The following is a 288,358-nucleotide window of genomic DNA, read 5'->3' on the forward strand; positions in this document are numbered from 1 at the left end:
CAGCCTCCGGGGGTACAGAGTAAAAAGTAAAAAGAACTCCGGGAGCAGCGGCTACTCTTTCCCCCTCCCCCACCTCCAATTAGCAATAACTAGCGATATTAATAACCAACAACGGTTAATTGAGGAAGTTTGGTGAGATTTTGCAGCAATCCACAATCCACGTCTTGCAAGACGCCAGACGCCCGACGTCGTGTGAGCCGAGTCGAGTCGAGGAGGTTACGGGTGTGAGTGGTCGGGCGTGAGCGCTGACTGAAGCGCTGCAAGAACAACGCCGCCGACCCCCCCTCCCCGGTCGGGTGTGAGCGGTCGGGCGTGAGCGCTGATTTGAAGCGCTGTAAGAACAATTCCGCCTACCCCCCCCCACGGTCGGGCGTGAGCGGTCGGGCGTGAGCGTTGACTTGAAGCGCTGTAAGAACAACGCCGCCGACGATCACCCCCCCTCTCCACCGGCGGGAGTGTGCCCGTGCCGGACAGGAACCAGCGCCGGGGCAGCAGGTTCAGTGGCACTGGAGCAGAGGAGTGTTTCAAGGGCTCACTGACTTCTTCTGTATAACCAGCTGGAGCTGTAAAAGTCAGAGTTAGATCCACAATCCTTGTTTTGCAAGACACCAAATGCTGTGTGAGCCGAGTCGAGGAGAGGAGGTTACGGGTGCGGTCAGGCGTGAGTGGTCGGGCGTGAGCGCTGATTGAAACGCTGTAAGAACAACGCCGCCGACCCCCCCCCTCCACCGGCGGGAGTGTGCCCGTGCCAGATAGGAACCAGCGCCGATAGCGCAGATCGCCAACTAATGGTCAGTACCAACTGGCAGTGTTTGCTTAGCCTCCATAAGGAAGCGGAGGCCTGGAAAGGGGTAGCACAGCACCGAAGGCTGGCAACGCTGCAGCGCTGCCGGAACCGGTAATCACTCCCCGACTACAGAGCTGCAACGAGGACCGCTGAGCCAGTATTGTTGGAATCCAACCCACGTTTTGCGGCCAGCCAGACACCGTGCGAGCAAAGCAGAGGAGAGGACGTTACAGGTGCGGTTGGGCGTGAGTGCTGACTAAAGCCCTGTGAGAACATCGCCGCCCCCCCCTCCGCCACCGCCGCCCCGCCAGACAAGCCGGAGCACAGAGAGCAGCCGCCAGGACAGCAGGCGAACAGGGTACGGCCCCGACTTCAGTGAGTCGTTTGGGGTGACTTCTGTGAGAGGCATTAAATGGTATAAATTAAATGGTGTAACTTAACTCACATAAAAGACCCCGAGAACCTGGGAGGAGTTGTATTAATTCCCCTTACTAGCCGGTGCAGCAGCAATAATCACTTATTCCTCTGGCACCTGGAGCCGAAGACACTACCCCCTAGGCCCCCCCCAGTCTCGGCCCCAGACGGGGGTCGGTGCGCGGTTCTCGAATTCGCCACCGAATTGCCCAGGAACCGGGTGAGGCGAGGCTAGGTGGTGTATTCCTGCGAAGAGAGATAGCAGGTCGTGATAGTGGCCGTAAGTAGCACTGAAGCCCAAGATCCCCCTTGTACGTGCCAGCTCTCCCCTCCTAGAGTGAGTTTCGCTGGTCTCAGCGGGAGCTGTGAGGAGCACCGAACTGTTCTACAAAATTGTATAAATATACAAGAAACGGACTTAGGGAATCGGAATCGGGCGCCAGCGCCGGTGTTGCATGAGCGGCGCACCGGGCACGGCCCCCGAAACCAAAACCTCCCGTTTACACCAACTGGAAACAGACCGGAGCTGCTCCTCTTTCGCGAGTCAACAGAAGGGAACAGAAGGGAATAGACTATAAAGATTTCGCCCTGTTAAGATCCCTAGGTAACAACTTGCCAACTCCAAAAGACCTACGACAGCGTAATGGCTTACAAGAAACTCAGATCTAGAACCATCTTCATGAAAAGAATGGGAACAGATGAGGCAATTAGGAAAAGCACCAACAAGGCCGTAAGAATTGGAAAGACAACAGTAACCCCTGGAATTAGAAAGTATTTTTCTAAACTAATTACAGACGAACAGGAGCAAAAAGTAAAAGATCTGACAAATATAGAAATAGCAGATATTACTGAGGATGGAAAAGGTGGAATATACCTAACCCAAGGTCAAACTCATACTAGTTCTGAAGCAGAGCAAAAAAGTATTCTAATTAATCAGGAGGATTCACTTTTGGATCTAATGACAACTGGACTACAAACATTGGATCTATTTAAGATACAACAGTCCCCCAAGTGCTATTCCTTTTGCCTAGATACTAACAAAAAGGACGGAGTACGACAAATGAGGTCACAAACGGAGACCGATGACATACTGAAGAGCACTCCACAAAAATCTCCGGATATAGAGGGTCTCCTTGATAATTCACCAGATCTCTCTATCTTCAGTACTACTGGTTTGATCAACACCCAAACTCCAGTGTCCAAGTCACTGTTTACCCTACAAAATATTCTGGAATCAGTTCTTAACCATTTAGGTAACATATTAGAGAACTCTGACCAAACACTTGACGTACAAATAGGAATTTTAAAATTTCTAGTCGAGGAAAAAAAGAAGAAAGAGCAATTCAGGTCATCAAAAATAACAGGAATCTGTGACAAATGTAAAGGGGAAATTGGTGATAACTTAACAATCAAAACCAACAACGAGCTATTTCCCTTGAAGAAAGAAACTGCAACACAAACCGGAAGGAAATCATCCGGGGAAACTGTGGGTAAGCAGGGAGATACCATCACATATTCCCTTAGAAACTTATTCAAAGAGGGAAATTATCCCGAACCACACCACCATCCTGTGGCTTATTACCCAACTTTTACAAAAAACAAAACTAAATCTAATACGATCAGTCCTGCAATTGACCCTGAAATAAACGCCAATACCGATCTAAACAGCGAGGATGCACAGAACTTGGAAAACACAAAAAAGAAACAACGGCAAAGAAAGATAAAAAAGAGAAAGGCGATAAGAAGATTTAAAAGGAAGAAGGCTAATAAAATTAAATTTCAGAACACGACTCCTTTACCTGCCGTATCAGAACATGAAGGAACGCCAGAACTGTCCTTTACACCGAGGATAAAACACCAGAAGTCACCGGAAAAACCCGGAAACAAAAATCTCTGTCAACAGTCTACATTAAATCCTAAGGCTACTAAATTTACATATGGTCCGGTAAATTCAACATTAAGAGGGACCTCTAAAGGACTTTCAGAATCGCAGAGAAAAGGATTGCAACTCGAGGAGATAAGATCCAACTATCTACAAATTACAGAGCTATTCCCTACTGATGAAGCTCCACTCAATCGTTGTCAAATCATTAATCTTTTACGACAGATTCAGCCGCTACAATCCTTAACGCGAAATGAAATTAACCTTGTTATGTTCCCAGATAAAGCCAAAACAAAACTGCAATTGTAGAATTCTGGTCTCCAGTCTTACCAGGAATCATCTTAAAGGAGAGTGAGACTCTCCACAAACGTGGTTACGACTTGATCCCAGTACAAAACAAGCATTTGCAATGCAATAGGTCTCGCATTAGGAAAGTTTGAGCTATTGGTATTGTAAATGACCATTTTTTTATTTACGTGTTGGTTTTGAAAATAGCTAAATTAATAGCTTTGTCATTTACAATGCCAATAGTTTTAACTTTCGCAAATGAGACACCTATAGCATTTGTAACGCAATATGTGTTGTATTTACAGGACTTAGATGTATTGATATTACAAATAACAATGGCTTGTAATTTTTGTAATAATTAATACGTAAAAAAAGGTTATTGTAAATTATAATGGCAATAGCTTAAACTTTTGTAAATAACTTTTGTGTAGAAACTTTTGCAGCCACCATGCTGCAAAGAGCCCCCATGAGAAGGGGGGCAGGGAATGGGTGAGACCGGGGGTTACAGATGGAACAGTGGGGGCTGGGCACGGGCCAGTGCTCAGCAGCGGGCACAGCTCGTTTTCTAACGTTCACATTGTTCACCTTGAACCCTGTCTTTTCTTTTGTGGGCGCATGAACCAGGGGCCTTGATACGTAAATTTGAAAAAATGTTGCATTGAATATCTGTAAATATCCGTATATGTGTAACCTAGCGAAGGTCACAGGAGGTGTTCAAACACCCATGGTTTGGTACATAATCATCTCTCACAAAGTGGTGTCTACATACGCTCTTTGTGCCACAGATTAGAGAGACGACTGATGACCACCCCCCACCCCCTCCTTCAATTCAAACTCAAAAAGAGCGGGACGTGTGCGTTCTCTATAAAACTGCACTATTTTGCCACTAATAGTCTGTCCATCCTATGCATAGCAGGGTTAGAGGCGTACTATACTGTACTTACTATTCAACGTATATTTACTTCAGGTTTCTCATTCGCCACTGCCCCTATTACATATGTGTAAAGCATTACGGATAAGGGCATCTAAAGTTCTTGGGTGTGCACACGGTTAACATGTTTATAGATTCCAGACTTTCAGTGATCAAATATGACATTCTGTTCTTACCTTGTCCATGTCTGTTCACAAGACTGGTGTCCCATCACTAAAGATGTGCAGCTCTTGTGAGGATACTGAATCCATCCAATGGCTGGGAAGATGACAACTGCAGCTCGTACACAATCACCCACACAAAGATACTAACAAACAAGGCTAAAACTATACCGTGTCCCCCCTCAATTTCATACGGAAATAAACTCTACAGATTAACTTCACAAGTTACCCCAAGCAGAAATACAAAATACACAAGAATACACTTTAGATAAGTGTAAAGGTCATACAGAGACAGACAAAAAACTACATAATTCAAATGACGCAAAACACCCAGAAAACATTTCAATGAACACACCTTTATTGGGAACTGTAGAACTTCAATCACACACGTGCATAGCAAGAAAAACCACTGCACACAATATACAACTACATAACAGACTAAACTGCTATATAAAACTAGCCATGCAAGTACAACCCTTAACACCTGCAGAGCACACATACATGGGTAAAGAACAATGACACGTACAGTTGTGCTTGTTCAACATGCTTAGAAACAACTAAACAAAAAAACATTTCGCCGAGCGACAGACAGCTCATTCGGATAAACCAGATAAACATAAGTAAAAAATAAATACCGCCTTCAGGTGAAGTCCGCGCTATATAAAAATGCATAAATACATAAAGAAATAAATCCCGCCTTCGGGTAAAGTCCGCTCTATATAAAAATGCATAAATAACTAAATTAATAAGTACCGCAAATCACCGCCGTCACTGTGCCGGCCTGCGACCAGGAAGTCAGGCAGGCCGGCGCGACAACAGGAAACAGGAAGTAGGAGGGCGGGAGCCTACCCCGCCTCCAACGGAAGAGCCGCGATGGGAGCCGCGTTTGAAGCACCGGAGCTGGCAGGAGCCTACCCTGCGGGTGCCGAAGGAGGGAAGAAGAGTCCTGCTGCCGGGCCCTGCAGCTGAGGAGAGCCGCCGCAGGAATGAAGCCGGTGAGTGGGTTGCTGAGCGGGGCGGGGGAGGGAGCATGTGTGCGCGCGCGCGCGAGTGCGGGGGGGGGCGGGCTGTGTATGTGTGTGTGCGTGCGTGTGTGTATGTGTCTGGAGTGCGTGTGTGTGACTGTGGGGGAGGGGGGTGTGTGTGAGCGAGTGTCTGTGCCGTGTGCCTGTATGTGTGTGCATGCGCTCGCCTGTGTGTGCGCATGCAGAGGGGTGGGGGGTGGGGGCTGCCTATATGTAAAGCGCTCTGATACCTGATTCGGTTCGGGGCTGGAAAAAAAAAAATAATAATAATAAAATGGCTGAGTTACTCTGCGCATGCGCGGGCGCTCCCGCGGTGAAAACTGCGAAGGAAACGCTTGTGCACATTGGTGTCCACATTCCCATTAACGGGCAACAATAGTTGTCGAGACAGACACTCTCAATGCTCACGCATTGAGAGTACGTCTGCTCGACCTAAAAATGAAGTTTACAATATGATGCATCCGCTTGAAGGATCTCAAAAAATGTACCAACCTATAAACAAAAAGACCCATTCCTTAGGCCACTCTGCAGAAAATATATTTATCTCCATAAAGAATGGTGAAAGGGAAATCTGGAGTAAAAACACCCTTAACAAGGAAGTAACTACAAGGGATCAATCATGGAATTGGATCGCTGAGACTCTGAATAATAATAATAAACAAACTAAGGACACTAAATCCCTTGTTTAGCACAGGTCTAGTGATATCCTCCTGGAATATAGCGGGAAAAACTAAAGAAAAATGGAAGAATTAGTAAAAAATTCACCCGCTATTGTGGCCCTACAAGAAACATGGACTACACAAAACTTTTATCAAGAAAGATATATTACATATGATATCCCTGCTCTGCGGGTTGAGCGAGGTCATGCGAAGGGCGGGATAGCGATCCTACTAAGCGAAGAGTATAACTGGGCCCAAGAAATAGTCCCAACGAAATCTGGTCATTATCAATGTATCAAGATCAAGTGCGGGATAAACCCTTTAGGTCCCTTAAAAAACCTATTAATATTTAATTTATATATTCCTCCTGGAACAAAAATGGATGGTCTGCTAATAGAAATTTTGGAAGACATCGAACAAATCATCGAAAGTCAAGATTATCCATCATTTCTTATTATGGGTGACCTTAATGGAAAACTATCCAATGAGGAAATAGTAAAATGGGCCAATTGGTACAAAGAAGAGGCGTTGGAAATTTCCGTACCGGTATTTCCTATTGGGACCAAGGCGGATAAAAGAGCAACACTTCCAATGTTAAATGGAATCTTGCTAAATGGGAATGTGGAAGGTGACATAAAAACTGGGTGGATCTGCAGATAGCAGCAAAGCACTACAATCAACGTGTCTATTGGTCTATAATCTCCAAAGAAACAGGCACAAAAAAAGCACTACAAGCTATCCCGGTCCCCCAAAAGAATAGAAAACGTATCTCGCCTATCTATATAAATTAAATACCATCTCAGAAATGGCTCATATGTTCTCAAGCAACACAGATACTAAATCTCTAAATAGTAGAACATATACCCCCTTTTCTATCGAGACGCACATTAGAAAAGCAAGATCAACAGGAGCTACAGGCCCTGACCAAATCCCAATCAAGGTCCTCCAGTCCGACCCCAAAGGATGGAGCAAGATGCTTTCCCCCCTTGTAACTACATCTTTAGCACTGGGGAAATCCCGAAGTCCTGGAAGGGGAGCATCATCATTCCTATTCACAAAAAGGGATCAAGACTCCAACCTGGTAACTATAGACAAATAGCTCTTCTGGATGCCACAGGAAAGACCTTTACGGCAGAGGTCTTGGACCAACTTAAAAACTGGGCCTTTTCATCTGGACTGATTCCTCTATACCAGGCAGGCTTTAGGCCAAAGCATTCAGTCACGGACAATATCGCGGTGCTGCAAACCATCCTAGACAAATATGTGACAAATGGGGGTGGGGTCGCACACTACTCACACACCGGCGGTGTCGCCCCTAAGGACTCTGGTCAATGTAGTAAAGTGTTCGCGATGCATCATCTTTCGATCTTCTGCTATCTTTGCTGTCTTCGCCATCCCTGGACACGTGTTTCGGGGTATTACCCCTCATCAGCAGGGATAGGCCGTGTACTGGGGTTGCCGATGGCTGCCAATATCTGCCAGGTATAGTACCACTCAGGCGCGTAGGTGCGGTATCCCAGGCTCGTCAGCCCGCTGCTCAAGGGAGCTTTAAAGTTACAAATGGGGGTGGGGTCGCACACTACTCACACACCGGCGGTGTCGCCCCTAAGGACTCTGGTCAATGTAGTAAAGTGTTCGCGATGCATCATCTTTCGATCTTCTGCTATCTTCGCTGTCTTCGCCATCCCTGGACACGTGTTTCGGGGTATTACCCCTCATCAGCAGGGATAGGCCGTGTACTGGGGTTGCCGATGGCTGCCAATATCTGCCAGGTATAGTACCACTCAGGCGCGTAGGTGCGGTATCCCAGGCTCGTCAGCCCGCTGCTCAAGGGAGCTTTAAAGTTACAAATGGGGGTGGGGTCGCACACTACTCACACACCGGCGGTGTCGCCCCTAAGGACTCTGGTCAATGTAGTAAAGTATTCGCGATGCATCATATTTCGATCTTCTGCTATCTTCGCTGTCTTCGCCATCCCTGGACACGTGTTTCGGGGTATTACCCCTCATCAGCAGGGATAGGCCGTGTACTGGGGTTGCCGATGGCTGCCAATATCTGCCAGGTATAGTACCACTCAGGCGCGTAGGTGCGGTATCCCAGGCTCGTCAGCCCGCTGCTCAAGGGAGCTTTAAAGTTACAAATGGGGGTGGGGTCGCACACTACTCACACACCGGCGGTGTCGCCCCTAAGGACTCTGGTCAATGTAGTAAAGTGTTCGCGATGCATCATCTTTCGATCTTCTGCTATCTTCGCTGTCTTCGCCATCCCTGGACACGTGTTTCGGGGTATTACCCCTCATCAGCAGGGATAGGCCGTGTACTGGGGTTGCCGATGGCTGCCAATATCTGCCAGGTATAGTACCACTCAGGCGCGTAGGTGCGGTATCCCAGGCTCGTCAGCCCGCTGCTCAAGGGAGCTTTAAAGTTACAAATGGGGGTGGGGTCGCACACTACTCACACACCGGCGGTGTCGCCCCTAAGGACTCTGGTCAATGTAGTAAAGTGTTCGCGATGCATCATCTTTCGATCTTCTGCTATCTTCGCTGTCTTCGCCATCCCTGGACACTTGTTTCGGGGTATTACCCCTCATCAGCAGGGATAGGCCGTGTACTGGGGTTGCAGATGGCTGCCAATATCTGCCAGGTATAGTACCACTCAGGCGCGTAGGTGCGGTATCCCAGGCTCGTCAGCCCGCTGCTCAAGGGAGCTTTAAAGTTACAAATGGGGATGGGGTCGCACACTACTCACACACCGGCGGTGTCGCCCCTAAGGACTCTGGTCAATGTAGTAAAGTGTTCGCGATGCATCATCTTTCGATCTTCTGCTATCTTCGCTGTCTTCGCCATCCCTGGACACGTGTTTCGGGGTATTACCCCTCATCAGCAGGGATAGGCCGTGTACTGGGGTTGCCAATGGCTGCCAATATCTGCCAGGTATAGTACCACTCAGGCGCGTAGGTGCGGTATCCCAGGCTCGTCAGCCCGCTGCTCAAGGGAGCTTTAAAGTTACAAATGGGGGTGGGGTCGCACACTACTCACACACCGGCGGTGTCGCCCCTAAGGACTCTGGTCAATGTAGTAAAGTGTTCGCGATGCATCATCTTTCGATCTTCTGCTATCTTCGCTGTCTTCGCCATCCCTGGACACGTGTTTCGGGGTATTACCCCTCATCAGCAGGGATAGGCCGTGTACTGGGGTTGCCGATGGCTGCCAATATCTGCCAGGTATAGTACCACTCAGGCGCGTAGGTGCGGTATCCCAGGCTCGTCAGCCCGCTGCTCAAGGGAGCTTTAAAGTTACAAATGGGGGTGGGGTCGCACACTACTCACACACCGGCGGTGTCGCCCCTAAGGACTCTGGTCAATGTAGTAAAGTGTTCGCGATGCATCATATTTCGATCTTCTGCTATCTTCGCTGTCTTCGCCATCCCTGGACACGTGTTTCGGGGTATTACCCCTCATCAGCAGGGATAGGCCGTGTACTGGGGTTGCAGATGGCTGCCAATATCTGCCAGGTATAGTACCACTCAGGCGCGTAGGTGCGGTATCCCAGGCTCGTCAGCCCGCTGCTCAAGGGAGCTTTAAAGTTACAAATGGGGGTGGGGTCGCACACTACTCACACACCGGCGGTGTCGCCCCTAAGGACTCTGGTCAATGTAGTAAAGTGTTCGCGATGCATCATCTTTCGATCTTCTGCTATCTTCGCTGTCTTCGCCATCCCTGGACACGTGTTTCGGGGTATTACCCCTCATCAGCAGGGATAGGCCGTGTACTGGGGTTGCCGATGGCTGCCAATATCTGCCAGGTATAGTACCACTCAGGCGCGTAGGTGCGGTATCCCAGGCTCGTCAGCCCGCTGCTCAAGGGAGCTTTAAAGTTACAAATGGGGGTGGGGTCGCACACTACTCACACACCGGCGGTGTCGCCCCTAAGGACTCTGGTCAATGTAGTAAAGTGTTCGCGATGCATCATCTTTCGATCTTCTGCTATCTTCGCTGTCTTCGCCATCCCTGGACACGTTTTCGGGGTATTACCCCTCATCAGCAGGGATAGGCCGTGTACTGGGGTTGCCGATGGCTGCCAATATCTGCCAGGTATAGTACCACTCAGGCGCGTAGGTGCGGTATCCCAGGCTCGTCAGCCCGCTGCTCAAGGGAGCTTTAAAGTTACAAATGGGGGTGGGGTCGCACACTACTCACACACCGGCGGTGTCGCCCCTAAGGACTCTAGTCAATGTAGTAAAGTGTTCGCGAATCAACAAGGTGCTGGTGCAACAACTGATTCTGACAATTGTTTAAAATTTGTTCTCTCATCATAAGATTATACAATCCTGTGTAATCTGTAACCTTGCTACCCAGCAACCAGCCCTCCAAAGCCTTAGTGGCACAATCCACAAAGTCAGACCAGTCCTGAGACTGAGTTTTCTGGGTGTCTCTGAACAGCAACCTGTACTGCTCAGTGGTTAAACCAAACCCATCAACCAGTGTATTCTTCAGGACCTGGTAATTGTTAGCATCCTCCACTCTTGTAGTGAGGAGCTTATCTCTACCTCTACCATCAAAGGAGAGCCACAGTATAGCTGCCCACTGACTCTGGGGAATGCACTGCACAGTGCAGGCCCTCTCCAGAGCAGCCATCCATTTCTGGATATCATCCCCTTGCTTAAAGGGGGGCACTATCTTAGTCAGGTGTTTAGTATCTAAACCCTTCTCTCTATCTCTTGGGAGATTGCTGCCACCAGTGGGAGCTAGCCCACTCATCTGCTGCTCTCTAGCAAAAGCAAGCTTTTCTTTGGCCAGGGCAAGTTCTTCCCTTTCAATCCTCAGAGCAGCCTGTCTCATTCTAGCTTCATGCTCTATTCTCTGAGGGGAAGTCACCCTCCTCTGTGGAGAGTTTCTCCTCCTCTGGGAAGAGGCATTAGAGTGCAGAGATCTATTGGAGTCCCTAGAAAGAGATCTATCTCTCCTAACTCCAAGGTTAGGCCCACTTCGGGTCAGTACTGGGGGGCCCCCAGATCCTAGCCCAAGTAAGTCTAAGTTGGCCCTGGTTAGCCTCCTGACTACCTCAAGACCTTTGTCTACCTCATCCCCAGAGAGTTCCTCTTGATCCTCCTCCTCAACTGCAGTAGCAGTGTTGGGGAGCTCTGGATCCCCAGAGGTTCCCTCTAAGGCTGGCATATTCTCATGTAACTGAGAAATCTTTCTGGCATCATATGTCTCTAAGAGACCTATCAGAAAGGGAATGGTGGGGTTAGACCCCTGCTTCAGTTTCCTGGAGGTACAGACTTGTCTCATCTCCTGAAAACTGAGAGCTGCATATCTTGAAGTGACCTGTGGAGGGTCAACACTGACCAGGGGAGTCTCAGTAGATTCTCCCTGGGTAGACATGCTTTTCTAGTGAGGTGTAAGTGGTGCACTTACCTACACTATGTGTTTGCCTACTGCTCCCTTGCTAGAGTTGTAGTTTAGGGTGTGCTAGGCCCTAGGAGCTACAACAGCTGGTTCAGTAGAACTCAGAGTATTCTAAGCTAAGTTATATGTACCTTTAGTACTTATGTGATCTTTCACAAGATATTCTTAGGGCATGTGTGGTAAAACAACAGCAAGCTCAAATCCCACCGCTGCCACCAATGTGAGAAGTTGGCCTGATGTGCAGTGCTCACTATTCTAGTGATCACTATATATCAGTCCAAACAACCCTTATTGATGATTGGTTGTAAGTCAACCTTATAGACCAGCTATCCTAGTAGCATGGATACGAGCAGTCTAAGGCTAAGACTCTAGAGGGCGTGTTAAGCCAGCTGTTTTACCATCACATTACCCCTTGAACACCCAGTGAAAGGACACCACACAAGTGTTATGAAAATAAACAGTGTATTTATTAGAATCACAACAACCCTGTACTCTTTATGAGGACAGGGTGCTAGGCACACAACAAAACTCTTACGAAAATACTTAAGTTAGCACGGTATACACAAATGCCCGAGGGGCACGAAAAACCATATACTTTAAAAGTGAAATGCGAAATTACTAGCAGGTAAGTACAGTACTAATAGGCTTTGGAATCGCTAGGACTTGACTATAGAATCGTTAGATTACTTCTAGGAGACCTAGGGGACTCGGGTGCAGAGTGTGCACTCTCACGCGGGATGCGGGACAAGGTCTATGGAAGCTAGTAACGCTAAAGTTAGTGTTCACGGGCGAACCCAACCTGGTAGGGAGAAAACGACAGTGGATCCTGACCCTTGGATAGTGAGGCTATGCTGGGGCACCGAAATGCCGAAGTTACCTAGCCCAGGGGCTGCAGCTGCATAGGTCTCAAAAGACGTCGGGAATCCTCGTTGCCGGACCAGGAGCCTGGAAGAAAAGATGCTGGCAGGCGACCAGTGAAGATAGTTCGAGTTGATCCAAGCCTGGATCTGGAAGATGGATGACACCTGAAAGCAGAGGGGACCAAGTTCGTGACTACTAGCCAGTAGTCAGTGGGCACCAGGAGGGCACGGATGGCAGGCACCTCGACTAGGTGAGTGGGCGACGCTGGCTCTGCAGATCTCACGGACCAGGAGGCGTTGTCGGCGACCAGGGTGGAGAGGCAAGCTGTCCCACGATGGATGAAGCTGTCGGCGTCGAAGTTACCCAGGATTGGGCAACAAGCCTTGGCTAATTCAAGCCCACGCGGTGGACTCAAAATGGCGTCTTGAGTGGACCAGGAGGGTCCGGGGTGCTCCTCTTCGGAAAGGGAGCAAGGGCCAGTCTGGAGCAACCAGACCAGCAGCAGTGATGTCGTCGGGCGTCGTTCAGAAGGCCACAAGCCAGCGGGCTAGTAGCCAAACAACGCGGTGAGCAGCAAAAAGCAGAAGGGCCCCACGCAGATCGTGGAGATGCTGGGAGGCTGCACTTCGGTGCTGGAGCTGCTCAGGGTCGGGGCTTCTCGGACCCCAAAGCACTCACCAGGAAATTACTCGGCGGGCTTGCTGTGCAGAAGTCGTGCAGTCTTGCAGATGGCCGGTCCCTCGAGGTCTCGTCGCACCCAAGGTTCTCAGCTGGGCTGTAGAGGTGGGTAGAGGTCAGAGGTGCCAGGGAAGCCAGTTCTCGTCGAGCTGGGCAGTCGGATTCCGGAGGAAGGACTTGCAGCAGACCGCAGTGTTCTTTAGATGGTGCCTGCGGATGCAGGGTGACTACTCCTTAGTCACAAGGGAGAAATCTTAGGAAGAAGTCTTGAGTTCCTTTCGTAGAAAGTAGTTTCAGGATTCAAAGATGATCTAATTTGGAAGGGGGCCTGCTCCTACCTTTATCTGGGAAAAGGGGGCTGGCACGCGACTAAGTCCTGCCCTAGGGGTGGGACCAGGAGGGGGGTGGTTACACCCACTTCCTTGGCGGGCTTTTCCCCAGCACAGGGTCTGGAGTGTCCCTGGAACTGGTTCAAGCCAGCCTATGCACAGTGAGCACCGGGGTGCCACGTGCAGTCACCTTCCTCTGAAGCCCTGCCTACCTACAATACACAAAATCCTGTCTGGGACGGTGCTGGCACCGCCCCTGGCAGGAAACCCTTTGTCCTTATCTCCTGCTCTGGGAGGACTCCCAGCAGCAGGAGGGCAGACTTGTGTCTCGGTGGCAGCATCCATTTTGTGGATGCTAAGGCTCTGTCTGACTTTAACCGGGGTTAGGGGTTACATACATGTCGTGTCCCTCTAGAAGGGTGGAATGCTAACCCCGTCGCCAGAATTGGCGAGGGGTTAGTATTCCAATTCGTATGACACCTTACTCGACATGTTTTGATAAAGCGATACCAGAGTTGGCATATAACCGCGAGGATTATAATGCACTTAAGAGTATATGGTATGCGATATCATGGAAACGGCTAAGGGATGGATCCCGAAAGCCGCAGACAGGCTCAGCTCATGCCAGAGCACCATCTCACACGATTCCCAGCACTCTGCCTTCAGGATTGTTAAGGCCTGCCATAGGAGTGACTGATAGGAGATCTGTGTGTCCATTTTAGGGTTAGATATAGGTATACTATATCTAAAGCAAAGGGTGAGTACACCACCTTGCCCCAGCTGTCGTGCAGCCAGTTGTGTCAGTTTAGTTAGTCAGCCCAGGGGTGGCATAATACATGCTTCAGCCCCTGGGAGACTTCTGGGTACACCTCAGCCCTGGGTACAGGGACTTGGAGAGGGCCCAGTGCCAATTCAGTACCTGAGTACAATTTGGATAGAGAGAACAGCTAGGCTGTGGGTCTGATTAGCAGGCCCACAGCCAGGGAAAGTCGTAAACCAGTGCAGCAAAAAGCAAAAATCTGGGTGATCATAGGATTGCAGACCCTACTCTCCTACAGCGATGCATCATCTTTCGATCTTCTGCTATCTTCGCTGTCTTCGCCATCCCTGGACACGTGTTTCGGGGTATTACCCCTCATCAGCAGGGATAGGCCGTGTACTGGGGTTGCCGATGGCTGCCAATATCTGCCAGGTATAGTACCACCCAGGCGCGTAGGTGCGGTATCCCAGGCTCGTCAGCCCGCTGCTCAAGGGAGCTTTAAAGTTACAAATGGGGGTGGGGTCGCTCACTACTCACACACCGGCGGTGTCGCCCCTAAGGACTCTGGTCAATGTAGTAAAGTGTTCGCGATGCATCATCTTTCGATCTTCTGCTATCTTCGCTGTCTTCGCCATCCCTGGACACGTGTTTCGGGGTATTACCCCTCATCAGCAGGGATAGGCCGTGTACTGGGGTTGCCGATGGCTGCCAATATCTGCCAGGTATAGTACCACTCAGGCGCGTAGGTGCGGTATCCCAGGCTCGTCAGCCCGCTGCTCAAGGGAGCTTTAAAGTTACAAATGGGGGTGGGGTCGCACACTACTCACACACCGGCGGTGTCGCCCCTAAGGACTCTGGTCAATGTAGTAAAGTGTTCGCGATGCATCATATTTCGATCTTCTGCTATCTTCGCTGTCTTCGCCATCCCTGGACACGTGTTTCGGGGTATTACCCCTCATCAGCAGGGATAGGCCGTGTACTGGGGTTGCCGATGGCTGCCAATATCTGCCAGGTATAGTACCACTCAGGCGCGTAGGTGCGGTATCCCAGGCTCGTCAGCCCGCTGCTCAAGGGAGCTTTAAAGTTACAAATGGGGGTGGGGTCGCACACTACTCACACACCGGCGGTGTCGCCCCTAAGGACTCTGGTCAATGTAGTAAAGTGTTCGCGATGCATCATCTTTCGATCTTCTGCTATCTTCGCTGTCTTCGCCATCCCTGGACACGTGTTTCGGGGTATTACCCCTCATCAGCAGGGATAGGCCGTGTACTGGGGTTGCCGATGGCTGCCAATATCTGCCAGTTATAGTACCACTCAGGCGCGTAGGTGCGGTATCCCAGGCTCGTCAGCCCGCTGCTCAAGGGAGCTTTAAAGTTACAAATGGGGGTGGGGTCGCACACTACTCACACACCGGCGGTGTCGCCCCTAAGGACTCTGGTCAATGTAGTAAAGTGTTCGCGATGCATCATCTTTCGATCTTCTGCTATCTTCGCTGTCTTCGCCATCCCTGGACACTTGTTTCGGGGTATTACCCCTCATCAGCAGGGATAGGCCGTGTACTGGGGTTGCCGATGGCTGCCAATATCTGCCAGGTATAGTACCACTCAGGCGCGTAGGTGCGGTATCCCAGGCTCGTCAGCCCGCTGCTCAAGGGAGCTTTAAAGTTACAAATGGGGGTGGGGTCGCACACTACTCACACACCGGCGGTGTCATCCCTAAGGACTCTGGTCAATGTAGTAAAGTGTTCGCGATGCATCATCTTTCGATCTTCTGCTATCTTCGCTGTCTTCGCCATCCCTGGACACGTGTTTCGGGGTATTACCCCTCATCAGCAGGGATAGGCCGTGTACTGGGGTTGCCGATGGCTGCCAATATCTGCCAGGTATAGTACCACTCAGGCGCGTAGGTGCGGTATCCCAGGCTCGTCAGCCCGCTGCTCAAGGGAGCTTTAAAGTTACAAATGGGGGTGGGGTCGCACACTACTCACACACCGGCGGTGTCGCCCCTAAGGACTCTGGTCAATGTAGTAAAGTGTTCGCGATGCATCATCTTTCGATCTTCTGCTATCTTCGCTGTCTTCGCGATCCCTGGACACGTGTTTCGGGGTATTACCCCTCATCAGCAGGGATAGGCCGTGTACTGGGGTTGCCGATGGCTGCCAATATCTGCCAGGTATAGTACCACTCAGGCGCGTAGGTGCGGTATCCCAGGCTCGTCAGCCCGCTGCTCAAGGGAGCTTTAAAGTTACAAATGGGGGTGGGGTCGCACACTACTCACACACCGGCGGTGTCGCCCCTAAGGACTCTGGTCAATGTAGTAAAGTGTTCGCGATGCATCATCTTTCGATCTTCTGATATCTTCGCTGTCTTCGCCATCCCTGGACACGTGTTTCGGGGTATTACCCCTCATCAGCAGGGATAGGCCGTGTACTGGGGTTGCCGATGGCTGCCAATATCTGCCAGGTATAGTACCACTCAGGCGCGTAGGTGCGGTATCCCAGGCTCGTCAGCCCGCTGCTCAAGGGAGCTTTAAAGTTACAAATGGGGGTGGGGTCGCACACTACTCACACACCGGCGGTGTCGCCCCTAAGGACTCTGGTCAATGTAGTAAAGTGTTCGCGATGCATCATATTTCGATCTTCTGCTATCTTCGCTGTCTTCGCCATCCCTGGACACGTGTTTCGGGGTATTACCCCTCATCAGCAGGGATAGGCCGTGTACTGGGGTTGCCGATGGCTGCCAATATCTGCCAGGTATAGTACCACTCAGGCGCGTAGGTGCGGTATCCCAGGCTCGTCAGCCCGCTGCTCAAGGGAGCTTTAAAGTTACAAATGGGGGTGGGGTCGCACACTACTCACACACCGGCAGTGTCGCCCCTAAGGACTCTGGTCAATGTAGTAAAGTGTTCGCGATGCATCATCTTTCGATCTTCTGCTATCTTCGCTGTCTTCGCCATCCCTGGACACGTGTTTCGGGGTATTACCCCTCATCAGCAGGGATAGGCCGTGTACTGGGGTTGCCGATGGCTGCCAATATCTGCCAGTTATAGTACCACTCAGGCGCGTAGGTGCGGTATCCCAGGCTCGTCAGCCCGCTGCTCAAGGGAGCTTTAAAGTTACAAATGGGGGTGGGGTCGCACACTACTCACACACCGGCGGTGTCGCCCCTAAGGACTCTGGTCAATGTAGTAAAGTGTTCGCGATGCATCATCTTTCGATCTTCTGCTATCTTCGCTGTCTTCGCCATCCCTGGACACTTGTTTCGGGGTATTACCCCTCATCAGCAGGGATAGGCCGTGTACTGGGGTTGCCGATGGCTGCCAATATCTGCCAGGTATAGTACCACTCAGGCGCGTAGGTGCGGTATCCCAGGCTCGTCAGCCCGCTGCTCAAGGGAGCTTTAAAGTTACAAATGGGGGTGGGGTCGCACACTACTCACACACCGGCGGTGTCATCCCTAAGGACTCTGGTCAATGTAGTAAAGTGTTCGCGATGCATCATCTTTCGATCTTCTGCTATCTTCGCTGTCTTCGCCATCCCTGGACACGTGTTTCGGGGTATTACCCCTCATCAGCAGGGATAGGCCGTGTACTGGGGTTGCCGATGGCTGCCAATATCTGCCAGGTATAGTACCACTCAGGCGCGTAGGTGCGGTATCCCAGGCTCGTCAGCCCGCTGCTCAAGGGAGCTTTAAAGTTACAAATGGGGGTGGGGTCGCACACTACTCACACACCGGCGGTGTCGCCCCTAAGGACTCTGGTCAATGTAGTAAAGTGTTCGCGATGCATCATCTTTCGATCTTCTGCTATCTTCGCTGTCTTCGCCATCCCTGGACACGTGTTTCGGGGTATTACCCCTCATCAGCAGGGATAGGCCGTGTACTGAGGTTGCCGATGGCTGCCAATATCTGCCAGGTATAGTACCACTCAGGCGCATAGGTGCGGTATCCCAGGCTCGTCAGCCCGCTGCTCAAGGGAGCTTTAAAGTTACAAATGGGGGTGGGGTCGCACACTACTCACACACCGGCGGTGTCGCCCCTAAGGACTCTGGTCAATGTAGTAAAGTGTTCGCGATGCATCATCTTTCGATCTTCTGCTATCTTCGCTGTCTTCGCCATCCCTGGACACGTGTTTCGGGGTATTACCCCTCATCAGCAGGGATAGGCCGTGTACTGAGGTTGCCGATGGCTGCCAATATCTGCCAGGTATAGTACCACTCAGGCGCGTAGGTGCGGTATCCCAGGCTCGTCAGCCCGCTGCCCAAGGGAGCTTTAAAGTTACAAATGGGGGTGGGGTCGCACACTACTCACACACCGGCGGTGTCGCCCCTAAGGACTCTGGTCAATGTAGTAAAGTGTTCGCGATGCATCATCTTTCGATCTTCTGCTATCTTCGCTGTCTTCGCCATCCCTGGACACGTGTTTCGGGGTATTACCCCTCATCAGCAGGGATAGGCCGTGTACTGGGGTTGCCGATGGCTGCCAATATCTGCCAGGTATAGTACCACTCAGGCGCGTAGGTGCGGTATCCCAGGCTCGTCAGCCCGCTGCTCAAGGGAGCTTTAAAGTTACAAATGGGGGTGGGGTCGCACACTACTCACACACCGGCGGTGTCGCCCCTAAGGACTCTGGTCAATGTAGTAAAGTGTTCGCGATGCATCATCTTTCGATCTTCTGCTATCTTCGCTGTCTTCGCGATCCCTGGACACGTGTTTCGGGGTATTACCCCTCATCAGCAGGGATAGGCCGTGTACTGGGGTTGCCGATGGCTGCCAATATCTGCCAGGTATAGTACCACTCAGGCGCGTAGGTGCGGTATCCCAGGCTCGTCAGCCCGCTGCTCAAGGGAGCTTTAAAGTTACAAATGGGGGTGGGGTCGCACACTACTCACACACCGGCGGTGTCGCCCCTAAGGACTCTGGTCAATGTAGTAAAGTGTTCGCGATGCATCATCTTTCGATCTTCTGATATCTTCGCTGTCTTCGCCATCCCTGGACACGTGTTTCGGGGTATTACCCCTCATCAGCAGGGATAGGCCGTGTACTGGGGTTGCCGATGGCTGCCAATATCTGCCAGGTATAGTACCACTCAGGCGCGTAGGTGCGGTATCCCAGGCTCGTCAGCCCGCTGCTCAAGGGAGCTTTAAAGTTACAAATGGGGGTGGGGTCGCACACTACTCACACACCGGCGGTGTCGCCCCTAAGGACTCTGGTCAATGTAGTAAAGTGTTCGCGATGCATCATATTTCGATCTTCTGCTATCTTCGCTGTCTTCGCCATCCCTGGACACGTGTTTCGGGGTATTACCCCTCATCAGCAGGGATAGGCCGTGTACTGGGGTTGCCGATGGCTGCCAATATCTGCCAGGTATAGTACCACTCAGGCGCGTAGGTGCGGTATCCCAGGCTCGTCAGCCCGCTGCTCAAGGGAGCTTTAAAGTTACAAATGGGGGTGGGGTCGCACACTACTCACACACCGGCGGTGTCGCACCTAAGGACTATATGTGACAATTAAATCTCAGATCGTCTATGCAGCTTTTATTGATTTTTCGACCGCGTTCAACAGAGTGGACAGAGGAACACTTTGGAAAAAACTTAGTAAAATGGGTATCCCAAATCAACTATTACGAATATTAGTCTCTCTGCACACAGACACCTGGTGCCAGGTTCAAATGGGGAGGTAAAAGGGCCTAACTAGTCCTATCCCAACCCCTAATGGCCTCAAGCAAGGATGTCTCCTCGCCCCCCTATTATTTTCACTCTATCTTAGTGACATGCCTCAACACTTCCAGCAAGTACATAATTTTCCACCAAAGATAGCCTCCCATAATATACATACACTGTTATATGCAGATGATGTTATCATATTAGACCTAACCCCATTCGGTCTACAAAACAATCTTCAGGCACTGCATAAATATACGGAGGAAAACTACTTAATTCCTAACATCACTGAAACAAAAATAGTCTCGTTTTCGGGGAGGAAAAAGAGCCCGAAATATTGCTGGACCCTTGGGGGAGAAAAGGTGGAAGAGGCGAAGGAATATACCTATTTAGGCAGAATTTTCTCCAATACTCTACAAAATCGGCCGCAGATTGTGAACCTGATCAGGAAATCTGACGTACATGCGGGAGCTCTTTTAAGATTATACGCAGCCTCGGGACACAGGTACTTTTCTTCCCTGCTTAAGGTGTACAGTGTCAAGATACCACCAGTTCTATCATATGCCCTGGAATATATTCCTATAAATCAATGGAGCTTCCTAGACCTAAAAGAAGGGAAAATACTACGGAGACTAATGAAGGTGTCTCAGGCTGTCCCAGTTCAAGCTCTTCGCCTCGAGTTTTCACTAGCCAGCTCTTATTCTCGAGGAATCGCTAATATTATTAGGTGGGCGTACAATCTCCTACATGCGGAGGAAGGAACTCTTAGATCTCTGCTCAAAACTGAGACCTTTGACCGAGACTCGTCTAAACATGTATTTTCTAAGAACATGTCAATAGCTTTTAAGCTAGCAGAGATTAACACCGATTTGCTGCTAGCCTGGACACCAGACCAGTTGAAGCTCTTTTTAAAACATTTTACTTCAAGATTTAGCTTTGATCTAGACTCCTCGCATTGCTCTAAACTAAATGTTTATAAGAATTTTATTGAATTAATAACATTCCAGAAACCTCAGCAATATATTGCTTTTAATCTTAATCATGGCGTTAGAAGAGCGACCGTTCTGCTCCGGTTTGGCATATTACCAGTCAAAACCGTAACATCTAAATGGCACTTAAAGGAAAGCCCGATATGTAACTTGTGTAATGGCGGAGAGCAGGATCTAGAGCATTTAATGTTTGTATGCCCAAATCCAAAAGTGGTGATGGCAAGGAAAAAGTTTTTGCAAGCTATATACGTCAAATGTAAAATTAACTTAGCAAAGGAACTGATCGTTGTATGTAAATTTCCCCCAAATGAATTTGTCTGTCATAAATTTTACAAATTTTTAAAATCATTTTTAACTTTGTATTAACATGAGAAATTTTAAATGGTGTAAAAATTGAATTTTATGCTTAAAATATTTGTGGTCCTCAGTTGAGTACCAAAGCAAATAAAAATAAATAAACTTGAAACTCTCTGAAAGGGCCTTGCTTAAATTCCTATTCGCCACAGAGCAGCTGTTGTCGAACCACCTAGGGTCTTTAGGGCCCTGGGCTACTGGTACTGCCAACAAAGTTCTAACTGTGGAACATATTGTACTAAAGCATGTAATAGTTGCCTGACCACTAGTTGTGGAATCCAGACAACAATCTATTGATCTCTGTTCTTCGCTTACTAGGGACATGGTAGTTCCATCTTTATCTATGCCTTTCCATTTCAACCTCAGTTTATCTGTAGTTACACTTATGTCCTTTGCTCCTTGCGTCATGCTAAAGACAGGTCGGGATTCTAATTTCATAGTTACAGTTACAGGATTATGATCCCCAAAGTCTGATGCTATTGTATCAGTTGTTATTATACGATCTGCCATGCCAGGAGAAACGAAAATGAAATCAATAGTTGAGGTACTAGCTAGTCATTAATGCGTGGGGGCCTGCTGCGACAGGGGCTTTTGACCAAAGTCCATTATATTACTCAAAATATGCTAATCTATCATGAGTCTCAATTCTAGGCCCCTTTGATTAGCTAAGTCCCCCTTTCTTGAAACTACCTGCCGTGTATTCTTTGAGAGCTGGGCATTGAAGTCGCCACCCAAAATAATCTCTAATCCATCATTTTTGCCCCGAGTATCCTCTAATTTAGAAATAAATTTAGAAAGTGCTGCGAAATTCCTGTTTGGGACCGAGATAAAATCATTATTATAAAAATGTATTAAGACAAAAGAAACTTTCTGCATATACTCAATAGCTTGTAAATTGGCATTATTAGTGTTAATAATCCTGTGTTTTCCCCCAGCCATTATACTAAATCCAACAAACAATCCTCCGACTGCTCGACCATAATGTGACTTGTGAGCCATTGTGTTATAACAGTGAAACCCGTTAACATGGAGGTCGTGGGGTGCCCAGGTTTCTTGGAACATAATTATATCGTACCTTGAAATTAAGTCAACCCAGTCTTTATCCATTAGTCTGGGTTCAAGGCCCGCAACGTTCCAGCTAAGTATTTTTAAGTCGGGGGCGTTGTTCCGCTCAGTTATTGGCAATCTTATAAATTGGCACATTTGTGCGGATGGGTCATTAGCTAGATTTTTGTTACTCAATAATTCATTATCTACCACCAGTTGCCCTGCATGTTTCTCAGGCTCATCCCTTTCCCCCGGGGTGTTTAGTAGTGGTGATTCTAATCTATCCCGTGAGGCGGGTATTGAATGCAGGACTACCTGCGCATGTTCCTTGTTTGCTACACTGCTTCGTGGTTCGGACGAATTATGAGTTGCTGGGGTGCCAGTCTCAACACAGAGTCAATCCACTCCCTCGAGGCCTTCCTGAGAGTGGAAGGCGTTGAATCAATTGAAAGTAGGTATTCTGTATTGGTTGTCGTAAGGATCATAGTACCTACTTCCTTGTGTGTAGTTTGGGAGCATATTACGTTGGACCATGGGTGGTGATGGGTAGAAATAACTAAGATCTACTGTTTGAATTCTACTTTCTAAGTCACCTTCCCTCCAACCGCTAATATAGTTCACCACACGCCTGTCTTTAAAATTTATGATAATACAATCACCTTCTTGGTCCTTTTTCCTCTGTCCCACCCAGCTTAATCTTCTTACATGGAGTATTTGACCATTTAGAGAAGGGGGGATAGGCCTGTACCTGTTTAGCCAATGGCTAACCTTGTTCTTTAGTACGGAGTAGTTTTCTAACTTTCCCTCTCCTAAAATTGGTACTCCTATCATGACCACAGTAAAAGGGTGAGACTCAGGTGGCAAATCAATGCGTGTGTTCTTATTGGGTGGTCTTGCTCTATTGAGTTGCTTCTGTTGATTGTTAATATTCAGACCATCAGCTACCCTTTTACTCTCATCCCTCCCGTTTGTGTTTTCCGGTCCTGCTTCTCTGGACTGTGCGCTAGCGGGCAACTCATCTCTATTCCCACCTGAATGTACTGGCAGGACCTTTGATGGCTCCTTATGCCCGTTGCCTAATAGTGTCAGTGGCTGCGTGCATTTGGCGGGTTTGCGTATGCCTTGTACAGCTTCTGTAGTGTTCTTAATATTTGGTAAGTTTACTAGCCTGTCGTTAATTTTATTCTGGATCTGTGTTTGGGAGGGTTTGATATATTTCGCCAGAATTTTGTTGTTATGCTGTTGCAATTCCTCTATTTTTACCAATTTCTCCCCTATCACTTTTACCCTTTCGTACATGGGGAGCATGAGCGACTTCATTAGTTGTTCCATTCTATGCATGAGTGTTTCCACGCAAATATTATTATCACTTGCCTGATTAGACAGTTCTATGTCGGGGCCTGTAGTTCCATGGGTGGCCATTGTCTGTATTTGATCTACAAGTGTTGGAGTTTGTGCAGCCCTATTAGTGACCCTCAGTGCATGACTCTTATCTTTCCCCTGTCCCAGTCCAGGTTTATGCCTCACATCTTTAGATTTCACCCTGGGTTTGTTTTCGGGCCTCACCATTCTACTGTATGCCAGTTTGCTTTTGTGCCCTTTCCCTCTCAAAGTTTTCTTTTTTATGGTAGTCACTTTATCTACAGGATTACTGTCATTAATAATACAAACATCCGTCCCCTCTACACCATCCGAAACATTACTGATTGGGGGGAATTCTACATTTGTCTGCATATAAGGAGTCAACGACAACCTGCTTTCCCGAGTGAAAAAGTCAGTTGGAGAGGTTTGATATGGTGTAGTTGCACAATTATTCTCTTTTTCTTTTTCCGGGAAGCCTGCATATGATTCCATAAGAATGGAGTCCTGTGAATACGCCGTAGTTGTGGTAGTGTTTGCATGCATATTAGTTTCCTGAGTGAGCTGAGTGGATAGGCACATACTTGGAGGTAATGAGAGGCGCCTCTCCGTGCTCTCTATAGCAGTGACAACCACTCCTATAGTCTTTTGGAGCATCCTATCTATGGCAGTTAGGGTTGGGAGTGGGGTAGTAATTTGTGCTTTTTTCCTTGAGGTCGAACGAGTCGCCATTGGTGTTCTTTTATTCGTAATATCTATAACTGCCTTTAGACAACTGTGAGTATATCTTTAAAATGAATCTACACAATGCAATAAATGCGAGTAACATCAACTTAAAATGTTTTTAGTATGAACTGAAATATTTTTAAAAGTCACCTTGGTCGCAATTTCCAAAAGGCGAAATGTGGGATGTAAAGGGGGTTGCCCTGTCTAGTCTCCGTCAGGCCCCGGACGGCCACAGACGGGCCCGCCCTTGGCCCGGGCTTCTCCCGGCTCGTCCCGCGCGCGTTCCGCGATGCGCGGTACTGGTGCAGAATTTCAATCACCTGTGGAGGGCGTGGCGGGGAGGTGCTCCTGGCCCAGGTGTCTTGTGGGCAATGTTGTTTTTGGCCTCCCTCTTGGCCACCTGACCCCCAGCGAAGAGCGTTTCCCGCTGTATTGTTTGTCACCAGCGTGAATATTTTTTTTTGGGGGACATCCACTACACTGATCGCTGACATGGGCACATGACCTGAGGCACACTCCACCTTTTGACTACTGTCAGCAGCTGTGATTTGCATGCAGTTAGTGTGGCTTGCAAAGTCATCTCAGGGTTGAATTTATTGACACAGTTGTGTCTATCCAAGTTTCATCATTGACAACAGACTGCCAACCACATTTTGTCCATGACACAACAGGTTGCTCATGTGAAAAATGTGGCAACGAGCTGATCACAGACTTGCATGCCCTGACGTCAGTCATGTGCAATGGCTCGGTTTCCCAGATTCAGAGCTAACCGAGGTTCCAAAGGCATGTGTAAGCCATGCGTTAAAGCAATGTTGTGCAAAACACAATAGGCTAATATGATCTTGCACACGACTTCTGGGGAGTACATCAGCACACCCCCTGTATGGTTGAGACTTCAGCAGACCAAAAGGGCGCTCTATTATGGCTCGAGTCTGTATGTGTGCCCTATTGTACCTACGCTGAGGTACAGTGTTTGTACGCATGTAAGGGGTGAGGAGATGTGGGGAGAGTGCATACCCAGCGTCACCTGAGGAGGGAAGAAAGGGCAGTTGTTAACATTTCCCTCTTTCACTTGCACATAACATGATCTATACATCAGTACATGCAGTGTCTGGTGGGCCATGATTCTTACTGTACAATGGTTAATATTGGGGGGCATTCAGACATTTCAATGACACATATCACTCATTTTTAGTGCTTGGTACTTACCCAGTAGCCACATGTTGCCAAATTCTCCAGCAGCCATACGCCGGGCAAGAGGTGACATGCGGAATATGAAGCTGTCATGGGTACTGCCTGGGAACACTGCATGCACATTGAAGAACCTCCCACTGGCATCACAGACAGCTTGCACATTGATGGAATACCATCTGTGTCTGTTGCAGATGATGTGTGCAATGTGGCGGGGTGGCTGAAGAGCCACATGGGTGCAATCAATTGCACCCAGCGCACGTGGGAATTGTGCAATTTTTCTCATGGCCAGTGTATGTGGCATTTGTATGTGGTTGGGGGCTCTAGCAGTGATGCATCTCAGTACCTGATGCAGGCAACACGACTGGCTTGCCTGAGCAATGCCCACATGGTCACTGGAGACCCTTTGTAAAGACCCAGTGGCTGTCAGCCTTTCCGAAATCCAGATCCTCAGGGCTGTGTTGATGCTCAAAGGGGGCCCACCTCTGAATTGACCCAAGTCCAGTTTGCAAGTATGCACGGACTTTTGGGCGCAATTGAGCTGGGGAAAGGAAAGGGAGGGGACTACGGGGAGAGAGACCTGTAAGGGCGACAAGAACATATAATCAAAACCCTAACTCAAAAGGTTCTCTTTCTGTCCTACCCACTTAGCTATCTCTTTCCTCAATACCAGCAGCTCCTACCTGTAAAGAAAAATAACTGCTTCTTGGATCCTTTTAGTAGAGGGATGAGAGCGGCAACACGATCCAGACTAGCACAGGTTCTATAACTAGTAAGAATGGCACTTCTGATTTTTAATCACCCTTCATGCACTCTCTCTCTCTCCTCAAACTCATAGAAGTAAAGAAAAAAGGTGTAGCTACTTTGAAATCAGCAGGTCAGTAATTTCATGATAATACAATCCTGAATCGAAGAAGAAATGGAAGTTTTATCACATCCAAAAGATGTATAAGTTCTGTCTTTACAGCAATAACCTTGATGTGCTTAATTATTCTTAAACACTTTCAAATTCACTAAGAAAAAGTCTTGTTGCCTTTGCTATCAAGGAATACGAAAGCAAAATTTCGCGGGCGCCACTACCTCTCTGCACGAAACCCGCAAGAAGTTTCTCCAACAGGTAGATTACACTGCCCAAGCGCCGCTACGGGCGCAATGTCTCCTCTGCACGAGAACGCGGAAAATGCATCTCATCCAACAGAGGAGCACCGATAGAGTCAGGCACAGTACCTGTAATCCGGGATAGGCGGAGGTCAAGAGCAGACTCCGTTCTTACCGCCGTGTTCTAAGAGCCAAGGACAGCAGTGTTGCTCCACTAGCAACGGGGAATTATCGGCAGCGCTGGTCTTCTTTCTGCCGGCTTTATCCGGCTTCCGGCGCGTCTTGTTTGTTACGCACTATGCGCCACTATGGGAAATGTAGTCTTTCCCTTACTTTTGCTCAATTCCGAATTTCACGCAGCTAGCGTGACAACCGGCAGCGATTCCTGACAGTGGCAAATAAATGAGGAGCAGAAAGGATCTTGAGATATGCTGGTATTGCATGTGAGCAGCAGGTCACAGAGTCGAAGAGGTTAAGACGCAGGTTCTTTAAGGGCCTCCTCATCTCCTGGGTGAGCCGCCTATAGAGGCAAGTGACTGCCTTGATCGTCCCAGCCGCTGATACTACATATTGACATGGAAACGAAATCGGTGGTTCCACCATTCCCTTCTTCCAAGGTTTACGGATGGCCGTCGTCAGAGAGGCATGTAACAGAAAGTCCCTCCTGGGAAGCTTGTGCCGCTCCACTTGGTCTTTAAAGGGTAACAGGGTATTGTCCTCATAGAGGCCTCCAATCGTGGAGATCCCCGTCTCCTCCCAGGTCCGCAATCCCTGCCAGTCTCCCCCATGGTGTAGTGCCTCGCATGTCAGCAGAGGGATCTCAGGGGCATATAAGGGAAGTTGCTGAGCTCTCCTACTAACGCGGTTCCAGCATTGGCGCATCACACACAGGTCTCTCGGAGCATCTCTTTGCTCAACGGGAGCCGTAGTAACACTTGTGAGAGCTGTCCCAGATCTGGATCTGGGCCCCCCTGATCTTCCCCATTGCGAAGCCTTCCCGCCATCCATTTCGTGAACCACTGCAGCTGCGCTGCGTGGTAGTAGGCCTCAAAATCCGGCACTGCAAAGCCCCCTCCTGTCTAGGTCTCATCATGGTGGCGAGCGATACCGTGCGTCTCCTGGAACCCCATAAAAATTCAGTGATCATGGTTTTAAGTTGGGTAAAGAACTTTCGCAGGATCCATAGTGGTAGCGACCCAAAATAGTAACAGCGGCAACGGGACCATTTTTAGGACCGCCACTGAGAGCGGGAGAGACCCCCAAAATTCAAAATTACTCTTTGTGGCTCATATCGCTCACCAGACATTACCTTCCAGTAAATCGGCAGCCATATGATAAATGCGTTATATGATAAATGCGTACTCCCAGATAGGTCAGACTGCTGCTTTCCCATTCAACATCTAGCCCATCTGGTGGGTCTGTAGCGGAAATTCCGTTCTCCTACAGAACTGTGCATAGAGATTTGGAACCTCGGCGAATTAGGGTGACCCAAAACTCACCTCAGTACCCAAAATCCCCTTACCGAGCTAGCTACAGTGTCTCATTGGTCATAACAAACTCCCAATGTTTAGACAAACCAGAACATGAACTTAGAATACCTCAGGTATCGTGGAACACATGAACACTCTTTCGTTATACAATCATTTCAAACCAGAACATGGAGTAAACGAGGACACGTGCATATTTGAAATATTTATTTACTAATGCCGTTTTTTCAAACGCAGTATCTTAGATAATAAAAGGAAACATATTATCAGAAGCAAAGTTATCAGCATAGTTACTAGTCCATAGAAAGCAAAACGTGACAGCATGCTAAAATGCTGAAATGAATAGGAGTTAGCAACACCTAATTCTCACCCTCCCTAACTAGCATAGGATATTATATCTATGAAGGCCTCTTTGGGTTTTAGCAGGGCGGCCTCATACCTCAAGATCCTAGTGTGAAGAGATCACATCATCTTCCACCAGCTCTCTGCATGCGAACCGCATCAAGTGTGTTTCGTGTACTCCAAGCAAAGCAATATAAAACGCGCCTAAAGCCAGATTTTGGCAGAAGCTGCACTTATGTTATGTCTAGGAATGTGCGAAGATCAGACCTCACAACAATACTGTGTCGAGTTATCCTTGAGGCTTCAGCACTCACTGTACAGACATAGTTTACCAAGCAAAGCTGATATCAGAGCAATAACATATTATTCTCATGTAAATCACAACGCTTTTCTAGGCTGAAAGCTAAAACAACAATTATGTGTCATGTGCAGAAGCAGCAAAAGGTAAAATGGCGTTTAAATATTTAATAAGCTCATGCTAACTTAACACGGTATATAGGGAAGGAGTAACTATATGACAACCCCCCATGATCCGAGCACGGATAAGATAAGATAAGATAAGGCAACATATCATGAAAGCAGAGTTCAAGAACGATGAGTCATGTCAAAAATTAAAAAATGGTGGATAAAGGTTTCCATAAGTCAATTAAAAAAATTCCAACTTGCCAATCCATTGTTCACTTTCACTCAAGTCAATAGGTCTGGGTGGCGAAAAATTATGCACAATTTTGCCCCAAAAAATTATGTAAGTATAAAACGGGTCGTCATCAAAGTCCTGGAAAGCCTTCAGGACAAGACTGAATATGCAAAATATGCAGCAACAGCCTCCAACAGGAAGTCACTGTCATCATCCGAAAACAGTTCAGCCATCCAATTTAATAGTGGGAAAGAACACACGTGCTCTTCTAGTACCGGAGCCTCTATCACCATCAGAGGACAACTCGGTGGGTTCTCAATAAAGCTCTGCGCCAAGAAATCTTGCGTTGCTGCGAGTATGTCCCAATGACCCATTAGTCCATGCATCGCTGCCAAGGCCATAATCCTTTCGCCAGAACAAACCAACTCGTGAGTAACGATGGGACTCATCAGATGATTATAATCGACGTTAGGAGACACCGTCTTGCAGAGACACAAATCAAGGGCCCAGTCGAAATTGCAATTCAGGCAATGAAACACAGGCTGGACACATGCAAAATAGGAAAATCGAAACGATAATCCATATGCCGTGCTTAATGTCGCAAGCGGCAGTGTGCCATAGTATTCAAGCATCCTGTTGCGAAACAGTGCAAGGAGGGGCTGTGCGGCGTGTAGCACAGGAAGGGCATCCATTTTTAATAAAACAAAATATCACCAGAACGCCTGCCGCCAGTGCCAGCAAAACCGGGAATCCACCAAACAGACTTGAAAATATAGAATGGAAGAAAGCAGGAATGACCCCAAATATTTTTTCAAATGAAGTCACGAGACCACTGCTAACTATCTTAAAAAAGTGTGCGAGCCCAGAAGTGGAGGACGCGTTAAAGATTGAATGAATCAACTCGCTGAAATGCAACGGCAAATCAGTATTTAAAAGAGCCTGCACCTCTGTGCGGGTGTTAGCTATGTGTAGCACAAATGTTTCCCGAGCCGAACTCAAGGCCACTTCTTTTTGGGACAAAAGAGCTCTTATTCTACTCATGCCATTGAACTCTGCCGTCAAGGTTGGGATGCGCGGCCAGATGGAAACATCCCCTTTCCCATGCGGGGGTGGGTACAGAACATTTTTGCAGCAAACCACACGTTCAGATACAGTCACCACATAAGCAACATCTTTAATTAACCCACAACAATCCTCGTTATCTAAAAGTAAATAACTGCCGTTTGCCAGTAAAGTAAAAGTGGGGATGATTGCGGGAACTGGTGTTCCTTTCAAAACACAGGCTAAATTAGGCCGGTCCTGGTTACAAGAACCGTGCAATTGAATGTGTCTACACATTAAAGAGTGATCTGGTGTCTCTGTACACTCCTCCCCATTCAGATACACTTCTTGTCCGTCTTTTAAACATCTGTAAGTAAATGGGAGTGACCAGACTTCATGGAGAAACGCATTACCCAATGGTTCATATCGACCTATAGCAACATATCGCATACAATTTGTAAATTTATACAAAGCAAATGGTAATGTGATTAAACCGTGGATAAGCCACGTTGCAGCAGTGGCCTCTGCCACAGAGAATGGTAAGGATTCTAACCGTTCAATATGTAACATGGAAATAGACGCATCTCGCATTGAAAGCAAGCGCTGCTTGTCAGTCAAATTAAAAGGAGCAAAGAGGGAGGACACATTCATGTAGGTCCATGGCACCTTGCCAGACTTCAGCGTCTGCAGGGTCCACGCAAATTGCATAATAGAACGCAACTGATTTTGACCATGGTACAAGACAGACACTTCATCTTGCACAATATCCACTACAGAGGACACAATATTATCTAACGTGTAAATGCGGGAAGAAAGCATGTTAATAATATTATCTACCACTGCAAGCACTTTTTCTAGATTAGCTTGATCAATAGCTCTAAGGCGTGTTGCCGCCTCAATCTGTGATGTCTTCCAGATTTCATTGTAAATCGCATATATCCATCTTTTTGATCTACCACTAGCCGGGCCTTTTATGAAATCATTTAAATCAACATCATCATTCAGCTTGGATAGATGCAGTTTAACCGCAGCCAAGGTAGAATGTTTCAGCCAAGTTTGACATAATTTGCCCACGGAATAAGTGGTGACAGAATGGTCAGTTTCAAAACGTGGATCAGGTCTGACTTGAGTAAAGCCATCCGCTAAACCCAGAAAACGATGCTGGCATGAATCAGCACTCCTGTGCCACATCAGCCAACCCTTTGGATCCACACTGGATATGTTAAAGGATGAATTTTTCAATAGAGCTTGCAATTCCCTAATGGAAAACTGAGTAATATTACTCCAGCCAGAATATTCTTCTAACTCAGGGATGGTAGGTGTATTTAATTTTTTAGAAGTAGCCAATCCAAAGCATGTTGTTTGTGAAATAGATGAATTCAAAAACAACTTATGATTTGGGATGAGACATGCACGGTGCAAAGCCTCAGTGCCTTGTACCTGCCAGCTTGTAGAACCCCAAACAGATTTAAGGTCGATAGTTTCTTTCCACAACTCGTAGCCGCCAACAGCCAGCTGATCAAGAAAGGACTTTGAGTACAATAATTTAGTATCGGTAAGTCTAACCTTGGACATTGGCTTCTGTGTCATTTTAAAATAAAAAAGACTCGGGATTGGACTGATTAAAGTCGGTAAAATAAGTGTACTTTTTCAAAAAAGTACTCGAACTGCCTTGTAAAGGAGCTGGGCAATGCTCCCATTGCTTATAATTTACAGCATTCCTTCTGGAATTAGTTTTATGTAAGTAGTGATTGCCAAAATGTTGGAAGCAAAACAAATCACCATAATTAGCAGATTCTAAGGACAAATCCTCAGCATCAAAGGCAGCATAATATTTCAAATCAGAAAACAAAGCCTCTACGGCCTGAACATCCCAATCACATTAGCGACATTAACAACCTCAGTAGGTCCATGGATTTGAAATGTAACGGCATCCCACACAATCCCATCAAGGACAGGCCAAGCAGTGATGTTAACAAAAGTCAAGTCTCTTTTCAGTCTGTGTGCTGAATGCGATGAGGAAAGGGGGGCCAAAGTTCCATTTAGATGTCGAATGCATGTTCTCTCCTCGACATAGTGTCCATTGACGATTCGAAAAAAATAAAACACAAAACCAATTGACATAAAAAGGTAAATCGCAAAAAAGCACCAGCCAAATGTATGTCCAAGGGGGAATCAAAAAATGTTTTTTAAATAAATTGGCATAAACTGCAAACCGTGAGGGCTTCTTTGAGGCATTGGAAACAGTGTCAAAAGAAAATCTGGACTCTGTGGCCAAACGTGTTTGCAGATCAGGCATAGATAAGTCAGTGGGGTAAGCGTAATCAATTTCATCATGGTCTTTACCAGGCAAAGTACTTAATAAAGGACTGGAAATTGTAGGCATCTCGATGGCCACTTCTGGTTCAGGATTAGAAGCAGTGGCCAAAACAGAATTTCTCACAATGGAAGGACAGGACACTGCCGGTGTCATACTAAGAAGAATCGGCTACTCTGTGTATCTTGACATTGTCAATTGAAATAAACCTGTTTTCCTTACGACCTGGAAGTGGTGGTAAAATGACTGTTCTTGTGCCCTTCACGCCAAGCACGGGTACCGGAGCTCGATAGGAAGGACCAAATTCTTTCTTGTTATTGATCTCCTCTCGAACCAGTTCTCCAACTTGGGGTAGCCAGCCAACTATCGGAATCTGCAACGCAACATCCGATGTGGAGGGCAAATGTTCCTTTGCAAGACTTTTCTGGTCTTTTGTAGATCCTGTAAAACATTGCAATGTTCATCTACGTCAAAGGTTGTGGCGCGAGCTATGCAGTCTAGACCGTCAAGGTCAGGGACGTACATCTTGATGCCAAAGAGCATTTCGTATGGGGTCCGCCCACCCAGAGACCTTCTAGGGAGATTATTAAGAGCACGCTGCACGCCATTGAGGTGGGCCAGGCAGTTTCTGCCAGTGCCTATAAATCGAGCTGTCAATGATTGCTTTAAGTCACAGTTCATACGCTCCACTACACTATTACCCTCAGGTCTGTAGGGAGACGAAAACTTGACTTGGACCCCCATCGAAGTCATGGCATCCTTGTACGCCTTAGAGGCGAAAGCCGGACCCTGATCCCAATGGAAGGTACCACAGGCAAAAATCCCTACAAAGCCACGCAAATCTCTTATAACAGTCCGTGAATCAGCGCTGCGATGGGGCCATACCCACACAAAGCGTGTGCATGAATCAACTGCTACTAAGATGTACTTATACGCAGTATCAGAAGAAAAAGGACAGCAGTGATCTAAATAAACACAACCTAGCGGTTTATTAGATATGTACAACTGTGTCTGTGGCGGACGCGCAGCACTCGAAGGCTTAATCTGCTGGCAAATGTCACATTGAAGGACATAGTCTCGCGTCTGTTTGTACAGTCCCCGCCACCAGAAACATTGTTGTAATTGAGCTACAGTGGCCGAGACGCCCGCATGCGCAGACGCCACACCTTCATGCACCACTGAATCAAGCTAGCCCTGCGATCCGAGTTGGGAATCAAACGTTCTCCAACTTCAGGAATTTTCACAAAAGGAACCTTATCGGGACTTGAGTGGTATTTGGACTTCGAAGGGAACCCCTTAGGATGTTTACCTCCCTTCTCAGTGGCAGCAACAGCCGCCAAGATATCATCATCAATCTTACTTTTGGACCGTGTAAATGCTGCAACTAAATACGTAGATACCGCTGATTTCGCCGCTTCATCAGCAAGCGGGTTACCGACAGCGTGAACTCCTACACGCTGATGGCCGAGAGTATGAATCACAAACACGAGTGACAACTGCTCTTTGAGCTCAGCCAGTCAAACCCAGATCATCTTGTGTTTTATTGTGCTACCCTTGGAATCACGAAAGTCATTCTGAATCCAAAAGAACAAGTTTACATTGTAAGACTGGACACAGTAATACGAATCACTCACAATTAGAGTTGTCACACTAGGATCAGCGTACTCCAACGCGAGTAAAAGAGCACGAAGCTCCGCTAATTGTGCGGTGCAGTCCCCTAGAGTCTGCGTGTGCACAACTCTGGACTTGAACTCATCGTTCACCATGCCACCGACCACAATGGCGCATGCGGAAACGTAGGCGTGTTTAGAGCCATGCTCAACCTGCGCCGAACCATCAGTGTAAATGATGCAATGGAAGTCCTCCAAAGGTCGCATAGCTAGAGGAGCAGGATGAACGAATTCATACTGCAAGTACTCCTGCGACCGTAATGAGGTGTCAAAAATAAACGTGACATCCGTGGACGTCAAGGAAGCAGCCCATTGAATCCACCGAGGGTGCAAAGCTTTAGAATTTGGTACACTGGCTTTTGTAACTGCCTCCAAATGAGGACAGGGTGTAACAACCAACATGCATTTTCCCTGTGACAGAGCACGTTCCTTAAGAATCGCCATCTGTACAGCAGTTAAAACTTTCTCCACAGTGGAAAACCGCATTTCAGCCGAAGTGTACAAGTGTGACTTGTAAGCAATAGGTACTGTGTCTCCTACATTAAAAGTTAGGTACGTGAAACCCACCGTCCCAGGAATGATTCTTATTACCAGGTTGGTGTGGTTGTCACGAGTCAGTAAGAATTTAGAAGCGAGCAGATCAGCCTGCAAGGATTGCAAGATGGCTGAGTGCTCAGGCAGCCAGCATGATTTGGAAAAAGTTGGTTGTATCAAAGCATACAAAGGCTTGATACCCTGGGCATATTCCGGAATGTAAGTTCTCCCGAAATTTAAAAAAAACAGTAAAGACTGTAATTTTTTCAGAGTTGTCGGAGCGCGCAGTTGTGCGCATTTCTCCAGGAAGTGAGGAACCAAACCTCTACCTTCATTGTTGAGCTCATAGCCCAGGAACACCACTGTATACTCTGCAATGTGCGATTTTGAAAAGTTGAATTTGTAACCCATGTCTGCAAAGGTACAAATCAAACCGTTTACTCGACACAGATGCTCCCAAAGTTCGTCGTCTGTGAGATAAATATCATCCACATACGAGCATGCATCTGGATCGATTTTCTCCAAAAGAGAGACAATGCGGGCAGTAAAAATCCCAGGGCTATTCTTATAGCTCAAAGGCAAACGCCGAAATTGTTTTTGGACACCGCCGCAAGTAAAGGAGGTCCATTGGGAACTTAGACCGTCCAAACGATGGGCATAAAAACCGTTGGAAATGTCAAGCGTGGTCTTAAAACGCTTACGCACTAGACTATCCACTAGAGCAGAGCCGTGAGTATTCTGTACTGCACAGTTACGGCAATGCGATTTTAAATGCCGGTAATCCAATACCAAATGATATGAGCCGTCAGGCTTGGTTACAGTAAAAAGAGGGTTATTCATCGGTGACACACAAGTTTCAATCACTCCTTGATATTCCAATTGTTCAAGGATTTCCGCAACGGAAGCCTTAGCTTCACGTTTAATGGGATATTGTGGTTGAGGCTGGGGCTGGGACCGCAAAGGAATTTCATGACATGGGGACAATTTATCCCAACCACATTGGTTACGGTACAGAGCCGGCGCTAGAGCCTTAGCCCACTCTTCTGCAAAGTGCAGCGCATCCTCTTTCGAGACTGTGTGCGCGAAGCTGGGGAGGATTACCTCCTCCCCTCGCGGTGCTGCGAGAACAAAAGGCGGGGGCCAGTCAGCATCCGAAAGTAAAATGTCATACGTAGACGAAAGATTCTCCCAAAATACCCCTCTTATGGTACGTTGTATGTCACCTTCGATTAACAGGACAATATCATAAAGTCTATCAGGGGGAGCAACTCTCGTATCAGCTGTTTCTATCACAACATAAATATCAGTCGCTGTCACCTTCAGTAGTGGAAGCAGGGGCTCTCTCACAATGGTAATCTCCGCCGCGCTGTCCAGCAAGGTCAGAGCCCATGTCAGATTCCGAAGCCGCGTTCTCACTATCTGTGGCACATTGATGCGCTGTTAAAGCCGCGACTTTCTTCTTGGCAAACTGCGGTCTCTTCGGCGTTGAGAAGTCCGCTTTCCTGCACCGTCTTTCGGGCGGGGCTGGTCACGTCCTTGTTAACCACCCCGACCCCTTCCGCCTCCTCCACCACCGGTAGTCGAGGCCGATGAGTCCTGAAAGGAACGAGGAGAGCGTTGATCAGAAACCTGAAATCGATCAGGTGATTTAATCTTCGCGCGATCGCGCAAGTCATAAACGCGTTCTGTTTGCGCAGGTAACGGAGACGCAGGACGAGACTCCTGTGTCTTTTGTTGTTGCTGTTGCTTTCCCTGTTTTTGATTTTTAGGCCAATTTTGTTTTTTGGACTTGGGCTGAACTTCTGTTTCCGAATTCTGCCCTTGGGGTTGCTTTTTCTCTTTAACAGAAAAAGGCTTGAGACCCCTACTATTGCGACCCACGGTCTTAGAAGCCGCTACAATAATCCTCGCTAACTGTCGGGGTTTCTCGGCGTCGGGAAACGCCGCCAAAGCATTAGCTACCTGAAAGTTCACTGCATCCCCCTTGACATTAGCAAGAATGAGATCGCAAACCACATCAATGTTGCCATACAGGCGCATACCCAATTCAACCGCAGCCTCTGGTCCGTGATCATCCTGAACACGTTTAAGGACCGTAGGCAGGACACCCATAGGCGGAGTGCCGTAACACCTCGCATAGACCACCGCAAATGTTCTACCCCAGGTCTCACAGTCACCAAGTTCAGGGGCCAAATCTTTTGGCAAACTAAGTGTCAGAATCCTGTGTTTTTCACCAGGAGTCGTATTAGGAAATACAGCTTCCAGCTGGTCAAACTTCTCGGCAAGCCAAAAAGGAAACTCATCCTTATCCTGGGGACGCTTGCCCATCACAGCATTGACCATTACGGGACTGAGCTTCATACCGCCCTGTCCAGCCGGAAGCGCCGCACCCCCCGGGGGCCCACCCGGAAGATTATGGGCTATGTATTGCACTAAAGCTCGAATCACGGCAATAGAGACTACATGTAGTCTACGAATTTCAGCAAGGGTACAATTGCCCTATAGAGGGTGAGGAGTAAATCCAGCCAAATCAGGCCAATTTGCGCCTGGAATGGACATAGGACCTAACCTCGGAGCAGTCAAAGAATGGGGTAGGGCGCCAACAAACCAAACGCGATGCTGCCAAGTATCAATAGGTACTTCCTGTGCCCTGTACGGAGTATATTCATTCGGTACAGGTGAGGGAGTGCAAGTGTGGAACACACCAGAATTAGCGTCCACAGCCGGAAACGTCACCCACGAATAAAATAGTTTGTATGGATAAGCTGCTTCCGCACCCACCACCAATATCACAGCCAAGCCTTCTACGGATACATTATAAGTCTGCAAATGATTGCGTACCGCAATGCGACTATGCTGCGGAATGTCCACTGGCTGGGCCATGACAGCACAGGAAGCCAGAAAAACAAAGTAAAATTTGTAGCACAACTGGGTAGTAATTCAAGGAAACCGTTTTAGAAAGATTCAAGCTTGAAAAGACCTATTTCAAAAATAGGTAGGTTTTGTCCGACACCACCGTTTCCCGGAAACGACAGTGAAGGGGTTAAGGATTGAATGATGTACTACTCGAGTGTCATGATATAAGACCACCAACGTATGGGCGCCATATAGCGGGAATTCCGTTCTCCTACAGAACTGTGCATAGAGATTTTGAACCTCGGCGAATTAGGGTGACCCAAAACTCACCTCAGTACCCAAAATCCCCTTACCGAGCTAGCTACAGTGTCTCATTGGTCATAACAAACTCCCAATGTTCAGACAAACCAGAACATGACCTTAGAATACCTCAGGTATCGTGGAGCACATGAACACTCTTTCGTTATACAATCATTTCAAACCAGAACATGGAGTAAACGAGGTCACATGCATATTTGAAATATTTATTTACTAATGCCGTTTTCTCAAACGCAGTATCTTAGACAATACAAGGAAACATATTATCAGAAGCAAAGTTATCAGCATAGTTACTAGTCCATAGAAAGCAAAAGGTGACAGCATGCTAAAATGCTTAAATGAATAGGAGTTAGCAACACCTAATTCTCACCCTCCCTAACTAGCGTAGGATATTATATCTATGAAGGTCTCTTTGGGTTTTAGCAGGGCGGCCCCATACCTCAAGATCCTAGTGTGAAGGGATCACATCATCTTCCACCAGCTCTCTGCATGCGAACCGCATCAAGTGTGTTTCGTGTGCTCCAAGCAAAGCAATATAAAACGCGCCTAAAGCCAGATTTTGCCAGAAGCTGCACTTATGTTATGTCTAGGAATGTGCGAAGATCAGAACTCACAACAATACTGTGTCGAGTTATTCTTGAGGCTTCAGCACTCACTGTACAGACATAGTTTACCAAGCAAAGCTGATATCAGAGCAATAACATATTATTCTCATGTAAATCACAACGCTCTTCTAGGCTGAAAGCTAAAACAACAATTATGTGTCGTGTGCAGAAGCAGCAAAAGGTAAAATGGCGTTTAAATATTTAATAAGCTCATGCCAACTTAACACGGTATATAGGGAAGCAGTAACTATATGACAGGTCATTCCTTCCACTTAAAACAGGGAAAAGGCATGTCTTGCTCCAGTTGACCTTAAGGCCCGCTACCCGTCCCAGTCTGGCCAGTAGATTTTTTGAACCTTGTAGCTCTTCCGTAGCGTTGGCGAGGAACATTAGCAGATCGTCTGCATATACCGCAATGAATTGGGATTGGCCCACCCCGCCCAGCCCCCGGTAATACCACCCAAGCGTGCATGTACAGCCAGAGGTTCCACCGCCAGCGTGAACAAGTGGGGAGACAGCGGGCAACCCTGTCTTGTTCCCCTGCCCACAGCGCAGGCCTCTGAAATCACCCCTTCTGTGCACACCCTGGCAGTTGAGCTCTTATACAGTATTGCTGTCCAGGCCACAAATCCCTCCCTGAGGCCAAAGGCCATCAAGACTCCGAAAAGATATGGCCATTCAAGGCTGTTGAAGGCTTTTTCTATATCAATCGATAGGATGCACACCTCTTCGTTGTCTTGGATGGGGGCGTCCAGCAGTCTTAGTAGTCGCCTTATATTCATGGCCATTTTCCGGGATGGAATAAAACCCGCCTGGTCTGAGAACAGAAGCGCGGTCATGTGAGTCATCAGACGGCTAGCTAAAATTCGGCTCAAGATCTTATAGTCAAGGTTGAGCATGGCGAGAGGGCGGTACGCAGTGCTATCCCAGGCTGGTTTACCTGGTTTTAAGAGCGGTATAATTGCTGCTTCCCTCGTCGACATGGGCGATCAACCGTCTCGCCTCGGCCTATTGTACAGGACCAGCAAGCGAGGAGCCAAGGCATCTACATATGTGGCATAGAACTCAACCGGGAGCCTGTCTGTGCCAGGGGTTTTATTTCTTGCCATGCGTTTAATGGCCCCCCTAATCTCACTTAATTCTACGTCACGTCCTAGCACCTCTGCTGCGTCTGCATCAATTTGAGGAAGTTCAATATCCTCCAAAAATCCCTCCCCTTTTAACACCATAGGGTCCAATTGACTCTGATACAGGGTAGTATAGTATTCACAATATGAAGAACTTGTGCTAGAAGAGCAGAAGATTGTGCATAGGTTGACAGTAATAGGATTTCCACAGATAGTTTTGACACAATCTGTGAAGAAGAATTTGAGGTATACCACAGGAGTGACTACTCAAGAAATCAGAAAAACAGAAAAGTGGGGCAAATCAACTATCTATTAAGTTTGTGATAACATTTTATGCAGAGAAAATTCAAGATCAGAAGTTTCATCAATTGTATCACAAATCTCTGTGTTTATATGATCACTTGTTCCTGTAAAAAAACAATATGTGGGTTCAACAATTCGATCCTTAAAAAAAAGAATTAAGGTACATGTTAACACAATCAGGAAATGTAATAATAGGTCCCCACTTGGTCTTTAGGGAGACCCACATTGGAAGTGATATTTTTAAATTATCAGTTATTGGCGTAGATCAAATCAAATTCACTATAGAGGTGGCGATAGGACACAGCATCTTCGCTTGAAGGAGACATTGTGGATTGAAACGCGGCAAACAGTTGAAACAAGTTTTAATATAGATAGGTAACCTAACGCTACTCTGTAGGCAAATATATAACAATTAAAAGCCCATATCTTTTTATGTTTTTCTTTCCTTTCTGAGTTTACCAGGACGGAGACGGCTTTTGGATTCTCGGAACGCTTGTGAAACCGATCGGCTGACAGTTCTCCTCCCGGAGATTAATGCAGCTGCGCTGACCAACCCCGGCGGCCTTTTCTTGATTACCTCCTGCGAAGGGACGTGTGATTTATTCCATTCCAAGTAATTCCTCGCCTCATCCGTTCTCTCTACTGTGGAGCCCACTCACCCACTTCACCATGATAAACTCACCGTGAAAATTATTTCACTGTACCCTGTCCCCCCACGTCCCCCTCCTGAGGAAGACCCCCACTAAGGTTTTTACAGATACCTAGAACACTTGGGGGTCGAAACGTCGACAACCTTCGAACCTGCCAGCTCACGCCTCAGCCAGAATATGTTCACAAAGGTTTTTTAAGCATGGCTATGTAAAAATTCATACATTTGTTGCGTTTATTGTGGCTCTGTGTAGAAGCCAGTTATTATTACTTTCTTTTGATAAGGGTCACTGATCTGCACTGTACTCCTTTCCCAAAACCCTTAATTTCTTGCATGCAAACTCACCGACACCCTCCCCCATCCCTCCCCACTCACTTGTTGGGACAAAAACATTATTTGAATAAGTGATGAAATGTCTATACAAAATATAATTTATATGTTCATTGCGATTAAATAACAGTGTACCTTATCGATCGTTTGACTTTGTTTATGCTTCCTCAAATTTTGTACCCACTGTTTTATTTGTTTTAATGAACGTGTACTGGGACCCCTTTCTCCATGTACCGCTTCAACAACTATCGACAGCGTGCTAGAAAGGGTAATGGGTATTGTATCTAAATAAATTATGTTAACCGAATGGAGACTACAATTGAAATTAAGCCATAATCGAGAAGCCCAAATATTTAATCCTTCATTGACTGAGAGTATAATGAATGACCGCTGTCCTACAAGCACCCTGATACAGTTATGAACCTTCCCTGCCCTCCTGGTATTGGTGGCTAAAGAAGTTTGTCAGCCTAACAGCCCCTCAAAGTCCCACCAGTATTTTGTCACACCAAGAGCCAATAGTCAAAAAGAAATTTACTGAACCTAAATCCCATATGGGGGTAAGAAGATAAAATGCTGCAAACCTGAGCCAACTTACATCATGGTGCCTTAAGCAACATCTAACACTGTTAAGACAGGCTCTAGATTGCTCCGATGTGTTTTTTTTTTAAATATTGATCCTCACTGTGAAAATGTTTGTGCCATCTCAGAAGATAAACTCATACCTATTGACAACCAATTGGCTATTTGGCAATGCCCATAAGCTATCCGCCGCCAAAAATTCTTAGCTCCTATTACCACCTCCGCCCAACTCTTTAAAGCCCAACAGGGCGGATAATTTGTGCCGAACTATTCTATCCAATAGCACTTCAGCCACTGGTAGTGGCGGAACTAAGGAGAAACCCAAAGAAATCAGCAAGTTAGGATCATGCAATGCTCAGTTGAAGCCCCCTAATCTAGTCCATTCTGACAATCCAATTACACAAAATAATGGCTACTTGAGCAACAACTCAACTGACTATAACTGGTCTGGAACTCTTTTTTCGCCTATGAAAAATCACCTTGATTTGCTTCCAGCATCGTGCACATATGTTTTAATGCTAGCAGGAGTCCCCCCCCCCCAAGGAATCCCAGGCAGAGTCTTGGACTGAATTGTGCAGTAGGAGCATTGACTGGCTCCATAAACACCAATATTTTAGTTGTCTCCATACCAACAAGATCCTGTTGGTACGGAGGGTAGAGTGTGTGGGGCGTTCTAAAAAGGCCATTCCATAAGATTGTATTGTGATGAATTTTCAGAGACCGCATATTGTGAGAAACGTATTGGGTGTGAAGGAGGTTAACAATAGTATCCGTACAAATATTTGTGCTCTTCCTTAGGCTATGTCTATAAGCCAACTGGGCGGGGCATCCATCTAGGCTACATAAGCCAAAATAGCTGTAGTATTCAGATTGCAGTTAACAATAGATTCTCTGCTTTAAGTGACCTTGAGGGTTTGGATTGACTCAGTAATGTCCAAATTATGGAACAGCACTATCATTGCCCTCACCTACAAATCGGTCTATATGTGACACCATCTTTCCAATTTCTGCCCCTGGCGTAGGTGTTTGGGGGACCCAATGTTGCAGATTTTAAGTTGGAAAGATTGGAGCATAGTATCCAATGCGATCTCCAGAAGTTAATGTTACATTGCTGAAAGACATCAAAGCAACGGAATGAGTCTAAACGTCGACGAACACCCCACCCAGCTAAGGGCCCGGACCCTGCACCCCCACCCCATGTGCTATACAAATGATACATTGCATGTATATCAAGAAATATTGTAAAATACTGCATACAAATTGATTTTGGCCAGGCTTTGTAGGACGGTGATTAATAACCAGTCCTTCTCTATATAAATAATATAAAATAGTTTTCTCCTATGTCACCACTTTGAGTTTCCCTTCCTGCCACGTTTCACCTGAGCACTTTTCTCCTTTTGCACGCTCTCTATCCCCTGGAGCAACCTATTCCTAATAACATGACGTGTTTAAATAACGGTCTCAACATTTTGAAATAAAATATATGGGGCCAGATGTAGCAAAATCAGAAATACCGACTCTTAATTTTCCGAATGTTACCGATTCGGTAATTAAGAGTAGGTATTTCTAATGTAGGTACAAATTTGGTAAATTCTACCGAATCGCTAAAAAATCGGTATTTACCGATTCGGTAAATACCGAATCGGTATTTGATATTGAATCCTATGGGTCTTGAAGCCCATAGGATTCAAAATCAAATACCGATTCGGTATTTACTGAATCGGTAAATACCGAATTTTGCAAGGGTGCAGGGGGTGTCACATTGACACCCTCTGGCACCCCTGTTTTAGGTTTGTGTGCCATGTGGCACACATACATGCCCTAAGGGCATGTATATGTGCCACATGGCACAGGTGTACATGCACAGATGTGCATGTACACCTGAATCGGTATTTTACCATGCAATTGTATTGCATGGTAAAATACCGATTTTCAAAGCCCTGTGTCAATGTGAAACTTGGCACCTACATACCAAAAATGCATTTTCGGTAATTTTACCGAATCGGTAAAATTACCAATTCGGTAAAATTACCGAAAATGCCTGTTTTTTAGCCCCCTACATCTCCATGGCCATTTACCGGTCGGTAACGGCCGAATTCGGCCGTTACCGGCCGGTAAATGGCCAAAATCTCCCACCTACATCTGGCCCCTGGTGATTTCAATTACAGGGAGTTGCACATGTTATTTCCTTTTCTTTACAAATGATGTATTAAGTACTAAAGAGCTGTCGCATTGTTTCAAATAGCTCTGGAAATAGTAGGTAAATATACCTACAAGGGAATTGATTCATGCCTCTCTAAATACAGGTCAAGGACCATTGTTTTTTGTATTAATCTGTACCCAGGTCCATGACCACGATTGGGTTACCCCATTTTTTGTAATGGCTACAGGATCTTGGGCTCCCCATATTGCACAACGTAGGCAAACATTATCAACAGCTATTGTCACTTTATTTAGAATACCACAGCCTAGGGGTTGTGGAACCCTCTTGCCATTATTACAAATGCATAAAGCTCAATGTGTACCTAAAGATACATATGGTGCAGAAGTCTGGGGTTCCAGCATTGTAACATTATCCAGAGTGAAGAGAATACGTTTTGTAGAAAAGCCCTTATGGTATCCATCTCCTCCCCAACTTGTGTTTGTCATAAAGAACTGGGAATCCCATATATTGAGGATAACATTAAAGCATTTTTATAGCTGTGGGCAGCCAAGAAATTAAAACCGAGTGAAGGGTGGACTCTGGCTCTAAGAGCCAGTACATCAGCCGAGCCCCCAAAATATCTGTCATGTAAATCATGCAACAAACCACGTTAGATCATGATAGGTGTCTTCAAAATTCAAGAAAGTGTTTTCTTTAACTCATGGAAGCGTTTCTTCTTAGTACATCAGATTATTTGCAAAGTATTTATTAAAAGCGAAAGTTTTAAACATGTATCCTGAATTGAGAAACATTCCTGCAACGCTTCAAAGGCAATAATATACCTGATCTAAGGGGAAAGTCGGGATTTATGTGCACACTGTTTGTGGCCTAGATTCTTACTTTAAACGGAGCAACTTTATAGGCTTGTAAATCAAATTAAAGACTGATTTTTTTTATGCAGCATGCAACCTGAACTCACTTATTTAAAGGCCCTCTAATATGTGATAAAAATCAAAAAGCAGGCACAATAAAAAATAATTTGTTTAGGATTACACAATTTTTTCCAACAAAAAAGCTAGATTGATCTCAGATTTTGCAGCTTCAAGTCGTGCAATTCAGCCTAGATGGGTATCTCTTTCTGGTATCAAAGGTTAAGAGTTTGTCCTTAACCCTTGGAGGTTGAGAATAGGACATGGGGAACAGGCCGAAACTTAATTTATTTTCAGCAGTTTTACATAGACCCACTTTTGCCCACAGATATTAGAGTGTTTCAGTGTCTTCATTACACTTTTTTCTTTCAGTGTAGGTAGTTTTGCTGGGATTCACAGGATGCTGAGCCCATGTCAGGATTGAAACCCTGCTCCCCTAATGCATGGTTGGTAGCTGTAGCCGCTAGAACACATCATCTCCCGTAGAAGCTCTAGTTGTTTTAGGGTAGAGATTCCAAGAGGTTCTCAAACTGATCCCAAGCTAGGCACTGGGCTCAAGCTTTAAGCAGATCGCTCACTTCCAGTTTTTTGAGAGCTAATCTGCCCTAACAGTAACTGTCACTAAAGATGAATGTTATAGTACGGGTTTTCTGGTGCTGTGTCCAGTGGTTAGTTTGTAAAAAAAGAATAAGTGCCAGGGCTCTCATCAGGTGGCAGCTTGCACCAGCCCATTTCTCCTGTAACGCCTCCTTCAACAGAGCCGACTTCTAACCAGGAAGTGGGGTGAGGATGTGGCGTAATGGCCAGAGCTGCCGACTGCAGAGCTGGGGAACAAAGTTCAAGTCCCGGCTCAACATCATGTGATTCAGGGCAAATCACATAATCTCCCCGGGCCTACCAAAAATAAGTGTGTCCTTAACTGGTGCTCATGGCACTATAGTGCAGGTTTAGGTGATTAAGTGCCGTTGCTGAGCCCTGGTAACCACCAGCTCAAATTAAGCACTGTTTGTGTCTATGGCAGATGCTGCAGCCTACCAAGTTATGGAGCAATAAACAGGCACACGCAGACTTGTGATAATTCTATCACGCACTTCTCTACGCAGATGTGCAGACTTAATTAATAACAACCATGAAGACACCAAGGGGCATATTCTCAATAATGTGTGATAACCATCGCAAAAGTAACTTCACGCAACTTCCAACATCGCAGTCTATCATGGGAAAATTACGCGGTGTTAACAAAACATTTTCAACTTGGTGATACCATGCGATAGTCTCCAGATAGCTTGTCAAATGTTTGTGTTAAAATCAATGCCATGCCGAAAAAATGCGAAATGCGGATGCCAAAAATCTTGAGATGAGGCCAATCGCGGTACAAAAAGTAGCGAAAACCAGCGACAGGCCTGCAAATCCTACGCATCTGGTGGGAAAATGCACTATAAAAACTTCCGAAACAACACACCAGAAACAATCCAAAGCGCGTAGCAACATGGATGCATCCTGACCGAGGGCAGAGGCCAACGCGAGCCCCACAACCCCCACAGACCACCAGCAAGGAACAATGGGAACGGCCAAGGAGAAGAGGGCGAGGAAGACGGGGTGCAGGCCGCAGCAAAACCAGATCTGCGTCACAGAGGTGACTGAACACTACCATCAACTGACCCACAAGTAGACCACCGGGAATGCAGTTGGAGTGTCGAGGAGGCCAATCGAGGAGGCCAAGAGGCGCTGGCATGTTGTGAAAACCTAAACCAGGCACAAACCTGCTGCCAACAGGAAGGCAGCAATGGCGACAGGAGGTGGGAGTCCAGCGCCGCAGGAGGAGCTGGAGGAAACAGAGGCCACAGTCATCAGTGTGTAGACGGTGCAAGGAGTAGGGAGTGCGGACAAAGTTCGAGAGTACCTGACACAACATCAACAAGGCGAGTAATGACCAGGGACAGGGGGGATGGGGGGAGATGGGCACAATGGCCCACATGCACAACGAGGTGTAGCACACTGCACACCCACAATGACCCTGGATCAGGTCCCTGATCCCCGTGGCACACTGCAGCACACACACATAGCAATAACAGCACACCCACATTGACGACAATGTGGTATAATGCGCAAACATGACACTGCAGAACAGATGACACAACTGGCTCCGCAAACGCGCAGAAACAGGCCTACTACATCTGACAGAGCTAGAAATTGTGAAATGGAAATGTACGCGTACAACCTCACATCCGTCATGTAGTCCAACTTTATACGGTCCCCCATCCAAATCCTGCACCTCCCAAACAGTCACAGTGTACATTTTCATACAGTCTGCATGTAAACAAGAACAATGCGCCAACATACATGTCCACACAATGTCAAAATGCATCTCCCCTTCTCATTGCGAGGGACAGACAACACCTCCAGCAGTGCACAGAAGACCACACCTCTGTGGTGCCGGAGAGGACCAACACACCTTTAACACTGACGTCCTACAACAGCCCATGGACATCCTACGCAACCCACCACCAGGACCAGGGCAGCCAAGCTACTTAGAAGAGAACACAGATCCTGCAACAGACCACACATCAGGAAGCACCCGCAAGCACGGCTGGCTCACAACACTTTACCGACCCACATTTGGTACCCCAATGCTAAGTGTCAGAACACCAAATGGAGTTGGCCGATCTGGTGTGGGTGGGGTCTGAACCCATGGAAGGTGAACTAGATCACGTACGTGGGTGCCTATTATCCTTCAGGGACCACCTACACACGACAAAGGAGACCCACACTGCCATAGAAACACATGGAGATGCACTTTCAGGACAGAACCATGCCCAGGGGCACGCAAATGGCAGTCACACATCCACGTTGGCTCTGCGTACGACGGCCCAGGCCACTCCCCTTATGAATTGAGTGGGTGACGACAAAGCTACATATCCAAGCTCCAACCCACTGCCTTCGGCGACATGTCTGCGCCCGCTGTACACAGCACAATGTAATGTCATAGGGCCCAGAGCCCTTATGCCTACAACAGGACCACAGGGATACACACAGCTATTATGTTGAACTGGCTACGGGCACGTGTGCCCGGCCCCTTTATTGGCAGGGCCACATGTACAGTGACGCCTGTGCTGGATGTGTGTGGGGTGAGTGTAAGCCAGCCCGCACTGAGTGCTTGGTGCTAGCAACAACTTGAATAGTGGACACCAGTGCAAAGGAAACTGAAAACACCTGCACAACAGAGTCAACTGCTGAGCAACATGGAGGGAGCCGGAGCAAGTATAGGGGTCACCCAACATACAAACAGAAGTGTCCGTGAGTTGCAGTGCACTGAGATTGGGGCACTAGAGCTGAGCACACTCATATGATGAAAATGACTAGGCTTGTGTCCATTCGGGATATTCCTGATGCAGATGCAGTGGGGTGTGTTAGACTGGCATCATCTGCCTCATCAATGTCCCAGGTCTCCCACACTGCCTGAGGTACAACCTCTCCATAGCACAAACCTCAATCAGCAACGGTCCATGGGTTGCGCTGTACTGAGTCAGTGGCACCTAGAGTGCTGAGCAGGGTAGCAGGCAGATGATGGCATCCACGACAAGTGTGAGAAACTCGGTTAGTCCGCCAGTACCACTGTTTCGACTCTGGCAGATGGCGGTTGAAGGTGGTCCTGGCGATGGTGGCGTGTGCCTCCTGCGGTGATGCAACGTCCTGGCCGGTCAGGACTCGATTGGATGTGTGAGCCCTGGTATACCGCAGTTGAGGCCAGAAACAGCGGACAGCACAGGGCCACAGACGCATGGCGTTGAAGACTCCAAGACCACCGTCTCAGAGGTCATCCAATATTACAGAAGAAAGGGAACCTTAATTGACCAGCACAGAGTTAGTGGCCACGGATGCACAAGGGCCAGCACAGGCACCTCGCCACGGGACGGTGACTTGCGGTCCACTGTGGGAGGGGCACGCAGACTGAGAGGGTCCTCGTCGATGCCGAAGGTGAATGTGGCGGAGGGTTGCGTGGACAGTGGAAGGTGTCCTCCAGGGCATGATGCAGAGGTCTGATGTTATCCGGAAGCAGCAAATGGGGGAGTGGAAAGCGACAGCCTCGTTGCCACCACCAATTCGGTATCAGGTACATGAGGATGCAAACTACTCCCTGGTCCATATACTCAGACGCCTCCAATGTACGAGCAGAGAGTAGCCATGAATGTCGGGGAACAGACTTAGTGGCACTGGGGCTGAGAGGGGATGCAGGCTGCGATGATGCTGGTATACTGATATGTACTCCGCCATTGCTAAATTAAGACTCAGTCCCAAATGTGTGACCTACTGGATTGCAGTGTAGGCCTGAGGTAGCGGTCAGCAGTGGCCCACAGCCACGTGTTGTAGGCTCGCGATGCACAGAGTTAGTGGCACCAGGGCAGTTGTTGGTAGTATTCGATCACCTCCGTAAGATGATCCTTTTTACCTCCCGAATGCAATGCGTCATCCTCTTATGCCTCTCCTTGTATGCAATGATACATACTCTGCCTTAGTAAAATCGATGCTCAGTTCCAATTGTGTGACCTACTCGAGTGCAGTGTATGCCGAGAGTAGTAGTACATGTGGGCCCACAGAATCTTGCAGTTGTGATGTACGACTAAGACCTGGTGGCACCATGTCGAAGGCCTTGTAAATGCAGTTATATGTTTAGACTGCTTCCTCTGCATTGTTCTTGTTTGTTTGAGGGAAAGGACAAATTACATTAGAGTTTTTCGCCTATTGATCCTTTTACCCCTTGTTTTTAACTCGCACATCTTTTGATTTTTGCACTGCACTCGATCCCATCTTTATCATTTGTTCATGGGTACCTTAGCGATTGATGGTGCGACCCAATTGAGTAAGGGCGATGGATGGGTCTCATTGATCAAGAGACATACCACCCCATTTTTGGATGACCAAATGAGAACATTTGATCTACATACCTATTTGATGGGAATCCAACACATCTCTGTACGGGTCTTACCAACAATCTCAGTAGGTCCTTCGACACGTTTGTCCTGGCACACATTCTGATATAGAGACTTATGTAGCTCTATTAGCGCCTAACTCACTTATGTAGGAGTTTTGCAGCAGCTCGGAGTACTTGAAGCTCCGTTATAGACCCCCGGTTCTTTTGTTGTTAGGATTACAGTTAGGGGGATACGAACTGGGCAGGTCTTTAAATTTCCCTCAGACCCTTCTTCAATTGTTTGTGTTTTACGAAGGGTTTGTAGTGACATACACTCAGCCATATTTAATGTGCTTGGCCATGGGTAGGATGTCCAGTTTTAGGTTTAAACCTATAATAACTGATAAAATCCCACTGAAATAGCCCTCACCAGTGAAAACATATAAACACTGAAAAAACACCTGTACAACCACAAACTAAATGCCATTAAAAGAAAGGAAAAAGGGAGTGAAAGAGTCATTTGTTCCTTCCTGAATGGAACTACAATGTAACTTTGTTATACAAGCTAGCAGTAAGAAAGTCTGGGCTAACATTATTCTGCTTGAGTTTTGTTGCTGGGGGATGCCACTAAAATATTGTTTCTTCTTTCTTTTGTTTTTTTCAGTTCTGTGGTCATAGGTATAAAGATGCTGAGTTTAGAAGCATGTTTAAGGTCTTGTATAATTATTTTATAAACTGTAGATAATCAGGAAATATCAAAATCATATTTGATTCTTTCACTGATAGGTAAGATGACTGGTTTCATAAGAATATTTCCTAATATGTGTCATCACATTTACCCACAGAGAATGGGTAAAAGCCCTTAATAAATCAGCCCCCAGTTTTTAGTGAGTCAGTATTGATAAGAGGTGAATTGCCAACACCTCGGGCTTTAAACATTCAATGCAAGGTATAGTGACAAGTATATGTGTAAAGATTTTTATCACCAAGCATCTGGGATAGTGGTTAAAACATGACACTAGACTTTTGGAAAACATGGAATGCAGCATCACTTGGAATGCTCTGCAAAAAAGTTCTTTCCAAGTTCAACAAAGATTGTAGTGATACTGTTTGTATTTGCAGTGATTTAGCTACATATATGAAAAAGTTGTGTGATGACCTGATAAAATATATACCTGAACTGAAGTGCTTCCCTGTAAGAGATCCTTGTCTGTCAAGTGTTCAGCATAATTGGTGTAGATGTGTCACTGCAACATATCCCATGTTAGAGTGCTTGCCACTTGGTAAGCAAAGCAATGATGAAGAGCAATTCAGGAACTTTTATTTTACAACGTATGAGAAATGGCTTGCTACCATGCATAGAAATGTCCCTTCACCACCAATGTCATTTGGAGTCAATGAAACCTCACTGTGGTACTCTGTTCTAGATCCCTTCCGTAAAGGGGAATTTCCTCAGTAGTTCCAAAAGTGCTGTTTCATTTTTGACCACTTCAATAACTCTGAGGGCATAAGCGCCCCGATCAGCGCAAATGCTGCAGAACCTGCCCTGCAAATGGCAGTCTTCAAGTGAACCAGTATTGGCATGGAAAGCTATGTCAGTGGCCGGAGTTAACAAATTGTGTACTGGCTGGTTTGGCGTTGCCCATCTCAAGTGCCAATGTTGAGAGGACATTTTCCCAGAAGTTTAGATGGGAAGGAAAGGGGGAGCACACATGACCAAAGTCTCACTGAAGACGTATTGTATGGTGTACTACAATAAGTTTAATTTGAAAAAATCTATTTGGACCTCATATACACTATACTTACACTGTCTATATACCATACGCTATCAGTGCAGAAAGCAAGCAATAATGAAAGCGAAACGTTTCATAAACACTGGAAAAACACTGTTTCTGTAGTTTTTAATGGCACGAAAATGTGTAACCACTGTTTTTTAAGGTATTGAAATCACTTGAAAACACTGAAAAAAAAACACCAGAATTGACCAAAAATAGAAACTGAAAACAGGAAAGCCATGGGGTAATCAAGACTCAGTTCCAAATGTGTGACCTACTAGTCCGCTATGTCAGCCAGTAGAGTATGTAAACGAGAAAGGAGTACTGCGCGCCATGCTCATGGAGGCCGTGACAGTCGTAGTAGGTTGCCAGGGTCCCGGCCCTCGGCCTTGGAGCTTGCTCCGGTACGTGGTGGGCCCACTTTGACACATGCCGGTGTCTGCAGGTGGGCATTGAGGCCTGGGTGCGCAGGGGTGGATAAGACAGGTTCAGGGACCTGCTGCCCGGGGTGCAGCAGGCACACAGGATCGCAGGTAACACCGCACACGGTGACGACGTTGGCCTTCTGGCGGGTTGAGAGGCGCTGCCCTGGCAGAGACGTTGGGCATTCCGGAAGAGGACCACGCCCAGAGTTACGTGCCTTTTATTCAGACCCCTACCAAGGACTGGCGTACACCAGGCCAACCCACTCTGCTCACGCTTATGGGGGTAACGTAACAAGCTACAGTCCCGTGATCTTCCCCACTGGCTGGGGTGGGTAAACAGACATAATATCGACTCCAAAATATCGACTGGACATAATATCGAGTTCAAAATATAGACTGGACAAAATATCGACTGGACAGAATATAGTTGTTATTATATATGTGAAAATTGTGTATTTATGTTATAATTAATTTAAAAAAATGAAATTTGTTTTTTTATTTATTGTGTAATTAAATTCTGTAGCGGGTTGTGGGTTTATAGGGGAATAGGGTGGGAAGTAATTTAATTATAATTTATTAAATATGTAAATTTATTTATTGGTATTATTTTTTAATTAATTATTAATTAATTTATATTTGGTAAATAATTAAATTTTAATTGGCAATTAATTTTAATTAATTGAGTATTTGCTAATTATGTTAATTTTACTAATTTATTTTCCGTAGCGGGTTGTGGGTTTATAGGGGAATTGGGTCGGAAGTAATTTAATTAAAATTAATTAAATATGTTAAAAAATGTATTGGTATTTTTTTAGAATTAATTGTTAATTAAAAATGTATGGTTAATTAATTAAATTTTAATTGGCAATTATTTTTATTTAATTGATTAATTGCTAATTATGTTAATTTTACTTATTTATTTTCAGTAGCGGGTTCTGGGTTTATAGGGGAATAGGGTGGGAAGTAATTTATTTATAATTAATTAAATATTTCAATTTTTTTATTGTATTTAATTAGAAAAAATAGATAAATAAGTTTTAATTGTTAATTAAATACATTTTAATTTATAATTAATTTGGATTAATAGGTAAGAAATAATAATAATTAATTTTATTTTGTAATTTGAATTGATTAATTGTTATATTAAAATAAATTGGATAATTACTTTAAAATAATTTGTTATAGATATTAATTTATATTTTTTAAAATAATATATGAAGTATTTAATTTCCCTAATGTTGCACTCTTTGGAGTGGGAATAGTAATTTTAACCCCTACGCTATCCAACGCTTTCCCTACTGTTGCACTCTTTAGAGTGGGAATAGTAATTTTTACCCCTACGCTATCCAACGCTTTCCCTACTGTTGCACCCACTGGAGTGGGAATAGTAATTTTTACCTCTACGCTATCCAACGCTTTCCCTACTGTTGCACTCACTGGAGTGGGAATAGTAATTTTTACCCCTACGCTATCCAACGCTTTCCCTACTGTTGCACCCCCTGGAGTGGGAATAGTAATTTTTACCCCTATGCTATCCAACGCTTTCCCTACTGTTGCACTCTTTGGAGTGGGAATAGTCATTTTTACCCCTACGCCATCCAACGCTTTCCCTACTGTTGCACTCACTGGAGTGGGAATAGTAATTTTTACCCCTACGCTATCCAACGATTTCCCTACTGTTGCACCCACTGGAGTGGGAATAGTAATTTTTACCCCTACGCTATCCAATGCTTTCCCTACTTTTGTACTTACTGGAGTGGGAATAGTAATTTTTACCCCTACGCTATCCAACGCTTTCCTACTGTTGCACTCTTTGGAGTGGGAATAGTAATTTTTACCCCTACGCTATCCAACGCTTTCCCTAGTGTTGCACTCTTTTGAGTGGGAATAGTAATTTTTACCCCTACGCTATCCAACGCTTTCCCTACTGTTGCACTCTCTGGAGTGGGAATAGTAATTTTTACACTTACGCTATCCTACGGTAATAATATTGATTATTATTTAATTATATTATGTTACTCTATATATATGTTTTAACAAATATGATTGTAATTTTTTTTATAACTTTCATTAATTATTTAAATATTATAAGGTAATTTTAGTATTTTTAAGTATATTTTAGTAATTAATTTAATTTAACATAGTTTTTAATAAAGTCGATATTTTAATTAACTATATTTTTGTAAACGATATTTTGTAGTCGATATTTTTGTACTTACCTGTTTGTAGATACAAACTCGATATTCTGTCCGTCGATATTTTGTCAACGATATTTTTTCAAGTCGATATTATGTCCATCGATATTTTTTCAGTGATCCGCTGGGGTGACATGGTTGCGTCCACTGTCCACTACACTCCAAACACCAGCCGTGTGTGTCGACATGGATATGTGTGTGTGGTCTGCATACAGCATCACAACCACGCCACACTTGGCATTGTGTACATTCTCATACATCGATCACTTGCCTCCTTCACACATGCTTGGTCCCACCTCATCTGACATTCTGCTAATGTGTGGCTGAGGTGCCATGCCGTTGATGGCTAATGTCTATGGCTGGGCCACGTTCCCACAGTGAGTTGTGCTGTCGTGTCTGGTGGGTGTGCATGTTGTGTGTGAGCTTGTGATGTGTGCATTTCCTGTGTTGTGAGTTGCATGATTGTGGAGTTGAGGTGTGTGGTGTGTGCATTTAGTATTGGCCAATGGGCAGTGCATTTTGAAGGGTTCCATCCTGGAAGCGCTGGTTGATGATGGTCTGTCAGAGGAGTATGAATCATGCACACTGCCTGGATGGTTGGCAGCGACATTGGCGGAGATTCCCCAGTGGTCCACTTGTGCCTGCACATTGGTGGGATACATGCGCTTTCTGTTACACTTATTGTGTGCAATGTCGCAGGGGGCACAAGTAGGACATGTGTGCAGTCAATTGCCCCGAACACGTGCGGGACTCCAGCTATGGCGCAGATGGCTTGCTTACTCTCCAGCTGTCCCTGCGCAGTGTGGGGGAAGTATAGATAGTGGGGTGCAAAGCTGATGGTGTCATCCATGACCATTGTGAGGGACGTGGATTGGCCTGGTTGTATGACTCCTCCGACTTGTGCAGATGTTGGTTGGAGGGTACCAGTGGCCATCAGGTGTATCACGGCCAGCAGCTTGGTCTGAGGGGGGATGTTGGTTGTCCGCTGTGCTGGAACCATCAGCCTGTGGACAATGGTAGTCAGGATGCGGAGGTGGGTTGTCCTTTTGAGCATGTAGTGGGCAATGACATTCTTTGGTGTTGGGTCTGTGAGGTTGGTGCAATTTTTGAGGGTTGCAGTCTTTGTCTGCGCTGCCTAAGTGTTGGTGCGGGGTGGTTGTTGGGGTCCTGAGGGTGGTCGCGGTGGGTGTTGTGGCCCTCTTGGGTGTCCAGCCCACATGTTCAGTGGCTCCATGACATCTGTTGTTCCTCAGGTGTGGCTCTGGGCTGGCCTGTCTTTTGTGGTGCAGGCTGTGGTCCGACTTTGCACCAGGTCAGAGCAGGTGTTAGTTCCCTGCTGCTAACGTGCCTTATCGCATGTTCCATGGTCTTTTTGCTGATCTGGCTGGTCGTTGAGAATGTTGTGAAGTGGTGTTGTCGCGGCTTTTTGCACGGCAACGCCTACTCTGCATCTCATTAGCGATAGTTGCGGGGGGTCATCTAAGGCATTGTTTTTTGTGGCTGCTATTGCAGGTAAACTGGTGCTATGGGCTGTTATCGCTAGCTTGTGAATGGGGTGATATATTTATCGTGACTTTGGCTGGGAAAAAGTGAAGTTAACGCAGTCATAGCTCCTTGAGAATATGCCCCCATATGTCAAGACAAAAGCCATTCCTGTGAGGGAGTGCAATTCCTATGACAGACACTGCATTGTGGCTTACTTAGTTGATCACATAATGTGATATGCCGATCTTTGTGCACCCGGCAATTTCCAGGGAAAAATGGCGGTAATAATAAGTCTGGTGGTTAATACACTGGCTGGAGAGCTCTGTTTGCAGTCTAGTCACACATTTGACTTATAAAACAGCATTGAGGGTTATTGTGTCATCTGCAACATATAGCACATAATTTGCAGTTCAGAGCTGCTTTATGGAGCTAGCTCCAGGGGTTTCTGATTTTGTTGCAGGGATCTTTGTGTTTCTTGCAGGTCACAAATAACAATACTGGCAATATAGCATAGTGAGTTATCATCCGGCTTTAAGACGGTCCAGTGCATAAGTTTAGAACTATGCTGTTTTTCTCAATCTTTTATTATTGAAAGGTTGCTAAAAAGGGTTACTTTGGGTAGTAAAAACCCTAGTGCTATGAAATGTCTACTAGTGAAACTACTCATATTGACAGCTAAATCTCACCTTTACAGAAAATGCATATCTCTGAGACAGATTGCAGAGGTGAAAAAATATCTGTCTCACTGGGGGCACCTGCGGCTCAGATTACTAGGGCTTCAGGTGAAACTACAAATTCTTTGAATCCGGTGGGTAGAACTTCAGGAATCCTTGCTGTCTCCTGGAATATTGCTGGTCTTGCGGCCAAAATGTCTGATGTAAACTGGGTTACTTACATCAAGCAGTTTTCTATCATTTGTCTCCAAGAGACCTGGGAGCTGGGCTGTAACCTGTTTTTAGAAGGGTATAGGGCCTTCTTTGTGCTGGCCTTGCCATCAGTGCGGGGAAGGCCCAGGGGGGGTCTTGTAGTCTTTGTCTCCATACTGATACCGTGTGTAGTACGGAGATTGGAAGCTCAGCATACAGGGGTCATGGGACTAATTCTATCTGGTGGTAATGTTCTTGTGGGACTGGTGAATTTTTACAATGCTGCTCTTGATAGTGCAGGTCCGAAAACATATCCATGTTCTTAATTCCTTTGTCTCTAATTTTATGGAAAAAGTGGGCCATAACCTCATGATTTTGGGGGATTTTAATCTGCATCCATGTGTCGATCCATTGCACAAATGTTTACCAGAAATTATCTGTGCGCGCGCAGATTGTCTGCATATGGAGCACACCTTAGAGGGGGAAATGTGTAATGACCTAATGAATGACCTTTACCTCTCTTTGGCTATGTCTTTAAAGGACCCTTCATACTGTTTTGATATCCCTACTTTTAAGGGACATGGTAGGAGCACCTTCATTGACCATATACTTGTCTCGAGGAATATGCAAACTTTTGTAGATTCTTTTTGTATCCTCCCTAGTGAATTTAGTGACCATGATCCTGTCACAATCTGTCTGAACTGTCCATGGGGGAAAAGTGGTCCCAAAAATACTGTCCAAGGAAGTCTGGGCACAACAGATGGGAGGAGGCGGTTAAAATGGTCAATTGACTCCGCGGATGCACTCTATAAAAACATCTCTGAAGGGTGTGCAGAGGACATTGACGTTTGTATTAACGGGGGAGGTGAACCTAAAACGGTTCTAGAGGCTTATCAAAATATAGCGGAGAAGGTGTCAGCGTTCCTATCTGTTCCTAATAAAACCCACACAAAAGTAGGGCCGAGATGGTTTAGCCATGATTGCACTGTAGCTGCTCGCAAGCTGAGGCTTGCTTTGTCAGCTTCCCCGAGGGATCGGGAGGTTGTAAAACTCTGTAGAAAGGAATATAAGGCTATTACTATCTCCCGTAAGGAGCTACTGAAGAAAGAGGCGTGGGAGGAATTGCTTGACCCCTCTACTTTGAATAGCAGCACCAAATTCTGGGCTTTGGTTAAGAAACCTTTCTTGACCGAGGACCCCGGTGACGGAATTGCTTGCTGTATAACCAAAGAGGAATGGGAAGGCCACTTTAAAAGTTTATATTACTCTGAAAATGCTAGATCTATGATTGATGCCCCCTGTGACAGGGTTAGCCCTATTATTTTTTACGAAAGTGAGGTTTTGGCAGCCATAATGGGCCTCACTGCTAATAAAGCGCCAGGGCCTGACGGAATACCCCCTGATCTCTACAAGTCTGATCCAGCTTTCTGGGCTCCCATTCTGGTCGCCGTATTTAATGCTGCGGCCACTGTGGGATGTCCAGAATCTTGGGGACTATCAACTATAGTTCCTGTATTCAAGAAGGGAGATAGGGGAAGTGCACTTTGCTATCGACCCATATCCCTAATTGATTCAATGGTAAAGATCATGGGGAGAGTTATACTTCAACGCCTAATAAGTTGGTCGAATGAGAACCACATTTTGACAATCTCTCAATATGGCTTTTGTGAGGGGTGCTCAACCATAACGCAGTGTCTCAATCTGTTCCTTATTCTGAATAAATATACTGTCGTTCAGAAGGGAGCAATTCATCTTGCCTTCATGGATCTCTCCTCAGCCTTTGACTGTGTCAACAGGGGGAGGCTGTGGAGGACCATGAAGGAGAAGGGAATAGATGGGGGAATTGTGGAGTTCCTTGCGGATCTGCACAATGAAACAAGAGCCAACGTGAGGTATTCTTCGACTGGGGAAACCACGGGTTGTTTTCCAATTAATAAAGGTGTACGTCAGGGGTGCATTATGGCCCCTTATCTTTTTAATTTTTATATAAATGACCTGGAGGCTGAATTACAGGAGATAAAATCTGATTGTCCAAGGGCGGGTGTGAGGGGTATTCCTCTGCTTTTATATGCCGATGATGCGGTCTTAATTTCACGAACAGAATTAGGTCTTCAGGCACTTTTGAATGGTTTTAATAAATTTATGTCTGATAGGGACCTCACGGTCAACAACTCAAAATCTTTTATAATGCATGTTGGCCGTCAACCAAAGAAGAAGTTCAATTTTAAACTGAATGATGTTCCGATACCCATCACCCAGTCGTTTTCCTACCTGGGGGTCTTATTTGATACGAGGATGTGTTGGGCCCCACATTTGGCCAAGAAGAAGGGGGAAATGTCCACGGTAAATGCTGCTATCTTCAATTTTGCTTCTAAATTGGGCAAAAAGCCAAATGTGGCTATGATGAAACTATATAACGCTAAATCCATAGCCACTGCAGTATACGGAAGTGAGATATGGGGCTACACAAACTATGACCAACTTCAAATAGTTGAAAATAAAATTTTAAAGCGTCTGCTGTGTGTCCCTGGGAGCACACCGAATTTAGCTGTTCATGAAGAACTTGGCTGCTTGCATTTTTCGGACATTGTTGGACTAAAACCGTTGTTGTGCTGGGTAAAACTATGGTTAAGTGATGCAATCCCTCTGACCCACTTGAGAGTGGAGGATCTCTTATCGCTTGACCACGCAATGCGAGTACCCTGGCTTAAATATTTGAAGTCTCAATTCTTGAAGCTTGGCCGAGTGAACTTGTTTGATAACCCGGGGGATATAGTTAAGGGTGATGTTGCTGCAATTAAGAGAGCTTTTTACCTGAACCGTAATGCTGTAAGAGATGAAGTTGAGCTCTTGAAACCTAATGTTAGAATGTACATCATGTTGAGTACCTGTAATTCAATGGAATTGTATCTAACATGCTCCTTCACCACCCATGAAAAATTTCTGCTGACCCGTTTCAGGTTTAACATCTTTCATCAGCTTTTAATTAGACCCAAGTCGGACATTTTTAAGAAACCAGCAGCTCCCTGTGGCTGCGACGGGAAGTCTCCACAGGATATGCTGCATTTTATATTTTTATGTACATTTTATGAATATCCCCGAAAGCGGTTTCTGGTTACCCTTTTAAAGAAATTTAATTTTAACCAAATTAGACCCGCCCTTATGTACTTACAGTTGCTGCATCCTGATAGTTTTCTTCAGGTGTTAGAATTTTTAAAAATGACCATGAGACTAAGAAATTGTTTGGATGAGTAAATGTGCATTAACTGCAGTTTATGGCACTATCGCACTTTATTTCGTATATTCTGTATTTGGACATTACTTGCATTTTTTATTCTGATTCTGTCAATGCACTCGTTTTTATGATACATTTCAGTTGTATGTAATTTAAGATTGACTTTGTGATCACTGTGATGTTTTATTATGTATTGTCTACTGTGTGTACTTTTATGGATAGCAATATATCCGAAATAAAGTCAATTTGAATTGAATTGAATATCTGTCTCATAATCATAATTTATCACTAAAGCACTTGTGCAGTAATAAGCTGAGTATGTTTGTTTCCTGACGGCATTAGCATTAAGGTGTTAAGATAAATCATGCTCCCAGCCAGGAGAAGACCTGAGGGAATGCTGATGGCTCTTTAAGGCATTTATGTTGGTCCCTGCTGGAAGTAAAGTTAAGATACCTATCTCACTCCCTGCAGTTGTTGCACAAAGCACACTAAGTGCAGGAACTGCTGAATATGTCCCAGTGTCATCAAATTGAACACAGACATTTCAAGAATAACTGCTGGGTCCGGGAACTGATTGGAAACCCCTCTTTTCCAGCACTGGATGGGTCTGTCTGTACAAATGAAAGACTGGAAAGTTGGCAGACCTCAACCTCACCTCCACTGGACTTGGTACCACCTACCTTTTCACAGTTCTTCTCATTTACCAATAAGTCATTCACCTGGCTCTGCCCTAAAATGTCTGCTTTTAGCCAATGTTCTAGTTTATTCATCCTGTAGTATAATGTTTTGTTATGTCTTTTCCGATCAATACCTTAAGCACTGCTGCAAAGTAGTGGCATCGCACGGGGTCTCAGACAGAGCAATTATTATTGAGCTGGTTCCAAGATCTGCGCTGAGGCCTAGTGATTCTTCTTACACTGTCCCCAGTCATACAATATCTTACTGTGTCCCGGTCTGTGTGTGAACACTGGGACCAAGGCCGGCTTTAGCGCTGGTGGCACCCGGTGTTACAATAATTTTTTATGCTCCCACACCTCATGACCGCCTTCTCGAATTCTCTAACTGACACCAAGCACCCTGATCTCTCTAATCATAAGTTAGTGCTAAACACAGTGCCCTCCCTGGGGTCAGCGTCCCCTCCACAGGTCTTTGCCCAGTGGGCTCACACCGGTCGCATTGCCCTGAAGCTGGCCCTGACTGGGACACATGCTGCAGTGCCTGCTGGGTGTCAGGACTAACTCTCCTACTTTCCTGTGCAAATCCTTCTAGCCCACTAGAAGGGCAGTCAGCAACCTCCTTTGTCCATCCGGGCAGGAAGGAAATATATGTCAACATCCAAAGATAACCATCAGATAAAGCACATGCAGCCTGTCACTTCACAAGTTTTTCAGAGGCAACTCAGATTCTGAAGAAGGTTCTGCCACTCTCAATCTCTATGAGTAAGAAGGTAGAATGTAAGAATGTACGGTATTTCTGTCTAATAACACTAACATCACAGAAATCTCAGCAACAAAACAATTACCCACTTTTCTTTACTTCATAAATACAAATCTGTGACCTATACATTAAGCTTTGACACAAGCATATTAACCAGCTGTTCTATTTTATGATGCTTCTAACTTGTGTGGAGAGAACACACATACATCTCTCCAGCAAGTTCATTAACCACTAGAGTTAACCTGCTATACACTGAAACATGCTGGATAAACATAGATCCCTGCAGCAGCTTCCTTTATTACAGTGCTTTCTGTGGGAAGGTCCTGTCAGTGGGTGTTGAGCATCTGCAGAAGGAAAAAAAGAGGTGGACTTTAATATTCTATTTTGTACCCCAGCTTAAAAATCTGGAAGCCACCAAAAGAAAGAAAATCTAAACTGACAGTCTTAGAAATGGCTCCTGGGTGACTGGAGGACATGGAAGAAGGAGGAAGAGGACCAGAGAAGGGCAACTAGAACCACTAGAGAGAGACAGATGTCCAGCAACCTTGATGTTGGGCCGCACAGTGCGCACAGTGCGCACAAGAATACCGGCCTGGGAAGATTCAACTGGCTGTACTCATCAGGACTCAGATCATGAAGAACTAGCAGGGAGAGATGGATTCAAGAAAGCCAAGATGAAGGAATATGCGGACCGTCGGCAGAAAGCTAAACCATCATCCATTCAGGAAGGAGACTGGGTACTTGTACAGCAAACAACAAAGAATATCTGACAGTTGATACCATGCTCGCCCACTGCTAGTGACAAAACAAAAGGGTACTTTGATCATGGCCGCCTCAGACGACAAGAGAATAACACAGATTGTGGCGCATTTTCATAGATGCACACCAACCACAAGAGAGACATTGGCTGCGCCAGAAAGTGCAATGAAGGAGGACACGCATGTGATGGGAGCTGAGCACCAGTCTCCCATCTCTCTTGGTGAGAGGGAGCAACCCACTCAAGAGTTAGAAGGCAGGCCATAGAGACTCCATCGAAGGCCCATCCGCCTCATTGAAGAACTGTAACTATGTTCACTTCTTTATCATTTACTCTGTGGTAAATGTACGAGTTGATTTAAGTTGTGTAAGAAGGGGGAGATGTAATGTTATAGAAAATACATGCAGTGGCACAGGACCTGTGGAGTAAGGAAAGGTGGGGGTAGAAGGGAAGCAGAAAGGGAGGAGCTAGTAAGGGCAGTCAGGGGGAATGGATTATGGAAGGAAGAGATGCATGTAAAATAAAACTCCCGTATATCAACTTACATTGAGTCAGTGTTGTCTTTCCCCGTCAAACGACATGACACATCTGAGCTCCTATTTGCAGAGAGCTCAACAGGTTCATATAAAGCAGGAACACCAGCATCAGCAAATGAGACAGTGCTGTTTTTTTTTGCGTGCCACATCACTTTAACACATGTACACATATTTCCATGCCATGGAGCAGATCCCAGTAAACATGACCTTTTGCTGCATCTCCTCCTCCATTGCACCCTGTCCTGCATTTCATCCCTCCCAGGAGTTGCTGTTATTCCACTGAGACATGTCAACAATGAGGTTCTTCTGAAGAGGACCACTAATATTCATGAGCACACACCTGCTACTGGAAAAATAAAAGGAGGTTAATGGGCTTGAGTGAGCAGTCAAGACCATACTTCTTTTGGAAGGTGCCAGTCATGGCTGCGGCAATGCACATTATTTATCCTGGTGGTATCCAGAGTTCTCCCTAATGTGACCGATGCAGGGCCAGCTTTAGGGCAGTGCATATGGTGCGGCCACACTGGGTGCTAACCTGTGAAGGGAGGGCGCTAACTTCAGGGGGGCGCTGTGTTTAGCAATAACTTATGATTGGAGAGAAGAGGGGCACTTTTGCCTGGTGGTAGTGAGAGAATACGTGGAGGTGGTTATAGGGTGTGTGAGCCAAAAATGATTTTCGCACTGGGCACCAACAGCTCTAAATCCGGCCCTGGACCCATGTGATGCATCCTTTTATTAAACTAGGACGTCATTGCCATGCTAGGCCACTCCACAAAGGGGCCGATTCCGATCCGGTAAAATAATCCGCCGTACGAATCGCATTCGTATCCGAATCCGTATGAATGGGAACTTTACGTCCGACCTGCGAATTCCGATCCGTTCCCGTCTATTTCCTTACGAATATCATCGAACCGTCCGAATCACAGTCAATGATCCGTACGAACATGCATCGGGAATCCTACCGTACGATTCGTAAACAGCCCGTACTAACACACAAGTACGATCCGGTACGAGAAGCCTGACAGCGATTCGGACGGGACAAAGTATTCGGACATAAACAATGATTCGTACGGCAAATATCGGGTCGCATCAAGCAGCGTCAAACCATACCACACGTGTACCCCTCGCACAAGCACAAGCACAAGTACTACACGCACACCCCCCTATGCGAACCCCCCCACCCGCCAACGGCCGTACCAGTCAACCGCACGCACGACACGCACACCCCCCTAGGCGAACCCCCCCACCCGCCAACGGCCGTACCAGTCAACCGCACACACACGTATGACACGCACCCCCCCTACGTGAACCCCCCCACCCGCCAACGGCCGTACCAGTCAACCGCATGCACAAGTACGACACGCACACCCCCCTACGCGAACCCCCCCACCCGCCAACGGCCGTACCAGTCAACCGCACGCACAAGTATGACACGCACACCCCCCTACGCGAACCCCTCCACCCGCCAACGGCTGTACCAGTCAACCGCACGCACAAGTACGACACGCACACCCCCCCAACCAGCCCACGTGAACAGCCCCAACCGCCAACGGCCCGTACAAGTCAATCACACGCACAAGTACGACACGCACACCCCCCTACGCGAACCCCCCCACCCGCCAACGGCTCGTACCAGTCGATCGCACGCACAAGTACGACACGCACACCCCCCCAACCAGCCCACGCGAACAGCCCCAACCGCCAACGGCCCGTACAAGTCAATCGCACGCACAAGTACGACACGCACACCCCCCTACGCGAACACCCCCACCCGCCAACGGCTCGTACCAGTCAATCGCACGCACAAGTACGATGCGCACACCCCCCCAACCAGCCCACGCAAACAGCCCCAACCGCCAACGGTCCGTACAAGTCAATCGCACGCACAAGTACGACACGCACACCCCCCTACGTGAACCCCCCCACCCGCCAACGGCTCGTACCAGTCGATCGCACGCACAGGTACGACACGCACACCCCCCCAACCAGCCCACGCGAACAGCCCCAACCGCCAACGGCCCGTACAAGTCAATCGCACGCACAAGTATGACACGCACACCCCCCTACACGAACACCCCCACCCGCCAACGGCTCGTACCAGTCGATCGCATGCACAAGTACGACACGCACACCCCCCCAACCAGCCCACGCGAACAGCCCCAACCGCCAACGGCCTGTACAAGTCAATTGCATGCACAAGTACGACACGCACACCCCCCCAACCAGCCCACGCGAACAGGTACAACCGCCAACGGCCCGTACAAGTCAATCGCAGGCACAAGTACGACACGCACACCCCCCCAACCAGCCCACGCGAACAGGTACAACCGCCAATGGCTCGTACCAGTCGATCGCACGCACAAGTACGACACGCACACCCCCCCAACCAGCCCACGCAAACAGCCCCAACCGCCAACGGCCCGTACAAGTCAATCGCACGCACAAGTACGACACGCACACCCCCCTACGCGAACACCGCCAACGGCTCATACCAGTCAATCGCACGCACAAGTACGACGCGCACACCCCCCCAACCAGCCCACGCAAACAGCCCCAACCGCCAACGGCCCGTACTAGTCAATCGCACGCACAAGTACGACACGCACACCCCCCTACGTGAACCCCCACACCCGCCAACGGCTCGTACCAGTCGATCGCACGCACAAGTACGACACGCACACCCCCCCAACCAGCCCACGCGAACAGCCCCAACCGCCAACGGCCCATACAAGTCAATCGCACGCACAAGTATGACACGCACACCCCCCTACGCGAACACCCCCACCTGCCAACGGCTCGTACCAGTCGATCGCACGCACAAGTACGACACGCACACCCCCCCCAACCAGCCCACACGAACAGCCCCAACCGCCAACGGCCCGTACAAGTCAATTGCATGCACAAGTACGACACGCACACCCCCCCAACCAGCCCACGCGAACAGGTACAACCGCCAACGGCCCGTACAAGTCAATCGCAGGCACAAGTACGACACGCACCCCCCCCTACGCGAACCCCCCACCCACCAACGGCCGTACCAGTCAACCGCACGCACAAGTACGACACGCACACCCCCCTACGCGAACCCCCCCACCCGCCAACGGCCGTACCAGTCAACCGCACGCACAAGTACGACACGCACACCCCCCTACGCGAACCCCCCCACCCGCCAACGGCTCGTACCAGTCAACCGCACGCACAAGTACGACACGCACACCCCCCCTACGTGAACCCCCCCACCTGCCAACGGCCGTACCAGTCAACCACATGCACAAGTACGACACGCACACCCCCCTACGCGAACCCCCCCACCCGCCAACACCCGTACCAGTCAACCGCATGCACAAGTACGACACGCACACCCCCCTACGCGAACCCCCCCACCCGCCAACGGCTCGTACCAGTCAACCGCACGCACAAGTACGACACGCACAAATAACGCCAACACCCAAAGCAGCACAAGGACTTACGAAACAGGTCGCACAACAACACTGAACATGTCTCCTGTGTACACTCCATTGAGAATCACTGTCCTGGTCACAGCCAAACAGAGGTCAACACCAACACCCACCCTATATAACACCCCCCCCCCCAATTCAAATTAAGCCACACCCACTATTTGGCCAATAAAAGGGTCCACACATACAACCCATCATCCTTTGCAACATACCCATTCTTGCGAGGAAACTGAGAGCACACCAACAATTGCAGCCACATACCTTCACACATACACCATCACATCTACACCCACACCACCCCCTTCACAATCACAAACACACACCCTCATCCATACACACCATCACACCCTCAATCACATACACCCCACACCATGACCACACCCAAGAATCCAAAGTTCACTAACCCGGAGAATAAGATACTTACAGATGAAGTCATCAGAGTCGAGCCACAGCTGTTTGGCGCATTGGTCAGACAGACCAGCCTGGCAGAAAAAACACGCCTGTGGGAGAGGATCATAGACCGGGTCAATGCTGTTGCACCCATCCGGCGCACCAGGGCGGAATGCCAGTCCAGGTGGTATGAGCTGCGGAGGATGGTCAAGAAGAAAATGGACCAGGACTATGCCTCTGCACACCACACAGGAGGTGGCGGTCCCCGCAGACCTCCTGTATACCATCCCTGGGAGGAGAGAGTCATGGCCCTGCTGCCACCGGTGGGAGTACATGGAATAGAAGGAGCCGTTGAGTCTGGTGAGTGTACAAAAAATACATGTCACATGGGTGGACTTACAACAGTGCCCAGCAGCATGGGGTGGGTGGCCATGGGTCCTAGCAGGACACATCTAAAAGTGGTTTGTTGCAAGTGGGACCCACAAAGGGTGTAAGGTGGAGGGTAGGAGGCGGCACTCATCCCATATGTCCCAGGGCCTCACTCAAGCACCATGCCCAATGTACAGGGATAGGGAAATATCACACAAGATAGTAGACCACAGCTCCTAATCAATTTCATGTTGCGGACACACCTTCCCGAGATGCGATATTTTGTGACACAGTAAGGCAGTGTAGCAAGCAATCAAGCACAAACAACCTGTCTCCATCCCTGTCTCCCTCTCCCTCTGTTGCCCTCTCCCTCTGTCACCCTCTCCCTCTGTTGCCATCTCCCTCTGTTGCCCTCTCCCTCTATCGCCCTCTGCCTCTGTTGCCATCTCCCTCTGTTGCCCTCTCCCTCTGTTGCCCTCTCCCTCTGTGGCCCACTCCCACTGTCGCACTCTCCCTCTGTTGCCCTCTCCCTCTGTCGCCCTCTCCCTCTGTCGCCCTCTCCCTCTGTCGCCCTCTCCCTCTGTCGCCCTCTCCCTCTGTCGCCCTCTCCCTCTGTTGCCATCTCCCTCTGATACCCTCTCCCTCTGTCGCCCTCTCCCTCTGTCGCCCTCTCCCTCTGTTGCCATCTCCCTCTGTTGCCCTCTCCCTCTGTCGCCCTCTCCCTCTGTATCCATCCCTCAGTGTTCCTCCCTCTGTCACCTCACCGCAGCTCCCTGGGCACACACACAGTTGCCCCTAAGCACTGCACAGGCTTAACAAACACCACTGATCAGAATGTTAAGGGATGTCTCACAAGTACCAGCAGTGATCTGCTATGTGCCTGCAACACACCCACCATTTGCAGTGCACACTGTACTGTGTTAGGACACACTTCTCGGAATGCTCTGCAGTACACAATGGGCACAGGTGTAGGCAGCACAAGTCCCTCCTGTGATCACTGCAAACACAAACACCAGGACAAGGTCACACATCCTGGGCACCAACACAAAAACACGATCATGCCAGCATGATACATCAGGGGACAGCCAAATCATGAACGATTGACGCTTCCAATTCCCAAGCTAAGTAATAGCATGCCTTGTCATACACCCCCATACAGAAAGTCATCCCCTGGGGACAGGCAATGGAGTGCAACACTGTCCCAATTGTCATGTACCACAACAAAACACTCACTCATATGAATATGCATACAACTCATACATGCACATAGCAGATGCTCTAGTCCATTGTGCCTCTCAAACAATGCACGTGTCCCATCTCATGAACTTTGTGTATGCACGTAAGTACTGACATGGACATGGGTATCGACAAGATGATGCGTGTTTGAGAAGTGCCAAGTTCAAAAGCCATGATCTATAACTGTGTGTCTACAGGTCCAGGGGTGTTGGCATTGTTTGGCCAGCACGGGACAGCAAAAGACATCCAAAGTAGTAGAGGACATGCAAATTAATGATGCTCTGTCTCTTACATCAACACGCTGCATATGAACTCTGTGCATGCATGATGCAGACATAAGGATTCACACCTTATCCTGGATGTTGTGTGAAACTGAGCAATGCTTAACTCGTGTGGTGCCGGCAACACAAGACACAGCAATGGCTGTGTCAGTCATTGTCAAGACAAAGGAAGAATGTAAATACCCCAGAGTACATTTGAATTTTGTACCACTACATACACAACTTAACAATGTCAACAATGTAAAGCTTGTGGAACTGTGATGCTGATAATGGATAAGTAAACAAGATGTCACTTGATAGTGCCTTAACAGTGTCTGTCTCTCCCACACACAGGGGAACGTGCGGCGCTCCCCCCCAACCAGGGGGGAGAAGGATCCCAGTCCCAGGCTCAGCAGGACCTAGACCCCACCAACAGCGCCGTCCCTCAACGCACTGTGGATGACCCCAACCAACCTGGCTCCTCTGGATCCCAAACCCCTGCAGCAACTGAACCAGCTACATCTCAGCCAACCACCGGACCCAATCCCACCACATCCCAGCAGACAGGTCAGAGCCCTGCCCATGATCCACAAGAGAGCCAGTCTGAAAATGAGGGACACCCTTTGTCGGGCGCCCCTGAGGTTGGTGACGACCTCCAACCTGCCAGCAATCGGGGGGCCCGTCGAGCGGATGTGCCCACTAGCGCAGGCCGTGCTCATGTGGGTCAGGGTGGTGGGAGTGGCGGAAGGCGGAGGCGAGAATCTGGACAGTCAGCTGCAGCACCCGGTATGCCTGAACTCGCTAACATCCTGGAGGCATACCGGCGGGACACCAGGGAGGTAAGCCAGCTTGCGGAGGTCCTCAACCAGGTCAGACAACAGCAGGCAGAGCAAATAGCCAGGCAAGACCAGCATTATGGACGGGTGGAGGCACACCAGGCTTAGCTCTTGATGGTGCATCGGGACATTTGCCATATGCTACGTCAGATGGCTGCCAACATGGGCCCCCTCCCTGTGTCACAAGGCCAGCAACATCACGGCAAAGTGCAACACCAGCCACAGGGAGGGAGGAGGAGGAGGAGGAGGAGGTACCCTCTGACGTAGCGTCCCATGCACCGTCCATGCCTGCACATGAGGGTCCCCCAAGGAAGGTGGGTCATCCACGGCGAAGACGTTGAGAGGCAGTGGGCCATGGACATCTCCCAGGACACTGGACCTGGCATATTGCCCCTGGGTGCAACAGCATCCCCTATGAGACTCTCCCACATGGACTTGCTGGTCACAGTCTGCCCAATGTTGCCAAGCACTGTGGCCTGGACTCTGGTGACTCAAACTGTAAGGCATCTCATCTCCAGCAGTGAACTTTGGATTCCACCCCTTCCTGTACAGCATCTATTCACGTTTCCTGCACAATATCACCCAATAAATATTCTACACCTCATACGCTTTTGGTGAGTTATCTTTGAAACAGCATAAACTGATATGTGTGTGCAAATGTATAAAATGCAAGGGTATACAACAAACAGCAGTCAGCCTCACACTTCGATCAGAATTTGAGTGAGGACACACATTGGTCAGAAATTCCTATCAACTACATACATGGATGGAAATACACACCTGCGTGGGACAGTAAATGCTGGAGGGGGGTATGGATCCCAAAAATTCTATCACAGGCTGACCCAGGAGAGTCACTTTGAGGTGTACATATCAGTGGCACAAAAGTAGTGGTCCACGTAGGGAGTACCTACAACTGTGTCCTCAGGTATGTGAGCTATCACCAGCATGATGCAGTACTGTGGATGTGATGTGTGGCGCACAGGACAAGGCTGGCAGGACAGACTGTGGGCAATGGGCTGTAGCACTCCACACAAGCACACCTGAATAGGTGACCTACCCCTATGTAGCTACAAGTACTATACTACTGTAATGGTAGCTACGCATACAGAACAACTACACACGTCTGACAAATACCTACACCACAACTGGGAAATCACACCACACCCAAGAGACATGCTCATGGTGTGTGTTCCATGTGGCAACTTGACTGACTGTGACAGCCATGTTGCAGTGGTGTGAGCAGGTTGTGTACAGCCACGTGACTGTAAGCAAGCAGTTTAGTGCTATAGTGGTGTTAACAAGGTAACCCTGTACAATATTGTGCCATGGAAGGGGGGGTGTGCTGGACACGGCACATGACCTGGTGGTACGTAGACCCGATGTCATGTGAATCTGCATAGTCGTGCCAATATGTGTCGCACACACAGGCATAGCAGCAGCAATGGCTGAGTCCGAAGCATTGTGATACCAGGATGCTGATTGTCTGGTTTTGTCTGTGTGTAGGGTGGCAGGAGCATGCTCCATAAATGGATGGAAGGAGGGTCATCCTGTAGGTGTCAGTGTTCCTGAATGGCGTGCGCTGCATGGTGGCTGTGTATGCAGCAGCAGCAATGACTGAAGACATGACGGCAGGAGGCGTGTGATAACTTGCAAAACAAGCACATACCACAACGCCATTGGCAAGCCACAAAGTGACATGTGTTTGTGAAGGCTGGAGTGTCTGCCTCACTCAGGGTCACTGACAATTAAATGGCACAGTAATCACCAAGATCACAGTCACTGGATCAGAGCCATTACGGACAAGTGGGGCACAGGACACACAGCATCATCAGGTGTAGACTACAGCTAGTGTTTTCAAAGCTAAACAGCAGCTACAAAGCCATCTACCTCACACACAACATAGTATACTAGCCTTCCCCAACCCCATGCATGTGGTCACTTTAACTTTACAGGTAAACACATAACAAGCATAAGCTAAGTTAATGACAAATAGTATAGATGCACATTAGAAGGACATGTGCGTTGACATTAAGGCGGCACAATATTCCGTAGAAGTCAGACGTCATGCACAACATGATTATTTACATTGTGAGCCCATGGAGCATCATGAAACATACATGTGCATTGGCAAGAAGTCCAAATTACACTATTATTGATGTCACCTGTAATGCAGCAGTACTATTACCTACAGGCCTGTCAAGGACTAGCCATACCTTTCTTCTTCAGAGTGGTGTGATGCTCAAAGGGTTCCACCTCCAAATAGCCCCTTGGTCTGAGTACAAACGACAGACACAAAAGGGTGATCAGGCGAGGGAAGGAGAGGATGGGGACTGCTGGGAGGGAGACCTGAAACACAGGCATATAACCATTAGGATTACATTCTCATGTCACTGACATTTCAAATACCTCATTTGATACACTGTACCACTCACACCTGTGAAGTGTACTAACTGGAGACAAGTTTAGATGATTAATTATGCCATCACATGAGATCTGATGCTATGACACGGACACATAAAACCAAGGACAGTCTGTCATCCATTAGAGTCATGTGTACCGCTCACAACTGAGCTACCATGCAATTAGATCTATGTTGTAAAAAACTCTTTCACTGGCTCAGATGAGGTGGACCTTACAAACAAATGGAAACATATGGAAATGCTACTTACCCTAACTGTAATGTCTGTATCTGATATTGGTTACCCATAAGGGCCATGTAGGCAAACTTGACTTCAGCCACAACAGCTGTAACTATCACATATGTAGAGGAAGCTAATGACCAACATGCAATGGAGGCACTCTGTAGCCAGTCTTTTGATCTGTCAAGTTAGCACTACTATGCAAAACATTACATGCTAGTAGAAGAACTATAAAGTGCTAGTGATGTTGATCCGAGCCACATAATGAGACCTTACCATTACACAGGAATGCAGCACGGGACCAGAGATTCATGTGAATGACTGCACTCCACTGGTGCAACACAATATATCACATATGCATCATCCCAACAATTTGACTTTACATGCAAAACATACTTGGCATCATGTGAGTCTAAACAGCACTGCTACTCACTGTGAAGGCTGGCGTAGCAGTATTCTCAACCTGCACTGAGGTAACGACATGACAGTGACATGATATACTGCTACAAGGGGCAATGCATCCATGTTAACTGATTCACAGGACAGTTGTCTTAACATGTGGAACATACACTGGGCCACACCCACACCACATAGTTTCATGGTAGTCAAACTGGACTGGGCCACAAGCTGGAGGTGAGGATCCAGTCACAATCTAATGCACACAGTGAGGCTGCAATCCCCCACAGAGTCTGTGGTTGTGACCTCTGACACAATGCAAACCCAAGGTATTTGCAATGTTGCAGTGCCAATGTCTACACACATTGATGCATTCACCAGAGTCTCTAACTACAACAGATGACAGTCAGATGGGGTGAATATCCTGTCATGGGAGTGGGCATACATGTAATAAGTAACATAATGTAGTTGCATGTATGCATGGTCTCACTACATGCACATGAACATGTACCACACGTTTCTAAACATACCAACGCTAAACAGCCTCATATGCGTCCTTACCCAAATTGACTTCTACACATGTCCATGCATGCTCCGTTGATTTGGCTGACGTTGCAATCGTAATGAGCAATAGCAGGATGACCACGATGACCCCAACGGACAACAGGCAGGGTGAGCTGTGGATGAGAGTGGCACACAAGGGGTCAAGTTCTGTATAATGTCATTATCACAATGTCCTGTTGAATAGCCAGATGTTGTAGAACACCTGTACATTCCAAGTGCACACATAGCACGTATGTGTGTTGCATTAGAACTGCACATGTGTGACACTGCAAAACACACATCCACGTGACGTTGCATACAGTCTGTTGCATACACATCATGCTACCCATGCTACTCTAGAGTCCATCTGTTACTGAAAAGCTGCTATGACTCACCATTATGAAAAAAAGTTGCGGATGAGGTGACTCCGGATATCATCTTCATCCTCCTCGTCACTGGCATCCTGGGCAAGGCCTTCATCCTCAACGGGCGGATGTTCCAGCTCATCAGGATCAAGGTAGAGTGGCACGGCCTTCTCCACTGCCATATTGTGTAGCATGCAGCACACGGTGAAGATGTCACACACCTTGCGTGGGCTGTATTGGAGGGCTCCGCCTGTCTTGTCCAGGCACCTGAACCGGCTCTTCAGGAGTCCAAAGGTTCGCTCAATCACCCGCCTGGTCTTCCCATGGGCATTGTTGTACCGCTGGTCTGCAGCTGTCCTGGGGTTGCGTAGTGGAGTCATTAACCACGGCATGTTAGGATATCCAGCGTCTCCTGCAAATTGACATCATGTACAAAAGTGATTAATATGATGCAGATCATGAAGTTGTGACATACTGACATACAGAGCTAACAGTGTATACTCACCAACTAGACATGCCCGGTGGTTGTGCAGCTGCAGCATCATCTGTGGTACCCTGCTACGCCTCATGATGAAAGCATCGTGGCACGATCCTGGAAAACGTACACAAACATGTGAGATAATCATGTTGGCAAGACACACCACCAGGGCATTTATCAAGTGGTAGTTTTTCCTGTTGCGATACGCTTGCTCCTGAGCCTGTGGTGGCACCAGAGTAACATGTGTACCATCAATTGCACCAATTACATGTGGCATGCGGCCCAGGGCATAGAATTCCCCCTTGACATCTGTCAACTCTTCAGGAGTCGGGAATATAATGAATTCATCTAGGTGGAGCAACATAGCAGCCAAAACATCACTCAACACCCGGCTTATCATTGTCTGAGACATCCCTCCCACATCAGCTATGGTAAATTGGAACGTACCTGTGGCGAAGAAATGGAGGGCTGCCATCACCTTTACCTTGGGTGTCAGTGCAGTTGGATACCTGTGGCGTGGTTGTAGGTGAGCCTCAAGCCTGTTCGTCAGCTCCTTGATCAACTGCCTGTTAAAGCGATAGTGACGAATACAATTGCGCTCCCTCATGGCTTCCAAGTCAGGCAACGGCCTTTCCAGAGGGGGTGCCCTGCAATACACAATTTATTGGAAATAACTTCAACTGTCTGACTGAGACTGTAACAATGTACATGGCACAAGCAAGACTGCTTCAAATAATCTAGACAATTTGGAGTGTGGCGTGGCATACACACTGAAGTAACGTGTGCCAACTCCCAGCCACTCCTCCGTGAATAATTAAAGACCTGTGGTGTGTGGAATGGATATGACATGCATACAAACAATCTAATGGAAAGGTCTTAGTGAGCATGACAATGTATCATGTCAGTGACAAACATCATGTGAATGTCTGTAGCAGGTTGTCTGCACAACCAGACATCTGACAGCAATAAACACACACACACACCACATGGCCATCATTTGCACAGTTCTGCCTTAGTCATGTTGCGGTGTGTAGCATCCCTAACTATTACATATCCATCATCATACAGCATAAATGTTTTATTCTCACAAATGGTCTGTGATGCCATCACACATATGAACAGGTCATTAACACACGTGGCATGGTGTGCGTACATTAGTAACCCTGTCATCACGGCAAGGACACTACATAGATGCTCCTACAGCAGATGTACTGAACAGTAAGGACGGATTACTTACCTTTTGTAACAAAATATCAGTAAGCAACAGTAGTTAGTAGCATATTCCCGACTTTCAATACATACCAGGCTTTTGACCTATTTGCATCCCTGGATGCCATCGCTCTGCACAGTGAGTCGGGGGTATCCAGGCCACACCGGAAAAATGACAGTGCCGCTGATTGGCATCCTACAAGGGCGTGCCCAAGTATTGCCCGTACCTACAACGCACACTCTGCCAGCAGTTACACAACCATGTCCCACCGAGAGTGTGGGTAGCGGACTAAGATGCATGTAATGTTGGAAGACCTCAGTCCCAGACTCAGGGAGGATGATGACATCTTTCCGTAGTGCCCATACCTCTGGGATACCCTCTACAGCAGAGCTAACGGGAATGTGGACTGTGATTTGGAGGCCTGGATGCCCATGCTCTCTGGGGTGGGGTGGGAGGACAGGGAACATGGTCAGTCCAGGGCGGGGTGTGGGGGTCTGACAACGTGCCTATCTACAGCCAGACATGATACGTGGCTGTACATGCTGCCCAATATAGATACAGTACATTCCTCAAGATATGCCTGCAGAGGATCAGCAGAGCCGGAATGAAGTTTAAGGACCTCAGTGAGGAGTTGGTCCTCATGGCAGCAACGGGGAGATGAAGGGCCAAGGCTCCGGCCGCCCACGTTAACACAACACTGTACGTTGCCCGCTCATCCTAAGACACGTTAGGAGTAGAGACATCACCAGTGTCTGGCTAGGTGTCCAGACCACTTGCATCCCCCAGTCCACCTGTCCTGTTGTCTTGGGACTGACACTCACGTGCCAGTGGTTCCTCATGACCCTCCCAATACTCATTGACAACCATTGTAATGAGCATTGCCCGGCTCATTGAAGTTAAACTCCCCATGCAGCATTATTAGGGGTGTTCTGCTGCACATTTCCCACGCCGGAGCCGTACAGTGTGTGGTATCGGGGACATCACCACCCGAGAACGGCGCCACGGCTGACACCTGGGGGATAGTTGCCAGTGAGGTTGCGAGTTCAACCAGCGGGGACCAGGATGAACATTCAGATCCTGTCTGTCCAGGCGGTTTCGGACATATGCGCCGCCTGCGTCCAGTAGTAAGCGAGTGATGGCGTCAGGGGCTATTCAACAGACGCGCTAGTGCCCCCAGATGGGTCCGCTGTGCCAGAAGCCGAAGCGTAGGCCGTTTGTGGGGTGAGGGACATCATGGACATGAGGAAGTGCACTAACTCATCCTGCGTCACATGCAGGGCAGGGACCGGAGGTCGTGGTGCTGGCTACGACGGCTGCAATTCTGACCGAGCCGCGTGGTTGGTGTCACCCGAATCTCATGCAGCATTGCACGTGCATTGTGGTGATTTTGATTTGCTATCAGATATATCTGACTTATTTGGTTAACCTGACAACTTTGCCCGGGAGCACTGATGTCAAATTAAGGGGCAGTGATGTCTCAACTACAATGCCCATGCACTCGTCCTACGTCCAGCCCATGAGCTATTGTGGTGCAGTGCCATCTGCTGGCGTCTGAGTGGCTTGTGGGACCAATCACACCTGGATTCATATGTCTGGTCCCGGCAGTGAGAGCAGCTCTCTTGTTGTTGTGCTTGACGTGATAAGAGTGGAGACACAGACGGTGAGGGTCAGTCACCAACATGACTAGTTTGTATTCCTCACAGGCTTTGAAAATGACATCCCTATTGGCACCGGCCAGAGTCAGAGAATCCAAGGTAAAAGGTCTGAAGTGATTGTACTATGAAAGTGGCAACAAAAGTGTGTAAGGTTACACTTATACGGGACCAGCGCTGGTGTTGTTAAAAAAGAGGACCTGACGTGTGCACGCAGAGGTGACGTATGAGTACTCTGACAACGTCATCACGGCCCACATGACACCAACAACCCATGCAGAGCCGCAGGACATGCCTACCGACACACAATTATACTACAGAACGGAAATTGACATATCCAGGATGACATGTGGGGATATTCTAAGGTGAGTTATAGAATACTGACCTGTTCATTTCATATGCAAACGGCATGCACAATGTCGCTCATGGCACACACATGACGTGGTCACACAGGGTCATGCTGTGCGGCTATTACACCTCAGTGACAGTGGGCATGTTGCTGTCATCATGTGCCAGTTCCCTGTACTGAATGGTGAGCCATTCCAGTGTTGATGTTCTTTGCAACATGTTGCTGACATTACTCCGGTGCAAAGTGTTGACTGCATGTGATGCATATGTGCAATATGATTGATGACATGTCTCGCAAGCTCTTCACACATCAACTGAGGCACAAGGTCACAATCCCTGTGCTTCTTCAATCTCTGCCACACCATGGGCATCCTGATGTATGTATGCGATGCTGATGTATGCACCACATCGTCGACATGAGTGTAGACTACATCCCTGCTATGTGATTTCCTGGTGTGATTCTCCCAATGGTGACATGAAGGTGGACAGGGACGCAGGCTACACAATCCTTCACTTGACCATGTCTGACGCACTGTACCCCAAGGTACGTGCGTGTGTACGCCTCGTTTCCCTATTGCTTTTCGGCCATGCGCGAGCAAAGCGTACCCCAAGGTACGTGCGTGTGTACGCCTCGTTTCCCTATTGCTTTTCGGCCATGCGCGAGCAAAGCGTACCCCAAGGTACGTGCGTGTGTATGCCTCGTTTCCCTATTGCTTTTCGGCCATGCGCGAGCAAAGCGTACCCCAAGGTACGTGCGTGTGTGCGCCTCGTTTCCCTATTGCTTTTCGGCCATGCGCGAGCAAAGCGTACCCCAGGGTACGTGCGTGTGTGCGCCTCGTTTCCCTATTGCTTTTCGGCCATGCGCGAGCAAAGCGTACCCCAAGGTACGTGCGTGTGTGCGCCTCGTTTCCCTATTGCTTTTCGGCCATGCGCGAGCAAAGCGTACCCCAGGGTACGTGCGTGTGTGCGCCTCATTTCCCTATTGCTTTTCAGCCATGCGCGAGCAAAGCGTACTCCAAGGTACGTACGTGTGTGCGCCTCGTTTCCCTATTGCTTTTCGGCCATGCGCGAGCAAAGCGTACCCCAGGGTACGTGCGTGTGTGCGCCTCGTTTCCCTATTGCTTTTCGTCCATGCGCGAGCAAAGCGTACCCCAGGGTACGTGCGTGTGTACGCCTCGTTTCCCTATTGCTTTTCGACCATGCGCGAGCAAAGCGTACCCCAAGGTACGTGCGTGTGTACGCCTCGTTACACCATTGACTGGGTTGCATTAGCAACGCAATGTCACCATACTTGTGTGGGCATTTTAGATAAATAATAGTGAACAACTAGGGGAACAGTGTACTGATCAAAATGCAACCAGGTTGTCATGGATACAGAGTTTTTTGAGGCTCCTACAGGTGTTCTAGAAAATTCCGTTTGGCTAAAGTATACAATGTTGCAAAAGTTGTTGTTCAGCTCAGGCTCAATTTTCAAACCATGCATATGTGTGTAATGGGCTTATGTGTGATGTGATTGGATGGAACATAGGATGCTAACTATGGTGGCCTATCACACACTACTCCTTGGACTCACAGACCCTCTGCAGCACAGATATAAGGCAGAATGTGGCTGTGGGAGGGCACTTGCCTGCACAACATTGGTGAGGTAACCACAGCTGCTGTCTCTGAATCCTCTGGACCCTGATTAGCTGAGCATGGAGAGGGCACCTGCATTCACTGATGGTGAGAACAAGGCCCTGCTGGATGCCCTCCTGCCCAACTACAGCAAGTTGTATGGGAGACCAGAGGATCAGGTGAGTGATTGGTGCAATACCTTGGAGTGTGCACCTGTTGTGTGTGTGACATAATGCCCACTGTGTATGTATGGTGTATAGATGCAATGTTGTTGGGAGTGAATGCCAGGGTATACAGTCTTGTGTAAAGAGGGTTATTTCTTGTAGTGGGGTGTGTGACAGCGTGTCACGGGCTGCAGTGCACCCAGATGTACCATACATTGCTCTGTGATTGCCATGCTCTAAGAGTGTTTAGCCCACGTCATGTCATCTGTAGCCTTTCAATGGCATGTAATGCAGCAGTGTTTGCTCACAGGCCACATACTCCTGGACAATGATGCTAATGTGTGGAGCCTACGATGCCCTGTTGTCATCAAGTCTTTTGTGCACATATGTGTGTCTTTTGAACATGGACCAGGTGTACTGATGCTCTTTAACTTTACATTTGTGACAGGTATCTGCCTATGAGAAGGGTGAAATCTGGCTGGACATCGCATGGGCTGTCAGGAGTGAGGGGGGGCCTCGCAGGAGGCTCAGGAACATCAAGAAGAGGTGGCAGGACATCCGGTGCTGGACCCGCCGCATCGCCAGAGTCCAGCTGCATCTGGAAGCTCCACGCCGGCATGGCGGCACCCGCCACCTCACCCCCAACATGCTCCGGGTCCTGGAAGTGGTGTTCCCAGACCTCCATAGGCAGTTGCAGGAGGGACAGCAGCAAGTAGGGGGTAGGTACATGTCTGTTTGTTGTCATGTGTGTCACATGCTCCCTGCAGTGCTCCATGGCATGTTCACACTCCCATAGTTTGAGTGGTGTGGTCAGACAGGCACTCCATGCTTTGGCATTAGAATGTCCCAGGTTCTGCAGCTGCTTCTTTGCATGCCTTGCCCTACTCCACATTTGCCCTGAGCTTTGGCTGATGTGTATTTTTCACATGTACTCCTATGGTGCAATGTCTCAGTATGCATCTTCCTTTGCACATCATCATGTTTGAGGTGGGTCTGTGACACCTGTTGGTACATTACATGTAGCACCACATGTTCACAGTGTCTGCCATTCTTCATATTTTTGCACTGATCTTGAGTCTAAACATGTGTTTTCTGCACGAGTCTGCCTCAGTGGCCTTGGTACTCTTTCAAATTGTAATGTGTTGGATACAGGTGCACAATGTACATGTGCAATATTTTGGCCTTATGCATACTCACACTGGGCAGTGCGTGTGTGCATATGCGCCAAATATGTATAATGTTGTTTCTAACTAATAATGATGGTCAGCCACACAATGAGGCTTTGGGTGTCAACAGCTGTGATGCCAGTGTGAGGTGATGTTACACTTGGTTCAGGTCCCAGGATGGCATCACATTTCAGTACAGGCAGGACTTTTCCCATGTGGCACAAGGTCTAAGCAATTCCAACATGTCCTGTTCTGGGTTTGGGTGGCAGGGTGGGAAAATGAGCAGGGATGCATAATCAGCTATCCTGTTGCCAGGCAGTGGATCATCATTGTGTATCTCATACTAGTTTTTAGCTTGCATTTTGCTTGTATCCTACTGTACATTGAGCGTTGTGTCTCTCCCAATTGGCCAGAAGTAGACTTTGCATTGTGCAGAGTTCTGTGTAATGTGCCTCATGATGCATGCCATGTTTAGAAATAAGCCATAATGTATTGTAGCTGATATGTCTGATGTGTACAAGTGACTGATATGTTTTTGTTGTTCTCCTTGCCCACAGCATCATCATCTGAATCTGGAGGAGACACAGGCACGGACCAGGCCGAGGGACCCAGCGACAGTGCCACCTGCTATGAGGAGTCAGAGGGAGGCAGTGGCACGGAGGGTGAGGAGAGTCTGCAGGCCGGACGACATGTGACTGACACATCTTACCATGCCGTCAACTCCGCGTCAGACTCTCAGGAGGAGGGGGAATATGCAGCAATGGTAACATCTTCTTCGGCTGCCCTCCCCTCCTCCAGTACCATCTCTACCCTCTCAGTCGTTAGTGTCCCTAGGGTCCGTGCTAGACCCCGTTTCTCCTTTGTTCCCGGCACCGCAGCCCCTGCCCCTGTGTCCCCTGCTGCCCTCAGTGCTGAGACTGTGGACCTACTCCGGCAGATTGCAGTAGGTCAGACATCCATGATGACTGTCCTCCATGGACATACACAACTGCTTACACAGGTGGTGTCGTTCATGGAGAGCATGTCATCAGCCATGTCTGATCTACGTCAAAGTGTGGCTGCCATGGAGTCAACACTGACAACAGCTGTGTACACCCAGCAGCATCTGTCCCCCCCATCCTTCAGACCCATCCACCTCTGCCTCTCACATACCTACACATCATACACGCACACGCCACAGGTCAGACACACCCAGCGCACACACACAGCATAAGAAGGTCAAAGCTCCACGCACCCATTCTCAAGGGGAAGTAGGCACACCCACAGGGAGAGGGGAGACACCTCACCCACGCACCCAGTAGAACTGACTCACAGCCCTGTACCTCCACCCCCAATGTGTCCCCAGGTTCAGGTGGTAGTTTTTCCGCACTGGCTGAGGTGTGCAGCCAGGTTTTTGAAGCTACTTTCGGCGATGCCCCAGCCAGTGTGGATGAATCCACTACACCTGCACCCACTCCACCTGTCCTTTCCTCTCCTGTCCATGCGGTGCCGGAGGATTCCACAGATGGTGCCCCCATAGTCACCACAGCGGATTAAACGCCATGTGCAGGCAGGTTTAGGTGTGATGACACCCATGGAGGCACAAACTGTTGCAGAAACTTTTTTGGACTGGCCATTGGCCTTTAATGAGCGAGGACTCTTATTTGCTTTGCTATTTAGCACCAGCTGAATAAAGCTATTTGTTTCCTTTTCTGAACTTTTGTTTGTGTGAAAATGTCTGTGACTGCTGTGTGCCTGGGAGCTGGTGTGATGTTAGAATATAGGTATGATGACATGTGTCACTCTCCTGATGGTAATGTGGTTATCAATGGTAGGTTTTTGATGTAAAGGTTGGCCACTGGTGGGCAGTGGGGGGGGTGTTAGCCATATACACACTCTGATGCTGGGCACTGGTGGGCAGTGGGGGGGGGTGTTAGCCATACACACACTCTGATGCTGGGCACTGGTGGGCAGTGGGGGGGTGTTAGCCATACACACACTCTGATGCTGGGCCCTGGTGGGCAGGGGGGGTGTTAGCCATACACACACTCTGATGCTGGGCACTGGTGGGCAGTGGGGGGGTGTTAGCCATACACCCACTCTGATGCTGGGCCCTGGTGGGCAGTGGGGGGGGTGTTAGCCATACACCCACTCTGATGCTGGGCACTGGTGGGCAGGGGGGGGTGTTAGCCATACACCCACTCTGATGCTGGGCACTGGTGGGCAGTGGGGGGGTGTTAGCCATACACACACTCTGATGCTGGGCACTGGTGGGCGGGGGGGTGTTAGCCATACACCCACTCTGATGCTGGGCACTGGTGGGCAGTGGGGGGGTGTTAGCCATACACACACTCTGATGCTGGGCACTGGTGGGCGGGGGGGTGTTAGCCATACACCCACTCTGATGCTGGGCACTGGTGGGCAGTGGGGGGGGGGTGTTAGCCATACACACACTCTGATGCTGGGCACTGGTGGGCAGTGGGGGGGGGTGTTAGCCATACACCCACTCTGATGCTGGGCACTGGTGGGCAGTGGGGGGGGTGTTAGCCATACACACACTCTGATGCTGGGCACTGGTGGGCAGTGGGGGGCGTGTTAGCCATACACACACTCTGATGCTGGGCACTGGTGGGCAGGGGGGGTGTTAGCCATACACACACTCTGATGCTGGGCACTGGTGGGCAGTGGGGGGGGGGTGTTAGCCATACACACACTCTGATGCTGGGCACTGGTGGGCAGGGGGGGTGTTAGCCATACACCTACTCTAATTGCTGGGCACTGGTGGGCAGTGGGGGGGTGTTAGCCATACACACACTCTGATGCTGGGCACTGGTGGGCAGGGGGTGTTAGCCATACACACACTCTGATGCTGGGCACTGGTGGGCAGGGGGGGTGTTATCCATACACCCACTCTGATACTGGGCACTGGTGGGCAGTGGGGGGGGGTGTTAGCCATACACACACTCTGATGCTGGGCACTGGTGGGCAGGGGGGGGTGTTAGCCATACACCCACTCTGATGCTGGGCACTGGTGGGCAGTGGGGGGGGTGTTAGCCATACACACACTGTGATGCTGGGCACTGGTGGGCAGGGGGGGTGTTAGCCATACACCCACTCTGATGCTGGGCACTGGTGGGCAGTGGGGGGGGTGTTAGCCATACACACACTCTGATGCTGGGCACTGGTGGGCAGGGGGGGTGTTAGCCATACACCCACTCTGATGCTGGGCACTGGTGGGCAGTGGGGGGGGTGTTAGCCATACACCCACTCTGATGCTGGGCACTGGTGGGCAGTGGGGGGGTGTTAGCCATACACACTTTCTGATGGTGGGCACTGGTGGGCAGTGGGGGGGTGTTAGCCATATACCCACTCTGATGCTGGGCACTGGTGGGCAGGGGGGGGTGTTAGCCATACACACACTCTGATGCTGGGCACTGGTGGGCAGTGGGGGGGGGGGTGTTAGCCATACACCCACTCTGATGCTGGGCACTGGTGGGCAGTGGGGGGAGTGTTAGCCATACACACTTTCTGATGGTGGGCACTGGTGGGCAGTGGGGGGGTGTTAGCCATACACCCACTCTGATGCTGGGCACTGGTGGGCAGGGGGGGTGTTAGCCATACACACACTCTGATGCTGGGCACTGGTGGGCAGTGGGGGGGGGTGTTAGCCATACACCCACTCTGATGCTGGGCACTGGTGGGCAGTGGGGGGGTCTCAGCCACACACTCTGATACTTACACATACAATTACTTAACAGACGTATGTCCCACACGTCTATTACACTGGTGAAGTGCGGGGTGACGTACTTCGATGACGTACATGCGGCACGTATTCCACTGGTGTTGTGCGGTGACGTACCGCACCCCGAGGTCGATGACGTAGGTGCGGTACGTCTCCGTATTCCACTGGTGTTGTGCGGTGACGTACCGTACCCCGAGGTCGATGACGTACATGCGGCACGTATTCCACTGGTGTTGTGGGGTGACGTACCGTACCCCGAGGTCGATGACGTAGGTGCGGTACATCTCCGTATTCCACTGGTGTTGTGCGGTGACGTACCGTACCCCGAGGTCGATGACGTACATGCGGCACGTATTCCACTGGTGTTGTGCGGTGACGTACCGTACCCCGAGGTCGATGACGTAGGTGCTGTACGTCTCCGTATTCCACTGGTGTTGTGCGGTGACGTACCGTACCCCGAGGTCGATGACGTACATGCGGCACGTATTCCACTGGTGTTGTGCGGTGACGTACCGTACCCCGAGGTCAATGACGTAGGTGCGGTACGTCTCCGTATTCCACTGGTGAAGTGCGGGAGTGTGTGGCGCAACGTACCCAGACATTACAGTCGTGCAATGGAGATGTGCGCGTGTGGCAGCACGTACAGGTATGTTGAAGTTCGTTGTACTCACCTTCTGCGCCGTCGTCGGTTTCTAAGTACGAGGTGGTGGCCGTACAGGATAGGGATGAGACGGACGATGGCGTTCATGTCCTGCTTGTCGCATACCGGCGTGCGGTTCGTGCAGGAGTGTGGTTTTACGGTACTTTAGAGCTCTCATAGAAAAAGAGCCGTACGGAGTGTGTTCTACACGGATCGTACTTCCTGGTTCGGGAGACGCGGTCTTTTTACGTCCGAACGTAGCGTGTAACGTCAGCCGACTGCAAATCGTATGGACTTTCGATTCGGACGGCGTTTTTTCCGAGCCGTATGGAGTGACGCTTTAGATTGTGATCGTACTTGCAGATTCGTACGTGGACGCCTACGGGTACGATTCGTACGGGGAAAAACGCTCCCAACCGCTATTCGGAGCGCTTTTTAACGGATCGGAATCGACGCCATAGTGTCCCAAAACCTGCTGCATTCCTTCAGCTTGCATACTCCGAGGTGCAGTGCTGGAAGTTATGGATGCCCAGATTTTCAGAGCAGTTCGTAACGGTAGAAATGTAAAGGGTAACAAAACAATCCCATTATAACTCTTTACAGGGCACAAGATGTTCATAACCTTGATCAGGGCTTTATGTGGGATGAAAAAACTGCACGGTATCTCAAACGGGCACGGCCAATGTAATTAAGGGTGTGACTTAAAAACAAATTGGCTAAAAATCTGTGCTTAGCATAGTGTGCTGCCCGACTTGTATTTTGCTATTTCTGTCATTGCATCCCGATATATGATACAACAAGTAACATCATACCTACAACAAGTCAGGACTATTGGCGTTTGTCAATGGTTGTTAGTTGCATAAGATAAATAAGCAACAACTATGGCTTGTATATAATATTGAAAAAGCATCCACTTAAAGCCCTGGTGACACCATGAAAAGGTTGCTGCTCCTGAGGTTCAAAAAGAGAAGGGACATCCATAGAGAAAATGACTCTCTTTAAAGGATTTCCCTAGAACTCTCACCTGGCATGACCTCATGCTGTAACTTCTTCACTAGTAAGAAGTGAGCAGTGTGAGCCCACGCACATCGATGTGCCTGCTGCCACTGGAGTCAGGGAAAAAATGGACCACCTGTGCCAGGGCACCAAACAGAGCCCGATAGAGACCCGTTTTGATGCCCCCTTTAAAAAACTGCCAGTGCTCAGCACCGATGAGACCCGGCCCACTTCAAACCCTGACCTTGACCTACAAGAAGGCAGATGATGAGTACACAGTCATTTCAGATGTCAGTCAAGTGCAGACTGGGTTACTTATTCAGACATTTCATGGTATTCAAAGGGATTTGTTGCAGGCGCATTTTAACAAAACAACGGGAGGATGTGTGGGCCAAATGATAAAACAAGCATTTGCAATGCAATAGGTCTTGCATTAGGAAAGTTTGAGCTATTGGTATTGTAAATGATAATTTTTTTATTCATGTTTTGTTTTTGAAAATAGCGAAATTAATAGCTTTGTCATTTACAATGCCAATAGTTATAACTTTCGCCAATGTGACACCTATAGCATTTGTAATGCAATATGTGTTGTATTTATGTGACTTTATAGAGCGGTGCTTCATCTTCCCCTGAGCCGCAGCCAGGTGGGGTGAGGTCAGTCCACCTTACAGATCGAGGTAAGGACTGAAAGACATTTGGCTTACGAAATTTTCTTTCCAAATAACTTAAAACCGGGCCATATTAGCATTAAGTGCCTGCATGTCAATACTCAGAGTTTGATGTAACGTTTGATCCACATAAAATGGACTTTCTGGTCAGCCCATTAGATCACGACAGCTATACTTAACCCTTTTCTTTTCCTTAGTGATCAACACAGACTGTAAGGGCATCTGGAGCATTCAGGTGACTTTATGCACTTGTTTTTGTTATCCCGGTGTCACCCTTCACTTTATTTAGTTCACTTGGTGCAGTAGTTTTAATTGTATATTGGTCCTGATGAATGCAAGGATACAACAGTCCCTGAATTGCAGAAACTAGTTGACCTTTTCTACCTCAGGCGGTCTACATCATGAGACAGCCTTAGGTTGCATTGATTTTTAACTTTCGTATGTTAGGCACACACCGAATAAACTTGCAGTTAAGTGCCTTTTTCAAACCAATTTTAACACACTCTCTTTTGGTTTTTTCACTCCTTCACTCTTTCTAGCACTGCACACCCCAGTCCCATGTCTTTGGCCACTCATAAACACCGAGTGGTATACCACACTGTCATTGCCTATACCTTGTGAGGAACCCCCTTACCACCGGGTTGACCTCTAAGTGTGGCACCGAACTTCTCAGACGGGTGGTACGGATAAAATCCCAAATGATGAAGGGCGGATTCGTATGGTGACTGATGGGTATTTTTCTCATCCTGTTGAGAATTTTCTGTGACGCATCACTTTGGTTTTTAGGGATTGGTTGGCTCTCTATTTCTTTTGGGCACACCTTTTTTTGAGACCCTCTGGTACCTTTGTTGTTTATAGGCTTTCTTGGGGATTGTATCCAGAGCGTGGTCTGTAAACTTCCCCTAGGTCCCCCCCTACCGTAGTGTTTTTGTTGTATTTATGTGACTTACATGTATTGATATTACAAATAACAATGGCTTTTAATTTTTTCAGTAATTAATACTTAAATATAAGTTATTGTAATTTATAATGGCAATAGCTTAAAGTTTTGTAAATAACTTTTTGTGAAGATTATGTTCAGTGTATTTTATTGTGATGAAAATCCAAGAACAGAAGTGAAATATTAACATCTTTTTATTACATTTGTAATAAAGCTTGAAACATTGAGAGAACATATTTGAACCAGGTGTTGTTGAATGGTTGCACAGATTGAAGCTGTGGTGGCTCTGAGCGATGTTGTGATGGCGAACGAGTGATGCTGTGGCGTTCAGTGATGCTGTGGTAGCGAATAGAGATGTTGTGTTGCCCCTGAGTGATGCTGTTGTGGTGCGGAGTGATGCTGTATGCTATGCTATGTTTTGTTTTGCTATCCTATGTTTTGTTCTGTTATGCTATGCTATGTTTTACTATCCTATGATTTGATTTGTTATGCTATGCTATGCTGTGTTTTGTTATGCTATGCTATGCTATGTTTTGTTATGCTATGCTATGTTTTTCTATGCTATGCTTTGTTATGCTATGCTATTTTGTTATGCTATGCTATGTTTTGTTGTGTTTTATTATGCTATGCTTTGTTTTGCTATGCTATGTTTTGTTATGCTATGTTAAGCTTTGTTTTGTTATGCTATGCTATGTTGTGTTTTGTTATGCTATGCTACATTGTGTTGTGTTTTGTTATGCTATGCTATGTTTTGCTATGCTTTGCATTGCTATGTTTTGTTATGTTTTGTTGTGTAGTGTAGTTCCTATCATCCCAATAGGCTCTGCGCATTGGAATAATACCTACAGCAGTAAAAGGCCTAGACCAGACGTTAACTAGGTCTACTACTGTCGATACTAGACTTAAAGTTTTGGGTTTGCCAGCTTAGCTCAGAGTTCACTAGAAACTTTCTCGAATGTTCAGGAAAGAATTAACTCCCCTGATTAGACAAGAAGGGATTTAGTTTCTGACAACCATAGAACATGACAACTTTGCTCTCCCCTAATCAAGAGTATATCTCGAGAGTCGTGTGAACAAAAGGCAATTTATTTTACTCAGTCAGTACGTGCATTCTTAGTCTCATCAGAATGTAGAGAAAAGGAAGAGACGGGCGTGTTCAATAAAAAGGTGTTATTTATTGATCAGTCTCTTTTCTCGTACAAGAGAAATGGATCGATATTATTGCAATACTTATAGTTAAGTAAAGTGCATACATTAAAAGCAATAGTATAAAATAATACTGTAAAAACATTGATATGGTTTCTAAGCCATGAGATGTTTTAAAATGAATAAAATATATTACATACACATATACATTTGACTAAACGTACTCAACTGGTGTTTCTAGATACGCCTACCCCGTGTACCTGACCTAAGTCTAATACGAGGGCGGGAATAGAAAGTTACAGTTTAAGTTAAGTTTGTTTTTGCCAAGTGAATAACTTAAGAATTCTCTGCGAGGGGTTATTCAGTTCTGTACCTGGAAGTTAGGATGAATGAGGAATGGTATCTCTCTCTCTGGTCTCGATATTCCAGGCTGCCTGCGAGGGCTACCCAGAAACGCCGGGGCTGGATTTCTCGGCAGGAGAAGTCAGCGCGTCTCTCAGCGCGTCAGGAAGGCGGGGCTGCTGCCAGCGGGGTCTGCTCTGCTCTTGGCTTCGGCAAGTATGGCTGCTCCGTCTCGTCACCACGCGTGTGTTTGCATAGGGCAAGATCGGTAATATTTATACCTTTAAGGTGCCGAGATTGACGTAAGGATGGACATAGATACGTCAATAAGGATGTCATACGACTTGCTCGTTAGCACATTCTTTTACTGAAGTTCTCGGTGAAATCAAAACAATGGCCGCAGGGTTTTGCCCAGGTTGTCATAGGTTTGATTTGTTATGAGAACTCCGTATGCCTTATCAGGGGCTGGAGGAATATCGCTTGTCTAATTAGATCGCAAGCGTTATGACCTAATCAGATAACACGTTCCTGTGCCGTAGTGTGACTGCGTCAGATAACGGTATCTGCATCATGGGGATTTTCTGCCTCATGGGCTGATTACTAGTTAACTTGTTAGTTTACTAACCAGAATAGGGTCAGGAATAGGGGGATCGATTCAGGACCTATAGGAATACATCACACCCACTCCACGCTAACTATGTACATATTTACTAATCTATGCATAGTATAACATAGTACAACATACTATAGAGTATAGTGTATACCTTACCACCCCAAAATACATAAATGCATTTTGAAATTTTTCAAATATACGGAAAAATTGCAGACATATGTATTGTATGCACTCAAGCTGTAGAATAATGCCAAAGTAATCGCATTTGTATACATTATTGCTTATTCGGTATATGAGAATTACACATGAAATGGCTTCTTAATACAGAAAAAAGTTCGAGACCATTCCATCACAGAATAAAATATTTATGAACGTATCAGCGGGCAGCTAATGTCTATCAGCTATCTAAAATTTAGAAACCTTAGTTCTTTAAGAATAGTTCTTACTTTAAGCAGAAGATAGTGTCCCGAAAAATATGCAAAAATATTTGGGGCTGCTGAAAAATTGCTGTCGGTGAACTGGAGGGAAAATCTGTTCATGTGACTTTATTTTTAAAGTTGAAGGCCGAATTCAGGGAACGCCGTGTGCGAGCTTGCTAAAAAGTCTCTATTTCTGTTCTGGAGAGAACATCATATCATTCAGGCTTTCGAAAAAACTGTCAACAGCTTCCTGGGAAAGTTCCACTAACTCGGAAATAGGTGTAATCATGCATTCTTGCGCATGATTATCTCCATTGACATTCTGATTTGCATTGCTGACAGAAGGTCGTACCTGTTCGATGCTGCTTTCATCTTGAACTTCACTACCCATCAATCGTAGTGGTGAAGCTTCCACGAATGCCGTCATCAGGATTGGTAGCCTTTGAGGGCAGCACAAAGCATGAACCTTGATCGGGCTCAACAATGTTTCTGCATCCATTGGCGCATCGATTGTAGCGTCAGACAGGTGTCTAACACGCATTCTTCTCCGCATAGCAGACACCTCAATACAGGTAAAACACATCTTTGCCACATTGGTCGAAATGATAGAAACCAAGTCATGTTCAGGTCTCTAAGCCGGGAGAGTCCCAGGATTTTTGATATCCGGTCCCGGTATCCAATGGCTAGGATTGTTTCTTCCCTTGTCGCAAGAGTTTTGTCTGTGACATGGGTTGCCATAACGAAAAATAAGGACTAAGAATAGGATTCCTGCAATTAGTCCCAGGATCAGGGGAAGTCCGCCAAAAATCGAATGGACGAAATCTGGAAAAATACCCAGTATGGCTTTGAATGGTGTTAATGCCATCGAAAATACTGTCTTAAATACCTTTGAGACCCCATTGGTATCAGAAATATTTAAGATTTCATTCAGGATTTCCGCGAAATGTACGGGGGAATTAGTTGATAATAATGTATGTATCTCTGCAGTCGTCCTTGCGGCTTGTAGATCATACGTTTCTTTTGATGACGAGAGCCTGGTAGGCGTCTGAAGAAGCACTGTTTTCATTCTGCTTAAAGTATCTATTCGAATAGAAGTAATTTTCAAATCGGGCCATGCCCTTGCCTCCCTGTCTGGGAAGGAGCTGGGGAACAATGAGCGTCCACAGCACTTGACCTTCGCAGTCGTAGTTACTAGATAAGGAGTCCCGGGCATAAGACTACAACATTTGCGGTCTACAATAAGAATGTAACTCCCATTATAGAGTCTTTGAAAGAATGGTTCTATTTCTGTTGCAGGTGCGCCTTGCTGGTGACATGAAAGGTTGTATGAATTCCCTTCACAGGCTCCATGCAAACTAATTCCGTTACACAGAAGTGTGCCACTTAGTGACATCGCACAATTATTGCCACTAAGAAACACTTTCTGTCCTTTATTACTGACACATGCATGTGAATAGGGCAGGTTCCATGTTGTTTTAAGGTATCCTTTTCCCAATTTCTCGTACATGCCAGCCTGTATATATTTTTGGCAGTATTGAAACCTGAAGGTTGAGATTGGAATATTTATTATCCCATGTATTATCCATTCACTGACAGGTCGTTCTGACATTGTCACTGGTAATCTCTCAAGTTTCTCAATGCTCAGGATTGTATAATCAGCACCCTTTTGTGCCATACTGATTTGTCTATCAGTAAGGTTAAAGATTTGGAATAGTGACGTTGTGTTGATTAAACGCCAAGGCACATAGCCTGAACGCAGATTTTGTAACGTCCAGCCAAGCTGTACAATAGAACGCAATTGTGACTGACCGTGTTGTAATAACAGTAAGTCCTGCGATAATATGTCGATTGCTGAAGACACAATGCTGTCCAAAGAAAAAATTCTGGAGGACAGAGTCATTAACCCATTGTCCACTACAGAAAGTGATTTTTCCAAATTAATACGGTCAATTTCCCGTATTCTCTCTGCTGTTTCAATTTGAGTAACCTTCCAGGCCTCATTGTATGCTGCATATACAGAGGCTGCTATGAAACGCTTTTGACGCTGTTTGCGTGGTCCCAAAGTGAAATCACGCAAGTCAGCACCATCAGTAAGTAAAGTTAGGTGTTGCTTAATTTCTGCCAGTGTGGAAGTTTGTAGCCATTGAAGGCATAATTTGCCCACACTGTAGGTTGTTATTATCCCTGGGTGATGTCTTTGAGGATATCTAGGGTCTGGCCTGGTCATTTTGAACCCCTGTGTTTTGTTCAGGAATCTGTCTTGACAGTTATTAGTATCTGTGGGCCAGATCAACCACTGTTTCCAATCAGGATGTGTTCTGTTTTGGTTTAATATATGGTTTACGTCTATCTCTTCCTCTGTAGAAGTGTTGCTAAACATTGTTGGCTTTGGAATAGACGGTTTATTTAAATCTTTGATTTTGGCTAGGCCAAGACAGGTGGTTTGTTGAACAGTGTCATTTAAAAATATCATTTGTTCTGGGATCATGCAGGCTCTAAACAAAGCTTCTATACCCTGTACTTGCCATTCTTTTGTACCCCAAACACTTTTTAATTCAACATTTTTGTCCCAATAATCAAAACCAAAAGTATTCATTTTTTCAAAGAATGAGTCTGAATATAACAATTTTGTGTTGGTTATCATGGTCTTGGTCCCTGTTTTGTTTGACAATTTAAAATAAAATGTTTCAGCATTACTTGTGTTAAAACCTGTAAAATATGAATATTTGTCGTAAACGGTTCTTGAGCTCCCTTTTGGAGGTGTTGCACAATGTTCCCATTGATTATAATTTAAAACATTTCTAGGTTGTGCAGATCTATGTAAAAAATGGTTACCATAGTGGTTATAACAGTACATACTATCATAATTTGTAGAACCCTGCAAATAATCATGTTTGGTAAATTTAGCAGACATTACTAAGTCAGACATCATATTATTAATGCTTTCGAAGTCCCAATCATCAGCAAATGAGTTTGGTTTTACAAAGTCACTCAAGGAGATCTTAATTTGGTGTGGATATTTCAGGATCTCGACCGGACCATAAATTTAATAGTCAGTGTTGTCCCAAGCTACCCCACCAGGTATCGGATTGGTTGTGAAGTTGGCTGAAGAAAGTTCTCTTTTCTCGACGTTTGAAGATGTGTGTGGTTTGAGGATCAAGTTGATTTTCTGACTTGCTGTGTCCATTTTAGCATATTTTCCCTCAATGAAGCGTCCCAATGTTAGTATCATGATGAGCCAAAGTATGAGGATAAATGCACCAAAACCCACCCAAAATTCAATCCATGGAGAAATCAGATATGTTTCTTTCAGTTGTTTCAAAAGTTCCTTAGCTTTATCTTTAAAGGTTTTTGATGATGGCTGTGTCTTTGATTCACTGAAGCCTTCAGAGGAATCATCGAAGTTTATGAAGTAGCTGGATGCAGTTCTGTCAATTGTTCCAATTGCTTCAGGATTACTGTTTCTTGCATTTTCACTTGGTACTTCATTATAGATTGGTGTGTCTCTGCTAAATGTTTTTATTTGGGATTTCAGAGGTCTTAGTTCTATTGCATTGTTGCATAGTCCATGTTGTTCTTCTGTAGGCGTTTCGAATGTGATGAGCCTCTTCGTTAGGACCTCTGTACTGGTAGCAAACCTTGGTGTTCTGCTACTTATTGGGAGTCCACTTGGCCTACTGTTTGTTATCGGCCACATGGTTGTGGTTTTACCAGGTCGATGGATACAACTCGGTTCTCCTTTTTACCAGCAAGTGGCGGTAGTATAACTGATCTTGTCCCGTTGACAGACAAGACAGGAACTGCTTTTCTGTAAGAAGGCCCAAATTCCTTCTTTACCGCGATCTTCTCCCTGACTAGATCCCCGACTTTTGGAATCCAGACAGGTCTTGCTGGGACAGGTGGTGGTTCTTCAGTGGTTGTTGGCTGTTGTTTCAACTTTATGTTGCTCAGGTCTTTTCTTGTTTTGTTTAAGTCCTGCAAAATAGCCAAACGGTCTTTGATATCAAAGCTTTTTTCTTTCACCACTGAAGTCTGACTATCAATGTCAGAGATCATCATCCTAGTTCCAAATAATAATTCGTACGCACTGAATCCCTTCAGAGAATTTCTTGGCAAGTTATTGAGACTACGTTGGACACTTATTAGATGTTTGACCCACCCAGCTCCCGAACCTAATATCCTTTCCGCTATAGATTGCTTTATGCCTTGGTTTTTTCTTTACACCATCCCGTACCCTCAGGAAGGAAGTGAGAAGATTCCCGCTGGGCTATGCTCATTTGGTCATGTTTCCCCTCAGGCTTGAGGGCTAGAGTGGAGACAATGGTCAAACGTAGCATGCTCTTAGCGTATATGCCATTTAGACTCGCAAATCTTTGTATAACAGTCCGGACGTCAGCCGAGTGCTGGTGATCTACATTATAAGTGGAACTAGCCTGTATATGTTAATCGCAACCCTTCCTTTTTACTCATGATTTTTTCTTGAGTAGAACGACGAGGTATTAAACTGTTTCTCTCCCCACTGCGATCTCTGTTGCAGTTTGGGCAGTTTTTTACAAACATGGTGTGACGCAGGCTCATGCCTGGCCACCAGTACCTTGATTGTAATTCTTCCAGAGAATTTTTTAGTTTGAGGTGTCTGAGACCCTCTCCCATATGTGCGTCTGCGATTAACAAGTTTCTCCTGTCCATGTTTGGAATCACTCTATCCCCCACTCCAGGGATTCGAGCAAAAGGGACGGAGTTTGCATCGATTATGTATTTATAATTGAGTGGATAGTTGATCGGTAGCGCTGAGCAGTCGCCTTTTGATGACGTTTTCACCGCCAGCACTGTTTCACCGTCAATGTATTTTAATGTACGCTTTTTTCGAACTACGGGAGCCGATTTAGTGGCTGCCGCTGTGGCCGTTTCAGCCAATGAATTCCCTGCAACGTGAACGCCATCACGCTGATGACTCAGTGAATGAGTCACGTGAGTCTTTGGTAGTTCTTTTTGTAAAAGAGCTATTTGTTCCCAGAGCAGTTTCTGCTTTATTGGTGCATCTGTGTTATCTCTGTAACCGTTTTGAATCCATGTCTGCAAATCCTTGTTATATGATTTGACGCAGTAATATGAATCTGACACTATAAGTGTCGGGAATTCGCGATCCGCATTATCTAGCGCCATTTTCAAAGCTAATATTTCAGTTTGTTGTTCTGAATTATTTTCCACTGAGTGTGTCTTTGTTAATAGAGGTTTTAGTTTACCTCCGCGCCACACTTCTTTTGTAATCCCACATGTGGGGTTGTATGCTTGTTCTCCCCAAACGGAGGGTTGGGCATGTCCGTCTGTATAGATTACACAGGCGTAATGTCGTAAAGGCAGAATGTCGATTGGCAGAGGGTATGTTTTTTCATATTCTAGATTTTCCATTTCTTCTAGTTCTTAGAAAATTGTCAGCCAGGCTATACTTGATAATTCATATCCTACGAACAGGACTGTCAGATGGGCAATTCTGGATTTTTTAAAGTTGAATTTGTAACCCTCTGCTGCGAACCCAAGTATTATGGTGTTCACTCTCTTCAAGTGAGTCTCCAAGTCATCATCTGTTAAGTAAATGTCATCGACATAAGATAATGCTTCATCATCATATAGTTGTAGTAATTCGGTTACTCTCGCTGAGAATACCCCCGGGCTGTTCTTGTACCCCTGGGCTAACCGACAGAATTGTTTTTGAGTGCCATTTATTGAGAACGCAGATAAATATCTGCTCTCTGGTGCTATGTTTTGACAAAAGAATCCATTAGAGATGTCTAATGTTGTTTTGTATTTTTTGCGCACTATGTTATTCATTAGTGCAGCACTGTGTGAGTTTTGCACTTCAAAAGTTTTGCAACATGTGTTAAGGTGTCGGTAATCCAAAACTAGACGATATGAATTGTCTGGTTTGGAGACCGGAAACAAAGGGTTGTTCATTTGTGAGGTGCAAGTTTCAATCACCCCCTGGTATTCTAGCTGATCTAGTATTTCATTTACCTGTTTTTTAGCTTCTTGCTTAATTGGGTACTGCCTTTGTGCAGTAGGTTGTGATTTTAACTGGATTTTGTGAGGAGAATCCTCATCCCATCCCACGTGATTTTTATATAAGGCAGGAGCTAGAGCCACTGCCCACTTTCTAGCAAGTGTGTATTTTTTATGAATTGGAATTTGATTTGAGAAGGCAGGCATAATTATTTCTTCGCCATGAGGGCATTTCCTGACAAACTCTGGTGGCCAGTCTTTTTCAGCTAGAAGGATGTCATAGCCCTTGGAGAGATTACCCAAAATAGTCCCCTTATTGTCCTATTCTTATTCCCCTCTATCCGCAATGTTATTTCGTATATTTTGTGAGGTTTGCTAACTCTGGTGTCCGCAGTTTCCACTTGAATATATTCATTCGTGTCCACTGTCTCCAGATGATTCATAAGGACTTTGCGAGCTATGCTCACTTCTGCTGCACTGTCTAGCATTGTCTGAGCCCACTCTCCGTTTTTCAGTTGTGTCCTCAGTATTCTCGGCATTGTTAACTACCTTGATACTGGCTACCTTCTTTTTTGGAAATTGTAATTTCTTTTTTAGTTGAGCAGGTTCCTTGTCTTTGGACTTGGCGTGCTCTTCTCTTTGTTCTGATCGTCCTCTTCTTTCCGATTTCTGCGAGGAAGTCTGAAAAGATTGAGAGGGACGTGTATCAATGTCTTGATATCTATCAGGCTTCTTTATATTATCCCTATTTCTAAGGTTATATCTATTCCCAGAGGGGTCACTCTGGGGTGACCTGTGTCTTTGGTTCGGAGATTTTTCTCTTCGCCTAGGAGACCTTCCTCGGGACTGGAATTTCTTTTCTTTAGGATTGGATTGTTTGTTTCCATCCCAGTTCTTTTTTGGTGATGTAGATTTATTATTAAAAAATATTTTTTCTGGACTTTCAATCAGTTGCGGTTTTACTGGTATTCCACCTAAACTATCTCTACCTAGTTCCTCATAGGATTTTTCTATGATTCTGGCAATTTCCGCTGGTTGGTCTGCTATATCTGTCTCTTTTAACCTCTGGCGGATCGCCACGTTTGCTGCTTCACCTTTTATGTTGGCTAATAATATAGCCGAGACCTGCTTGAAGTCTTTCAGTAATTTCATACCAAGAGTTAAAGCGGGTTCAGGACCATATTCATCTTGAATTTGTTTTAGCACATCTGGTATTACCGAAATGGATGGAACACCGTGCGTTTTTGTGTAGATGGAAGCAAAGACTGTACCCCAAGTGTCACAGTCCTCAATGTGTGGTGCGATTCCCATTGGAAGACAGATAGTCAGAATCCTGTGTTTTTCTAATGGGGTGGTGTCAGGAAACACCGCCTCTATTTGGGTGATTTTCTGTGCCAACCAGAATGGTATTTGTTCCCGTTTAGCCGGTACTTTACCTAGGCAGGACTGGATGTTCTGTGGTGTAATTTTATTTGTGTTCCCCTGGTGAGGGGTCAGCTGTGGGAGTTTAATCGCTGGCTGAATTGTTGAAGTCCGCATCACATACTGGACTAATTGTCTATGTATTTTTATTAATTGTTTTAGCTGTGTTAACAGCTCTGCTGCTGGCATCTCATTGATGTCTGGGTGTGGTGTGTATCCGGCTAGGACCGGCCACGTTGCTCCTGGTCTACCTAAAGGACCGAGCCTGGTGATGTGATTATTATGTTTTAGGGCGCCATCAAATAAGAGCAAATGCTCTTGAAATTTGAGTGGTACTTCCACCTCCTCGAAAGGAGTGTACTCATTAGGAGGTTCCTCTATTTTGTAATAGTGGAAGTACTTTGTTACAGCATTTGCTGCTGGAAAATGTATCCATGAATAGTATACCTCTGTCTGCCGATATTCGTGTGCCTCAATTACGAATATGACTGTGCCACCTCTAGGTGTCAGTCCATTTTCTATAAGTTTTAAAGTTATAGATCTCCTTTTGATGACCGGGATGAGTATTATATCCTCGTCTGCTGCCTGCATGGTAGCGTCAGCTGCTGCGAGTTCAGTTGCTAATCTAACTGCCTCTCTTTCATCCTCATTTTCTGACATTTTACTGTCCAAAAGGTTATTTTGTTTGTTTGCAGATCAGGTTTCTTATGGAAACAAAGGTTAGATGCACAATATTTTGGAACTGTTTATCCTTCAACGTTGACTATACCAAGAACCATACATAGGAGTTCCCTCCTGCGAGGTCTGGCGGATATAACCTTTCACCCACTCCAGACGTCTTTGGAGTATTGTGGGAAAAGGGGTCTGAGTGAGAAAGCACGACTGAGTAACTCTAAATGTCTTACGTTAGTTTTATCGCCCTTTCCAAACGCGTTGGGCGCCATGTAGTGTAGTTCCTATCATCCCAATAGGCTCTGCGCATTGGAATAATACCTACAGCAGTAAAAGGCCTAGACCAGACGTTAACTAGGTCTACTACTGTCGATACTAGACTTAAAGTTTTGGGTTTGCCAGCTTAGCTCAGAGTTCACTAGAAACTTTCTCGAATGTTCAGGAAAGAATTAACTCCCCTGATTAGACAAGAAGGGATTTAGTTTCTGACAACCATAGAACATGACAACTTTGCTCTCCCCTAATCAAGAGTATATCTCGAGAGTCGTGTGAACAAAAGGCAATTTATTTTACTCAGTCAGTACGTGCATTCTTAGTCTCATCAGAATGTAGAGAAAAGGAAGAGACGGGCGTGTTCAATAAAAAGGTGTTATTTATTGATCAGTCTCTTTTCTCGTACAAGAGAAATGGATCGATATTATTGCAATACTTATAGTTAAGTAAAGTGCATACATTAAAAGCAATAGTATAAAATAATACTGTAAAAACATTGATATGGTTTCTAAGCCATAAGATGTTTTAAAATGAATAAAATATATTACATACACATATACATTTGACTAAACGTACTCAACTGGTGTTTCTAGATACGCCTACCCCGTGTACCTGACCTAAGTCTAATACGAGGGCGGGAATAGAAAGTTACAGTTTAAGTTAAGTTTGTTTTTGCCAAGTGAATAACTTAAGAATTCTCTGCGAGGGGTTATTCAGTTCTGTACCTGGAAGTTAGGATGAATGAGGAATGGTATCTCTCTCTCTGGTCTCGATATTCCAGGCTGCCTGCGAGGGCTACCCAGAAACGCCGGGGCTGGATTTCTCGGCAGGAGAAGTCAGCGCGTCTCTCAGCGCGTCAGGAAGGCGGGGCTGCTGCCAGCGGGGTCTGCTCTGCTCTTGGCTTCGGCAAGTATGGCTGCTCCGTCTCGTCACCACGCGTGTGTTTGCATAGGGCAAGATCGGTAATATTTATACCTTTAAGGTGCCGAGATTGACGTAAGGATGGACATAGATACGTCAATAAGGATGTCATACGACATGCTCGTTAGCACATTCTTTTACTGAAGTTCTCGGTGAAATCAAAACAATGGCCGCAGGGTTTTGCCCAGGTTGTCATAGGTTTGATTTGTTATGAGAACTCCGTATGCCTTATCAGGGGCTGGAGGAATATCGCTTGTCTAATTAGATCGCAAGCGTTATGACCTAATCAGATAACACGTTCCTGTGCCGTAGTGTGACTGCGTCAGATAACGGTATCTGCATCATGGGGATTTTCTGCCTCATGGGCTGATTACTAGTTAACTTGTTAGTTTACTAACCAGAATAGGGTCAGGAATAGGGGGATCGATTCAGGACCTATAGGAATACATCACAGTTGTGTTTTGTTATGTTATGCTATGTCTTGTTGTGTTTTGCTATGTTTTGTTATGCTATGTTTTGTTTTGCTATGCTTTGTTTTATGTTATGTTATGCTATGTTTTGTTATGTTATGCTATGTTTTGTTATGCTATGTTTTGTTATGCTATGCTTTATGCCATGCTTTGTTTTAGATTATGTTTTGCTATGTTTTGTTATGTTATGCTATGTTTTGTTCTGCTATGTTTTGTTGTGTTTTGTTATACTATGCTATGTTTTATTATGCTATGCTTTGTTTTGTTATGCTATGTTTTTATTATGTTATGCTATGTTTTGTTGTGTTTTGTTAGGCTATGCTTTGCTTTATTGTGTTTTGCTATGCTATGTTTTGTTTTGTTATGCTATGTTTTGTTTTGCTATCCTATGCTTTGTTTTGTTATGCTATGCTATGCTGGTGAAGGTGTGTGAGTGTGTGTGTGAGGATGAGTGAGGGTTAGTGAGGGTGAGGGTGTGTGAGGGCAAGGGTGTGTGAGGGTGTGTGAGGGTGAGAGGGTGTGAGGGTGAGGGTGGGCGAGTGAGGGTGTGTGAGGGTGAGGGCGAGGGTGTGTGAGGGTGAGGGTGTGAGGGTGAGGGGGTGTGAAGGTGAGGGTGTGAGGGTGAGTGAGGGGGTGTGAATGTGAGAGGGGGTGAGAAGGTGTGTGAGGGTGAGGGGGATGAGTGTGTGTGAGGGTGAGGGTGTGTGAGGGTGAGAGGGTGAGGGTGAGTGAGGGTGAGTGAGGTTGTGTGAGAGGGGGCAAGAGGATGTGTGAGGGTGAGAGGGGTGAGATGGTGGGTGAGGGTGAGGGGGTTTGAGGGTGAAGGGGTGTGAGGATGATGGGGAGTGAGGGTGTGTGAGGGTGAGGGTGTGTGAGGGTGAGGGGGTGTGAGGGTGAGGGTGCGTGGGGGTGAAGGTTGGTGGGTGTATGAGGGTGAAAGGGTGTGTGAGGGTGAAAGGGTGGGTGAGGGTGAGAGGGTGTGTGAGGGTGGTTGAGAGGGTGAGTGTGGGTGAGGGGGTGTGTGAGGGTGAGGGGTGTGAAGATGAGGGGATGTGAGGGTGAGGGGATGTGAGGGTGAGGGGATGTGAGGGTGATGGTGTGGCAGGGTGAGGATGACGGGGTGAGGGTGACAGGGGTGTGATGGTGAGGGGGTGTGAGGGTGTAAGGGTGAGGGGGTGTGAGGGTGAGGGGTTGTGAGGGTGAGAGGTGTGAGGGTGAGGGGGTGTGAGGGTGAGGGGGTGTGAGGGTGAGAGGGTGTGTGAGAGTGAGGGTGTGAGGAGGTGTGAGGGTGTGAGGGTGAGGGGGTGTGAGGGTAGGGGTGAGGGTGTACTTCAGAAGGATGAAAGGCAGAGCCCACTCACAATTCTGAAGCAGGACTCCCTTAAAACGCATTTGGAAACTTGGTTTTCTCACTACAGTTCCCTTACTTCTTGGTTGGTTTGACTCTGTAGATCAGTCTGTCTCGCAATAGCGCTTTGGTACCTTGGGTTTTAGTGTGCTTTATAAAACAATATCATTTCACGTCATTCCTGGGAATGATTTTGAAACCTGCAGCTTTAAAAAAGATCCCTTCAGGGGATTACTTTATGGGGGAGCTGTCTGCATGGGCATGAAGTAGAGCAGATTTGCACATTACGTGTGAGTGGGGACGAGCTATAAGAACCCCAGCTTGGCGCATAAAGTGACTAGCCCAGAATCAAGCAGTGCTGAGTCAAGAAGAGACATGAAGGGGGCGGAGTGCAGTGCAGCAGTACTGAAAAGCTGTCACAGGAGTACACGTAATAGGCCTGCCTGCCTCTGTCACCCTATCAATACACACCCGCGCACAATTAACATGGTGTAAACGGTCCGCATTCAAGGTAATGTGGGGGAGGGGGGGTTTGAATGGGGGATCCAGGCGCTAACCTCTCAAATATAACAAGGGCAGGAAAAAACGATTCTTCAAATAAAAGTGAGGTGCATTCATCAGTATAATCGGTTTCCGCTCTGTGGTCTCTGTTCCACCAGGGTCGGGCAGCCTTTTTAGTGCTGCTCGACATGTCGGCCGCGTTCGACACGGTCAGCCATACAATACTGATCAGGAGATTGGCGGAGGTCGGAGTATCTGGGTTGGCCCTTGAATGGCTGGTGTCGTGTCTTGATCATAGACACCAGCTAGTGGCCATACCACCCTTTAAATCAAACACCAGAAGGGTTGGTCAGGGCGTACCTCAAGGGTCAGCCATCAGCCCTATTCTCTTCAATCTCTACTTCCGCCCCCTGATCACGTTGATTAAATCTTTTGGCATAACGGTCACCAACTACGCTGACGACACCCAGCTCATCTTTTCCCTCGAGGGTAAGGATGGGGTGTCTCAGGAGGCCTTTCATCGCTGTATGAACACCACGGCTGAATGGCTGGGCAATAACTCCCTTCAGTTCAACAGCGCAAAAACTGAGGTGCTGCACTGCTCCCTGGACCGTATCCCCAGACCACTTCCGCTGGATTTCTGGCCTCCTGATTTCCAGGGCGCTAGTCTGCCCGCGGACTCGGTCCGTAATCTGGGGGTAGTGTTCAGCGCTAGCCTGCAGCTTGATGCATCAGTGAATCGAGCGGTGGCTACCTGCATGGCGTTGCTCTGTTCGCTGCGTAAGATCTTGCCCCTGCTCCCGGCACAGGTAAGACCAGAGGTAGTGAGGAGCATAATTCTAAGTCGCATTGACTACTGCAACGCACTACTCTTGGGAGCTCCGGTTAATTTAGTCGGTAAATTACAGCGGGTGCAGAATTTTGCCGCCAAACTGGCCCTCTCACATCGACGCCTGGATTCTTCCGCTAAGGCACTTAGGGACCTTCACTGGCTACCAGTTTCCCAGAGGATTGATTTTAAAGCACTGTGCTTGGTATTTAGGGCCCTACATGGGCAGGGTCCGCCCCCTTTGCGGGACCTCTTTTCTTGGTACACCCCTTCTAGACTGCTACGTTCAGCCTCTTCTCATTTGGTGGTCGTACCTAAGATTTTGAGGTCCCGGACTGGTGGTCGGTCTTTTAGATTTGCGGCTGCAAGATTGTGGAACTCCCTTCCTCTAGGTCTGAGGGGTCTGGAAAATTTTAATTCTTTTAAAAAAGCCCTGAAAACTCACTTGTTTCTTAGGGCTACGTAAATGTATCTGCTGCTGGAAAACATCATGTATGTGTAAGTGTCAGGACAGTCTAAGCGCCAGGATGCCCGTCGGGTGACAGAAATTGCGCTATATAAGTATACCTATACATACATACAGGTAATGTGTAGCTTTTAGTTGCTGGAATACAGCAGATAGTGAGTTAAATGGACTTGGGACTGCTCACCTACAGCAGCAAAGTCAGGGAGCAACAGGCTTTCTAAATATGCATCAACACAGTCCAAACTGCTGCCCACAGACTCCCATAGCGCTTGTGGATACAAAACAACAGGAGGGAAGGGCGACATCGCATGTCTGGCCCACGCTGTGCAGTGTAAAAAGTGTAACTACGAATTCCAGAATGCAAACTGTTTTAGACTTAAAAAAAACCGGTAATGGCATTTCAGGTGTAGGCAGAGAACACTGCCCGGGATTTGCCATTGACCTTATTGCTTGAGGGTCTATGCATCAAGCTATACATTGTTTAGGTGTACTGCTTGCGTTTTTAATCGCCATCTGTCTGTCCCTTTAAGTGTTTGTGAAAGAGTTATGAATCTGTTGAAATCAGAGCTTCCGCCCCCAAGCAGAAAAAAACGCACACTGGTCCTGCTCACTGCAAGTTCACATACTGCTCATTCAATTGGTGGCCTCTTTGCTAAGGTAGCGAGTGGAAACGCTATTTAGAAATAATTTGTATTAGCGCAGAAATTACAAGAGCTCCGAGTAGTGAGACCACCCAACCATGGTCACCCGTTGCCAAGTAGGGAAACTAGAACTTGCTTTCTTTATAGTCAGTTTCACAGATTCCAGATTAGGTACAATTGTCTGCTGGTTGAAAATGAGAACTCGACATCTCCATGTTTAAAATACTGTCCTGGGCTTTGTAGAGCGCTTGATAAAGCAGTTGATTAGTTTCATAGCGCTTTAATAAACTTTTGTTACTATTTTCTAACTCAGTATTTGATGCTGGAATTCCAGCCATAAGCAGCTTGTTACATGCCTGTTGCTGCAGCAAGAACTTAACCCACTGTTCACTCTAGCCAGCACTCATCAGGAATGCTCGTCTACCCCGCTCGGCTATCGTGTTCCGTGCTGACACGATGTGTTTTCTTTTTCAGGGATGGGCCCTTGGAAGACTAAACGCTCCAGGGACAAGGGTCCATTCAAGGTTGAAGGTTTGTTATGTTATTGGCACAAATACACTTGCTGTGTCTAAACACGCAAAGACATTGCCGACTGTTGGGAACTAGACGTCATATAAATGATTAATCAGAGTACAACAAGGCAAGTCGCATTGATGATTAGCACACAGACTGTGCACTCCCTAAAGAAGGCACGGACGCCAATCTGATAACAAAAATAACACACAGAAGAAGAAAAACAAGCTCCAACAGGAAGAAATTGCCTTGCGCAAAACGCGAAACTGAAACGAGCAAGCAATGGCTGGGTCACTTGAATGAAAGTAGTGAAGGCGGGTCTTGTGTAGATGAAGGAGCAGGACTGCAACCAGAGAAGAGGCTGCGCCGTGTGTGGTGCAAAGGCAGGGGACAGATTAACACAGGGCTGCCTCGAAATAAATAACGTAACTGGTGAGCTTTGAGTCTGGTTCACACTATAAAACATGCATTTGAGTGCACAAACAGGAAGGGGGCGGCGGGCGAGCGAGAAGGCATTGGACTGAGGGGGGAGTTTAGAGGAACGGGAAGAAATTGCCTCGCAAAACACGAAACTGAAACGAGCAAGCAGCTGTGTCTCTTAGAGAGACAGAGGGAAGGGTCTGCTCGGGGAGAGAGACAGAGGGAAGAGGAAACAAGCGCGTGCATGAAAGCTTATTAGAACAAGCTCTTGGATTTGCTGTGGGGGGGCGGGAGCACATTGGCGGGGGAGCAGCAGCCTTTGATGTGCGAGTGAGTGGGAGGGAACGACCATATGGGGTGTGATTGAGAAGTGAGGCCAAGCGCGCGCTGGGGAAGCGTCGCGCTTGAGTACCTCACATGCATTGGGAAAAATCCTCGCTTGTTCAAGAGTTTGTTTCGCCTACTATAGATCTCGACATCTGCAATGCGCAAGCGCATTGGCAGAGGTCGAGACCTAAAGAAACCGAGGTCAAAAAAGTTGTACTACATTATTCAGTGGGATGTATACACTTCTCTATGATCAAATATTTCAGCTTTATTAGTCTTCTGATAGCTTGCGTACCAGGGTAATGGACGTCGACGGTTTTTGCAAGCATCTCCATCGAGCAGGAACCAATAGGTATGCAGGATAGAACCCAGTCTTGGGATTTCCACTCACACTGAGGTGTGAGCTCTCTGTGTGCAATGAAAGATTTGCATTTGGCTTCTGCTGCAGCTGCCAAAGCAGGAGACATGTCCAGCTAAAAGGTGAAATAATGTATTAAAAAAATGTAACCACTATGCAAAAAACCTTCATGCAAGGGGTCCGAGCACCAAGACAGGAGAATGAGCCTGAAAGGCTACTCACCCGATCTGCCTGGTCCCCGAATCCAGGGACAGTGGTGATGAGGAAATCTGCATAATGTGACATGTCCAAGGGAGTGAGAGCGTTTAAGAGAGTAATGACGAGGACCCAGTTCAGCAACCACAAACCGACACAGCACCAAGCATTTATAACCCCTCCCATCTCTAAACTCGGCCCAAACTCTTGGTCCATCATCTACCCCCCGCCCCATCTCTCCAAACATGGTAAGAAGAATTTCAAACATAAAATGCTCTGTCTACACCCAGGAACCTTATTTGCAGATCACCATAACAACCTTAATTCCTCACATCTGTACTCCTGAGGCTCAGCCGGGAGGTTTTACTTTAAAAAAACGTGTATTTTCTTAAAAATTGTGTGTCATTGTGATTTTAAAACTGCGCACTTCCCCTCACCTGCATAGCGGTTTGGGCACTTACTCTTACCTCTTGACTCCCAGGCAGTCGATTTCAACACCGCCACGGGATAGAAAAACGCCATTCCCGACAGCAGCGAGCGAGCCTGCAATCAGGCCACGCCCACTTCTTGAGGCCACACCCAATCTGTGCTTAAATATGTGCAACACCCGTACGCGCAGCGGACGGGCGCAGCGGGCGCGCCGTCAGCGCGCCGAAGGCGCGCCAAAGGCAAGCCCGTCTGGGCCCGTCTGGGCCCAGACGGACCCAGGCCCAGAAATGCTGCCGGAAACCCCACTCGCGCGCATGGTATACACTGGAGACATGCTCCACGCACTTCAACCGAGAACAATCTTGGCCTGTCACCATACGCATACCGAAGGTAAACCTTTCTACTACTGTATGCGCTGCGCTCCACCCCCTACCGCATCTACAAAACCCGGACTTAAGATTGGCCTTCTTAACTGCCGTTCCCTCCCCAAACATGCAATTGAAACAAACTTGCTAATTCTAGACCATGACTTTGATTTGCTCTTTCTTACGGAAACGTGGCTATCAGACAGCACCGACTCGGACATCGTCGTGGCCCTGCCTCCAGGGTACTTCTGTCAAGCACTTCATAGACCCAAAGGGAGGGGAGGGGGGGTAGCCATAATTTTTAAGGATCATCTCACCTGTAGAACCACTGATGCTCAAATCGAGGACTGCGAAAGCTGCCAATTCTCCATTCAATTCTCCCCAGCCCACTCCCTGTCGGGCTTACTGATCTACCGCCCCCCGGGCCCCCCGGGAAAATTCCTTAACGCCCTTATTGAATCAGTCGCACAACTAGCATCCTCTGTCAGCAATTTTCTCATTTTAGGCGATCTTAACTTACATTTGAAAGACCCTACAGATCGGATAGCCGTTGACCTTCTCCAAGACCTGTCGTCACTCAATATCCGACTGGTAAACAATGAACCCACCCATGAGAAGGGACACTTATTGGATCCCGTCCTCACCAATGCCACAGCCATCACTACTAAGCCTCCCCTGATCCTCCCTTGGACAGACCACTTTCTTGTCCCAATCTCTTGGGAAACACCCCTCACCAACCCTCAAACCCCTAAAATTCAGACCACTGACAGACGGTGGCACAAACTTGCACCTGAGGAATGGGCCGCCGTTCTAGCAGAGTCCACTCCCGAGCTCTCCAGCGATCCAGCTATGGCTGACGAGCAGGTCACTGAATGGATCACCTCCTCTCTTGATGCACTCATCCCTAAAACCTCCTCTCTCAAACACCCCAAAAGAGTAGCCTCGGCTCCATGGTACACACCAGAGCTTAAAGCCCTGCGTCAAGAGTGTAAGAGAACGGAACGATCCTGGAGGAAAGTCAAATCAGAAACAAATAAAGAGATCTATTCTGCTTCTCTCCTTAATTACAAAACCACCATCCGTAAAACCAAAATCGTGTTTTTTCAGGAGCGAATAGAGAAAGCAGTATGCTCCAGCAAGGAATCCTATGCTATCCTAAAAGACCTTCTGAAAACCCCAGCACCCGGACCTAAACATCCCACTGACCCTACAGCTGACCAGACCAAATGCCAACAATTGGCGGATTTCTTTCACGGGAAAATCCTAAAAATCCTCGTGGCTATTCCCTCCGCAATTCTGGGTGAGGAACACGATCTCCCGCAACCGTCAACACCCTGCCGTCTTTCTTCATGGGGCCAAGTCACGACTGAAGAAGTAGAAGACACGTTAACATCCATAAAAAGCGGCTCTCCTAAGGATCCCGCCCCACTCCGAATTCTCAAAAAGGTAGCCTCCGCGATCATCCCCCCCGTGACTCACCTGATTAACACCTCACTCCAAAAGGGAGTCGTACCCCCAAGCTGGAAGGCGGCGGTCGTGAAAGCTTTGTTAAAAAAACCCTCCCTCGACCCCGAAAACCTGGCAAACTATAGGCCCATCTCCCTACTCCCAGGAATCAGCAAGATTGCTGAAAAACTGGTGAATAGAAAACTTTCCCAGTTCCTGGAGGGCAATAACATACTAAAAAGCTCCCAGACGGGCTTTCGCCCAGGGCAGGGCACAGACATCGCCCTCCTAGCAGCGGTTGAAGAGGCCAGAACGCTATTGGACGGAGGAGGATCAGTGGCAGTGATCCTCCTCGACCTAAGCGCGGCCTTCGACACCGTCGACCACCGACTCCTTATCAAAAGACTCAAGGGAGCCGGTGTAGAGGGCTCCGCCTTAGCCTGGCTTACATCTTTCCTGGCTCAAAGGACCTACCAAATCTGGGAGAACAACGCCCGCTCCTCCGAAATTCCCCTCCAATGTGGCGTGCCTCAGGGCTCCTCCCTGAGCCCCACTTTATTTAATATCTATATGTCCACATTGGAGGAGGTCATCATTCCATTCGGAGTGAGTGTCGTCAGTTATGCTGACGACACACAACTGGTTGTGTCACTATCCCACCCCAAACAACAACCAGCAGATCTATTTAATTGCCTTGTGGAGGTCCATCACTGGATGAACACCTCTGCCCTAAAATTAAATGGGTCAAAAACGGAGGTTCTGCTCCTGGGCCCAAAAGGACTCACACTGTCCCCAAACATCTGGCCAGCCTGTCTGGGCCCTCCTCCAGAACCCAGAGAGGAAGTAAAGAGCCTGGGAGTGTGGCTTGACACCGACCTCTCGTTCAACGTGCAGGCAAAGAAAGTGGCCGGGACCTGCTTTGGTCTTTTGAAGTCATTGAGGAAAGTCCTGCCCATCCTGCCCCCCAACTCCCAAAAGTTGCTTATTCAAGGCCTAATAATCTCGAGGCTTGACTATAGCAACGTGATATACCTGGGCGCCCCAGAGATGACCCTGAATAAACTTCAAAGAATTCAGAATACCGCGGCCCGTATCCTCACGAATACCCCTGCCAGAGCGTCGGCCAAACCGGCCTTAAAACTCCTCCACTGGCTCCCCATAAGAGAGCGGGTCAAATTCAAGGCCCTGTGTCTGGCCCACAAACTCTGACGAAATCAAGGCCCCCCTGCTCTCAAGAAATTCATCGCCCCTTACAAATCCTCAAGACCTCTCCGTTCTGACACCGAAAACCTCATTGTTGCCCCCAAATTCAAGAGAGCTCGATCGGGAGGAAGGCGTTTCTCAGTCCAGACTGCACGACTTTGGAACGCTCTCCCCCGAGCCCTGCGTCTCGAACCTCAATACCTCCGGTTTAGGAAACAGCTCAAAACCCACCTCTTCCCACAGTGAATCACTCCTGGCCCTTATCTTGTTCCTTGTTCCGCCCTCCCCGTCCTCTTCCTTGTCCCTCCTTCCCTCTCCCCCTCCCTTGGTCCACTGTACTCAGGAGATAAGATTTTTTAGCGCTGGGATACCTCCGGGTGACTACGCGCTCTACAAAATAAATAAATAAATAAATAAATAAATAAAATAAATATGGGTGGGTGCAGTCCCTTAAACACGATAAAAAAAAGTGCAAAAAACAGACAAAGTAGCAGTCAATGTTATTGTTACTCAGGCCGGCATTGACACACAGCATCAGAAAGTCTGAAGACTTTGAGTCATCCACTATGTTCTGAGAATCCACTGGTGAGCTGGAAGTCATTTCAGATGAAACTAGGGGGCACATTTATGAGAGGCTTGAGTCACGTTTGCACCATACAAAGTGGTACATCCGTGACGCAAGCCTCTAAGTCAGATTTATGAAGAGTAAGGCAACGCAGCACAAATCGTTGCACGAGGAAAGAAGTCGATGGGGGTTGCAGTGGGTGTTCTTGCACTGCCCATGGTTTTTGACACCTTCCCAGATTTACATGGACTTGTATACCTTGGGATGCACCAAAATCTTATGGTTCCCCAGTGAGGCATAACAAGGAGAAATATCTTTACTTTTCCCTGTTTTTCCTCTTTTTACATCGGCTACATTCTGCAGCATATGTAGAAAGAGGAAAACACCTCTCAGAATTTTGCACCTTCCTGTACAAAAGCAATCTTGCATACAACGGAGACACACTTGAACTATTGTGCAAGAGGGCCTGCGTTGGCGCTAGACTGCCCAAACGGCACCAGCACAAGGGAAAAGGACAGGAATGAGCTGCATTGGATAAATACGGTGCATTCCTGCCCGTTTTCAGTGACAGAAGGCAGCGCAGCAAGGTGGCTTGCTGCAATGCCCTGTGCCACAAATCTCGTCAATATGCCCTTAGGTTTCTTCATTGGCAAGGAATGTCTGTGCAGCAAAAAGTTAAAATTGTTTACTAATGAAATTGTGCAATTAGTGCTAGCATAAGGACACAGGCATTTCAATGCCCATTCGAACATAGAAAAAAAGACTACAAATCTTGAAGCATGTGAATATTATAGAAACGATAAAGGACCACTGACTTTCCATAACTCTAATTATAAAGGAGGAACAAATATACATTAACACGAGGCTCCCTAACAAGGCCATCAAGAGGGAGCGGGCCATCACGAGGTGCGTAGCTTGGTCAGTAGGATTGGTGGGGTGTGAGCTTCATGTTTCCGAACGACCACACTGGTTAAAATATATCGCAAAGCAAAGCAGGAGGGAGGGTTAAGGAGCAGAAGGAAGCGAGAGGAGCTGTGGAAGCTGCTTCGGAACAGGGGCGGTCAGGCAGTGGGAGGGATCCTAAAAATCAGAAATAAACGTACCTTCTTTTTTTGCCCCTGCCGCATGTCTCTTCCCCGTTTTTTTCTCTGCTGCACCCGGAGCACTCAGGCTCCCAGACTCTCCCAGCCAATCACGACATTGCATGAGCTGTGTGGTGATTGATCTGCATGGCCTTTTTGGCCGCTCAGGCAGTATCTGGGAGGCTAGGCATGTTTTCCATCCCAGTAGAGAACATGCCAAGTGCACGTGGTGGTTTGGCCGTCCCCACAGGGCCAGAGTAGCCTTCATGTGCAGTTAGGGACGGAGTGCAAACCAGTCCTGCTCCCTCTGACAGCGGGGAGCCCAGCCCAGACCCACCCAACCTGGATGGAGTCGCAGAGAAAAAGAAAATGATAATAACTTCTTGTTATTGTCATTTTATTTTTATTTTCTACAGCTCAACGAGCAGTGCGGCAACACTCCTCCGCCTTAGAGGATGAGCTGCTCTGGAGAGGAGTGTGAATTTTGAGGAGTACCTAACACTCAATATTTTGTAAAATAACAATTTTGTAAGAATTTTAAAAAAGAAACAAGAGTTTGTGTGTCTCGGATTGGTAAAATAAATGATATAAAATCCAAATGGTAACAACCCCAATTGATTGTGTGTAGGTTACCTGTTTAATATATATATAAATATATGGGCCCCGTTGAGTATGTTGAGCAGGTGAGCCCACGCTCTATCACCTTGTTGCCCTACTCTACCATTCCCCATGCTCCACAACAGGATTCCTTGCCCTCCTCCATACCTACCTCACTCGCAGTGTAGCATCATTGTGACCAGGTGTTGCCATCACTGTTATGATCCCCATAATTTTTCCTGCCCACCCTCTCTTTTATCCATCCCCACTCCTAGGGCACTATATCAATGTGGTTTGCATCAGAATGGGACAGCACGAGTGCTCATGATCAACCATCACTGCCCCTGAAAGGACCTTCACCCAGGGCGGCTTTAGCACTGGTGGCGCCCAGTGCGACAATAAGTTTTGGTGCCCCCACTTCCCATGACCGCCTCCTCGGATTCTCTCACTACCATCTGCAAAAGTGCCCCCATATCTCTCCTATCATAAGATATTGCCAAGCCCAGCACACTCCTGAGGTCACAGCGCCTCCCTCCACAGGTCAGCACCCAGTGCGGCCGCACCAGTGGCACTGCCCTAAAGCCGACCCTGCCTTCTTCCACTGATAATAGCTGGAATCTGCATTTTCTGGATCCTTTTGCCAGTTCCCTGAGCTCGTCTGCCTTAAAGTTAGAAGTCCATGTTCCAAGTTCTAATCCGCCACCATTTGTGATAGTGAAAGGATTTGTACCCCGGTGCCGGGTATCTGAGCCTGCCACTAGGTCAAGGCCTCAGTGCCACTTTGCTTACCGCCTTAGCCAACCAGCCCAAGAGGTACAGATCCTGTACGCCCTTGTGTGAATCCCCTCAATTTATCCAACCACTGATGCTAACAACATTACTTTACCAGCATTGACTGAATCTCCAGTCAGTGTGTTTAAAATCTCGTTTCTAATATAAAAGAATCCCTTCCTCATGCACCCGTTATGCAACCATCTTGGTCATAAAATGTGGCCTAGTGCACTCACTTTAATATCAAGGTGGTGTTGACCACTTCTTTACCTCACCGCACAGAGGACCCCCTCTGGCCCTGCACCTCGCTTCTGATTATTTGGACAGCTTTCCTTTCATGGGACACTGATTGGAGGGAAGAGCTCTGCCTCATTAGAGCTCCCTGTCTTCTGTGTTTACACACTGATATCACCGGCCTCTCCTGGGCCCCACCAGCGCTGCTGGCAAAGACACAGCCATGGAGAGCATAGCGTCACTTCATGGCAGAGAAGGCAGCCATGAGAGGGGTCAGGGTGTCACCCCCCAGTGGTCTTAAACAAGCAAGCGAGCGCAGCCGAAGGGGATCCAGATGCGAGGGGCCTCAGCTACTCGGGGCCGAGGCTACGTGCTCGGGTTTGTTTCCCGACCGGCTCAGGTGGTCTGAGACGGACCCCCATGACTGTGGGAAAACAAGGCCTCTCTGCACTGCGTTCTGCAGCGCTGATGAGAGGCTGCAGGTGTGAAACCAAGAAATGCCCCAGAAACTGGCTGCAGACGACTTCCTTCCACGCGCCATGCACGTCATCATTTTTGTTAAATAAAAGCTTGTTCACTCGCAGTGAGTGACAGTTGGCAAGAGGGTCACAGCTGTGCCATTTCGAGTCATGCCCTCTTAACATTATGTTCAGCATCTTTGCCACTTACATTACAGTTTAACTTTCCTGTGGCGGGCTGATCTGCAAGCCATTCCCCCATTGGCCACACCATTGGGCAGATTTACAAGTCCTTTGCGACACATGTACGCCGCCGTTGCGTCACTTCTGTGACGCAGCGGTGGCGTAAATCATGTGCCACATTGCGCCTTAATTACAACGTGACACATCTAGGGAGATGCGTCACGTTGTAAACCCCAGTGCCACATGAAACCTGCGTTAAGTTTCATCTGGGCGTTCCATCGCAGGGTGGGCGTTCCGTCGCAGTAAGGCCTCATAAAAGTGATGCAGTCACTGAGTCACTTTTCTGAGGCCGCTGCGGCAAAACATTACGCCTGCATTGCTGGAGTTGCGTCACTCTTGCCACACGACTCCAGCAATGCACCGCCCTTACGCCACAAGATGCGACACGCATCTGCCTATCCTTGCGCCCCAGTGCGCCGCATTGTAAATGCGATGAATCCATGGTGGCGCAAGGGAAGACTTGTGTGCCGCATCTGTTGTGGCGCATTCCTGCTGATTTGCAGAGATGCGCCAGACTTTGTAAATTTGTCCCCATGAGTTTCATTGTGTATGTGCCATGGGTGGCATCAGGGAGATGCACCACGTGTTTGTACATTCCTGGTTTTGGCTTTCTAGAGGAATGGTCCCAACCTATGTTCCTTGTGTGTTGGTCATGCTATGTTAAAGGTCAGCCATCTTTGTAGTTTGTATAACTCCTTAGAAGAATGTTCGGCAATCTGGAGAAATTTGTTAAAAATCTTAACAGAAAAAATATGGAAGTTGTGATGAAAACCTAGAGGAATCTTCTGGAATGTTAGCATTAATGTGCAAAGATTTTTTTTTCAGAATTCCCTAAAACTGCGTAGTTTCTGAAGGTTTTTGCTTTGGGTCATCCGTGTGAAATGTGTGTCTTCTAAGAGTTCGGCAGAGCACCAGCCCTGCAGAACTCCCAGTTGGTCATTCTTATTTAGCATAAGGAGAACCACCAGGCTTGAATTGATAGAGCCTCAACCGACTCTGCTCTCCGAAACCCTTTGGCTGTCAGCACAATTAGCAGCATGACCACCGGGACACAGCGGCCCACCATATTTGACAGACACCTTGGCGAATCACCCTCGAACATAGTTAAATATTCTCTCCACCAGGGTACAACCTTTGTTATGTGACACCCAGCCTCTTAATCGATGCCTGAACTGGGTACGTCCTCTGACTAAGGTGCTGCAATTGCCCAGGTCCCATCTACTGATGCAAATGTTTGAATATGATCACTGTTACTCGCTCACACTTGTAGCCTGCTACTGTTGTAAAGCGTTCCGATGCCTTCGGGCCATGCCCGTGCTGTATAAAAGTGCAAAAATAAATAAATAAAATGTACAGTGCAGTAGCTGCCACTGTTTTCCTCTACCCATGCGAAACGTGGTAGACACAGGCAGGGAAAACAAACAATGGCCCTAAACCGATGCATGGAAGAGAGTGCCTGCATGTCAGAGCCACTGGGAATTTGATTTTGAGAAACAAATCCACTTTTTGGAGATCGTTTCGGAAAAGCAAAATGTAATGCAGAGCAAACACACAAAAACTGGCGACTCGCCAACTAAAATGTGAGGAAAGTGTATCAACCAATGGGATGGTTGCTCTTTAATCACGGAGATCCTTACAAGGCATGATAGAATGCCTAAATGTGGTTCGCAGTTCTCCAACTTGTGGTGAAGCCCAGGACCTCTGCTGCCATGACAACTAGGCTCTAAGGGCCAGATGTCGGCAAATTTATTTTACCACTTCTTAAATACCGAATCATACCGATTCGGTATTTAAGAAGTGGTAAAATAGAGGGGGGGGGATGTAGGTATTTCAGAATCGGTAAATACCGAATCGTTAAGATTCGGTATTTACCGATTCTGTAAATACAGATTCGGTAATGCCCATTGATTCCTATGGGCATTGAAGCCCATAGGAATCAATGGGCATTACCGAATCGGTATTTACAGATTCGGTAAATACCGATTCCAGCAAGGGTGCAGGGGGTGTCACTTTGACACCCTCTAGCACCCCAAATACAGGCATGTGTGCCATGTGGCACACAGACATGCCCTAAGGGCATGTCTGTGTGTCACATGGCACAGGTATGCATGCACAGATGTGCATGCACACCTGAATTCGGTATTTTACCACCCAATTGGATTGGGTGGTAAAATACTGAATTCTGAAGGCCTGTAGCACTGTAAACAGTGCTACCTACATCTGGGTTTTACCGAATCGGTAAAGTTACCGATTCGGTATTTTACAGAATCGGTAAATTTACCGTTTCGGTAAATTACCGATTCTGTAAAATAATGGCCCCTACATCTCGAAAACCAATTACCGGTCGGTAACGGCCGAAATCGGGCGTTACCGACTGGTAATTGGCGACCTACATCTGGCCCTAAACGTGCTCTCTTATGATCGTCTCCTGCTCTATGCCATTGCATATAGATGTAAACCTACAAAGAAAAGGTGTGCACATATCTACACTTGCATATATGTTACAAATATGCAAGTGGCATGAATCATACTTTAAGGGTAGTGTTTGGATTGACTGGCTTCTAATAGCCTTAAAATTATCTTGCTAGGTGGAAAGAAGCATTACACTGGCAAAGGTGGAAGACAATTGGGATATTTTGCATCTTTTGTGAAGGCAAAAAAAAATTTGAGCAAGAAAAATAGTACGTCCCTTATTTAATGCCCAAACAATTCAAACTTTGAAGAATGTTGAAACAAAAGTAGAAACAGCATATTCTTTTCTTTGTCTAATTAGTTCAACATTCCTTAAAGTTTGAAAAGCAGGCTAATTAAAATATGTAGGGTCTCCAGTGCATTTCCCCTCAACCCTCCATTGTGCACTTTGGTGTCAAGACTAGGGCTAGATATACAAAGCATTTTTGCAGTCACAGTTTCCGACCACAAAAATGCATTTTGGCATGTATTAATCCAAAATTGCAAATGTGTAATGTTGGACCTGGCCATTTTTGCAGGGTTATCCCCAAACCTTTTGCCTTTCTCCACCTATTTTTCTGAACTTCTTTTTGTTGTGTTTAGGACTCGGGCACTTCACCACTGCTAATCAGTGGTAAAGTGAATGTGCTCTCGCCCCTCAAACATGGTATGACTGGTTTACATTTGTTTGGCAATTTTATTTACTTGTAAAGCCCTTGTAAAGTGGTCACCCATATCCGGGGGCCTATAAATTAAATGCTACTAGTGGGCCTGCAGCACTGATTGCTCCACCCACTGACGTAGGTTTTCAACCCTGTCTCAGGCCTTCCACTGTAGGACCTGCATGCAAAGTTTGTTGCCACTTTGACTTGTCATTTAAAACTACTTGCCAAGCCTTAAACTCTCCTTTTATTACACAGAGGTCACCCGAAAAGTATGCCTGAGGTAGCCCTATGGTCAGGGTGCTGTGTAAGTAAAAGTTAGCAAATAATGTTATCCTAAGCACTCTGTTAACTGTTTTTCAAATCCTATATCAGATTGTAGATCACGCTTTGACCATGAAGTGGATAAGCCAGAAGACACATGCTTTCTTTCACTTAAAATACCCTAGGAGACCGCAGCTGTACATGTTGCCTAAGATTCATAAGGACCCCGTTAGACCACCATTCAGACCCATTGTCTCGGCCTGTGGATCTATCTCGGAACCCATTGGTAAATTTGTGGACAAATTTTTACAACCGCTTGTTCAGAAAAGCGCAACATATATCAAGGATACTACATCTTTCTTGAATATGTTAAACAGTGTGAAATTGATACCCAGTGAAACGTATTGGTTATGCACGATTGATGTCGTCGCACTGTACACTTCTATCCCACACAGAGAGGGCATCGAGGCACTAGAATGGAGCCTACTACATAGTGAACTTGAAGAACATCAAAGAATTTTGATTTTGGAACTAATGCAGTACGCATTGTACCACAGCTATTTCGAATGGAAAGGAAAATTCTTTAACCAGTCTAACGGTACATCGATGGGCTTTGGGGGGGCCCCCTCATACGCCAACATATTCATGCAAAAATTTGAAAGGGATCATATTTTTGCCAACCAAACGTGGACTGAAGGTTTGACCTTGTTTAAGAGATTCATCGATGATATTTTTTTGATCTGGTGCGGATCAAAAGAAAAACTGGAAGACAACATCAAAGTTCTCAATGGTCATAATGAAAGGATCAAATTCACACACACCATATCTAAAGATTCCATATCCTTTCTGGATGTACAAATCAATATTTCTAATCATGAGATCAGCACCAAATTATTCCAGAAACCCACTGATAGAAATTCAAGTCTGCTCTTTCAGAGTTTCCACCCTGAGCCTTTGAAAAAACATTTGCCTTTCTCGCAATATACACGATTAAAGAGGATAACATCTGACGGAGAACAAGCCAAAGAATCAATGTCCCGACAAACCGCAAAGTATAAATTGAGAGGGTATCCTGACGATATCCTAATACAAGCAATGGCTAAAGTTGACAAAATACAGAGGATTGACTTATTGACACCGAAAAGCAAACTCACCATCCAAAAAACCGTATGTGTACTCAAATACTCTTCAGACTCAGAGAAAATCAAAAGAATCATTAACAAACATTGGCATTTGGTACAATCTGAACCAGATCTGAAAGATTTATACAATGAGCGTATTACCTTTGCATATCAAAGGTCGAAAAATCTGAAAGAAGTGCTTAACACTCCAAGGAAAGAAAAGAAAATTTGGAAAGGAATGTCTAAGTGTTTTAATTGCATTCATTGCAATAATGTTATCTGCGGTAACATCTTGATGCATCCAACCAAAGGTGTTCCCATTGAATTAGAGCATTCCGGTAATTGTGACACTGCAAACTGTATATATCTGATCAAGTGCCCATGTGGCAAAGCATACATTGGGCAAACTGAACGCAAATTGAAGGTCCGCATCACGGAACACAAGAGCAACATCAGACTCAACAACCTCAAATCATCAATAGCACGCCATTGGAAAGAGATGAATCATCAAATCTCACAGTTAAAATTCATGGTGATCGAGGTTATCTATCAGCGTCCTGACATGGATCCCACGAAACAAAGACTTAGAGCGGAGTTTCATTGGATCAAAAAACTTAACTCTTCCCACCCTATGGGTTTGAATGATCGCATTGAGCATGCGTGGGTCTTATGACTCACTGATTGGGTTCATTGACTTGTTCCACATCCTGTTACCCTGCATAAGAACCATGGTTGATAACTTAAATATACAGTATATTCAATTGTATGTATTGCGCATCTTGTATTTTGAATTTTTTGTTTATTTTTATTTTTATTTTCATTTTTGATTTTCACATTCATGTTGAGGTTCACTTAAGCTCCCATCCTTCCGTTTTTTAGTTTAAGGGTCGCAGTGTCATTAATAATGTTGCTAGGTTTTTTGGGCATTACCGACGAGCGCACATTTGTATTTGTTTTGAAGCCCACATACTCGTTTCACGTGACCACGGGCTTGCAACTCCATTGGTTGTGGTCGCGGTCATGTGACATATACTCTACCCTATTAGCATTCGTGAAGTTAGTTTGTGTTTACTTGCGGAATCCATGGAAGCCTAAACGCTCCGGAGAGCTTGTGAGTCACATTTTTGAGTTCGTTTTTAAATCCTTGCTCTTTGCATGTTTGCACCTTCAGTAAGAAACCAGTGTTATTATGCCTTTATAGCACCGAGGTGGAGCACTTTTCCGTTTAGCGTAGTTAAACTTCTCGGCACACATGCTGTAAGCTTCTTTTATGGTGTTTGGAGTCTGACTGTTGTTCCCGATATTTTCACTTTTTTAGTTTTATATTCCGTCACAACGTAGGGTGAGAGTGATGTTATGTCTCATTGTTGTTTAGTTTTATCGATGTGATGGGTGACTAATTTGGTCCTGTTTGATTTCGTTTCCATAGACCCCTGACGAAGGGTCACGGTTGTTGCTTGACCCGAAATGCATTGGGTATTTCAAAAACGTGGATTTATGCATGGATAGACTGCACATCATAAGAATTTCATTATGTTGGCAAGATAGAAAATGTTAAGTCAAACATCTAATATGAGTTGAAACAGTGAAGAATTGAATAAACTTGAATGAACTTGAATGAGAAAACTCAGTTTTCGTGATTATTGGAGAGCCCAGTCTAGAGGCTAGTGTCGCTAACCTCAATATTTGGCTAAGTAAAAGTTAGGGCATGTGCCTTTCTGTGTGGCTTGTCCTGATAGTGACAAACCACCTATTTTGTTTCCACTGCTGTGAGACCTAATCCTCTCATAGGCTAGTATTGGGAATTCCCTTATATACATTTAAGTGGTAATTCCTGGTCTGAAAGGAGTGGCATTGCCATGTTTGGTATGTTTGGAATGGTAGTGATAATTCCTGCTTACTGGTGTAGTTGGATTAATCACCTATCCTTGTACTATAATTAAACTAAAGACCAACATGATCTGTGAGACTAAGAAGGTGATATACATGTTAAAATGTCCGTGTGACCTCACATACATGGGGAAAACAGGCCGAAAAATTAAAACAAGAATAACTGAATATAAGAGCAACATAAGGAAGATGAATGAGAAATCAACGGTAGCTACAGGCTTCAACTCATTAGGACACAGCATCAGACAACTAAGATTTATCAACTTAGAACAGGTACCTGTCAGGTAAGATGTGGGAAACAGGGAGGTTTTACTTAGGAGAGAACTGTACTGGATAAAAAGATTGAATTCAATGATACCAGCAGGACTGAACAACAGGATGGCATTTTCATGTCTCCTATAGAGATCTATGAAGAAATTCTTGCGACCATGTTTTATGAGCTTTTAGCGGATAATGCATTGACCTTCAATACAAAACTAGGAGTGAAGGACTCCACATACATAAACAAGGGTTGAGCATTCCTTTGAATGATCTGGAGAAGTGATGTTGAACTTACCTTCGATATTACTATCAACAGAAAGTTGGCATTGTTACTGTGGTTTAATCTATGCAAGTAAACACTTTTTATTATTTTTCAACTATATACATATATGCAGAACCTTTTCTTCTGATAATGATACAGGTTAATATAACCTGTAGGACGCGGTATGACACAGGCTCATCAAAATGGAATTACATCACATCCATGAACATACACATCCTTGGGAGGTGTCATGATACAACACTTTTCAGATGTATTCTTCACCTTTGGTGATTAAGTTGAACTGAGATACTGCATGTCCATTATCTTTAAACACAGGTTTTTTTCATTTTGGCACTGTCCATTTTACATAATGTATCATAAAATTAATTTAGATAGATCTGGTTACTAACAGACCCATTATAAGATTTCTGACTAATTATTGTTCTCACTAAGGTTGACCCATGTTTAATGTTTTTCACGCATCACAGGGTTTATAGTGAAAATAACCTAACATGGCACTCATAGAATACAGAAAATAGATCCTCCCGGGTGTTTGGGGGTTGTTGTTGGTATCTGTACTGGGTCCAGCTTTCTCCATAGTTCTTCTCAATTCTTTTTTTAAAAATTCTTTTTTGTGTTTGGGCTGCTAAGCGGGCGTTTTATTGTGGTTTTTCCTGCCTAAAGTGAAGAAAGGTGCACTGACGCTAATTAGCATGCTGTCCCTGGCCGCTAATTAGCTCATCGCCACTTTTTCCACGTTAGCATGACGATTTTATCGCCGTGCTGCACTGCATTGTGGTAGAGTCGCTCCAGCAGATTTGGTATTGCTGCCCATTATCCCTTTCAGGCAGTGGGCCTTTCACTCATGTCCCATTACAATGGTGAGATGTTGCAAGTTGGGGTACATATGGGTCTTGGCCAGAGTTGGGACACTTGTGCATTGTTTGTCAGCGGATGTATTGTTTACATCAGGGGTTGTAGGTACACGAGGAAGTGTCAGAGTGTGACCTGCTCCTTTGAGGATGATGTCCAAACTTAGGCACTTCAGTGATGTGGCCTGCACCATGTTTATATGTTGGTGGGCAGGCATGCTATTCATCATGCACTGTCACTTGCTTCGTCAAATCTGCTGGAGCGACTCTACCACAATGCAGTGCGCACACACACACATCAATCTGTACTAGTCAACATTGACTACAATGATGGACAAACTGCATCACTTTCACAACTTAACAGAGGACACAACTGGTGCTGCTTGTGTGTAGAAATGATCCATTTGCATAGCTGTAAACTGTGAGCGGACAATGTATAACTATACCATCACATCTGTGATGTTGCACTAATAATCACTATCCGGTAAAAAATATTCATCTCCTCACAAACTATCACAATGGACATTGTCTTGCAGTCTGCTTGTAAACCCATCCAATGCATGTTCATACATGAAACACACAGTTAAAATGCATCTCACCTTTACATTGCAGAGGGAGAAACATCACCTCTTGAACAGCAGCCTAGCCTGTCCCACTCTTCACTGATGAAGAAGAGGAATTCGCCACCATCAACACTGACACTCTCCAACAGCTGCTAGACTCACTCAGCACACCATCTCCAGGAGCAGGGCAATCCAGCAGCGTTGTGCAAACTCCACACCCTGCACAAACCACACAGCAGCAATCACCTACCACCACAACTGTCTCACAGTACCTTGAGGACCCACTACTGACATTCCAACACCGTGCAGTAGAGTTCCAGCATGAGATTGATGATCTGGTGCGGGTGGGGTTTGACAGCTTGGCAGCCAAACTTGATGCCATACGTGGATGTCTGAGTCCCATTCGGGACCACCTACAGAACATCACAAACACCCACAGTCCACTCCATGCCCTCCAATATTCCATGGCTGACATTGCTGGAGTTATGACTCAGAGACAAGAACAACTGTCCAGTCAGAGTGGCTCCAGCGATGGCAGCTAGGAGTTGGGCCTCATGCACCGAATAATAGAGAACATGGAGCGGATGCAAGTGGAACAAATGGCTGCCATGGCTGCACATCAACGCAATGTAGCTGGAATCTTCCATGCCCTGCAGCTGATCATCACTGCATTGCTGCAGCAAGGTTTGGCACAGATGAATGCTGCTGCAGCTTTTACATCCACATCTCTTCCCCCTGATGTGTCAGTGCCTCACAGTGCTGCAGCCAATCTACCACCAAGCCCATGTGAAGCACATGACACATCAGAGGACGAAGATGTGGATGAATCTGTTTTTTTGCAAAGAAGAAAGTGGTAGCTTTCATCTATGCCAAATGCATGTTTCTCCTTGGATCTGGGCTCAGCATCATGGCCCATAACATCCTCTTCCACTGGCCCCGATACACTCTGTGACACTCACCTTGGACCTCGACATGGACTGCCATATCATGTCTTGTTCCCAATGACACTGCAATCAGCCTGCAGACTGAACTCTGCCTCTTCTTCAGGATATTTCCTCCCAAAACGACTCTGACTGGCCCTCCACTGGGCAACGATGGAATGTGGGTATTGTTTGGCCAAGTACTGGTCCAGTCTTCACCAATGTCAACAGACTTGTAAATACAAAATTGAACTCACACTTATGTGTTTGTCCATGTTCAATCAAGTATAGGGGTCTCTAAAAATGTAGGCACAATGAATCCACCAAAAGGTACACCAAGGAAATAAGGGAAATGTACATGTTTAACTGTGACCCAGATAGGCAGTGAGATGACCAGGTATGTGTGAACTAGCTGTGTCGTCCTCAATGCTCCAATACAATAATCTAGCAACATCCCAACCTAGCCCCACGTCTATAAAGGAAATAGGCATGTTTGCAAAAATGTCCAAGTTTGTTGCAGGCCACAAGTAGTGTCCCCTTTTACAATTGCAAAAAACAATCTCTTGCCAGATCTACTCATACTCTACGAGGTGGACAAAGCCTGTTGTAATGGTGCGCATTGCATGTCACATCCCAATATGATGCACACTATAGTCACATTGATGAAGATTTGTAAGGGCACATGTCTACCAGCCACTACTTGAACCAGAATGTCTGCCTCAGTGAAGTTGAGTTGGCAATAGGGATTCACCCCAAAGTGCAAGGCGTCAGACAGCCCCTTCTTGTGGATGAACAATGCTTACGAAATTAGGAACCCTCTCATGCTGTTACCACTGTGACCGGATAGGACAATGTGACTAGGGATGTGTGGTGCACTGCACGTAGCATATAGTCAGAAGCAGTGCCACCATTTCAAGGGTGGCATCACTATGAGCCAATGCCAAAAGTTACACCTGGGAGAAGTGGCCATGACACTGGCACTACAGGGAGCAATACAACATTCCCCCACTTGTGTGCAGCAGAACAGTGTGCCCACCCAAAAACGTAATCTGGGACAAAATCAAAACTTTCCAACTTTAGTGATTAACAAAAGGCATTTAGGACACGTGAAGTCAGTATACCTGACTGGACTACTCCTAAATGCCATTTTTGAATACCGTAAATCGTAAAGTCATGTCTTACTCTCAGGTGACGTTTGTGATTCAGGGCCACTGTTCTGCCATATGCTGTTCACAATGGCCCCACAAAAATACTACTTACTGCATTGCCCAGAGGTTGACCCTCCATGCACAGTAACATATCATTCGAATGAATATGACACACTTGCACTATGCAGCAAGTGTGCCAAGGTCTGTGCAGCATAGATGGACTCTGCACTAGGAACATATGACATTCTGGGGTTTGACAGAATCTGTGGTACCCGGCGCATACATTCATCTCCATAATGGATAACACAGTAGCAACTTCAATATCCTCTCAAGGCCATGTTCATACGTTGTGTTGTAAATGGGCAACAATGTGCTGGCCAACTCTGTGAGTCACACTTCAGATGTTGAACTTCAAAAACTACTGTCCCTAGACTATTTCGTAAATCCTACCTGCAACCCTGTTATCCATGCCATTTCACTGTGCACACATCTAAGGTATCCTGACATAATCCATCCTGCTAAGTAACATGTCATGACCACACTTACACATTTAACGGATTGTCCAGTGATGGTATGAGCTGCACACAAGGTAAAAAGGCACACTCCACCACATCACCCCTGGCATAAGTGCAAGAAGAAATGTAAACTAGTAACCATTTATTGCCAAAATAAAACAGTTAACAACCCTAAACTTACACTAATTATTACTTATTCTAGTCTAAGCAAAATTAGCTAGAAAAAAATTATTAAATACCTAAACTATCTACCCTAACTAATCCTAAACACACAACAACATATGTAAGAGGTCAAACCCCCTCCCACCCTGAAGGCATCATGAGACAGGATTAGGACATCTAAGCTATACATATACTAATTACACATTTAACCTACACAAAGACATATATATATATATATATTTTTTATAAAACAAAGACATCAACCCCCCACCCAAAGGAAAATGAAACTTATTCCCCAAATACTATATAATAATAAATATCTAAAACTACCTTTAAATCTAACACTTACTATACCTACAGTACAACTACACTACCTAACACTTAAAATACAAACCTAACACTAACTAATAGACAAGATAAAACATTGGGGTCAGGGAGAAGAGGGGGATGGGGCTCAACATGGCCAGTCTTTATGAGATTCCCAAGTGTTTTTTAAGGTCCTCCATGTGCCTGGACTGCTCGGCCATTTCCCTCCGCCAGCATTACATTATTGTCCATCAATGTCCTCCTGTCCCGCACAGTGAATGGCATCACCTGATCTGCCGGGTGCAGATGGCATAGTCCCTTGTGTGTGGGGTGTTGTAGGGGAATGGGACACTGCCTGTCCATCCTGGGAACCGCAACTGACACAGAGGGGCCTGGGATGGCCTGTGTGCCACTCCTTCTGCCACGTGTAGCAACTTCGGGCACCGATTTCCAACTCTCGCTTGCCCGGTATTCCTGGAACCTCTGTGCCATGTTGCGGTACCCTTTCTCTACCTTCTCAATGTGGTGGTACCTATCCTTCCTCACCTGGAAAGCAGGGGCCTCCTCGGGCGTCATGTTGCCTGTAAAATAGGAGCAATGGGAAAATGTGAGTCCTTTAGACTATGTCAATGTTCTCCATTCAAATCTAGAATACAAGATCACTTTAATATGGGAGCCTACACTCTAGCGTAGCTGTGTGTAGTCAGAGAGTGACATGGACAACGAACTCTTGAATCATGGACTAGTGACTACATGCTGGGGAGACTGAAATGCCACTGCATTGCATGGGACATGTACAGTCACAACCAAATGAGACTGTACGTGTCAAATGATGGTGATGTGACATACCCTGACTGAGGGTGATATGTACAAGGAATCTGAGGAGGGAGGCATTAGCCCTGCGTTTGTAGCGCCACTCACATCCTCTCCTGTAATACCGTACTGCATCATATGTACAATGCTCATATGCAGCCCTGCAGGTCCCCCAATGACTGTATGCAGTTCATCAAGTCAGCGCAAACACAGGCACTCTTGCACAAGAGTGCAAGGGTGTCTGTGTGCAGGGGTGCTTGTTAAAGTATAAGAGGCTTACCCTACCTGCACAGGAGCAATCCTGGGACAGCCCTACTCACACTTTCATCTGTGCTGCATCATGCAGCACACATGCAAACAGGTCAGGTGGCTGAACACTGACTTGTACATGAGGCGCTGGCCCTCTCTCCATCACTACTACACAATAGGTGACGCGTTGCTGCTGAGAGTGGGAAACATTGTTTCCTCTATTTTGTCAATCAAATGTGTCTTGTATCCCCTAATATTACTCTTTAGTACATTCAACTACGCAGGCCTTTACAACGCAAACTGTTAAAATGCAATCCCCATTGTAACCGCACCCTGGAGTTATATTGGTTATTGTGTTCTTATGGGTAATGCTTCCTCACAGATAGCGTTGTAGAGCCCTTAATTGTAAAATATAATGGCACAGCAATAAATGCAGAGCTAAAGCATGCAGGGTAAATGAATGCAGAATTTAGACAGAGGGGCTTGTACACCTGAGCCAGAGTCGACCAAGGAATGACAGCAAGGAGACAGCTCGACAACACCATTGCAGTGGCCAAACATGCCAATGAGATTCATAGGGCCATCTTTGCTAGGTGTTTGGTGAACATGTCATTGATATGCTTGGCTCAAAGCTACGCACTGCTACTTTGGTGAAGCTGGTATGCAGCATACCTACGAAATCACAGTGCTGACCTGTGTCTGAGCATGCACGGCCGGAAAGTCACTGCCTCCTTGTGCATTATCGAGCCCACTTGCACAGTCATCTCAGTCAAGGATGTACATGCATTCCATGTCTGCTGATACTCATCACCAACACCACTTACATGTCCCCTCTCCTATCAGTGCACTCTGGAATCCACATGCATGTGCTATTGTGACAGAACACATAGACCTATTTTCCAAGTGTATCACTGACTGAGGATGTGCTAAGTTACAACTGGTAGTGATGGAGCGAGATAGAAAACAAAATTTTGTTTAAACTCGCAAAGTCACATTTCCATAACATGAATAATAATATTAATAATTTGTAATGTATCGTGTTAATACAACCTAGATTAAACTTTACACATGGGGGACTAACATGTGTGCTCATAAACGTGCATAAATGTTGCATCTTTTGTTCGTGCAAAATAATAAAAATAATTTGTTGTTTTCGTTTTTGTCATTACTAACTGCAGCAAACTTAAAAGAAGCATGTGCTTATTTTGCTTTCCCTTGTCTATGTGATGTCATTTCTACTATTCTAGGTGCACATAAGTTTCATGGATTCATGAAGATTGGTAAATATAAACGCTGCTTTATTTGTTTGCATTTGCTAGGTAACATTAGACTAATCGGGAGGGTTAATTAATTACTAAACCTAGGGTGGATACAGAATCAACATTATTTCTTACATTAATACTTTTCTTGTGTTTGTTTATTACTAGAAAGCATAAGTTGCCTGCTTTTGGGCCTAGTTTGCTCGAGTTTACTAAAGCTGAATTTTACTTCTGCACAAGTCACGAGAAGCCCATTCTGAAAAAGTGTTCGTCAAAGCTGCATTCACTAAGCAAATCTGACATGCTGTCACCATTTTGTCGGACGTGGCCAAGGTCGGAAGCAAGTGATAAAGGACAATTTTGTCAGCTTTAACTTGGCACCCGCGGAAATGAAATGAACACTGTGAGAACATTAATTTACAATTGTTGCAAACCAAGGAAGCTCCTGGTTGCATTCAGAAAAGACAATGGTCTTTAAGAAACGTGACCTAATGGAACTTTTGAAATGTGGGTGACATGTCACTTGTCACTCTCAACCAATGGGACTTCGAGGATTTATGAAAACTTTCCTTCGCTTAGTTTAGCTAGCTTAGAAAGGTATAAAAAGTCATGCCCTTAGGGATGGGCTGGCTGCTGCTTTCTGACTTTCCGATGAGGGTGAAGTGCTGCTGGACTTTGCGTGGAGCACGTAAGAATCCTCAAAGAACTTTACTTTATTTTCCATTTATTTAGCTTAGCTAGGGACTTAGGCTTTAGAAATGCTAAACTGCTAAAATCTTACTTAAACTTTGAATTTCTTACTAAAATGTATTTTTCTTATGAAGCTTTTCAAACATGCTTACTTTAATGTTAATAAAATTACAATAATAAAATTACATTTTGAAATACCATAATTTAGTAAATAAAATCTTACTTTTGACAAACAAGCTGGTCTTGGTTATTCAGAAGTGCAGGTTACTATTAGCTAGATCCCATCGCCAATGGTGGTCGTTTAAATGGTTAGGATTTATTCTAATGACAATATTCCTTCCGCAGATGTATAAAATTGTATATAGTTTGTAAATAATGTGTATATAGATTTAATCTGACCACCTGATTCAGTAGGCCCAAATTATGTCATGTTTATAAATGGGTCCATAAATTAGTGTAGAAATTTGTTTATAGGTTATGAAGTTGGGTAGCGTTGTTTATGATATATTTTCTATAGGCCGCTGGATCAGTAGACAAATGCATAGCTCCACCTTCACTTACAGATTTTCACACACTTCTGACTTCCAGAATACATCATCACACTGCAGGCAAGCTACATGTGATACACACCCATACTGCATACAACAACGTAGATCATTTGACCCAGTTATTCATGACACCGCACTATGCCAATATATGATGCCCGGACTCACCAGTGGTGTTTGGGTACTGGAAGGTGTCAATGTCCCCCTGTGTGATGTGAGGTCGTCCTTCTGTGAGACATAAAAGATAAATATGTGTTGGTATCAGACGTAAAATCACACATGTCATTTTCATCACACAAATCATCACCATAACAGAAAATGCTCCGTAACTGTACTATTGTGTTTCATGTTGGCTACATGATTGGGTCTACTTTTCCAGCTGTTTACACAAGACCAGTGAATGCTGAGTTGGGCCGACCAAGACAATAATGCTAGAAAACTTGCACATACTAGTTGTGTGACACATTCACAAGGCCACATTTCTACACGCAACCTGATGTTATACATGCTCTGTGTACGATTGGTACGATTGGTACACTGCAGATCGCACAAGGCTGTTTCACATATGTTGGTGGTGGTGTATGACACTCTGGAAATATCCTATTTCCTTTGAGCAATTATTCATATCTCACATATTGTCACATGGAGCATATGTACAAGGGCAGCATCGCTAACGTACCACAATTTATGAGAACAGCATTTTGACACTTCCTTCTGGGCAGCACACATGTCCCAGTTACAATGTCTTAGATTGCTTATGTACAGTCACCCTTCCTGCACACAAACAAGCTTTATCCTGCACACAGTATTGCACAAGGGTGCCTGCCTTGGCACTACAGTGGTAAGTGTAGCACAAGCGCAGTGGGTAACACAAACCTGCACACAATGCTTGTCCATATGATGTAGCTTTGTGTTTCTGATGTGCCAACGTAAGGCGAGAATGCATTACATCTCACGCCTCAGTCTGCCACATTTTCGCACTTGGACACAAGTGTGACCCAAACAGCATTTTAGGTTTTTTGTTTATAATTTGAACTTACCACAGTGTAGGCCAGAGATGACTCCCAGGTGGTGCAACAGGTCACCCTCACGGCCCAGGAAATTCTGCCAGCGGTGCTTCCATTGGCGCACAGTCCGGTCCACTCTAAATACACGTAGCATCTGTGCCCGCACACTCTCCCACCTCACCTACCGAACACACTGACAGGATATCCAGAGAGGATATGGACTCCCCTCTTCACCATCAAGGGCAGGAACAACTTAATGAGCCAAATGAAGTACCCAATGCCCCCAGACATCCTGCCCTCCCTGCCCACACTCACCATCTCCCTGCACACACCTAAACCCACTGCCAAAAATAAAGAAACCCAGTATAACAGCCCCAACAACTACATGATATATTTTCTATAGGCCGCTGGATCAATTCTCTGGTAGCAGAAATTGATGGTTGCTAAGGGTAACCAAGGTAATATGTTGGTTGCTAAGGGTTACTAAAGTGTTATGGTATGGAAATAGGATCGATGTTTTAACACATGTTGAGTTTGTTTTTCGTGCTATCTGTAAGCTATACCGGTATAGATTGTGTGGCGAGAAATTAGTCACGCAAGTCATCTGTTCTGTTTGCAGTGATATCGCCGAGTATCACAAGTGGTATCGCCGTGTACCATAGTGTTGTCGCCGTGCAGCACAGTGTTAGGGCTAGGTGTGAATCTTGTAAAGTGAGGGTTTTCTAAGAAATTAGAGCAGCATGAGAATAGGGACAAAGCGCCTTCCATAAAACTCACTGTGATAAAAGTATTAGTTATATCCGTGCGTTCAGAGGAAAACGAGTTCATAATTTTACGTGTTCGAAGGGTGGGGTAAGAGTTACTCTACCGACGATTGAATATTATCCTTAATGTGAATAGCGCCGACTATTCCGAAGTGTGGATACTTGAATGTATGTAAACTATCCTAAATAGTGAAACAAACAGATGAGTCCTTATTGTCATTGTTAAAGAATTAATTTACACTGAAAAGTGTCCTTAAAATGGCGCTGTGAAAAGATTTTGTGAAGGAGGGGTAAGCGCTAGGAGTGAGAAGCAAGAAACCGCAGCTGCTGTGTACGTCACAGAGCCGCGCTGGGATTGGGTGACCTACGTCACAAGATATACTCTAATTGGCTCTTGAGTCTCTGACGACCTGTAAGCTGATTGGTCCTTCAGAAAAACTCCATTTTTATTCGTTGAGCAGGAAACCGACGTAGCTCAACTGTCATTGGCTTGTTGGTGTGTTTCGCGCACGGATAGGTTGCTTTGCGGAACATCCCGGAAACATTTTACGAACGATTTTACGAATTAAATTTAACTTTTAAAAAAATGAGTTATCATTTTAAACATGTTGAGAAAAAGCCAACATTATTTCAGAAACTTAAAAATTTATTTTCACCCGACAAGAAAATCGAAACGCGAGGTGGTAAATTACTTCATAAGTATAAAACACCTGCAGCGTACATGGAAGGTGAATATGGATATCATACTGTTTTATGGTTCGATAGCTGGAAACGCTATACTAAAAACGACGGTGTTTTAACTTGGCCTGATGATGGTTCATTTAATGTAAAAGTCTTGAGAAATTTACGAGAGAAAATGAATGCTCTTATTCCAAAACCGAGACCAACTCAATTTGAAGCTTTAGTTGAGTGGGAAGATGAGATGTATCAATTACAAAGAGAAGCTAGTGGAATTAAAAGACCTACTAAAACTCCACCTTGGAGAAGAGATACTCATGAAGACAGGTTGCGAATGTGGAGGCAGGGAAACATGAGTGAAGGATTGTATTTAATTCAGGAAATGGTTATGGGTACTCCTGCTGGGAAATCTATAGAAAGCGAATCTGAAGATGCAGTTATGGAAGAAATATACACTACAGCTAGAAAGAATCAACCTTTGAGACCTCCTAGATCATGGTCTACTCCGGTGGTTTCTACTGAAACTTCACCGAGTGCACCTCCAATTAATGAAACTCCAAAACTTTATCCAAATAATTGTGAAATTATTGAAACTCCAAGAAGACCAGAATTTGATAATGCTCGAAATGAAGGTAGACATTTTGCAATGACTCCAAGAGCAAGAGAAGCTCCAAAAGACTATGCAAGGGAAACAAGAAATATTGAAACAGCTGATTCTGCTGAATATTTAAAATCTAAAGAAGAATTAATTAGACGAATGACAAAAAGCATGGAAGCTGTGACAGTTCCAGTAACGATTGGTCCTGTTCAACCTGTATTTGACCAAAGAGAATTAAACAAAACAGGGTTAACTATTCCTTTAAATGCAGAAATTCAAAAAGCTGCTGAAAAATTTTACTCAGACATATCCGAAATAAACTCTTCGAGATCGAGAATGCCAGATTTAACCTTTAATGAGGATTTATCTCCAAAAACACCAATGGGTGCTATTTCAGATGTAGGGAGTCCTGAAGTTAGTGTAACTACTCCAAAACTTGATGTGGCTAAATTAAAAGCAAATATCGAAGAATTAATAATTGGAACAATTGGTCCAGATAGTTTAAATTATTATCGAGATGATGAACTACTGTTCATTTGTAAAAGTATTCAGTGGAAAACTAAAAATAAATATGATCAATTAGAAGATCTAGCAGCCGAACTTGAAATTGATGTGAGTAAACAAAAGAATTTTGCAAAACATTACAGACTAGACTTTTCAGAAAGTGACATTGAGAGTTTGAACTCAATGGGAAGAATAGTGCATATAAAAGATTTGATTGTTTACATCAAAAAGCTGGGAGAACTCAATAAATGGAGAGTAAAATGGACGAAAAAGAAGGAAGATGAAAGATTGGAAAAATTGTCAAAACAATTTCCAATGAGAGAGATTGCAGGTGGAGGATATGTTCATGTCCCTTGGTCAAGACAGGACATACTGCTATTTACAAATGACTTTTCAAAATTGAGGGAGAAACCGGTAGAGTGGTATAGACAAGTGGATAGATTTATCAAAGTGTCAAAAGTTCTGTGGATTGATTTAGATGGATTTTTCGACATTGTCGTACCATCAGATCTTTGGACAGAATGTAAAATATCAATAAGTTGGCCAAAAACAGAACCTGAACGAATCAAAGAAACAGGTGCCCCAAATCCTCTTGTAATGGATTTTTACGAAAAAGTGATCGTTTGGATGAAAAACAAAATTCCACCCAAAGAAGTTGATTGGGTTAAAATAGAAAGGACAAATCAGGAAACAAAAGAATCAGTTCATTCTTTTTATGAGAGGTTACTGTTAATTTTTAAACAATACAGTGGCTATGAAAAATTAGATGAAAAGGACATGAGTCATTTTATCTATAGATTCGTTTATGGACTAAAACCTGAAATTGCAGATATGATCAGGAATAGCATTGTAGGATGGCAATCACTTTCTGTGGACGATATTCTGAGAAAAGCTAAGTATTGCAGTGATGAGTTAGAGGTGAGACAAAAGAAGCTCAAAGAGAAAGCCATGTGGGCTCAGGTAAAGGTAGCTGAGCAACAAATTGCCAGCATGGGTAATAAGAACACAAATTTTGTTCAAACTGGAAATACGAACCAGATACAAGGAAAGCTTAAAGGTAATATTTTTCCAAGAAAATTTAGCCCAAAGATTGAGGAGTTGAAACAAAGATTACCTTGTTTTAATTGTGGCGAAATTGGACATTGGAGAGACGAGTGTCCTAAACCTCCTAGAAACTTAAAGAATCCCTTATTAAATCCACAGATGCAGAATGGTGTTGACCTGCAGCAACAGCTACAGATGCAACAGGGGTTAAACGAGTTAAACATTCAGCGACAGCAACAGCAACAGGTGAATAACTGTCAGGATCAATTGCCACAACCACCATTTCCGAATTGTGGGGGAGTTCAAAAATATAATCCAAATGTGGGATTTCAGGGAAATGAACAGGTAATAAGACCGCAAAAACAGCAAAAGCAACAAAGGGTGCAAATGCAAAATGCTTCACAACAATTTTTGTTAACAGAAAGCCAAGACAGTGATTCTGATGATTATTGCTGACGGTGCCCGAGAGAGGAGGAAGAGTGTGTTGTTGGAGCCACTCTTGAGGTTGACCAGTCTGGTCCATTTGTAAACGGGAAAGTTAACGATGTAGACATCACTTTTCTAGTGGACACTGGTGCTACCCGTTCTACTGTTAGATCAGTGGAAATTGAAAACCTACCTCTCTCTGGGGATACCATCCAAGTTGTTGGAGTAAGCAATCAACAAATTAAAACTGACTTAACTGATCCAGTTCCAGTTGAAATTGGAAATTATAGAGACAAACATAGATTTGTGGTTTGTAATAGTAGTCCAGTAAATTTACTAGGCAGAGATATTCTGTGTAAAATGAATTGCAGAATATATTGTTCTCCTGATGGAGTTGAGTTACAAACAATGGAGGAAGATGGTTTATACAGAATGACAATGATGATGATGGAAGCAGAAGAAACAAAATTGTTTCCTGCATTTGAAAAGAAAGATTTGCCTGAAGAGCTCAAGGAAACAGTGAAACCTGATATATGGGATTTTACTGGAAACGAGATGGGTCTGATGAAAAACGTAGATCCAGTAAAAATTACATTGAAACAGGGAATAGAATTTCCTAACATTCCACAGTATAAAATGAAAGCAGAAACAATTGAAGGTATTACGCCTATAATTGAAAAATTAATCAAACAAGGTGTATTAAAAGAAATGGAGAGTAGTCCTTGTAATTCACCAATTATGGGAGTTAAAAAGTCAAATGGAACATTTAGAATCGTACAAGATTTGAGAAAGGTTAATCAAATCGTTGTTCCATGTTGTCCTGTGGTTCCAAATCCAGCAGTAATTCTGTACCAGATTCCACATGATGCTGAATGGTACACTGTCATTGATCTTTGTAATGCATTCTTTACTGTTCCCTTACATCCAGACAGTTATGAAATCTTTGCTTTCAGATTCCAAGGTAAAACCCTCGGATGGTCAAGAATCCCACAGGGCTATACAGAAAGTCCTTCAATCTTTAATGAGTTGTTAAAAAGATCTTTGGAAAACTTGGATTTACCAGGTAGGTCTACGTTAGTGCAGTATATTGACGATTTATTGATAGCTGCAAAGACAAGAGAAAATTGTGTGACAGACACAATAATACTGTTAAATCGCCTTGCAGAAGAGGGACATAAAGTGTCTCCAGGAAAATTACAGTTTTGCAAACAAGAAGTAAAATATCTTGGTCACAGAATTGCAAAGGGAAAAAGGCAAGTGACAATAGAGAGAATTAAAATGATTCAAGCAATGCAACCTCCAAGAACACAGAGACAGGTCAGAATGTTCTTGGGAATGGTTGGTTACTGTCGACAATGGATAAGTGGATTTTCAGTAATTGCAAAACCACTACAGAGACTGACAAAGTCTGATGTAAAAGATCCAATTATTCTCAATGAAATTGAGATGGAATCTTTTGAGAATTTGAAAAAGAGCTTATGCCAAGCTCCTGCTTTAGGTATGCCGAATTATGAGAAAGATTTTGAACTGTATTGCAGCGAGAGAGAAGGATGTGCATTGTCTGTATTGATTCAGAGACATGGGAATTTAAAGAAACCTATTGCATACTTCTCTGCAATTCTAGATCCCATTGCAAAAGCATTACCAGGTTGCTTGAAAGCAGTTGCAGCTACAAGTGTTAGTCTTGAACAGAGTGAAGGAATCATTATGGGATTTCCTGTAAAAGTTTTTGTGCCTCATTCAGTCGAAATATTGCTGACAAGAGGTAAAACTCAGCATCTGACAAGCAGCAGATTGACAAAGTATGAGAAAATCATACTAGGAGCAGATAATGTTTCGATTTCAAGATGTTTAAATCTAAATCCTTCTACATTACTGCCTGATTCTGAGATCATTGATAACATCGAAACAGAACATGAATGTTTAGATGTTATGGAATTCTGCACGAAACCAAGACATGATATCAAAGATAGACCTCTATCTGAATCAGATTTTGTCTACTTTGTAGATGGCTCATGTTTGAGATCAGAGGGAGGTGTCTTGAAAGCCTCATATTCAGTCTGCACAGTTGCAGATGTTGAAGAAGCATCATGTCTTGAAGGAGTTCGATCAGCACAAGTGGCTGAATTGATTGCTTTAATTCGTGCTTGTGAAGTATCAAAGGATATAAGAGTTACCATCATTACTGATAGTCAGTATGGGTATGGAGTTGTACATGATTATGGACAACTCCGGTCTCAAAGAGGCTATATGACATCAGTAGGATCTCCAATTAAAAATGCAGTTTTCATTAGGAGATTAATTGAAGCAATACAATTGCCGAAAGAAATCGCAATTGTCAAGTGTGCAGCGCACACTAAAGGAGTTGATTATATCTCAAAAGGCAATGCATTTGCAGATGAAACGGCAAAATACTGTGCAAGAAAAGGTTATTCATACAATCGGGAAAGAAGTAAAGAAACTGATTCAAATTCATTAATGCTATCAACAGTTGTAGAAACATGGAATGAGATTAGAGAATTACAAAATGAAGCAGATGATGAGGAAAAAGATCTGTGGTTAAGATCAGATTGTAGACCACGTGATGAAGATGGAGTGTGGGTTTACAAAGATGGCAGAGTAGTCTTACCGAATTTTTTGATTGCAGATATGGCCAGATTATATCATGGCCCAGCACATCTTGGAAGAGATTCTATGATTAGACTTTTCAGAGAAACTTGGTTCAATACTAAATTCAGAACAATTGCAGAATCTTTTTGTCAAAGGTGTTTATCATGCCAACAAATGAATCCAAACAGAAAATCATTGGTGGGGACAGGAATAATTGGTCGAGAGGGTGGTCCTTTTACCAGGTTACAGATGGATTTCATTGAAATGCCCTTACACAATTGCTTAAAATATGTCCTTGTGATCGTTTGTTTATTTTCAAGATGGGTAGAAGCATTTCCTACAAGACATTGTGATTCAATTACAGTAGCAAAACTACTGCTCAGAGAAATTATCCCAAGGTACGGTTTTCCAGTCACTATTGAGAGTGATGGAGGAAGCCATTTCGATAACAAACTGATGAAGTTAATTTGTGAAGCTTTGAGCATTGAGCAGAAAATACACTGTGCATACAGACCAGAGGCATCTGGGGTAGTTGAACAGATTAATGGAACAATTAAAAACAGAATTGGAAAAATGTGTCTTGAAACAGGTGTAAAGTGGACAGATGCTCTTCCACTTGTTTTGATGTCATTAAGAAGTACACCAGATAAAAAGACAGGTTTGAGTCCTCATGAAATTTTAATGGGAAGAGTTATGAGGCAAGCTTTTGTACCTGTAGGTAAATTATTGAGCATAAATGACAGTGCTATTTTGGATTACTGTAAAAGGTTATCTGATATAGTGACTTCTGTATATAATCAGGTGGGAACTGAAGCACAATCAGATGAAAAAGTTTTGACACATGACCTGAGGCCTGGTGATTGGGTCAGAACGAAAGTACATCGGAGAAGAAATTGTCTGGCTTTTAGATGGCAGAAGCCTAGGCAAATAATTTTGATCACTACTAATGCTGTAAAATGCAAAGGATTGAAACGTTGGATTCATCCTAGTCATACTATTCCAGTACCAACTCCTGAGAGTTCTGATGTTGAAAGTGATACTACAGATGATTCTGATTCTGAAGCAGAAGGTGAAATAAATCCAGATCCTGAAGATCGACAAGAAGGTCGACATCTGGAACCTGTACCTGTGAATGACAATTTGCCAAGAAAAGACTTGGAAATTATTGAAATAGATTCTGAAGGTGAAGAGAATCTGTTAAAAGGAAAGATAACTGAGGATTCAGTTATTTCTATTGAAGACAGAGAAGCGAAACAAAAAGAAGTTTCAGACCAGGAGAGTATCGAAAAGCAGAAAACAAACTCTGAAGTAAGGAACAGAAATCCAAAGTCTGGGAAGTTGGAGGTAATTGAAGAAGAAGAAGAAGACGAATTACCAAGTACCAGTATTGGAAATCAGAGAAGTGTTCCTGAAAGAGTAAAACTGCCGAATAGAGAAGTTCCTGAGTCAATTGAAATTTCAGACTACGAAACAGAAGAAAGTGACGTGGATGGTGCAAGTGAAAACAGAAAGAAAAGGGCTTGGAAGTCAGAATCAAATGCTTCTGAACCAAAGAAGAAATACGTGAGAAAAGCAGACTACTGGCCTGGTGGAAGATTGAGAGTCAGGTTGATTAAGAAACCTAAAGAGCAAGTTGAAGAAATCAGTAGTCAAAAGAGTCCTGGAAAGGAAGTGGGAGTTGGAAGGAAAATTGAAGTGGTGTCGAGAAAAGGAAAAAGAATAGTGAGACCAAACCAGAAATACAAGTCTCCTGAGTGGACTTATTTAGTAATTCCACCCGTTATTGACATTTATGGTAGTAGTGAAGAAGAAAACGAAATAGAAGAAATTAGTGACAATGATTGAAGTATAGAAATTTTAAATTGGCAAAAGGCTGAAGAAAATTTGTTAGCTGACATAAGGTCCAAGAAAAACTGTTTAGTTGAAGAAATCTTATGTATGACATAAGGTCGAAGAAAACTTGTTTAGGGTTTTAAAAATAAAATTATTTTAAAAGGGGGGTATAAATAGTTTAATTCTTAGAAATTTTAAAATAAATTTTGTTTTTAATTTTGTGACAAAACTAACCAAAATGCCTTATGTTAAGGAGAGCACTTCAAAGTGTTCTGTTTTTAAGAGATGCTGTAAGATGACTCTGGTGTGTCTGCTCATTTTAATTCTGCTCTGGTTAGTTTTAGCTGTGATCATCCCATTAGAGATGAATAGAGAATTATACAAAGTTAACATGTCAAGCAAAGCTTTGGTTAGTCAAACTAAACATAGTGCACCTGCTAAAGTTATTGATCATCAACCTAACTTTCATCAAGATAAATCTATTAGTGATTTTTCAAGTAATACATTCACAAAGCTTTTGAGTGAATATGTCAAGGTAATGGATGCAAAAGACTGCTATGTCTGCGTCAAGTTACCTGCTTCTGTTTCTGAGGGAGTGACATACAATATGCTTCCTCTCACATATGGTGTAACATGTAGTGTGTTAACTAGCTTATTTTATCAAACTGGACGCTTAGAATATTACTATTCAGATTTTGACGAGATTTTTGCGAATATAAAGATTGAGGGTGCTTTAAATAAGCACAAGAAAGCTAAACAAATGAGAGAATTTTTCCTTGTTACTAACGAACTCACTTACGAGTATGCTTACAAGAATAACCTAACATGCAAATTGAGTGCTGAGGGAAAGAAATTTTTGAATTTGGTTGAGGAGAGAAGAGCAATTTACAAAAGAAACGAATTAGTCAAGCAGACTAAGTCAAAATTCTGGCAAAAAGAGGATGAGAAATTAAATGGCAAAACGCTTGAAAATGTTGCAATTCACATAGATAAACCAGTTAGTGGAAAGCTTTGCATTAGAAGAGATAATACACTTTTTGATAATTATTTTGTAGGTGCAAGTAACTGTGAAGATACTTATCAGATTTTGGGAGGTTGGGGATTCAAAGGTGGAAAAGATCCAATCTTCCCTGGGATTTATTTTGTTTGTGGTGACAAAGCCTACTACAACCTTCCAGACCATTGGTATGGAACTTGTTATGTGGGAATTGTTTTTCCTAAAGTGTTTCATGTTGATAGAGATTCAGAAGGATTGTTCAAAATTCATAATTATGTAAATAGAGTCAAAAGAGAAACTTTTACAGAAGTTCTGGGAGATATTTTACAAGCAGTGATACCTTTTGTTGGTATAACCCTAAATGCAGGGAGAATTAGAAAATTGTCCACAATTGTTGACAGATTGTCAACAGACACAGCTGATGGATTCCAATTAGTGAATGTTGAAGTAGTTGCAATCAGATCCATGGTGATTCAAGATCGACTTGCTTTAGACATACTCCTAGCAAAAGAGGGAGGAGTCTGTGGCATTTTACATGTACAACATTGTTGCACATATATACCTGATGAAAGTAAGAATATTGAGATGTACATTAAAAACATTACACAAATGCATTCAGAGATAATTCCTTTAGAAGAAGATGATTTTACAGGGAAACTTTCAAAAAGATTCCAAGCAATTAAAAATTGGTTTCATGATATTGGTAGTTCAATTCTTGGCAAGATTTTGGCACCTTTGATTATAATAGTATTCATTTTTATTTTGACAAAAATAGGTTGTTTGTTGCATAAGAGAAAGAAGCAGTTGAAAGAAAAGAAAAGAATCTATAAACTTAGAAAAGAAGAAAAAAGGGAGATTGAATTACAGGAGTTACATAGAGAGCGTTATGCTAATTCCAAAGATTATGCAGTAACAGATTTTTAGGATTACTGATACAAATGAATTTGAATCAAATTTCTCGGAAATTTAAATTACCAAAATTTTGGGTGTTGGTGTGGTGATTTGTTAATCACCAGATGAGGGAGTTGATGGAGTGAGATAGAAAACAAAATTTTGTTTAAACTCGCAAAGTCACATTTCCATAACATGAATAATAATATTAATAATTTGTAATGTATCGTGTTAATACAACCTAGATTAAACTTTACACATGGGGGGACTAACATGTGTGCTCATAAACGTGCATAAATGTTGCATCTTTTGTTCGTGCAAAATAATAAAAATAATTTGTTGTTTTCGTTTTTGTCATTACTAACTGCAGCAAACTTAAAAGAAGCATGTGCTTATTTTGCTTTCCCTTGTCTATGTGATGTCATTTCTACTATTCTAGGTGCACATAAGTTTCATGGATTCATGAAGATTGGTAAATATAAACGCTGCTTTATTTGTTTGCATTTGCTAGGTAACATTAGACTAATCGGGAGGGTTAATTAATTAGTAAACCTAGGGTGGATACAGAATCAACATTATTTCTTACATTAATACTTTTCTTGTGTTTGTTTATTACTAGAAAGCATAAGTTGCCTGCTTTTGGGCCTAGTTTGCTCGAGTTTACTAAAGCTGAATTTTACTTCTGCACAAGTCACGAGAAGCCCATTCTGAAAAAGTGTTCGTCAAAGCTGCATTCACTAAGCAAATCTGACATGCTGTCACCATTTTGTCGGACGTGGCCAAGGTCGGAAGCAAGTGATAAAGGACAATTTTGTCAGCTTTAACTTGGCACCCGCGGAAATGAAATGAACACTGTGAGAACATTAATTTACAATTGTTGCAAACCAAGGAAGCTCCTGGTTGCATTCGGAAAAGACAATGGTCTTTAAGAAACGTGACCTAATGGAACTTTTGAAATGTGGGTGACATGTCACTTGTCACTCTCAACCAATGGGACTTCGAGGATTTATGAAAACTTTCCTTCGCTTAGTTTAGCTAGCTTAGAAAGGTATAAAAAGTCATGCCCTTAGGGATGGGCTGGCTGCTGCTTTCTGACTTTCCGATGAGGGTGAAGTGCTGCTGGACTTTGCGTGGAGCACGTAAGAATCCTCAAAGAACTTTACTTTATTTTCCATTTATTTAGCTTAGCTAGGGACTTAGGCTTTAGAAATGCTAAATTGCTAAAATCTTACTTAAACTTTGAATTTCTTACTAAAATGTATTTTTCTTATGAAGCTTTTCAAACATGCTTACTTTAATGTTAATAAAATTACAATAATAAAATTACATTTTGAAATACCATAATTTAGTAAATAAAATCTTACTTTTGACAAACAAGCTGGTCTTGGTTATTCAGAAGTGCAGGTTACTATTAGCTAGATCCCATCGCCAATGGTGGTCGTTTAAATGGTTAGGATTTATTCTAATGACAATATTCCTTCCGCAGATGTATAAAATTGTATATAGTTTGTAAATAATGTGTATATAGATTTAATCTGACCACCTGATTCAGTAGGCCCAAATTATGTCATGTTTATAAATGGGTCCATAAATTAGTGTAGAAATTTGTTTATAGGTTATGAAGTTGGGTAGCGTTGTTTATGATATATTTTCTATAGGCCGCTGGATCAGTAGACAAATGCATAGCTCCACCTTCACTTACAGATTTTCACACACTTCTGACTTCCAGAATACATCATCACACTGCAGGCAAGCTACATGTGATACACACCCATACTGCATACAACAACGTAGATCATTTGACCCAGTTATTCATGACACCGCACTATGCCAATATATGATGCCCGGACTCACCAGTGGTGTTTGGGTACTGGAAGGTGTCAATGTCCCCCTGTGTGATGTGAGGTCGTCCTTCTGTGAGACATAAAAGATAAATATGTGTTGGTATCAGACGTAAAATCACACATGTCATTTTCATCACACAAATCATCACCATAACAGAAAATGCTCCGTAACTGTACTATTGTGTTTCATGTTGGCTACATGATTGGGTCTACTTTTCCAGCTGTTTACACAAGACCAGTGAATGCTGAGTTGGGCCGAACAAGACAATAATGCTAGAAAACTTGCACATACTAGTTGTGTGACACATTCACAAGGCCACATTTCTACACGCAACCTGATGTTATACATGCTCTGTGTACGATTGGTACACTGCAGATCGCACAAGGCTGTTTCACATATGTTGGTGGTGTATGACACTCTGGAAATATCCTATTTCCTTTGAGCAATTATTCATATCTCACATATTGTCACATGGAGCATATGTACAAGGGCAGCATCGCTAACGTACCACAATTTATGAGAACAGCATTTTGACACTTCCTTCTGGGCAGCACACATGTCCCAGTTACAATGTCTTAGATTGCTTATGTACAGTCACCCTTCCTGCACACAAACAAGCTTTATCCTGCACACAGTATTGCACAAGGGTGCCTGCCTTGGCACTACAGTGGTAAGTGTAGCACAAGCGCAGTGGGTAACACAAACCTGCACACAATGCTTGTCCATATGATGTAGCTTTGTGTTTCTGATGTGCCAACGTAAGGCGAGAATGCATTACATCTCACGCCTCAGTCTGCCACATTTTCGCACTTGGACACAAGTGTGACCCAAACAGCATTTTAGGTTTTTTGTTTATAATTTGAACTTACCACAGTGTAGGCCAGAGATGACTCCCAGGTGGTGCAACAGGTCACCCTCACGGCCCAGGAAATTCTGCCAGCGGTGCTTCCATTGGCGCACAGTCCGGTCCACTCTAAATACACGTAGCATCTGTGCCCGCACACTCTCCCACCTCACCTACCGAACACACTGACAGGATATCCAGAGAGGATATGGACTCCCCTCTTCACCATCAAGGGCAGGAACAACTTAATGAGCCAAATGAAGTACCCAATGCCCCCAGACATCCTGCCCTCCCTGCCCACACTCACCATCTCCCTGCACACACCTAAACCCACTGCCAAAAATAAAGAAACCCAGTATAACAGCCCCAACAACTACAAAGAAAGTTAACTTCCCCAAGACAAAACACCCGACAATATTGAGGACTGGAGACAATAAAACAGGTAATGACAAGTACACCACACTTTACAAAGACACTATCGACAGGACACAGGACACAGGACACAGCAACACTCTAAAAATCTCCAATCTGCATGGAGAAAGATACACTCCTGCGGGCCGCTCCCCAGAGGAATGTGACAACCAGGAAGTCCACTGCCTGAAATGTTGATCTGGGTATTCACACCAGTAGAACTGTAAAGTAGTATAATAAAGGGGGGAGCGTTATCATTTTAAGCAGCGCAACTCTTCCTGCGACAGTCTCCTCCAGAAATACATGCTCGACCATACTGCACGAACAGCCTGAACTATATTGCTGTTTAGAAGTACAGCCCTCCCATGGTATATTTTAACACCCAGATAGGCTATGTATCAGGACTTCCACTTTAGCACGCCCAGTCACTCTGGGGGTCCTGAGCCGCCTCAGTTGGAAACAATTCTGACTTTTGGTAGTTAACACTCGGGCCCATTAATAATCCAAACTCCTCCAATAGTGCTCTGGCTCCTCTTAAGACTGTTGTAATTCCTAAGAACATGAATAAATCATTGGCATATAGTGCTATGCGGTGGGGATGGTTGCACACTTGTATACCTTGGTAGTTATTCCTGGTTCTCAAATGGTCAGCCAGGGGCTCCATGGCCAGCACAAACAGTAGTGGTGAAAGGGGGCACCCCTGTCGCGTACCCGGCCCTACAGCATAACTCTCAGAGATGATCTGGCCCTTGCTGTGGGATCTGTGTACAGTAGCCTTGTCCACGAGAGGAAGCCCTGGCCCAGTTGTAGGCAAAAGCTTTTTCTATATCAATGACAAACAGCACTGCTTCTTTGAGGTCATGTGTCAGTTTCCATTAGGGTTAGGAGTCTCCTGATGTGCAATGCCATGGTACGGCCAGGTATGAACCCTTGCTTAAAAAGTGTGAACCAGCCGAGTCATAAAGGGGAGGAGTCTGGTGGCTAAGATCCGACTAAGAAGCTTATAGTCAATATTGATACAGCCCTTGCAGTCATGGGCTGGTCTGCCCGGCTTCAGCAGAGGTTCCACCAGCACCTATTGTATAGAGCCTGGCGGTGACCTGAGTCCAGTGCCGCCTTTTATAGTTCTACTAATTTGGGGGCCAGTTCATCCATGTATGTAGCACAGAACCCAATAAGGAACCTGTCTGTCCCTGGCGAATATAGCCCTTTACATCACATGTGTTTACAATGCATGCAATTACAACACATCGCAGTACCATTACAATGTAAGTCTTTACATCGACTTGCTGTAGGGGACACGCTGGCCTTAAGAATAGTATAATTTACTATTCCAACTCCAGTGTGCGCAACAGTAGGAAAGGTGTTGCAAAAGTAAATGATACTATTCCTTAGGTTAGCATGCCCCCTACAGTAAGTCGATGTAACGACTTGCGTTGTAATCGCATGCGTTGTAACGCATGTGATGTGATGGCTGTTTCCCGTCCCTAGTGTCTTGCCACAGGCCAGGCTTTTCATTACCCCTTTTATTTCAGATAGGGTTATGTCTCCCCCTAACTGTTCAGTATTTTCCAAGGCTTTGAAAAATGGAAAAATGACTGATTATCTGTGCTAACTGTTTTTTTGCACAGTAAAAACATCATTGGAGTAGTGTTTTATCCACTGCTTTTAAGAACGTGGCTCCTATTTGTTTCCTTCCTTCATTCCTTTTGCCAAATGTACCTTCCTTCTTCCCTGCTCCTAAGTCCCTTCTCACTTCTCTCTAGGTAACTTTTCCCTTTTTCACTCCAATCCCTGCCTGTCTCATTTACCGTAAATCAAACTCCTTTCTCTCTAGGAAGGGCCCTGAACCTAGGGATGCCGGAGGTGTTGCAACACCTTCCAAAAACCCTTGCAAGAATTCAAAAGAAGAAAGATGAATAAAGGCTTTTCATTTGCTTTTAATATTGTAGTATTAGTTGTGCATTCAAAGACATGTCAATTGACAGATTTGTCATCTCACAAATCGCTGCCTCTTCTGTTTTTTAAAATGGAGATTGGTGTAAGCGAGCGAATTTTGCAACTCGCGCTTCAAAGTGTTAAAGGAGAAAACCACAGTATGTCAAATGATTTCTAACACACAACAAAATGAAGTAACTGAAAGAACTGAACAAATATTTGAAAATATATTAGCAGCAAGCAAAGATCAGATGTCTACTAAAGATAGGCCAAGACAACTATTGGAAACCTATACAGTTGGAAATGAGGCGTATTATTTTTTTATAATTCAAAAAAGTAATGGAATCAAATATTTGATAGGATCAAAACATCAAAAGAAAGATAGAAATTTTAATTGTATGCTACATATACACAAAAACTAAATTTCCATGCATTTTATTGTGTGCATTATATGGGTTTAGAAGTTAGACAGCATGCCTAATGTAAATGTAATGACCATTTCAAGATGACATTTCATTGGAAAATTGCCTTCTGTAAATGGCAGTACCTAACACAGCGTTATTTTCGCCTGTATCTAGGACACGGTGCTTCACATTGCACCAATGGGACGTATACTACAACTCTACTATTCACCTAGAATGGATGAGGCACTTTTGCTACACTTGTCCTTCATGTTCCGCTTTGACTTTCAACAAACCCTGTGGTTCAATCATGTAACATTGATGGCATTAACACACACAAAAGGGGAGGAGAGGATGCTTATATTATGTTTAACCCTGTAAATCACTCAGGCTAGCATTTTAACCTATCTTTCTTTGGCTCACAATTCCACCTTTACTTGGACCCAGCCATATGCCAATCAATTTTGACCCTGTTCCAGTAGGAACCGTCCAGCCTGAGCTGCGAGGCTAGGTCTTCTCGGAACTGGAACACAAGCAACCCAAGACTGGTTTCACCCTGATTGGAGATTGTCTGTCGGGTGTAGCTTGGTTACAGTGCCACAGTCAACACGGGACCTAAAATCTGGGCATAACCTTACCACTGTTACATTAAACACACAATAGTTGATAAGTCTAACCACTACCAATCGCTCAATGCACTGGAATGCGGCCCTTAGCAATTGCCATTGGCTGAGATTAAATCAAGCATTCCATCCTCCACCTTATTGTTGTTGCAGTTTCGCGTACAAAGTCTGAGGGATATGCCCAGACATGGGTCTGGTGCCATCTCACTCAAGCTATACTTCACTGATGAGACCTAAAGTAGGTTGAAAGCAATCTGAGGTTGCTTGTGGGCCCTTCTGGAGGGGCTCTTCCATGGGAGTTTCAGATGGATGTTTCCATGAGGATCAGGGTTGGTATTGATTTCTATAGGGCGAGTTGTTGTCTAGATTGGCATGGTGGGAAAAAACAATGGACCAGAATGCGTCCCAGAGCATTCCATCTGTCACCTTGTGGTTCTTTTCAGTTTAAGCCCTTAATGCGACGGGTATGCTCTGCTATATGACCAGTGTTTACTGTGCCATAGTACTCAAGCTATATCTAACTGATGAGACCTAAGTAGATTGAAACTGGTCTGGGGTTACTTGTGATCCCTTCTGGAGTGGGCCTTGCCTGAGTTCGAGACAGACTGTCACAATGAAGAGCAAGGTCTGTAATGATTTTCATAAGGCAGGCTTTTGCCTGGAGTGGCATGGTGGAAGAAAACATGTGGACAGGAATGTGACCCATAGCGATTCAGTCATTCTGTCGATTACCTTGGTGTTGTTGCAGAGCTATTGATGGCATTACCCCCACTCTGAAAATTATTCCAGTACCACTGTCTCTAGCAGTCCGGTCCCACCCCAAATCCAGGATGGGCTTGAATGTTGATCTGTGTGCACATCATTAATATTTGGCTCTAGCCATTAACACCTCCCGTGCTCATGACGAGCTTAGCTCGTCATGAGGCACGGTTGCTCTGTGCTCATGACGAGTTGAGCTCGTCATGACACGCGCGGCGCTCACACGCGGGGCTAATTCCCCCTGTGCTAAGTGTTCTGAAAAACGGGCGTAGTCATGACGAGCTCAGCGCCACCGTGCAGCGTGACGAGCCGAGCTCGTCACAAGCACCATGGCGCTGAGCCCGCCCCCACTCACCCAGCGCCGCGGTGGAATTAGCTCCGTGGCGAAGGGGTTAAAGGTTAATAATAAGCATTTAATACACCTTCCTGCTGTTCTATTCCTCAAAGATCGTCTGAATTAAGATTTTCTCCATAGAGCACGTGATATATACTGTGGAATGCCTGTCGCTCTGTTGTTGCAAGAAAGCACCACACTGTCCTGCTCTTTATTTAGAGATATCAAGAAAGCACTGGGCTAATAAATGTGGTATTCTGAGTCTATTCCTGCTCTACATTGTCATAGGAGGGAGGTCTGCTGAGGAATAAATATACATACTCTTAACTACAGGTTCTCTGGTGTTGGCAAAATCTTCTGCTGTATAAAGAGGCAGCTGAGGTATCAGAGGAATTTGATGTTGTGCAAGATGCCTTGAGTCAAATTCAAATTTCAAAGCTTTATTCGACAACAGTCATGAAAGCAATTTTACATCCTTACTTACACAATACAATAAATACTAAGACAGGGTTAAAAAACATCTTTTAAGAAACTGATTAAACATGATACTGTTGTTTACGAAATTAGCTACATTAAATCATAATGATCAACCATATCTATGGTATCTTTAAACTGTGCCTAGCTGCTGTAAGGTGCGAGTACGTATAATCCATGACCAGCCTAGGAATTTTGCAATAGCAGTCGCCAGATAGGGTGTACAGTCTGATTCCAATATTCTTAGTGCCTCTGTGCACCTACGTGTTCCTAGGTTCAGGCACACTGGTTTAATCCATTTGCGTTGTGGATTAACATACAAAGGGCAAACAAACAGTATATGGGCTGTATCCTCTATCAAATCTTTACAATGTGGACATTTATCGTCTGTATTTGTCGACCATTTGCAGGTAAACGCCTTTATGGGAAGCGTCCTAATCCTAAATTGAAAATACAATTTTCTGTCAAGTGGTTTTTCGATAATGTCCCAATAGAGTTCACAATAAGGTACAGATTTGATATTCAAATAGCGTACTGTTAAGTTTGCGTTAGAGCCTGTACATTGGGTAGACAACCATACCATTTCCCAATACATGTTCTTTAGCGTAGCCTTTAGTGGGAAGCTTTCAATGTTGGGAGAGTTCCATAAGTGATCAAGTTCCAGCTTGCTAAGCAATACTCTTATTTCTTTTAACCACAGGATCGAATGAAAACGATCTGCCCTTATGATATCTTTTAGGGCATTTGCAAAGTGCACAAGTTCTGGCGTGGTCATTAGGCTTCTCCAATATAGCAACGGACGGAGCCGTGCCAAATCCTTGATGCTTTTCCTGCCCAGATCGTAGGGCAATGCTACGGTAGGAGTACTTTGGGGGACCCCAATCAGACGGTGAAAAAAACTATTTTCCGCCAATGTTAACTGCTTCAGGTTGGAGAAACCCCATAGTTCCGAACCGTATAAAGAGGCACTGACTACCTTCATATTATAGATTTCTAGTGCAGGAGTAATAGGCTTGGTCAATTAAGTTTTATGTTTATGAGCCACTATGCCTGCCAGTTGATGAAACTTTAATACAGCCATATCAGTATGTTTTTTCCAGCTCAGGTTACTTTGGAGGCTTATTCCCAGGTATGTGAAAGCTTCAACCTGTTCCAATGGAGTACCATCAAAATTTATAGAACCCCTGAAGGTGTTCTGCTGATTTAAGCACATGAACTTAGTCTTAGATGTATTTATCTCGAGTCCATGAGCTTTGCAAAACTCTCCGAAGGCATTGACTGCCTTCTGGAGCCCACTTGGTGTGCGGGAAACTATGAGCGTATCGTCCGCGAACATGAGAACGGGTACTCGAGCTCCAGCCAGTATTGGTGCATCAGTGGGGGAGCGGCTTAGATGGTCTACAATCCCATTGATGTAAATAGAGAACAATGTCGGTGCCAGGACACACCCCTGCCGTACTCCTCGCTCGACGGGGAATGTGTCAGTCACCTCGCCCTGAGCACCCCACCTGATTCTCGCATAATTGCTCTCATGTAAGCGGACGAGTAGCGTCAATAGTTCCGGAGACAACTCAGCTTCAGCAAGCACCCCCCAAAGTTTGGAGCGAGGTACTAAGTCAAAAGCTGATTTTAAGTCTACAAACACAGCGTAGAGGGTACCATTGGTGAGCAACACATTCCTCCAATACAGGGCTATAAAGAAAAAGACCTGGTCAACTGAGCTTGTACAGGGACGAAACCCGGCTTGGTATGGGGATAAAATATCGTTTTCATCGATCCAGGTTTGTAATTTATTTTGTATTAAACGGCCTATTATTTTTTGGGCAGAGTCTATAAGACTAATAGGTCTATAGTTGCTGGGTAATGATTTATCTCCCTTTTTAAAAAACAGAATTATTTCTGCCCCCTTCCAAGAGGCAGGTATGGGTGCACCTCTAGCCACAGAGTTTGCTAGCCACAAAAAATACTGGCACCAGGATGGGCGGTCGCTTAAAAACACATCCGCTGGTATGGCGTCCATTCCTGGGGCACGGCCCCTAGTCACACAATCCAATGCCATGCTGACCTCTTTTATAGTAAATAGCTGGTGTTGGTAGTAGATTGTAGGGGGCAAAATATATTCCCCATTAATTAGCGCAGAAGCATATTGGGGTCTAAAGAAATCTACCCATTGATTTTGGGCTACGTTATTTTGAGGAGGTTCGGCCACCCCTCCTCTCTCCCATTTAACCAGAACCCAAAAATTGACTCTGGTTCCTTGTGTCACAGGCGGATTTCAAATCACGCCAATGGGCCTCATCCCACTTTTTCTTGGCCTCTTTTTGTACCTTCCTGTAGTTGTCCCTTGCTTTTCTCACCCCTAGAATATTCTTTTTTTTTAGTTCTAAGCTAAGGTTCTCACGGGCTTCTCTACAGGTCTTATCATACCATCCTTGTGTGCACTTTTTATTCTGAGCACATCCTGTTTTATTCTCCCTCTTAAAAAAACCCTGGAGCTTTATAAAGAAGGTCGAATGAGCGTCAAGCATGATTTCAGGGAAATTTTTCTTGTTGACATGTGTATTTATCTCAGCGACCTCTTCTAATACAGCTTTTTTTAGGTCCTCTAGTTTCTCCGTGTTCTCGATAAATCTGCCACATTTAATATGGCGCTGATTGTTCGAAGATACTATGTCTAGGGTAATTTTACCTTCTCCTAAATTTGGTTTTCTTAATCCTACATTTACTTTGAAATCCATGCAGAGAGGATTGTGGTCACTCTCTATTCGAGTTTTGATTGTCATGTCAATCAGGCTATTCCATAATCTGACATCCACTAAAATATAATCTATTCGACTGGAGAACCTACCATTATTAAATGTTTTATTCCCCTGTCGATCTGATGGAGTTCTTCCATTTGCTGCTCTGATTCCTCTTGCTAGGCATAGAGCCTTCAATTGGATGGCCGCCTCTGTCCATCTACTAACTACAGAAAGTTCTAACTGTGGAATACCCCATTTGCTATCTTCTTCATCTGTTAAAATGTGGTCTTCTTAGCCAAGCGGTTCAAAAGTGGTATTAACATCACCCCCTACAATGAAAGGTAAGTATGTTGGAAGAACTTCAAGCTCATGATCCAGAGCGGTTATTACTTCCGATGTTTTACCACCCACTGTTCCCCTGGCGTAGATATTAAATATGACATCCGCTGACCATTGGTCGAGGTAAGATTAATTGGTAATATGTCTACTAGTGGGGAGCTCCTTTGATAAATACTGCAGCATAGATTTTGGCGAACCCAAATTATTAGTCCATCTAGTGGACGTCCCTTAGGGTTTTTGGTCGCTGGAATATAAAAATTGAGGTACCCTTGACGGAGTATTGGGGTCACGGACCATGTTTCTTGGAACAGTAGAATATCGAATTGTTCTATAAATGAGCACCATTCAGGAGATGTCAACTTGTTGGTTATTCCAGCAATGTTCCAGGAAAGAAAGGTCAACCCTGTCTCTTCTATACCAGCTATCACTGCCTCAGATGAGATCTGTGAAAGGGGAGATCCTTGAAGATCATCCCCCCGCCCCATTTCTAAATCTAGATGAGTGTTATTGTGGCATGGGGATTCCACTATCAAAGGATCTAACTGTGGCTTCAGAGGTCTATTCATATTTCCACTACTTACAGTAGATGCTCCCCCTAACCTTATCCCCATAACCGAGGAGGTGGCATGTGTCAGACTGTGCTCTTCCTCTGCGGAGGTATCCTTGTTAATTAACTCCTCTGGCTTATTTTGCACTGCTCTATCAGCCGGTTTGAGTCAATCACATTCATTCAAATTAGATAACGCCCCAAATCGGTTTTCTAGATTAATTTCCCATTCACTAGATTGGGGGATCCTACCCCACTTGTGTGATACCAGGTTCCACTTTGTTTTTAAGATGCTCGGGTTCCCTATTTTCCTGCTATGGTAGAAAAAATCCAGAGTTAATGGAACGATGTCTGTGCTCCTACGTTGTGGTGGAAGAAGAATTCTCAGAACCTCGGGAAGTACTTCCGGGTTTAAGAAATGCAGGACTACACAATCACCATTGAATTGTTTAGCACCATTCCCTATCCAAACCACCCTTCTTGCCATAGTGATTTCTTCTGCTAATTGTTGTTTGCCCCAAGGCGATATCACCATATTGTTGGATAGCCAGTGGAAAGCTTTGCTAATCAGTGAGGCTGTAGGTTCTGCTTGGCCAGATTTTAAAGGGGGTACATTGGCCAGAACCAAAACTAGGGGGGAGGCCTCTACTACAAGTTGGACCGGGCCTGTCTCAGTACCTGTGCTCATGGCTTTCGATGGTTGGGTTTCAATATTAATTCCCTGATCATTATTAGATGCACATTGAGGGGGAATTTGGGGGATTGGGGCCATTTTTTCCCTACTTTCTATCCCAGCACCTGGTGCATTTACTATTGGATCGACTCTACTGGAGGCTGGAGTTGTTATATTGCCCACCAATTCCACTGACTGGTTTATGATACCCCCAAGCCTAAAAACCTCTTCTGTTAGATGATCAATTTTGTCTATCAGGGGTTTAACAATATTTTTAATCTTGGCATCAATCATATTCACAAGTATTTTGATTTGCTCTTCCTCCAGAGACACCTTATCACCAAGCTCCCCAATTGTGTCTTTATCGGGCATATTTTTGGGAGGGGGGACAATCCTCTTCCTGCTGGAGCGCAGCAGCCCACCATGTTTATTCAAGCCCTTTCTACAAGTTCTAACTGGTCTGGTTACTGGAACAGACACAGGGGAGGGTGGGGCTGATATTTGTTGGGTCGTATTGGATTGTTCTAGGGAATCATTTACCAAATTAATAGCAGTGGAAGTAATTTGGACAGGATTGTCTTCCTGCGTAAATACATTATCGAGGGAGTCACTACAATGTATCTGTATCGGTACTTCAATCTGGTTCGATTCTATTAGGGAGATCTCGATAGGGATTATGGGAGTGGAACTCAGACCCAGGGATAATCTTCTAGACTTATTAATTGTACTGACTACCTGCACTAGGTAGTTGTCTATGGTATTGGTAGCAGAGGAAGACTTCTGTTTAGACATTTTATGCTCAATAAATCAGTGCCACAGTTATACTAAAAAGCTCCAACAGCGCCAATAAAAGCAGTTAACAATGTAACGCAGCGCCAGCAATACGCAAGAGAAACAACAACAACAAAAAGTCCTACGGTCGGAGTACCGCGAGGAAGCAGCACGAACAACGGGCAAAAGTCCTGGCCCAGTCCAGTCACGGTCAGTCTCGGACTGACTCAGACTGTCCGCCCTTTGTCCGGGCTTCGTCCGGCGTCCCGCTATGCGTTGAGGGGCGTAGATAAGTAGGAGGAGCAGGCGCGGGAAGAGCCACCAGGTGCGCTGAGTTGGTCGTGCGCAAGGAACCCTGGTACTCGCAGTCCCGGCCCCTGTGTGCAGCGGTAGTTCAGCAAAAAGATCTTCCCTTCAGCAAAGCTGGGACTCCCTGTCAGAGGAAAGCAAAGGCAGGCTCCGTATCCCAATGAAACAGCTGCGAGCGGCTCCCGCGAAGCGGGGGCCGCGAGCTGTAAGTAGCCGGTGAAACAGGGAGGAGCAGGGGCGGGAAGAGCCACCAGGTGCGCTGAGTTGGTCGTGCGCAAGGAACCCTGGTACTCGCAGTCCCGGCCCCTGTGTGCAATCAGCGATAGTTCAGCAAAAAGATCTTCCCTTCAGCAAAGCTGGGACTCCCTGTCAAAGGAAAGCAAAGGCAGGCTCCGTATCCCAATGAAACAGCTGCGAGCAGCTCCCGCGAAGCGGGGGCCGCGAGCTGTAAGTAGCCGGTGAAACAGGGAGGAGCAGGGGCGGGAAGAGCCACCAGGTGCGCTGAGTTGGTCGTGCGCAAGGAACCCTGGTACTCGCAGTCCCGGCCCAGTGTGCAATCAGCGGTAGTTCAGCAAAAAGATCTTCCCTTCAGCAAAGCTGGGACTCCCTGTCAGAGGAAAGCAAAGGCAGGCTCCGTATCCCAATGAAATGCCTTGAGTCATTTGCCTGTGCAGTTCACATCATGAAAAAAGTTTATTTGACATTATTGCAGAAAGCGTATCGGATTTTTGTGTTTATTTCAGCACAAGAATTGATTACAACCGTGCATGTGGGTCTTTGTTTATTTGAACGCAGTGCAGGAACAGTGCTCCTTTCAGCATTCTCTATTGTAGCCTATTTACTGCCTTGGTGAAAAAAACGATAGCAGCTATACCATTACATTAAATAATTTGCATTGTTTGTTTGGGTGATTTGGTCAACTGTCAGGCCTGTCTTCAGTACCATACGTCCCAAGCTTCATTTTGTCATGAAGGCAGTGGGAATAAAAATGTAACTTGGTGATCTGGGGCTGGAGAATGAACATGTTCTACTTCAGAATGCAGAGTCTTAACTGGTCCATGTATATGTGGTTTTTTTTAAAATCAAATTGCGTTTCCTACATGATTCTGACCAGCACTGTTTGTAGCTCATTCAGTAATGCACAGATTTTCTGTGTTACTATATGATCTCTAGTCAGCTCAGTTTTAGTAAAACCAGAGTATAGGCCTCATCTGGACCTTGGCATGACTGCTGAAGTTGTTCATGATAGCGACCTTGTCCTTCTGCAAAAAGGCCCCTCCCCTCGGCCTGTTCCACGCTCGGCCACGCCCACTTTGCGGCCACGCCCCCTTCCCGCCCTTTATAAGCGCTGAGACACTAGCGCTGGGGTGTTTGCTGTCTCCTGAGGCAAAATAGCCGGGAGTGCTCGTTTTTTAACTATTTTGTGTCATTTGTGATTTCATATTTGTGCTTTTATCTTACCTGACTCCCACTGCTAATCTCATTTTGGAGGGCGCCGTGTAGCGGATCAAACGCTCACGTGACCCCCTCCCCTCGGCCTGTTCCACGCTCGGCCACGCCCACTTTGCGGCCACGCCCCCTTCCCGCCCTCAAACCCCCTTTTTTTAAATGTGTTATCCTAGGGAGCGCAGCGGACGTGCGCAGCGGGCGCGCCGTTTGCGCGCCGAAGGCGCGCCTAAGGCAAGCCCGTCTGCGCCCGTCCGCGGCCGGACGGGGCCCGGGGCACGACCCCCTGCCCAAAATACCCTGTACTCATCTAAGCAGCTCACCACCCTTCAAGGAGATTGGCCTCTCCCAGAAACTATACTAAGGCACATTGCCTCCTTAGGTCTTGCCCATTCCCCCACCCCTAGGCCACGGTCCGTTCCAGCGATCCCTCCACCGCAGAACCCGCCCCTGCCTGTCCCTCCCTCCTCGCCTCCACCGCTATCTGTTCTTCTACTCAATACAAGGTCAGCGGTCAAGCACCATCATGAGTTGTTTACCCTGCTTGACACAGAGAAGCCGGATCTGTTGCTATTAACCGAAACCTGGTTCTGCGACTCCTCCCTTCCTGTTCTCCTGGCTACTCTCCCCCCTGCCTACGTTGCCCTGCGCGCCGACCGTCCGGCGGGCAGGTCCGGCGGCGGCGTGGCGCTTATCGCCCGTTCAGAATTACAGTTTCAACTTCTCTCCTATTCTCCCATTGCTCCCACTGAATTCCTCGTGGCCCGTTCCCTATCCTTCTCTCCCCCCATCACTTGTCTCCTTATGTATCGGCCCCCCCAGTCTTCTCCTCTATTCCTGCCGGCATTTCAAGACCTGTTGGCCAACTTGGTGGTCAATTACGCCTCGGTCTTGGTGTTAGGCGACTTCAATTATTGGCCCTCGGACCCCTTTGAGTGCACCGCCTCCAAGGAGTTCACTGAATCTCTCTCCTCATTGAACTTTGTCCCGCATATTACGACCCCCACCCATTCCCACGGTCACCGGTTGGACCAGGTTTGGTCCCTCCACCTTCAATTATCCCCGGTGATGGTATCCCCCTGCTGTTGGTCTGACCACGCCCTTATTTTCTTTTCTATCTCTCACCACTCTGTACCTAAAGTTCCACATGCCAAAAACACCTGGGCGCGGAACTGGAACAGAGTGGATCTTTCCTCTCTGTCCTCCCTGCTCCGCAATTCTACCCCGTCTCTCTCCGGTCTCTCCTCCCATGCTCAGGCCACTGCCATGAACACCTGGCTGACAACAGGCTGTAACACCGTGGCCCCCTTACGTCGTATTTCCATCCGACGACAAAAGGACTCCAACAGATGGTTTAACAACCACCTAAAAGAGTTAAAACTATCGGCCCGGCAGGCGGAGAGACAGTGGAGAAGAAACTATTCCTCCGCAGCAAAAACCCTCTATCTCAAAGCACTTGTTGCTTACAAAACTGCTATTCTCTCTGCTAAAACCACCTATTTTTCCTTAAAAATAGAGGCAGCGGAAAATAAATCCAGAGAAATTTTCAGCATAGTTAACAACTTGGCTTATTCTGACAGAGCTTCTTCGCAAATCCTTCCATCTCAATCATTTTGCGATCAGCTCAACACCTATTTTACAGACAAAATCATTACCATCAAGGCTAACATCCCCCCCCCTTCACCTACTTTTGTGGACCCCTCTTCCCCCAACGTTCTCAATCGCCTCACCTCTATTCTTCCCCTCACTGAGGCTTCATTCCGCGAGATACTCCCCAAAGTCAAGTCGGGCTCCCCGGCAGACACTTGTCCTGCTCGTATCTTGCAACACATTTACTCCTCTTGCCCTGAAGCCCCCATCACCTTTCTCAACAACTCACTTGCTCAGGGAGTAGTGACCCCGGCACTCAAAACAGCCTTTATAGTGCCCATTCTGAAAAAGCCCGGCTCTGACCCTACCATCTCAGCCAACTACCGCCCCATCTCCCTGCTGCCCTACCTGAGCAAGGTGCTGGAACGCCATGCCACCGCGGTCCTCAGCGCCCACGTAGAGGCCAACGGTGGGTTGGCTTCCCGCCAGGCCGGCTTCCGTCCCAGACACTCGACCGAATCAGTCGTGGTATCAGTACTGGACACCCTCAGGATGGGCTTGGACAACAACAAACACCAGGCGCTGGTGCTTCTCGATCTCTCCGCCGCCTTTGACACGGTTGACCATACCATCTTGTTGTCCCGTGTCAGGGCGGCGGGAATCGAGGGCTCAGCCCTGCTCTGGCTGTCCTCATTCCTGAGGGACCGCACCCAGGCGGTTCGGTCGGGTGACTTCACGTCCACTCCCATCCCTGTCACTTGTGGTGTCCCCCAGGGATCCTCTCTTTCCCCCTTATTGTTTAATCTTTACATTTCTCCTCTTATCTTTGCTCTTCAGCAGCTGGAGGTCACCGTGTACAACTACGCGGATGACCTCCAGCTCATCTTCGATCTGTCTACTTCCCCTTCTTCTGTTTCTAACTTTCAGTCGACTTTGACCTTCATCCGGGACTGGATGAACCACAACCAGCTGAAATTGAACCCAGACAAAACCGAGCTGGTTCTCACCGGTGGTTCGTCCAGTCCGTGGAACTCTCATTTCTGGCCACCCTCTCTTGGTCCCCCCCCTCTCCGTCACCCACAGTCAAAACACTGGGGGTCAAAATCAACAACCAGCTCACCCTCCACTCACAAATTAGCACCGTTGTATCTTCCTGCTTCCTCACCCTTCGCACTATCCGCTCCGTCTCCCGTTTTTTTTCCCCACAGGCACTTAAGATGATCATGGCTGCACTGGTCATCTCTAGGCTAGATTACGCTAATGCCATTTACAGCGGCATCCCATTATACAGCCTGCGGAGACTCCAGTTGGTCCAGAACCAGGCGGCCCGTCTGGTCTATGGTCTCCCACGGTACCACCATTCCACACCCCTCCTCAAAGAGCTCCACTGGCTCCCGGTCAAAGAACGTTCCCTGTTCAAGATCGGGTGCATGGTCTTTCAGGCCCGACAAGGCACTGCTCCAGCCTTTATTGCCTCATTACTAAAGGAATATGTTCCTTCTAGAGAGCTTCGTTCTTCCTCTAAATCCCTCCTCCTAACCCCACGTTTCAAACGTAAAAAATGGGGCGGAACCAATTTTGCCACCCTTGCCCCCACATTTTGGAATTCCCTCCCTGATCACCTCCGTTATTCTACCCATTATCTTTCGTTCCGCAAGGACTTAAAAACCTTTCTCTTCAAACAAGCCTTTCCTGTATAATGCCCCTCCCCACCCAAGACCGGTCTCATCTTCTTCAGGAGTCAAACGAACTACTAGCGCCAAGAAACCGTACGGTATATGCTGCGCTCTACAAATGTTTTAAATTAGAAATTAGAAATTAGGACATATGGCTCCTAAAGGTATAATTTAGTCATCATCATTCATTATAGAGGCACTCCAATGCACAGTAATCTTTGTTGCCACAATCTTGACTCCTGAGCTTTATGTAAGCAAAGCTTAGTACCACTGGCAGCGAAGGAGAGGGAAATGAAGCTTTGCCTTCTTTACTGAGGGACTGCTCAGAATTCAGCTGCAAACCTGTTGGCTATTACATAGCAAGATGCGATGAACAGTGTCATGAAGCCATATGAGCTGAGCAATGCTCCCAAACAGGAGTAGAAGTATGCTCCAGGGACTTTACAGATGCTCAAAAAAGACCTATTAAGTGGCTGACTATGGCCATGGTGGGATATAGAGTGTGCAACCATCAGAGAAAAGTACTTAGCAGTAGAGACTGCACTTATACTATTTTGAATCCAGAGGTCACTAAATCAGTGCAAGTGAAGCAAAATCCTGGATTTTGAGTTTTTTACTGAAAAGGAATGGTCCCTTTGGTGGTGTTTTATCGGTTATAATTGGTTTTAACTGAAAACTGGAAACCCGTTTTATTTTATTCCAGTGAATGCATCACTCTTCATCCCTCCTTGGTTGAGACTTCATCTAGGAATTATTTCTCATCACATTGTACAGCATTCCAATCTTGCCAGTCTTTTGTTAGGTTTCTCAAGTCCTTTGTCAACCTGCACTCATACTCTGGTGGTTGGTGGGAAACAATCTAGCTCAAGGGAGACCTCTTATGGTACATTCTCCTCGCATCCAGAATACAGATGTCTCAGGTTTTTGGTGGGGTGTAACACAGGAATCTATCTATAGTCAGGGTCCTTGCACTATTTATTGGATAGGCAGCAAGCAGTCTTGTTATCAGTGTTTTCCTCTCAGTTTAGAGAGTTGCACTGTGCTGACCTGCAGGGTTCAGCATTAAGAACAACTTTGTTTCACATATATATGGCACCACTCGCACTTTTAGCCCGAAGTCAACATCTGAACATTGTTTCTTATACAGATGACAAAACCCTTATGCTGGCATTCCAACAGTTTGAAGACTCACTGGTTGGTAACTTTCAGGGCAGCCTTTCTGCATTCACCAACTGGATGCATAGCAGTTGTCTAAAAGTTAATTCAGACAACTCAGAAATCTTAGGGGCATGTTTACAAGGAAGTGGCGGGGTGTGGCATTAGTTTCCTTGGCTTAATGCCGCACTCCACCACTTCTGAAATGCACTGTTGCACCGTATTTACAAGAATACGGTGCAGCCTCGGTTTGCCCCCTGCTCTGGGGCTAATTTAGCTATACAAATATATTTTCATTCATTCATTCAAGTCAGAAGAAAAGTAGACCTTTAAACTCAAAAGAGTTATGTGCAGTTCTCATCACTTCTTGGAGTGCTTTCACATTTTTTCTTTATCTGTGGGATCAATCTGTGGTGATTCACAACACAGCTTTGCCTCCTAGATCTATGCAAAGCAGAATGAGGAAACCAGATCCAAATCAGTGGGTTCAGATCTGCTTCTGGGCAGAGAAACACCTTCTGCCTCTTTCAGAAGGCTGCATTTGGGATGTGACAACAGGGTACAGATTTACTCATGTAACCACACTGTCCCCGGGAAAACCCAGGGGAAGGGAAATAGAGGCGTGGGGCGCTAGGAGCAGGCAGCCTCCAACATCAAATGTTCACCACAAAAAAGGGGCTGCTCCTAGTATAGTGAACAAGGTGCTCAAAGATTAAATAGTGAGTGTGGATATCTCACAAAAAGTGAAGGACTGGCCTCACACACCACAAGGTGTCATGCTTCATCCTCAGCAGTCCTTGACTTCTAGAAACTTGGTTTGGGAGCTCTTCTAAGCTTAGTGGGGCCTGTGACAAGTGAGTGAGATTTAAAAAACATTATAGTTACCAAATTACATTTTTTATGTGACCAGCAGCTATATAGTATTCAAAACAAGTGAACGGCAAAATAGGGAAAATATTGTCCCCTCACCGTGGTGAATATGTCCGTGGTGATTTACTCAGTCAGGTGTTTACTTGCTCTCAGTATACACCTTTCCCCTCTTTCTTCTAACTCCCCAATTTCTGGTACGAATCTGGCATTGGCTGTAGTGATCCTGGTGGTTCCCTTTTAGGGGAGGATGGGTTCGTTCTCTTTGCCTTGTCACTTGTCAGTCGCCATGGACTTAATTCTTCCTTCGGAACATAGCCTCATGGGATTTCCAGTTCTTCTTCCAGAAGCCTCTTAATGTCCTTATCCCTTAATTTAGAAGTTGAGAGGTTAATGCTCTAAATACATGGACTCTCCCATGAGATGGTTCTGGCAGTTCATGCTTCTAGATATACTGTGGCTCGAACAGCTAACAGTAGGCACTGGCTCTTTTTTAGTTCCTTTTGTCTTCAGAATTGTTTTAATGCTTGAGATTGTGTTCGTCTCCTTTTTCTCCTAAAGGCCAAGAACGTGCCTGGTGGCACTGGATGTGACTGATGAATAGAAAATCAAATAATGTATATCGCCTCAATTTCTCTTTTTAACTCCCTCTACTCTCCTTGCCACACATATTTTACACCCACCTACTTTATTCCTCTCTCCTCATTTCTCCCTACCGCGGTTCATGTCTCTCTTCTCTCCCTATTTAATCCACATTTGCTTTCAGTCCTTTTACTTTTCCATTAAAACACCCACTCCTTCATTACCAGTCCCTTTGCTTGCCCACTCTTTCCCCACTTTCAGATATCTCAAGGTTTCCCAGGTGTAACAAACCTAGACCTGCTGTTTTCCTTGCAATCTGGTACTTGTCATTCTACATTTATAATGGTAAAAACAAAACATCAAATTTGGAGAAAAAAAATCTACAATGCAAAGAAAAAATTATTCTGGATGAAAAACGAATATCCGGCATGCGGCAAGTTGAGAAGTCTCACTCGCTTTTCTATTGATTCTCTTCTCTGATACTTCCCCCAGGAAATATCAACAAAAAATTGTAGAAAGTTTTGTTGTAGGGGACAGGTAACTTCTGGGCACAAGGAGGTTGGCTCTGGGATCCGTTTTGAATGCTCGGAGTGGGGAGGTGCCACACAATTTGGGCAAAAGCAATGGCCTTGTCAGGGACCCAGCAATTGTAAGGGTTGGATATATGATGCTGCAGAGGGCATTTAGGGGCATATTACCAACTGTGGCGATAGACAATTATCGCTGGTTTAGCGGCCGTTTTCGGCCGCTAAGCGGCAATAATTCTATCGCTCTATTAGCAAGCTGTTGCTAACTGATGTTAGCGACAGCTTTTAGGCGATAGCGAGCGGTTTGGGGCCCGCTTTGCATGTCAGCGATATTTATCGCTAATGACATGCAAAGTGGGCTTACCCAACCTGTTAGCGACTGAAAGCAGTCGCTAACGTCTCTATCGCCTATTAGGAATGCAGGCGTAGCGAAGGAAATATTCCCGCTATCGCCAAAAACTAACGCCTGCTCAGACCAGTCCTTAGCCATGTTATCCAATGGGAGGTGGATAACATGGCTAGGAGCATTTCATCGCTAATGCGTGAATATCGCTGTATTCTCAGCGATATTCACGCATTTCGCCGCTATCGCTGGATATTTTAAAAAAATGTTGCTAATAGCATGTTTTCTCCGCTAACATATCCAGCGATAGGCAGTGATAAAAAAATCGTTGCTAAGCCTATTTAGCGATAAATATCGCTACTTGTTGGTAATATGCCCCTTAATGTACTGCTAGGAGGTGGTTAAATGCACCCCTCTCAGTTGTCCTTATTAGGGTGTATCATGAGAGCAAAGGAGAGAAAGTGCTGAATATGCCATGGAATGCTTTTTAATACCAGAATGAAACGTTTATGGAGAGCTCTGTGCTTTACTGATATCTATCCATCTTGCTTTGTGTTATTGAGAAGTAGATATATTGCAGGAAAATTGAATACGGGCAAAGAGCAATTTTTGTGTCCTTTTCCAGGGAAAATAGGAGTTTTCTGTGACGCCAGCTAATGGGCCCTTGGCATAGTCTGGAAAGAAGGCTCAGCAAATTATTGCTCCCTACTTACTTGCAGGCCATGAGTTTCAACAATGGCCAAGCCAACTGGGACTGCCATCCTTGAAACACCTGCTAATTACAGTGCTTAGAGAAAGCGTACCTATAAATGTATTTGGTTGTCATGGTCTATGTTTCAAATCTAGAACTCTAACCATGAATGAATGTGAAGAAGCAAAATATTTAGAATGTCCTACAGTTACGCTACTCACATTATGCAGTCCTTGTTCACGCTTGATGGTGACAACTGAGGATGTTCCACCACGATATCTATTTTTCTACATCAACCTGGACTTACATTGACTGCACAATATCAACAAATTGACGCTGTAAGTAATTGTGGAGTTAAGAATGGTGTATGTGCACTTCTCTCTTTATGCTTACTTCGATGATACGGTAGTAGTCGATATCCTTGAGTCGGTCTAAGTGAAGCGCAAGTTGATAGTATTGACCTTGATTTTTTGACATACAGCGGTGTCGCTGAATGGTTCTCATCCTATCATATTAAACAAATGTTCGATAAGCATAGAAGCATCACTGATAACACCTTCCATGTAGCCAACATTCTTATGTTCCTGACATATTGACTGGTAGCATGTTAGGGTATTTTTGTTATCACTAACAGTTCCTATGCTAGTAGTGCTGCAGTTGTTTTATTTCACCATTCCCAGACTTCTCCTCCATCCTGTCCAGACCAGAATTGAACTCTACACTTTCAATTCTACAGTGTTTAATTTGGTCTTGTTGTCATGTGCCTCGTTATTCACTTGTTGTCTGCTGCAGTTAGGCAAGATATAAAGCATAAATATTGTCCCCTATCCTTGATGGAGTCAAGACTTTCCACCACTTCACTGAAACGCTCTTGACTTCAGTGCTTAATTTGTAAAAAAAGATAAATGCCAGGGCTCTCCTCAAGAGGCCACTGCAGGTTGCACACGCATTGCATCTGCTATGCTGCCAATGATAGTAACAACACAACTGCTAACCATCACACTCTTACAAATGTGACAATTCAGACTATTTTAGGCCCCCAAAGTTATAAGAATGGCTTGGATGGCAGGTAATAGTAATTTTCAATGTATATTGAATTCATAATTAACTGTAGTTGCGGCCATCTCTAAGGTAGCCAGACACCGCCCCTTTGTGGCAGACTGTCACTAGCGCCAGTGTTGACAACTAAGTGCTGGTGCCCAGCACCGGAAACCACCTGCTCAAATTAAGCACTGATGACTCCCTTCAGGTTTCGTGCTTCAAACATTCAAAAATGCTGTCATAGAAACCCTTCTTCTACAAGAACAATAACATTGACCTACCACATCTTGTCTTCCGTCTTATGACTCCCCTCCTATCAAGTCTTTGCTAATATCACTGTGCATAAACAATACATTTATGTAGTGTTCTGTTAATGCTATCGCTAACTCTCCATCATGTCCACCACCATGTCTATTTATGGCCACCGAGATTATTATGACCTTGTACCGTTTCTTGTTGCTCTGCACAAGGTTTCTTGTGGGAATGTTCTTGCTGCTCAAGTAAAAGCACAAATGTATTTATTTATGTAAGAAGTTATATAAACCCTTACACGTCGCCAAACGTCTACTTCAGCGCACTATGGGGCATATTATCATCGCTGGCCGTACATAGCGATAGAAATATTATCGCTGGCTATCGCTGAATATTAACGCCATGAAAACGCTATATTTACAACGCAAAGCACTATGGCGATAATATTTCAACGATAGCTGTGTTTTCAATGGAACATCGCTTGTTTTCCAGCGATGTTCCATTGAAAACAGTAATAAAATTGCTGATACGACTCTGTGGTCGTATCAGCATAATCCATCTCCCATTAAAAGTATGCCTTAGTCAGGAATTTAACAGACGCTGAGGTAGCACGATTTTTTTTATCACTACACCTCCATGTTAATATCGTGAAGCTGCCTTCACGATATTAACATGTGTTGTTTTCACAGCCATGCCTTCTTTGCATCTTATTAGCGACACGAGACGAGGCTGTGAAAAAACGGGCTCTACATCAAGAAAACACGCACTAGCATGTCCTTGATGATATTGCGATATAATTATCGCCGCTTTATATAAAAGTAAGAAAAGTAAGGAAGGAAAAAGCAGGGTCTGAATGAAGTGGTACGATACTTGGAGGCATAAAGACTGGAGACGGTACAGAGAAGCAGATAATTCGGCTGGTTAAGCAAAACAAAGATAGGGTAGGAAAATTGTTTTAACTGGGAATGTTTGAGCAGGAGAGAGAAAAAGAGAAAGAGAAAAAGGCTCTGAGAAGTAAAGTTTTTACATGTTTCCTGAGCTGGCAAAATTCCTCTAGCTTTCTCAGCATGGGTAGAAGAGTATTCCAGAGATGTGGTCCGAGGACATTTAATGACTTTCCTCCGAATTTCAATTTCTTTGCCATATACTGACACAGTTGAGATGCAATGGGTGCTCAATTATTTAAGGTTAGGGAAGATTCTTGCTGCTTGACTTTGTATTCTTTGCAGTTTTTCTTAGTGGCAATTTTTGGAGGCCTGCATAGCCGCTGTTGCAATAGTCTAGTCGCAGTGGGATTAAGGCCCTTCTTCAATTACGTGATGTGACATGAGAAAAGCTCTGATGTTCTTTAACATGGACAATAGGTATATGGCGCTCTTAACTATGGAGATAATCTGTGGTTCAAGCTACATTTCATCATCAAACATAATTCACAGATTCTTAATATTCATTAGCTGCATGTGCGTCTGTCCTAATATTGCAGCTAGGAATATTCACATTCTTCACAAAACTGGTAGATTTCCCTCTTTTAGCAGAAGGAATTGGCTTGGGGCTTTCTTTTCCACTGTCCAATGATTTACAGGGTAATGGATATCAATGGTGCAGCGGCCATGATTGGGCCCAGGGGCTGGAGGGGCCCACTTCACCCCAGCTAGTGACTTTTTTTACTGCAAAAGAAGGGCATGGGGCAATTTCATTGCCTGGATTAGGACCCTTGGGCGATCCGATTATTCTACTTCAGTCTATGGCACTCCAGAAACTTTACTGCACCTATTAGAAAAACTCAAGTATAAATTCCTAAAATATTTTGTTCAAATTCAGCATCATATGCAGTTTCAACATCATTGCTACTGTGTCTTTCATTAGTTTGTGAAGTATGTAGCGGGACAGTGTAGGAACACAGACGAATGAGAGAGTAAAGTAAAAGAGGAATTACAATGACAGCAAGTGTGATTTCAAAGATCTTCATTCCCCAACCCCAAAGATGCCTTTCAGCCAGGACGAGATAACCCTTTCATTAAATCAAAACTCTTCTGAAGGTCATATAATTTCCTAGCGCTATTCTTTATATTGTCCATCTGCCTGTATTTGCAGAGGGAAGGGTTGGCAACATGGGTGCAGCACTGAATACCTACAGTAGCACAAAGCATCCTCCTTTTGTCTCTAACACTTAATCTAATGCCATCATATTCTGGATCATCATCTCGGCATGAGCATCTAACTAATCTACCACCTAACCCAAATGCAAATGTGGTGGCGTTGGCGATTTCCTCCATAATTTCTGCCTTTTGTCTGGTTTTATTTAATTATACAGTTATACTCTACATTGGTCTTAAAGCTAAAAATAATCTAGTTGTAGTTGAGGTAGCATGAAGACCTTCCACTGATGCAAAGGATAGTCGTCAAAGTTTCTTAATGCAGGAACGGTATTTCCGTGTTAGGTCCTAGTCCAGTCCGCGGGCAGCCATGGATAGGCACAGAATTCGCACATGAAATGTTCATAACCCACCCTGCTAATGATGTTTATGAAACAATAGTACAGTGTCTCGAAGGAACTCGTAAGGGGAGATTCAAAAGGGCTATTCTCTACATCAACGTCACATTCGCTCTTTCCATTGAAAACAACGGAGATGTTTCCTTTATGGGATCACAGATAAAAACTGGCTCAGTCAAAACAGGATGAGACACATCTGGTCTACTACGGCCCACAGGATTTTTAAACTTCTTAGGCCCTGATTAGAAGTGGAGTATATAGAGGTACACTGGCAGTGACTGTGGTAGAAGAGATCAAGGCAGGACAATAATGGCTGATGGGCAGACCCATCAAATGGATACTACCCACACATCAACAGGCAGATGTGTGGAAATCCAGCAAAATGGAAGATTCATTTTTTGTTTCTACTTTTATAGCAAGACAATGTAGGAGTTGTTAGTGTAAGTGGAACTCCAGCTTTGGTGGAGGGGCTGGGCAGTAGAATCCATCTGAGCCCAGTCCACATTCCCCACCAGGGAGAGATACCAGATGGAGACAACTATACCATTAGGCAGAAGAGAAACAGCACAGGCCATATGCATGGATGGGATACGGTACTTGGCAGCCCACCACTCACCGTTGATGGAAGTTGTACTGATGGCAAGGAACAGAGGATGCATTCTGACAGGGTTGCATTGACAGAGTTGGAGCAAGAGAAGGGAGGGGCCCTGTCACCTCCTAGGTTTAGGATACAGACCAGCCTTGTATGACTGGTCCGGAATCAAGTGCAGAAGGTGCCGGTCGTCTGGAGGCATCCTTGAACTGTGAGGTTTAGATCCAGGACGTCAGACCACAATACTTCATGGCTGTAATAGAATTAGTAGGATCTGGAATAGACCTTCCCAACGAGGACAGGGAGGATTTTATCTCTTGCAAATGCTCAAACACCCATTCATCAGGCAGGAGTGAATGGCAAACCTCCAATTGGCAGTCAAGCAAGGCAGCTCGTACCCCACAATACAAATTCCCAAGACATCAAATACATTGTCTGCAGTATTGTAGGACAACATCATCATTCATATACAAACTTAGTTTGGAAGCAGACGTAAATTGGCCTGAAGACAATAATAAAGGTAGGGCGGCCCGTCACAATCTCAGCTTAATTGATTGGGATGGTATAGCTCTCATTTACCATAAAGCTAGGGTCAGAGCGTTGAGCCACTTCAAATGGATTTTGGAGCAAATCTTGGCTATATTATTCTTGAGTGTGGCATTGTAGCTTTCTACCACTCCTGAGATTCTGGGTGGTAAGCACAGTGGAAGGTGGGGTGAGCCCGAAAGATTTATATATCTCCTTTATTACTGCTGAATTTAAGCATCTCCCTCGATCTCTGGAATTGCGAAGGGAAATTATGAGCAGCATTGGCCTTGGCTGTTCCCAAGCTCAATACGGCAACTACTGAATAAAATAGTAAATAGTCAGGAAGCCATTGAAAGTCTGAATACAGTTTAGTGGCAAAAATAGCACAGTTGCAAAATAATTCTAAGCCATATATCTGGCTTGGACAGAGCCAAGCTCTGCAGATGAAGCAATAGCTGGAGTACTTTCACGCTGTTTTTATAGGTTTTTACTACATTGGGGTCAATGAAAGCAAAACACGTGATCGAACCGATGAAGTTATGTGTATCTTTGCTACAGAACAGCTCTTTCTCATGAAAACCCAGGTGTGTGTTTTTGAAATGGTTCAAGACATGGGGCCGTAAGTACAGGCTTCAGCTAGCTAATGAGGTACTGCTTACACCAGTCAAGCTTGAAAACAAGGTCCTGCTTGTGAAAAGTGACGCATAAGTTCATTGGTGGCCGCTGCCTATATAGGGTGGTAGGGGTGTGTGGGGGGGGGTCTGGGGGTTTGGGTAATAATATAAAATAAAATAAGACTTACCTGTCTCTCTGCTACCGCTGATGCTACCAGTCGCCTTGTTGCCTAGCTCGTTTGGCCCAGATTTGGATGGGCCTCAGAGCACAGGCTCCACACCCAATCTAGACGCTGCTCTCACACCTTGGCAGCTCCAGGACTGGTCTGAGCAGCCTTGTTTGTCACTCAGACAGTGCCTTAGAGCCTGTGGCTTTTCTCCAACCTCGCTGTGCCACACAGTTGGGTCAGACAAACATAAGGGTGCATGTCTGTTTTGCTGGAGTAAGGCGTTCGACCAAACAGACAATGCGCACTTATAAGTGTACACTACTTCTTTTCCATGCCACGCCCGGCACGTCCTATACCTATTGCACGGCTCAGACAGCGATAAATAAAAAGATAACAATGTGTTATTATCATTTTATTTATGAACTTCAGGTTCAGGGCAGTGGACAGACACTCCTCCGCCATTATGGAGGAGCCGTGCACAAAAACATGGACGGCAATCCAGAGTGCTCAACTCAAATCTTTGTGAGTTGCAAGTTAGAGTGTGCAGTGTAATTTAAAAATAATGTTCTCTTGGGTAAGACCTAGCCTGGCAGTTTGGGCCGGACTGCTCCCATGAGGAGCAGGTTCAAGACTGATTTGCATATGGCTGGATCCAAACTGGGGTGGCATATAGAGTAAAAGAACAATGGATTAAACGCAGATCTCTTGAATGGTGGGTGAGTGGTTGAAAAGTTTCAGCACTCCATCCATCATCTTGTTGTGTTTGCTATGTTCGCCCTAAGTACCCAAGGGTTTGCCCAGACGTGGGTCCACTGCTCACTGTGCCACTGGGTTCAAGCTATCCCAGCTGATGAGGGTGATACCCTGAAACTGGTCCCAAAACGTTTGTTTCCGGTCCAGAGAGGACCTGGCCAAGCAGTTCAGGCTGGACTGATCCCATGAGCAGAGTCAAAGGTGATTTGCATGTGGCTGGGTCCAAACTAAGATAGCACAGTGAGCAAAATAATGATTGATTAAACCCAGATCTCTTGACTGGGGGTGAGTGGTTGAAATGTTTTACCACTCCGTCCATCATCTTGTGTTCGCTATCTATAATGTTCCCAGGCACTTACTCTACATTCCTACTGCCCAGCTACCAGGGTTGGATTGGGATTAGAATTCGGCCCGGGCACGCATAAAAAAATCGGCCCACATTTGCATAATGCCTTCCCTCAAATCACTGCTTTCAGCGTAGTTTTACATAAAAAGGAGGGGGGGTGGGGGGAGGGGGTAAAAAAATGCACGCATCAGTTTATACCAGTGAAACACACCTGAAAACAAGTGAGGCCACTGCTGCTCAGGCCCCCTTCCCCGCTTAGTATGCCTACATTCATGGGAGGACCAGCGAAAGAAAAGGGGTGACACCTCTACCTGTTGCTGCTATACGGGAGATAATGAGTGCCCATATCCCTCCAGAAAGGCCACTCAGACACCCACTGGGCCGCTGGCGGTATAGTCGAACAACAGAGACACCGCCCAAATCGGCCCTCAGGCTGCTCAAAAGCAGCCCTCAGCTGGAACTCGGACCCCGGCCGCTCGGGCATTGCCCGAATGCCCCCGTTACCAATCCGACGCTGCCGGCTACTCTTGCGATGAGGATGACACTGATAACAAGACTTTGGGTTGCTAAGAGAGGACAAGCAGTACTATGTCCACTTGTAAAAGTTCTTTATCTAGTCCCCACTCATTTGCTGGTACTACAGAATTAATCTTCAATACAAGCTAGCAATCGCCACCACATACTTGTCACCGTACACCCATCCGCAGCCCCATCTGCTCTGATTGAGTTACTGAAGGATCAATCTTTGGAGGGTGTTCTATAATAATTTTAAATATTCAAATGAATTAATGTTGACTGCACTAATATTGACTACCAACATATTTGCAAGGTATAACTATATGTAGAGTTAAGGATAGTAAATCTATATTGCCTGGTGTACGCTTACCTTGATAACTGGCCAGTAGTCATAAGTGAAGTTGATACCAGTGGCGGCTCCTCCTCAATGTCGCAGGAGCCTCGCCCCACTGCCTGGCTCAGAGTCAGCAAAGGTAAAATAAAACGATGTTCGTGCAATGTTTTATTTTGCCTTTGCCCGCTCTTAGCCAGCAGTGTTGGGAGGGGCGGGCAGAGGCATGGGAGGGCAGAGGAGGAGTTCTACATGCACTCCACTCCCTAAGTGCTCATGTCTGTTTGGCCGTCTCAGGCTGACAAAAACACACATGCGCACTTAGATTTCTCCAGTCCGGCTGCATTGAGCAGCCGGGCTGGTGAAACCCCCCACAGAATCCATGGTCTGAGCAGGGTGTCTTTTCAGCCCACTCATGCCAATCTCCTGCTCTGCAGCACGGGGATTGGATGAGAGTCTGTCCCAGGGGCTGCTGAGACCCAGAAAGAAGAGAGGCGGCAAACACGGAATGGGGGCCTAGACATGTTCTCCACGGAGGCTGCATGAAGAATGGGGAAAGTGCGCATGACTAGTTAGTCATTGTGCACGTAGGAGTGGGCAAACAACTCCTGCCCTGCTCCGAGAGCAGAGCAGCCCTGTCCACCCGCCCGCAAAAGAAACATAAAATGATAATAACTTTCAGTTATTACCATTTTATGGTTCCTCTTCTCGCACTGCTTGAAAGCAGGGGGGGCGACACTCCTCTGCCATAGCGGATAAGCCGCCACTGGTTTCTCCAAGCCCTTGACATATTTCAACATAGAGCCTATTTCTAAATATATCCCTACCCTGCTTCAGTGCAATATGTAAACAGCTCAAATTTGGCCTACCCCAAGCTGGTTCACCGGTCGCTCCTGTCTCCTGTGGCTCGTCTTGGAGGATTATTTTACAGTGTCTGACAATAGTGTACTTAATCCCTTCGGAGCATGTTGCCTTAGCTCTCTCCTAGTCGGCCATGACTTTTGGCCTGCTTCAAAGGCTGACAACTCCTGGACCTCTTCCTGCACTCATAGCTTTCAGATGGTTTCGGAGTGCAAAAACAAGGACTGTAAGGGAATTCCATTTATATGGAAATGGTCCAATTTTGCATGTTTCTCCATTGAATTAAAAAACATCGCCGACCTCCGCTGATGAGTGTGCGTGACACTGATGTCAATAATAGGAAAAATATGACTTGCCTTTAGTCGAGAAGGAGGCATGCACGGGCTGCTGGGGCCTGGTTCCGTTTGACTCTTCATAGGGCATTCTCGGGGGACGAAGCTGCTCTGCAGATGTGGTTAAAAATGGAGGGGGAGAGGTGGGGGCAACAGGGGATGGGGTGGTGGGTGTCATAGGCGACGACGCTGTATTACGTTTTGCATCATCGCAAAACAATTCTATTTTCCGGACAGCTTGGCGGAATCTCCTTCAATTAGGAAACATTCAAATGGATCAAACGCAGAGCCATGTTGTGCGTTCCATAGAGAAACCAGTGGGGGGTGACACGCTAAGCTAGCGCAGAGGTTTTTGTGTGGGGCAGATGGAGATGACATTTGCTCAAGAGTGAATCATGTTTTTTTGCCAGACAAAACAAGGCCAACGAAACACGTTCGTTTGTTTTCCATTAATTTCTCTTTCTTTTCCTGTTTCGGGTTCAGCGCTTCGTGATCCTGCGAAGCATGATGGGAACTTTCTCTAACCGCAAAACATAGACCTCAGGATTCGCGTGCGTATTTCACTAATTCAGTTTGATGAACTATGCGGTCGCCTGCTACCCAGCATGCTTTGCGTCCTACTGCTCCACGTGCCCTTTACCACACTTCAGGGCCGATCACCGCTTCCCAATCCCATTCTGTAACAATGTTGGATCATGAACCGCGTCTGTTCTGGGTTTTAATGGATGCTCTGAACTTTCTTACTTATTCACTTTCGTTGGCACCCTATAAAGAATTTTTGAGACACAAAACGAGTAAACCGTTATTATTTCCTACAAAGCATCTGCATGCGCTTGAATGAACAATGTCTCCTTGAGGCATTAACATCAATATCGAATTATTCAAATCCATGTTGTTGCTATTCATTTCCAAAGTTTCTTACTTGACACCTGATACGGAGTGTTGTTCAAAGAAATGCCATTCTTTATTTCCTGAATAGGATACATACGCCCAGGGCACATGCATAAAGAAGTAGGGGGACTAACCTACATGGGCATTATGCAAGTGACATCACGGCGAATGGCATTACAGCACATCACATCATAGCACGTGACATCACACGTGGCATTACAGGAATTGACATCACAGGAAGTGGCATCACAAGCCACGACTTTACAGGAAGTGGCACCACAAGAAGTGGCATCGGATCTTAAGACCTCACATACATGTTTAGCAGGTCTATCAAGAGTACATTTGAACACATTTCGAGTATACGTGCAAACCCTCCGAGTTAGGCAGAAGATTCACTCTCTTGTAAGCTACACATTAAACAATGTTGCCTTTTGACAGAGTAAAGCTTCCTCTGCCGTTATTATACAAGGCCATGAGGTCGGATTCAAGGGCTCCTCCTCTTAAGGCGCAGGCCGCATGGGATGAAGATCTGCAGACACCCATGGTGGAGAAGACTTGGAAAATGGCTTGTACCTTAACACGCATGGTATCCTGTAACGCTCGTCTAAAACAAATCTATTTTAACTTTGTGCAGCAGGTGTATGACCCCTGTGAGATTACATCGTATTGACCCCAATTGTTCACACGAGTGCCCTAGATGTAACAGGGTAAAAGCAGATTTTCTGTATTTAGCATGGGGATGTGTGGAAGTGCATCAATACTGGTTACGTGTGATTAAGAAAGTGAGTGCAGGAATTAGCATACATGTGCAGACTAACCCCATTCACTGTCTGTTGGGCCAAGTTCCAAGGCCCAAAAAGCTTAAAATGGCATACAAATTGTTGCAGTTCACCATGGTATTGGCAAGATGAAGGGTAGCCATAGAATGAATGAGTAGCCGCGCATCGACAGTAGATAGCTGGTTGAGAGATGTACGTGTGGTCTCTGGCAGAAGAGATTCACATGTAAGAAAGCAGAAAATATGAAAAACTGGAAGAGGACATTAACAGCTGAAGAGAATTATGCAGGGAGCTACTCAACGCAGAGGTGAATGCAACCATGTGAAGTAAATCAAAAGCTAGTGACAGCGAGATAAATAGTGAGGGCTGCGTCAAATTCTAATACTGCAGAGTATGTGCCTCCTTTGTATCTGTGAGAAAGTGGTTCTATATGTACTGGACCAAAGTAAGGTGCAGTGCGTATAGAGGTCACTAACCCCAGAGGTATAACAGAGGTTCAAGTCAGGGCTGACCTTACTCTCAAAAGTGGTAGCTTGGTTGAGCAGTAAGGCAGTACCAGAGGACAGTGTAAAGCATTTGTTGTACACACTCAGTCAGCAAAAGGTTTCACACACTCAAGGACTGCACTCCAGGCCAATTGTTTTTATATCAAAAGATATAGTTGTTTTATTTTTAGAATCAACAGGTATCAAAATATACTTTTCTCAGTGATGATTAATCTCAGGTTATTGCTTTGCAGAAAGGCAATGACTTTGTAAACACAATAGGTACAGGGGGTGCAATAGGCAACACAGTTCTACACACAATTTATCATTGAGCTCAATGGGTTTTTCTACACAATTACAGTTGGTTATTTTGTAGATTACTTTTGTAAGTCCAAGACTGGATCCTAGATTCAGTCCTGGGGTCTAAGCTGGAAACAGTTTAGTAAAAACGTTTTGGTTATTGCAATGATTTTTAAGGAATAAAAAGGTATTTTAAAAGTCCACACTTCAGTGAAAATCTGACAATGTTATCCAATGGGGGAAAATTCAGGTTGCATGTAAAGTACGTTCTCGTTACTTTTGTAATCCAGTACTGGGCACCTAGGTCCAGCACTGGGGTCTCGACTTACGACAGGTGAGTATTTACGTTTCAGTAGTATGTGCGATTTTTAAAGAATATTTCAAGTTTTCAAAAGTAGACAGAAGAAATTTCATAGAAAGGCAGACAATCGATTCCTATGGAGAAAATACAGGTTAATGGTAAACCCGGTTCGGATTACTTTTGTGGTTCAATACTGGGCTACAGGGTACAGTACTGGCTTCTCTTGTGATCCCAGGTGAGTACTTCGGAATTTGTTACTCGGCTGATTTTATAGAAATATTTTAAGTTTTCAAAACTTCACACTCAGTCAAAGTTATTCAACGGCAGGTAAGTGAGTTACCGGTTTCCAGGTGAGTACTCGGCTGGTGAAGTTAAGGTTCTGGGCATAGACTCAGGGATCCCCCAGGGTCAGGTAGGTACAGTTGGTTCACCCTCAGCGGCACAGGGGCAGCTGGGTGCAGAGGTAGTTAGGCCCAATGTTAGCCATTGAGGGGAAGGGGGCCTTCGGTTGGTGGCTGCTGGCTAGCAGCCCACGTGGCTGTGTGAGCTGGGCTCCTGGTCACTTACGCAGGGCAAATGGGGAAGTCGGATAGGGCAAAGGTTGCACTGCCAGTGGGAATTAGGCGGCTGGGTGCAGGGTGTTTTTGAGCCGTCAGTCGCTCAATGTTATTCAATGGGAAAGGTAAAAAAGGAACAAAGGCTGCAGACTCGTGGACGGTGATTCTTCAGGTGTGACCACCACTTCGAGAGGTAAGTTGGGATCCTGGAGAAGAGGCAGCTACCCCAAAGGGAGGCACAGGGAGCCACAGGGTGCCGGGTGCAGGGGTGTCTTTGGGTGTCGGGAAGTCTTTCCCTCGGCTGGTCGCGGTTGGAGGGGTCCCTGGTTCTGAGGCTACAGGCGTTGTCTGGTTCGTCGAGGAGGGTCTTTGGGCACTGGACTTTGGGTCCCAGTCGCCGGGGGGATGTCCTCATGGAATTGGACCACTCGGGCCCGGGCCGGGCTCGGTGGGTGCAGAGTGGGCAGGTCTTGAGCTTCCTGGCTGGCACCAGGGGTTGGTTGTTGAAGCAGAGCCTCTGCTTATGGGAGTCCCAGTCTTTAAGAGGGTCATGGCAGGCAGGTCCTCAGGGTGTCCCAAGGTTGCTGTCCGCAGGAGTCGCCAGGATTAAGCAGGAGCAGGTTCCAGGATCAACAGGCCGCTAGGGCTGGGGCCAAGTCAGTGGGTGTCGTTCTGTTTTGAGCAGCTGCACGGCGGGTCTTCTTCTTCATGATCTTCTTTCTTCTTTTCTTATTGGATTTGAGGAAGTAAGGTTCAGGGAGCACCTAAATACTGAATGTAGGGGTGTTACAGGTAGGGCAAGGGCAGGGACCATTAGGTCCCTGTCCTGGGGTGGGGACACCCCCTAGCCTGTTCCTCTCCGGTGGGAGGGGGGCAGGAACCTAGCTGTGGTTGGGCAGGGCTCCCCATCTTCAAGATGGCCGGAGCCCGGGGTCGTGCTTCACCTCGCCTCCCCCACCTGAGGGGTGGGGTTGGCACAGGCTGGCACACCCCCTTCCTGACGTAGGGTTTCCCGCCAGTCTTCCCGCCAGAGTTGGGGTCAGAACTGGTTGGGGCCAGTTGCTGGGTACAGCAAATGGTCTGGAGAAGCTCACAGAGGCGGCATGCCTTTGAAGCTTCCCTCTGCCCATCCTGGGGGAGGGCTCTCCACCCAGGGGTCCAGCAACATGCCTGCTGTGTGGCAGCCTAGGCAGCCTTTCAGTCCAGACATGGATTGTGGTCTTAGTTTTCAGGGGGCATCTCTAAGATACCCTCTGGTGCATTTTACATTAAACCTCACACTAGCATCAGTGGGGGTTTAATGTGTTGAGCAGTTTGATACCAAACTTCTCCGTCTTCAGTGAAGCCATCATGGTGCTGTGGAGTTCGTAATGACAACCTCCCAGCACCATATACTCTTAAATGGCAGCACTGCACTTACAGTGCCCAGGAATGGCCCTGGGTACTGTAGGAGCACATGGCTCATGCACCTGTGCCCACACCACTGGCATAGGGCACCCAGCTAGAGGGATGACTGATGTATGCCAGCGCAGTGGGGTTTGTGGGTATGGCACACAGGGATGTGTGCTATGTCGAATCTCTCTGGTTAGTTCTGTACTTAGACACTCAGCCTGCAAAGGCACTGTGTGGGTGTCAGTGTACAGGGCCCCTAAGGGTGGCCCAATAAGTGCTGCAGCCCTTAGGGGTCTTCTCTAGTCACCATGCTCTGAGTACCTAGGGTACCATTTACTAGGGGCTGATAGGTGGCCAGGGATGCCAATTGGGTTTTGTTTCAACACAGCTTTGTGGAAGGAACACAGGCCCTGGGTACCTGGTTGGCAGGAGCCCAGGGCACACTCAGTCAAAGCACATCAAAAGTTCAGCAACAAGTGGGGGCATACCAATGCAAGATAGATGGCACTTTCTCACAGTATCCAATTGTACTGTAAGTGTATGGTCATGTATGTTGTAATTTATAGAGATTTGTAATCCATGTGTCACTGGTGTATTCAGCCTGATGGAACTCAGGCTGATTCAATGCTGTTTTCATGCGTTTTCACTCACTCAGTTGTTGTAGTGAAATGGAAAATAAAGTTAAAAAAAAAAGCTTCCTCTATCCAAGGATTGAACAAACTAACTCTACCAACAGCCTGCTCAACCAGGCATAATATTTCATACGCATCACATTTCCATGCAGATGTGATTGCTTTAGCTGGCTGCCCTCTCCAGAGGTTAGGCCACTTTCCTATGCGAAGTATTCTTACCCAGCCATCCCCACTTGCACTTATTTTACGAGATTGGGGGTCATGTTTTGCCAGCAGACCATGACCCAAAGCAAGAGAGAAAGACAGAGAGAAAAGAAAGGAGAGAGATAAGAAAACAATGATGGAGGCAGAAAAGGGGATGCAAAAAGAACCAGTAAGAATAAGCAATTTTAGGGTAATGAAAGAAAAAGGTTATGGCAACCTTGGCATTCAACAATAGGACCCTAAGAAAATATTTGGGGCTCTGCATTTATGTTTTAACAAATTACACACTGCTCCCCAAAATGTCACCTCCACATTTAGCAGCAGACATCTCTCATGTTCTTATTGTTGGAATCACTATATCTAAACTGCTCACACATTTACCTGCACAACCTGACAGCTCACCCTGGAATCAGTACCACTAGAATGCGTACACAAAGAATGGAACATAGATTTCAAAGTAAGAGGTTTCAGCTCCACATCAAAATAAGTGTAAGCTGCACAATTTCCAAGGATGAAAAGGAAATGGTGACATAGGTATCTCACAAGTAAAAGGCACATGCAATTCCAGTCCCAACAAGCACTTTCAAGAAAATATTGGCCTTCCGAAGGAAATATTACTAGTTGTCATAGAAAAAATATCCAAGTGGGGAGATGCAGGAACAAGAGAGACACCAAAAACTATTGTAAATGATAAGAATCTACAATAGACTATGCGCTGTAATAAGACCTCTGCATATTCTAGACATGTTACACTGCCAACATGGTGTACCATAGATGGCCTACTTGTTTACAGTAACACTGACCTGTGGGCTCACCCATTCTCTGTAACCTCATCCTGAAAGAGCCAGTCCTAGGTAAGCACACATGATCTTTCATTTCATATATATCATAACTTCAAACCTAAGAGCATCACAACAACAAAGCTAACCTGTGTTTTTGTATTTTAATACAGTATATTGCAAACTTTGCAACATCGCTGCAGTAGGTTGGTGTGAGAAGAGCAAAAAACAAACCACCCATACCTCGGCAGGATAACAACTTTGCAAAATTTAACACAGCCATATCGAGCGCTCTAAAAATTACAAAATTGCACCTTTCAGCATTTAATGATTGGAACTGGTAAACAAAGCACCCAATTTCAAATGTTTGGAAAATATTTTTTGTTGTGGTGTAACAGATTTAGATACTTCTACACACAACTGAAATATCTGGTTCATGGAGGAGCAAGCAGGATTATGCAAGGCAATCCTTTTTTTAATTGAAAAGAGCACAGTTTTGACATCTGCCTGCCACACACTCTAAACCCTAATTTGCCAAGAATTGACGACAAAGCATTAACCTTTGATGTAAAACAGAGAAACAAAGATATGTCCATCTAATGGCTGAAATGAACAATGTGAAAGTAGAAAACCTGCGATCAATCCCGGCTTTCCAGCTTCACCAAATTCTGTGATCCTAGGCAAATCTCTCGCTTGTGTTTGATTTAATAGGCTGTAATATTCCACCATGTGTAATAAGAATCTAGGATGTGGGGAAAAAAGGCACCACATTGGTTCATGGCCGGGAAAAGACCTGTGATGAAATTTTGAATACAAGATCCACCTGCCTCCTTACTCTCATGGAGCCCTAAATAGGACACTACTAAATATATGCGCACATAGTGACCAAAGAGGTCAGTATGTATGGCATGTATGATTATGGTGAATGGAAGCTTCACAATTGAATGCAAACAAGTAGGATGTTAACGGGATCTTTGTGAGGTCCTCATGAAAGCCAACTAGACCAGTGAGGCATTGATGTGATGGCTGAAACATGTTGACCCAGAATTAGAGAGGATACTCATTTCCTTAGTGCATCCGCACCTGTTTTTAACTCTGTCAGGGTGCCCTTTGAAAATAAAATTAACCCTCAGGACACCCTAGACTATTTTAAATCTAGGATCCCACCCATTAACCAAAGAGCTTGCTTGACTACCAAGGTTGAGCCCAGCCAGATACACTAACTTTCTGGACGAGGACTCTAGGATGAAGTATGGCACTTGGAATTCCAGTGGGTGAGAGCTCTTTTAATACTATAGGGCGATCCCCTTTGGCTTGTATGGAGAAATAGGATAAGCCTGGGAGAGGTTTCTTCCTGTTTTTTTACTATGGATAGGTGTTTTAGAAGGTGAGCAAATCCTGTATCACTTTTCAGAGTCTCCTTTTTGGAATATAGTAATAAAAATCTAAGCCACATACATAATGCATTTAACACTAGGCTTTCATGTGGCTTCTGCCTGCCAGCCGCACTCTAACCTCGTACACCAAGAATTAGTAAGACAAAACATTGACCTTGCTGTGAAATAGAAGAAATAAAGAGATGTCCATTTAGTGGTAGATTGCACAAAATAAATGCAGAAATCTGTGTGCTGGCCCCGAATTCGGCATGCCAGGTGGGGTCATCATGGTGATGATTGAGGGCTGTCATCTTGGTGCAGTGCTCTATCAGGAAGAGAGCCATTGCACAGTGCAATGCAGTGACCTGAAGGGTGAGTTTTCCCTTGTGTGCTGTCACAAACTCTTAATTTAACAACAACTAGGGACCCCAAAATAAGTCAGCAGGGACCATGGGGAGCATACTTTTTTCAACAACATCGGTCCCCAACATTAAGAATTTTCAACATATGAATAAAATATAGACAGAGTCAATCTATATTTTTAGAGAGACATGTCCAGCCGGACAGTGGTCTCTCGGAGGTTTTACTCAAGATTTTTGTATTCAAAATACATAAAGATACCTTCCAACAATCAACCTGTGTGGACCACAAGCCTGTGTCCAGTACTAACAGAGCAGGTACAAAGGGTTGATGTAGACAGCAAAGAAGGGCTTTGTAAGGCAAAAACACAGTACTCTTATCAACAGTACAATTGTACAGAGTATTACATTCATGCACTTGACATTAAGTAGTAATCACAATTAAGTTCCAGTGCATTTTAAGGTCGACGGCGTTTCGGACCCTTATTAATTCTCAGGGACCATCATCAGGACAATTACAATGAAAAGCCTTAGGGTAATTTAAGCCTCTAATTGCCGGGGCACCTCATAGTATAGAGGCTTGCTCCTCCGGTAACAGGATGGCACACGTTCACCCACATTCGGGTGGAGGGAGCCGCAGGATCGAATGAAGTCCGTCGGCTGCCAGGGTACCGGGTTAGTCGGTCAGGGTAACCTTCTCCTGGCGTGCACCCTGTATATCAGGAAGGGGGGTGCAGTGGGAGGCCTGTTGCCCTGATGCAGTGTGGAGCTTTGTAGGAGAATCAAGCCAATACTCACAGAGGAAGAGCAACAATTATACTACCCAACAATCCAGGAGGACCCAAGACCTGCTGCTGGATTCAGGGAGGCTTACTGCACAGGGGGAGAGGTGTGTGGGGGCCTGTCACCTCTATCGTACCATCCAGTGTTCTGCTCAACACTGGGCCTCAGACACGAGACCGGGCACATCGACCCTCCACTTCAGCAAAAGCGGGTAATAGTGAATACTGTACCACCAATACTGGATTTGTTTTGACTGACACGCTACAACATGGAGGCACTTTGACTTTCTCAGAGCCATCATGGAACTTCTAAGCCCTGAACTCACTAGCGGGCCTAGCTGAAATGCTGCCTCACATAAATAGGATTCGGGGAGGCTTACGGCATAGGGGGAGGAGTGTGTGGGTGCCTGTCACTTCTATCGTAGCATCCAGTGTTCTGCTCAACACTGGGCCTCATAAGCAAGACTGGGCACTCCAACCCTGCACTTCAGCAAAAGCGGATAATACTGAATACTGTACCACAAATACTGGACTTGTTTTGACTGACACGCTACATCACAGAGAAACTTTGACTTTCTCAGAGCCATCATGGAACTTCTAAGACCTGAACACACTAGTGGGGCCTACCTGAAATGCTGCCTCATATAAATAGGGACTAAACTTGATTTTCTTTACAGAAAAGTGGAACTCAAGAGCTGATTCAATGAAAGCTGGTGTGCCTGTATTTAGAAGACTGCGTACATTATTTGCACACAAAATACATGGGTGGATGTACGGGAACCCTAATGCACCACCCATGTAAAACCTACCTGACGCATGGTAATGCAAGACAATGCAAAAACTATCCTATGAGGCTATTTCCTCTTGGTATGCAGAATGCAGCATATATGCAATGAGGAAATAACGAGGAGAAATGGATATATTTCTCCCTGTTACACCAGCCTCAGGTAGACTCACTAATTTGGTGCAAATCTACATTTACAAGACTTTGTCAATATGGGGTTGCACAAAATATATCGATGGATGCACAGGAACACCCTGGCACCACCCATGTAATGCCTAAATGACGCAAGGTGACGCAAGATAGGGTACAAACAGGATTTGTGTGGTACTGTAAATCCCAAAATAGTTTTGCATCACGGTTTTGCCAGAAAAGGGATTTTACCCTGACACAAAATCTGTGCCTCAAATTATGCTTTTTGTAAAACTCTGCCATAATGAAAGTGGCATCAAGAAGAAGGCTGACAGTAAATCTGTTCTGCTTAACTGGTTGCAAAGAATGTATTTTAAAATATCTTAAGGGGTTAAGGCAACTGTTGCAGAGATCTGCGTGTTCTCAGTAAATCTGAGTGAATAATAATTGTAAGATCACTCTGGACGTTAATGCACTTGCTGGAAAGGTCTGTGTTTTGTCTAGCCTCAGTTTTGACTCAAAGTAGCATAGAGGGTTAATGTGACTCCTGCAAAACACATCATGTATCATGGAAATGACAGATTTTATTTGATGTAGATAGGTAAGTGGGTTACTGCTTTGAACACAAAGATCCTTATGTCACTTGCAGTTACATTGTAATCCTTCTAATGTAGCACACTCAGCTATGGAAGAGGATTTGTGATGTCTAAACTTTGTACTTTGGGATATAGATTCACCGGGACCTGGAGTTAGTAATACGTGGCAACTATGGCAAAGCAATGACAAAACTAGAAGACTAAATAGACAGGTGAATTAGGTTACCTCTATCGCTAGCTGACAGGATAGCAATGCAGAAGATGGTGGTGCTCCCACGATTCCTTTATTTATTCACAAATATACCAGTGAGGCTCACACAACAGTTCTTCACAAAACTACGTACCTATATGACCAAGCTAACATTGGCAGGTAAGCAGACAAAAGTAGGATGGAAAGAACTGACTTGACCGTACACACAAGGGGGATTAGGAGCACCGGATCTGCAACTCTATTATTACTGCACAGAGGCACAACAAGAACACTACTGGCTACACCTACACGCACACATACCTCATATAGCAGTAGAGTACGAAAGCGTACACCGACTCCCCTAGTTACTTATATATTGGAGCCAAGACGGACCACCCCGAGAGTGGAAATAAACCAAGTCTGCTGCATATCAATGGTGTGGCACATGCTGGTGGAAAGAACACATAAACTCCCAACATATGCACCAGCACTGCCCATGCACCACCACCCGCACATAACTCTGAGGCAAGAAAAAAACATGCTAAAATGACTGGGAGAAATGGTCTTACGTGTCATGGGAAACATTCCCAAATGGGCAATTCATATAAAAAACTGACGCCTCGCTAGTTGCACATCGCACACCCTTAAAGATATTTGCTTGAAGATGGCAGCGAGGTAGGACGCAACCTCCGAAGCTCCGTCTTGCCGCCCGCGGAAATTAGCTTCGTATAGCCTCTAAGAGGGTTTGGACAGCTGATTACTCCCTGGGAGGATTACCCCACAACATCGCTGCCCCCGATGCCCGTGGCAGGTGGTTGTGGACACCGAATATCAGCAGCAGAAGCGGGCTGGGGAGATGGCGGCCTAACCCACAAGTCTCAAGCAGCGGCAGAGGCCTGGATGAAGGTACGGCCCACATCCGGGACCGACGAGGCCAGCTTCTAGCGTAGAGGGCTCTGCCAGACGATCCGGAGTACCACTCACTGCGCCCGACTGCCACACCGCCTACCCTGGGACTCCCAGAAACAGACGATCCGGAGAGCGAGCAGCTCGGCAGCGGTGTGATGCCGAGAGCATATTGGAGGTCCCGGGGCTGGCGGCTCATCCCATCGCGGTCGACGGTGCCGAGGTGAGAACCCCGCTCCTGCACCGATTGCAGCGGCCCCGACACAGGGACGCCACAAATACCTGGGGTGGCAACCACGCCTGGCCTCGATAGCCCGAGGTGGGGAGAAAATCAGCAGAGTAATCAGGGGACCAGCGGCGAGGGAGCTCCTGCGTGGCTGCACACCACGGTGCTAGGGGTCTGAGAAAGCACGCATTAACCAACTGCGAGGAGCTGACGCACAGCCCAAACGTGCGCAGGGAACAGAGGCGATTGGGAAACAGCAATAGCACCAACGGGTGGGTAGCCTTTTCCACTACTGGTGCTAGACCTCCACGAGGCACGGACCACGGCAGGATCCCCGGTCTCGATTTTCGGGGACGACAGACGGCCGCGCGCAGAGCCGGGCACAGAGGGGGCGGAGGCCGCACAAGCGACATTGAGAGACTGAGCACAGGAACCGCAGAGGAACCGCAGAGCGGTGTGAGAGGCTGGCAGACGCACCGGGGCTGCAGGATGTCCCGCACTGCGGAAATGATTGGTGGTACTAGACGAGTGACTAGCGAGGTCACACTGTGCAGCGGGCGCTCCTAGACAGGGGCGGACACGCATTAATGCGGCTAGCCCAAGCAGCAGGGTTCATTCTGCAAGAGACGGCACTGATTCCCAATTCAACAGGGCGGTGGCCTGAACCGAGAAGTGGTGCGAGACGGACAACAGGAGTAACTGAGAGGGGGCCCCTGCGGACCTCTTTAGCTATCCCCAGGTGGGGGACTGTTCGGCGCTGAGCTGCACCCTACCAGTGGTGACGCTCTACATGCCAAGTGCATCCTTGCTTCTAGATCTGTGGGATGCAGCGGGTCTTCGCCTGGGGGCGTGCAAGGCCTGGCCTGACCCTACGACAGAAGAAGGAAACATCCAGACTCAGCATTGCTGGAAGGACTACCTGGACACTTCTCTACAGCCAGCAGTGCACCCACCAGGGCGGATCGCACATCGGTGCTCAGATGAGTATGTCCTCATCCAGGACAAGGAAACAGAAGCCCCTGAAAGACATCTTTGGTAGAGCCAACTCCATCCCCAACATAGCGACCGCATCACCCAAAATGGCGACCCTGCAGAAATCTCCCAGCAATGGCAACGAGCCTATCACTAAGGCATTCTTGGAATCACTTTTCAACACTCTCAGAACCGATCTGAAAACAGTGAAAGCGGACCTCACAGCTGAAATAAAAGAGATCCGGAAAGTTGTCGACGAAGTGGGGGAGTGCATTGCAACACTTGAAGACAAAAGCGATACCACAGCGACCGAAATAACTATGCTCCAACAGGAGATAATTTGCCTTCAGGATCAGCATCTGGATACCCAGGTACACCTCACGACTTAGAAAACAGGTCGGGCAGACACAACATCAGGATCCGAGGCGTGAAGGCATCAGACAACACCAAAGAACTCTTCACCTTCATGGTGGGCCTATTTCACCATATCTTGGCAGTTCCGGACAGCACAGAGATCGCTCTCGATAGAGCACATCGAGAAGGCCCTCCATGCACGCCCAACGCCCCACCAGCAGATATCCAAGTGTGTGTACAAGACTTTAAAACCAAAGAAAATATTCTCCTGAAGACGAGATCCCCCCACCCTATTTCCTACAAAGGTCACTCTCCAGTGCACTACCAGACTTAGCCTTGATCACCTTGCAGTGCCGTCGACAATTCCGTCCAGTGACAGAACACCTCCGGCAACAAGGCATCCAGTACTCGTGGGGCCACCAATTCTGCCTCATATTCAGGTTCAATGGCAAACTCCACGAGATGCGCTCGCTCATTGACTCTTGCCGGCTCCTGGGCCTAGCAATTCCTAGCGAGGAGGATGATAATCAGAGCACCAACTCAGGGCCCGAGATCTCACCCTCCGGGTGGCAGCGCCAGGGTCGATGCCGACGGTCCCGGAAGCCGAACACAGCGGACATCGCAAAGGGCCAGCAGGACGCTATAGCATCGGCGGCAGTGACCCTGGCAGAGACGAGCCAGAAGGCAGAGTGATCAACCAGATTACGCCTCTGAGAAACTGACTCTCTGACTTTTGGTGGGTGGCGGGGGAAGCTTGGAACTTTTTCCCTGTCCCTGTTCCCTTTTCCCTTGTTATCGCTGAGACTTTCCTTATGATTGTAACTTTGTTTTTGTTTTTTTGGTTCTGGGTTCCCTCATCCACCTCCTTTTGTTGCGCGTCTGCATTCCTTCAGCTCCTGCGTCCTTAGGCTGCCACACCGATATTTGCGCATTGCAATGACTTCTAACACACACAGCGTCCCGGTCCAACCATTGCCCCTTGATGCCACATGCAACACTTAAAGTCCTCACGTTTAACGTGAGGGGTCTGAACAACCAAATCAACCATAGGGCGGTCCTTAACTACTTAGAGCAATCCAAGGCAGACATATGCCTCCTGCAGGAGACACACCTTCTCTCTAAAGATCACCATAGGTTCAAGTCCAGGGCCTTCTCAACACAGATGTTCTCCTCTAACACATCCTAATCAGCCGGGGTGGCCATCCTGGTCTCCCGATCCTTTGCTGGCAGAGTTCTCCAGAAAGAGGCGGAGATTAATGGTCGATTGCTCACACATCAGTTCTCTTTGGGTGGAGTGACGTTCACTGTAGGCTCTATATATGTACCTAATGAGGGACAAAATAAATTCCTCCTCCATGCACTTCAAGAAGGGGCCGCAACCACAGATCGCCACCTATTACTGGGTGGATACTTAAATATGGTCTTTGTCGATGACATAGATCGCTCTTGCCGGAGAACACATCAAGCAGGGGTACTTACACCCACGGGGCGAGCACACCTCCAGGATCTGGGGATGCAAGATCTCTGGCGCTATTTCCACCCGCGCACTCGAAGTTACACCTTTTACTCTGGGGCACCCAAAACCTATGCACAGTTAGACTACTTTCTCAGCTTCTCTTCCCTTCAGGTCCGCGCACTAAGCACAGAAATTCTGACATCTTCCCTCTCTGACCATTCACCAGTCTTAGCCACCTTACAATTGCCGCCCACGGCGCGACCTCTCAGACACTGGTGCCTCCGGGACACACTACTACACAACATATCTGTTACCGAACAGGTCCGGAAGTCCATTTCAGACTTCGTCACCATTAATGCTACACCCAATACATCACCGGCGACACAATGGGGGGAATTGAAGGCTGTCATAAGGGGGGGGTTTATAGCTATATCCTCAGCTCACAACAAAGAGAGAAGCCGCAAATGTGCTGAACTCACCCAGAGGGTCTCTGAACTTGAACAGATGCACTAACAAAATGGTGCATCCCATGCCTGACATCAACTATGTGTTGAGCGCAAGCACCTTGCTGAACTGGACCAGGATAAAGCTGAGTACGTGGCCCTCAGGCTTCGTCACTCCTATTATACGGGAGGATAGATGCAGCCGGCTCTTAGCCAACAAATTACGGGAAGCCAGGCAGAGGCAGGGTGTCCACAATATTCGGACATCGAGGGGTGAGTCGGTATTTAACGACGCAGCCATCGCGGAAACGTTCCAGGGTTTTTACACAGACCTCTATATGGGAGATCCTCTGGATGCCCAGACTAGCACCGAATATATAACCAAGGCTCGCATGCCTTCCTTATCAAAAGCTCAAGCTGATCAACTCGACAGGGCTATACAGATGGAAGAGGTTATCTCTGAGATTTTGCGCCTCAAACTGGGCAAATCACCTGGCCGGGATGGCTACACGGCTGCCTTTTATAAGGCATTCTGCAGCCAGCTGGCCCCTATCCTGACCGCTTTGTTTAATACTTTCAAACAAACGGGAGCCATCCCGGGGGAAATGCTGGAAGCGGCAATAGTTGTTGTCCCGAAACCGGGGAAAGATAAGACAGTCTGTAGCGCATATAGACCTATCTCTCATTTAAACATAGACATTAAGATATATACCTGTATCACAGCAACCCGCTTAGCCCCCAACAGCTGATTGAACCGGATCAGGTGGGTTTTATCCCACACGGGCAAACCAGTGACAACATCGAACGCATTTTACACCTGACAAATGAGCGTCCCGCACCCAGGGAGAATACATGCTCCTGGCCATCGATGCGGAGAAAGAATTCGATAGGGTGCACTGGCCCTATCTAGAAATGATTCTGAGGGAGGCTAGCTTTCGTGAGAAGCTGCGGACTCGGATTTTAAATTGCTACCGCTTCCCCATGGCGACGGTCTGGGTTAACAGCCACACATCCACTCGGTTTCCTATTAGGTGAGGCACTAGGTAGGGGTGCCCTCTGTCACCCCTCCTCTTAGCGCTTTATATGGAACCCTTGGCGCATAGAATTCGACAGCATCCCTTATATATGGGATTAACTTCGGGGGGGATGTCCACACAGTAAGCCTTTAAGACGACATCCTACTGTCTCTCTCCAACCGGATCACGACCCTGCGCGCCCTTTTTATTGAACTACACTGCTTTGCACAAGAATCGGGATTTAAAATAAATTTGGACAAATCTTTAGCCCTCAATATCTCCCTTTCACCGCACACCCTCACCCATCTGCCGGAGGACATCCGGTGGTGTGGGCTTCAGACGCGATTCCCTACCATGGAGTTCACTTGGCTCCTACTATACAGGCTACCACTGAGATTAACTATGCCAATCTTTGCACTCGTGTACGTGGGGCACTAAATAGGTGGAAGCACTGCACGATATCATGGCTAGGACGGATTGTAGCCACCAAAATGACCATCTTCCCTAAAATCCTGTACTTCTTCCAGACCCTTCTCCTCTGCCCCCCGCGGGGCTGGATCCAGCAGACTTAGGCAGATCTGTTGCGATTTATCTGGCACGGGCGCAAACCACGATTCCGCCATCAGATTGCGGTTATTCCACCGGAGAGGGGGGGAGTGGGGGTACCCAACCTTCAGCTATACTTCCAGGCTGCCCAACTTAGATACCTGGTAGAGTGGCACCGCCTGTAATCCGATGGCAGGTATGCCACTACAAGGGGTGCCCTTTCTCTGTAAACAACGTAGACCTCCAAACCTATATGCTTCATACGTCACAAGCACGATAATGGACTCCTGGGACTGCACGAATGTCTCCAATCAGCTGACCACCTTTCCTTCACCCCTCACGCCGATATTTGACAACCCCGAGTCTCAGCCTGGAACAATTGCTCATGCGTTTAGGACGTGGCGCTCTTCTCCCTGTAGGTCATTGGGCCACCTCTTCGACTTAGACGGCATAATTCCATTGCCACAGCTCAAGGAGGACTATGGCCTCACGAAGCAAGAGCACTTGCCATATCTACAAGTTAAACACTAGGTGTTGCACCCAAATGTTAGACCACAGGCACAGCATCTCCTGACCCCATACGAGAAGTGGCTCGTAACACGCACCTCTGACAAGAAAATCATATCCGATCTTTATAAAATGTTCCTAACAACCACCACATACACACATAATGCGGGCTGCTCTCGATGGGAAAGAGCCCTGGGGAGAACATTGAGTCACAAAGAATGGGAGAGTATCTACCATAGTGCAAGGCACTCAGCTTACCACATGGGCCTCACCGAGACCCTGACCAAGATTGCCACTTACTGGTACTACACGCCAAGCGCGTACAGCACTTCGACCAGCGCAGGAGTGAGCTGTGCTGGAGGGAATGCGGGGAGGTGGGTACCCTAGAGCAAGTCCTCTGAAGCTGTACTTGTCTACAACCATACTGGACCCAAGTTCTTGATGAGATGGATCTCCATTTCGAGACACAAATCCCAAGTTTCCCTGCTTAAATCCTCCTAGGCCTACCCAATCCACTGACATATCCACTTACATCACGGATAGCTCTAGGAGTGGCAACACAAAACATCCTGATCCACTGGCGCTCTACCCAACTTCTGACACATACGGGCTGGCTTTAATGATTGTGGTCGGTGTTGGGCATGGAGAAACTCACACTTACCTTGGCTGGCAGAGGGCCTGAGTTCCCTGAGCTGTGGCGAACCTTCCTCATTTTACTAGTCTCCAACTCCTACGCTTTCCAGACACACAGATCCATAATGCCGATCCCAAGACACACAGCAAACCAAGACGCTGAATGTTAGCTTGCTTCTTTTCTTTCCGTTTTTGTTGTTCAAGGTAGACGAGGGTGAGGGAGGTGGGTGGATGGGGAGGGTTGGGGGTTCTCCTGTATGTTTTTGTATTTTGTCAAGTTCTGTGGGCAGACTCATGCTTATTGCCTTTGGTAATGATATATATTGCGACCCTGTGGTCTCTAATGCACTGTATTTACGGAGCTGCGTGCCTTCTTTTTTCTCCCTGTTGAAAAATCAATAAAAAGATTTAAACCTAAAGATATTTGCTTACCTCCAACAGAGAACAGCAGTGAAGGACCTTTACCCCACATTTCCTAACGAACCACCGACACATAACACATTAACATCACCCACACACCAAAGACTAGTAACAAACCTCTATAACGTGGCCCAGCGTGAACAATTCCGAGAACACGAACAAGCTCTACAGAGATGGGAAGATGCAATAGGCAGCCCCATCGCCAAGGAAGATTGGGAATATAGTTGTGCACTAACTCAAATGCTCATGTCTAATTGCAATTTGCGAATTTTACACTTTAAATTCTTACAACAAGTATATTATACGCTGGTGCAACTACACAAATATGTTCTCAGGGAGGATGAGAGATGTCCTAGATGCAGCACCCACTGGGCAGATTTCTTCAATATGACCTGAGCATGTTCACAGCTCCAATCCTACTGGCAAACAGTGACCAGTACCCTCACAGCCGGTATACACCCGTTACAACGCATCTTTTACTCCGCACTACCATTACAACGCGACTTTTACTCCGCATACCATTACAACGCATTGCGCTGGGGGGCGCTCTAGGATAGGGAATAAGTATAATTTACTATCCAACACCTTCCCTAGGGTCCACGGGGACTGGAGTTAGAATAGTAAATTATACTTACCACTATCCAGCACCCCAAAGCGCTATGCGTTGTAATGGTATGCGTTGTAAAAGTCGCGTTGTAACGGTATGCGGAGTAAAAGTATGCGGAGTAACATGGTACATCCCTCACAGCCATGTTGGCTGAACAGATACCTAATCTGCCTCAAGTCTGCCTGTTGGGGATATACAGAATCAAATAAGCTAGAAGACGCACATTTCTGGCGGTGGCGCTACTACTAGCTAAGAGACTAATAGCTTTGTAGTGGGGGAGTAGAAAGACACCACAGAGTAAACACTGGATCACAGACATGACATATTGTAAGGAAGGAATAGAAACATATGTAGAGGAAATACTGGAGGCTTCCTCACCCAAAGATTTCTGGTACCAACTTATGCAATATCTAAGATCCATGCAAACAGATGAATGAATACACACTACTGTATACAAGCTGAATTAACAGTACAATGTTTAGAGGAATGGTGCCGGAGGTATTGCGTGTTGCAGATTGTGAATGCCAGTTATTACTATTTTTTGTGGATGTGTCAAGTCCAAAACTGACAGGCCGAGATTTGTCAAGTAAATTATATGATATGTAAAAAAAATGTTCAGTGTATCAAGCTATGGACTCTTAAATGAACAAATGTAAAGTTATCATACAAGTAATGTGGAACCTGTATACTATGCCTGACCGTTAATAAATAAATAATTAAATAAAAAATTGTTGTAGCCAAGTTCTCATACGGCTTACATATGGTGGGTCTGCTAGTAGCTTCCTGTCAAAGGTGCATGTCCCGCTTGGTCTACCCATGTCCCCTGCAGGTACCGTAGTAGTTAAAAGATTATGATCCGATATAACTCAAGGGGATATTGAGGTTCCGTGAATTCTGAACCTGTTTCATAAAGGTCATGGTTTCGTTACGAATTTGGTATTAGCGAACCGTAACCAGTTAGTACGACAAGTATGAGTGTTTTTGTCACATTACACCGATGGATTCACTACGTATTTAGGGAGTCGTTCTGAACCCTTGGGTTCCATTTTGTGTATGGCAGCCATTTTGTGGTTGCCCTCACATAGGCCGATGACCACGGCCGAACGAGTCTTTTAGCACACGTACACTTTAGCTGACTTCTGAATGACCCGAGCGAACGGACCCTCTTGCCTGAAGCCAAACTTGTTAAACCAGTTCTTTTCCCAGTAGCTGATCAAGATTAAGGATCAAGGCACAGGACATCATAAACCTTTATTGCACACAACTATGTCTTATCTTACTCACACCTGTCTCTGCTCCTTTCTTTATGGCCTGTTTACGATGGGGATGTGCCCGTTTTTATTATGGGTTCATTCGACCTGTCTGATGAAGAATGTTGGGTTCGACCAATAATTGATGGTGGGCTGGGCAACTGAAAAGTGGGTTTTACTGTCATGCGATACCTCTGATTTGGATGTATGTGATTGGACAGTTCGTAAATGTAAGGTATTTGTCTGGAATGTGATTTTTGGCATAAAAAGGGATGGCTTGCTTTGTAAAATTGAGCAGTCTCCTGAGAACTCATACCGTGTTGACTTCTAGGACTTCTGTTACTGGCTGCAGCCAATACATTTGATCTCTGACGTCACCAAGAAGTATCCCGTGTCTCTGTATGCCAAGACAGGTGGACTCGGAGACTTCGGGCGTTTTCCCTGGCGCCGCTGGGTCTTAAATAACCCGGTTCTTCATTTGGCGCCCTACGTGGGGCGACTTCAGCGGTACCGGTCCAAGCCTGAAGATCGTGAGGAGCTTCGTGTGGAAATTCTGGAGGAAGGCCTGCCACTTCATCGACCCCTGTATGTCGTCGTGGTCTGAAAGTCTTTGCTGCGAGGTTCCCCGCTTTCCGACGGCTACGAAGGACTGCTGCCCTGACTGTCGCCCTGTCTTGGAGCCTTAGACGATTTGTAGAGCGAGACGATAGACGGGTCTTCTGGCGACGTCATCGATACTTCAGTTAAGTATGAGTGGAGCGTCTCCCAGTCCTTAGTTTTTGGGTATCCCCTTGGGATCTTTGATTTAGGACTTAAAAGCACCGAAGCTGAGGGCCTTGTGTATTCACGAGACTATCATATTCGATACTCGCTTGAAGTTTGAAGCTAGACTAGTGAGCGAAGATGCCTGGTCTTAGCAGACTTGGAAGAATATTTTGTTGTGGTCGAAATAGGGATTCCCGATTGGAGGACTCATGTCCGGTCCCTCCGATTGGAACTCCAACTTATGAGCTCTATGTGAAACATGGCGTGGGCCCCATCACGTATAATGAAGTATGGATTCGGTACACTAGAAAGGTTGGTGTCCTCAAATGGCCCCAATATGGTAGTTTTGACACTGAAGTTTTAGATAATCGAGAGGTTAGACTTTTTAAAAAGAAAGCCCGGCCGGCGATGTTTGACTCTTTCCGCCTATGGCAAAAGGAAGCCAAACAGAAGGCAATTAAATTAGCAAAGAGAAATAAAAGAGAGAAGGGTATCTCGATAATGCAAGCTGCTATACAGTTTAAAGATAACGAAGAAGAATAGGCGAGTGAGCAGTTGCACAGGCAACGTAAAATGGCGATTGATACGTGCTATCCAGTTTTGCCACCTCTTCAGCAAGATGCAGCGAAGGAACTTGAGAAAGATCCTTTAATGTCACATTTGTTGAGTTCGCCACCCCCTTATATGCAGAGTGCTACAGCACCTCCGCAACCTTTAGTTGCGCAACCTGTGGTTGCTTTGCCTCCGGTTATTCCACAGCCGCCAGCTCTTCTTCAGTTGGCTCCTACTTCTTTGACGCAGCCTTCTCAAGGGCCGCCGACTTTGCTACTTGCTCCCCCTCCAATTTCTACGACTTTATCTTCTGTATTGTCTACTTCTTCTGATATTCCTTCTGATACCGCCTCTACGTCTGCTTTGTCGCATCCTGTTTTTCCTCCTGTTCTTTCGTCGACTTCTCCTTCTGTTCGACAGAGAATGACTGATACTGTTACTAGTCTTTTATCTTCTTTCTTTTGGTCATTGAGTATGACCCCTGTTTCAGCGCGTAAACAGTTGCGTAGCCAACTGCCTGATTCCAGAGAGAGGGAGGTATTGGATCATTTGACGCGTAAATGGGTTACTCGTCCTTTAAGATATGATGTAGAGTCTGTTATGGATGTCTTCCGTCAATGGGAAGCACCGAAGCAGAGATATGTGTTCGATAAAATGTGTACTTTCCTTCGTGAAGAATGGGAAGATGGTTATTTGGGACAGACTCCGTCTGAGTTGTTCCGTGTACAGTCCGAGTTTGCGAAGGGAACGATTGTGGGTTCCGACGTCGAGAAAGCAGTTGCGACGTTGTTGTCTTTTAGGAGTGAGTCTCCTTCTCAGCCGTTGTTTGAACCTGATCCTTCTGTTAGGAGAAAGGCGCGACAATATTTAATGAGAGAGGTTCCTCCGGTATGGAAGGAAGCAGTTCAGGCTGATGTAGGTCTTGGTATTTTAGCTGTACCGGCTCATTTTCAGGGTGTTTGGGTACATGTTCCGTGGAAGCGAGCTGAAGTTTTGGCTCTTAAGCAGACTTTACCTGACCCCCGTAAAAATCCTGCAGGGTACTATAAGGAATTATCACAGACTGCAGACTCATGTGTTATGAATTTAGCTGATATAGACATGTTGTTTGGAAATGTTGTTCCACAGCCTTTATGGGGATTGATTTGTCATACGGATCATGCGCAAGAGTTGGGTGATACATGGGATAATATTAGTGCTGCAGATGGCCGACAAGTTGGTGGTGCTAAACCTGAGCCTTTGGTAGCAGAACTCCCTGGTAAGATTGTTACTTACATGAAAACTTTAATGCCTGCTATGCGAATAAACTGGGATAAATTGTCTGCATGTAAGCAGAAGAAAGATGAAGGCGTGTCTGATTTCTTCACCAGGTTTGAAGAGACGTTTATCGACCATAGTGGTCAAGACATGAGTACGGAAGGTGGTCAACGGTTGTTTGTTGACAAGTTTGTGCATAATTTGCTTCCCGAGCTGTGTAAGAAGTTAAAGGATTCAGAGAGTTCTTGGGCCGTTTCCTCTTCAGCACAGATATTGGATACTGCATAATACTACGAAAATAGGGATAAGGATGAGAAGGATAAAGCAGAGAAGAAGACTAAAGAATTGAAGACGAAAGTGCTTTTACAGCAGGCGTATCCTCCTCGTAGTGGCCAGCGTGATTATCAGCAGCATCAGCAGTTTCAGAGAAACTCGCAAAGGTTCGAGTCTCCTCAACCGCGTTTTCCGGTAGGCCCTAATCAGTGTGCATATTGTAAGGAAGAGGGTCATTTTAAGAGTAATTGTACGGTTTTGTTACAGCGCACGAATGGTGTTTCTGGTGTGAGAGGTCGAGGTGTTCAGCAAACTCCTAGAGGTAGGGGACGTGGTGTGTTTCCCCAGAATGCACGTTCCTTTCCTCCACAGAATACAATGAATTGTTTTGATCAGCAGAATGGTGCGTCTGGTAGGACGACTCAGTACTATGCTGACGACTACTATGTCGAAGGTGAGACTGAGGAAGGTAATGATTGCTAGGACAGCCACGGACAAAGAGAGGGAGTTGTTTCAGTTCCAGTAGATCAGAGTGGACCTTATGTTGAAGTGATTACATCAGGTGTGTCAGAGCCTTTTCTGTTGGATACTGGTGCTGCGAAGAGTTCCATTATGCACTCTAAACTCCCTGGCGCACCTTTGTCTGGCTTAACGAATGGTTCAGTAGGTTTTTCTGGCGCCCCAGTTAGATCTAGTCCTATGTCTCTTTCTGTTGGACCTCATGAATTCGAAGCACCCCTTATTCTGACAACAGGTTGTGGTGAGAACTTGCTGGGATTTTATCTGTTGAAAAGATTGTATGCGACGTTGTATTGTTCTCCTTCGGGAGTACAACTTACATTGGGTAAGAAAGTGGTATCCCCGATGTATTTGTCGAAGGTAAACTTTCAACAGAATTGTCTTCTCTTCCTGATACTATTTGGGCTACTGGCCCTAATGATGTAGGTCTTTTGGAGATACCGCCATATGTTGTGACGTTGAAAGCGAATGTTAAAATGCCACGTATTCCCCAATATAGGATCTCTAGTGATGGTGAAAGGGCGTTGCTAGCGATTATGCATGATCTAATTGAGAAAGGCGTGATAGAGGAAACAAGAGGTAATGTGTGCAACAGTCCTGTTTTGCCTGTCTTGAAACGCACTGACTCTTCTCAGTCGCCCGTTTACAGGTTTGTGATTGATCTTAGAGAGGTTAACAAAATCGTCGTGCCACCATTTCCTGTTGTTCCAGATATCACTGCCTTATTGACAATGATTCCAGCTTCGGCCACTTGGTTTTCGGTGATTGATTTGAAGAATGCTTTCTTCAGCATCCCGATTGCCGAGGAGAGTAGGGATATTTTTGGCTTCTCTTTAGGAGGTCGAAGTTTCCGGTTCAAGCGCGCTCCTCAAGGCTATTGTGAGAGTCCGTTGATATATAGTCAGGCTTTGAAAACACAGCTTTATACGATTGTCTTACCTGATGGTGCTGCTCTTCTTCAGTACGTCGACGATTTGTTAGTCGCTGCCGATACTGAGGAAATTTGTAAAGAAGCTACTTTGCCATTGTTGCGTCATTTGTCTGACTTCCATCACAAGGTGTCTCTTTCGAAGTTACAGTATTGTCGACAAGAAGTGACCTACTTAGGTCATCTCTTATCGAAGGAGGGAAGAAGATTGACCCCAGAACGAATTCAAGCGATTGCGAGAATGAGTGTGCAAATTACACAGAGATAAGTGCGTGCTTTCCTGGGTATTATGTCGTATTGTAGACAGTGGATTCCAAATTTTTCGCTTCTTGCGAAACCTTTGATAGCTCTTACTGTTAAGGATACACCGAATCCTATTCCTTGGACCGATGAATGCCAGACAAGTTTTTCTGAATTGCGCGATGCATTGTGTTCAGCTCCTGTGTTGGGTACTCCTGACTACAGTAAGCCCTTTACACTTTATGTCCACGAGAGAGAAGGATGTGCGTTGTCAGTTTTGACACAACAGTTCGGCGATAAGCAACGTCCATGTGAGTTTTTCTCGTCGACCTTGGATCCGGTAGCTAGAGCATTGCCAAGTTGTTTGAGAGCCACAGCTGCAGCAGCTGTTTCTATTCGACAGTCTGCTGGTTTGGTGATGAATAATACGCTGGTTGTGATGGTTCCACATGCAGTGGATACTTTGTTAAACAGGACCAAGACACAGCACTTAACTAGTGCTCGATTGTCAGGTTATGAGTTGACACTTTTAGCGAGTCATGTGCACATAAAGAGATGCAATACGCTGAATCCAGCCACGTTGTTGCCGATTTCAGTAGAGACAGATGTTTCTGAACAGCATGATTGTTTTCTCAGGACAGAAGAGGAAACAAAAGGGAGAGTAGATCTTAGGGACACTCCTCTTGTAAAGTGTGATGGTACCTTATGGGTGGATGGTTCATGCTTCAAGCTTCCAAATGGTGATACGACTGCGGCATATGCTGTTACGACTTTGCATACGATTGTTGAAGCTGCACGTATCCCACATAATGCAGCCCAAGCAGCAGAGTTGATTGCACTTACGAGAGCGTGTGTGTTATCAAAAGGAAAGAAAGTGACCATATACACCGACAGGCAGTATGCGTTTGGTGTGGCTCATAGTTTTGGACGTTTGTGGAAGGAACGTGGGTTCCTCACGTCTCATGGAACGAAGATTCAGAACGGTCAGTTGGTAAATGAGCTTCTTGAGTCACTTACCTTGCCGTTGCAAGTTGCGATTGTGAAATGCAGTGCACACAAGAAGATTACTGATGACGTTGGTCGCGGTAATACGTTTGCGGATGAAGTTGCGAAAGATGTGGTGAGGGATGTGATGAGTCGAATGTATGTTTCAGGCCCTGCAAGATGGATTGGTGACGTTGGAATGTGTGAGGATACTATAGAAAGTGTGAAGTCTATTCCAGCTGAAGCTACAGAGAAAGAGTTGAGTGTGTGGAGAGAGAGTACGAGTAAATTGGATTCGAATGGTTGTTGGGTTGAGTTGTCAGAACATCAGCGATGGTTGTTACCCGATGCGTACGTGCTTGCAGTGGTTACGATGGCGCATGGAATGGCTCATATCAGTGTGAAAGGGATTTGTAAGTTCTTGGCTCCAGTATGGCAAAATGCTGGAATTCCTAAGTGTGCATAGAATGTGGTCAAGAATTGTATGGTTTGTCTGTTGTACAATCCTGGTAAGGGAACTCCAACTCCAGCTGGTCATTTTGCGCCTCCGACTTATCCGTTTGAGGTTTTGCAATTAGATTTTATCCATATGGAGAGATGCAACAACCTGAAATACGTACTCGTGGTTGTTTGTGCTTTTTCGAGATGGGTAGAAGCATATCCCCTGAAAGATAATACTGCCTTGTCCACAGCTAAAGCCCTTGTCAAAGAGTTTTTCCCTAGGTATGGTTTGCCGGGAATGGTCTGGAGTGACAATGGGAGTGAATTTCTGGGTCAAGTGATGAAGAGAGTGTGTGATGGCTTAGGAATCCGACAAAAGTTCCACGCTGCAAATCACCCCCAATCAGCTGGTTAAGTTGAATGCTATAATGGCACCCTCAAGTTAAAACTTGCCAAGATACAGGCGAGCTCTGGTCTTAAATGGCCTGACGCGTTGCCATTAGCACTTTTGTCGACTAGGATGACTGTACATTCTCGAGTGGGACTTAGTCCCTATGAAATACTTTTTGGTCGCCCGGTAAACATATGGGGAGTGCCGAGGCCGACGAAATTCAGCGAGATTGAACACCCTGTATTTCTTGACTATCTGTATGATTTGACGGCTAAATTGCGTGTCTTACACCAACAGGTTCATGATACATTGCCTCAGGCTTCTGAAGATCCAGGACATGCCATAGATCCCGGCACCTGGGTACTGATCAAGAATTTTCAGCGGACAAAGAACGATCAGCCTCGTTGGATCGGTCCCTACTTGGTGCTGTTATCTACGGGATCTGCAGTGCGAGTGCAAGGAAAGAAGAACTGGATCCACGGCGTGCATTGTAAGAGGGTTCCTTTGCCTCTGCTGTACGACCGGTGGGTCCAGGAGGGTATTCCAGATTCGGAAACTGACACTGTGCCTCGTTTTCTGCCTTTTAGCGATGCATGGTTGATTGGGACAAGTTCTGAGCGTGAAAGTGATGATCTTCTGCAAGAAGTTGTGCCACCGTCAGTTCGATTGGACACTACTGAGCCTGAACTTTTATTCCGCGACCAGACATTGCCTGGTAAAGGCCGTTATAATTTACGACCAAGAGTCAGGGGACAAATAAATTAAGAGATTTTTTACTATTTTTGAAAGTTTAGCTCTCCCATCCGAGAAACTGTTTTGACTGATTTTTGTTTTTCGAACCGCCATCCGGGTTCAGCTGTAGGGTCGTGGTGTCAAGTCTTTGGAGTGCAAGCCGAAGGCACAAGGTGGACGGTTCTGGTTGGTCTGAGGGCGTTCCCTGGACTGACAGACACATTCCTTAGCACGGAACACCCAACCGCCGCGAGCAGCACGGTTAGAGGATGGAGTTTTTCGAGATGGAGAGACCTGTTGAAGAAATGAATTTTAGAAGCAGAATATGTAAAATTATGAGTAGAAAATGTTTTTAATATTATGTCTTTTTATGTCACTTAGCTTGATGATGTTTTCGATGGGATATATTATATTCTCTTTTCAAGTGACGTTTGCACCCACTACACAACCCATACTTTCTTCTACGGTTTCTTTGCATTCTTTTCATCCTCTGCCTGAACATGAATCCATTAGAAGATTGGAATTCGTTAATAACTCCTTTGTTCAGCTTCTGCACCAACACCAATTAGTAGTGAACACAACTAACTGTTGGGTGTGTGGTCTTATGCCTCATACTACTGATAAAGGTATTCCTTACCTGGTCCTGCCATTCAGCTGCAATGGTTCTGTGTGGGCATACAGAACGATTTTCATCTATGCTCATGAAGTCCACCCCCTACGTTTTGTGAAGGACAATCCAAAGAATAGTGCTCTAGTTAAGGGTATAGTCGACATGATTAGAGGAGCTAGTTCTTATGAGACAATCCCGAGAGATGAGACACTAGCGTATATTTGATGGAACGTGACTGGATATGGAGTTAGTCTGAGTGAGAACCAGCGAGCGAAAAGATCCTCTCCGATTTGGATCGTACCCCATCAGGGTCATCTTTGTCTGCAAGGTAATGGCAAGAATCCGAGAGCTCAGTTAGGGAAGAGTATCTGCACTGAGACGTATGTTTTTGCGTCCCAGACTTCCCCATCGTTTCTAGCAGCTAAGGGTACCTATTTTGTCTGTTACGACAGAGCGTACACATGGTTGCCCCCTGATTTCTCGGCACATGTTTTGTCTCGTTCCTGTTGCCTTCCACCTACACAGCTGCGGCAGACTACCACAAGACGAGAGTTGTTAGAGGTGTCTTCAGTAAGAAAGATACTGCAGGACAAGAATTAGGAGATTTCTTGAAGGGTTTTCTGCCATTTTGGGGACCTATGTTTAACAGCAGGAACATACGGCAATTGACGAGAGTGGTCGAGTCCACCGTAGTTGAAACTGCCGGTGCCCTTAGTAACTTGACTGCTGAGCTCCAGTCGGATCGCCTTATGACTCTCCAGAACAGGGTTGCGTTAGATGTCATACTTGCAGATCGAGGTGGGGTATGTAAAGTGATCCAATCAAGTTGCTGCGTTTTCATTCCAGACAATGCTCCGACAGTGTACCAGGCCATTTCCAAGTTACATAAGATCTCCGAATCTATACACGTGGATAAAGGAGATTGGTCGTTGATGCGATGGTTCTGGGAACTGTTATCCACCTGGGGATGGAAGATTCTGATGATCATTGGGATGGCTTTAGCCATTCTTTTCCTGTTCTGTCTTTGTGTACAGTGTGCTCCTGCTATATGTGACCTCTGTGCTACTACGTGTACAAGGAGCCCTGTCCCAAGAGAGGTACTAAGCAATAGGATTATGCTTCAGAAACATCTTGATGATTTGATGAATATAGACCTGGACTCAGATTAACGTGAGTGTAGGTTATTGCCTATGTAAGGGCAAAAGGAGGGGCTGAGGTTCTGTGAATCCTGAAACTGTTTCATAAAGGTCATGGTTTCGTTACGAATTTGGTATTAGCGAACCGTAACCAGTTAGTACGACAAGTATGAGTGTTTTCGTCACATTACACCGATGGATTCACTACGTATTTAGGGAGTCGTTCTGAACCCTTGGGTTCCATTTTGTGTATGGCAGCCATTTTGTGGTTGCCCTCACATAGGCCGATGACCACGGCCGAACGAGTCTTTTAGCACACGTACACTTTAGCTGACTTCTGAATGACCCGAGCGAACGGACCCTCTTGCCTGAAGCCAAACTTGTTAAACCAGTTCTTTTCCCAGTAGCTGATCAAGATTAAGGATCAAGGCACAGGACATCATAAACCTTTATTGCACACAACTATGTCTTATCTTACTCACACCTGTCTCTGCTCCTTTCTTTATGGCCTGTTTACGATGGGGATGTGCCCGTTTTTTATTATGGGTTCGTTCGACCTGTCTGAAAAAGAATGTTGGGTTCGACCAATAATTGATGGTGGGCTGGGCAACTGAAAAGTGGGTTTTACCGTCATGCGATACCTCTGATTTGGATGTATGTGATTGGACAGTTCGTAAATGTAAGGTATTTGTCTGGAATGTGATTTTTGGCATAAAAAGGGATGGCTTGCTTTGTAAAATTGAGCAGTCTCCTGAGAACTCATACCATGTTCACTTCTAGGACTTCTGTTACTGGCTGCAGCCAATAAATTTGATCTCTGACGTCACCAAGAAGTATCCCGTGTCTTTGTATGCCAAGACAGGTGGACTCGGAGACTTCGGGCGTTTTCCCTGGCGCCGCTGGGTCTTAAATAACCCGGTTCTTCATTATGTCAATTGTCACTTTACTGGCTTCACTAGCAGTCGTAAAGAAGTAGTCCAATCAAACCATCTAGTTATGTGGGTGTGAATAAAAAGTAAATCCTAGGTTTGAGGCCTTATGCAGGGCCGGCCTGGCCGCAGCGGGCACCGGGCAATCCCCGGTGCGCCGCATGGGTGGGGGCCAGTTTAGGGCACCTGGGGGACGTTTTTGTGACAGGGCCGTTTTCGGCCCTGTAACAAAGTGGCCCAAAAACCGGCCCCGGCAAAGAGCTCAGCGGCACCCCCTAACCCCCATGGGGGAAGCGGGCCGGCCGAGCACTTTGCCAGGCCCGGTTTTGGTTCCCAGTCCGGCCCTGGCCTTATGTTTGTCTCATATATCTACCAAGTTATGATCTTCCACTAATCATTCTAAAGTCCACTACACCTTTGTTTTTCACCCTTGATATATCCTTTCTTTAATGCAAGTAATTCATATCTAAAGGAATATTAAGGTCCTCGCACAACATCAATAGGGTGGGCCATGTGGCCAACTCTGCATTCAGTTCATCAATAGTCATTGTCTCATCCAGATTAGCCCCATAAAATGAGCATAATGTAAAGTGCATCATGCCTATTTTACATTCTAAAATTACCCATCAATCTCGATCATCTACCATCTATCGGGATACAACAGAGATATGGCTTTTTGCAAGAATTGCAACCCCTCTTGAAGTCACATTTTGTCGAGTACTTGCCAACCCATTTAGTTCAAATTCTTTTAGCAACCCTCTCTTCTCATAAGGAATATGTGTCTCTTGAATGCAAATTATGTCAACCATCATTGTCTTTAACACCAGGGCTGCTCTGGCTCTTTTCTGTCCATCATTTAGGCCACACATATATATATATATATATATATATATATATATATATATATATATATATATATATATATATATATATATATATATATATATATATATATATATATATATATAAAAAATTAAAGAATTTTTATTGCAGCAGGAATGCGTGCACAAACTAGCCCCCAATGAGGGGAGCATCATATTTTCGTGACACAAAAGTTCTGATATGGAAAACTTAGTCTAACACGGCCATTCAGCTCACACCCCGGAGGTCGAGCGGCAGTATACAGTAGAGCAGTATTCGCTAAGATTTGTAAGGGCACTCACAAATAGCTGTTTCTCAGGTAGTGCATATGGCTGCATTTCTAAACATCCGGTTCCCCCTGTACCTGTTCCAGGGAGCATTGAACAGTAACAAACCCCTTTCCACCCTCCTCACATTCCCCCCCTAAACTCCCTCATCTCTTACCCCCCTAGTCCCCATCCTCCCCCGCTCCCCCACCCCTCCCCCCTGGCGTGTCAGAGGTCCACAAGAGGAAGCTCGAGTCCTCCGCGGGCACAGCAGGTCCGGGACCGACAATCAGGATTAAGCAGTAGGAAAATGTAGTCAACACGTGGGGCACGGGGCGAACCCAGGAAGGATCTGGGCCGAGCACTTACCCAAGCCATGGCGTCTAAGGGCCAGGGCTACCTGCGGGGGAGCCCTCGCTATCAGAGGCCGGCATCGTGAGTTCCAGTACCAACCGCCCCCGGGCCCGCTCCAGAGCAGTATCAGTGCCTGCCCTAAGTGCCAGTTTCAGACGTATCTCCCCCTCACAGCTGGCCCATTTAGTGAGTTCCGCTCGCCACCTCTCCACTGTGGGCCCCCTATTTGCTTTCCATTGGGTCGTTATGGCTCGCTTCGCTAGCAGCAGACCCAGATCTAGGAACTTACTAGTGATTTTGTTTTCCGATGTGTGTGGGAACCAGTGTAGGACGCAGTGTGCCATTGTGGGCTGCAAATCCCTCTCAGTGACCTCCCGCAGATTCTCCACCACTCCTTGCCAGAAGAAGCCCAGAGCCGGGCAGGACCAGAACATGTGCTGGAAATCAGCCACTTCTGCCGGACAGCGTGGGCAGGCCGCTGAGTGTGTCGGGAAATACATATGGAGCTTGTCAGGGGTCAGGTACGCTCTGTGTAGGATGTAAAAATGCACCAGCTGAAACCTCGCATTGCGCGTCCCTTTCCAGGCCCGTTCAACTATACAAGACCACGCCGCGTCAGGGATCTCCGTCGTTAAGTCCGCCTCCCATTTCGCCTTCAGAACTGCTAGTGGGGTCTGAGTGTCCGTAGTCATGCGTTTATAGATTAGGCCACATATATTTATCTCGCTAATATTCAATTTAACTAGTTGATTAAGCCTTTTCCTATCTGCCATTAGGAATTCCTTTTCTTTCATCTTCTATACTATTTCATGCCTCATTTATTATTATTTCTCTTTCCCGTTCTTTTCCCAATAAACAATTGCATCTATACATTCACTGCTTTCTTCATCCTGCTAAACAATGCTTACATTCTGTGTGCTACCTCTAAAGTACTTCAAACACCTGTGAACTCCAATGCCTTCCCCTCCTCCCTCTCCTCCCTCCCCCTGAACCTCCCTTCCCCTGCCGCTCTTGCAAGGCTTTAGGACCTATTCGGTCCTGTCTGATGGTATGCATCCAGCAATGCTGCCCTTCTCTTATATTAACAATACTTTCTAAATTAATTTAAGCCAATCTGTGTCCCCCTCAATCCTACTCTCAGATCATCATTCACCACCTATTCAGTGCATATTTCTTAAAAATTCCTTAGCGCCCGCTTCTGTGGTGAGAAAATACAAAATATCCCTCACCACAACTTTCAGCTTTTCTGGATTTAACAGAAAGGCCTGTATCCCCTTAGTTTAAAGTGGAGCTATCAGTTGGTGCAGCCGCCATGTATTTTCTACTGTGGAATGACAGTAGTCTGGTCTCACGAAAAACTCCTGTCCTTTTACTGACTGTTTCCTATCTGGCTGGGCAGTTTATAAAGAGCTTGTCGTACAAAAGAATTACCCCATAAAATCAATATGGTCCTAGGTTTGGACTCTACCTGCCCTGTGCCCTGCTCGCATTTTTACTTTAAAGGGGAATCTGTAGGCTCTTCGTATCTCTACGTGGCAGTTCCACTGTGTCAATTCTGGGAGGGCTTCCTTCAAAACCTCTATCACATATTCCTCCCCTTCAGGTATACCCAAAATCCTTAAGTTGTTCCTCCTTAATCTGCTTCCAAGTCCAAGCTTCCATTGAGTATCTTCTGTATGGGCTTTAATCATACCGGTCACCTCTCTCTAAGCTGCAGATTCATCTTCCAGCTTAGATATTCTATTCTCTTTCTCTCCCATTCTATATGCAAAGTTTGAACATGACTTGGGTATTTGCTGAATTGCCCCCTGCATTTTCTGAGAGGCACTTTGCACTCATTGACTTTATGAATGAATGAATGAATGAATACTTTCTTGTAGAGCGCATGGCTACCCTCGAGCATCCCAGCGCTTTAAGACCAGAGGACGTGAAAAAGACACTATTGAAACAAAAATGTCTTTAGTCGCTTCCTGAAAGCCAGATGGTTGGTTTCATGCCTGATGTTATCTGGGAGTTTGTTCCATCCCTTGGCTACTTGCAAGGAGAGCTGGCGGCCGCTCATCCGGGCTAGCTTCACCCTGGGTACTACCAGCAAATTTCGCTGGTTAGATCTCAGAGGTCTCACCGATTGATGGCGACGAAACAGGGGACCGAGAATGGTAGGGCAGACATTGTGGATGGACTTATGCACCAAACACAAGGTTTTAAACATAATCCTCTCCTGAATTGGTAGCCAATGAAGCGACCGAAGTGAGGCCTTTGCCGAGCATCGTTTAGGGACTTTCATGAGCAGACGAGCTGCACAATTCTGCACAGATTGCAGAGTTTTTATAGGACCTGCTGGGGCCTCCATATAGATAGCATTTTCATAGTCCAGCCGCGAAAGAATCAACGACTGGACCAGCACACGTCTGGCTTCAAATGGAAAAAGATCCAAAACTATCTTAAGGACCCTCAACAATCCGTAACAAGTCGCGGCCACCTTCTTGGCCTGGTATTGGAATCCTAAAGAGGAGTCCAGCCAGACCCCCAAGCTTTTTATTTGAGTCTTAGGCACCGAAGGGGGTCCCAGACAATGTGGCCACCAGGGGTCCAGGTTAATTGGGGCTTTGTAACCCAAGAGCATAATGTCCGTTTTGGCCCCATTTAACTTTAAAAAAGAGGAGGTAATCCATTCCAGGACTTTGGTGAGACACGGGGTCAAATTATTGATCCATTGATCTAAAGCGTCATCCCTCACCAGGCAGACGACCAGCTGCGTGTCATCGGCGTAGGTGACAAGTTGGATTCCCCAGGGAAGCACCACCTCAGCCAAAGGTCTCATGTAGATGTTAAACATGGTGGGCTGAGCGATGATCCCTGGGCAACGCCGTGATTCAATTGCAGCTGGCTCGATAATACCTCTTCCTCAAAGATGGAGAAACATCTATCCAATAGAAAAGAATGGAGCCATTTAAGGGCCAATCCGGAGACCCCTGCAAGACGTAGATGATGCAGCAAGAGGGAATGATTCACAGTGTCGAAGGCTGCGCTGAGGTCCAACAGGACCACCGCAGCGCAGCCTCCCGCATCCACAATGCCCCTGGCCGCCTCCACCACCGTCTCCAGAGCCGTCTCAGTTCCTTGCTTGGCTCTAAACCCTGTCTGGGTAGGATGTAGTGAACCCGCAGTCTCAATAAAAGAAGACAGGACCTGATTTACGTGTTTTTCAGCTATTTTGCTGAGAATCGGTAGCAGCCCTGGAGACATAATGCTTTGATATATAATTCGTAGTGATATATCTCCTGTGGGACCTCCATCCATAGCATCTGCTCCCATCAGGCCTGCAATAGCTGTAAAGTCCCTTACCAGATCTATGCCCCCCAGGATTTGGGTTATGCTTATCTTCATTTTCTTCTTTTTAACCATGCTAGTTTCCTCTGTCGAAGTCTCTGGAGTCTTATATAGTTGTTGCTCCACCTCCATATTACCTTTATCCATTTCTGCACTTCCTTTGGAGCTTCTACTCGTAGAACATTCACTAAGTTTCATCTCCTCTTCCCCAGATCTGCTTGAGTGACCCGAAAAAGAAAAAAGCTATCGCCTGATTCGGCCACAAACCCAGCTGCTCCCATCGCTTGGGTCTGCAGTGTTATATGGGGAGATTTTAGCATTACTCTAGATCCCCAAGGAGTTGAAATTTACTCTCAATGCCAGTCTCCTATTGGGGCTAATATCTTCAAAAGAAAGCACCTTCTCGACAATCAGGTGTGCGGTAGTCTGTTCACGGGATCAGTAACCATAGCAGACCCTTCTTGTGTGCATGCCGTTATCGCTACCGGGAGGGAGGAGTTCAAAATTTGCCCCATCATCTCAGCATGGACCCTCTTAACTTCTCCTGGCCTTATCTCATCTGAGGGGAGATATTCCACTCTCTCCACATCACTGTGTGAGGCTCCTTTGGGCTGTATTCTTGTCAGCACATTAGCAGGTCTCTTCTGCCCTCCTGCAGGGTCTTCACCCCCAGGGATTTTTGCTGCTTACTCCTTTAGCAGACGATCTCCTACCTGCCGTCTCATCACATGGAGCACTCTGCATGTTCAATGCCACTGACGATGCTTGTGCGTTGCCACAGGGTTTCCCACCCCTTCTGGGCTTAGGTGACATCGTATCCATCCAACGTAGAGAGCGTAGGAGACGGAGTCGGAAGTCCCAGAATGTTTGCTGCAAAGATTGTCCCAAACAGAGAAGGCTTGCTATCAACAGCCTGTTCCAATATTTGCCATCTCCCAGCCTCTGCAGAGAGCACACAGTTGGTAGCGGGTTCATTCAGTATTCCAATGGGATTGGCTATATTTCGCTTCCTCTGAATGTGCCTTCAGAGAGACATCTTACAGCTGCTGTGTTGTGGCCGCCTTCTTGCCTCTCATTTTAATAAAAATATTTATGAGAGATACTTTTTATAAATAAAAATATTTAAAACATTTAGAAACATTATTATTTGTTTACAAGGCATTGATTATTGAAATGTTAATGATGAAAATGTGACATACATATTACTTACATTTATGACAGAAAATAAAAAATTACATATTTGTACAGCCCAAACATTATTGATAATACAGTTTAAAGGGGCATTACAATTTTGGTACAAGCCTTCATCATTATAAGGGACACTTCCACAAAAAACAATTGTTTCCTTTTTTAAGTGTTAATACACGTGTTTATTTTGACTTGATACGTGATTTAAATAAACACATATGCATTACACCTTAAACAAATAAAATTAAAATTTCATAAACTTCTGAAAATGCACTAGACAAGGGGAAATGTTACACTAATAATCAAATTAAATTATGTTTAGAACTAACATTGATATTACATTTAATTGAAAAAAAGTTTTACCTTTTCTAGTGCAATTTTTAAATGATAATAAATATCAATTATTCAAATAATGCATATGTTTATAATTTGATAGTTTGCGGAAAAATAATTAAACACATCTGAATCGTTACATTTAGATTTTTGATTAATGTCAATTTTTGTGTGTATATTATCATGAAGGCAACTTGCACCAAATTTGAAAAAAATATATAAATAAATTATACAGATATGTTCATTTAAATTTCTTAAACACCATTACACACATATGCATTACACATTAGTAAAATGTTGCTTGTACGGGAGATTTAGAAAAGCATGAGTCCAGAGCCAATGTAAACGGACAGTTCAAAAGGAAACATGTATAAAAGATGCTTGCCTTAAATCCAGGAGACAACATGGTTGATTTGCTTCATGGTCAAGTAGCAGCAGCAAAGGAAGGACTTGAACGATCAAGTTCTTGATGGAAAGGGAAGGGGAAAAAAGTTTTAAAAAAGTAAGTTCTTACCTTATATCACTTTGAAACTGCCAACTCAGGTGTGGAGGTTTACATGACACAGTTACATTGACGGGAGGCATATTGTGTTTGGCCCGGCAGCAATACTGGCTGTACTCCTGCAGACAGCTGCTTTTGCCTATGACACAGTTGACATGGGTGAAAAAGTCTGGTGGAGATGGCAGCACTCGGACGGACCATCATCCATTGACCCTCCAGCATCTAATTTGAGCAGGTGGACAGCCTAGTAGGCGGATGGTAAAGTGACAGCAGGACCAGATCCACCAAGATCTGAAATCAGGTCCTTAGTCTTTTAAGTCCCAATCCACTACAAGAGTATACTTCTAAAGCATCCATGGACCTAAGGGAAGGCAATTAGAGATACAAAGGGTGTCAGACCAAGGCCAGCAGCAGGGTCTAGTCCAGGTGCAGTTGACAAGGGTCAGCTGGACACTTCCAGCAAAAGGTCTCTTGCAGTTTGTTATGGCCCAGTAGGTTATATAGGTGGTCAGCCAACTGAGTCTTGGAGTCCACATATTTGACCAGAGTACAAGGAGGAATAGGTCATGTCTATCATGGTTCCTCCCAGGTCATGGACAGCAGGTCCAGACCTCTTCTATTCTTCCTCAGGTCCAGAAGTTTTATGAAGTGGGTCCCTGGAGATGCAAAATATATGCCTGACATGTGCTAGTTGGTGAGTTCCTAGGGTAAATCTTACCCGCTTTGGCCAATTTGGCCAATTTCAAGATTACAAAAGCTTTCAGCCACACTAAACTTGGGCTCTGAGGTCTGGGTATGTTTGGGGGAGTGTACTATGGTAAACCTAGTGTCCCCCCACAGCTAACACTAAAATCTAGTTTTTGAAGCAACTTTACCGACAACAAAGCCAAATACAGAAGTCTGGTAGGCCAAAAGCAGAGTCGGCAGCAAATAGACAGTGGATCCAAGCGATATTTATTTGCATTCTGTTCTCTGCCCTTGCAAGTATTCTCCAAGGGTTATATATAAGCACTGACACATAATTCTGGCAAAAGTGAAGTCCTTCAGCAACCACAAAGTGGAGCCACAAGAACTCTCTTGGCATTCTGTTCTCTCCCTTTTCAAGTGTACCCAAACATGTAAATCTAGCAAACCTGTCAAGCCAGATTTTACACTCAAGCAGGGATTGAAACGGTAGAGTCAAAGAGAATGCCCACAGCCGCAACATGCATATTCAGTAGATTTCAGAGGTGTCGTCTCTGCCCATTCAGGCCAACCCACTGCTTGCTCCTGGAAGGCATGGCACACATATTCACACCTATGCGAGGCTAATTTCTGTCTGGGAGAGGTTGGAAAGGCAATGCAAATTAGATTTCAGGAACGTCAGGTAGGAAAAAGGTGACTTTCTTAATGGTACCTTTCCTTAATATGTATCAAAAATCTGATTTTGCCATTGTGTTGGGTTTTTAATAACTAACAGAAATAGGTGTATACATGTTTATCTAGCTGGCCCCGTTCCCTAGTTACAGGATTGGTATTTTATTCTATATTCTGGTTTTCTACATAGGATAGCTAGGCCTACCACAATGAAATTGACATTGTGGTGCTAGTTACTGTAAGCACATGTTAACATTTAGGGCCTGATTCCGACTTTGGCGCAGTGGCCCCGACTCTCCCTCAGCGCAGCTGCACCAAAGCTGCTCAAAGACTGCCTGATTATGAGTGTAACTTGTGCGGCAGGCGGTCTTTTTGCCGTTCCGACGGCGGTACCAGTCAAAAGGCACTGCACATCAGTCCATGCCATGCTGGACATTGGGGTGCAAGCAGGCAGAGGGGCACACATTGTGCCTCCCTGAATGTATCCCCCTGGTGGCAGGAGGATAGGGGCCCTGCAGGGCCCCCTTCATTTCCCCGCCTCCAGCCTTTCCATGATGGACTCACTGCTATGAAAAGGCTGGAGGTGGAGGAACTCTAAATATGCTCAGCAATACAGCACCACTACCGCTCTGCATATTGTATTGGCCCTCCGCTGCACAAGTGCAAGGAACAGCGATTCCCTGGCACAGGCAGTGGTCCACTGCCGGTACGGCAGTGAAAGTTGCAATCAGGCAGACGGTGGGCCACCACTACTGTGCCACTGGGAGTCCGGTGGTCAGAAGACTACTGCATTCGTAATCAGGTCCTGAATTCCTACATATTCTACTTTTAAAACCTGTGCACCCTGCCTTGTGGGATACAAGGCCTACATATCAGTGACTTATTAATATTTCCAACTAAGTTTTTTACCTGTCAAAATGGTTTATTTTGACAGGTAAAATTTCAGGTTTTACAGAGCTAAATTCAGGAACCAATAGCATACCTGAACCGTGGTGTAGCTAGATCTAGTGCCAGTCGTGGCGGTTCTTGTGTTTGTCGCACACGGCGGCTGCATCTAAGAGCGCGGGGTGCTGGCAATTGCTCGGGCGGACCAAGGAGAGAGCGGGGGCAGTGGCAGACCACTGCCCCAAACACTTCTGCAACTCAGGAGGACCATCCCCGCCCTCTCTTGCTACACCACTGCCCCTGAAGCAATGTTTGTACTGCCACTGTAGTGGATGGCACAATAAGTGCTACAGTTCACTAGTGACATTTAACTAGGGACATTTTCTTCCATATACTAGAGATGTGTAAGCAAGTTATATATACCAATTAGGCGTTGATCATTCAACCATGTTACAAGGGGAAGCACAGGCACTTTACTGCTGGATAGGAATAGGGGTGGGAGCACACCGCTTCACCCCCACCAAGGTTTGCCCCTAGCATTATGGAAAATGCAGTCTCATGTTGCTTGCTTTGATAAAATATTGACGAGTGTTTTGCCAGAGTTGGCGCAGATGGTGCTGATCTCTAGACACGTGTTTGTGGTTCTTTAACTGTCATCAGTAGAGATTACAGGCTTCAAATTTGGGGTTTGCTGAGTAGACTGCTAAACATCACATCAGGTCAGGTACCTCTCAATGGCGCGCGGGTGCTTCTTCCACGAGCTCGTCAGCTCAATGACTCACGGGAGTGCTTGCTACTGGATAGCAGTGGTAAAGTGGAGAAGGTTCTAACACCAGCAAAAATATAGGTGACAACAAAAGGTGGAAAATCTGGGTTGACCACCCAGAAAAGGCAGATTTCCTTCAGGGAGTTTGGCCTCCTTTTCTGGGAGGTGGGAAGGATGAAGATGATGTGAATGATGGAAGAGCAGGCATAACATTCTGCTGCGCAGTAATCTCAACATCCTGCTATGTTGCAAATCGAAAAGGGCCATACAAGGCACCCATAATTCCTCTTGGGCAGCACTGGACATGAAAACTGAAAAAAATAAATTAAAATGAAAAATGCAGATAGCACAAAGTAGAAAACACACACACACATCTGAACAAATGATGGAAAAGCACTTGCAAGTGTGAAAAATAATAAAATCCAGTATTTGTTCCTTCTGAAAAATAAAAATAAAACAGCAAACAAAGAAATATATTATAAAGTATTTGAGAGCTGTCTAAATCATCTTTAGAGCTAAAAGAAGGATAAGTCCAAGTTAAAAATGAATTGTGCCAATTGTACACAATTTATTTTTCGCCTACCAGCTCTTGGCTGTCCCAGAATAGCAAAACTTTAAAACAAAAATGGCCGATATTTTCTTCTAAGATGGGTCACAACCCAAGCTGAGGATAAAGTAAAAAGGATAACTGTCATGCACAGGACAAACAATGCTCCAAATTTAGCACGAACTGACGTCGTGTAGGGATATAAAAAATCAGCAGTGCAATAGCGTCGATAAATTGAAAAGTCATTAAAGTAACTGAGAAAAACATCAACTTCCTACAGAAGAGCACGCCCTAAAAGCCAAAACTCCACTATAGAACCAAAACATTGGGAAAAAACCAGAAAAAAAGAAGAACTAAATCCCCAGGCATCTACTATCCCAAAGTGAGCATTATCCTTACACTTTTGTCTCTTACTCCCTACATGCCCCCCTATTTTAAACTCCAGACTCTCCGAGGGAGGAGGGTGGGTGGAGCAGGAGAACACTGTGAACATCCCCTCCCTCAAACATTAGCCTATCAAAACGCAATAGTTTGCAAAGGACTGAACTAAACTCACTTAAGTTTCTTAAAATTGCAAAATGTCCAAGTGTTGACGATACAGCGGGGATTCACGCAAATTATGTGTTACATTTTAGAACCAGTTTCCAAAGCCAAAATGATCAAGGACTCAAAAAAGAACAGGGAGGCGCATCAGGACCAGAAGAGAAAGTTGCTACTTAATATGCAGTAGCCTTACTCTCTGTGACACTTCCCCTGTAAAACAAGCATTTGCAATGCAATAGATCTCGCATTAGGAAAGTTTGAGCTATTGGTCTTGTAACGGAGAATTTTTTTATTTATGTGTTGGTTTTGAAAATAGCTAAATTAATAGCTTTGTCATTTACAATGCCAATAGTTATAACTTTCGCAAATGTGACACCTATAGCATTTGTAATGCAACATGTTTTGTATTTACGTGACTTAGATGTATGGATATTACACATAACAATGGCTTCTAATTTTTTTAAATCATTAATACTTAAATTAAAGTGATTGCAATTTATAATGGCAATAGCTTAAACTTTTGTAAATAACTTTTGTGACGATTATGTTCAGTGAATTTTATTGTGACGAAAATCCAAGAACAGAATTGAAAAATTAACATCTTTTTGTGTCATTTGTAATAAAACTTGAAACATTGTGAGAACATATTTGAACCAGTGATGCTGTGGTGGTGCTGAGTGATGCTGTGGTTGCACTGAGTGATGCTGTGGTTGCGCTGAGTGATGCTGTGGTGGTGCTGAGTGATGCTGTGGTTACACTGAGTGATGCTGTGGTTGTGCTGAGTGATGCTGTGGTTCTGCTGAGTGGTGCTGTGGTGGTGCTGAGTGGTGCTGTGGTGGTGCTGAGTGATGCTGTGGTGGTGCTGAGTGATGCTGTGGTGGTGCTGGGTGGTGCTGTGGTGGTGCTGTGGTGGTGCTGAGTGATAATGTGGTGGTGCTGAGTGATAATGTGGTGGTGCTGAGTGCTGCTGTGGTGGTGCTGAGTGGTGCTGTGGTGGTGCTGAATGATGCTGTGGTGGTGCAGAGTGGTGCTGTGGTGGTGCTGAGTAATAATGTGGTGGTGCTGAGTGATAATGTGATGGTGCTGAGTGGTGCTGCTGAGTGATGTAGTGGTGGTACTGAGTGGTGCTGTGGTAGTGGTGCTGAGTGGTGCTGAGTGATAATGTGGTGGTGCTGAGTGATAATGTTGTGGTGCTGTGGTGGTGCTGACTGATAATGTGGTGGTGCTGAGTGATAATGTGGTGGTGCTGAGTGATAATGTGGTGGTGCTGAGTGATGCTGGGGTAGCGCTGAGTGATGATGTGGTGATGCTGAGTGGTGCTGTGGTGGTGCTGAGTAATGTTGGGGTGGCGCTGAGTGATGCTGTGGTGGTGCTGAGTGATGCTGGGGTGCGCTGAGTGATGATTTGGTGATGCAGAGGGCAGAAAGGCACAAAAACCGAGTCTAACAGAGGGCACAAAGGCACAAAAAACGAGTCTAACAGAGGGCATAAGGATGTGGCCAGCCTTGATTATTAAAAGTGATGACAGTGAATTTAAATCGGCTGAAAGAAACAAAAGTGAAATGAATAACCAAATTTAAACTACTCCTCAGGCACTTCAAGTGCAACTATTCTCAATAGAATCATATGTAGTTGATCTTGCACCTATTAATAGCAACGCTGACAAACTATTCAGGTATAGAGAGCCACAGGGTATAAAGACACACCCAAACATAATGCTCGTGGTGATATGACCTTTTCATTTACCAATTGCCGTTTTGGAAACTGCATCATTCGTGCTTTTCACGTCTAGGGGGTAACACTCTCAATTATTTAAAGAAACTCCTCTCTAATCATGCAGACCGATGAAAAAATAATGATGAAACTGTATCTCACTCGGTCGGCCGGCAACCCCACAGAGTGTGTAAATAAAGTGCCTAAGTAACAAAGTATCTCGGGCGATGCAGAATCCAGATTAAATATATGTCAGCATCATGCCTCAGTAACGATGTATATACATATAGAAAAACTCAATGTTACAAACATGATGTGACAAACCTGAAAAGTGAAATTCACGTTTCAATGGATATGCTGCAAACGATTAAGATGAGGACATGCAGCGAAAACCGGCGTTTTTGGGGATTCTGTCTGCGTTGTGCTGGCAATAGATTGCTATGATATTTATAATTTGCACAGGAACGTGCACTAAATAGGGGCAGAAAATGGGAGAACTGTAAATAATATACAGAATGCCTAACAATGAATGTAGAAACAAATGCCGATAATAAGCCCACCGCTCCAAAATCATAAGATCTGGGGTACCTGATAATTAAGGTACTGGCGCCACGTGTGCCTGTGTGGTGATTAAGATAACAATCCTGTCAGGGCACAAAATTTTGTGATGGCGTGTGGACGGCCCGAAAATAACCGTGAAATTAAGCTGTTGATAGTGCCGTCGTTCTGTGGAGGTAAGGAACACGGCAGTTTAACTAAACAACAAACAAACTGCTCTAATCATTGACGCGCTGGCATGCGCTGCGTGCTCAAATAATTACCTGCGGGGCAAGGAATACCTCCTCGCAGACTGGCGCAGCATGACTAATGCTACGTGCCTGAAAGTGATTGAAATAACGATCTTATCAGGGCACAGGATTTGATAAAAGCATGTCAACCGCCCGGAAGTTGCCGTGAAATTGGGCTGCTGATAATGCAGTCGTTCTGGGAAAATAAATAACACAGCAGAGAAACTGAAGATAAACTGCTCTAATGGTTAGCACGTTAGCAAGCGCTCCATCCTAGAATAATTACTTGCGGGACAATGAGTGCCTCCTTGCAGACTGGCACTGTGTGGCTGAAATCAGCTCTGGAAACAAGTTTAAAAAATAAAAGTACACTAGGAGGGGGAAGGATGTTGAAAGAGACATGGCCTGGCGGCCGTGAAAGTGAAAGTACGGCCGGCCGTGGTCAGCAACAGCAGGGGTGAATAATTAGGGGGAGGAGAAATGCCTGAGGCCGAGCGCACGCTGGGGGAAGCTTCAGATGCCTGTGGGAGGGAGGCTGATGGCTTTGATGTGGACACACGTTCCGCCCCAGTGCACCACATGAACTGTAGGAAATCTGTAGGAAATCCGCGATGGTTTCAGACCTTGGTTTGGCCTCTATACTCTCGTCCTATTATCCCTTGCGGGATTAATAGGACAAGACCTAAAAAAATGGATTTGTGCTAAAAAGAAAATTGACCAAACTGTGCTTTTTAGTAATAAGTCCACTTAAAATACTTTACTCAGGGGCATGGCCAAGATGGCGGTGGAGTATTAGCGTTTCCCCGGAGCGCCGCTTTCCAAGGCCGATAATAAGCATCCAAACTAAATCCCGGGGCCTCACAACCGACTGGGAAAGGATCTGAAGGCGACAGAAACAAGGATAAGCAGCTGTGTGGGGATCCTCAACTCTAGATCCACCATGAGATCCATGGCGGAGACCCGTAGGGCTGGCCCTGCTTGGGGGCTTGGTTACGATAGTGCGGCAGGGCCTTGAGGGCCGTGAGGCTCCTGCTAGAAGCAGAACCGGAGGCGGTTGTGGTCTCAGAGGTCCTTCAGGCTCACAACAACAGAAGACGCCACCGGCTGCAGAGTGATACAGTGTCCCCGACAGGCCCTGGTAGAGGAAGGGCAGAGCCCCGGGTCTGTGGGCCGGCAAGAGGCACCGCGGGCAGTGCAGTCTGCTGCCAGCATCTCGTCATGGTGAATCACCACCGAATTGCTCCCCTTACTGAGGGGTGAGCTGGGCATCATGCGACAAGCATCGGGGGCTCTTCCCTTGGACGCCCTTGGCTGCAGCCACAACTGTGCAGGTGTGCCACCGGATTCCCCCCGCTGCTGTGCCAGGGTGGGCCTGGGCGAGGATCGAGTGGGCCGTGCCCCGGCCACCACGGTGAGGTTAGCTTGAATACAGTGGCAAAGTGAGCAAAGATTCAAGCTAGCCTGGCTTATGTGGGGTGTTACCTCAAAACCAGTCCCAGGAGGCTTGTTTCCAGTCCAGGGAAGATCTTGCTTAGCAGTTCAGGCTTTACTGTCCCCATAAGGAACAGGGCCAAGACTGATTTGCATATGGCTGGGTCTGAACTGGGGTGGTAAAGTGATCTAATAAATGACGGTGGATTCAACCCAGATCTGTGACTGGGGGGAGTGTCTGAAAAGTTTCAGTGCTCTGCCCATCATCTCCTAGTGTTTGCCCTGACAAAGATTATTATCATTAAAATGAACGTTTTCGGGTGATTCCCATTTGGTTTGACAGGATATTTAAAACAGATTCCACAACAACTAGTGCGGTTTGTATGGAGGGGAAAGGCACCAAGGATGTCTCATATGTTCCTAATGCAAAGTAGGGTGAAGGGTGGTATGGCATTACCCAACATCTCCTTGTATTACACGGCTCCCCAACTGAGAATAGCAGTGAAGTGGTCCATGAAGTGTTCTGAGAAGAACTGAAGGCACATGAACCATGCCCTTGTCCAAAGACCCTTAGGCGCCCTGGCTGTTTGTAAAATAAATTAAGGCCACCCAATGCATACTTAAGCACCCCAGTTGGTTTTGGACAACTTTAAGAGGCTCGAGGCCTGGTGACTTACCCATCACCTTACACTCCCATTCACTATAATAACAATTTTACAACGCAGGAGAGGGTCGTGCATTCCAGGGACGGAGAGAGGGGGCATGCATGATGGCCTCCGATATGTTTGACTCCTCTGTACCAAAGACATGTATCCAACACAAAATAGAATACCTCCTCTTTGAAAGGGAACAATGCATCCTACAGTCTGCTTGGCTGCAGATCAACATAAAACTACACTGGAGTCACTTTGTTTCTATATAAGTGGCCACTAAAGTTACTATATCCAATTTATACTGAGTGTTGCTAGCGCAGGAGGCCCTCACGGGCATGACAAGGCAATAGGAGTTGTCTTTAGGTTGGCAAATCTAACAGAAACACTTTTAGGCAGGAGATCCTTATAAAATATGGTATAGGTAGGGCTGCACTCATACCTGCTTGCATTGAATGTTTCAGAATTTTAGCCTTAACTGCTGGAGGGGCTGTGAGGCCAAAGGCGCTGGGATACACAATTGGCGGCAGTGCCCACAGTTCTGCCTAGTGGTTAATTTGTAAAAAAAAAACAGAAGTGCTGCGCCTCTCTCTTAGAGGGCAACTTGCACTATCCCATTTCTCCTGTTAGCACCGCCTAAAACAGAACTAACTACTAACCATGAAAGTGGGGAGAGGATGTGGCGTAATGGGCAGAGCTGCCAACTTTGGAGCCAAGGAACCAGGCTCGAGCCTTGGTGTGGGCTCAACATCCTGTGATTCGGGGCAAATAACGTAATCTCCCTGTGCCTACCATTAATTAATGCGTTCTTAACTGGTGCTCATGAAAAGCACTGGTGTTGAAGATTGAGTGCCAGGACTTAGCACTGGAAGCCACCTGCTCAAATTAAGCACTGGGTCTGCCCATCTGGGAGAGGGTTGAGACCCTGCTAAAAGAAATTCTGGGGTACCCTACACCCTTTGTCCCAGAGGTCTACGACGCGTTGAACTTGAAAGGATGCCCAAATATGACTGCCACATGGTGGTGCTCTATTGCCAACTTGGGTCAGACAAAAGAGCCATACATAGCCTTCCAATAGAAAAAAAAGCTGCTTTACCATTCATCCAATGGTAGCACAGGCTTTGAACTATTCTAGCTCTCAACAAGAGGCCAATATTATGAAAGGTACCTAGCGCTACTTTGAAGCTAATTGGAAGCAGGTTTATAAGATTATCTGTAAGGGTCTTCCAAGCACTATGCTATGCCAAGGTGTAAAGCTTTGAATGCCTTTTATTGATGACCTTCAAGCGAATGTGACCTTCTCACTTAGCGGCGGGGACAGTGGCAGCTGCCAGTAACAAAGGTTGGTGGGCAGGTGGGGGAGCAGGGGGGAGAGCAAGTGCGGGGAAATTAATAATCATTTTTAATGATGCCGCTGGTCGCCTCAAGCGTTGTGTTGCTCCTGCTGGCCACTTTCTGGGACCCAGCAGCCCCTCAGACGGACTCCCAGCCAATTTCTGTGCTGCATAGTAGCGCAGGGTTTGGTCTGAGCGGGCAGAAAAGATGCCCATCTCGGACCAGGAAGTCTCTGCTGTTTCTCCAGCCCGGCGGAAGAAACCTAAGTGCGCATGTGTGTTTTGGTTAGCCTGATACGCCCGGCCAAACACACATGAGCACTTAGGGACTAGGGGGTGCACAAGCACTCCTCCTCCCCCTCCCATTCCCCGCCTCCCATGTACAAGCAGGCAAATGAGAAATAAAACAATGCTAGTGTATCGTTTTATTTTTCCCTTGGTGGGTCTGCGCCAGGCATGGGGAGGACGCTCCTCCGCTATTGCGGAGGAGCCGCCACTGGGCGAGGAAGTGGGGAGTAGGCCATCTTTTTCTTTGTTTTTTTTACTGCTGTTGACGCATGAGCAACATATCGAATATTACTGACATTATTGCACCGTTTATGTAACCATGAAGGCACCACTGTTGCTCTTCGGCACAGTGAACAAGCTGCAATGTTTTTCTGTTTTTTTTTTTGTTAATTCTCAATAAAAAGATTTGCACAAAAAAGAAAAATATGACTGGAGATTATATTAAACACTGACTTTTTCAGTAAACTCTTTCTTAAGTAGAAATCGTTTAAGTTCAATCAATCAATCAGCGTCCTTGTAAAGCGCCCTACTGGAGTGAGGTTCTCCAGGCGCTGAGGGGAGGGGGTGCCGCTACTGCTCGAAGAGCCTGGTCTTGAGGAGTCTTCTGAAGGCGAGTAGGTCTTGGGACTGCTGTAGGTGGGCAGGGAGGGTGTTCCAGGTCTTGGCGGCGAGGTAGGAGAAGGATCTGCCACGGGAGGTCGTTCGTTGGATGCGGGGGACAGCGGCGAGGGCGAGACTGGCGGAGCGGAGCTGGCGGGTGGGGGTGTAAAAGCTGAGTCTGCTGTTCAGGCAGGCTGGTCCGGAGTTGTGGAGTGCTTTGTGTGCATGGGTGAGGAGCTGGAAGGTGAACCTCTTGTTGACGGAGAGCTAGTGTAGGTCTCTCAGGTGGGGGGTGATGTGGCTGCAGTGGGAAACATTGAGGATCAATCGGGCGGAGGCGTTTTGGATGTGTTGTAGTCGTCGTAGGTGTTTGGCTGGGATTCCTGTATAGAGTGTGTTGCCGTAGTCCAGTCTGCTGCTGACGAGGGCCTGTGTCACCGTTCTTCTTGTTTCGGTCGGGATCCACTTGTAGATCCTGCATAGCATGTGGAGGGTGTTGTAGCAGGAGGAGGAGACGGCGCTGACCTGTTTAGACATGGAGAGGGAGGAGTCGAGGATGAATCCTAGGTTGTGTGCCTGGTCGGTGGGTGTCGGTGCTGTGCCCAGTGTGGTCGGCCACCAGGATTCGTCTCAGGCTGAGGGGGTGGGTCCGAGGATGAGGACCTCCGTCTTGTCCGGATTCAGCTTCAGATGGCTGCTCCTCATCCAGTTGGTGACGGCCTTCATTCCCTCATGGAGGTTGGTTTTGGTGGTGTGTGGGTCCTTGGTGAGGGACAGGATGAGCTGGGTGTCGTCGGCGTAGGAGATGATTTTGAGGTCATGATGGCGGGCCACTTGGGCGAGGGGGGCCATGTAGATGTTGAACAGCATCGGGCTCAGGGATGAGCCCTAGGGGACGCCGCAGATGATGTCAGTGGCTTCGTATCGGAAGGGTGGGAGGCAGACACTCTGGGTTCTGCCGGAGAGGAAGGATGTGGTCCAGTCGAGGGCCTTCTCTTGGATTCCGGCTTCTTGGAGGCGTGTCTTTAGGATGCGATGGCAGATGGTGTCGAAGGCGGCTGACAGGTCCAGGAGAATGAGGGCTGATGCTTCGTCGTTGTCTAGTTGGCGCCTGATGTCGTCTGTGGCGGCTATGAGGTCTGTCTCGGTGCTGTGGTTTCATCTGAATCCGGACTGGGACGGGTCCAAGATGTTGTTGTCTTCGAGGTGGGAGGCCAATTGTATGTTGACGATTTTTTCGATGACCTTCGCCGGGAACGGGAGCAGGGAGATGGGCCGGAAATTCTTGAGGTCCTTGGGGTCCGCCTTGGGCTTCTTGAGGAGGGCGTTGATTTTGGCGTGCTTCCAGCTTTCCGGGAATGTCGCTGTTTCAAAGGAGATGTTGATGACCTTCCGTAGTTGGGGGACAATGGCTGCGTCTGCTTTGTTGAATACGTGGTGTGGGCACAGGTCTGACGGAGATCCTGAGTGGATGGAGTTCATGACCTTGCGTGTCTCATCGTCGCTGACGTTGGACCAGGAGGTCAGGCGGTTGGTGCTGGTGGTGTTCGCGGGGGAGCTGGAGTCTGATGTAGTCGGGGCGGTTGTGGTGTTAAAGCTGTCGTGGATGTCAGCGATCTTGCGGTGGAAGAAGGTGTCTAGCGAATCGCACAGTTCTTGTGAGGGCGGGATGTCACTATCATTGGCGCTGGGGTTGGAGAGTTCCTTTACGATGCTGAAGAGCCCTTTGCTGTCGTGTGCATTGTTGTCCAGGCGGTCTTTGAAGGAGGATCTCTTGGCTAATCTGATGAGGTGGTGATGTCTGCGGGTGGCATCCTTGTGGGCTGCGTGGTTGTCCGGTGTGCGTTCGTGGAGCCATTTCTTCTCCAGTTTCCGGCATGCCCGTTTGGACGTCTGGAGCTCGTTGGTGAACCAGGTGGCTCTCTTGTTGGCGTGTTTGTTCGAGGGTTTCTTGAGCGGGCGAGGGTGTTGGCGCAGTCGTCGATCCACTGTTCGAGGTTGATGGCTGCAGCGTCTGGGTTGATGGGGTCGGTGGGAGGGTTCTGGATGAGGGTGGTGATCAGCTGGTCTTCGGTGACTTTGCTCCATCAGCGGCGAGGCAGCTGTTGGGTGCGGTGGTGCGTGGTTGGTTTCTTAAAGGTGAAATGGATGCAGCGGTGGTTGGTCCGATGGAGTTCGGTGGTGTGGTCGAAGGCAATGTGGGTGCCTGTGGAGAAGACGTGGTACAGCATGTGGCCGGCGGTGTGGGTGGGTGCGGTGACAAGTTGTCTGAGGCCGAGGTTGGAGAGGTTGTCGATCAGGGTGGCGGAGTTGGCGTCGTTGTTGTTCTTGAGGTGGAAGTTCAGGTCCCCGAGGAGGATGTAGTCCGTGGAGGTGAGTGAGTAGGTGCTGGCGAGGTCTGCAATGGAGTCGCTGAACTGGGCCCGGGGTCCGGGAGGTCTGTAGACGAGTTTTCCTCTGAGGGTGGTGTTGGGGTCAGTGTGGATCCGGAAGTGCAGGTGTTCGGCGGTGTTGAGGGTGTCATCTGCGTGGGTGGCGACCTTGAGGGAGGACTTGTGGACGATGGCTATTCCTCTTTCGATTCCGTTGGCGCAATCCCTGCAGGTGATCTTGTAGCAGTCCGGGATGGCTATTGCGATGTCGGGCGTCGAGGAGTCGTTCCACCAGGTCTCGGTCAGGAAGGCTACGTCAGGGGTGGAGGTGTCGAGCAGATCCCACAGCTCGACGGCGTGTTTGTTTGCAGAGCGGGTGTTGAGAAGTATGCAGCGTAAGTGGTTGGGTCAGGGGTCGCTCATCAATGCGTCTAATCAAATTGCTGAAACCATTGTATTATACATACATATTTTATATAAATGTATATACAAAATCACGAAAAATATTATCATTCTCATATTTAAAAGTCAATCAAATCAAACTACCAATTGCCTGTCATTCTATATTTGCATTATATCCAAAATATCACAGACAATTTTATTATACTGTTTTTAGTATGTCCTATGTATTTTATTGTTATATCACCTGCATTTATATCATCTTACTTTACATTGTTTTTATACATACTTCATTCAAATACAGACAATAGAATTGTAAAATACAAAGCACACAATTAAGGCTCCCTGTTTACCGTTCTAACTGATTTTTACAGAAGATTACAGACAGGAAAACAGATACTTGTCCGTATTTATTTTTAAATGTGGATAAAAATAGATACTGGGTTGCGTTTTGAGTGATTCCAAATACTGTCTGCCATGACTGCCAGGCTAATAGCTGTTTGGGTTGATAGGTGAGGGGGTTAAAAACGAAAGAAATTTTAGTAAAGAGGCTTAACCAGCAGTAGATATGCACAAGGTTGATACTGAAACTTGCATATTTTTATATAAGTGCACTTATGTATCTTCTGCTGGTGTTCAGATCACTGAAACCTTGCAGGCATTCAAGCATGACTGCACATTTATCAGTTAAATAAATATGGAAATATACCAGTTTCAGCTTCATTTTTTCACAAACCCCAAAATAAATATGGAGAAATACAGATAAAATTAGCAAAAAAAGAAATATGGAAAAACACAGATGGAAATGTAAAAAAAAAAAAATACCATAAAACTGAGAGCCCTACAGATAATATAAATTCACAACCAACCTCAATCCTAGTTCAAAACCAAGCCCTAACCCTAAGCTAGTTTTAATCCTCACACACTCAGTGGTCTAACACAGGCCCCCGCAGCCCCGCTATGCGGGGGGCCAAGCTCCAGGGGTCCCCCTCAGCACAATACTGTTGCTGCTGAGCTCCTGATCGAGTCCGGAGGGGGCCCCTCCCTGTACCTTGCAGGGGTGCCCTCTCAGGTTTCGTTATGCCAGTGATGACACAAACCATAATACTTACAGGAAAATGTGATGGTAGAACAATATAAAGGTCGATGCAGTGGCAAAGTCAACATTATTGGGGACCTATTAAGGTAGAACGAAACTAAAAACTTAATATAGACCCTTACCATGCCCTTAGACGATATCAAGAAGCCCTAGAGAGGCTCATCCAGGTTGTAGAAACCTTTGGTCTGTCTTCCAGCATTCTTGCCAGGCTTTTGGAGGCACTCAGTCAAACACCAGGCACAATCAATGTCTCTTAGGACATCCACATATATCAATATACGTTTAAACACTATAATGGTAAAACACGTAGCACATACTAGACATATAAGTGCACATCTAGGGGCTAATTTATGAGAGCCCTACATCACTTTTGCACCACGTAAAGTGGTACATGTGATGCAGGGCTCTCAATCTGATTTATGAAACTATACAAAGCCACCCTGCATGGCTTTAAGTGGCCTCTAATCTTAAGCAAGGCAACCCAGTGCAAATTGCTGCATAGCGTTACTTAGCGCCCTGGAGTCGTTTCATGGGTATTATGGTGGTGTTTCCCCCGCAAAACCCCTGGATTTTGAAGCTGACCAAAATTGACAAAATCATGTTAACCCGGGAAACCACCAAATCGTACATCTCCTGATGTGAGGCATAACAAGGAGAAATATATTTATTTCTCCTCATTTGTTGCTCTTTCTATGTGTGCTGCCTTCTGCAAGAAATGCCACTTGAACCGCCCCTTGTGAAGGAAGTTGTCCTTAGCTGCCATTTGATTCCAAGTCACGTGTGACTCCTTCAGCGAGTCCTGGCTTTTTAGCCAACATCACCCTCCAAGTTAGGGAATTCAGGGGCATATTAGCAAGGAGTAGCGATATTTATCGCTAAATGCGCTTAGCGCACTTTTTTTTAATCGCTGCCTATCGCCGGATATTATCGCAGAGATAACGCGCTATTAGCAACGTTTATCTCCAATGCGATAAAATATCCGGCGATAGCGGCTCAATGCGAAAATATTGCTGGAAATCCAGCGATATTCTCGCATTAATGCCAATGGGGGCTTAATGTGATAGTCCACCCCCATTGACTATACAGGTAAGTCAACTTTTTAGCAGGCGTTAGATTCTAGCAAAAATTGCGCTTAGCGCGATTTTTTTATCGCTTCGCCTGCCTTTCTAATAGGCGATAGCTGTGTTAGCGACTGTTTTCAGTCGCTAACAGTTTGGGTACGCCCACTTTGCATGTCATTAGCGATAAATATCGCTGACATGCAAAGCGGGCCCCAAACCTGTAGCTATAGCCTATAAGCTGTCGCTAACTGCTGTTAGTGACAGCTTGCTAATAAGGTGATAAAAATATCGCCGCTTTAGCAGGAAAAAGTCACGCTAAAGCGGCGATATTGCCCTTGCTAATATGCCCCATAGACTCCATTGCCTTAATTAAAGGCAAAACTAAAAGCCCCAGAATACAACAATCACTCAGCTGAAAAGTCAAAATTGGCTGATTATACTATACAGCATTTACTTGGACTAACGGGGATTGAGTCCCTACTCTAAAATTAAAGGGGGAACCTGTTCACCTGTGTCAACTCCAGACTTGTGCCCTGCTTTCTCTCTCTTTACACAGTCTGAGGTCACTTGCTCAACTACCACCCCATGGCTTAGCTCTGAAGCATTTGCCGTAAATTGGGTCCACTGGAGTCTCTATAGGGCGGCCAGATAAGCCCCTGCCTCAGCTCCAGTTGTTCTGGCCGTATCCCACCTTGCTCCACCCTTCACATCTGTTGAATGTGCCGGGAGGCGCAACAGGAAAACAAGCAGACACATCACCTTGCCACGAACATTAATTTGTCCAAATATCTTTCACCGTAAAGCATTGTTATTTGCTTAAAATGGTGCATTGACTTTGTATATATGTTTGTGTATATCTCTCTAAATATGTAAAAAAAGTTTATTTTTTAGGAAAGGTCCCGGTTTTGTTATTTGACGGCAGCAGGGGAATCCATTTTCATTCTGATTTCTGGCAGCACTAAAAACATTAAGATCTGTGGGGGACCATCAAGCAGAGAAATCTTTGCCACCACCCTTCTGCTGGGGACTCAACTCCTGGAAATAGTACTAATGAGAACGGCATCTGGCACTTCGGAAAGTGGGAGTGCTCAACCCTGCATTCCCCCTGAATACTGGAGGCAATGACAGAACTTAAGCACCATTGTTTTTTGCGTTCATGGATAAGCCTAGATTCAACTGGCTGAAGAACCACATTCCTCTTGGACTAACACTTGGCACATCTGCGTGAACCCTTGAAACATGAAATGTACTCTAATGACATCTATTTATTCTATTAGTGGTCTTAAAACAGACTGTGGTCTTATGGAATGATCACCACCTGGTAATGGGAGTTTATGAGCAGAGGTTGCGTGCACTTAGGACCCTGCTTAGACTTGGGTGGAACCACGTCAGAGCTTCAGGGCTCCAGATGGAAACTTGGGTCTATGGTCAGTCATATGCTTGGTAGCGCCTTCCACTCATTACCATCCTCCACTCTCTGAAGTTTGCAGAAATGCTGGGAATCCCACCTCGTGCTCTGCCAAGCGTGAGTGGCAGTGGAGAAAGACATCTTGAGGTTCCTCAGGTTCTGTGAGCATAGAATTACACCCCCCCCACACATTTCAGGATGTTGTCCCCTATGGATATAGAAGGGCTGGATCTTATGTTGGATTTTCTGGGTATCCCGTGCGACACATTTCCATACAGTGTATCTAAAAGGAACTCATTTACAGAATGACTATACTTGATATTTGTCATGAAGTTGACCCTCTTGGTCTCACATTGGACACTATTTTCCGTGTCATGATCTCGTTTTCTGCACTGTCACAGCGATGAAGGAATCTTGGTTTTTCTTTTTTGGAGTTTTTTGATCTATATCGCCGAGTTAGTGTATGTTTTGCTGACAAACAAGGCTCAGAACCTTGGCACATAAATTACCTCTTTGAGTTTCGAGCTCAGCTGTCTGCAGTCCATGCCCTAACTCGGAGATAGTTCAAGATGAGAAATGAACAGATCCCTTCTGCACCGGCTTAGGATTATGTGACTACTGCTAAGTGCAGATAAATGAGTTAGATGGATTTACTGTACCTTATTAAATCAGGAAACTGCAGCACATTTCAATACAAATCAACTTTAGAAACGTGAATGAGCAACAGAAGATTGTGCTACTGAAGGCTAAGCATATCGAGATGGTATACAACCTTTACCACGCAACTTTTACAACGACCTACCTTTACCACGCAATTTTTACAACGCAGGATCCATTACAACGAAGTACCATTACAACGCATGTATTTACAACGCAGGTACCTTTACAACGCATACCATTACAACGTAAGTATTGGTAAGTATATAATTTTATCAAAAATATTATAAGTTTGGGTTTTTGGGTAAAGGGGTATTTTTAGGGTTCAGGGTCAGTTTTGGGTTTTTGGGTAAAGGGGTATTTTTAGGGTTCAGGGTCAGTTTCGGGTTTTTGGGTAAAGGGGTATTTTTAGGGTTCAGGGCCAGTTTTGGGTTTTTGGGTAAAGGGGTATTTTTAGGGTTCAGGGTCAGTTTTGGGTTTTTGGGTAAAGGGGTATTTTTAGGGTTCAGGGCCAGTTTTGGGTTTTTGGGTAAAGGGGTATTTTTAGGGTTCAGGGTCAGTTTTGGGTTTTTTGGGTAAAGGGGTATTTTTAGGGTTCAGGGTCAGTTTGGGGTTTTTGGGTAAAGGGGTATTTTTAGGGTTCAGGGTCAGTTTTGGGTTTTTGGGTAAAGGGGTATTTTTAGGGTTCATGGTCAGTTTGGGTTTTTGGGTAAAGGGGTATTTTTAGGGTTCAGGGTCAGTTTGGTTTTTTTTGGGTAAAGGGGTATTTTTAGGGTTCAGGGTCAGTTTTGGGTTTTTGGGTAAAGGGGTCTTTTAGGGTTCAGGGTCAGTTTTGGGTTTTTTGGGTAAAGGGGTATTTTTAGGGTTCAGGGTCAGTTTGGGGTTTTTTGGGTAAAGGGGTATTTTTAGGGTTCAGGGTCAGTTTTGGGTTTTTGGGTAAAGGGGTATTTTTAGGGTTCAGGGTCAGTTTTGGGTTTTTGGGTAAAGGGGTATTTTTAGGGTTCAGGGTCAGTTTGGGGTTTTTTGGGTAAAGGGGTATTTTTAGGGTTCAGGGTCAGTTTTGGGTTTTTGGGTAAAGGGGTATTTTTAGGGTTCAGGGTCAGTTTTGGGTTTTGGGGTAAAGGGGTACAGGGTAAAAATTAAGTACAATTAAATTTAAATTACATTAAATTAAATTGATTAAATTAAATTAAATTAAATTAAATTAATTAAATTAAATCAAATTAATTAAATCAAATTAAATTAAATTAAATTATATTAATTTTAATTAATTTACATTTAAAAAAATATATCATACTTACATTGTAATGGTATGCGTTGTAAAGGTACCTGTGTTGTAAATACATGCGTTGTAATGGTACTTCGTTGTAATGGATCCTGCGTTGTAAAAATTGCGTGGTAAAGGTAGGCGTTGTAAAAGTATGCGTTGTAACGTCATACATCCTATCGAGATGCAACAATATCGTGGACAAAATATCGAAAACCAAACTAACGAAAGGTAAGTGCATATAGAGTAGGTACAAGTTTACTATTCCTAACTCCACATCAATGTACTTTGAATATATATATATATATATATGAGGCATGCACGTTTACCAGCACAGCAAATAAAATCTGGCAACAACCATTTTCGTGTCCGTGATCCTGTTTAGTGCAGTGAAGCACTTGGGGAGTGGAGTGAAAAAATAAACAATATATATATATATATACACACATACATACATACATACACATATATTACCTACTGGCGGTCGCCAGTAGGTATATATAGTTAGGATTTTTTCTCTATGGGTTTTTTGAAAATTCTATGTCTAATAACTTTGGCGTTTGTGGACGGAATTGGCTGAAATTTTCAGCAAAATGGAACATTTTGTTTCTGAGCAGCCACTGGAAATTTGGGGGGAGTTGGTCCAGGGGGGGCCGAGAAAAAAGGGGGGTCCCAAAACGTGTTTTTAACATTGAGTTTTCCATAGGGCGGTTAGCCTCACTTTTAGCCCGAACGGCTGAATGGATTTGCACGAAACTTGGCAAAATTGTAGGGACTGGTAGCCCGATGTGCCTTTTGTAGGTCTCAATATATGTGCTGCAGTGGATTTTGAGAAAATAACGTTCAAAAAAAGATATATATCTGTAAGCGCGGACCGGGCAGCGCCCCGGTACGTGTACTTGACGCGTAACGGAACTTCGCGTAGCGAAGTTGATTGGCTCTCCGGTGTCTGTCAACATTCTAAACAGTCCGGAGCGGCCGCCATCTTGTCTCTCGGTAGGATCGAGTGACAAGAGGAGGCCAAAACAAAGGGGGAAATGACCATAAGGGGGCATAGTAGATCCTCCCTGACCCCCTAGGTTTGATGTGGAGGCTTTAAAGGGGCCCCGCGAAGCAAAAAAAAATAATTTTTTTTTGTTTTTTTTCGTGGTTAGCGCCCGGTACGCGAACCGGGAAGCGTTCTGGGGAGCGTACCACAATGAAAAATGAATGATAGACTTTTCAAATGCTGTATGTTAATTGATTGTTGGTTTTGTTGATTATTTTTTTTTATTTTTTTTTTTAAGCTTTTTTTATTGTGTTTCATAATTTATTAAACTTTCTAACATTTCATTGTCAGAAATTTCATAATAATCATGGAATATAGATTGTAGTCTCTGAGGTTGTAAAATGTCCTCATTTGCAAGGAGGTTATCTACTGCTTGTACACATTGCAGTAGTTCTTGGTCCCAAGTTTCATCCATAAATTCAATCTCATTTGGATCAATGATTTCTGTGTTGGACTCTGGAAGGACAATTTCAAATGAAATGTTTTGTTCACTTTCCATTTTCCCTGAAATTTGCATAAAAAAAATATATATTAGTAGAGGTAGGGCACTGTTGGGATTAATTTTAGATAGGCAGTTTTTAACAGAGAATTTATCTTTGGGCAGTGTATAGTATCAGAGTGGAAGTAGGAATATAAAAAAGTGTATCTAAATTTATAAGTACTACAGAGGGATAGTATATAACTAACAGAAAAAGTTTGCCATATTAACTTAAAGTGCACAATATACTTCAGTTTTAAAAATAACAACTTACCTTTAAAAAGAAGTTGAAGTTATTAATGAAAATCCTATTGAAATGTACACCAGGAAGTAGTAGTCAAAATGGCTGTGTTTCCTTCTCTTCCTTTATATATATTCGGGTACATAACCAATCAAATGTGAGGTAAAAAAAGTAGAAAATGAAAGTAACATTTTAATTGGTTGTCAATTCCAACATTTCAGATGTGTTTTGTGAAGTAATTTACCTCACGGTATTTAGAGAGGTCTACAGGCTAAATGGCTAAATGGAATTCCAATCAAATTTGTGAAAATGGTAGGGATTGGTATGTAGTATGAGCTAATCTATATTTGGTGAAATTGTCTCCAGTGGCTTTTCTGTGAACTACTTTCCCACCTTTTTTGATGGTGCGCTTCCCAGGGAGCGACCCGGTACGCGAACCGTTGAGCGCCCCGGTTCGCGTACCTTAAGCGTTCCGGGAGTCCACCATTTTGTGTTTCGGTCGAATTAAGATACAAGATGGAGGGCAAATAATGTTCAGAATGGGTAGAATGGGGCACGGTAGACTTATCTTGACCCCCTAGGTTTTCTGAGGGTGGCTGAGGAGGTTTATATGTGCGAAAAAAAAACATTTTTTTAAAAAATTTCGCGAGGTTAGCTCCCGGTACGCGTACCGGGTAGCGCCCCAGGGAGTGTACTTTGTTGAAAATTAGTGAAAAAAGTTAGAGTAAAATAATAATTGTGAGTGATTAGATGTAGGGTAGCTCTGAGAAGAGCTTTTGGGTTTATGGTACATTTTGGTACTTATAAGTAGGTACCAATGCACATTTTTAAATTCAGAGTGAAAACTCTGTTGCCCTCATCTGAGAAGTGAACTCCATCTCCTCTGTAGATATCTTGCATGTAGTAACGCAAGTTATTGTTGTACAGGGAGCCCATTCCATGGTCTCTCATGTAAGCTGAAACAGATTTGTTTACATGCTTCCTCGACTTCTCAATTTGTGGACAAAATTGGTTTGACCACCTCCATTTCTGTCTTTGGCATATATTTGAATATACCAAGGCAGTCTGAGGAAAAAGTGCCATTAATTGCTCAAAGGTGTCCTTTAAAAGCATTTCCAGACCTACACCAGTCAAAGTGCCCAAGTCATTACCTCCACAGTGCACAATTAACAGGTCAGGTTTTGGCAAATGCATAAAGGTTTTCACCAATGGTATCAATTGGTGACATTTTAATCCTCTGTGGCCAAACCACTTAATTTCCACATCTTGTAAATTGAGGTTAGGTAAATTCCTGCTTTCAACGTACCTTTGAGCCCAGTGAATATAACTATGACCAACAATCCAGACAGAAAACATGGTGAGAGAAGGTTCTCCAGCAGTCAGATGAAGTGTGGCAATGAAATGGCAGTTGAAAAAATGAGAGTTTGAAATGAAAAAAACTGTGGAGTTTCTGTGTTCATGAAGTAGTAACAGTGATTGGTGGATTTTGATTGATGAAAACAGAAAGTTAGGGTGTACAGATGTGTTGTTTGAAAGATGTATTTTGAGTGGTCAATAAAAAATCATTAAATGAAAGAAAGCACTGGATATGCAGGTGCACTGAGAGTTCAGAGTTCAATTGCAACATTGTTGTGTGAATTTGCAAACACCAGAGTTTCTCCAAGAGGTGGTTGCTATGGAAAATAGGCAGAAAGGGCAGAGGGGGAAGGGTTTTCATTTGAAAAAAAGTGAGGGAAGAGTTTTGATTGGGTGACATGAGAAATATGTGTGAAGAATTACACCATTTCTGTGCTTTTGATAGCTGCAGACTCTGGAGTGCATACCTTTTGCTCTGCTGAAGACAAATTGGTGTGTTTCTTAGACTGTTTTCAAACTCAAAGTATTTGCTAAGGTGAGAAAATATTTCTTTACTTTAGATAGAGAATAGTGTGCTTTAAGGAGAAAATTATGATTTATGTGGCGCAAATTGCTTGTAAATATGCTCTCACATGTGCATGGAAAATTTTGATTTTGAATGTTTGTGTTACATAGCCATGTTAAAAGTGACGCAACCATGCTGAAAAGCCAATCAAAAAATGATTTCATGTGTTTTAATGACATTTTAAGTCATTTTCTGATGTGCAGTGTTTAGAAATTATGATTTGAAAATCGTTTTTGTGGAAAAGGAATTGTTTTTAAATTCATGACAAGGATATAATGGTGTATGGTTCTTTATAAGGCAATTGACTGTCCTTGATGTTATTTTTCTCATTTTAGTGTAAGACCTTTCTCTGTGGCGCAAATTGCTTGTAAATATGCTCTCACATGTGCATGGAAAATTTAGATTTTGAATGTTTGTGTTAAATAGCCATGTTAAAAGTGACCAAACCATGCTGGGAAGGCAATCAAAAAACGCTTTCATGTGTTTTAATGACATTTTAAGTCATTTTCCCATGTGCAGTGTTTAGAAATTATGATTTTAAAATCGTTTTTGGGGAAAAGGAATTGTTTATAAAATCATGACAAGGACATAATGGTGTATGGTTCTTTATAAGGCAATTGACTGTTCCTGATGTTATTTTTCTCATTTTAGTGTAAGACCTTTCTCTGTGGCGCAAATTGCTTGTAAATATGCTCTTACATGTGCATGAAAATTTTAATTATCAATGTTTGTGTTACATAGCCATGATAAAAGTGAACCAACCATGCAGGAAAGCCAATCAAAAAACGCTTTCATGTGTTTCAATGACATTTTAAGTCATTTTCTCATGTGCAGTGTTTTGAAATTATGATTTGAAAATCGTTTTGGGGAAAAAGGAATTGTTTTTAAATTCATGAGAAGGACATAATGGTGTATGGTTCTTTATAAGGCAATTGACTGTCCCTGATGTTATTTTTCCCATTTTAATGTCAGACCTTTCTTTGTGGCGCAAATTGCTTGTAAATATGCTCCCACCTGTACATGGAAAATTTTGATTTTGAATGTTTATGTTACATAGCCATGTTAAAAGTGACCCTACCATGCAGGAAAGCCAATCAAAAAACGCTTTTATGTGTCTTAAGGACAATTTAAGTAATTTTCCCATGTGTAGTGTTTTGAAGTTATGATTTGAAAATCGTTTTTGAGGTAAAGGAATGTTGTTAAAATTTATGTGCGCCATATGCCCCCAAATTTCTTTTTCAGGGTTGCAGCAGGGTGTTCTTGAGACACCCCTGCACCTTTGGAATAAATTCCTAATTTGTGATGAGCAAATTGTTAATCGCAAATTGCACCTTCATTTATATGAGCCTCCTAGCCCATGGAAATGAATGGGTAATTTGCAATTAGCAATTTTCTCAAACAAATTTGGAATGGTAAAGAATCGCTATTTATTCCTTAAAATTCGCTTTTTTGGAAATGCAAAATAGTTATATGATACATATGGCGGTTGATGTCTAACAAGATAAGAAGCTTATGGATACATTTATGATGACTGGTGCAATGAAGTAGAAATCACTTACTTCATTGGTAGGCCTTTACAATAAATTATCTCCTCTGTATTCTTCATCAAGCGTAACTTTAATCTGCAATCCTGAGTAGGCCTCACCTTAAACAAACCTCTGGGTAGGCCACATCTTATTGTCATCCTGATTTAATCATTTATAATGCTAGGGACAGATTTATGATAGGTGTATACCTCTTTTGTGCCACTTAGAAAACATTGTCCATGGGGAAATGACTTAAAATGTCATTAAGACACATGAATGTGTTTTTTTAAAACGTTTGCAATTTTTTTGGGTCACTTTCAACATGGCTATGTGTCTGAAACAGTCAAAATCTAAATTTGCAATGCACAGGTGGGAGCATATTTACAAGGAATGTGCTTCATGGGGAAAGGTCTTATAATGTAATATGGGAAAAATGACATTAGAGATACTGAAATGCCTTATAGAGAAGCATACACCATTATGTCCTTGTCATAAATTTGCAAACCATTACTTTTCCCCAAAAACGATTTTCAAATTATATTTTGAAAACACTGCACATGTGGAAATTACTTAAAATGTCAATAATTCAAAATTTGTGATTCCTTAAATGCAATGTATCAAAACAAAAATATGTAAAAAATGATATTAAGGATTTGGAAACTACCACCAACTTCTAGTTTGTGGTAATTTGCGAATTCTTTTCAAAAAGCATTTTTTTTTTAAAAAAAAAAAAGGTCCCATATGACGCCCATACATGCCATTAGGGCATGTAGGTGTGCCATGTGCTCCCAAATTTCTTTTTCAGGGGTGCAGCAGGGTGTTCTTGAGATACCCCTGCACGCTTGAAAAAAATCCTATTTTGTGATGAGCTAATTGCTAATCACAAATTGCAACATTAATTCCTATGAGCCTCCTAGCCTATGGAAATGAATGGGTAATTTGCAATTAGCAATTTGCTCATTGCAAATTAGGAATAGTAAAGAATCGCTATTTATTCCTTAAAATTCGCTATTTATAATATGTAAAATATTTTGATGATACATATGGCAGTTCATCTGTAACAAGATAAGAAGCTTAGGGATAGATTTATGATGAGTGGCGCATCACCAGGGATGTGACAGTCATCCTGCGCCACTGTTCCGCCACCCATGTTGTGCTGCATTTACAATGCGGCGCAGCATGGGGCAAAAACGGCACAGATGCGTGACGCATCTGTGCCGTAAAGGTGGCGCATTGCTGGAGTTGTATCGTAAGTGCGATGCAGCTCCAGCAAGGCTCAGGGGTGCCCCATCTCTACAATGCTGCGTCAAGACCTATGCCAGCTTCAAGCAGGCGCAGGGTTTTGAAGCAGCTTTCTCCTATCTGATTGTAAATGCGGCACACCATGGGTGGTAAAGCAGTGGTGCACATTAACTGGTGCATGCCTGGGGATGTGCCATTTAATATAAATCTGCACTTTAACATTTGAGTATGTGCAGGGGACACAGAGTCGTTGAGGCTTATCCAAGGTTAAGAACAGATGAGTCCTGTTCAGTGAAAAATTAGACATAGGCTTCACCTGCTCAGCATCGCTGGACATGGCTAAATAATAGCTGCAAAATGTTACTCTTGTTAAATAATTTTACTATTATAATCTGTGAGATTTGTCTCTTACTCTGCAACATCTCATTGTTGTTATCTTTCTTTAAAGATAAAGACAACCTCAACATGAGCGACAATCTGCAATCAGTTGATTTTGACCTCATCATTGAACTTGTAATTGAAACATCAGTGGATGTTGATCCATTGGATGATTTAAATCCTGAGGATGAAGAAGAGCGTGATGAGGATGCAGATTTGTCCGAATTATATGATATAGGATGGGAAGCTGACCTGCTTGAGCCTTTGGAATTATAAACATTTATTTTTAAAATTTATAATCAATAAAAAGTAAAAAGGTAAACCGTTTAATTTAAAAATAAAGACACCTTCAAAAACAGGTTATGTGTAGTGTCTTCAATAAAATATTAAAATATGCTCATAAAATTAGATCAGATTCACATATAAAATAGCATAGGTAACATAAATATAAATGTCATTTCTTTTCTGGTATTTCTGTATTGTAAAAATGGCAATGACTAAAAAATCTTCAAATTAAAATGTCAAGTAGTGTGTTATGTTTTTGATCACTATTACTGATTTACTGTTTGATAATAATGTTTATTAACATTTTTTATTATATTTTTCCTCAGATTCAACTGCAGATCATTTCAAGATTTCAATATGCCTACAAAAATAAGAGAGATAAAGGCTGCAAAACGTCAAAGACAGCAGGAGAAAAAAAAAACGCAGCAGTCCTCTAACAAAAAGATTTCTCAAGCCATGAAGAAAGCACCGGGTAAGAGCTCTAAATATTTCATAAGAAATATTTCTAATAAAAAAAATATTAGTACAGAAAATGTTTCAATCCATAACACGAGAAGTAAATCAAATGGAAAGAAAAGGACAAATGAAAATGTTACTGCTAGAGCAAGAGATAAATCTGTGCATGATAGTAGAAGGAAACAACAGTTTAGGGAGATTCGTAAACGAATGTTCCGTAACAGGATAATTGGCAATTTGTTAAAAAATATTAAGAAAGGTCAACAGAAATTAGTTTTTTATAAGAGAAAAAAAAAAGTTGAGAAAGTTATTGATCAGGCTTTTGAAATTAAACGTAAGTTATTTATTTTGATAATCAATAGAATTAGGAAGCTAAACAAGGCAATTTTTGATTTCAAAAGAAATAGTAGATGGAAGAGAATAGTTAATCGTAGTAATTTTTGTGAAGTTTTTTCTGGAGAATGGATACATAGTTCAAGCTGTGAGGCATTTTTTAATGAAGAGAGTTATTTCCAGGATAATGATTTGGTGCATGCAGTTGACATCAGTGGTCGTGCTTATGAAGTGGAAGATGGTTGTCCAGTTGAAAAAGAAAAACTTGTGACAACAGAGGCAGAAGAGTTGTTAGGTAATGAGGTTTTAGGAAGACGTGCTAAGGGTCCTGTGTACACCTGGAAGTGTAGTAGTATTTGCAGTGTGCGACAGGATTCCATCAATTTGCTTTGTGATTTTGTACGGACATTTAACAAGAAAAGTTTGAAACAGAAAATAAGGTTGTTGCAAGAATTAGATCCTTGCAGAGTGAGAGAAGTGACAGGTTTGCATGGTCATTCACTGGCTTGTCTTTCCAGGAGAGTATGCCAGAGTGTTTTTCATCATTTCAGGATGCTAGCAGTGCATCATAACAAAGTGAGGAAGTTAGTTAGACTGTTGTATTATGCTAAGAGTCCAGCAATTATGCTGAAACAATTATGCGCTGCTCTTTTGCATGGTTCTGAAATAGATGTGAAGAATATATGTGAAGAAATTGAGTTTTGTTACTTTGGAAGTAAAGAGGAGAATGTTGAAATTGAGCAAGAAGTAGAGGGTCATTTGGAAGATAGTGTACATGTTTCCAGTACAGATAATTTCCAGAGGGAAATTGCGACGTTTGACATGAAATCAAGTGAGAGGCCTAATTTCACTTGTGTGTGTTGTAGACGCACTTATTATAAGAATCAGACTAAGTTAGTGGATTTATATGCAAAAAGTGAAAGGGAAAATAATAGTGAATGGAAGGATTTTGCAACATACTTGATGGTAGAAAATTGTTTTGATTTGGGATTGGATCAACGTGTGTGTACTTATTGTTGTAACAAATTAAAACAAAACCAGATGCCTGCTAGAGCAGTTCATAATAATCTGGAATTGGTTGAGATTCCTTCTGAATTGAAGGACTTAAATACTTATGAATCTATTTTGATTCAAAGTATCCATCCCTTTCAGGCTATTGTAAGAATGGAGCCAAAGACAGGGAAATTGCCTCCATCAGATTTACAGAGAGGATTAAAGGGAAGAGTTGTTTATTTGCCTCTAGATTTCAAGAAAAACATTAACACAATTGGAGTAGAAAAAGTGGAAGAGGAACCTCTGGTTATCTTAGTTAATGGGGTTCCGACAAAGAATAAGAAAATATGGCAAGATTTAGTAGATGTTAGGAAAGTTAAAAAGGCAACATTGTATTTGAAAAAAAATAATAAATACTATAAGAATGTATATGTTGCAGAAGAGGAAGTAAGTGAGGAAGAGGATAGTGATTTGTGTGCTGGTCAAATTGAGAAAGTAGAACCCTCTACTAGTGAGGAAATATATGAACATTATAGTGTTCATCCTTTGCATTCAAAGGAAGTCATGGGGAATGCTATTGAGTTGTTTCAAATGAAACAAGCCAAAGGGAGTCCCATTAGTGTTTGGGAGGAAAGTTTGGAAGCTCGGTGTTTCCCACAGCTTTTTCCAACAGGTCAGGGAGGAAGATATGATGAGCGACCTCATCAAATTCCTGCTTCTGAATACCGGACTTTGCGATTGTATGCAGGAGATGCTAGGTTTCGACAATGCATTCCTTATTTGTTTCATCTCCTGTTTGAAAGCGATCTGTCTGGACTGTCATATGCAGTGAACCACATCTTGAAAAGTGGTATACACATGCAAAACATCTCGGCAAGTGATTTTATGGATAAAGTGAATGTCCAAGTAGTATTTTGGATTCTCACCTGATTAATCTCATGGCGTGTCAGCGTGGTACTAATGAGTACTGGTACCGTCGTCATGGTGATTTAAAATGTATGCTGAGGAACTTAGGTACTCCCACATGGTTCCTCACTCTGAGTTGTGCCGAGTATGGCTGGGAAGACTTACTTCAATTTCTACGAGAGGCAAATGCTAACGTAGAAAACATCGAATTCAAGACACCCGGAGAACTGTGCTCTTTGGATCCAGTCAATGTATGTAGGTACTTCAATCATAGATTTGAAGCTATGATGTCTTTCATCATGAATAAGAAGAATCCACCTCTTGGAGAGGTGTTGGATTTCTTCTGGAGAAAGGAGTACCAAGCAAGAGGTGCTCCTCATATACATATGTTGCTGTGGATCAAGGATGCACCTACATTTGGAACGGATCCAGAAGACTCAGTGATGAGTTTCATCCAACAGTATTCTACGTGTGCTGTTCCAAACGCAAAGGAGAAGAAAAGCCTAAGAGAAAAAGTTCTGCGTTTCCAAAGCCATCGATGTGGAAAGTACTGCCGTCGTAAATTCCGAAACAAAGACAAGTTCTACACCAAATGTCGTTTCGGCTTTCCACGACCGGTGATTTCTAAAGGAAGAGTAAACAGTTTGATGTCTTCGCTGCGACATAATGTGATGAAGAAATCACCTAAAAACACTTACAATTTGAAGAGGAACGAAGAGTCCAAGTACATCAACGACTACAACCCGGTGATTTTGTCCATGTGGAATGCTAACATGGATATACAGTTTGTGGCTGATAACTGTATGGCTGTGGCTCGGTATGTGACGTCTTACATCACCAAAAAAGAGAAGACAGAATTGAAGGATATGTGGGAGGACATTTCCCATGAAAAGAGCCTCAGCAAGAAGTTGTACAGTTTCAGTCTGAAGATGTTGTCGCATCGAGAAATCGGAGCGTACGAATGTTCTGACCGGTTGTCTTCAGCAAGTCTCTATGCCAAGTCCAGGAGTATCGTTTGGGCGAGTCTTGGTCTTGCTGCAACGCGTAATCGAGTTCTCAAACCTGTGCGGGAAATTGAGTATTTGGCGGAAAAGGAGCCAAACAGTACCGACATTTTGAAGACAAACATGTTGGATACATATTATCCAAATCGAAGCAGTCACCTAGAGAATGTTTGTCTGTATGAGGTTCTGCAAAATTACATGTTCAAGAGGAACATCAAAGAAGATACTGAGAAAGGAGTGTATGCTGTAATAGGAAGTGAGGGATGTCTGGTCAAGCAAAGAAAATGCCACTTGATAAACCATCGAAAATTGAGTGGCGAATCTCCTGAAAAAAAGGAGTTTTTCTATTTAGCACTTTTGCAACTTTTCAAGCCTTGGCGTGCAGAAGAGGAACTGCTTGGAGATTTCCTCTGTTACGAAGACTCTTTCAATGCCGCCAAGGAGACCATAGAATGTCCTGCTTTTCCCAAATATGTAGAAATGTTGAATGCGGAAATTGAGCAGGAAGCAACGATTGCAGCCGAGATTGCCAGAGACAGTTCTCAGGACAGTCAGAGTTCTGCTTCATTGAGTCAGGATCCACTAGGAGGACCTCTTATTGAAAATGAAGCTGCCACTGCTATGAATGAGGTGGAAAGAGCCATGGCACATGCTCAAGAGGATGCGGTTAACTTAGAAGAGTTGGAAAGGCAACTCAACGTTGAGCAGAGGAAAATATATGACGAAGTTACCATGCAAATTGATCATGGATTAAGTCATGATAAGAAAGAGTGCTCATGTACGTCGTTGAAGCCTGTCCGACTGTACGTGAGTGGAGAAGCGGGAACTGGAAAAAGTTTCCTCATTAAAGCAATTTCATGCTATTTGCAGGAAAGGACAGAGTCATCGCTGTCTTGTGTTGTCACTGCTCCAACTGGACTGGCAGCACATAATATTAAAGGGATTACTTTACATCGTTTACTGATGCTGCCAGTGGAGCATGACAACAAATTAGAATATCACAAGCTATCTGGAGATGCTTGTTTTGAAGTTTCAAGAATCTTGAGGAAAATGAAACTTCTTATCATTGACGAAGTAAGCATGGTTTCCAATGTCATGCTTGCCTTTGTGCATTTGAGGATGCAAGAAGTTCTCAAAACAGAGTATGATGTGTTATTTGGTGGCAAACACATCATTGTTTTCGGAGATCTTCTGCAGCTGACACCAGTGAAAGGGCAACCTGTGTTCAAAATGCTCACGCATGAAGATACCAGGAAGTGCCTAGGCAGCATTGGCAACGTCAATATATGGTTAAACTTCAATTATGCTGAACTGCATGAAAATATGCGTCAGGCAAAGGATGAAGTTTACAAGACTATTCTACAAGATGTTAGAATTGGAAAAGTGACCGAGCATGGGAAAGAAGCTTTACATGCACGATTACTGTCAAATTTATATCCAGAACAAGATGTTGTGCCTGAGAATATTTTTCAGAAAATTACTGATAAGAAATCTGGAATATGTTTGATGCCAACTCTTGCAGAATGTGCCAAATTTAACAACAAAATGTTGCATTTAGAAAAGCAAGAGATTGTGAAAGTGGAAGCTATTGATAGAGTAGAGCATATGGGATCAACAATTATTTTGTCTGAGAATCTGAAAACAAAATTGGATTCATTAGAGAAGAGTATATCTAAAACTGCAGGTTTTGAAAAGACTCTGAATGTGTGCTTGAACTGCCGTATAATTTTAAGAAGGAATTTACATGTTGAAAGAGGTCTGGTAAATGGATCAATGGGTAATGTTGTTGATTTTGTGAAATACAGAAATAGAGATGGAATTGAATTTTTAAAAATTAAATTTGATGGCATTGAGGAAGTACAGCTAATTGCTCGTTGTTCTGCTAGATTTTTGCTTGTAAAAGACTTATATGTTCGCCGTAAGCAGTTCCCTGTTTGCTTGGCATATGCGGTGACAATTCATAAATCGCAAGGTTTAAGTGTAGACACTGCATTGGTGAATATTGGCAGTTCTGTGTTCAAGGAGGGTATGGCATATGTGGCATTGTCACGAGTTAGAACTTTATCGGGATTGTACTTGATTGAGTGTGATGTCAGAAACATTTGTGCAGATCTAGATTGTGTTAAGGAATACAATAGGTTAAGAAGAGAGTATGCGCCACATTTGCCTCAGTTTCCTTTGTTTGAGAAACGTCTGGTAGGCCGGAAACGAAGAAATGAGAACAATACTGGGGAGGTTGTAGCAAAAAGACAAAAAGTGAATGAACCTAAAATTACAAGCAGAAACAAAGAGGATTCTGTTGAAGATGTTGTTGGTTTTCAGTTTGAAAACAGTTCTGGTGTCAACTGCTATGCTAATGTAGTAATTAATGTTTTGTTTTCTCTAAAAAATGTAGAAGAAGAGATTGTGGTCAATTCTGATCAAAGATTTTGCAGTTTGTTAAATTCTGTGTTAGAGAAATGTACCACTGATAGAAGAAACATAGAAAGTGTGTCTGAAATTAGAAATCTGTTAGATAGATGTTCAGGCCAAACACAATTCTCTCAAAATATTCAGCAAGATTGTCAGGAGTTTTTAATGTATATGCTTGATGTATTACATGCTGAAGGTGTAGATGTAGATCAGCTGTTTGGGCTTTCTTATCAATGGCAGCATGACTGCGAGAACTGTATGGTATCAAGTACTACTAGTGTAGACTCAGAAAGATTTATATATTTAACTTTGCCAGACAGTAAATCAGTCTCCTTTAATAAGCTAGTAAAAGCTGCTAATCACAACATGGAGTGTAGCCAATGTAAATCTGAAATGATGTCCACATTATTTATACGAACATATGGCCAGTACGTCATTTTAATGTTCCAACGATGTAGGCCTGATGGAACAAAATTGACAACTTTAATAAAAAAATTTGTAGCTTCGCATTTGTCAATATCAGGAAGGACTTTTGTAACTACAGCAATTATATATCATGACGGCCCTTCAATATCATCAGGACATTACACAGCTTATTTAAAGTCTAGAAATGGCTGGTCATTCTGCAATGATTCTGTTTTAATTTTCAAAAAAAAATTACCGTATGACCTTAAAAACTCTTACCTGGTGTTTTTAAAACCAAAATTTTAGGAAAATAATCTCGGGATATGATCTGTGGAATTTCAAGAAGTTCTAATGGCTCCTACACAATTTGGCCTTGAGGATAAGTGTAGTTCAGAGACATAACTTCTAATCATAGGATTGGACGGGAAACACCCGTTACAGCGGAAGTACTGCATCGCGTGGCTATCGCATCGCGACTATTACATCGCGGATGTCTGCACACCGCATGCTACTGCGCCGCATGCTAAGACGTCGCAATGACTTCTACATCGCTAGTCATTACATCGCCAGCGATGACATGGGCCATTACATCGACATCGCATCAGGATGGGGACCAGTGATGACATCGCATCGTGAAGGGTAAAATGAAACCAAAATTGCTCTCAACCCTGCGAGGACCAGAAACGATCAACGATGTAATATAAAGTAAACACAAATTCCTCTTAACCCTGCCAGGGCCAGAAACTGCAAAAGTGATGTAATATCGCCAGTGATGGGGAAAGTAAACAAAAGTGATGGATAAACGATGTAATATAAAGTAGACAAAAATTCCTCTAAAACCTGCGAGGGCCAGAAACTGCAAAAGTGATGTAATATCGCCAGTGCAAAAGTGATGTTTCACCACACAGAAAAATGCACGATATAATATTCAACAAAATGAAATGTAAACAAAAACGCTAACAAAATGTCTTAATTGAGCAGCGTGCGAGACTCCAAATATATATACACTTACACATTTTAATGTGTTTTGTTGACACTACGAACGATCACAAACTCTACAATGGGTGCGAGGCCCCCAAATACTACAAATGATTCACAAGCACATAGCGGGAAACGATGTGGTCTGAGGCCAACGCTGCCAACTTTAGTGCTGGGAACTAAGGTTCGAGCCTCCTGTCACGTCTCCCAAAACAAACGCTCACCATATATATTTTGTTTTTAAGGGAAACAATAATACAATATATTAATTTTTGGTATACTGCCTGCGAGAATCCCAAATATACACTTACTAAATTGTAAGTGTTTTTGTAACACTTACTGTGGATGGAGGCGTGGATGGAGGCGTGGATGGGTGGGTGGATGCGTGGGTGGGTGGGTGCGTGGGTGTATGGGTTATTGGTGGATGGGTGGGTGGATGCGTGGATGGGTGGATGGATGGGTGGATGGATGCATGGATGGATGCGTGAATGGGTGGGTGGATGCGTGAATGGGTGCGTGGATGGATGCGTGAATGGGTGGGTGGATGGGTGGATGGGTGGGTGGATGGGTGGATGGATGCATGATGGATGAGTGGAAAGACGATAAAACATCGGGAGCTTATCAGGGACAGATATCGAATCTTGATTCCCTTCGCAAAGCTTGAGAGAAAATAAAAAACAATAAATTATATACAATGCTAGTTACAAGAGTTGTTACCACATCTCATGCGCACATGGCGAGTACGTGCAAATTGCAATTTAAAGGGGGCTGTAAATGGGCGCTCCCCCTTCTTTTCAATATGTAAGGCAATGTATCAATAGTCATTGAAAATGTAGTGACTGCCCTTTTCAGTTGATTAGTGTTTGGCAAGTGAAAACTTTCAGATAAGTAAATCATCCGTCATGCGGGTGACAGCTGTGGGCAGTGCTGTGGGCAGGAGCCCACAGCAGTCACACGGACCACTGCACGCTCTTTCAAAAGTACATTTCATGCTGTGGCACAGTGTTAACAGTGCAGTAGCAATGCCAGCACTTCCTTGCAGGCCTCCACCTCTGCATTAACAATCATTTCACAAAACAGTTCACGGCTGGACTGGGGGGGGGGGGGGAGCAGCCCTGACAAAATGCTCACACCAGCCCTGTTCCCTCCTTTCCTCTGTGTCTCTCTTTACATCCATCCGTTCTCTCTCCCTCTCGCTCTCTCTTCTTCCTCTCTGTTCTCTGACTCCCTCTCCATGCCTCTCCCACTCTTTCCCTCTTGCTTGAAGTCCCCTGTACCTGCTGCAATTAATCTGGGTGATTTGGGGAGAGTGACCGCTACCAGTCGCCACCCTGGGCTCTTCAATCTGGCCTCCAGTAGTTACAGCCAACTGAGGAAATGCCTGGCCAGTCCGGAATCACGCCCCATAAATATTAATTAGGCAGTACTTTGTCAGTGCTTGAGAATGGCCTCTTTGCACTGTCCTGGATGAATCCAGTGCACTGCAACGACGTGCCTATTGACATTATAGATGCACTGCAATGCGACCCAGCCATTGACATCATCTGGGCCCCTGGTGGGACCCTCTTTGCAAAGTTCAGCGTCTTGGCACTGCCACACCAGCCACTCCACCGAAGGCGCAGAGATGCCGTCCTTCCTGGTGGTGCAGCAGAATTTACTTATAGGTAACACTAAGGCTGAATGAGCATCAAACCATAAAATATTGGACCTTAGGACACGATTTCAAAGATGGATTTCCAGGCGCATCCAAAACGTTGTACTCTTTTTATGCCAACTGAACATGTTCGCATCCTTTGTGCCTGCAATGTTTTCATTCATCAAATCCCCATATTTATTCTTGATAAATTGTCGAAAATAATATACACGATAGTTTCCTTTCATTGAACGGGTGAAGTAGCGCTATATGCCATGGGCATGAAATTAAAACTGACTTTCAAAACGATAAAACAAATTGTGAATTTGTGACTGTCATGCAGGTTTTAACACATCATATATTGTGCACCTGTCTCTGTTTGTTTAAAACATGGCAAGGAAAGCGTTCGAAAAATACAGGCATTTCGATTATTAAATTTACAGAATGAATTTGCACACACAAAAAAAACATTACACGTAATAAAAATAGAAGAATTCACGTCGGGGTAGGGGGGTGGGGTGGGCAGTGGGGGTTCACGCAACAGATAGCAAACACTGTTGTAGGACACCAACAAAACTCGTTGCTATGGCGTGCGAGGTCATGTTCTGCGGTGTGATGTTCTGCCCAATAGAAAGCAACGCATTCGCGTTGCAACAGCCATCGATGTAAAGGTAGACGAAGTAATGTTCTGTGCGAAGTAAAAGACGCGTGGCAAAGGCACGCGATGAGAATGTGCACGATGTATCGTCATACATCCGATTGGACATCATGGAGATGTATGTGCACTTTGAATGAGTTCAGAAAAACTGTTTCTTTTCATAAGCTAATTGAAGCAGCCAATCAAAACATGGAGTAGAGGGAATGTAAGTCTGCAATGCTGTCTACTGTTTTACATTGCTTTGTGATTAAAAGTGATGTAGAGAATTAAATAATTGTAGTACTCATAGAGGAAGTGTAAGTCTGCTTCATATTAAGCAGTATCAGTGTCATAGGAAATGTAGAACATGACTGAGCAAGAAGGGGAAGATATTACTATTCCAGGATTGTGAAAATGATCTTCAACATTTTAATTCTGAAAGTTGCGGAAATGCCAAATGATGGGATTGGCTTACAAGAAATCCAAGAGTTATAAATATCTCTGACTAGATTTGGCCTTGTGGAGAAATAGTGGTAGAGAGCAAGAAGTCATTTATTGCATGTAACGTGTTTTTAAAAACGATGGAGGTTTTCTTTCAGAAAGTGGCGGGCTGAAAGTAATAACAGCACAAAAGAGTGTAAGCTGTTCATAGGACATCCTTGGACGTCATGGAAAGTAAGTTAACTTTAAGGAGTTCTGAATTTTAATTTCTGATGTTGTATGGGTTTTTTAAACACAATCATTTTGATTGTGTTTTTTTTTCCCCGCTGTTACATGATGAATACCTTCAAGTCACTGTTTTTAGTGAATTTTGATACATTCTGAGAGCAGCAAAAATAAACCATTTAACATGTATAATTAATTCTGTACTGTTTGCATTTATGATGTATATGTAGAACTGTGTAGGAGGCATGGAGAAGGTGAGTTTTCTGTAAGTGTTAAATTTATTGTATGCAGTGCTGCACTTCTACGTATTCTTTCATATGCTGGACTACATCTGCACAATGAGATACCTAAGCAAAGGAAACACAAGTGATGTGATTGTGAAATGAGCAAAATAAATTGCACATATTTCAATTACATCACCTGTGTTTCCTATCATTACGAATCACATTGTGCAGATCAAGTTTAGGTCTGTCCAGGGAAACATAGGAGGTTTCTACTTTGTTGAAGAGTGCAGTGGACATGACTCACTTCATTAGTAGACTTTCACAGATATTATCTCCTCTGTACACTTCAACAAGTGTAAATCTCATCTTGAACTCTGAGTAGGCCTCACCTCAAACAAATCTCTGGATAGGAGACATGTTATTGGCATACTGAAGCGACACTTTTCTGAAACAAGAGCAATGCAAAAGATGCACCATGTTTTAAGATAGGCCTCACTTCATCTGCATCAAGATACTGTTAGTTTAAAATGTATATCTTTAGGATTGTGTAGAGGACCTGGAGAAGCAGAAGCTTCTGTCAGTGTCAAAGTTGTTGAAAAACTATTTGTCCTTCAATATTTTCCCTTGTCTTTTGTAATTTTTAAATACATATTTTAATTTTTTTCAAATGTTGGTTCTCTCTTTCACAGATTGAAAGTATAGAAATAAAATGTGATTAATTTAACGGCAATTACAAGGTAAATAGTTGTACTCTTTTCGTTACATTTCTATCACATTCACCTACTATTAGATCCACTGCTTCACTTCTTTAATCCTCAGTTTCCTGCCTTTGCTACTTTCCTCATTCCTTTCTCTATTACCTATTTACTCAACTCCTTCCACTCTTTTTCTCAGTCCCTCTGTTCTCATAGTTCCTCAGTCTTGTTCACTCACTCCATCTCTATTACTCTTAGTGTCTGTGAATTACTTTCCCAACTTTTTTTTTTTTGGACCGCTTCCCGGGAAGTTGCCCGGTTCGCAAACCAGCAGCGTTATGGCAGTCCACCATTTTGTGTTTCGGTCGAATCAAGATACAAGATGGAGGGCAAATAATGTTCAGAATGGGTAGAAGGGGGCACGGTAGATGTATCTTGACCCCCTTGGTTTTCTGAGGGTGGCTGAGGAGGACCATAGTTCTTCACTCTTGTTCACTCTCTCTGTTTCTATTAATGTCACTGTTTATGACTGATCAAAAAAATGTTTTTTAAAAAAGAACAGTAACTATAAGGGAAGGAAAGAGACAGTTATGTTAAAAGAAAGACAGCTATAGGGAGTAAACTAAGGATACTGTTACCTACAATCCACTGCTGTTGATGTTACTGACCATGTCATGAATGATGTAATATGTGACATCATCAGCAGTGGATTGTAGGTAACAGTATCCTTAGTTTACTCCCTAGAGCTGTCTTTCTTTTAACATAACTGTCTGTTTGCTTACCTTATACTTACTGTTCTTTTTTTTTAAAAATATTTTTTTTGGTTAGCTTCCGGTACGCGTACCGGGTAGCGCTCCGGGAGCGAACTAAGAGAAATAGAGGTTGGCAGAGTTCCAAATATTCTACCAATTTTTTTATAATGGGGAGTTAGTTCTGAAAAGAACTTTTTTTTTAATGTTTTTGTAGTTTTATATTTTTTTTAGTATTTTTTGAACATGTTTTTACTTTTTTTGTATTTTCTGAACGTTTTTAAATTTTTTTTGGTTTTTTTGGGGGGGGGGAAACAAAAACGATCCATTATAAAGGGCTCAACAGGAGCAAAAAAAAAAAAAAGAATTTATTTTTTGGTGCGTTTCGTACAAACATTAATATGATTTTGAATTGCTCGCAAAATCAAAGTGATGCTACTTTCTCTGTAGCAGATGAAAGTGCCACATTCCACGCACACTTGCTTTACGTGCCCAAACAACATTTGGATGTTTGCGATCATCTCCCTCGCCTCTGGTCCCGACACCTCTGGAACCACCGATCTTCTTGCCATTGGGAGGGGATTTTGTTGTTCGTCACGTAGCTGGGCAGCACTATAATTATTTGGGTGCCACCTACTCATATGCCGATGCATAGTATGATTGCCATAACTGTATTTTTTATCAGTGCCCCTTGACAATCTATCACCGCATATACGGCAAAACACGTAGCGTGCATTCACTTTCTTTTGCCCCTCAGGAATTCTGTAGAATTGCCAGATGTAATTCTCCTTTCGATTGTACCTCCTGGGCTCCTCTGGCAAAAACTCATGCTCTTCCTCCTCTTCCTCCTCTTCCTGTTCTTCCTCTTCTTGCAAAATTACTTCTGCAGGTGGTCCTCTCTTTCTTGGATTTGGTGGAGGTGGTGGGCTAGCACCAGCTGAAGCTACTAATGAAGCCATCTCAAAGTCTCAATAAAGGGTCTTTCTCTCACCAAGATGAAAGTCAGAGTGATGAAAGAAGGAGGGGTTTTCATCATTTGGGAAAAACAAAAGTTCTAAACCAATGAAAAGTGTTCATTTTAGATCACATGACCTAGTATTACATCATTAGGAAACCAAAAGTGAAATGAACCAATGAAAAGTGTTATTACCGAGTCACATGACCTGCTATGTTTACGTTACGCGGTCGGCGCCGCGCCGCGGATCGCTTCCGGTTCGCGTACCGCTGCGCTTCCGGGTACGCGAACGTAGCACGTAATATGACGTATTACGCGAGAACGCGAAACGTCATGCTGACGCGAAGCGTCACGATGTTGTTTTGTAACGCGAGAGGTGCGCAAAAGGAACGTTTACCGGTTCGCGTACCGGGTCGCGCCTCCGGATTGAGCTAACGGGAAGCTAACCGGTACGCGTACTGGGAGCGGAACAAAAAAAAATAAAAAAAAAATTGTATAAAAAACATGTAAAAAATATTTTTCTTTTTAAAGAATAATACATTGTAAAGGTTTTGATATTAGCTATTAAAAAACCAATGAAATTCACTGAAAAAACCATAGGTTATAGACCATATATAGTTAGGAATTAGCATTTACAAAACCTTAAAAATTCACTGACAAAAACCATAGGTTATACACCATATATAGTTAGGAATTAGCATTTAAAAAACCTTATTTTACTCACACAAAACCAATGAAATTCCATATATAGTTAGTTGTACTAACTATATATCACGCACCCGCAATCCACTGCTGATGATGTCACATATTACATCATTCATGACATGGTCAGTGACATCACTGATGACATCACTGATGACATCTCAAATGACATCACTGATGACATCACTGATGACAACATCCAGTGACTGTATTTTTCTGTAAAGTTAAAATATGTCTTACATATTTATGAATGAGTCGATGTATAAGTGTCTGGACGAAGGATTTAGTAGGTGCATGACTGAATGTATGAGTGAGTGATTAAATGTGTCTCACTGAGTGCATGGGTTAGTGACTAAACTGTCTTAATTTGTGCATCATTATGTCTGTTGTTCTGTAAACTGCTGCATGTGTTGATCAGTAGCTATATGAGTAACTATATAGGTTATTGATTGGTTGCCCAAGCATTTGTATGGGAGACTGAGTGTGTGTGTGGGTGGCTGGGAAGTGTATGACTCTGTGCATAGATGTATGGATTCAAAAGTGCATGTTGGAAACAGCTGTATGGGCGGTTGACTGTGTGCATGACTGTATTGGTGAGTGAATAGATATCTCAGTGCTACATGTCAAATTAAGTACATATGTAAAATACAGTACATGTGAGAGTTGACATATATAAATAACTGTGCATAAGAGCCAGTGAATGTGTGAGTGGCTGTATGGATCATTGTGAACTTGTATCCAGGATTGTATAAGTGAGTAAATATGTTTTAGTATATGTTTGAATAAGTAAGGTGTGTTTAACTGTATAGTTAAGGAAACGGAGGTGTGATTGATTGTTTGCATGACTGTCTAGGTGTGTGTGTAACTTCATGGATGAGTGACAATCTGTGAGTCTGTGTTTACACTGAGTGTATCTAAGGTTATATTAGAGTCTGAAGAGGTTCATCGTATTATCACATGAATGATTTTATCAGTGATGTCATCAGTAATGTCATTTGAGATGTCATCAGTGATGTCATCAGTGATGTCATTTGAGATGTCATCAGTGATGTCATCAGTGATGTCATTTGAGATGTCATCAGTGATGTCATCAGTGATGTCACTGACCATGTCATGAATGATGTAATATGTGACATCATCAGCAGTGGATTGCGGGTGCGTGATATATAGTTAGTACAACTAACTATATATGGAATTTCATTGGTTTTGTGTGAGTAAAATAAGGTTTTTTAAATGCTAATTCCTAACTATATATGGTGTATAACCTATGGTTTTTGTCAGTGAATTTTTAAGGTTTTGTAAATGCTAATTCCTAACTATATATGGTCTATAACCTATGGTTTTTTCAGTGAATATATATATACATATATGTATGTATGTATATATATATATATATATATATATATATATATATATATATATATATATATATATATATATATATATATATATATATATATATATATACATATTACCTACTGGCGGTCGCCAGTAGGTATATATAGTTAGGATTTTTTTCCTATGGGATTTTTGAAAATTCTATGTCCCAAAACGCCTTTTTCCCATGCAATTTTCCATAGGGCGGTTGGACTCACTTTTAGCTCGAACGGCTGAATGGATTTCCACGAAACTTGGCAAAATTGTAGATATTGTTTGCCCGATGTGCCTTTGCTAGGTCTCAATATATGTGCTCCAGTGGATTTTGATAAATTAACGTTAAAAAAATATATATATCTGTAACAGCGCTACGGTTAGCGCCCCGTTTCGCGTACCTGACGCGTAACGGAACTTCGCGAAGCGAAGCTGATTGGCTCTCCGGTGTCTGTCAACATTCTAAACAGTCCGGAGCGGCCGCCATCTTGTCTCTCGGTAGGATCGAGAGACAAGAGGTGAAGAAAAACGAAGGGGGAAATTAATGAAAGGGGGCAAGGTAGACCCCTCCTGACCCCCTAGGATTGATGAGGGGGCTATTAAAGGGTCCCGCGGGGCAAAAAATAAAAAAAAATAAAAAAATCCGTTTTTTCGCGGTAGAGGCGCTACCCGGTACGCGAACCGGGTAGCTAACCGGTAGCGTAACGGGAGTCCGCCATCTTGTGTTTCGGTCGAATTTAATCACAAGATGGAGGAAAAACAATGTGGGAAATGGGTATAAGGGGGCACGGGAGACGTATCCTGACCCCTAGGTTTTCTGAGGGTGGCTGAGGAGGCCCATATATGCGGAAAAAACCCACATTTTTTTTCAAATTTTCGCGCGGTTAGCGTCCGGTTCACGTACCGGGTAGCGTTCCGGATAGCGTAACAAAGGGAAAACCAAGGGAAACAGTAAAATAATATATTTAGAGTGCTTTGAGGTAGGGTAGCTCTGAATAGAGCTGTTGTGTTGTGTGGGTGATGAAAGTAGCAACATGTAGGTACCAATGAAGAGTCTAAAATTCAATGTACACCGTCTCCTCTGTAGATGTCTTGCATGTTCTAATATGGAATCCATAACATAGTCTGTCAGGAAAGCAGAAACAGATCCTTTGAGCACTCCCTGAGCACATAGTAATATTAAAATGTTGAATCTTTAACCATTAGTCTGACTTTTTTAAATAATTACTCTACTATTATATCTTATGTTTGGAAAAAAAAATAATGTCTCAAACAATTTTTAATTTATAAATAACATTTTATTTATGTTAAATTTAAAAATTGTTGGAAATTTCGAGTAAAAGTTCATCTGGAATTTCTTCATCTTTATTTTCATGAATTGTCTCTTTTTTATCAAAATTGTCCATGAATTCTAAAAGTTGTTTGTCCACAGCCTCATTATAAAAATCATCTATGTCCTGTTGAATTTCTGATTGAAGTTTGGCTTCCTGAGCTTCTTTATCCTTAATTGCTGTTAAGGTAGCATAAAAAGAGAGAGAGAAATAGAGTTTAAGTTAGAAACTTCTATATTTTTATTTTTTAATTAACGTGTACAACATAGTTCTGAGTTTTTAACAGTGAATTTATGTTTGGACAGTGTATGGTACAAGGCAGGAAGTAGAAATATAAAGTACAGCATGTGATGAACTCTAACTCAAACCATGACTACAACAGAGAAGCCTAAGTCAATCTATAACTATAACTGAGGGACAGTAAATAACTAACAGAAAACGTTTTTATAAAATTAACTTTAGGTGCACAACATATCTCCTCATAAAAACTATTAACTCACCTTTACAAAAGTGTCTAAGGTTTTGCCAGGAAATGCTCTTTAAATGTGCCTCAGGGAGTTCCAGTCAAAATGGCTGTCATTCCCTCTTATTTTTCATATATATTCATGTACCAAACCAATCAAATGACAGCACATAAAAATACAACTTGAAAGTTATGTTATCAATGGTTGAAAATGTCAACTCTTTCCAATGTGTTTTTGTCATGTAATTTACCTAAGGATATTTAGACAGGGCTAGAGCCTGAATGGCTCGATGGAATTCATTCAAATTTGGGGAAATGGTAGGGACTGGTATGCATTAGGAACTATTTCAAATTTGGTGAAAGTGTCTGCAGTGCTTTCTTTGTAAATTAACTTCCCACCTTTTTTTTAACTGCGTTTGCCATTGCGCGCCCCGGTTCACGGACCGGGAAGCTAACCGATAGCGTAACGGGAGTCCGCCATCTTGTGTTTCGGATGAATTTAGACACAAGATGGAGGATAAAGAATGTTGGGAAAGGGTATAAGGGGGCACGGGAGACGTATCCTGACCCCCTAGGTTTTCTAAGGGTGGCTGAGGAGGCTCATATATGTCGAAAAAGAAAAAAATTGAATTTTTCGCAAGGTTAGCTGCCGGTACGCAAACCGGGTAGCGAACCGGGAAGCGAACAAAAGTGAAAATTAGTGAAAAAAGGTACATTTGAAATTTTTAAAGAGTAATCATAGTTAAGGTAGCTCTGAAAAGAGCTTTTGGGTTCTGTCTAAGTTCTAGGTACTTATAAGTAGGTACCAATACATAGTCTTAAATTCAGGATGAAAATTCTGTTCCCCTCATCTGAGAAGTGAACTCCATCTCTTCTGTAGATATCTTGCATGTAGTAACGCAAGTTATTGTTGTAGATGGAGCCCATTCCATGGTCTCTCATGTAAGCTGAAACAGACTTATTTACATGCTTCCTCGATTTCTCAATTTGTGGACAAAATTGGTTGGACCACCTCCATTTCTGTCTTTGGCATATATTTGAATATACCAAGGCAGTTTGAGGAAAAAGTGCCATCAATTGCTCAAAGGTGTCCTTTAAAAGCATTTCCAGACCTACCCCAGTCAAAGTGCCCAAGTCATTTCCTCCACAGTGCACAATTAACAGGTCAGGGTTTGGCAAATGCAAAAAGGTTTTCACCAATGGTATCAATTGGTGACATCTTAATCCTCTGTGGCCAATCCAGTTGATTTCCACATTTTGTAAATTGAGGTTGTGTAAATTTCTATTATCAGCATACCTTTGAGCCCAGTGGATGTAACTATGTCCAACAATCCAGACAGAAAACATGGTGAGAGGATGTTCTGCTGCAGTCAGATGAAGTGTGGGAATGAAATGGCAGTTGAAACAGTAGGAGTTTGTTATGAAAAAAACTGTGGAGTTTCAGTGCTAATGATTCAGTAGCAGTGATTGGTGGATTATGATTGCTGAAAACAGAAAGTTAGGGTGCATGGATGAGTTCTTTGAAAGATGTAATTTGAATGGTTAAGAAAAAATCATTTTAAGTAACATTGCACTGGATAAGCAGGTGTACTGAGAGTTCAGATTTCAGTTGAAACATTGTTGTGTGAGAGGTCTTTCAGGAGGTAGTTGCTATGGAAAAAAGGCAGAAAGGTCAGAGGGGGGAAGGGTGTTCCTTTGAAAAAAGTGAGGGAAGAGTTTTGATTGGCTGACATGAGGGATATGTGTGAAGAATTACTGGATTTCTGTGCCATTGATGGTTGCAGACTCAGAAGATCATACCCTTTGCTCTGCTAAAGAAAAATTGGTGTGTGCCTGAGACTGTTTTCAAACTCAAAAAGCATTTGCTAAGGTGAGAAAAGATTCATTTACTTTAGATAGAGACTAGTATGGTTTATGGAGAAAATAAGGAAGCCAGCTGTGCATTTAAAATGTTGTTTTGTGTCAAGTGTATTCATTATATTTTCCAAAAAGATTTTGCTTCTTTGACAAATTGTAATTGGAGAAAATGTGAAGTATTAGTACTGACAGAGTGTGCTTGTACATAAGAGCTGTGCTGTGTTTTCAAATTATGACCAGAAAATCGTTTTTTTTTTTAAAAAAGAAATACTTTTTACATTTATGAGAAGGACAAAATGGTGTTTGCTTCTTTAAATAAATATTTCATTTCCCACCATGAATATGGGAGAATAATTTGCTTGTTTGTCGGTTTAAAAACACGTTTCTTGAAATCATTTAGGTTTCACAATATGTTCTGCAAGAGTTTCATAGTCAACATGGGGGCAAATTTACAAAGCTTATGAGCCACATTCACGTCATTTTCCCCACGTTACAAGTGACTTTAAAGGTGGTGCAAGGTCCTTGTAAATACGCCCTCATGAGTGCTTTGTAAATTTAAGTCATTTCCCCGTGGTGCAAGGTCCTTGTAAATACGCCCCCATGTGTGCTTGGCAAATTTAAGTACTGACAGGGTGTGCTTGTACATAGGAGCTGTGTTGTGTTTTCAAATTATGCCCAGAAAATCGTTTTTTTAAAAAAAGAAATGCTTTTTACATTTATGAGAAGGTCAAAATGGTGTCTGCTTCTTTAAATAAATATTTCACTTCCCACCATCAATATGGGAGAATAATTTGCTTGTTTGCCGGTTTAAAAACACGTTTCTTGAAGTCATTAAGGTTTCACAATATGTTCTGCAAGAGTTTCATAGTCAACATGGGGGCAAATTTACAAAGCTTATGAGCCACATTCACGTCATTTTCCCCACGTTAAAAGTGACTTTAACGGTGGTGCAAGGTCCTTGTAAATACGCCCTCATGAGTGCTTTGCAAATTTAAGTCATTTCCCCGTGGTGCAAGGTCCTTGAAAATACGCCCCCATGTGTGCTTGGCAAATTTAAGTACTGACAGGGTGTGCTTGTACATAGGAGCTGTGGTGTGTTTTCGAATTATGATCAGAAAATCGTTTTTTAAAAAAAAGAAATGCTTTTTACATTTATGAGAAGGACAAAAAGGTGTCTGCTTCTTTAAATGAATATTTCACTTCCCACCATGAATATGGGAAAATAATTTGCTTGTTTGTCGGTTTAAAAACTCGTTTCTTGAAGTCATTTAGGTTTCACAATATGTTCTGCAAGAGTTTCATAGTCAACATGGGGGCAAATTTACAAAGCTTATGAGCTACATTCACGTCATTTTCCCCATGTTAAAAGTGACTTTAAAGGTGGTGCAAGGTCCTTCTAAATAAGCCCTCATGAGTGCTTGGTAAATTTAAGTCATTTCTCCGTGGTGCAAGGCTCTTATAAATACGCCCGCATGTGTGCTTGGCAAATTTAAGTACTGACAGGGTGTACTTGTACATAGGAGTTGTGCTGTGTTTTCAAATTATGACATGAAAATGGTTCATAAAGAAAAGGAATGCTTTTTACATTTATGACAATGACAAAAAGGTGTCTGCTTCTTTAAATAAATATATCACTTCTCACCATCAATCTGGGAGAATAATTTGCTTGTTTGTCGGTTAAAAAATCATTACTTTAAGACGTTTAGGTTTCACAATATGTACTGCTAGAGTTTCATAGTCACTATGATGATAATGATATACATTTAGAACTGTGTAGGAGGCATGGAGAAACTGAGGTTTCTGTAAGTGTCAAGGGAGGTGAGTAATGTACATTGCTCTGTTGCATACAGTCCTCACCTTCTGCGTACTCTTGGATATGCTAGACTACATCTGCACAATGAGATACCTAAGCTGAGGAAATACAGGTGATGTGATTGTGAAATGAGCAAAAATATTTGCACGTTTTTCAATTATATCACCTGTGTTTCCTAACATTACGAATCATATTGTGCAGATGAGGTTTAGGCCTGTCCAGGGAGACAGAGGAGGTCTGGCCTTTGTTCAAGAGTGCAGTGGACATGACTCACTTCGTTGGTAGGCCTGCACATGTATTATCTCCTCTGTACTCTTCAACAAGCCTAAATTTCATCTGCACCCCTGAGTAGGCCTCACCTCAAACAAACCTCTGGATAGGCCACACCTTATCGGCATACTGAACCAATCATTTAAAATGTTAGGGGCAGATTTATGATGGCCGTGCGCCTCTTTTGCGCCGCCGTTGCGTCACTTTTGTGACACAGCGGCGGCGCAAAAGATGCGCCATGTTGCAAGATAGGCCTCACTTCATATGCAACAAGATACCGTCAGTTTAAACTGTATACATTTAGGACTGTGTAGGGGGCATGGAGAAGCTGAGGCTTCTGTAAGTGTCAAAGTTGTTGCATAGAGTCCTCAACCTTCTGCATACTCTTTGATATGCTAGACTACATCTGCACAAAGAGATACCTAAGCTGAGGAAATACAGGTGATGTGATTGTGAAATGAGCAAAAATATTTGCACGTTTTTCAATTACATCACCTGTGTTTCCTAACATTACGAATCACATTGTGCAGATGAGGTTTAGGCCTGTCCAGGGAGACAGAGGAGGTCTGGCCTTTGTTCAAGAGTGCAGTGGACATGACTCACTTCGTTGGTAGGCCTGCACATGTATTATCTCCTCTGTACTCTTCAACAAGCCTAAATTTCATCTGCAACCCTGAGTAGGCCTCACCTCAAACAAACCTCTGGATAGGCCACACCTTATCGGCATCCTGAACCAATCATTTAAAATGTTAGGGGCAGATTTATGATGGCCATGCGCCTCTTTTGCGCCGCCTTTGCGTCACTTTTGTGACGCAGCGGCGGCGCAAAAGATGTCCATGTTGCAAGATAGGCCTCACTTCATATGCAACAAGATACCGTCAGTTTAAACTGTATACATTTAGGACTGTGTAGGGGGCATGGAGAAGCTGAGGCTTCTGTAAGTGTCAAAGTTGTTGCATACAGTCCTCAACCTTCTGCGTACTCTTTGATATGCTAGACTACATCTGCACAATGAGATACCTAAGCTGAGGAAATACAGGTGATGTGATTGTGAAATGAGCAAAAATATTTGCACGTTTTTCAATTACATCACCTGTGTTTCCTAACATTACGAATCACATTGTGCAGATGAGGTTTAGGCCTGTCCAGGGAGACAGAGGAGGTCTGGCCTTTGTTCAAGAGTGCAGTGGACATGACTCACTTCGTTGGTAGGCCTGCACATGTATTATCTCCTCTGTACTCTTCAACAAGCCTAAATTTCATCTGCAACCCTGAGTAGGCCTCACCTCAAACAAACCTCTGGATAGGCCACACCTTATCGGCATCCTGAACCAATCATTTAAAATGTTAGGGGCAGGTTTATGATGGCCGTGCGCCTCTTTTGCGCCGCCGTTGCGTCACTTTTGTGACGCAGCGGCGGCGCAAAAGATGCGCCATGTTGCAAGATAGGCCTCACTTCATATGCAACAAGATACCGTCAGTTTAAACTGTATACATTTAGGACTATGTAGGGGGCATGGAGAAGCTGAGGCTTCTGTAAGTGACAACGTTGTTGCATACTGTCCTCAACCTTCTGCGTACTCTTTGATATGCTAGACTACATCTGCACAATGAGATACCTAAGCTGAGGAAATACAGGTGATGTGATTGTGAAATGAGCAAAAATATTTGCACGTTTTTCAATTACATCACCTGTGTTTCCTAACATTACGAATCACATTGTGCAGATGAGGTTTAGGCCTGTCCAGGGAGACAGAGGAGGTCTGGCCTTTGTTCAAGAGTGCAGTGGACATGACTCACTTCGTTGGTAGGCCTGCACATGTATTATCTCCTCTGTACTCGTCAACAAGCCTAAAATTTCATCTGCAACCCTGAGTAGGCCTCACCTCAAACAAACCTCTGGATAGGCCACACCTTATCAGCATCCTGAACCAATCATTTAAAATGTTAGGGGCAGATTTATGATGGCCGTGCACCTCTTTTGCGCCGCCGTTGCGTCACTTTTGTGACGCAGCGGCGGCGCAAAAGATGCGCCATGTTGCGACATATTTACAACTTGATGCATCTAGGCAGATGTGTCACGCTGTAAAGTCCTGCGCCACATGAAATCTGCGTCAGGTTTCATGTGGGCGTTTTGTTGCAGGGTGGGCGTTCACTTGCATGAAAACCCTGTAAAACTAACACAGTGAAATTTACAAGATTTCACTGAGTCAGCTTTATGGCATTGCTGAATCAAATCCTTACGCCTGTTTGAAACAGGCATAAGGAGTGACGCACCATGCAATGTGTGGCTTGCCCCTGTGCATTGCAGGAGTCATGTCGCGCTTGCGACGTGATTCCTGCAATGCGCCGCTTTTGCGGCACAGATGCGTGACGCATCTGTGCTGTTTTTGCCCCATGGTGCTCCGCATTGTAAATGCGGCACACCATGGGTGGCAGAGCAGCGGCGCACGTTAACTGGTGCATCCCTGGGGATGCGCCAGTTAACATAAATCTGCCCCTTTACATTTAAGTATTAGCAGGGGACACAGAGTTGGTGAGGCTTATCCAAGGTTAAGAAGAGATGAGTCCTGTTCACTGAAAACTTGGACATAGGCCTCACCTCCTCAGCATCGCTGGACATGGCTAAATAATATCTGCAAAATGTTACTCTTGTTAAACAATTTTACTATTATAGTCTCTGAGATTTGTCTCTTACTCTGCAACATCTCATTGTTGTTCTCTTTCTTTAAAGATAATGACAACATCAACCATGAGTGATAATGAGCAATCTGTTGATCTTGATGTTATCATTGAACTTGTCATTGAAACGTCAGTGGAAGTAGATCCCTTGGATGATTTATATCCTGTGGATGATGAAGAATATGATGAGGATGCCGATTTGTCAGAATTGTATGACATAGGGTGGGCAGCTGACCTGCTCGAGCCTATTGAACTATAAAGACTTTTAAAAATAAATTTAAGTTACTGGAAATAAAAAGTAACCATGTTAACCGTTTTATTTAAATTTAAATACAACTTCAAAAACAGCTTGTGTGAAGTGTCTTTAATAAAATAGTGAAATATGCTAATAAAATTAGTTCAGATTCACATATAAAAGAGCACAGGTCAAATGTAGAAGCATTCCATTTCTTTGCTACTATTTGTGAGTTTTAAATTTGTCAATGCACTAAAAATTATTGTATGTAGAATTGACAACTAGTGTGTTAATTTTTTGACGACTGTTATTGATTTACTGTTTGGTAATAGTGGTTAATAACATTTTTTATTATATTTTACCACAGATTCAACTGAAGATCATTTCAAAATTAAAATATGCCTTCAAGGCAAAGGAGGAGAAAGGCTGCAAAACGTCAAACACAGCAGCTTAGTACATGCTTGCAGCAGTCCTCTACAATAAAAACTCGTCCAGTCACCAAAAAAGCTCCGGGTAAGACAACGAAATCTTTCCTAAGAAACATTTTCAGAAAAAAAAGTATCACTACAGAACATGTTTTAGTCCAGAAGAAGAGAGTCAATTTAAACAGGAAGGAAAGGCCCCTTAATAAAGTTAGTGGTAGAGCAGGAGAAAACTCTGTGAGTGCCGGTAGAAGGCACAATCAATTTAGGGACATTCGTAGACGAATGTTCCGCAACAGGATAATTGTAAATTTGATGAAAAATGTAAAGAAAGGTCAACAGAAACTGGCTTTTTATAAGAAAAAGAAAAATGTTGAAAAAATTATTGATCAGGCTTTGGAAATGAAGCGAAAGTTATTTATTTTGTAATCAATATTTATTTATTTATTTATTTATTAGCGATTTATAGAGCGCCTGGTGACCCGGAGGCATCCCCGCGCTGTAGCATTTGTGGAGACCTGAGGGGAGAGGGGACTTTATTTTGGGAACAGGAGCGTTTTCAATTTTTTCCGGAAAAGGAGGTGGCTGGGTTCCAGCCTCAGGGGGCGAGGAAGTGAGTTCCATCCTGAGGATGCTTTTACAGAAAAACGTCGACCGCCAGTGCGTGCCTTCTTGTATCTGGGGACGTTGGCCAGACGCTCATTGCCCGAGCGTAGGGACCTGGGAGCCTTGTAGGGGGTGACCAGATCTCTCAGGATAGCAGGGCCGAGACCGTTGAGAAGTTTATGGGCAATGCACAGGGCCTTAAATTCTACCCTTTGCCGTATTGGCAGCCAGTGAAGGGCCTTGATCGCTGGTCTGGCTGAGACTCTGGAGGGGAGATTCATAAGGAGCCGGGCAGCCGTGTTTTGCGTACGCTGAAGTTTAGCCAGAGTGGATTCGGGAGCTCCCAGATAGACCGTGTTACTGTAGTCCAGCCGAGCAAGAATCAAGCCTTGGACCAAGAGTTTCCTCGAAAGGGGCGGAAGTAGTGGAAGGATCCTGCGGATGGAGCGCATGAGGCCAAAACAGGTGCCTGCTGTTTTGGCTGCTTGGGTTTTCAGAGACAGCTCGGGTTCCAGCCAGACTCCTAAGGTCTTAATTACTTGTTTCGGGGTAGGTACTTCCCCGAAAACATCTGGCCAGACCGACGAAGGGATGGTGGTCCATTGCTTGCCCAGAAGCATGACTTCTGTCTTTGATCCGTTTAGTTTAAGCGATGACTCGCACATCCAGTGGTGAATTTGCTGGAGGCAGTTCGGCAGATTATCTGGATGATTGTCCAGATGTGAGAGTGAGACGACCAATTGCGTGTCGTCCGCATAGAATTATGAAACTAAACAAGGCAATTTATGAATTCAAAACAAATAGTAGATGGAAGAGAATAGTTAATCGTACAAATTTTTGTGAAGTATTTTCAGGAGAATGGATGCATAGTTCAAATTGTGAGGCATTTTTCAATGAGGAGAGTTACTACCAGGACAATGATTTGGTGCATGCAGTTGACACCAGTGGTCGAGCATATGAGGTGAAAGACGGTTGTCCAGTTGAAAAAGAAAAACTTGTGTCAACAGAGGCAGAAGAGGTGTTAGGTGATGAAGTTTTAGGGAGACGTCCTAAGGGTCCAGTGTACACCTGGAAGTGTAGTAGTATTTGCAGTGTGCGACAGGATTCCATCAATTTGCTTTGTGATTTTGTACGGACATTTAATAAGAAAAGTTTAAAACAGAAAATGAAGTTGTTGCAGGAATTAGATCCATGCAGAGTGAGAGAAGTGACAGGTTTACATGGTCATTCACTGGCTTGTCTTTCCAGGAGAGTATGCCAGAGTGTTTTTCATCATTTCAGGATGCTAGCAGTCCATCATAATAAAGTGAGGAAATTAGTGAGAATGTTGTATTTTGCTAAGAGTCCAGCAATTAAGCTTAAACAATTAAGCAGTGCTCTTTTGCATGGTTCTGAAGTAGATGTGAAGAATATTTGTGAAGAAATTGAGTTTTGTTACTTTGCAAGTAAAGAGGAGAATGTTGAAATTGACCCAGAAGAAGAAGGTAATGTGGAAGAGAGTGTACAGATTTCCAGTACAGATAATTTTCAGAAGGAAATTGCCACGTTTCAGGTGAAATCAAGTGAGAGGCCTAATTTCACTTGTGTGTGTTGTCGACTCACTTATTATAAGAATCAGACTAAGTTAGTGGATTTATATGCAAAAAGTGAAAGGGAAAATAATAGTGAATGGAAGGATTTCGCAACATACTTGATGGTAGAAAATTCTTTTGATTTGGGATCGGATCAACCTGTTTGTACTTATTGTTGTAACAAATTAAATCAAAACCGGATGCCTGCTAGAGCGGTTCATAATAATCTGGAATTGGTTGACATTCCTTCTGAATTGAAGGATTTAAATACTTATGAATCTATTTTGATTCAAAGTGTCCATCCCTTTCAGGCTATTGTACGAATGGAGCCAAAGACAGGGAAATTGCCTCCATCAGATTTACAGAGAGGATTAAAGGGAAGAGTTGTTTATTTGCCTCTAGATTTGAAGAAAAACATTAATACAATTGGAGTAGAGAAAGTGGAAGAGGAACCTCTGGTTATCTTAGTTAATGGGGTTCCGACAAAGAGTAAGAAAATCTGGCAAGATTTAGTGGATGTTAGGAAAGTCAAAAAGGCAACATTGTATTTGATGAAAAACAATGAGTACTACAAGAATGTATGTGTTGCAGAAGAGGAAGTAAGTGAAGAAGAGGACAGCGATTTGTGTGCTGGACAAATTGAGAAAGTAGAAGCCTCTAAAAATGAAGAAATATATGAACATTATAGTGTTCATCCTTTGCATTCCAAGGAAGTCATGGGGAATGCTATTGAGTTGTTTCAAATGAAACAAGCCAAAGGGAGTCCCATTAGTGTTTGGGAGGAAAGTTTGGAAGCTCAGTGTTTCCCACAGCTATTTCCAACAGGTCAAGGAGGAAGATATGATGAGCGACCTGATCAAATTCCTGCTTCTGAATACAGAACTTTACGATTGTATGCAGAAGATCCTAGGTTTCGTCAATGCATTCCCTATTTGTTTCATCTACTGTTTGAAAGTGATCTATCTGGACTGTCATATGCAGTGAACCACATCTTGAAAAGTGGTGTACAGATGCAAAATATCTCGGCAAGGGACTTTATTGATAAAGTCAATGTGCAAGACAGTATTTTGGATTCTCACCTGATTAATCTCATGGCATGTCAGCGTGGTACTAATGAGTACTGGTACCATCGTCATGGTGATTTAAAATGTATGCTGAGGAACTCCCACATGGTTCCTCACTCTCAGCTGTGCCGAGTATGGCTGGGAAGACTTACTTGAATTTCTACGAGAGGCAAATGGAAACATTGAAAATATCGAATTCAAGACACCCGGAGAACTGTGCTCTTTGGATCCAGTGAATGTATGCAGGTACTTCAATCATAGATTTGAAGCTATGATGTCTTTCATCATGAACAAGAAAAATCCACCTCTTGGAGAGGTGTTGGATTTCTTCTGGAGAAAGGAGTATCAAGCAAGAGGTGCTCCTCATATACATATGCTGCTATGGATCAAAGATGCACCCAAATTTGGAACAGATCCAGATGACTTAGTGATGAGTTTCATAGAACAGTATTCTACATGTGCTGTTCCAAAGACAAAGGAAGACAAAAGGCTAAGAGAACAAGTTTCACGCTTTCAAAGCCATCATTGTGGAAAGTACTGTCGTCGTAAATTCAGAAACAAGGACAAGTTCTACACAAAATGTCGTTTTGGATTTCCACGATCGGTGATATCTAAAGGAAGAGTGAACAGTTTGATGTCTTCGCTGCGACATAATGTGACGAGGAAATCACCCAAAAATACATACAATTTGAAAAGAAACGAAGAGTCCAAGTACATCAACGACTACAACCCAGTGATTTTGTCCATGTGGAATGCTAACAAGGATATACAGTTTGTGGCTGATAACTGTATGGCTGTGGCTCAGTATGTGACATCTTACATCACAAAAAAAGAAAAGACAGAATTGAAGGATATGTGGGAGGACATTTCCCATGAAAAGAGCCTCAGTAAGAAGTTGTACAGTTTCAGTCTGAAGATGTTGTCGCATCGAGAAATCGGAGCTTACGAATGTTCTGACCGGTTATCTTCAGCAAGTCTCTATGCCAAATCTAGGAGTATCATTTGGGCGAGTCTTGGTCTTGCTGCAACGCGTAATCGAGTTCTGAAACCTGTACGGGAAATTGAGTATTTGGCGGAAAAGGAGCCAAACAGTACAGATATTTTGAAGACCAACATGTTGGATACATATTATCCAAATAGAAGCAGTCACCTCGAGAATGTTTGTCTGTATGAGGTTCTACAAAATTACATATTCAAGAGGAACATCAAAGAAGATATTGATAAAGGAGTGTATGCTGTAATTGGAAGTGAGGGATGTCTGGTCAAGCAAAGAAAATGCCAATTGGTAAATCATCGAAAATTGAGTGGCGAATCTCCTGAAAGAAAAGAGTTTTCTATTTAGCTCTTTTGCAACTTTTCAAGCCTTGGCGTGCAGAAGAGGAACTGCTTGGAGATTTCCTCTGTTACGAAGACTCTTTCAATGCAGTCAAGGAGACCATAGAATGTCCTGTTTTTCCAAAATATCTAGAAATGTTGAATGCGGAAATCGAGCAGGAAGCAACAATTGCAGCCGAGATTGCTAGAGACAGTTCTCAGGACAGTCAGAGTTCTGTTTCATTGAGTCAGGATCCACTAGGAGGACCAGTTATCGAAAATGAAGCTGCCACTGCCATGATTGAAGTGGAAAGAGCCATGGCACATGCTCAGGAGGATGCGGTTAACTTAGAAGATTTGGAAAGACAACTCAACGTTGAGCAGAGGAAAATATATGACGAAGTTACAAACCAAATTGATCATGGATTAAGTCATGAGAAGAAAGAGTGCTCATGTACGTCGTTGAAGCCTGTCCGACTGTACGTGAGTGGAGAAGCAGGAACTGGAAAAAGTTTCCTAATTAAAGCAATTTCATGTTATCTGCAGAAAAGCACTGAGTCATCGCTGTCTTGTGTTGTCACCGCTTCAACTGGGCTGGCAGCACATAACATTAAAGGGATTACTTTACATCGTCTACTGATGCTGCCAGTGGAGCATGATAACAAATTACAATACCACAAGTTATCTGGAGATGCTTGTTGTGAAGTTTCCAGAGTCCTGAAGAAGATGAAACTTCTTATCATTGACGAAGTTAGCATGGTTTCTAATGTCATGCTTGCCTTTGTGCGTTTGAGAATGCAGGAAGTTCTTAAAACAGAGTATGATGTGTTATTTGGTGGCAAACACATCATTGTTTTCGGTGATCTTCTGCAGCTGACACCAGTGAAAGGACAACCAGTGTTTAAACTGCTTACGCATGAAGATACCAGGAAGTGCCTAGGGAGCATTGGCAACGTTAACATATGGTTAAACTTCAATTATGCTGAGCTGCGTGAAAATATGCGTCAGGCGAAGGATGAAGATTACAAGAATATTCTACAAGATGTTAGAATCGGGAAAGTGACCGAGCATGGGAAAGAAGCTTTACATGTACGATTACTGTCAAATTTGTATCCAGAAGAAGACATTCTACCAGATAATATTTTTCGGAAAATTACTGAGAAGAAATCTGGAATATGTTTGATGCCAACTCTTGCAGAATGTGCCATCTTCAACAACAAAATGTTGAATTTAGAAAACCAAGAGATTTTGAAACTGGAAGCTATTGACAGAATAGAGCATATGGGAGCAACAAATATTTTGTCTGAGAATTTGAAATCTAAATTGGATTCATTAGAGAAGACTATATCTAAAACTGCTAGTTTTGAAAAGACTCTGAATGTGTGCTTAAATTGCCGTATCATTTTGAGAAGGAACTTAAATGTTGAAAGAGGTCTGGTAAATGGATCAATGGGTAATGTTGTTGGTTTTGTGAATTACAAAAATAGAGATGGAATTGAAATTTTAAAAATTAAATTTGATGGCATTGAGGATGTACAGCAAATTGGTCGTTGCTCTGCTAGGTTTTTGCTTGTTAAAGACTTATATGTTCGCCGTAAGCAGTTTCCTGTTTGCTTGGCATATGCGGTGACAATCCATAAATCGCAAGGTTTAAGTGTAGACAGTGCTTTGGTGAATATTGGCGATTCTGTGTTCAAGGAGGGTATGGCTTATGTGGCATTATCACGAGTCAGAACTTTATCTGGATTGTACTTGATTGAGTGTGATGGGACAAACATTTGTGCAGATCTAGATTGTGTTAAGGAATACAATAGGTTAAGAAGAGAGTATGCGCCACATTTGCCTCAATATCCTTTATTTGAAAAACGTGTGGTAGGCCGGAAACGAAGAAATGTGACCAATAGTAGGGAGGTTGTAGCAAAAAGACAAAAAGTTGATGAACCCGAAATTGTAAACAGAAAGAAAATGGATGCTGTTCAAGATATTGTTGGTTTTCAATTTGAAAATAGTTCTGGTGTCAACTGCTATGCTAATGTAGTGGTTAATGTTGTCTTTTCTCTAGAAACTTTAAAAGAAGAGATTGTGGTCAATTCGGATCAAAGATTTTGCAGTTTGTTGAATTCTGTGTTAGAGAAATGTAGCACTGATAGAAGAAAAATAGAAAGTGTGTCTGAAATTCGAAATCTCTTAGACAAATGTTCAGCTCAAACGCAATTCTCTCAAAATATTCAGCAGGATTGTCAGGAGTTTTTAATGTATATGCTTGATGTATTGCAAGATGAAGGTGTAGATGTAGATCATCTGTTTGGCCTTTCTTATCAATGGCAGCATGACTGCGAGAACTGTAGGGTATCAAGTACTACTAGTGTAGACTCAGAAAGATTTATATATTTAACTTTGCCAGACAGTAAATCAGTGTCCTTTAATAAGCTAGTAAAAGCAGCCGATCAAAACATGGAGTGTAGCCAATGTAAGTCTGCAATGCTGTCCACATTATTTATACGAAGATATGGCCAGTATGTCATTTTAATGTTCCAACGATGTAGGCCTGATGGAACAAAATTGACAACTTTAATTAAAAATGTTGTGGCTTCGCAGTTGTCAATATCAGGAAGGACTTTTGTAACTGCAGCAATTATATATCATGACGGTCCTTCAACAACATCAGGACATTACACAGCTTATTTGAAGTCTAGAAACGGCTGGTCATTCTGCAATGATTCTGTTTTAACTTTTAAAAAAAAATTGCCTTTTGACCTTAAAAATTCTTACCTGGTGTTTTTACAACCAAAATTTTAAGGAAAGAATCTCGGGATTTGTTCTGAGGAATTTCAAGAGGTTCTAATGGCTCCTACACTATTTGGCCTTGAGGATAAGTGTAGTACAGAGTGAAAAGTTATTTTTGAGTTTTAAGTAGTTCCTGAAAAAAAAGGTTTTCTTACAGAAAGTGGTGGGCACGGATTAGTTAAAGGACAACAGAGTATTTCCCAAAGCAAACGGTGTTCTTACCATAACACTTGACGTCATGGAAAAATAAGTGCACTTTGAATGAGTTCAGAAAAACTGTTTCTTTTAATAAGCTAATTCAAGCAGCCAATCAAAACATGGAGTAGAGGTAATGTAAGTCTGCAATGCTGTCCACATTATTTGTACAAACTTTTGGTTATAATGTCATTTTAAAATTCAAACTATATAAACCTGATGAAAGTAAGTTTTCAGCTTTAATTACAAATGTTGTGGCTACACAGTCGTTGATTTTAGGAAGAACATTTGTAACTGCAGCTATTATATGACATGATGGTCCTTTAAAAAACATTCGCTTATTACACAGCTTATTTAAAAATGTAAAAAAAGCTGGTGTTTCGGAAATGATTCCCATTTGACTATGAAACAATGTTGCCTTTTGACTTAAAATATTCTTACTTTGTGTTTTCAGAAGAGAGAATTTAGGGTAGGTAACTGGCCTATAATGATTCTAGGAGTTGATATAATTTTATGTACTGTTTTAAATTGCTTTGTGATTAACAGTGATCAAGAGAATTAAATAATTGTAGTAGTCATAGAGGTAGTGTAAGTGTGCCTCATAGTAAGCAGTATCAGTGTCATAGGAAATGTGGAACATGAGTGAGCAAGAAGGGTGAGATATTACTAGTACAGGATTGTGAAAGTGATCTTGGACATTTTCTATCTGAAAGCTGTGGAAAAAGAAAATGACGGGATTTGCTTAGAAGAATTCCAAGAGTTATAAATGGCTCTTACACTATTTGGCCTTGAGGAGAAGTGCGGTAGAGAGCGAGAAGTCATTTATTGTATGTAACATATTTGTCAAAACGATGGAGCTTTTCTTTCAGAAAGTGGCGGGCAGAAAATAATAACAGCACAACAGAGTATAAGCTGTTCATAGGACATCCTTCGACGTCATGGAAAGTAAGTTACTTTTGAGGAGTTCTGATTTCTGATTGGTTATGTTATATGGGTTTTTTAAACACAATCATTTTGATTGTGTTTTTTTTCCCCCGCTGTTATATGATGAATACCTTCAACTCACTGTTTTTAGTGAAATTTGATATATTCTGAGAACAGCAAAAATAAACCATTTGACATGTATAATTAATTCTGTACTCTGTATTGTGAATTTTATTTGTACTCATCTTGTCTCATGCTCACTCGTCTTTTACTACCTTCTATCAATCCTCTTTACATACTCACATTGCCTTTTGTTTTATTCTCTTTCACCCTTGTTCTCTAACTCCACTTATCTTTCAACGTTTGTTTCCCTATTCCAACTCTGCTTTTTTCTTTTCTCCCTTGGACCATTTTCCAGCTTTTAGACCCTCTGCTTCGCTTGTCTTTTCCATCTTTCCTCCCATTGTTTTCTAAATTAAATATTTTTGGGTTCTCCTTTTTTTGGTGCAATCAGTTAGTATAACTCACCCTCACTCATTTATCTTTCTTTGCTGCCTCACTCAGTCTGTATCTGACACTCTTTCCTTCACTTCCTCTGTCTCCTCTCTCCCTCACTCTCTTTTCCTTATTCACCCTTTCATTATATAGTTTACCTTACTCACTTTCTTTTAGTAGCTTACACAACTTCAATTTAGTTTTCTCTTCTATCCTTCTTTTCTGTCACTGAAAGTATCTTCCTTTTTTTTCTCTTAGTAATTTACTCTATTACAATTTCTTTTTGTCTCTGTCTGTCTATCACCGTTTCTTTCTCTTTCTTTCTGCATGTTTATCTCTAACTTTATTTCTTTGTAAAATTGGATGATTTTCAATCTTTTCCTTGTCTTTTCTAATTTTTAAATACATGTTTTAATATTTTTCAAATTTTTGTTCTTTCTTTCACAGATTGAAAGTATAAAAATAACAAGTGACTAAGTTAACGACAATTATAAGGTAAGTGTTTTGTACTCTTTCCTTTACATCTCTATCACATTTAACTTCTATTAGTTCCACTGCTTCATTTATTTAACCCTCAGTTTCCTGCCTTTGCTACTTCCCTTATTCCTTTTTCTATTACTTACTTACTCTACTCCTTCCACTCCTTTTCTCAGTCCCTCTGTTCTCATAGTTCCTCACTCCTGTTCACTCACTCCGTCTCTATTACTCTCACTGTCTCTGACTCATCACTCTTTCACTACTTGTTCATTATGCTTTCTCCCTGTAGTTCAAGCACACTATGTTATTTACATTTCTTTGCTGTTTCAATTATTCCTTTTCTGTCACTTCTTCTTTTCTGCTTTCAGTTTTTTTCTCTCTGTTATTCCACATGTTTTAACCTTAGTCACTGTCATACATCTTGTTTTATTCCTATTTACTTTCGCTCACTGTTTTCTTAACACTTTCCCTCAGGGTTGTTCTTTTAGTCCGGTTCTATCCCTACCTCTCATTCCACATCCTTTACTGTTTTTCTTCTTAATTTGAACATTCACTCACATTCTCCAAGAAACTCTTGTTTATTATTCTTCTACTCTCCTTTTTTTCTTTCACTTCCTTATCTATTTTGTTTTTCTCAATTATACCCTCTTACATCTTTTCTTTGGTAAATAGATCTATTAAACAGTATCTCTGTGTTACTCCCTCTAGCTGTCTTTCTTTTATCATTACTCTCTGTTTCCTTCCCTTATACTCACTCTTCCTTTTTAAAAAAAAAAAAATTCTGTTTCGCTTCCGGTTCGCATACCGGCGCGCGAACTGGGAAGCGAATCAAAAGAAATAGAGGTTGCCAGAGTGCTAAACATTCTAGCAATTTTTTGTCAATGGGAGGTAGTTCTGAAAAGAACTTTTTTTATTGTTTTTGTTGTTTTATATATATATATTTTTTTTCTGAACATTTTTTTACTTTTTTTGTATTTTTTGAACGGTTTTATATTTTTTTGTTTTTTGGGGGGGGGGGGGGGGAACGAAAATCATTCATTATAAAGGGCTCAACAGGACCAACAAAAAAAAAAGATAGTTTACTTTCGGGGGCGTTTTGTACATTTATGATTTTCAAAAGCTCTGTTGATTAGATTTATGCTTCTCTCCCCATAGCAAATTAATTTGCCGCAAAAAATGCAGACTTGCTTCAGGTCCCTGAAGTTCATCTGGATGTTTGGGACCGTCTTCCTCGCCTCTGGTCCCGTCACTGCCTGTTCGGTTGATGTACTTGCCACAGGAGTGGGGTTTTCCTGCAGGTCACGTACCTGCGCAGCACTATAATTTATAGGGTGCCTCCTCTCCATGTGCCGATGCATGGTGTAATTCCCGAAGCAGTACTTTTTATCAGTCCCTCTGGACAGTTCTTTGTCACAGATCAGACATGTGACGTAGCGGGCATTTACTTTTTTTGGGCCCCGGGGAAATGTGTAGAATTGCCAGATATAATTATCCTTCATATGGGACCTCCTTGGCTCTTCAGGCAAAAACTGCCTCCTCTCTTGCTCCTCTTCCTCTTCTTCCTCCTCTTGATTAAGGATGACCTGAGGAGGTGGTCCATCCTTTTTTGGTGGTGGTGGATTGGCTCCAGCAGCTGCAGCTACAACACTTGCCATTTTAGAAAATATGGAAAGTAGGTCTTCCTCTCACAAAGATGAAAGTCAGAGTGAGGAAAAAAGGTGGGGGCTTTCATCATTTGTGAAAAAAAATGTAATGAACCAATGAAAAGTGTTATTTTCAGGTCACATGACCTAGCCGTACATCATTAGGAAACCAAAAGTGAAATGAACCAATAGAAAGTTTTATTAACAAGTCACATGACCTGTTATGTTTAGGTTACGCGCTCCGCGCCGCGCCCCGGATCGCTTCCGGGGAGCTGCGCTTCGCGCCTCGGTTCGCGCTCCGGAGCACTTCCGGGTGCGCTAACGCGGCGCGTCATAAGACGCATTACGCGGCAACGCGATACGTCGCGCTTACGCGACGCGCCCGGATCGCTTCCGGGGAGCTGCGCTTCACACCTCGGTTCGCGCTGCGGAGCACTTCCGGGTGCGCTAACGCGGCGCGTCATAAGACGCATTACGCGGCAACGCGATACGTCGCGCTTACGACGCGTCACGATGTTGTTTTCTAACGCGGCAGTTGCGCTAACGGAACGTTTACCGGTTCGCGGACCGGGTCGCGAAACAAAAAAATAAATAAAAAAAATATATATACATAAAAAATGTATATTAAATACATATAAAATATATTTTTCCTTTAAAAAAAGAATACATTTAACAGCTTTTAATATTTGCTATTAAAAAACCATTGAAATTCACTGAATAAACCATAGGTTATAGACCATATATAGTTAGGAATTAGCATTTACAAAACCTTGAAAATTCACTGAAAAAACCATAGGTTATAGACCATATATAGTTAGGAATTAGCATTTACAAAACCTTATTTTACTCACACAAAACCATTGAAATTCGCATATATAGTTAATTGCACTAACTATATATCGCGCACCCGCAATCCACTGCTGATCATGTCATATATTACATCATTCATGACATGGTCAGTGACATCACTGATGACATCACTGATGACATCTCAAATGACATCACTGATGACATCACTGATGACATCCCAAATGACCTCACTGATGACATCACTGATGACATCTCAAATGACATCACTGATGACATCACTGATGACATCACTGATGACATCTCATTTGACATTACTGATCACATCACTGATGACATCATTCATGTGATAATACGATGAACCTCTTCAGACTCTAATATAACCTTAGATACACTCAGTGTAAACAAACACTCACACACTGTCACTCATCCATGGAGTTACTCACACACCTAGTCAGTCATGCGAAGAATCAATCACACCTCCATTTCCTCAACTATACAGTTATACACACTTTACTTATTCAAACATATACTAACACATATTTACTCTCTTATACAATCCCTGATACAAGTTCACAATGATCCATACAGCCACTCACACATTCACTGGCTCTTATGCACAGTTATTTATATATGTCAACTCTCACATGTACTGTGTTTTACATATGTACTTACTTTGACATGTAGCACTGAGATATCCATTCACTCACCAATACACTCATGCACACAGTCAACCGCCCATACAGCTGTTTCCATATGCACTTTTGAACCCATACATCTAGTGAATCAACTGCTCACACATCTATGCACAGAGTCATACACCTCCCAGCCACCCACACACACATTCAGTCTCCCATACAAATACTTGGGCAACCAATCAATAACCCTTATAGTTACTCATATAGCTACTGATCAACACATGCAGCAGTTTACAGAACAACAGACATAATGATGCACAAATTTAGACAGTTTAGTCACTAACCCATGCACTCAGTGAGACACATTTAATCACTCACTCATACAGTCAGTCATGCACCTTCTAAATCCTTCATCCAGACACTTATACATCCACTCATTCTTTAATATGTAAGACATATTTAAACTTTACAGAAACACACAGTCACTGGATGATGTCATCAGTGATGTCATCAGTGAGGTCATTTGAGATGTCATCAGTGATGTCATCAGTGATATCATTTGAGATGTCATCAGTGATGTCACTGACCATGTCATGAATGTTGTAATATATGACATGATCAGCAGTGGATTGCGGGTGCGCGATATATAGTTAGTGCAACTAACTATATATGCGAATTTCAATGGTTTTGTGTGAGTAAAATAAGGTTTTGTAAATGCTAATTCCTAACTATATATGGTCTATAACCTATGGTTTTTTTCAGTGAATATATATATATATATCCTGGTCACACGAACACTTACTTCGGCAATTTCCCCCTGCACTCCTTACCTGGCTCCGGACACGGGATGCTGGGACATGTAGTTTCTCGAGGCTTCGAGGATTGCCACAGGTGTGTTGAACCATCACAGGGGGCGGGGCGGATACTCATCCAATCTGTGCGAAGCAGGACACTGATAGTGAGGCTACAACCACTCTGACTGCTGCTGACAACATCAAGGGCGCTGATGAAGGCTAGATGCCGAAATGCATTCGCTCGTAAAGATGTGTCTTGAATAAATCTCCTCCATGGTGTCTCCTACTGCTGGCCTCTGCCTTTTCTTTGGGAAGGTTACCTTTGGATATTTTGCATGAGTGCCAGAATCGTGCTCAGAGGCCCCCGCATGTAAAGATGGCCTTGGCGTTCTGGAGCTGCTTCGGCTGTGTTCTCTTCACCAAGGTATTGGTTTGCCAAGGCCCCTGTCCCGACTGGAAGATGGAGATGGCGGTGAGGGAGTTATCCAACTCCACGCCGGGCGGGTAGCACTGTCTCCTGCCCCCGCTAAAACTACACCAGCCCGGGATGGTATGCGGTTTGGGAGACCCGAGGAGGAATTTGCAAGTCAGAGGTCAAATGGAACATTCCTTGGCAGCGCCTCACACTATCCTGGTCACACGAACACTTACTTCGGCAATTTCCCCCTGCACTCCTTACCTGGCTCCGGACACGGGATGCTGGGACATTTAGTTTCTCGAGGCTTCGAGGATTGCCACAGGTGTGTTGAACCATCACAGGGGGCGGGGCGGATACTCATCCAATCTGTGCGAAGCAGGACACTGATAGTGAGGCTACAACCACTCTGACTGCTGCTGACAACATCAAGGGCGCTGATGAAGGCTAGATGCCGAAATGCATTCGCTCGTAAAGATGTGTCTTGAATAAATCTCCTCCATGGTGTCTCCTACTGCTGGCCTCTGCCTTTTCTTTGGGAAGGTTACCTTTGGATATTTTGCACGAGTGCCAGAATCGTGCTCAGAGGCCCCCGCATGTAAAGATGGCCTTGGCGTTCTGGAGCTGCTTCGGCTGTGTTCTCTTCACCAAGGTATTGGTTTGCCAAGGCCCCTGTCCCGACTGGAAGATGGAGATGGCGGTGAGGGAGTTATCCAACTCCACGCCGGGCGGGTAGCACTGTCTCCTGCCCCCACTAAAACTACACCAGCCCGGGATGGTATGCGGTTTGGGAGACCCGAGGAGGAATTTGCAAGTCAGAGGTCAAATGGAACATTCCTTGGCAGCGCCTCACACTATCCTGGTCACACGAACACTTACTTCGGCAATTTCCCCCTGCACTCCTTACCTGGCTCCGGACACGGGATGCTGGGACATGTAGTTTCTCGAGGCTTCGAGGATTGCCACAGGTGTGTTGAACCATCACAGGGGGCGGGGTGGATACTCATCCAATCTGTGCGAAGCAGGACACTGATAGTGAGGCTACAACCACTCTGACTGCTGCTGACAACATCAAGGGCGCTGATGAAGGCTAGATGCCGAAATGCATTCGCTCGTAAAGATGTGTCTTGAATAAATCTCCTCCATGGTGTCTCCTACTGCTGGCCTCTGCCTTTTCTTTGGGAAGGTTACCTTTGGATATATATATATATATATATATATATATACATATATATATATATATATATATATATATATATATATATATATATATATATATATATATATATATATATATATAGTCAAAGTACATATGTCGGCTTAGGTATTATATATATGTGTTTAGTTATGCATAGAAGATCTATACTTAACTATTGATATTTTGGATTCAATACATTGTCCTCGATAGTTGTGTACCTCACTATTCTAGCTTTAATATTCAGGGGGAATACCGTGTTCCTAGAAGTTTCTGCTCAAATGCTCTTATCCATCTAAACATTCAGAAACGTCGAAGGATATCACCCTGCAATTCTAGAAACATTTACTTGCAGTATCCAAGGACAGTCAGTAACCAAAATGGAAGTCACACGGAAGAAAACATTTGAAACTTGAGCGTTCAAAGGAGCACTCCATGCACTTGCGAAATTGAATTAGCGAACCTGTGGTAGCATTGTGCGTCATGTCTGTGCTTGAGAAGAGCACTGGGGCATACAGTGTTACTTTGTGTGTTACTTATATCTTCAGGAAACAGTTCCAGGATCTTTTAATGGAGAGTAGTAGAATTAAGGCTGTCCTATTTATATTGAAGACATATTTTTGGAGGGAATTAGGAGTGCTTGCCTTTGAAGCCAGACCGGACTGGCCATTTTTTCACCGGGCATTTCCCCAGTCAGCTGGATCCTCTGAGGATTTGTTTTTAGGACCGAAGACTGCTGCTGGCACCTCTGTCACTTTCGCCAGTTTCCCCTGTGAAGTACAGGCAAAGGGGTCCTTCAGGAAAAAGAGAGATGAGAGAGGGAGGAGGAATGGTTCGGGGTTGGTTCGAACAATTGTGCTAGAGCTGCCTTTGGTTCCCCGTCCGGCCATATTTGAAGCTCTATGAAAGTAAAATTAGAGCAGAAACTAAAGTCTCAACTCTGACTGCAGTGCAAATAGTGCCTCCTGGCAAGCACCAACTGCACACAGAGTAAAAATCAATTCAGGGAAGTATGGTGTGCTTACGGAAAAAAACATTTGTTGGGGCACAATGACATGCTTCTTTGCAGTGGTCATGCCCCGTTGTTGGTCAGCAAAGGTTATATATGAAGTTGAGTCAGCGACATGAGTTTAGTCCAGCTTGGCCCAAGTAACCTGCCAGACCAGGAATAGGTGAATTCTTACCAGGGCCTTCACCTACACAGCTAGGGAATACAACCTGGCACTGAGGTGGGCCAGAACTGCACCACCGCTTTACACCATCGCTCCCGCTACCCTGCGCCAACAGCACAGAGCTGAAAACTGCTGCTGCACAGGCTGCATTCAGCCAGCAGTTCTGAAGGGATGTAATCCTCCACCATGTCCTACTCCGTGCCAACGCCATAGGCCCGAGAAACAAAGAGATACTGGTGGCACATGAGAGGGACAAGTGCTACAGCCAGGACCATCTTAACAGCATTATAGACCCCCGGGCAAAGCAATGTACTGGCCCCTGCCTACACAGCCACTCACAGGAATTGTGGGGCAGATTTACAAGCCCCTTGCACCACTTTTGTGTCACTTTTTACATGGGAAAAGTGATGCAATAGTGGCGCAACGGGCTTGTAAATTTGCCCCTAAATTTAACTAAAAATTTGTGTTAAATCTGGTCTGTTTGGGGCCCCTATGCCTGTGGGGCACCCGTGCAACTGCCCCTCATGCCAATGGATTAAAACAGCACTGGTTACAGCAATCCAGACCAGGGTTATTCTGCGTAGCCCTATAAAGAGACACCGCTGAGCTTCACCGATTTTGAAATTACATGCTGGCAGCACCACCTGGCCCTAAGCGGTACTGCAACGCATACTTTTTTTCAAAAGCTTCCGGTGTGAACCTGGCTCAAGCTGCTTATTTTTCAAGTACCTTCTGGATGGCCGTAGACAGCAGAGAGGTGCCACAACCTAATGGAAACACCGCTAACAATATTGTCTAGTGCTGCTGTACTATTATAAGTATTTGACATATTACTTACCCTCTCCATTGCTGCATGGTGGCAGACGTGGGTCTCAAGATTCCAAAACGAGAGTGCTGCAATTAAAGAAAATGATCCCACTCGAAACATGCACTGCTCTTGCACTTTACTGGTGATTAGGTTCCACAAGGTGCTCCAAACTCTGCCATATACAGCCTTAATTTACTACACCGCGTTCGCTGCACAAAATGCGCAATTCAGCTCCCAAGACAACATAGACTATGAACGTTTAATTTTTTTGTCAAACTAAGGAAGGCCTGAAAGAAATAATTGACATCTTCTATACCCGCCTCCAAGGGCTAGCCATTATGTGTGGTTTGATCAGCACAATTAAAGAAATTAGAACACAAAGAATCCAATGGTACCACTCGAACCAGCCACAAAGAGACATTTTGCATCTGGACAAGATTCCTCTACCATTGATGTTGGTGCTGACAAGATCATTTAAACTGCCTGACACTTGATCAACATATATCGAACTGTCCTAGCAGCCAAGTCGATGATCATGATCATGCACTCAAAGTGAGCAGAGCAGGAAAAAGCTTTCAGTGAAGAAAGCCAACAAAGTCTTTGGGCACTGTGGGAACCCAACCCACCAAGACAGACAATGTCCGGCCAGAGGAAAGATGTGTTCAGCATGCAGCAAGTCTAATCATTTTGCTAAGGTTTAGTAGTCTTCCAAAGACAGCACAACCCCCAAGCGCCAGCAGAGCTGACCACGCAAAAACGAGGTGAAAAACATTGACCCGAGAGCATCCCAGGTGAATGTAAAGACAGCGTGTCAAAGTGAAGAAGAATTTCAGCTATCCAAAACAATGGCAAGCAGAAGAGCCACACAGAACTGCTACCATCTGACCATTCAAAGTAACAAGATCAACTGCCTCAGAGACAGATGCCACTGTGTGGGTCATGGTTAGGTGTTGAAGTGCTACACCTTACGAAAACAGCTAATATCATGTATGCCTTTGGAAGCAGACAAGCATTGAAGTCAGCAAGGGTCTTTTCACAACAAGATCACATATGACACCTGCTCTGTCTCCACTTACTTCTTTGTAACAACCTTCGGCGTGACCACCCTGATCAACTGTAATACTACAGGAGCCCTGCCCCTGTTCATCTTCGCATTCCAAGTGCAAGAGAACACAAATGATGACATGCTGAAGGAATTTCCTAGTATTTTGAATGGTTTGGGATGCCTAAGAAAGAAAAGTCTGAAGTTGCACAAAAACTAATCTGTGCAACCAGTAGCGCTGTGCCAGTGACAAATTCTGATTCTTGTTAGAGCACAGGTTGAGAAAGAACTTGACACTCTAGAGGCTGCTGGTATCATTGAGAAAGTCGAATGACCCACTCCCTGGTTCTCTACCATTGTCATAGCCAAAAAACCCAAGCAGCTGGAAAGCTGAAGATACGTGTGGACAAGAGGATACCAAATAAAGTCATCAAAAGGGAGTAATACATATCTTTGACAGTAGACAACATTGTGCCTGAAGTCCTACGAAGATCAGTGGTTCTCCAAGACCGTTCATCGCTGAGGATACAGCCAATTAAAGCTACATAGAACCTCACTATACATTACCACATTCTCCACCTCTGTTGAGATTCATCGTTATCGATGCCTTAACTTTGGGATCTACAACGTGGCAGAAGTATTTCAATAGTGATCAGGGAAGTGCTAGCAGGGCTCACTGGGTCACTTAATGGAAGTGACAACATTCTTCTTCATGCCCCCACTGTAGAAGAACATAATTGTCAACTATATGCTCTCTTGACTAGAATCAAGGAGTTTGCATTGACCCTATATTGAAGCAAATGCAAATTTCTCAAACAGCGCATTATCTTCTTTGAATACTAATTCACAGTGAAGGGAGTAGCCTTGATCTGCAGAAAGTCCAAGATATCAAAACAGCTGCTGCCCCCAAGAATATCACAGAAGTCAGACATTTCTTATGAATGTTCATATCAAGCTGGCCATTCTTACCAAACTACTGAGAGACTTTCTAAAAACCGAAACTCCAGGGGCATGGAGAATGGAGCAGCAAGAAGCATTCTAGAATGCCTGGAACACTGGTCTCCACCACGATGATGAAATGCCATGGTCCTAACCTGCATACCAAGCACCTCATTGATACCTATCCTACAGGACTGGGCACAATGCTGTTGCGGATACAAAGGACAGGCCAGTAGGCCCTGGTGGCCTATGATGCAGTGTGTTAACTGAGACTGAACATAGACACTCCTACTTAGACAAACCATGAACAACTGATTCCTCTGTTTAAAGGAACAGTGTTGAAACTACCACCCTGTATAGAGAAGTAGATCCTCCAACATCAGGAATACTCATTCAAAGTTGGGTTATCGATCTGGTTAAGGAGATCTCGTAGATTACCTGTCCTGGTACCTAGGGAAATTCACATATGAAAAAGTAAATCATGCCAAAGAAACAGACGAGAACTTGTGACTAGTCACAGATGAGTTCAAGCCTAGCCAGATAACAATGAAAGAAATGATGGTTGCTTCACAAACAGAAGGATGTTTGAAACTTTCCCGATTGCAAATATGTCAGGAATACTCCGTGGACTACCTGTCCTGGTACCAAAGAAATTTGACATTCAAAGAAGCAAACCATGTTGAAAAGCTATAATAGGGCAAGATGGCCGCTGACAGGCTGTGGTGAGGAGTCGCTCCTGACTACCTCCTGGCTATACCCCCTGTAGGCTAAATATTTAGGATGAATCCTTGTTCCCCAGATGGCGCTTGAGATCTGGCTTCGTATAAGCCTGCTGGGATTATCCTTTGTCAGAAAAGTGCTTAATAGAAGATTCGGCTTCTCTTGGCTGCAACTGAAAGCAGCAAGCCGTTGTAGTGGAAAGTATTTTGAAAACAAGATGCCGTTACCACCGCGATCTTCAAAGCTAGAAAAGGAGAAGGAGAAGGAAAAAAATAAACCGCAGCCGGACTTTTCATCAGGCAAGCAGAAGCAGAATGCGGACCCTGGGAAGATCGAGGTAGGATCTGGGTCACAGAGGGCACCGGGGGCCATACGGAAAACAACTGCCCCAGCCCCAGCCTCAACGCCGAAAGGAAAGAAAGCAGAGCTACGCGGCAAGGCGCTGGTGCAAGAACGATCTAAAAGCGGCCCCGCGGTAATAATCAAAGAAAGTGCAAGCAAAGCGGAAATTCAGGCAGCGGGTCCCTCGGGCAAGAATAGAGACATGGGTATGAGGCTGCCTACCGTGATTGAGGCGTTTACCCCCAAAAACTCTCTGCAGCTCGATGGTGGATCAGCAGGCACCGGAGGCGTCCTCGAGGACGCTGCACAGGACGCTCCTGCAGACGCTGTTCTGGTCGCTAGGCAACAGCCACGCACTGAGTCAGACTGCAACGACGGCGGTGATGGCGGTGATGGCGGTGATGGCAAAGCTGGAGTTGACAGAGCGAGTGGGGGAAAGGACGGTGAGGCAGCTGTGGATCCCGAGTTGAACATACATGCTGGTAAGGGTCACAGCGATGAGCAGGATGGAATGGTGATAAACCAACCCCACGATGTACAACATATGGCTAAAGCTGCAGGGAACGCAGATATGCTTGAAGCCCTTATGCAGGTTGAGGCTGAGATGAAAGCTGGAAAGTCATGGGGCAGTATGGTCAGTCTGGCAAAAAAGGGCAAATCATCAAAGACAGTTGATGTTTCTGAAGGGGCAGAAGGCTCAGTTGAAGGAGACTGTTTTTTTCAGTTAATGAAGACACGGATGAGTCGTTAATGAGTGAGTCTGACACTGAGGAGGACAAAGAGACTACTTCAGGCATGAGCTCATCAGGGAAGGAAAGTACCCAGAAAAAGAGAAGGGTAAAGGGAAGAAAGCATGGGCAAGGACAGGGATCCCCGGTGGAGGGGGGAAAGAAGCTTCTTTGGGACTATTCAGCAACGTCGCAGACGTATGTGGAAGAAAGGGATGCAGGCGGAGTCGGTCCTGATGTAACCCCACTTCCAGCACAGCTGCAAGGTCCCTTGGACATGATCACTAGCACTTTAAAGCAGATGCAGGGGGAGGCTAGAGCTGAAAGTCGAAGGGCAAGGCATGCAGCGAAAAAAATCCATAATACTTTAAAAAAAGTCAACAAACTCTATGATGGTATTGCAAGCCGAGTTACGGAGGTGGAGGAGAGGACAGGGAGACTAGAGGATGAGATGGAAGCCTGGCAGGACTTTAAAGGAACTCAAGAAAAGATAGCGGAAGACTTGCTCTGGAAGATGGAGGAATGTGAAAACCGCCAGCGGAGGAACAACGTTCGCCTCTTGGGAGTGGAAGAAGGGACAGAAGGGCAGAATGTTTTAAAGTTTGTGGTAAATCTCTTAAAAGGAGCGTTCCCGGAGTCCGATTGGCAGTGGGAAAAGGAGGTTCAACGAGCCCACAGATTCCCATTCACAGTTAAGAAAGCCAGGGGTGGGGGGGGACAACCACCTCTCCCCAGAGCTATCCTGATTTATGTAGGCAACTATCTCCTCAGAGAAGAACTTTTGGAAAAAGCAAGGCCAGATAATAGGCGGACATTTGAGGGGACTACCTTCTTCACTAGACCAGATTTTTGCCACGTGACGTAGAGAGGAGATGGAGGTTGAGGGAGCTTATTAAACCGTTCCAGGCAATAGGTGCTGAGGCGTATCTGTTATTTCCAGCTAGACTGAAGGTGGTCGTAAGAGGGAAGGTGCTAATGTTTTGGTCGGAGGTTAAGGCTCAGCAGTTTTTGGAAGAGCTTAAACAGCAGAAGAATGGTTGAAGCTCTCAAAAGTATGTTAATGGCTTATACACCAAAAAGAAGCACAGAGCAATGTAACTAAGAAAGAAAATAAAAATGGGAAAGGGGAGGTTAGCCATGTGGGGGGAAAAAACAGGGGAGTAGAGGGGGGTTGTGGGGGGGTCAGGGGGTGGCTAGCTACAGCCACGATCTGCAGCGATCACACATAGGTCTTACGGACCTATTTGCCTGTAAGGGGGGGGAGGGGGGTGGGTCAGGAAGGGAGGGGAAGGGGGGACAGGGAGGGTTAAGGGGGCTGAGGGAAAATAAAAAAAGTAGAGGAAAATGGGCACAATGTTTAGTACAACACAGAGGTGGACAGTGTAACACACACTTTATTCGGGTATTTCAGCACATTAGTAAGAATAGTAAGAATTTGAAGCAGCTGCTTATGTATGGTCTTATAGTCCCCGGGAAAAGTATGATATCCCTTAAATGAGCTGTAGAATTGCCACTATAAATGTTTGTGGTCTGAACGACTCTGCTAAAAGGCTAAGAGTGGCTGCACTTTTCAGATTGCTGAGACTAGATTTAGTATGTCTGCAAGAAACACACGTGGAGGCATCTAAGAATTACCTTTTGGGGCAGCTAGGGTTCATGGTTCTGGCTAATTCTAAACAAGGGTCTAGAAATAGGGGGGGTAGCAGTTTTAGGCAGAAGTAGGGACGTGGTGGTAATAAGGAAGAAGGAGGATCAGTGGGGTCGTTGGGTGATTGTGGAGTTAAGTTTTAAAGGTGATAAATTTACCCTTGCAACAGTCTACGGGTCAACGGAAGACGATCCTGAGGTTTTTCATTACTTGGACGCAGAGCTAGCACACTGGTCAGAACCAATCGTACTTTGTTGGGATTTAAACATACATGATCCCTCGAGTTCATTTTTACAGGCAGGCGGTCATTACGGAGGTAGGAAGAAGAAAACATATAGGGCTATTGCAGGGATAGTTGCACATAACTCACTGACTGATCCATGGATTAAGATTCTCCCAAATAAAGACCCCAGCACATTCTATTCAGCTCCCCATAGAGTGCTTGTTAGGCTAGACTATTTTCTGATCTCGGGATCCTTGATCGGGGGGGCACAGATTGAAAAACAACCGCGAGTGGTGTCGGATCATAGCCCTGTTATCTTAACTATTAAGATAGGCCAAGGGGGGAGGAAGGAAGCACAATGGACATTTGAAAGAGCACTTCTGAGGGATGAGGGGTATAGGAGGTATATGGAGGGTTGGATTAAGGGATTCTGGGACATTAACAGAGGTACGGCACCATCAGGAGTGGTTTGGGATGCCTTTAAGGCAAGGGTTAGGGGAGAGACCCTAAGCTTCGTACTTTCATCTCAGAAGAAGGAAAAAGACAGAATTAAGAGGATAAATAGTGAATTACTGAAAGCAGAAGAGGAATTGGGAGTAGCTATAGAAGAACAGCTCTCATTGGAACAATATCTACTTAAAATCGTTTCATTAAAAGCCTCAGCAATAGAACATATAGCTAAAAAAGCAGCAGACAACTACTTAATTAAGAAAGAAGGAGCATATGAGCTCAGTGAGAGAGTGGGACATTTGCTAGCTGTCCGCACTAGGCAGGGATTGGCAGCTGCGGATATCATGGAAATTAGGGACGAACAGGGGGTTAATATCCAAAATACAGAAGGGGTCAGGGAGGTGTTCAGGCAATTTTATGCGCAGTTATACCAGGAGGGTAGTCTAAGAGAGGTAGACAAGATTGAAAGCTATTTAAGTGGCATTATCCCGCCTCGTATGGTGGAGGAACATAAGGAGGAACTGGAACTACCCTTTCAGATGGAGGAATTATCAATGGCATTGGGTACTCTCTCTTCCGGAAAGGCTGCGGGCCCGGATCAGATCCCGGTGGAATTTTATAAAACTTTCTTTAGTGTTCTGGGGCCTGATATGTTTGGGGTTATGAAGTTAGCTCAAATTGGAGAGGCAGTACCTGACTCATGGGGCGGAGCTGATATTATGGTGATTTTAAAAAAAGGGAAACCCCCAATTCAACCTGGGTCTTACAGACCGATCACGCTGATGAATGCGGACACTAAAGTCTATTCGAAAATGCTGGCTAAGAGATTAGCAGGGGTTGTCGAGAATTTGGTAGTTTGCTCACAGCATGGGTTTATACCAGGCACAGGTACTACAGTGCATACAAGGCAGGTGATTACAATGTTCGACGCTGCTGGCATCCTGGGAGACCCTATGGTGGCATTGTTTTTGGATGCTGAGAAAGCTTTTGATAGGGTCTCCTGGGAATATTTATGGCAAACTTTAAGATGGGGTGGCATAGGGGAGCGGTTTATTAAAGCCCTGCAAACATTATATAAGAACCCTAGCGCCAGAATTAGGGTCAACAGAGGACACTCAGCGGCAGGGAAGATAGAAAGAGGAACTAGACAAGGCTGCCCCTCATCTCCTCTCCTTTTCGCATTATACTTAGATCCTTTTTTGCGTAGGTTGGAAGGTAATCAGGCGATCCCCCCAATGAGATTGAAGGGCTGCGTGGCTAAAATCTTGGCTTACGCAGACGATGTGGCTGTGTTGACATCTAACCCAGAGGGAGCTATTAGAGAGGTTGAAGCTGAGGCTCTTAATTTCGGACAGTTTTCGGGCTATAGTCTAAATAGTGCTAAAACCCAAATAGTCTGCAATCAACATGTTGTGGGATGTACGGATCAAAGGGTCACGGAGTCGGCGGTATATTTGGGGTGATAATCTCAGCGGATCTTGGTACTGTGGTACAGAGGAATATGACCCCCTTGATGAGTACGGTAAAACTGGATTTGGAACGATTGAACAACCTACATCTTTCTTTGGTGGGGTGTACGAATGTTATTAAAATGTTAATGTTGCCCAAGTTTTTATATTTGTTTAGGGCAATACCCCTTTATTTCGAGGGACAATGGTTTAATACTCTGGAAGCTATCCTTAATAGATTTATATGGGCGCAGGGCAAGACCCGTAGAGCATATAGGTTCATGACCCTTCCTAGAGAGAGAGGTGGGTGGGGAGCACCTGACTTCAGGCTATATTATTTGGCAGCCGCGACTCAATACCTTCAAGGGCTGATTGGAGGGGCAGGGCTTGATCAGAGAACGACGGACAGCTCTGATAGGGTTTATGCAGCAGTCTTGGGGGAGGAGGTGGAAAATTGTTTTTTATACTGTACAGAGTTTGGTTACTATAAAAGAACTAGATTCAAGACATTGGAAGCTGGAATTAAGATTTGGACTGCTCTTATGAAGAAAGTGGGTATAGGGAGGTTTAACTGGTATACAAGGTTGCTGAAAAATAGGTCTTTTCCATCTGAAATTTTCGGGGACAGGACAATGGAGGGTTGGGCAGCGAAAGGAGTGGTTCAGGTAGGGGATGTGATGAATCTAGGGGGCTTTCTACAGTTTACAGAGTTAATGGAGAGGTTCGGATTAGATAGACGGGATTTTTTTAAATTCCTCCAGATAAGGAGTTTTCTGGGGACGAAGCTAGGTGGACGGACCGGGTTTAATAGAGTGGATATTATGGAGAAGATTAGGCTAGGGGGAGATCGCTCAATACGTAGCTTTTATGCAAGCCTCGTAGAATTAAAGCAGGATGATAGGGATAAGTATGGTTGTAAGTGGGCAGAGAAATTGGATGGGGAAGTTGGATGGTTTCAGGAGGCACTGGACTTAGGAAGAACGATACTTTGTTCTGCGCCATTGCAGTCACAACAATACAAAACTCTGTACTTACTCTATCACACTCCAGCCAGAATAGCGAAGTGGGGCGGCACTACGGGGATCTCGTGCCCACGCTGTAATTCACTAGACGCTGACATAGTACATATGTTTGCCCTATGTCCTCAGCTTCATTCCTTAATTAAAGACATAGAGAGATTTTTTTAATCATCCCTAGATATGAAAATCACCCTTAAACCTGCCCAGATATTATTGGGAATAGTCGTGGATGATACCTTTCTGGAGAGAAACTTCATATTTGTTGCCATGGCTGTATATAGACTCTGTATAGCAAGGGCATGGTTGGATAAGAACCCACCTGGTATGCAAGTATGGCTTGCTAATTTATTGGCAGTGTATAATCTGGAAAAAGCTATATACGCAAGGAAAGGTAAGAGAGGAAGGCAATTGGGGTTAAGAATATGGGATCCTATTAGTAGGTGGCGGGCTGGATTCGGGACATGATAAGATGATACTGTTTTGGGTAACTTCAGTAGGACTGTGCATGGTTTGAAGTATTGTAATGCGTATTAATTATAGTAGTAATTTTGATTGTCTTTATAAACCTTTTTTTTTTCTTTTTTTTTTTATTATTTTTTTAATTATTTTTTTTATTTATTTATTTTTTTTTTTCTTTTTTTTTTAGGATTGTTTATGTATGTACTGGGTGATTTATTAGGTTGTATTGGATCAAGATGAAGTGCTGTAATGTTCTTTTCCAATGTTATGTTCAATGCTCAGTTATTTTCAATGTCTGCTAATTATATAGGAAATTGTGTTGCACTGTCTGTACACTGTGTTTAATTGGAAAATAAAAAATATATTTTAAAAAAAAAAACAAAGAAGCAAACCATGTCGAAGAAATGGAGGAGTATGTGTGATTAGTCATAGATGATTCCAAACCTGTCCAAATAATGATGGAAGAAATAATGGTTGCCTCCAAAACTGCCCAACGTTTGGAATGAGTCCAACATGCAATGGTCTTGTTTACTTGGAGGTCAGTTGTAGCCACCATCCCATACCAAACACCTAATAATCAAATTTGACTTTGAACTCTTCACAAAGTGTCAGATGAACTGTCCCTCGCAGATAATATCCTACCTCTGCGAGGAAGGAGGCGAAGGCGTTGGTACCTGACGTTCCTGATCTGGCTCATCAAGGGAATCAAGGGATTGTGAAAACTAAAATGAGAATATGTCAAAAGGTAATGTTTGCTGAAATTGACTCTCGCATGGGGCAGACAGTGGGCATCTGCCTATAATGCCACATGATGCAACCACCTAACCCTTCACCTCCGATCATTTCAGAAGAGTCACCCAAGGGCCTGTGGCTTCACATCACAATAGATATTGCCAGCATACTACATGGACATCACCTGCTTATCACGGTCAATGAATGTCGCAAATACCTGGAGTTGGATTGTGTGCAATCAACCTCTACTGAAACAATCATACTAAAAATCGGGAAAAAATTCCAACACATCAGTTTCCCCACGACATTTGTAACGAAACCAGACCTCTGTTTGAAGGTCAGGAATTTTAGCAATACCACAAATCGACGAATGTTAACAGAAAATAACACCACAATGGCCTAAAACGAATGCAGAGGTCGATGCAAACGTTAAACAAAGTAATCCGCATATCAGAGCTAGAGAAGGATACCCTCTATACAAGTTCCTGAGGGAATACTGTACCATGCCATACACCACTGTAAAGGCGGGATTTTCCTTCTAGAGTCTGCTTACCATTCTCCAGAACTCCCGTCACAGGTCGACTGGACCTTTTTACCTGTCATAGAGTGAATTAGGCAATCTATTTACCAATATCAATACATTTCCACAATTCCCATTTTTTCCCCCAAAGAACCACCGACTAAGGACTAAGTTTAAAGATTTATTACAAAGCCAAAAACAACTGAAGGTATAAACACCTCAGCAAAAGGTTCAGAAGATAAACAGGCACTAATACAAACATAATCCTACGGAAGAGTCTCAGACGGCTTAGGAATAATACAAGAATCAATTCCAGAATCATCAGGCTAACAAGAATTGCTATAACCTGAGTTTTAGTATGGATTTAAAAGATATACTTTCAGGTTAATCTGTCCCTACACTATACTAAGTGACATCCCTACTCAACCATAGCCCAACCTGATAAAGGTGTCAGCAGTGGTGACTTCCTTAGAAGTTCACTCACTTCCTCCCTACTTAGTCAAGAGTCTCCTCAGTCATAGCTAAGCTCTCTGGCAACCAACCGCTCCCTCTCGTCCCTCTCTCATCTGCTCTGTGTCCTCCCTCAGGGTGCTGTCCCTAATACAAAACCCCACAATATGGACGACACGCCTACAGGTACGCCCCTCTCGAAGGTGTTGGTTTTCAGAATTTTCCATTATGGCACCTCTCCATCCTTGTCCGTTAAAACATCATTGGGTCCCAGGCTCTTCTTCGCTTCAAGTTGCTTCCTTAAATTCCTCAGCTACTCCTCCATGTCTGAGCCTAGAATCCTAACACTCATACACAATGGGCCCTTCTTCACACTATCTACTTGGTTCGGCACCTGCAAAAGAATACATGTGACTCGGCTCACAATTTCTTAATGTTGCAATTTACTTTAGCTAAAGGCAGCTTTCAGCAAAACATTTCTACGATTTAATGCTAAGCAAGACATTTTCGATCAGGCCTACACAATTTCCATGAACTGGGCCTCTGCACGTTTATAGGCCTCACATCCTAACATGAACAATCTTTCGTTCTTTAAGCCTCCACCTTTTAAAGCATAATACATTCGAAAAGGTACAACTATGAGTTTTAATAAAGCAGATCTAAGGACATAATGGTGATCTATTAAAACACATCTCTTATTAGTGAAAGACTTCACCTCAACGACATCTTTATGTTAAAACGACCTTATTGATCTTCAAACTCTAAACATTAGCTCTACATGCATTTCTAATACCAATTACATTAGTCTTCAACCCTACATTGCATTTGAACACAATTAGTAAATCCTCTATATATATGCGGGTGTTAACTACTTGTAAATATGATACACCCCTACAATTATTTCACTTCTGTTAGGCGCTCCCTCAGTTTCCCCCTTTGATGACCTGTGTCATCATCATCATCACCATCCCCGAGGGTAAGAACCGAGTTAAACAGAGCTTGTCGCCACTTTCCCTCGCTTGAGCATCTCCAACGCTCTCAAGTTCCGATATTGACTGTCCTGCAGTCTCTCCATTCTTTGGTCTTGCAATCTCATCGATCTTTCCAATCTAGTTGACCTGTACCACTTGTACACTCTTACCAAACCCCACAACCCAATCACACATGCCACAACTATAATGAGGGGTTTCAGTACAAACCCAAGGAAACTCCTTCCCAGATTTGCAAACCAGTTTCCAACATTTCCAAATCCCTTGCCAACCTTCTCCCACACGTTCTCCTGCGTCAAATCTTCAATTTCATAATGGATTGCAGTAATGTTACTTATATATTTCTCCAGATCCTTAGAATTGTCTGGAATATACGTGCAACATTCCTGGACCTTCAAAAGTTTACAGACTCCTCCCTCTTTTGCTAGAAGGACGTCTAAAGCAAGACGGTTCGGTAAAACCATTGTCCTTATCGACAACATCTCACCCTCAACCAACACTTATGACTTAGCTGTACACATTGACAGTTCATCCACCACAGTTGCCAAACGCCGTATCTTCACGTCGTTTAAAATGACTCCCAACATGGGTATCACTGCACCAAACACATCTCCAATTATTGCACCAGCACTTTTGCCTCGTTTTACCCTCGTCTGAAGTCCTCCCTCCAAGAGAGCAAAATCCTCAGTATGATAAATCTTGGGAAAAATAATCGCTAGATAACACATTCCATACCACTTTTCCAGCAATCTTACATACGCATTCTTTCCACAGACAAAATAAACAGTAGGAATCACCTGCACCACGCTCTGCAAGAAATCCTTCGTGTAATACTCCATTGTGAAGGTGTGTTCACATGTAGTATGACCCACATACACATTTTCATAATACGTATGTGGTCTGTGAATGCACAACTTCCCTTTTTGCACTTCATCTAGGGCTATCGGACCATAACTCCCTCTTGACCTGTGCTGCTTCTCCTCATCCGTCCAATCTACTTTACCTTGCCCTGAATCTCGCAACTGTTTTTGCTTCTTGTACCTGTCCTCTACTTGTTCTATGAACTTTGTCTCTGTCTCTGATAGCAAACATGTCAAATTGTGTCGGTGAGCATATGAGGTGTCTAACTCTTGTGTTGGAAAGAAAAAATATCCAAGTCTGTCCTCTGACTTATAATAATCGAACTTATTCAAATGTTTATAAGCAGGGACTTCAGGAAGCACAGCATCATAATTCGAAAAGAAATATTCAAAATGGTTTTGCCCATAAAATATGCTAAGCAGCAGACTACATGAAATTCCATATGTCAATGGAAGGTGATGGTATCTAATACCCTCATCTACTGAAGTCGGCAGTTGCATACACACATAGCAGTGTTTCGCATCCATCCCTTCAATGTATTCATACAACAACTTTGCATACGCATTCTGCCCAAAATTGCCTTTAGACAGATCCCCATGTAACCTACGACTCTCTTCTTCTAGCAAAGCCTTCTCTGCCCCTACCTTGACCTCTTTCTTGCTAGAAGTGGTAGGTGTCGGTGTTCCCTCAACCTTCGCTGCCTGCTCATGTGGTGCAAAATAGGAAACTATAACTACTAAGAAAATAAGGAGTATCACTCCTCCTAAAAGGGTGCCTACAATGCACTTAGCCCTACGAGTCGGGTTTCCTGCCTCCATGGTCTCGGAACAATGTGAGTGTTAGTACGCCTTCGATCTCAAGTCCTGGTACCAACAGCACCACATCCAACTTAACATTTGGGTTCGTACTGGTCACTGTCACAGCCCTCACCCTCCCTGATCTCAGTACACCGGGCATCTGTCACAGGATAGGTCCACTCAGGAGTGGCTTATCTTCGACAAGGTACTCTCACCCTCCTTGACCTTCTCGGACCTCCTTGCTCTGATTCTTGTTCTCCTTCTTCCGGGTCTGATTCTTCAGATACAGGGGCAAGACCTCTTTCAGAAGCCAGTCGTACGTTCAATCGCCTCCGCCTCTCAGGCCAATGAGACTCTGCTCTTCTCACTCTTCTATTTCTCGTTTGCACACCCTGCTCATCACTACTTTCAGCCTGCTCTGCGCTCAAATCACTTTCACAGCCACTTCCCCATTCAGAGGCAGACTCAGTTTCGCTGTTGTCGTGATTTCCTTCAGCTTGATCAGATGAGTTACCGGCTTCTTCAGACACCCCCACAGCTTGACTTATCCCCTCCTGTGGCTCTTCTTCCACATCCGGATTTTCATCTACGATAAGAGCTGTTTCTTCCAGGGGTGCTGGAACTCGTCGTGTGTGAGAAGCATGAACCCAGTTTGGCAACCCTCCACACTTCACAGCAGTGTTTGTCACCAAGATAACTTGAAACGGTCCTCTCCAGCGCACATCAAGGCAGCTTTTCCTCACGTGCTTCCGCACCAGGACCCAGTCACCCGGACACAGGTCGTGACAAAGGTCTCTAGAAGCTGGAGTTTCAGCAGCCTGCACCTGAAGGGACACAGAACGGATGACATCAGAAAGTCCTTTGCAATAATCAAGAATCAGATCATCTGTGATATTTAGCAAGGCTGTTGAAGGAATAGATGGCAGTCTCATAGCCCTCCCCATCAACACTTCGTGAGATGAGAGACCTGTCCTCCTGTCTGGCGTTCTACGCATGCTCATCAGTACCAGCGGTAGTGCATCTGGCCATTTCAGAGACGTAGATGAGCACACTTTCGCCATTCGGGCCTTGAGGGTTCCATTTATTTGCTCCACTATGCCAGAAGCCTCTGGTCGGTAACTACAATGCAGTCTCTGGTCAATGTTCAATGCAGAGCAGAGCATTTTCACAATTTCGCTATTAAAATGCGTCCCTCTGTCTGATTCCAAAGAGGTCGGAACCCGGAATCGTGGCACCAGCTCCCTCAACAATAACTTAGCTACTGTGAGTGTATCGCACCTACGAGTTGGGTATGCCTCAACCCACCTGGAAAACACACACACGATCACCAAGACATACCTGAGGCGATTACACCTTGGCATCTCAATGAAATCCAGTTGCATCCTATTGAAAGGTCCGGCGGACCTCCCAATGTGACTCAATGTGACTGGTGTTCTTTTCCCAACGTTCAATTGTTGACATGTAACACACCTCTGACATACTGCTTCCGCAGCCGTTCGGAACTTTGGATTGTACCAAGTTTGTCTGAACACACGCATCATTGCATCTCTTCCCAGATGTACAGGACCATGTATCTGTCGTGCCATCGGACTCACCAGTTCATTCGGCAACACCGCTCTCCCATCAGCCGACAAGTCCAACTCTCCTTTGACACAACCAGCTGTCCCCCACACCTTTTTCTCATAGTCTGACGCCTGCTCCTGCATGCTCTCCAGCTCTTCCCAGGTATCAGCCACCTCAAGCATCATGTTTAACTCAGTCCTTCCCTGCGCCCCTTCAACAGTTTGTTCAGTAAACGAGTATCCCTGCTCGGCACAGTAACGTGCAACTTCATCAGCATAACGTTTACCTAGGGACACAAAGTCGGTACCCTTGCTATGTGCAGTGCATTTCACAACGGCTATCTCTGCTGGACCCTGCAAAGCCTCCAGCAGTAATCTGATGAATTCTCCATTCCTGATAGGGGAACCTGAAGAAGTCATGTAACCCCTTTGAGACCACAACTGACCGAAGTCATGAACCACACCGAATCCATATTGGCTGTCAGTATATATGGTGATCCGAGTCTTGTTGGCTGCCAAACAGGCACGCGTCAACGCAATTATCTCAGCCACCTGAGCGGAGCTTACTACTTCCACGCAGGCCGCTTCGACTATTCCAGAAATAGTACAAACAGCAAAAGCTGCTCTCAACTGACCAATATTGTCCCTTACACATGAGCCATCAACAAAAAAAATTTCATCTGGGTCTACCAGTGGCACATCAACAATATCTGGTCTGCGTTTGGTGCATAGTTCAGTCACATCAAGGCAATCATGGTCTTCACAATCATCGTCTAAGGCATTTGGTAATGGCATCACAGTAGCAGGATTCAAGACCGAGCACCTCCTAAGGGTCACATTCTCCGCAGCAAGTATAACCTGCTCGTAGCGTGTGAGCCTATTATTTGTCAAGTGCTGCGTCTTGGTCCTGGTCATCAACAATTCCACTGAGTGGGGAACATGTACAATCAGTGAATGACCCATCACAATGCTTTCACACCTTTCAATGCTGACACCTGTTGCGGCAACGGATTTGAGACATCCGTGCAACGCTGCGGCTACTGGGTCTAAAGTAGCCGAAAAGTAAGCAACTGGTCTACGGACTCCTCCATGATCTTGTGCTAAGACTG

The sequence above is a fragment of the Lissotriton helveticus genome, chromosome 10, assembly GCF_964261635.1.
Source record: "Lissotriton helveticus chromosome 10, aLisHel1.1, whole genome shotgun sequence".
NCBI lineage: Eukaryota > Metazoa > Chordata > Amphibia > Caudata > Salamandridae > Lissotriton > Lissotriton helveticus.